Source organism: Macaca fascicularis, chromosome 7 (assembly GCF_037993035.2).
Source record: "Macaca fascicularis isolate 582-1 chromosome 7, T2T-MFA8v1.1".
Taxonomy (NCBI): Eukaryota; Metazoa; Chordata; class Mammalia; order Primates; family Cercopithecidae; genus Macaca; species Macaca fascicularis.
In genome coordinates, this window is record NC_088381.1 from 6,052,723 (window position 1) to 6,341,080 (window position 288,358).

At 41.8% G+C, this 288,358-nt stretch overlaps 2 protein-coding genes and 1 non-coding gene across 13 annotated transcripts; all 3 read right to left on the bottom strand.

Annotated features, from left to right (window-relative positions):
* Nucleotides 1-21,496: 21,496 nt before the first annotated feature.
* On the bottom strand, nt 21,497-166,427 carry CHRNA7 (cholinergic receptor nicotinic alpha 7 subunit). Of its 11 annotated transcripts, XR_006699262.3 has the most exons (11): nt 165,718-165,859; nt 165,356-165,495; nt 95,326-95,370; nt 85,152-85,261; nt 40,999-41,078; nt 35,972-36,139; nt 35,159-35,353; nt 34,125-34,211; nt 30,444-30,553; nt 25,276-25,850; nt 21,497-23,053 (listed from the first exon to the last, which is right to left on the bottom strand). XR_006699262.3 is itself a non-coding variant. In XM_065547656.2 (10 exons), exons 2-10 carry the CDS (start codon nt 165,362-165,364, stop codon nt 25,332-25,334), a joined length of 1,323 nt encoding a protein of 440 aa, XP_065403728.1. In that variant the 5' UTR covers nt 165,365-165,495; nt 166,400-166,427; the 3' UTR covers nt 21,497-25,331. The 11 variants fall into 11 exon arrangements, 8 of the variants coding, with proteins under 8 accessions (XP_065403728.1, XP_005559115.1, XP_073851469.1 ...); XR_012414709.1 differs by lacking the exon at nt 34,125-34,211; XM_065547656.2 differs by lacking the exon at nt 165,718-165,859 and adding an exon at nt 166,400-166,427 and having other exon boundaries at nt 21,497-25,850.
* On the bottom strand, nt 60,423-61,731 carry LOC102119634 (large ribosomal subunit protein uL3). Its single transcript, XM_005559061.4, has one exon. It carries the CDS (start codon nt 61,702-61,704, stop codon nt 60,493-60,495), a length of 1,212 nt encoding a protein of 403 aa, XP_005559118.2. The 5' UTR covers nt 61,705-61,731; the 3' UTR covers nt 60,423-60,492.
* Nucleotides 166,428-264,790: 98,363 nt separating the features above from the next.
* Nucleotides 264,791-264,923, bottom strand: LOC123574990 (small nucleolar RNA SNORA18). Its single transcript, XR_006700161.2, has one exon. It is a non-coding gene; the product is annotated as a small nucleolar RNA SNORA18 (small nucleolar RNA).
* Nucleotides 264,924-288,358: the final 23,435 nt, after the last annotated feature.

The window sequence follows — 288,358 nt, forward strand, 5'->3', positions numbered from 1 at the left end:
GGTGATGTGATTCATGGAAGGGGCCAAGAGCCACGGAATGCAGGTGGCTCTGGAAGCTGAAAAGGCAAGGAAGCGACTCACCCTTAGGGCCTCAGATAGAACCAGCCCTGCCCTGCAGATACCTCGGTTTCGTTCCCATAAGACTCAGTTTAGACTTCTGAGCACCAGAACTATAAGGGAATAAACTCCCACTGTTTGAAGCCACCGAGTTCATGGTAACTTTTACAGTAGCCACAGGAAAGGAATGCAGGTAGATTTAAAAGCAACACTATTGCTAAGAAAGTAAAGAGCACATTTTCATAATTTACCGATGACAAGTATCTGAAACTTCAAGGGTAGTTTGAACTCACGTATTTCCTCTACCAGCACTTACAGGGCACTCACTCAGTGCCTGGCCTTGTGCAGCTCCGTATCAGTCTGACAACCTAAAGTTTAGGCTGCTCCAGCCACTTTGCCCCACCTGAAGCATCTCGGGTGGGGGCTTGGGATGCTAAATTCCTCTCCATGCTGCAGGCCCAGGATACACGCAAGCTGGCACTGTGTTCCTCATCGCTGGTCTCAGTATCTCCAGAGTGGGCATCCTGGAATCCTCTCAGCCTGGGAGGTTCTCAGGGTGGCTCGAGCAGCCCTGCCTCCCAGGGCCTGCCCAGGTCAGGAGACCCATGGAGGGAAGGGTAGGGACTTTCCTCCCAATCCCTAGAAGTCACTCCACCCACTGTCCCAACCTTGCTTCCTTTTGGCCCCATTTGTCCTCTTGTGCTCACTTCATCTGCCAGAATCATATTGCTGACCTATCGTAAAGGGTGGTTTTGCAGTAAAAATGAAGCTGATGCAGCCAGTTCCATGCAGAGGCCCCTGGGCTAAGAATAGGACGAGTGTGTAATTTCTCATCCACACCCGGACACTGCTGGACTTGGCAAGCTCCCACCAAAGACGGCACAGCCACGAACCACAGGACTCAGGCCAGGGCAGGGAAAGTAAGAGGAGGCAGGCCGCTCTGTCAATCTCCATCTTCCCTTATCCATGGCGGGTGCTGCAGGCCTGCAGCTGCAGTAGGCTTCCAGGAGAGCCCTTCAGAACACCCAAGGGCTGGGCAGAGTCCTCCGGGTGGAGAAACAGGACACAGGCCTTTTATTTCCCTTTTCTTCCAGAACACCACCTGGATTAGAGACAGCCCCCTTTCCCAGGCAGGGCATCTGCCTCCATTGACTGGCCCAGACCCCTGAATATTCAAGGCTCTCGCCTGTAACCAGATCTTCCTAAGGAATCAGCGACTGTCTAGAACCCATCAGCAGAGGATCTTCTGCCACGTACGCTGCTATCCATGTCTCTTTTAGCCATCCATGAAGTTTCTGTTTTCTAAGAGAGATGCCCAAAGCTCCCAAGCCACTTGCAGGGCGGTCAGGAATCACACACTTTGGATCCTATTACAGAGCAAGCCTTCCTTAATGTAGAACATCACTTTCACCTGCCCAGCTTTTCATGTTCTTTTGTGATGACCTTCCCACTCTGCCTTCTCTTAGGTGGGCAGATAACACTGGATACACAGTGAAAATTTTGAATTTCAAATGAACAACTGAAGTTTTTTAGTTTCTTTCTTTTTTAAATGCCTATTGCCCTACCTTTTCCCAAGCCCTTCCACCAAATCTGGAGAACCTGGTTTCCAGAACCCTACCACAATTTTATCATATCAAAAATACACACTTAAAGGCTTTTTAAATGTATTGACATGTGAAGTAGGATAAAGTGGCAATTATATAATTACACACTAATTTGGTGGAGATGATATTTCAAATTATAGGATGTATAAAGGAAAGATAATATAAGGGTCTTGGGCTAAAGGCCTTCAAATTTGTGATATACAAAGAGTGATATACAAAGAGGCCCCAACCATGAAGTCCAGGTCGGTGGGGTCCTGCACAGGTAGAAAGTGCAGGATCAGGCTGGGCACAGTGGCTCACGCCTTTGGGAGGCTGAGGTGGGCGGATCACCTGAGGTCAGGAGTTTGAGACCAGCCTGGCCAACATGGTGAAACCCCATCTCTACTAAAAATACAAAAAAATTTACTGGGCTTGGTGGCGGGCACCTGAAATCCCAGCTACTCGGGAGGCCGAGGCAGAAGAATCATTTGAACCTGGGAGGTGGAGGTTGCATGAGCCAAGATCACACCACTGTACTCTAGCCTGGGTGACAGAGTGAGACTCTGTCTCAAAAAGAAAGTGCATGCTCAGATGATGTCTCCTTCCAGCCTCATACTCTCAGGCAGGAAAAACAGAACAGTCGCGCAGGTCCCATGGTCTCTTCCTGAAGCTTCCCTAACTCCAGTATCAGTTCCAGACGGGACAGCCAGTAGGCTGCTCGGGCAGTGTGTCAGAGGTTCACCTGATGTGCCAAGGCTTTCTGGCTTGGAAGCCCCTTTCAGTGCCATTTTGCTAAAACTCTGTAACCAGAAATTTAAATTGTATCTATTTATTTGTTTTATGCTAATATGCATGTGAAGTTAACAATTTTGGGGCCAATCTATGAACATAACAGTGGTAAATACCCACTATAATGTCTCTTTGTTTTCTGAAATATGTTCTTTGAATGCAGATAAATAGTCATGGACAATCAGTAGAGTGTGTGTCTTTTGGTCAAACAGCAGGAGAGCTGGGAAGGGAAGCTGAAAGGCCTGGGTAGTTTTCATTTCTCACTAGTGAAATCATCAGATTAATGAATGAAGAATGCATGATTTCCACCTTCATGAAGTCACTGCTAGTCTTAACCAGGCACCACAAAAAAACACAAGGATGTTCTGAGCTGGAAAGTTAAAATCCTGAGTGTTCCAGAATCACAGGCTTTAAATCCTAGGGTTTAATCCTGACGTTATGCCATCAGGGGGCTAGTGGCCAGGTAAGGTGGGAAATGTGAGCTATTTTACCAATTTCAAAAGAGCTCTGGAAATTAGCCCAGGAATCCTGTAAGTGAAAATGTCCTCCAGCCAGAGATCTCAGGATCAGGCCTGTAGCTGAACGAGTTGGATTTACTATTTGTTGGAGGGAGAGAGACTATGCGCAGGACACACCAGCGGGAACTGTGGGGTGTCTCAGGCAGACGGGTTTGCCAGGACTCACCACAGAACTGGGGCTTGTGTTGGGTGATGTGGGGAGAGCATTCAAGGAAGTGGGGCTTTGCTCTAGATTTGGTGTTGTTTGGAAGAAGGGGATGCTATGCGATGCGTGGGTTAATCTTATCTAGAAGAAGGCAGACCAGAGCCAGGCAGCAGGCTCTTAATTATAAAGCAGCAGCACTCACTAGCATGAGCTGGGAGAGGGGGATGTTGAGTCACTTTTACAGTTTGAACCATGTTCTTGCCTTGTCTGTGTTCAGACCTAATGACATAGTGGTCTTGTTCTTTTTTTTTTTATTTTTTATTTATTTTTTTTGAGACGGAGTCTCACTCTGTTGTCCAGGCTGGAGAGCAGTGGTGCCGTCTCGGCTCGCTGCAAGCTCTGCCTCCCAGATTCATCCTATTCTCCTGCCTCAGCCTCCAGAATCGCTGGGACTACAGGAGCCCACCACCACACCCGGCTAATTTTTCTGTAATTTTAGTGGAGACGGGGTTTCACCGTGTTAGCCAGGATGGTCTCGATCTCCTGACCTTGTGATCCACCCGCCTTGGCTTCCCAAAATGCTGGGATTACAGGCGTGATCCACCGCGCCCGGTCAGTCTTGTTCTTGTCTTAATCCATCATACTCACCAAGTGGCTTCCCTGACCGTTCATGTTCAGTGAACTGTTTATGTCCATCAGGAGAGACCAAGGCCCAGCTGTGGGCACCAGGCCAGCTCCTGCATATCAGGGGCCACCTTTGCCTTTCTTAAAACAGAACAATAATAACTGATGAACACCAGCACTAAGCACTGTGTGTTCTTGTTTACTGTGGGATTTTAAAGAATGATGTTTCATTACATTTCTTTCTCCAGAAATGCTGGGAAGGAATAATTTGGTGGAGACAATATTTCAAATTATAGGATGCATAAAGGAAAGGTAATAAAAGGATCTTGGGTTAAAGGCACTCAAGTCTTGCAGTATTCAAGTGTGCAATGATGTCTCCTTAAGACTGGAGGGAGGTCCAGCTCCCACTGCCATACGTGGTCAGCCCCCCAGCATGGGACTCCACAAAATTTAGGGCAGAAGTGGAACAAATGTGCTGTAGCTCTCAGTTCTTTTTCCAGAATCTAAAGACAACTGAATTATACCACCGTCTGGCCCAGAGCCTTCAGTCACCCCTACCGCTCTTAGGGAAAGCACTAGGGAATCCCAAAGACCCCCACGGTGCCATCTCCCACCCTCGCTCCTCCTGCCCACCGCCACCCTGCCCACCCTGGCCCTCTCTGCTGTTTCTCTCATGCATATCTCTCAAGGTGCACCAGGCAGCTGCCTCTGGGTACTTGCCCAGCCCTGTCGCCTCTGTTCCCCTCTTGCAGGCTATCCCACCACACTCATCCCATCTGGCTTAGGTCACTGTTCCATGACTAGTACCAGCTGCCCATGCACCTCCAGCTCCACATCGTGGGTATTTCTCCCCTTTTTTTTTTTTTTTTTTTTTTTTTTTTGAGACGGAGTCTCGCTCTGTAGCCCAGGCTGGAGTGCAGTGGCCGTATCTCAGCTCACTGCAAGCTCCTCCTCCTGGGTTCACGCCATTCTCCTGCCTCAGCCTCCCGAGTAGCTGGTACTACAGGCGCCCGCCACCTCGCCCGGCTAGTTTTTTTATTTTTTAGTAGAGACGGGGTTTCACCGGGTTAGCCAAGATGGTCTCGATCTCCTGACCTCGTGATCCGCCCGTCTCGGCCTCCCAAAGTGCTGGGATTACAGGCTTGAGCCACTGCGCCCGGCCTTTCTCTCCCTTTTCATCTCATGTCCTAAACGCATTCAACAAATACTTACTCAGTAGATGATCTCTGCTGCTTTCCATGTGTAATGACCCCTCCCTAATGACCTCACCAGCTTCCTCCTGGACCCACTGCCAAAGCGCCTGTATTGCTTGCTTTCTTTTTATTTATTTATTATTTTTTTTGAGACATAGTCTCACTCTGTTGCCCAGGCTGGAGTGTAATGGCACAATCTTGGCTCACAGCAACCTCTGCCTCCTGGGTTCAAGTGATTCTCCTGCCTCAGACTCCCAAGTAGCTAGGATTACAGGGATGCACCACGATGCCCGGCTAATTTTTGTATTTTTAGTAGAGATGGGGTTTTTCCGTGTTGTCCAGGCTGGTCTTGAACTCCTGACCTCAGGTGATCTGCCCACCTCCGCCTCCCAAAATGTTGGGATTACAGGTGTGAGCCACTGCTCCCGGCCTATCCCCTGTATTTCTGAGGTGTGCTTTTTGGTACTTAGGTCCTGGGAAATATCGCTTAGGAAGAGACAACTGACAATGTCTTTCTAAACTTTCCTTTGTCTCACCAGAGAATGTGTTGCTAGATGTCATTGTCATGGTGGCAGGAATTTGTTAAACTTCAAAGGAACGTCTGTGTGTCACAAAGCCTTTAAAACAAGAAGATGGCATCTCCTATGTGGGAGGAGTGAGGTTTGATCCTGCGGAAAATAAACTTAGCTGACATTTTCGAGTGCTTCTTGTGTTCTGGGCTGTCCTTGAGACTGTGTCTCAGCAGGTAGTACTATTAGTCACTCCTGCTTTAACGTAGGGACACCCGAGTTTGGATAAGGTGAGCGTTGTGCTGGAGGTCAGTCAGCAGGGGGCAGAGTTGGATTTGAAGGTGAGGTCGTTTTTGTGGGGCCACTGCTTTTAATCACTGTACTAGAGGCACCACGGAGAGTGTAGAGAAAACAGAACCGCAAGTCCTGAGTGCCTTAGAGAGAGGTTTTCGGAATCGGGACCCAGCACGCTTATTCTTGCTGCGGTGCCTTAACAGCGCTAAAACATCCCATGGGAAACTGGGACTGCAAGGCCTGGGGGGATGTTCCTTCTCAGCCCATGCCCTGCTCATGCCCCAAGTCAAAGCAGTTTTAGGGACCACTAGAGTCCCAGGAATCATGGTATTAAAGAGTTGTTGGGCGCAGTAGCTCATGCCTGTAATCCCAGCTACTCGGGAGGCTGAGGCAGGAGAATCACCTGAGGTCGGGAGGTCGAGACCAGCCTGACCAACATGGTGAAACCCTGTGTCTACTAAAAATACAGAATTAGCCGGGCGTGGTGATGCATGCCTGTAATCCCAGCTACTCGGGAGGCTGAGGCAGGAGAATTGCTTGAACCCGGGAGACGGAGGTTTCAATGAGCTGAGATTGTGCCATTGCACTCCAGTCTGGGCAACAAGAGCCAAACTCCATCTCCAAAAAAAAAAAAAAAAAAAAAAGTTAACCTTTCAAAGCAAGATGGTTTTAGCCAAAAATTTTCATAGTGACAGAGGACAGCACATACCAGTGACAAAACCGATACTTTGAATCAAGCCAGCCAGAGGGGTCTACACCCACTTCCACTGCAGACACCAAAACACAGGATGCCGTTCTCCATTCCCTGCCATTTCCAAAGAAGAATAGACAAAGTACATTTGAGGTTAATGAAAGCAGCCTCAGGACATTGAGTTCCTAGTCTCAGTTCAAACAGCTGTTTGTGTGAGGCTGGGCAAGTCGCTGGGGTGGGCCTTAAATCCCCTCATCTGATTTTACCTGAGGCGCCGCCAACTCTAGGACATCTCCCATGATTGTCCAAGGCTGGGATCCCTCCCTGTGTGGCCCTATCTATTTACCTAATTCCCTTCCTAAGAACCAGCTCCTTCCAGCTCAGAGAAGCTTTCTCATGACTGCGCCCCCTGTGTCTGGCAGAGGGGACAGCACCTGACAGATGCCTGTCTTAGTGGCTGGGGCTACGACCACAGAGTACCACAGCCTGGGGGTGCTTAAACACAGACGTGCATTTCCTCACTGTTCTGGAGGCTGGAAATCCAAGATCAAGGTGGGCAAGGTTGGCTTCTCCTGCGGCCTCTCTCTTCGGCTTGTAGACGGCTGTCTTCTCCCTGTGCCTCAGATGATCACCCCTCTGACGGTATGTGGATCCTAACCTCATCTTCTTATAAGGACACCAGTCAGAATGGTTTAAGGTTCACCCTCAAGGCCTCATTTTAACTCAGTTACCTCTTTAAAGGCATTGTCTCCAAATAAGATCACAGTCTGAGGTACTGGGGTTGGGCGTCAACATATACATTTGAAGAATCTTAATTCAGACCGCAACAGGGTCTCACATGTTTCAGGTAAATGGACTAAATCTCAGCCTGCAGTTCAATGGGGTCGCATCGATGCAAAATCTGAATTTCAGCTGTGGGTTGGCCTCATCCAGTTGGCTTTGGCTCTCTGCCCAGTTATTTCCAGGAGTCTGGAAGAATCTCAGGAGAGCTCAGGGAACCTGGAACAAACACCTACTGCTGAGCCCCATTGCTGCCACTCCCGCTCCCTCCTGACGGCAGGGTGCCCCTCTCCCCCAGTCACAGACACGCGGATGAGCCCCCATCTCCCTGGCTGACCCACTGCCTACTGAGCACAAGTCTCTTTGGCTGAGGCCCCAGTACATACAAGACCATTTTCAAAATGACTCCTTCACAATTTCTCTTTAGGGCCAGACACCAAAGTCCCCTAGACCTGACTCTGGAACAAATATTCTTTTTTTTTTTTTTTTTTTTGAGACGGAGTCTGGCTCTGTCACCCAGGCTGGAGTGCAGTGGCGCGATCTCGGCTCACTGCAAGCTCCGCCTCCCGGGTTTACGCCATTCTCCTGCCTCAGCCTCCGAGTAGCTGGGACTACAGGCGCCCGCCACCACGCCCGGCTAGTTTTTTGTATTTTTTTTAGTAGAGACGGGGTTTCACCATGTTAGCCAGGATGGTCTCGATCTCCTGACCTCGTGATCCACCCGCCTCGGCCTCCCAAAGTGCTGGGATTACAGGCTTGAGCCACCGCGCCCGGCCAAATATTCTTATCTTTTCTACTTGAGCTAACCTTTAAAAAAAAAAAAAAAAAAAAAAAGTTTGGAACCTGATGCCGTAGATGAGCTCTGAGCTTCTGTATATTTGGAAATTCTGAATCTAATTGAATAGCATGAACTCGTCTTTTTCCACAAGGGATTCGAGGCACGGTTTTTTTGTTTGTTTTTTGTTTTTTGTTTAATTATACTTTAAGTTCTAGGGTACATGTGCACAACGTGCAAGTTTGTTACATATGTATACCTGTGACATGTTGGTGTGCTGCACCCATCAACTCGTCATTTACATCAGGTATAACTCCCAATGCCATCCCTGCCCCCATCCCCCTCCCCATAATAGGCCCTGGTGTGTGATGTTCCCCTTCCCGAGTCCAAGTGATCTCATTGTTCAATTCCCACCTATGAGTGAGAACATGCAGTGTTTGGTTTTCTGTTCTTGTGATAGTTTGCTGAGAATGATGATTTCCAGCTGCATCCATGTCTCTACAAAGGACACAAACTCATCCTTTTTTATGGCTGCATAGTATTCCATGGTGTATATGTGCCACATTTTCTTAATCCAGTCTGTCACTGATGGACATTTGGGTTGATTCCAAGTCTTTGCTATTGTGAATAGTGCCGCAGTGAACATACGTGTGCATGTGTCTTTATAGCAGCATGATTTATAATCCTTTGGGTATATACCCAGTAATGGGATGGCTGGGTCGTATGGTATTTCTAGTTCTAGATCCTCAGGGAATCACCATACTGTTTTCCACAATGGTTGAACTAGTTTACGATCCCACCAACAGTGTAAAAGCATTCCTATTTCTCCACATCCTCTCTAGCACCTGTTGTTACCTGACTTTTTAATGATTGCCATACTAACTGGTGTGAGATGGTATCTCATTGCGGTTTTGATTTGCATTTCTCCGATGGCCAGTGATGATGAGCATTTTTTCATGTGTCTGTTCACTGTATGCATGTCTTCTTTTGAGAAATGTCTGTTCATATCCTTTGCCCACTTTTTGATGGGGTTGGTTGTTTTTTTCTTGCAAATTTGTTTGAGTTCTTTGTAGGTTCTGGATATTAGCCCTTTGTCAGATGAGTAGATTGCAAAAATTTTCTCCCATTCTGTAGGTTGCCTGTTCACTCTGATAGTAGTTTCTTTTGCTGTGCGGAAGCTCTTTAGTTTAATTAGATCCCATTTGTCAATTTTGGCTTTTGTTGCCGTTGCTTTTGTTTAGACATGAAGTCCTTGCCCATGCCTATGTCCTGAATGGTATCACCTAGGTTTTCTTCTAGGGTTTTTATGGTATTAGGTCTAACATTTAAGTCTCTAATCCATCTTGAATTAATTTTCATATAAGGAGTAAGGAAAGGATCCAGTTTCAGCTTTCTACTTATGGCTAGCCAATTTTCCCAGCACCATTTATTAAATAGGGAATCCTTTCCCCATTTCTTGTTTTTCTCAGGTTTGTCAAAGATCAGACAGCTGTAGATGTGTGGTATTATTTCTGAGGGCTCTGTTCTGTTCCATTGGTCTATATCTCTGTTTTGGTACCAGTACCATGCTGTTTTGGTTACTGTAGCCTTGTAGTATAGTTTGAAGTCAGGTAGCGTGATGCCTCCAGCTTTATTCTTTTGACTTAGGATTGTCTTGGCAATGCAGGCTCTTTTTTGGTTCCATATGAACTTTAAAGCAGTTTTTTCCAATTCTGTGAAAAAGTCACTGGTAGCTTGATGGGGATGGCATTGAATCTATAAATTACCTTGGGCAGTATGGCCATTTTCACAATATTGATTCTTCCTATCCATGAGCATGGAATGTTCTTCCATTTGTTTGTGTCCTCTTTTATTTCCTTGAGCAGTGGTTTGTAGTTCTCCTTGAAGAGGTCCTTTACATCCCTTGTAAGTTGGATTCCTAGGTATTTTATTCTCTCTGAAGCAATTGTGAATGGAAGTTCATTCATGATTTGGCTCTCTGTTTGTCTGTTACTGGCGTATAAGAATGCTTGTGATTTTTGCACATTAATTTTGTATCCTGAGACTTTGCTGAAGTTGCTTATCAGCTTAAGGAGATTTTGGGCTGAGATTATGGGGTTTTCTAAATATACAATCATGTCATCTGCAGACAGGGACAATTTGACTTCTTTTCCTAACTGAATACCCTTTATTTCTTTCTGTTGCCTGATTGCCCTAGCCAGAACTTCTAACACTATGTTGAATAGGAGTGGTGAGAGAGGGCACGCCTGTCTTGTGCCAGTTTTCAAAGGGAATGCTTCCAGTTTTTGCCCATTCAGTATGATATTGGCTGTGGGTTTGTCATAAATAGCTCTTATTATTTTGAGATACGTTCCATCAATACGGAATTTATTGAGAATTTTTAGCATGAAGGGCTATTGAATTTTGTCAAAGGCCTTTTCTGAATCTATTGGGATAATCATGTGGTTTTTGTCTTTGGTTCTGTTTATATGCTGGATTACGTTTATTGATTTGTGTACATTGAACCAGCCTTGCATCCCAGGGATGAAGCCCACTTGATCATGGTAGATAAGCTTTTTGATGTGCTCCTGGATTCAGTTTTCCAGTATTTTATTGAGGATTTTTGCATCGATGTTCATCAGGGATATTGGTCTAAAATTCTCTTTTTTTGTTGTGTCTCTGCCAGGCTTTGGTATCAGGATGGTGTTGGCCTCATAAAATGAGTTAGGGAGGATTCCCCCTTTTTCTATTGATTGGAATAGTTTCAGAAGGAATGGTAGCAGCTCCTCCTTGTACCTCTGGTAGAATTTGGCTGTGAATCCATCTGGTCCTGGACTTTTTTGGGTTGGTAGGCTATTAATTATTGCCTCAATTTCAGAGCCTGCTATTGGTCTATTCAGGGATTCAGCTTCTTCCTAGTTTAGTCTTGGGAGAGTGTAAGTGTCCAGGAAATTATCCATTTCTTCTAGATTTTCTAGTTTATTTGCATAGAGGTGTTTATAGTATTCTCTGATGGTAGTTTGTATTTCTGTGGGGTCGGTGTTGATATCCCCTTTATCATTTTTTATTGTGTCTATTTGATTCTTCTCTCTTTTCTTCTTTTTTAGTCTTGCTAGCGGTCTATCAATTTTGTTGATCTTTTCAAAAAACCAGCTCCTGGATTCATTGATTTTTTGGAGGGTTTTTTGTGTCTCTATCTCCTTCAGTTCTGCTCTGATATTAGTTATTTCTTGCCTTTTGCTAGCTTTTGAATGTGTTTGCTCTTGCTTCTCTAGTTCTTTTAATTGTGATGTTAGAGTGTCAATTTTAGATCTTTCCAGCTTTCTCCTGTGGGCATTTAGTGCTATAAATTACCCTCTACACACTGCTTTAAATGTGTCCCAGAGATTCTGGTATGTTGTATCTTTGTTCTCATTGGTTTCAAAGAACATCTTTATTTCTGCCTTCATTTCATTATGTACCCAGTAGTCATTTGGGAGCAGGTTATTCAGTTTCCAGGTAGTTGAGTGGTTTTGATTGAGTTTCTTAATCCTGAGTTCTAGCTTGATTGCACTGTGGTCTGAGAGACAGTTTGTTATAATTTCTGTTCTTTTACATTTGCTGAGGAGTGCTTTACTTCCAACTATGTGGTCAATTTTGGAATAAGTGTGATGTGGTGCTGAGAAGAATGTATATTCTGTTGATTTGGGGTGGAGAGTTCTGTAGATGTCTATTAGGTCCGCTTGGTGCAGAGTTGAGTTCAATTCCTGGATATCCTTGTTAACTTTCTGTCTCATTGATCTGTCTAATATTGACAGCGGGGTGTTGAAGTCTCCCATTATTATTGTATGGGAGTCTAAGTCTCTTTGTAAGTTTCTAAGGACTTGCTTTATGAATCTGGGTGCTCCTGTTTTGGGTGCATATATATTTAGGATAGTTAGCTCTTCCTGTTGAATTGATCCCTTTACCATTATGTAATGGCCTTCTTTGTCTCTTTTGATCTTTGATGGTTTAAAGTCTGTTTTATCAGAGACTAGGATTGCAACCTCTGCTTTTTTTTTTTGTTCTCCATTTGTTTGGTAAATCCTCCTACCTCCCTTTATTTTGAGCCTATGTGTGTCTCTGCATGTGAGATGGGTCTCCTGAATACAGCGAACTGATGGGTCTTGACTCTTTCTCCAATTTCCCAGTCTGTGTCTTTTAATTGGACCATTTAGTCCATTTACATTTAAGGTTAATATTGTTATGTGTGAAGTTGATCCTGTCATTGTGATATTAGCTGGTTATTTTGCTCATTAGTTGATTTAGTTTCTTCCTAGCATCAGTAGTCTTTACAGTTTGGCATGTTTTTGCAGTGGCTGGTACCGGTTGTTCCTTTCCATGTTTAGTGCTTTCTTCAGGGTCTCTTGTAGGGCAGGCCTGGTGGTGACAAAATCTCTAAGCATTTGTTTGTCTGTAAAGGATTTTATTTCTCCTTCACTTGTGAAACTTAGTTTGGCTGGATATGAAATTCTGGGTTTAAAATTCTTTTCTTTAAGAATGTTGAATATTGGCCCCCACTCTCTTCTGGCATGTAGAGTTTCTGCCGAGAGATCTGCTGTTAGTCTGATGGGCTTCCCTTTGTGGGTAACCTGACCTTTCTCTCTGGCTGCCCTTAACATTTTCTCCTTCATTTCAACTTTGGTGAATCTGACAATTATGTGTCTTGGAGTTGCTCTTCTCGAGGAGTATTTTTGTGGCGTTCTCTGTATTTTCTGAGTTTGAATGTTGGCCTGCCTTACTAGGTTGGGGAAGTTCTCCTGGATGATATCCTGAAGAGTGTTTTCCAACTTGGTTCCATTTTCCCCCTCACTTTCAGGCACCCCAATCAGACGTAGATTTGGTCTTTTCACATAATCCCATACTCTTTGGAGGCTTTGTTCATTTCTTTTCCCTCTTTTTTCTCTAGACTTCTCTTCTCACTTCATTTCATTCATTTGATCTTCAGTCGCTGATACTCTTTCTGCCAGTTGATCGAGTCAGTTACTGAAGCTTGTGCATTTGTCACTTATTTCTCGTGTCATGGTTTTTATCTCTGTCAGTTCGTTTATGGCCTTCTCTGCATTGATTATTCTAGTTATCCATTCTTCCATTCTTTTTTCAAGATTTTTAGTTTCTTTGCGCTGGGTACATAGTTCCTCCTTTAGCTCTGAGAAGTTTGATGGACTGAAGCCTTTTTCTCTCAACTGGTCAAAGTCATTCTCCGTCCAGCTTTGATCCGTTGCTGGTGACGAGCTGTGTTCCTTTGGAGGGGGAGATGCGCTCTTATTTTTTGAATTTCCAGCTTTTCTGCCCTGCTTTTCCCCCATCTTTGTGGTTTTATCTGCCTTTGGTCTTTGATGATGGTGACATACTGATGGGGTTTTGATGTGGGTGTCCTTTCTGTTTGTTTGTTTTCCTTCTAACAGTCAGGACCCTCAGCTGTAGGTCTGTTGGAGATTGCTTGAGGTCCACTCCAGACCCTGTTTGCCTGGGTATCAGCAGCGGAGGCTGCAGAAGATAGAATATTGTTGAACAGTGAGTGTTCCTGTCTGATTCTTGCTCTGGAAGCTTCGTCTCAGGGTACACTGTACCCCGCCATGTGAGGTGTGGGGTGTCGGTCTGCTCCTCAGTTGAAAATGCAGAAATCACCTGTCTTCTGTGTTGCTCGCGCTGGGAACTGGAGACTGGAGCTGTTCCTATTCGGCCATCTTGCTCCGGGACCAACGAGGCACTGTTTTTTTAAGTGACTAAGCACACGTCCCTCTCCAGACACCACCCAGGGCTTGGCAATGAGGATGCTGGTGGGGGTTTAATATGGTCACACAGGAGCCAGAGAACTGACAAGGTTGACCGGGGCACAGGGGGCATGCTGAAGTATGGCTGGGACTACAGAAAATTCTAATTTCTAGTGGATGGTAATTTCTTGAGCATTATGAGGTTTGAAAAATACAACAGAAGTCTATATTATAATGTAGTGTCCTCTTATCCACAGGGATATGTTCCAAGACCCACAGTGGATGCTTGAAACCTTGGGTAGTAGTGAACCCTGTATATGTTTTCTCTTATACATACATACCTATGATAAAGTTTAATTTATAAATTAGGCACAGTAAGAGATTAAGAGCAGTTACTAACAATAAAATAGGACAATCATAACCATATACTGTAATGAAAGTTATGTGAACGTGGTCTCTGTCACAAAACATCTTCTTGTCCTCGCCTATTTTCTGACTGTGGTTGACCACAGATAACTGAAACCACAGAAAGGAACACCACAGGCTGGGTGCGGTGGCTCATGCCTGTAATCCCAGCAATTTGGGAGGCTGAGCTGGGCAGATCATCTGAGGTCAGGAGTTCGAGACCATCCTGGCCAACAGGGTGAAACCCCAGCTCTACTAAAAATATAAAACTTAGCCAGGTGTGGTGGTGGGCACCTGTAATCCCATCTACTTGGGAGGCTGAGGCAGGAGAATGGTGTGAACCTGGGAGGCGGAGCTTGCAGTGAGCCAAGATCGCACCATTGCACTCCAGCCTGGGCGACAGAGCAAGACTCCATCTAAAAAAAAGAAAAGAAAAGAAAGCAATGCCACAGATGGGGTCGACTGTATGGTAATTACCGAAATGTGCCGGAGAAAAACATACTCACTTTAACCTTGACATACTGATTTCACCAAGACTACCTTTATCTTAAATGATAGCATAAAATAATGTGTTTGGAAAACAACTACACTATGAATATTAATAAAAAGATACTAAATGGCGAATTCTTGGCCATTTTCATTTACCACAGAAAGAAAAGGGGGCAAATATAGTTGGAAACAGATTAAACTCCATAGCTTCATAAGGTCCTTCAATGTAAAGATGAATAACTTCAACCTGAAGTGAAAAGCACCTGCCACGATCTTCTAAAATTACTGGGAATATAATTGACCAGCAGCCTCGGTGCTGAGACATAACACGCGCTCTCCATTGTTACCCTTTGCCCGAATATGTGGTCAGTGACTATCAGCGCATTGCGAGTGGAGGAAGGCAGGATCAGAGATGTCACCAATAGCAAACAGCAGCAGCAACACAGAATGATGGAGCCTCCCGCCACACTCTTCAAAGTGCTGCAGCCAAGAAGACAGAGAGAAGAAGGTGGTGTGGACCTGCAAAGGACAGACCCTGAATCAGTGCGACCCACCCTACCTGTGCCTCCAACCAAAACAGCGGATTCCCTCTCGCCACCCTACGCTGCCAGTCTGGAGTGAGGCTGATTGAGAAGAGAAGTTGTAAGTTGGAGGGAAAAAGTTTTGAGAGAGCCCATGAGTGCAGAAGCCCCGACTCCCACCAAGGATCTCAGCAGGTGCAGGAAAGCCATGGGAGGCAGCGCTTCGGGTGTCTTCCCTATGGGCAGGAAGGAAAGGGGATGTGACTATAACCAAATTCCTGCTCCCACCAGCCCTCCAACTACCAGCCCTAACAGCTAAATCCAAGAACATTTTATCTGTCCTCACTGGAGTTGAAAGGTGTGAGGCGAGAGGTTGGGAAATTTCACCAGGAGTACATGGTGAATAACAGCTCTCTCACCCCAAAGACCCAGGATTTCATGAATTAGAGCAATAAATAATAATATAGATCTCCTCCCAGGTAATACCCAAAATGTAATGGAGCACCAACAGACCAATATCAACAGCAACAAGGTATAGACAAAAACGCCCAGGCTGTCCATCCTAGGGGCTGGCCTTCCTCTCAGAACCCCAGGCCAGGAGAGCAGGAAGAAGAGGGAGCACAGAGTCTGAAAGAGGCTGAGACCTGCTGTTTCAGAGGAATTTAAAGCTCCACACGGAGCTGCCCAAATTAAGCAAAAGTAAGAGTGAAATAAATGGCAAGCCATTCCTGCAAACACACTGCAGGAGAACAGTAAACACAGGGTGGACCATGGTCTGTAAAGAAAAAGATTTCATTCTGCAGCAAAATATATAACTGAATCCATGCAGGAAAGTGCTCCAAAATGTTGTGAAAGAAGTTAGTAAGAAATTGATTTCAATAAAAAGAGCTAAAAGATAGAAAAGCAAAATGAAAGGTAAATTGCAGAGCTTTGGAAACAAATCGAAGAGCAAAAACTCATTTCAGAACAGGAAAAAAACAACAAACAAACAAACAAAACCAACCAAACTGTAAATAGCAGGAAACAGAATAGACGATGCCAAAAATAACAAAGCTATCATCACGGAGGAAGAATTTCAGATCTCCACCGGGAACAAGAGGAATAAAGCACATTGCATATTCAAGCCAAAATGAGGGAAAAGACGGAGCATTCATTTTGCATAAATAAATATACCGTGTATGTGATGGCAGGAAATTAATTTCAGAAAGTAAATGTTATAACTCGTGAATTTGTAAAAATAACAAAGATAATTGCACTATGAAAATTAGGGAAGAGGGAAGATTACCACAAAATAAATGAATTGCTCATCCTATTAAACATCTTTCAATTTTCCCTCAATAGTAGTCAACAGATACTCTTCTGAATTGATAAATATTAAAGCATATCACACAGCGTTGTATAAGGAACCTGCAGAAAACCTAAAACCAAAAAGATAACTAATAATAGAGTTTGAAGTGAGAAGTGGAGAATTAATAGAAACTGTCAGGTTGATAAATCATGAACTATAGGTTGAATTATATTATGTAAAATTATATAGGTAACCACTTAACCACATAAAAGCAATAAATCTTTAACTAAAGGATTGCACATATATCAGGAGGAGCAGGGAAATAAAATCCAAAAGAGAATGCAAAAGAAATGTCAATTTCAGATGTTGAAAAAATATTAAACCAAATATATCAGCAATATGTATTAAAAATATAAGTGCAGATCCAACATAAACCTAAAAAAAGGACCTCAAAAAAGTTAAACATAAAATTGAGTATAAAATAATAAGAAGTACATATTGATCTGTGTCTCCAGTTTCTGACACAGAGCTCCAAATACCCTTGTAATTTCCTGAGTGATGGGGCACTGGGAGCATCTTTTGTTCTAATATTGGTTGGGAGCATCTTTGACTGGTACGGAGTTCCTGGTATGGAGCTTCCAATCCCTTGGAATTTCCTGGGTGATAGGAGCATCTTTTGTTCTAATGAACTACTCTTGGTGGAATCCTAGATGAGGGCTGGTCACCTGAAAGACCAAGCCATGGTTAGAAGCTTGGAACTTTCAGCCCCACACCCCATCCTCTAGGGAGGAAAGAGGAGCTGGAGATTGAATCAATATTATCATTCATGCCTACATGATGAAGCCTCCTTAAATATTCCTAAGTACAGTTGCAGGAGCTTCAGGGTTGGGGAACACATTTGTGGTGCTCCTGGAGAGGCCATGCCCACCCCCAACGTCTCTTTTCCTATTATAGTCTCTCCCATTTGGCTGTATTCTTTATAATAAGTGGATAAACATAGTAAAGTGTTCCCCTGTGTTCTCTGAGCTGTTCCACCAAATGACTGGATCTAAGAAGGGGGTCGTGGGAACCTTCGATTTATAGGCAAGTTGGACAGAAGCTGTGGGTGACCTGGAGACCCACCACTTACAACTGGCATCTGGAGCGGGGCAGTCCTGGGAATTGAGCGCCTCCCCTGTGGGGCTGGCACTAACTCCAGTTAGTGTCAGAGCTGAGCTGAACGGTAGGACACCCAGCTGGTGCTGGAGAATGGGTTGGCGTGGGGAAAACCCACACATGTGGAGACGGGAGGTGTCGTGTGAACGTAAGAATGAACGAGGGAGGCATCTCAGCAAAACAAATCAGTGGGGCTGGTTTTAAAAGCAGATAAATGTGAATTCAAGGTAAATACTGAAAATAGAGTGCAAATCCGGTATTAATCGTTAAACGTCCTATGGTAAATGGAAGGATATTAAAGAGGAATGCTGCTGACAGGGAATGTGGCCCCGGCCAGGCCAGTGAGCAAAGCCGGGGGTGGAGCTCCCAGACACCTGCCCAGGTCGTTCTCAGAGAGGGATCCATTCACAGACGCTGATCATACAAACCCCTCAGAAACCCCTCAGCACATTACAATATTAGAAATAGTACAAAAGGCTTAAAGCATGAGGTGATATAACTAGAAATTAATTTTTAAGTTAAAAAATGTGGACATTTTAAAATACTCAGCAAAGCTCAGTTCGGGCTGGTCTGAGTGCAGTGGGGTGTACAAGGAATTGATTACAAACAGTTACAGGTTTCTTTGCTCCTTTTCCATTTCCACTGCTGCTTCACCTGACTAGCCTTTATTTAAAAAGTCAGTTCAAAGAAGATACAACAATTCAACTTACAGAATATCCAGAAAATACAAATGAAAACATTGCATATTAAGACGTATGGACTGCTGTTAAGACTTTGATCAGAATAAAATACAGACCCGAAAATACTTATCTGATTAAATAAGAATAATTGGAAACACACGAATTAGGCATCTACTGAATAACTTAGAAAAACAACAAAATAAAAGCAGAAGAGAACCGGCTGGGCACGGTGACTCACGCTGGTAATTTCAGCACTTTGGGAGGCTGAGGTGGGTAGATAAACTGAGGTCAGGAGTTTGAGACCAGCCTGGCCAACATGGCGAAGCCCTGTCTCTACTAAAAATACAAAAAAAAAAAAAAAATTTGCCGGGAGTGGTAGCGGGTGCCTGTAATCCCAGCTACTCAGGAGGCTGAGGCAGGAGAATTGCTTGAACCTGGGAGGTGGAGGTTTCAGTGAGCCAAGATGACGCCATTGCACTCCAGCTTGGGCAACAGTGTGAGACTTCCTCTCAAAAAAAAAAAAAAAAAAAAAAAAAAAAAAAAAAAAAAAAGTAAAAGGAAGGTATAACATGGCTGAATCTTGAGGACATCTTATTTCATGCTAAGTGAAATAAGTCAGTCACAAAAGGACAAATACTGTATGAACCCACTTGTATCAGGTACCTAGTCAAATTTATAAAGACCAAAAGGAGGCCAGGTGAGGTGGCTCAGGCCTGTAATCACAGCACTTTGGGAGGCTGAGGCAGGCAGATCACTTGAGGCCAGGAGTTTGAGACCAGCCTGGCCACCAACATGGTGAAATCCCATCTCTACTAAAAATACAAAAAAATTAGCCGGGCTTGGTGGTGTGCACCTGTAATCCCAGCGACTCTGGAGGCTGAGGCACGAGAATCACTCGAACCCAGGAGGCAGACGTTGCAGTGAGCAGAGATTGCGCCACTGTATTCTAGCCTGGGTTACAGAATGAGACTGTCTCAAAAAAAGAAAAAAAAAAAAAAAGACCAAAACGAGAATGATGGTTGCCAGGGGCTGGGGGAGGGCGAATGGGAGGCTGATGTTTGATAGAGACAGGGTTTCAATTTGGGAAGATGAAAAGAGTTCTGGGAATATGTGATTGTGAGAATTGTACAACAATGTGAATGTATTTAATGCCACTGAATGGTACACTTAAAACTAGTTAAAATGATAAATTTTACATTATGTATATGTTACCAAAATTTAAAAATATACAACTTTTTAAAAAGTAAAATAGAATGAAAATATTAATAATAAAAGCAGAAAACTAAGAATTACAAAACGCACCTGCAGAATTTGTTGATGGGAAGTATTAATCAGAAGGTGAACACACAGAACTCTAACACAGCAGCAGAGGAAATGGTAAGAAGGCCATTGGCAGGAAAAAAAAGGAAATTTAGAAAGCAGTGCAAAATGCTACATGTGACGGCGGAGAGAAGACAAGAAAGAGCGTGGAACTGCAGCACTGCTGAAAGCGTGCACTCCCGAGGCGGGCTGTGTGCAGACACGGGGCGTGTCTCGCCACAAAGAGTTTGAGAAAGAGTCTGTGGGCCGCAGCCCCAGGGGCCATAACTTCGAGACCCCTTCCCCAACTCAAGACAAGCTATGGCATTAGAAGGTCAAACACAGATGGAGATGAAGTAAACAGTAATTAGAAAAGGAGCCATCCATGGTGAGGTCAGAAATACTCTGATGGACGGAAGGTCTACGGAGGCTGGGAAGGGTTTGTGCCACATAAAAAATGAAGGAATGAGAAAAAGTTAAATTATGTAAGAGTTACTTCCTGAGGTGTGCACCCCCGGAGGGCTCTGCTTAAAGCTTCTGTCAGTCATTTCTCCAACTCGCTGGGGTCCCCATGAGTGCACTGACCAGCTACATCTAACCCACCCGTGCTGCCTCAACTCGTTTGTCCCACAGGCTCCCAGGGCCAGGGGAAGGGCTAGACCGTGTCTTGGGCCCAGCACTGGCTGGAGAAGCACATGCAACAATGGTGGCTTCTGCTGCGCTGGCCCACTGCTGTCACCTGGGAGGGCTGGGTCAGCACAGGGGACCCCCCAAGACCCTGAAGACAGGTCCCCAGACTGCAAAGTCTAAGGGTCCAGTGTCTAAAAATATGAACCAGTAAAACTCATGGCAAGCTAAATCAATAGGCACAGGAGAAAGTAGAAATGCACACAATTACAAATGGAAAAAGGAGAAATAACCACAAATAGAGGAAAGAAAACACTTGAAGTGCCTATATTGCAAAACTATGCAACTATGTTAAAAAGTGGATGGAATATTATTTTTAAAATGTAACTAAAATGGACTCTAGAAGGGTTTGAGGACCTAACCTGAGGAGCAAAAATCCAGAAATATACCACAGCAGGCCCAGACAGCCCCACCTAGTTCTTCCACACTTAAGTGGAAAATAATTCAAAATCAATAGATGGTTGTAGAATAGAGAGGTTTTTGTTTTATAATATTTCTTTAAGTTAGCATAAAGTTAAATCAAATCTGGGCCAGGCGTGGTGGCTCATGCCTGTAATCCCAGCACTTTGGGAGGCTGAGGCGGGTGGATCACGAGGTCAGGAGATGGAGACCATCCTGGCTAACACGGTGAAAACCCGGTCTCCACTAAAAAATACAAAAAAATTAGCTCAGTGTGGTGGCATAGCCTGTAGTCCCAGCTACTCGGGAGGCTGAGGCAGGAGAATGGCGTGAACCTGGGAGGCGGAGCTTGGAGTGAGCTGAGATCAGGCCACTGCACTCCAGCCTGGGTGACAGAGTGAGACTCCGTCTCAAAAAAAAAAGTTAAATCTGGGCAAAAAACACATAAAAGCAAGCTGTAGAATGATGAATCTTAATTATAAATATTGATAACCAAAATCATGGTACTAGTAAGTAAAGAACATCTCAGGAATACACTAATGATTTGGTCTTAAATATTCTATTAATGTAATTAAACATACTACTAGAGCAAAGGAAAAGACCTTCTGATAATCCCTCTGGACACTGAGAAGGCTTTGATAAAAATCTAACATCTATATTTTCCTCAGAGAGTCTTAATAGTTTGAGAACACACAGATACTTTTTTATTATGGCAAGGAAAATACATGTCTTCATACAAGTTAAACGTTGAGACATTACAACGTCCCACTGATGTCGAGAACAAGATAAGCATGCCACCTGAATCACTGACTCAACACTGATCTCAAATGCAACTAGATACAAGAAATAAGAGACACATTGGAAAGAAGTCAGAAGTAAATCTTAGAAACAAGTAGGAATCACAGTTTGTGGTTGATTATAACATTCATACATAAAAACCAACTACTTTCTTATACAATGGGATAAAATAGAAAATAAAGTGGAATAAATCATTCCATTGAAAATGGTAGCCAAATGATAAAACATCTGGAAATAAACAACTATAAATTCAAAGCACCTTCATGAACAAAATCATAAAACACTACTAAGTTATATAAAATTAGACTTAAACACAAGATTTCGTGCTGTTGAATAGGAAGACTCAATCTGTAAATTCACTGTGACTCTAATTGAAAAAAAGATTCATATGAGAGATTCAGAGTTGAAGGAAGTGTTGACTTGAAAATACTGATATGAGTATGAATAATGCTTTAGAAATTAAAGGCATTCATAGAGATAAATAGAACAGAAATAGAACCAAACACTTAAAGAAATTTAGTTTACAAATAAGGCTGCATTTTGAACAGCTGGGGAAAACACTATGACTGGATTTTAGAAATGCATTATTACATAGTTATTGATACAACTGACCACCATTTGGAAGAAAAAGTATGGATTTTTCCCTCATTTCCTGCAATAAATGAATTCCAGGGAGTCCGAAGGTAAACAAATAAAACCATAAAGTTTCAGAAGAAAATGTGAGTAAGTTTATTTATCATCTCAGAATGAGGAAGGCTTTTAAAAACTGGAAACAAATCCCACAACTGACAAAGAAAAATACTGATAAATTGACAACATAAATATTTAAACTCTATGCCAATAAATAAGGAAATCAATAAATAACATCCAAAGACAAATGATAAACAAAAATATTTTAAAGGCATAAGACAAAAATGTCCCGAAGTACATGAGCAAATTAATTAAGAAAAAGCCAAATAACCCATTTAGGAACTGGGTAAAATATATAAATGTATCCAGAGTAAAATTACAAAAAATTTGAAAAGATGTCCCATTTTATACACAATAAAATAAACCAAAATCAGAATAATATTCCTAAATATCATGTGTCACCAATTATATTGGGAAAAACATTAAGTTTGAAAATGCCCAGTGCTATTATAGAAAGTTGAGAAATTGGGCCTTTTATTGTACTCTTGATGGAGTTACATCCATTGATCAGTTTCTAGAAGATGATCTGGCAATATCTATCAAAATTTTAAATACATGTAACCTTAAACCCAGTAATTTCATTTCTAAGTTGGAATTCATACCAAGTTTTAGTCACAAAACAATGTCAAGATATATGTACAAGTATGCCAATTATAGATTTGTATATAAAAATAAAAACTGGAAATATCCATATGTTCGCCAGTAAAAGGCTATTCAAATAAATGATAGTCCACTGAGACAATGGAATGCTAAGCAGCTACTAGGAGGCATGAGGTAGATCTTTATGTGTTACTATGGGATGACCTCTAAGACAAAACCATGTGAAGAATGCAAGGTGCAGCGCACTTCACAGAGCGCTAGCGCTGGAAAGGGAAGGTCTCTTCATAACCCCCGTTCCTCCTCCTTTGGCCTCTTATCTTCTTTTCTTCCTTTCTAGAAATGCCCTTAGAAGCATCATTCGTGGTCCCCTCTGAGAGAGAAAACAGGGAGTATGGGAGCGTGTTGTTTTTAATACTTTTCTAACTATGCGCACATCTATTATTATTACTTTATTAAATGACAGAGTAGTTATTTGAGGGGCCAAAATATGCACAACTTTTGTTTGCATTTTATAGGTTCCTGTATAACATACAAAACCAAAAAGGTTTCTTTTTAAAGCAAAACTGTGGAAGGGATCATTTTTGGGATAATGATAAGAAACGAAGCATTCTTTTATGTATCAAAACACTTCTTGTTTCTAAAGACACTGTAACAGGAAAAACAAAAACAAAAACAAATGAAAATCTTGTGCATGGTTCATCCATAGCACGTGGATGGAGTGCCTGCTGAGGAAGATCCTACTCCAAAGCCGCCTGAGGCTGGAATGTCCTGATTCACCAACTTTCTCATAAGTGAGGTCTCTTCTCTTGTCACACACACAGGTACCTCACACTTAAACACACACACACCCCAAACACACACAAGCTTCCATCTTCCTCCACTGCAAAGTCACGTGCATTACCCAGAAATGAGTGGGCCAGATGGCTGGAAAAACACATACAATTTATTTAATTCTCAAAATCAAATCTTCCTCATGATGTTCCCATCTCAGGGATTAGAAGCAAATTAAAAATCTCTAGGGGCTCAGATGCCTTCTACAGTTTTGAGCTCTGAGCAGCTGTTGGATGGCACAATGGAACAGAAGAGGTCTTTCTTGGTGAATTACCCTCTGATCTCATTAAAGAATAAGAATGAGACCATCCAGGCTAACACGATGAAATCCTATCTCTACTAAAAATACAAAAAATTAGCCAGGCGCAGTGTCGGGCGTCTGTATTCCCAGCTACTGGGGGAGGCTGAGGCAGGAGAACGGCGTGAACCCAGGAGGTGGAGCTGGCAGTAAGCCAAGATCGCGCCACTGCACTCCAGCCTGGGTGACAATCTAAGGGAAGAGCTGCATCATCGCTTAGGTTTAAAAATGAAAGTTTCTCTTGTTTTCAAGTTGCCCACCTCCAGTGAATCCACCCAAGGACTCTGAGCCAGCTTTCGGGGCTGCAGCTGGGGTGGACGGGCTTGGAGCAGGCAGACTCCCAAAAGTCAGAACCCAGACTTGCTGGCTTGTCAGTCACTGAGGGTCTGCCAGTTCTTCCCTGCTGCCTGCCACTGGCCAGGTATCCAGAGAAGGGATGGGCCACACCATCCCGTCCCTGGCGCCTGCCATACTGGGGACCAGAAGAGTTCCCAGCCCCTACTTCCTAGCCCTGACACATGCAGAAAAGGCCTAGGAATATGTTCATTTTATGTTGTGCATTTGTAGGCACACACACATTTCTAAGACTAATTAAGTCCAGTGCATGTGAATCAGCTAACACATTGTTGTTTTTAAAGCCCGCATAAATGGCTTCACTTAGCTTTAGCTATTCTTTTGGGCTGTTAATTCTACTAGAACTCTATTTGTCCTGTGGGTTCTGCAGAATAGAACAGATTTGCTCAACTCCTCAGTCTCTGAGAGCAGCACCTAGGAGTTACCTGGGATCCACCAGAGACACTCATGGGGCCTGGCCCTTGTACAGAATAAACAGAAACCTGTGTCCCTTTCATTTCCTTGACAGGGTAGGTTTGCGGAAGTCAGGTAAGGCTGGTAAAAAGATCCTTAGTAAGACCAACATTGTCTTTTATTATTATTTTTTTTTAACGTACGAACAGCATAAAGCTGCTTCTGTCTACCAACTGTCTCTGATAGAAAAAAATAACTTGAAGAAAAGCTAACAGAGAGTGTTTTAGTTTTAGTTTTTTGTTTTCCTTCCACCAGTAAATTATTGGAATGGATTTAGTGAGTCTGGTTTATTTTAGCTTCAATCTAGGTTTGTACACAAGCAAAAAGCAAATGTTGAATTTTCAGGTAGGCCTTCATGGCAAGTGGCATGCAGACATGCAAAACCAACTGTCCCGGGGTGAGGAGCCACTGGGAGCTCTCTGAAGGGCTTTCCAGGCAGTGGGCTAATGGGCAAAATGACTTCTCAGTGGCCCTGCTGACCGACAGTGCGGATGTGCCAAGGGGATCATCAGCCCACCTGAGCGTATTAAACTGAGTGCTGAGATCCTACTACCTAAAGTAATGAGGAAACCGTGAGCGACACGACTGACAGCCAGAAGGGAACATCGGAGTTGTGGCGTTTAATGTTGTCCTGGATTAGCACCCCAAAATCTCACCAAGCCAAAGGCCTTGCCCATCTGTGAGTTTTCCACATGTACAGAACCAGGCGTGGTTACGCAAAGTCTTTGGACACGGCCTCCACGAAGTTGGGAGCCGACATCAGGATGCCGATGGTGCAGATGATGGTGAAGACCGAGAAGGCCATGAGGCACAGGCGGTCCACCACGCAGGCGGCGAACTTCCACTCGCTGCAGACCGCCTCGCTTTCGTCCTGGCAGCGAAAGCGGTTGGCGATGTAGCGGACCTCCTCCAGGATCTTGGCCAGGTCCGGGTCCCCCTCGGGGGGCTGCCCACCGTGCAGGAGGTGCTCGTCGTGCGTGGGGGAGCAGGCCATGCGGCCGCACACCACCCCGGAGTCGGGGGTCGGGGCGCAATGCATGCCGTCCAGGCCGCGGAAGCCGATGTACAGCAGGTTCCCGTTGCTGGCGGGCGGCGGCGCCACGGCGCTCATCTCCACGCTGGCCAGGCTGCAGCGGCGCTGCTTGTGCTGGCAGGCCGGGCGCACCTTATCCTCTCCCGGCCTCTTCATGCGCAGGAACCACGCGCACCAGTTCAGAAGGATGACTCTGGTCTGGGGAGACAACAGAACGTTAGGAGCGGCCCCGAGGCAGGCTTCGGCTGATCCCAACAGCAGTGAGATCCTACAATACAAGCCCTGCTTCACTGGTCCTGGGGGTAGCAGGCTGCACTGCCTCCCGGATGATTTTAGCAGGCAAGCAGTGCCTGCTCATGACAAGCAGTTGAGTTCAAAGTGAGGCGAGACTAAAACTGATGCACCCTGGGAAGAAGCTAAATTGTTCTCCGGGGCAGGCACACTGCAATCTCAGGGAAGACAGCCTCGTGGAAGGGGAACGCTATGTGAGCTGTGTCAAGAGGGAAAGTCGATTTCCCTCTCTGATCCTTCCTCATCTGTAACCTGGGGACCTTCAGACCTAACTCTGGCTCCCACACTACCTGTTAGGTGCCCTGGAAGGCCACTGCAAATAGGCAAAGAGTGCCTGGGCGGCTGTAAATGTTCAAAGGCAACCCCAGGACATCCATGAGACACCAGGTGAACTTGAAGCTTGAAGCAGTTCAGGCTTCCGACATCAGATTACCACATCTCTTGTGATGATGTGAACACTTTGCAAAGCTGTTTTTCAAAGTACCCTGATAAAAAGCAAACACCAAGGAACTTCCTGTGAAACAGAAACTAGGTTAGTGGTCTCCAATCTGATCCCAAGATTTGAGAGGCGGTGCTGTGCCCCAGAGGTGCTACATTGTTAAGGCATGAAAACTTATTAAAGTCTTTTGATCTATTTAAAGGCAGCCTTGGGTATTATTTCTCTTGGCCAGGGGCTCTGTGAAAAATTTCCTGAGACACTAAAGTGCTGTGAACCAAGGAAGTTTCGGAACCTCTAACCTAACTCAGTGGGCTTCAATGAAGACTGAATAAGATGATGTCTGGGAGAGTACTTTGAAAAGTGGAAGGTGGAAGTTGGCAAACTTTCTGTAAAGGGCCAGGCAACTACTCACTTCTGCTGATGTAGCACACGTTGAAGGCGTCAAATGGATGGGCATGTTTTCTAAAATAACTTACTTACAAAAACACTTGGTGGACTGGATTTGGCCACCCAGGCCATAGTTTGCTAACTTCCGGTCTAAAGTGTGTCCTAGAGTGCACGAAAGAAGCTGGAGAAAAATCACCCCATGGAGTTCATCCTGGTTTTGCCTCTCATGGAAAGGAGAGAGACATCCAAAGCCTCAATCCAGGTAAAGAAGCATTCTTGCAAGCCCATCCAGGTAAGTGTGTGAAAAATGGGCCCTTTCCCTGAAATTATCCAGATCCTGATTTCATTTACATTTTGTTTTATGATTGTGGGGAAATTCCATCAGTAACCTAGCAGGTAGATTTCCTATCTTTAGGAAATATACAGATAGTAAATTGTGCAGTTCGTATCTACAGAGCTTTCATTCCTGGTAATCTTTTTATAACATCTTATCAAAGATAACAGCAACAAACAGGTTTGGGGACAAGAACAGGGAAGCATGCAGTTTCATTGCAGCTATAAAAATAACCCTTCGTTTCCCATTGTACTTGACAAGCAGGCGGCGCTCTGCATGTCCTGGAAAGGTTGGGTCTGCTGACCTCAGAGGGTTTTTTATGATCAGTAAGGAGCAGGGACATATGGCCCCATGTGAAACCTTGGGTGAGTTGGGCCCTCCATACGAGGCTCATGAGACAAGTCATCTCACTTGGGCCTTTCAGGGTCCTGTGAAAGGAGTATAATCCCCCCACTTTATAGACCAACAAACTGAGGTTCAAAGAGGCTAATAAACTGGCCCAAGGACATACAATGAGTAAGTAAGTGGTTATGTCACTTCACATGTTTAGCCTTTCCCAGCCTCATCTGTCAAAGGGTCTACAAGATTCTCTTCAAAACTTGTGCAACCCCACCCCTCTGGGAAGGCACCAGAAAGCCTGAGCCAGCTCTCTCGGGGGCTGCAGGGCAGTGAGTGTGCCTGCATGCACTGGCAGCTGTGCACATGGGGAGCGAGCAGCACCAGGCACTTCTCCCTCCATGCAGGGTCTACACGTCCCCCAGTGCACATCTCAAGCTCATACGATATACACTGCCAAGTCTACTTTGAATTCCATGGCCTGAATCATTAGCTTTCAAAGCCCAAGCATTTAAAAGATAAAATTATCCTCTTGGCACTCCTCAAACTGTGCTCTTGACCTCTTCTGTTAGGTTACAGTTTTGTTTCTGGCTGTGCAAATGTCACATAATGCCACCGCACCCGGTAGTATCTTCTTCATGGCAACAGATCATAATAAAAGTCCCTCGGAGGCTGTTTGTGTTTCACATACACATGGAATGAAGGAAAAATGCAGTGTGCTATATAAAGCGAGAGAAATGCATAAGCTTCATCTTTCATTTGCAGCCAACTGGTTTTAATAAGCTTTTATGCTGAGAGGTGAATAATTAGCATATGTTCTTAATTAAGATTGTTCTAGAGCAGTAGAGTGCTACAGGTCATTAAAAATGGTTTCGTGTCTCAATGTCTTAATTTTCTTATCTTCTCATCAGTCAAAATATAAGAAATGAGAATAGGTGTTTAGATTTTTGTATTTGCATAAATAAATACTGGAAGGAAAAAGAAGGAATTCATTACAATGGTTATATACCAATCGGTATTGGTGGTAGATGCAGGGTAAGGGGAAGGAATGGGAGCAGGATTTCCTTATGTATAATTTTAATTTTATTTAGACTTTAGAAACAGGTAAATGTATTACCTGCTTCAAACTGATGGATGGATAGGTAGAAAGAGCAGTAAACCAGCAAGCCCCCAGCTCTCAGGCCTCCCACCTCTGGCCTTGCATTTTGTTAAGTGTGTCAGGGTTATAAGGAAATCAGACAAAAATACAGGTGAATGTGTGCAAATGTACTCCGGTGTTTTAAGCCGGCAGGGGCTTCACAAAACAAGCCTCAGGGAACATAGTGATGTGGTCTGTGTGTGCGATGTCACCATGTAGGCTGAGCTCACATTACTGCTGGTGTAATGAGCTACAAGTGAGTCCTTTTTTTTTTTTTTTTTTTTAAGAGATGGGGTTTTGCTCTGTCACCCGGGCTGGAGGGCAATGACATCATCATAGCTCACTGGAGCCTGGAGCTCCTGGGCTCACATGATGCTCCCACCTCAGCCTCCCAGGTAGCTGGGACTACAGGCACACACCACTATGAGAGGCTTACAAGTAAGTCTTCACTAAAGAGTGTATAAGGGGAATGGGCCATGCAGGTGCAACTCTGAGAAGAAACAGTAATTTTGTAAAGCATTTCTTAAGAAGTAGTCTTTGCTAAGTGAGCATTCAGGTAACTAAACTACTGCACAATGAAATGTTTCAGGAGGCCCAGCAATCCCCTATTCCTGGAGCGTCACCTGATGGCATCTCACCCCTACAGCTGCTTTTAGCTTGCTGTTGATTCCTAGATTCCCTTCTGAACTGGGACACAAGTGCTCTCCAAAGACAGGCTGCTTTTGGGATGTGAGGGCCTTTTTAGCTCCCCAAATCCTTAGGCCAGGCTCTCTAGACAGGAGGACAGGGAAGATTTACAAAGCCCACATGAAGCGGGGAAGCAGCTCAGGCCCTCCCTAGGTCCTCATCAAGGTTTCCTGACTGCCAGGCGAGGGTGGATGCAGACCTCCGGACACCAGACCCTGCAGGAGAGGATCCCTGGGTGGGCGAGCATCTGCAGACGTGGCCGGGCACGGTGCCAGCAGCTGGGGCAGGACTGATATGGCCCAGGCTAAGCTGACAGGCTGTGGGATGCAATCCTTTGTTTTCATGCATTTCCTTTTATCCCGTCCCCCTTCCCCACTGGTGACAATTAGTCTTTGTTTTATAGACTTCTGGTTGGATGATATCCCTATATGTACTGAACGTACGGATTTGTACATGGCTCGTTCTGTTTCTTACTCTTTTCGCTCCTCATTCTGTTGTGAAGCCTCAACCACACTGCTACACGTCTGTCTCATCTGTTGCTTCCAACTGCAGCACAGTGCTTGACAGCATGCATCAAAAAAACTACCTTCTCAAAACACCGTGCTGATAGAACACACAGGGCAGCCAGTTTGAGAGCCTTACTCCGCAGCGTCACATTAGACAGCAGTGCCACAGGGCATCCGGGAATACGCGCACCATGACTGCACGCTACGCAAAGACACGTCAACGGGTGACGAAATACAAAAACAAAGCTATTTCTGGCTGGGCACGATGGCTCACGCCTGTAAATCCCAGCATTTTGGGAGGCTGACGTGGGCAGATCACGAGGTCAGGAGTTCGAGACCAGCCGGGCCAACATAGTGAAACCCCATCTCTACCAAAAATACAAAAAAAAAATTGGCCAGGTGTGGTGGCATGTGCCTGTAGTCCCAGCTATTTGGGAGGCTGAGGCAGGAGAATCGCTTGAACCCAGGAGGTACAAGTTGCAGTGAGCCGAGATTACGCCACACTGCACTCCAGCCTGGGTGACAAAGTGAGACTCTGTCTCAAAAAACAAACAACCCAAAGCTATTTCTTTAGGAATGCCCGTTTTTTGTGCAATTTTTGAAATAGATAAACCCTAGGAGGAGCCTCCTTTAGGGAGGGGCTCCGACTCTGTCGGGGGTGGGAGGAACATACCCACTTGGGCATCTTGCCCCCGTCGGGGTCGTGGTGGTGGTACTGCAGCACGATCACCGTCACCACCACCGAGAGGCCCACGATGATCATGGTGCTGGCGAAGTACTGGGCTGTGGAGAGAACAGATGCAGGGTGAGACGCGGCGCTCCTGCGGCACTGAACGTCACAGGACAGGCACACCCTGACCAGGTTCTCTGACCGTCAGGGCCTCAGGATGCAGTGATGCCACGGGCGGGGCAGACGGCCTCCTGTCACCAGCCAGGCCTGCAGCCCACATTCTGGGTGCGCAAAACCAGCCAGCGTGGTCTGACTTCCCACCCACGGAGTGGCCTTCCCTCACTTCACTGCACTTCCATGCCCTCTGGCCTCCCTGTCAGCCAATAAGAGCTAGCATCGCCTGACAGGATGGTGATAAGGTGGTTCCTGTGAGTAAATACTGGATGTCAGGGCATGGGAGCCATCCAGTGTTTATGATGCAGGCCTCTACTGTGCTCCAGGGGCACAATGAGGGCAAACCTGCACACCACCTGGCTGCCAACTGTCCAGCCTGAGGAAGGGGTCAGTGGCAGGGACTTTTCAAGACGAGAACTTCAGTCTCAGCTTTGGCTCTAATGGGCCATGCGTGTCCTTCCACCTGGGCCCACGTGAGAAGCAGCATGGAGCATCTGAGTGCTTCCACCCTGGTCCACTAGCTACTGGTTGTGAGTTTGGAGTGAATGCTCAGCCTCTTTGGGCCTCAGCTCTTCAACGGGGGTGGTGCAAAGGATGACGTTTGCGTCTCCCAACAAAGTTCATGTGTTAAAACCCTAGTCCTAACTGGGATGGTATCTGGAGGTGGGGCTTTGGGACGTATGAAGATTGTGATTTATAGTAAGAAATATGTATTTGGTCTTCCATTTCCTGGCACACAGCTCCTAAAACCTTTGAATCTCTGAAGTCATCAGTGTCTTTTTATATGCTAATAAGATGACTTATGGCTGAAGTTCCTGGATACCCTCAGGATGGGGTTTGGTTGCCAGGGGAACCAGTCAAGTAATTAGAGAGTTGGAACCTTCAAGCCCTGTCCCCTCTCCCAACCCTTGACCCCTGGGGAGGAAAGACGTACTGGGGGTTGAGTTGGTCACCAGTGGCCAGTGATGTAATCAATCATTCCGACGTAGTGAAGCCTCCATAAAAACCCAAAAGAATAGAGTTCTTTGGAGACCTTCCCAGTGCTGAACACGTGGAGGTGTCTGGAGGGTGATGTGCCCAGAGAGGGCATGGAAGTTCCATGCCCCTTCTCAAATACCTTGCCCTGTGCATTTCTTTCATCTGATTGTTCATCTGTACTTTATAATTAGTGAATAAGTATAAGTAAAGTGTTTCCCCGAGTTTACTAGAGTGAGCCACTCTAGTAAATGGCTGAACTCAAAGATGTGCTTTTGGGAACTCCCTGATTTATAGAGTTGGTCAGAAGCATGAGAAGCCGGAAGTTCTAACTGGCATCTCAAGTGGAAATGATCTTGTGAGCCTTAATCTGTGAGTGCTGTGCTAACTCCAGGTGGCGTCAGGACTGAAGTGAACTAACTATAGGACACCCAGCTGGTTTCCAAGAATTGGTCGATGTGGGAGAAACGCCCCCCTTTGATGTGAGAAGTGTTGTGTAAGTAGAGAAATGGTGAGTGATTTTCTCAGGGTCCTTGAAGAGGTCCTGAGGGTGCAGCCCTCATGGATGGGATTAGAGTCCTTCATGAAAAGAGGCTAAAGAGCTAATTCACTCTTTTTGTCACGTGAGGCCACAACGAGAAGAGGGTCATCTGTAAACCAGGGAGTGGTCCCTCACCCGAGCCCTGCTGGCACCCTTATCTAGGACTTGCAGCCTTGCAGAACTGTGAGAAATAAATGTCTGTTGTTCAGGCCCCCAGTCTACAGCAATTTGTTATGGTAGCCTCCATTAAAATAGAAACCCCTTCCTTGCAGCATTTGTGCAGTGATGAGCAATTACACAGGCCAAGATGTCTAGGAGAAAGGAGGCGGCGTTCTTTAGTGGGCAGCTCTGATTATTAAACCTTTGGTGTGGCTGTCTGCTCAAGAGACTGAGCTCTAAGCAGCAAGCATCAGGGTGCAGGAGGCTAAGCGTTCAGCTAGCCCTCACTGGTCCTCACGCCGGGAAGGAACTCGCTGCCTTCCTACAAAGACCAAGAGGTACCTGGGAGGAGCTTTGCCAGAGGTGGAAGTTCAAGACCTAAAGTTAGCGTCAGGGCTCCTGAGAAAAGGAAGGAGGCTGGAGCAAACCATGACCCTTATGAGCTGAATTGTGCTTCCCCCTAGAATTCACATGTTGAAGCCCTAACCCCTAGTGCCCTAGGATGTGACTGGACTTGGAAATAGTGTCCCTAAGGAGGTAATTAAGTACCATTAGGTCAAGTCCTAATCCAATCTGACTGGTGTTCTTTTAATGAAGAAGAGGAAATGTAGACACACAGAGAGATACCAGGGATGCAGGTGCACAGAGGAACTACCAGGGGAGGACAAAGCATGGTGAAAGTGGTTGTCTGCAAGCCCGGGGGAGACGTCTCAGGATACACCATCCCTGATGGCCCCTTGGTCTTGGACTTTCAGCAGTGCAACTGTGAGAAAAGAAATTTCTGTGATTTAAGCCCCCAACTATTTTGTCATGGCAGCCTGAGCAGACCAACCACCTATGGAGAGAGGGGGGTCAAAGGATTGCCCAGACTGAAATTCCATCAACAGGGAAGCAAAGCTGATGTCCCTGGGGCCACTAGCATCCCATCCTTCTAGATGTGGGCTATGCACCAACCAAGCCTTTCCCAGCAGGTAATCAGTCCAGAGAGGGCCTGACAACTGTCCCAGGAGGGGTGGCTGCAAATCTCTGCTGAAAGCAGTATGCTGGAAGGTAGAAAGAATGGAGTCAGAACCGGGTGGAGAGGTGGTTCTTCCCTGTCTGATGGTATCAAGAGAAAAATGATACCCACAAAGGCTTTTCATACCAACAGTTTCTCTGGCCAAAATACTGCACATACAGGGAGTTCCCCAAAGAAGGGCCTTGGCTGCTTGGTTCCCAAAGCCTGGGGGTATCCAGGTAGGGCTCTCCCTCTAGCCCACCCCCAGGCAGACACACAGCATGGGTCCTCAAATAGCGGGCCAGCAGGTGTAATGCGTCTGTATACCTCCTTCCGACCTTCACTGCCCAATGGGAGTGGAGACTCTGGTTTTTGTTGTCCCTCCTTGGGCAGAGGGTCATGCCTTATACCTGTGCAAAATACATTTCTCTCATTCATATTTCCCTAAACACTTTTATTTTATACAGAAACATTGAGTTATCTCAGGACACAATAAACGTGTGCTTCTCCCATTTTAACAAAGGCTTTTTGAGTAAACAACATCTTAAGCTAAGATGATGCATCTCTAATGATAAAATATCTGGCTTCAAAGCAAGCATGAGGAGGAGAATTATGAGGGGAAGGGAGGCATTTCTGCAAGTTAAAAGTCAAACCTCACAGCTGAATATCCCCTTCCCCTTACTTGGGCCCAGGTGACTCTGAATAGTTATAGCAAATCATCACCTTCCACAGAAAATGGGGGCAGTGCAGCCCTATTTCTTCTCGTTTCATCTGCTGGGAAATCCTGGGCACACCCTAACCCCATATCTCTGAGAGAGGAGCCCGACTCTTGCCTTACCTATCAATGGTACTGAATCAGATGTTGCGGGCATGATCTCAGCCACGAGCAGCATGAAGACAGTGAGAGAGAGTAAGACTGTTATCCCTAAAACATAAACACACAGCGGTTCCTCAGACAAAACAGACAAAAACGCCTCAATTCTATCCAACGAGGGCTCCTAACCTGACACTCAAAGAACGAGGGATGGTGGTGCTGGGGGATGCTGTGGAATGCATGTTTTGGGCGTGTGCATTTTCCAGGGGACATTCTATGCCACTTACCAGAGTCCCAAAGGAGTCTCTTATGGAGACAAGTTTAGGACCCAGAATTTTAAAAGCATCAACACAAACTGAAAAATTTAACTTAGCACAATTATCTCTCATATTTTTTGTAAACTATTATTGAGAAATAGCTTCACGTAGCAGGAAAAAGAAAACATGCAGTCAGGAGACCTGGTTTCAGGCCTTAAGTTTGCTACTCAGCTAGCTATGTGGCCTTAGATATAACATTCAACCTTTCTAAGCCTCATACTCAGAAGACATGGGTTTGGGAATAATTTCTACTATGTGCTACATCTGATGTTTAGTAACTCTTTAAGATATTGAGAAACTCATCCCACCATTCGAAATCTTGGTTTTCTTAGCTTCGTATGGGGGTGATCATAAGAATTACGCTGTGTACTGCAACATACAAATGCAAGCTGATACTAAGCTAAATTGTTCCCTTGATGACCAGTCGCCATCAAGGAACAGGTGGGGTGGCAGGAGGGAAGAAAGCACAGGCTCCTTAAGGCAGATTGGAGCTGGCCCCTCCCCGTGCATCCCCCCCATCCTCTGAGGGTCCTCCAGTATTCTCAGGATCACACAGCCGTCCAGCACGGAGCCCGAGTCAGGGACCTCCGGTGTCCTGGAGCCACCCCGGGCTAGGAGTTCTGTGTGCGATGAGCCAGGTAATCCCCGGGAACCCTGATGGAGTCCTGAGCTGTCTGCTGTGAGCCCTCCAGAGCTGACCTCAGCAGAGGGGCCTCCAGTCTCAGAGACCCGGGTGCTTACCCAGGGAAATCTTCTCCCCGGAATCTGCAGGAAGCAGGAACACCAGCAGGGCAAGGGCAGAGATGAGCACACAGGGGATCAGCAGGTTGAGGCCGTAGTAGAGGGTCCTGCGGCGCATGGTCACTGTGAAGGTGACATCGGGGTAGGGCTCTTTGCAGCACTCATAGAACTTTTCACTCCTCTTGCCGGGAATTCCTCCATAGGGAGGAGGAGAGAAGGAGCCATTGTTAGAATACAATAAATTACCCTGTTTATTTCAATGTGTATACCACACACAAGCATAGCCCTAAAGTTTGCAAAGTGCTAAAAAAAAAAGGGGGGGTGTAATTAGCTTGAATAAAACCTGCTGATTTACTATAGCGTTAAGAGTATTTTAGTGATAGTTGGCCAAATTGGTAGATATTCTTTTGGTGGATTGGAAACACATGATTATAATAATATATTACCAATTTTACAGTTATAAATATAATCATTGTTTTTCTATTTAAAATAATCAAATATAGGTTCCCATCAACTGAAGTTTGCCATTCAACTTGCTTTTAGAAATGGAGTGGATCTGAATAACGTAGAGATATCTATCCTCACACTGCTTTGTTTAAATGCACTCTCACTACAAGTGCCAGTTCCTCTTGGAAAGCATGGCATATCCTAATTGTTTTCTGTTTCTCCTCCTATAGCTCTCACTAAATAATGGAGACTACTGCAAAACTCAATAAATACTCACACCGAAAAGGACAGTGGAAAATCCCAAACTTTTAAAGCCTGCCCAGGAATAGAAAAGCTTTCTTCCAGGCTGTCAGTCTCATGGCTTACCCACTAGGTCCCATTCTCCACTGGGGATATAGCCACTGATATCTGCCTCCTGCATCTGCAGATCCAAGGACCAGCCTCCATAAGACCAGGATCCAAACTTCAGTTTGCAATGCTGCACATCAAAGGGAAACCAGCGCACGTCGATGTAGCAGGAACTCTTGAATATGCCTGTGTGGGTGACGGAAACAGAAGACTGAAACGAAAGCTGATCGAGACGCGCTCAAAATACGCCACAGTTCCTTCAGCCGGTTCCGCCCTCTGCACTGCAGCTAACGCAGTCCAGAGCAAACTGAAGCTGTCTCTTTATTTAATTGCAAAATCTTTAAAACAGAATCTCAGCTCAGCTTCACTGTCTTTTAAAATCCAAACGTAACACTGACATGCTCTGTCAAAAACTGTTTTGTGGGCTTTTTGTGCAAAAAGTTAGCTCTATAATCTTGCATTTACCATGAGCATCTTCAGACTCTAAATAATAAAAGTAAAGAATGCAAAATATCTCAGAGAAGTTGATAACAATGATGATGAGGTTAGAAATAGAATCTAAAAGGTGTGTGGGTGTTGTGTGGGGTGAGGTGGGCATTTTCTTTAGGTTAAAAATTGGAAGAACACATGATTATCGAGAAATATAATCTAGAATTCTGGTTAAAGCTAGAATTTTAACTAAATTCTAGACCAAGAACAGAACAAGCTGGGCACCGTGTCTCATGCCCATAATCCCAGTGACTCAGGACACTGAGGTGGGAGGGTCACTTGAGACTAGGAATTTGAGACCAGACTGGGCAACACAGTGAGACATCTCTAATAAAAAAATTAGCTGGGTGAGGTGGTGCATGTCTGTAGTCCCAGCCAGTCAGGAGGCTAAGGCAGGAGCATTGCCTGAACCCAGGAGTTTGAGGCTAAAGTGAAGCGAGCTATGATCGAGCCCCTGCACTCCAGCCTGGGGAACACACCTAGAATCTGAAAGAAAAAAAGTTAAAAAATAAAAACAAACAGATAAGTTTAAGCTGAAGAGATGGTGCTTGAAGGAAGAGTTTCCACTGAAAAGAGCTATTCCAGGCTAGGACAGGTTGGAAGTGGATTTCCCAGAGGGCCATGGGGAGGAAACCAGAAGAGGCCACTCCAGTTATTTACGCTCATGTGCTCTTCCTGGCCCAGAGGAAGGCTGCATGGCACAAGAAGACAGGCACAGACTCAGTGTCCAGGTGTTCCTGGGGCAGGGCTGGCACTCTGCAAATTGCTGCTACTCAGTTACAGAAAGAATGCATGCAGGAAGGGCCTCCATAGCCTTGCAAAGAAGGACCCCACCCCACAACCGAGTTGGGAAAAGATACACATTCTGTCCCTGAAGTTCCTTTAAGTATGATTTGCGTCCTTACATGAAATGTTTATAGGAATCTGGAATCATCAGACAATCCCCCTCCATTAATGGTTGGATCCCCCCAAAACCCACATTGTCTGCCAGTTAGAAAGCTTTGTAACTTCATGAGTCCATTTCTACGAAATGGCCCGAGACAGAGAATTTCTGAGACAGAAAGCAGATCAGTGGTTGCTGGGAGTAGGAATGGGAATTAACTGCAAACAAGCAAAAGGGATCTTGGTGGGGTGATGGGAATGTTCTAAAACTAGACTGTGGTAATGGTTGCATAATTCTGTAAATATACTAAAAATTGTTGAATCATGTACTTAAAATGCATGATATGTAAATTCTCTCTCAATAAAGCTGTTAAAAAATAAACACATGAAATGGGGGGAAAAGTCATGTTATGATCAAGTCTCTATTTCAAAGCTTGAACTCATTTTTTTCTACCCCTACCCCTCTAACTACAGACAGGGCAGCATCCTGGGACTAGTTCTACATTCCCAGGGAGCAGGCAAGGGGTTTCCAAACCAGGCAGCCCTGGGCCTTTCCTGCCAGTGTAAGGAAGCCCCTCATGGTCACAGGACAGCGTGTCCTGTCCTGACCAGAATCCAGGGACACTGCAGTGGGGACGCAGGCCTGGAGGCCCAGAGGGGGCTGCTGTACTCGGACAGCTCGAGGCTTGCAGTGCTCCTCCTGCAGCTGAAAATAGCCTCAGCCTTCCAAACCACCTGCAGCAGCATATTCTACACTGGTGACTACAAGGGCTAAAATAGCCCTCATAACAGAAGATGCAACGTGCAGGCCTGGTGAGAAAGACCTTGGGAGTGACGGAAGGCTCCCCCACTACCCGCGTCTGCAAGGGTCCTGCTGGTAGGAGGAAATGCCAGGGCTTGCAGGAAAGCGGATGCTTCGAGAAGCCTGAACAGCTGGACTTCTTCAATCTGTTCCAATATTATTGGGAGGTTCACTCGCTCCTTTGTTCATTCAGGGGTAAATGCTAAGGTGAGCAAAGGCTGACTCTGCCCCCGGAGGCTATTCACCTGCTGACAGGGAGGGCAGGTAGACGGCAACCCAGAAGGCAGAGCCAGCCTAGCCGCGGCAGTGCGGTGTGAGTGCGGCCGTGTCTACGTGAGGGTGTGCGGTGTGTAATAGTGTGTAGTATATCAGAGCGCATGAGGTGTGTATGTGGTGTGACACATGTAAATGTGTGAGGCGTGTGTGAGGATGTGGTGTGAGATGTATATGTGTGTAAGTTTAGCTGATGTGTGAGGTGTGTGTGAGTATATGAGTGTGTATGGGTGTGTGCATGTGTGCGTGTGAGCATGTGTAAGTGTGTGAGCATGTGAGCGTGTGTGTGTGTGCATGTGAGCATGAGCGTGTAAGTGTGGTGTGGGTGGTGTGTGTGCAGTGACTGCGAGATGTGCGTGAGTGTGTGTTGTATGTAAGTGAGGTATGTGTGTGGCATGTGAGTGGTGTGAGTAGTGTATCTGGTTTGAATATGCATATGTGAGTGGTGTGCGTGTGAGGGTTGTGAGTCGTGTATGAGTGGTGTGTATGAGGATGTGAGTGGTGTGTGAGTGGTGTGTGTGTGAGGGGTGTGTGTTAGTGGTATGAGTGGTGTGTGTGAGTGGTTTGTGTGTGAGTGGTATGTGTGGAGTGGTGAGTGGTGTGTGTGGGTGGTGCATTTGTGTGAGTGGTGTGTGTGTGGGTGGTATGTGGTGTATGTGACTGGTGTGTGTGTGGTATGTGTGTGAGTGGCATGAGTGGCGTATATGTGTGAATGGTGTGTTTATGAGTGGTGTTATGTGTGGGTGGTCTGTGTGTGGTGTTTGTGTTAGTGTGAGTGGTGTGTGAGTGGCGTATATGTGTGAGTGGTGAGTAGTGTGGGTGGTGTGTGTGAGTGGTGTTAGTGTGTGGGGGTGGTATGTGAGTGGCATGTGTGAGTGGTGTGTGTGAATGATGTGTGTGTAGGTGGTTGTGTGGTGTGAGTGGTGTGTGTGGTGTGAGTAGTGTGTGGGTGGTGTGAGTGGTGTTTGTGTGAGTAGCGTGTGGGGGTGGTATGTGAACGACGTGTGTCAGTGGTCTGAGTGGTATGTGAGTGGTGTGTGTGATGTGTTAGTGTGTAGGTGGTGTGTGGGGTGTTTGTGTGGAGTGTGTGTGTGTGGTATGTGTGTGAGTGGCACGTATGAGTGGTGTGTGTGTGAGTCGTGTGTGAGTGGTGTGAGTACTGAGGTGTGTGCGTGGGAATGGTTGTGTGAGGGGTGAGTGGTGAGTGGTTGTGTGGGTGTTTGTGTTAGTGTGAGTGGTGTGTGTGAACGGTGAGTGGTGTGAGTAGTGTGTGGGTGGTGTGTGTGAGTGGTGTTTGTGTTAGTATGTGGGGGTGGTATGTGAGTGGCGTGTGTGGTGTGTGTGATGCGTGTGTAGGTGGTTGGTGTGAGTGGTGTGTGTGTGTGGTGTGAGTAGTGTGTGGGTGGTGTGAGTGGTGTTTGAGTAGTGTGTGGGGGTGGTATGTGAATGACGTGTGTCAGTGGTGTGAGTGGTGTGTGTATGAGTGATATGTGTTAGTGTGTAGGTGTGTGTGGGGTGTTTGTGTGAGGAGTGTGTGATTGTGAGTAGTGTGTGTGGATGGTGTTTGTGTGAGTGGCATGTATGAGTGGTGTGTATGTGAGTCGTGTGTGAGTGGTGAGTATTGAGGTGTGTGTGGGAATGGTGTGTGTATGAGGGGTGAGTGGTGTGTGAGTGTGAGTGGCTGTGAGTGGTGTGTGTGTGTGAGGGGTGAGTGGTGTGTGAGTGTGTGTGAGTGGCTGTGAGTGGTGTGTGTGTGAGGGGTGAGTGGTGTGTGAGTGGTTGTGAGTGGTGTGTGTGTCATATGTGTGAGTGGTAGTTAGGTGTGGAGGTAATTTCAGGTTGCCTCTGAACAGAAAGTTAAACAGTTGCAGTGTGGGAGATCACCCTGGAATAAACACATTAAAAATCTTCTAAAAGATCAAAAACCCCAGCTTTCATCTCAATATGCTAGCGCGCACTCTGCATGCACCTCCAGGCCATAAACCTATTTCCCTTGCCCTGTGAATCCGACTGAAAAAATGAGTCGGTGAGAAAGAACCAATCCAGGGGGCACTTAGCCTTGGAGGTAGAGAGAGAGGAGAGAGACTGCTGGGAAGAAGACAGTCGCTAGAGAGCTCTCCCTTGAAACCACCAGACCTTGCCTGTAACCTGCATGTGCTCTTCAGTGCACACCCAGGCTCCCGGAACTGTCACATCTCACCCCCAGCAGCTGGACTGCTGCACCTGCCAAGACAGTGAGTCCCGCGGGAAGGAGGATGGCGAGCGGGAACGGGGAAGCAGAGCCTGGACAGGTGGCTTGCAGGCTGGAAGGTGAGGTGGCTACTGCCTGGCAAAGGAGACTTGCTGTGCTTGTACATTGGCTTTAAGGCACACGTGGTGGAAAATAAGGACACATTGGCAAAGACGGCTTGATTGAGACAAAAGAGGACGATGACTTCTGGGGGTAGAAAGCACATAGAAGCACAGAAAAGAGAGAGGAAGTGGTGGGAGTGAGCAGAGGCGAAGCAAAGAGCTGGTCCCCCACACGGGGGACACCGGCCAGACACCCAAACTCGCTTCAATCTTCTAACTGGAAGAGGACAAAGAAAGTGCAGCTTACCTGGAGGCAGGTACTGGCAATGCCCAGAAGAATTCACCAACACGTTGGTGTGGAATGTGGCGTCAAAGCGCTCATCCGCACTAGAAACAGGAAAAGGATGCATGAGCCAGTGCCACCAGGCTGTGGATTTCCCGAAGCCCCGGGGTCTGTCTTCGCTGGTGCAGCAGAGTCCTTGAGAGGGGCCCCTGTCTGTCCTCACAACCCCACACCCCGCCTGAGAGCACCACTGGGGCTGGCCTGGGAGGTCTTCCAGGAGCACAGCTTGGAAGGGGCCAGTGTCTACCCCCATTTCAATTTTCACACTGAACTGTAATTTTTTTCACAATGTATATAAAATCAAGCTCTTAACCAAAATGAAACCTGTAAACAACTTTGGAGAACATCGGCAGATGTGACATTTTCACGATATCTAGAAAAACAGAGGGTGGGTGAGGCACGCTGCCATCCTGTGAGCCTCCTGGGGCAGGGTTTTCACTCGCTGTGTCCAAAGCTCTAGTTCCAGCCTCTTGAAGGGGGCCCACACTTGGTTCATGCCTCACATATATATCTTTTTTTTTTTTTTTTTTGAGACAGAGTCTCGCCCTGTTGCCCAGGCTGGACTGCAGTGGCACGATCTCAGCTCACTGCAAGCTCTGCCTCCTGGGTTCACGCCATCCTCCTGCCTCAGCCTCCCGAGTAGCTGGGACTACAGGTGTACACCGCCACGCCCAGCTAATTTTTTGTATTTTTAGTAGAGACGGGGTTTCACCATGTTAGCCAGGATGGTCTCCATCTCCTGACCTTGTGATCCGCCCGCCTTGGCTTCCCAAAGTGCTGGGATTACAGGTGTGAGCCACCGCGCCTGGCCCACATATATATCTTGAATGACTGAACTGCAGTCGCAGGAGGGAGCTGGACACCACAACCCTACAGGGCTTCCAGCTCCAGTTAGCGATGAAAAGAAGGAAAGTGGGGGAAGACAATAGAAGTGCGAGTTTTAGATGGATGCACCTCTTCCCCTCTCCTTCCCCTGTTCCAGCCTCCTGCGGCCAGGAGCTAACAACTGGGATAAAGGACACACACACACATAGCAGCAACAGCAATTACACCAACAGCCTGTACTAGCCTTGTCTTCTTATATTTTCTGGATTCTGATGTGTTGACATCTGGGGCTTTGCTGACTCTGGAGGGCTCCTGGAGAGATAGTAAACAACTCCGGCCTTTCAAACACAAATCAATCAATCTAGAACCCATACACCCACCCAAACACATCCTTTATCAGGCTGTCACACTGGGGTTGACACCAGTCCTGCTCTCATCACTGCAGGACCAGGTAACACCCAACCAGGAAGAGTCCCTATGCCCCAGGGCCTACTGCAATTATTCTAAGGAGCCAATCCTAAGCCTAAGCCTGCGTGCCCTGCTCCTCCCTTCCTTCCTGCAGAAGCCACAATGAAGGAAGGCCCTTGCTCAGGTTTCCCGTGCCTCCCTGTGTCCCTGCATGTGCTGGGCTGTGCTTCCTTTTTTTTTTTTTTTTTTTTTTTGAGATGGAGTCTCACTCTGTTGCCCAGGCTGGAGTGCAGTGGTGTGATCTCGGCTCACGGCAACCTCTGTCTCCCGGGTTCAAGCAGTTCTCCTGCCTCAGCCTCCTGAGTAGCTGGGATCACAGGTGCACACCACCACTCCCAGCTAATTTTTGTATTTTTAGTAGAGACAGGGTTTCACTATGTTGGTTAGGCTGGTCTCGAACTCCTGGCTTCGTGATCCACCCCCGCCCCCCGCCACTCCCCTTAGCCTCCCAAAGTGCTGGGATTACAGGCATGAGCCACTGCGCCTAGCCTGTGCTTCTGCTTCTAAGGAACTGTGAGTAAAACTGTTTTCCTTTAGGACAGTCACTTCTGTGTCTGAATGTCTCACCATGCCTGATTAAAATCAACCCTGGGTACCCTTAAAACACAGCCCTACTGGTAAAGAAAAATAAACCACCTCAAAAAAAAAAAACACACACACACAGGCAGTTGGTCAAAGTATTAGCACCCCAGAGTAAAGCTTCCCTCATTTTGGCCACCGTGGCCCCTGCAGGAGCTGCCCAGGACTACAGAGCTTCAGGTAGCCTCTCCCATGTCTGAGATTCCCCCAAGGGGAAACTCAGAATCAGACACCGGAGGACAGTCTTCAGCATGCGACACACATGGAGGATACACACCAAAAAAGATCCAAGAAGAATGAGTCAATGAAAAGGAGGAAAAATCACTTCTTAAAAAAGTAATGTCCTCACAAAATTCAAGAGGATATAGCCATTAGAAAAACAGAAAAATGGCAATTAAAGGTATAATTTATGAAATAACTTTTTACGAGTGGGTGGGAGGTTTGGATGATGGAAATCACAGAGATCAAATGTAACACAGAAAGAAGACGGCATAGAGGACAAGGCCGGGGGAACTCGCCTCACCCACAGAAGCTCCATCAGGGAGAGTGGGAGGGAGAAAATTACTCAAGAAATAACACGAAGACACTTCTCACAGCAGGAAAACCACCCAAGCATGAAGGCAGAAACGGGTTTCTAAGAACACTAAGGCCTTCAAGAGCTTGTTCCCAACATATATTTCCTTGGTCAGCTTTGGAACAATGAGAGTGAAAACTGAGAAAGAAGAAATACACTTTTAGACTAAACCTGGAGATCAATAAAAGAGATTTAGAGGATGACTTGAGCAGGAGACCTAGAAAAAGGTGGGTCCAAATCCTGGCAAGATGTTAAGGTAGTGAGGACAGAATCAAATGGGTTCAGAGCAAGACAGAGGAGATATAATGAGCTGAAAAACATCACGGACTTGATTGAGGACACAGTTTAAAAAATTCTTGTAATAAGAAAAAAGGCAACTGGAAACTCTAGGAAAAGATTAATAACTGTACAAGGAAGCCATGATTTGAATATGAAACAAGAAAAACGTGATGAAGTTTAAGGGAAGGAAGAAAGGGGGAGAAGTGGGGAACTGGGGAGAGTGAGAGAAAAGAGAGAGGGAGAGAAGGCAGGAGCCAAGCTGTCACGAAAGGACACATCCCCCCCGCACTTCCAAACACACATAGGGAAAGAGACAGCAGGAGGTAGGATCAAGATGTAAATATTCTTTGCTCGACCGTTGTCTGTATCTGACTGTTAATGAGTCACATTATAAACAGTGATTGGGCACAAAATAGCTGAAAATGTGGACCTTCACAACCTCACTCTGGATAGTATCACGATCTTCAAGCTAGATTCTCTGGAGCCCTCAGATCCTACAGAGGCGCCTCAAGGTTTCTGAAAATATTCACCTTCAATATTTTAGTGCCTTTGCATTTGAAAATGGTAATAAATGTCACACACTCAAATGACTATTAACAAAATTTTAACTCTTAGAGACTACCATTGTGTTAATTTATGTGTCCTGTTTAACTTCTTTTTGCATGGAAGTTAAACTAAAGCCTCTCTGGCCATGAATGTGTATGCATTTGAATCTCTTATAAAGGAGTCACCAAATGAGATTTCAGCTTTGCATTGCTCTTTTAAAAAATTAAAGTCTGTGCTTCCAATTACATGGCATCTAAGCTGTAGCAGACGTGGGATGCGTTCCCCCATCAATCACCCTCGGGAGCAGCAAAACAGAAAGCATGGTCTACAGGCTGTGCACAGTGGCCCATGCCTATAATATTAGCACTTTGGAAGGCCCAGAGGGGAGGATCATTTGAAGCCAGGAGTTTGGGACCAGCCTGGGCAACAAAGCAAGACCCCATCTCTACAAAAACAAAACATAAAATTAATCAGTGCGGTGACATGAGCATAAGTTTCAGCTACTCAGGAGGCTGAGGCAGGAAGATTAGCTGAGCCCAGGAGTTTGAGGCTGCAGTGAGCTATGTCTGCATCTCTGCACTCCAGCCTAGGAGACAGAGTGAGACCCTGTCTCTAATAAAATAAAATAAACACATAAATAAATATTTTTGAAAGAAAAATACATTAAAAGTTAAGAATAGTGTGGTTTGATGCATGTTATGGGGAACAAAGTTTTGCTTATTTTAAGCTTGGCTTTCTTCCTGTCTGATTTTCATATTTATAATCAAGACTGAGCATCTGTTAGATCAGTGATTCAACTCTGAAAAAAAAAAAAAAGTTCCTACAAGCCTTTCTTTCAAGCATTTGGATCAATGTAATTGAAGAGACTCTTGAGATCACAAGGCAAATAGGTAAAAACAAGATAAAAAAACTGTTGCTATTAGCAACAGCTTACCTGTGACTCAGTGATTTGTGACTCAGTGATTTCTGAATGTTGTTCATCCAAACAGAATATTGAGCTACATGAAATTGTAACACATAAATGTTATCAAAATCCAAATCTTAATACCCATGATGGTAGTTTTACGCTTCTTTCCCATAGGCAAATTGATTTTATAAGTACATAGTATAAAAGTAAACTCTTGTAATGGATTTGTGCTAATACTACTTTCTCTGTTCTGAGCATCAGGGGTGGAGATAAGATGGGTTTGAAGAAGGGCCCTGTTGCTGAAAATTGAGTTCGAAAACAGCGATCTGAGGTGGGAAATGAAGAACCTCAGAAATGTGAGTGGCTAGAACCCCTACAAGGACCTCAGTGGCCACAACACTGGCACAGCTTCCCCGGGGATGCCGGACGGATGCCAGCCAACAGTGACCCCATCACCAGTGCAGGGCAGCCCTGTGCTGGCAAACATCCAGAACCGTGGAAAGAGGGGTGGGGCTGCAGGGTTTCATTTGTCTCCTCACTCCTCTTCTGTGTGTATTTAAACCGTTCTGTATTAAATAGTCTGAAAAAGGTCAAATATATTCTTTTTTTCGACTACTGGGGGAGACAGTACATCCGCGATTTGTGAGGATGCCGGCCTGTGGCCTCCCCGTCCTTGCAGGAGCTGCCTTTATCTGGCTGCCTTTGTCCTCCCACAGCCAGCAATGACTGGGGCTCGCTCTTGGTGTGAGGAGAGCTCTGAGCCCTACCCCCACCATGGAGGGGGCGACTGGGGCAAATTTAACTCAAACATGTAGGATGCAAGCTACATGTCCTTCGTGGGGGTAGGAGGAGGAGAGGTGTCTGCCTAGGATCTAAAGGATAGGCAGAGCTCCCAAAGATGGAAACAGATGTGGACAGGCCCCTGGCGGAGGGCATGGTGGGATCACACACTTGGAGATAAACCAGATCGAAGGAGGCTCCAGGAAGGTCTGGCTTGCCTGGATCATGGTGCTTGCTTGCACCATGTTACCCTAAGCAGTGAAGCTGAAAGAGGGCTTGGGAGCAAACCACTGCTTGGCCCCCCAGGCAGGACTCAGGAGCCTAATCCTTATGGGATTCCAAGTTGTGCTTTCAGACATCAATGGCAGTATAGGCAGGGGGAGCCCATGGGGCACAGGTGGACCCTGTGGGTCTGAGATCACACCCTTCCTTCCTCCACATGCCCTGGAGTCCTCACACACTGGTGCCTGGTCTCATCCCTGCAGAGCTGCTGGCCCTGGAACAAGAGCCCTCTGATCCTAGGCTCAGCCTCCTGCCTCAGTCAACTCTGTAGCATTGACCTCTACTGCTAAGCACGGGAGGCCTCAACCCTAAGCTGGAAAAGAAGGGAGTGACTGTGCCTCCACAGAGAAGGAACCTTGAGAGAAAAAGCCAAGGGCCCAGCCATCAAAGAAGCCCAGCAAGACCAATTCCCAATAGGGCATGTGTTCACCAGAATGAGCCTCTGCATTAAGGGAAAGATGAAGAATAATAAAATAACAACAAGAAGAAGAAATCCAGGCACTCTGTCCTGCTGCAAAGAAAACGCTACGCATGGGTTCAGGATGACCCTAAATAGTAAGGTCTTATGTGAAATCAATCCTATTCCTTCTGAGTTCTCAGCAACCTTGAAAGACTGAGAGAGAGAAGGGCAGGAGAGATGAAGATGAAATCTATTCAAAAAGGAAGGGAGGATGAAGGATGATGCTCATCTATCTGATCTAAGGTGTCATTTACTTTAAATCTCTCAAGAAAGGGGAAAAAGTTGCCAATTCCCCAATTCCATGTGAAGACAACCACTGACGGAAGCGATACCCAGACTGCAGAGGGAGAGCACGGCTGTTGAGAATGGGTGAATTTTCTGCATAGAAGACAGAGGGAGAGACACACTCTGTCCTAAATCTGTTGATTTAGTTCTATATTTTATTCTAAAATGTTGAGGGTCTGCAGCCAGCAAATGTGGCCCATCATAGTCCATCACCAAAAAAGTCTTGAGTAGAATCCAACTTTTATGGTCATTTCTACCTGCCAGAGATTCCAGGAAGCAGAATTCTGAAGTACCAGAAGGAGGCTTCCAGAAAAATGCATTCCAGAATATTTCCTTTTATTAAAAAGAAAATATTTACTTGTTTATGTTATTTGTATTTGTTTATTTATTTATTTTGAGACAGGGTTGTGCTCTGTCGCCCAGGCTGGAGTGCAGGGGTGCGATCATGGCTCACTCGAGCCTCAAACTCTTGGGCTCAAGCCATCCTCCTGCTCAGTCTCCTGGTAGCTGGGACTGCAGGCATGTGCTACCTTTTCATATTTTGATTTTTATTTTAGATTCAGGATGTACATGTACAGGTTTGTCACATGGGTATATCAAATGTGATGCTGCGGTTTAGGGTATAATTGATTCCATCACCCAGGCAGTGGGCAGAGTATCCAGTAGTTTTCCAACCCTGGCCCCCTTCTCCCTTCCTTTCATGGTAGTCTCCAGTGTCCGTTGTTGCCATCTTTATGTCACGAGTACCCAATGTTTAGCTCCCACTCAGGAATCTTTTCTTTACCTGCTAGTTTGCATATTAAATTCAATGTAACATGGGATATTATAACAACCAGATATGGCAAAAGATGGATTACAACAATGCTATAAATAACACAGGATAAGATTAACACAGCAGATATCCAGTTTCTGGACTCCCTAGTTTTGTTCCTTGGGTTACATGTCTATCCCTGACCCAGCAAAACATCATCTTAATCCTTACAGCATTATGAAAGTGTTGCATTTGGCATAGAAAGTCCCTCAACTTGGTGCTTTTTCTTTAAAATTGTCTTACTTTACTATTCTTGCTCATTACTGACCCCTTGCTCAACATTGTAAATTTTAAATGTACTTGTACAGTCTCATGAAGTCCCTGCTGAGACTTTAGTTGGAATCACATTACATTTAGTTAGAATCACATTAATCACATTCAATTTATTTTGGAAAAACCTGGCATCTTTATGGTATTGAGTTTTCCCAGGCATATATGTGATACAACTCAACATATGTTGGTCTTTCTTAAACTTATTTTTTGGTACTCGTTAACACCTGCAGATATTGAAAATAAAATTTGTGAAATGACATTTTCTAACTGTCTATTGTAGGAAGATAGAAACACATCTGATACTTTGGTAGATCTTGTTTTGTATCAGATATATTTTTTCTAGACAGTCTCTAGGGATTTTCTATGTAAAAAGACATGATATGGCCTATAAATGATAATAGGTTTATTCCTTTCTTATTCATATTTTATTATTTTACTGGTATTACTATTGAAATTCATATAGTCACTAAGATATTTTTAAAGAGTGATGACACTGATATTCTTATTTTATTCTACATTTAGAAACTTCTAATGTTTCAGCATTAAGTGAGACCCGATGTCAAGTTAGGGGAAACTTCTTCCAATTACAAATGGGTTTTAAATAACATCAACTGATTTTTCTCCAACTTATCAGAATGATCATTTATTTTTTTCTGCCTCATTCTTTTAATAGAATGAATTATATTAATGGACTTTCTGAAAGTTAACCACTCCTAATAGAAGCCTACACTTGTTAGGATTTATTTTTAAACTATTGCTAGATTTTGGTATGCTGATATTTCAGTTAAGACTTATACATAGGGGTTGCTACCAAGACAGCCGAATAGGAAGAGCTCCGGTCTGCAGCTCCCAGTGAGACTGATGCAGAAGACGGGTGATTGCTGCATTTCCAACTAGGTACCTGGTTCATCTCAGTGGGACTGGTTGGACAGTGGGTGCAGCCCACAGAGGGCAAGCCGAAGCAGGGTGGGGTGTCGCCTCACCCAGGAAGAGCAAGGGGTCAGGGGATTTCCCTTTCCTAGCCAAGGGAAGCTGTAACAGACTGTACCTGGAAAAACAGTATACTCCCACCCAGATGCTGCACTTTTTGACAGTCTTAGCAACCAGCAGACCAGGAGATTCCCTCCTGTGCCTGGCCCGGTGGGTCCCACACCCACAGAGCTCTGCTCACTGCTAGCGCAGCAGTCTGTGATCGATCTGCAAGTCTACAGCCTGGTGGGAGGGAGGGGTGTCTGCCACTGCTGAGGCTTGATTAGGTAAACAAAGCAGCTGGGAAGCTCGAACTGGGTGCAGCCCACTGCAGCTCAGCAAGGTCTACTGCCTCTATGGACTCCACCTCCGTGGGCAGGGCATGGCTGAACAAAAGGCAGCAGACAACTTCTGCAGACTTAAACGTCTCTGTCTGACACCTCTGAAGAGAGCTGTGGTTCTCCCAGCATGGCATTCGAGCTGAGAATGGACAGACTGCCTCCTCAAGTGGGTCCCTGACCCCTGTATAGCCTGACTGGGAGACATCTCCCAGTAGGGGCCGACAGACACCTCATACAGGCAGGTGCCTCTGTTGGACGAAGCTTCAAGAGGAAAGATCAGGCAGCAATATTTGCTGTTCTGCAGCCTCTGCTGGTGATACCCAGGCAAACAGGGTCTGGAGTGGATCTCCAGCAAACTCCAGCAGACCTGGAGCTAAGGGGCCTTACTCTAAAAAGGAAAACTAACAAACAGAAAGGAATAGCATCAACATCAACAAAAGGGACATCTACACCAAAACCCCATCTGTAGATCACCAACATCAAAGACCAAAGGTAGATAAAACCACAAAGATGAGGAGAAACCAGAGCAGAAAATTTGAAAATTCCAAAAACCAGAGTGCCTCTTCTCCAAAGGATTGCAGCTCCTCACCAGCAATGGAACAAAACTGGATGGAGAATGACTTTGACGAGTAGACAGAAGTAGGCTTCAGAAGGTCAATAATAACAAACTTCTCTGAGCTAAAGGAGTATGTTTGAACCCATCACAAGGAAGCTAAACACCTTGAAAAAAGGTTAGATGAATGGCTAAACCAGAATAAACAGTGTAGAGAAGACCTGAAATGACCTGATGGAGCTGAAAACTACAGCATGAGAACTTCATGACACATGCACAAGCTTCAATAGCCGATTCAATCAAGTGGAAGAAAGGATATCAGTGTTTGAAGATCAAATTAATGAAATAAAGTGAGAAGGCAAGATGAGAGAAAAAATAGTAAAATGAAACGAACAAAGCCTCCAAGAAACACGGGACTATGTGAAAAGGCCAAATCTATGTTTGATTGGTGTACTTGAAAGTGATAGTGAGAATGGAACCAAGTTGGAAAACACCCTTCAGGATATTACCCAGGAGAACTTCCCCAATCTAGCAAGGCAGGTCAACATTCAAATTCAGGAAATACAGAGAACACCATAAGGATACTCCTCGAGAAGAGCAACCCCAAGACACATAATTGTCAGATTCACCAAGGTTGAAATAAAGGGAAAAAATGTTAATGGCAGCCAGAGAGAAAAGTCAGGTTACCCACAAAGGTAAGCCCATCAGATCTCTTGGCAGAAACCCTACAAGCCAGAAGAAAGTGGGGGCCAATATTCAACATTCTTAAAGAATTTTCAACCCAGAATTTCATATCTAGCCAAACTAAGCTTTATAAGTGAAGGAGAAATACAATCCTTTATAGACAAGCAAATGCTGAGAGATTGTGTCACCACCAGGCCTGCCTTACAAGAGCTCCTGAAGGAAGCACTAAACATGGAAAGGAACAACTGGTACTAACCACTGCAAAACCATGCCAAATGGTAAAGACCATTGATGCTATGAAGAAACTGCATCAATTAACAGGCAAAATAACCAGCTAACATCATAATGACAGGATCAAATTCACACATAACAATATTAACCTTAAACGCAAATGGGCTAAATGCTCCCTCCAATTAAAAGACACAGACTGGAATATTGGATAAAGAGTCAAGACCCATCAGTGTGCTATATTCAGGAGACCCCTCTCACATGCAGACACACACATAGGCTCAAAATAAACGGACGGAGGAAGATCTACCAAGCAAATGGAAAGCAAGAAAAAGCAGGGGTTGTAATCCTAGTCTCTGATAAAACAGACTTTAAACCAACAAATATCAAAAGAGACAAAGAAGGCCATTATATAATGGTAAATGGATCAATTCAACAAGAACTAACTATTCTAAATATATATATGCACCCAATACAGGAGCACCCAGATTCATAAAGCAAGTCCTTAGAGACCTACAAAGAGACTTAGACTCCCACACAATAGTAATGGGAGACTTTAACACCCCACTGTCAATATTAGATCAACGAGACATAAGGTTAACAAGAATACACAGGATTTGAACTCAGCTCTGCACCAAGTGAACCTAATAGGCATCTACAAAACTCTCCACCCCAAATCAACAGAATATACATTCTTCTCAGCACCACATTGCACTTATTCTAAAATTGACCAGATAATTGGAAGTAAAACACTCCTCAGCAAATGTAAAAGAACAGAAATCATAACAAACTGTCTGTTAGACCACAGTGCAATCAAATTAGAACTCAGGATTAAGAAACTCACTCAAGGCTGGGCGCGGTGGCTCAAGCCTGTAATCCCAGCACTTTGGGAGGCCGAGGCGGGCTGATCACAAGGTCAGGAGATTGAAACCAGCCTGGCTAACACGGTGAAACCCCATCTCTACTAAAAATACAAAAAATTAGCCGGGCGTGGTGGTGGGCGCCTGTAGTCCCAGCTACTCCCGAGGCTGAGGCAGGAGAATGACATGAATCCAGGAGGCAGAGCTTGCAGTGAGCCGAGATCACACTACTGCACTCCAGCCTGGGTGATGGAGCGAGACTCCGTCTAAAAAAAAGAAACTCACTCAAAACTGCACAACTGCATGGCAACTGAACAATGGGCTCCTGAATGAGTACTGGGTAAATAACGAAATGAAGGCAGAAATAAAGATGTTCTTTGACACCAATGAGAACAAAGTCACAACATACCAGAATCTCTGGGACACATTTAAAGCAGTGTGTAGAGGGAAATTTGTAGCACTAAATGCCCACAAGAGAAAGCAAGAAAGATCTAAAATTGACACCTTAACCTCACAATTAAAAGAACTAGAGAATCAAAAGCAAACAAATTCAAAAGCTAGCTGAAGGCAAGAAATAACTAATATCAGAGCAGAACTGGAGGAGATAGAGACATAAAAAACCCTCCAAAAAATCAATGAATCCATGAGCTGATTTTTTTGTAAAGATCAACAAAATTGATAGACCGCTAGCAAGACTAATAAAGAAGAGAAGAGAGAAGAATCAAATAGATGCAATAAAAAATGATAAAGGGGATATCAACACTGATCCCACAGAAATACAAAATACTGTCAGAGAATACTATAAACACCTCTATGCAAATAAACTAGAAAATCTAGAAGAAATGAATAAATTCCTGGACTCATACATCCTTCCAAGACTAAACCAGGAAGAAGTTAAATCTCTGAATAGACTAACAACAGGTTCTGAAATTGAGGCAATAATTAATAGCCTACCAACCCAAAAAAGTCCAGGACCAGACTTTTTCACAGCCGAATTCTGCCAGAGGTACAAAGAGGAGCTGGTACCATTCTTTCTGAAAATATTCCAATCAACAGAAAAAGAGGAAATCCTCTCTAACTCATTTTATGAGGCCAACATCATCCTGATACCAAAGCCTGGCAGAGACACAACAAAAAAAGAGAATTTTAGACCAATATCCCTGATGAACATCGATGTGGAAATCCTCAATAAAATACTGGCAAACCGAATCCAGCAGCACATCAAAAAGCTTATCCACCACAATCAAGTGGGCTTCATCCCTGGGATGCAAGGCTGGTTCAACATACGCAAATCAATAAATGTAATCCATCACATAAACAGAACCAACGACAAAAACCACATGATTATCTCAACAGATGCAGAAAAGGCCTTCGACAAAATTCAACAGCCCTTCATGCTAAAACCTCTCAATAAACTAGGTATTGATGGAACGTATCACAAAATAATAAGAGCTATTTATGACAAACCCAAAGCCAATATCACACTGAATGGGCAAAAACTGGAATCATGTCCTTTGAAAACTGGCACAAGACAGGGATGCCCTCTCTCACCACTCCTATTCAACACAGTGTTGGAAGTTCTGGCCAGGGCAATCAGGCAAGAGAAAAAAACAAAGGGTATTCAAATAGGAAAAGAGGAAGTCAAATTGTCTCTGTTAGGAGATGACACAATTGTATATTTAGAAAACCCCATCGTCTCAGCCCAAAATCTCCTTCAGCTGATAAGCAACTTCAGCAAAGTCTCAGGATACAAAATCAATGTGCAAAAATCACAAGCATTCCTATACACCAATAACAGACAACAGAGAGCCAAATCATGAGTGAACTCCCATTCACAATTGCTACAAAGATAATAAAATACCTAGGAATCCAACTTACAAGGGATGTGAAGGACCTCTTCAAGGAGAACTACAAACCAGTGCTCAATGAAATAAAAGAGGACACAAACAAATGTAAGAACATTCCATGCTCATGGATAGGAAGAATCAGTATTGTGAAAATGGCCATCCTGCTCAAGGTAATTTATAGATTCAGTGCCATCCCCATCAAGTTACCAATGACTTTCTTCACAGAACTGGAAAAAACTACTTTAAACTTCATATGGAAACAAAAAAGAGCCCGCATAGCCAAGACAATCCTAAGCAAAAAGAACAAAGCTGGAGGCATCACAATACCTGACTTCAAACTACATTACAAGGCTACAGTAACCAAAACAGCATGGTACTGGTTCCACAACAGATATGTAGACCCATGGAAGAGAACAGAGGCCTCAGAAATAACACCAGCCATGTACAACCATCTGATCTCTGACAAACCGGACAAAAACAAGAAATGGGAAAGGATTTCCTATTTAATAAATGGTGCTGGGAAAACTGGCTAGCCATATGTAGAAAGCTGAAACTGGTTACCTTCCTTACACCTTATATAAAAATCAACTCGAGATGGATTAAAGACTTAAACTTAAGACATAAAAACTCTAGAAGAAAACCTAGGCAATACTGTTCAGGACATAGACATGGGCAAAGACTTCATGACTAAAACACCAAAAGCAATGGCAAAAAAAGCCAAAATTGACAAATGGGATTTAATTAAACTAAAAAGCTTCTGCACAGCAAAAGAAACTATCATCAGAGTGAACAGGCAACCTACAGAATGGGAGAAAATTTTTACAATCTACTCATCTGACAAAGGGCCAATATCCAGAATCTACAAAGAACTTAAACAAATTTACAAGAAAAAAAAAAAAAAACCATATCAAAAAGTGGGCAAAGGATATGAAGAGACACTTCTCAAAAGAAGACATTTATGCAGCCAACGGACACATGAAAAAATGCTCATCATCACTGGCCATCAGAGAAATGCAAATCCAAACCACAATGAGATACCATCTCTCTCACACCAGTTAGAATGGCAACCATTAAAAAGTCAGGAAACAACAGATGCTGGAGAGGATGTGGAGAAATAGGAACACTTTTACACTGTTGGTGGGACTGTAAACTAGTTCAACCACTGTGGAAGATAGTATGGTGATTTTCCAAGGATCTAGAACTAGAAATACCATTTGACCCAGCAATCCTATCACTGGGTATATACCCAAAGGATTATAAATCATGCTGCTATAAAGACACATGCACACATATATTTATTGCGGCACTATTCACAATAGCAAAGACTTGGGACCAACCCAAATGTCCATCAATGACAGACTGGATTAAGAAAATGTAGCGCATATACACCATGGAATACTCTGCAGCCATAAAAAAGGATGAGTTCATGTCCTTTGTAAGGATATGGATGCAGCTGGAAACCATCATTCTCAGCAAACTATCGCAAGGACAGAAAACCAAACACCACACGTTCTCATTCATAGGTGGAAAATGAACAATGAGAACACATGGACACAGAGCAGGGAACATCACACACCGGGGCCTGTCGGGGGGTGGGGGGCTCGGGGCAGGATAGCATTAGGAGAAATACCTAATGTAAATGACAAGTTAATGGGTGCAGCAAGCCAACATGGCACATGTATACCTATGTAACAAACCTGCACGTTGTGCACACGTACCCTAGAACTTAAAGGATAATAATAAAAAAAGACATATATTTATGCTCATGATGATATTTTATGCTGGGTGGAACTTGCCTGTAAACCTACCTTTTTGAATTTCTTTTTAAAAACATGTTGATCAAAAGAATGAAAAGATGAGCTACAGATTGGGAGAAAATATTTGCAAAAGACACATCTAATAATGAACTGTAATCCAAAATATACAAAGAACTCTAAAAACTCAGCAATAAAAAAACAAACAATCCAATTAAAAAATGGGCCAAAGTCAGGTGTGGTGGCTCACGCCTGTTAATTCCAGCACTTTGGGAGGCCGAGGTGGGTGGATCATGAGGTCAGGAGTTCGAGACCAGCCTGACCAACATGTGAAACCCCATCTCTACCAAAAATACAAAAAAAAAAAAAAAAATTAGCCAGGCTTGGGAGCGCATGCCTGTAAATCCAGCTACTAGGGAGGGTAAGGCAGGAGAATCGCTTGAACACGGGAGGCTAAGGTTGCAGTGAGCTGTGATCGTGCCATTGCACTCCAGCCTGGGCGACACAGAGAGACTCCATTTAAAAAAAAAAAAAAAAAAAAAAAAGGGCCAAAGACCTTAACAGACACCTGAGCAAAGACAATATACAGATGGCAAATAAGCACATGGAAATATGTTCCACATCATCATCAGTGAAATACAAATTAAAAAAAAAACTGAGATACCACTACACATCTATTAGAATGACCAAAATCCAGAACACTAACACCACCAAATACTGGCAAGGATGCAGAACAACAGGAACTCTCACACATTGCTGGTGGGCATGAAAAATGGTACAGTCACTTTGGAAGACAGTTTGGCAGTTTCCTACAAAATGAAGCATACTCTTTTCATGTGATCCAACAATTGCCTTCCCTGGTGTTTACCCGAAGGAGCAGAAAACCTGTGTTCACACAGAAACCTACACACATATGTTGATAGCAGCTTTATTCATAATTGCTAAGACTTGGAAGCAACCTTCAGTAGGTGAAATGGATAAACTAACTGTGCTGTATCCAATGGATTATTACTCAGTGCTAAAAAGAAATGGGCTATCAAGCCATGAAAAAATATGGAGGAACCTTCAATGCATATTACCAAATGAAATAAGTCAATCTGAAAAGGCTACAGACTGTAAGATTCCAATTATATTATATTCTAGGAAAAGTAAAGCAATGGAGACAGCAAAACAGATCAGGCCTGGCACAGAGGCTCACGCCGGTAATCCCAACACTTTGGGAGGCCGAGGCAGGTGGCTCACCTGAGGTCAGGAGTTCCAGACCAGCCTGGCCAACATGACGAAACCCTGTCTCTACTAAAAATACAAAAATTAGCTGGGCGTGGTGGCGCACACCTGTAATCCCAGATACTTAGGAGGCTGAGGTGGGAGAATTGCTTGAACCTGGGAGGCGGAGGGCGCAGTAAGCGCAGATCGCAACACTGCACTCCAGCCTGGGCAACACAGCGATACACCGTCTCAAACCAAACCAAACCAAACCAAACCAAACAACAGGTCAGTGGCTGCCATGGATTGCAGAGAGAGGGAGGGATGAATAGGTGGAGCACTGAGGATTTTTAGGAGAGTGAAACTATTCTGACTGATATTATAATGGTAGATACAGGTCATTATACATTTGTTCAAACCCATACAACACCAAGAGAGAACCCTGATATAAACTATGGACTCTGGGTGGTAACATCAGTTCATCTATTACAATTGTATGGCCCTGGCTGTGGATGATTGGGGAGGCTGTGCTTGGGTGGGGGTGGGGAGGGGACATGGGAACTGTACATTCCACACAGTTATGCTATGAACCTCAAATTGGTTTAAAAATAAAGTCTATTTTTTGCTAGTCTATTCCATTTTTGGTCTATTTTCTAGAAAATATTAAATCTAAGTTTCCAAATTTTTGGCATAAAGTTGTGTCATAATATTCTATTTTTAAGTCCTTTTCTGTAGTTAAAAACTCCTTTTATATCCAGCAAATTTCTCTTTGTGCCTTCTTTGTTTTCTTGGTAATTATTTCCTGAGGTATGTTGATTTTATTAGCTCTTTTTTAAAACCAATTTGTCCTTTGCTGATCTCTACTTTAGTTTTCTTATTTAATACATTTTTAAGTTTATCTTTATTCCTTTTTTTCATTGGATTTAATGTTATGTTTTATAACTTCTTGAGTTTGGTAATTAACTCACACATTTTCCCAAAAAGGGTATTAAAAGCCTTTAGGGTTTCCTAAAAAAGAGGTCTGTGCTGCTATCAACATATGTGTGTAGGTTTCTGTGTGAACACAGGTTTTCAGCTCCTTTGGGTAAATACCGAGGAGGACAATTGTTGGATCATATGGTAAAGACACTTAGACAAGTATCTTTTCTAACATAAGCACTTAACGGCTATGTATGTCTGCCTACATTCCTATACATGTGTGAGTGCATGTGCACACACACACACGCAAACTCACACAACACATGCTAAAGGTTTTAATTCATATGTGGATATCTAGTTTTCCATATATTTATTTTCCCGTGGAATAAGGATGCATTTTTTTCTATATCTGTATCTATATCTAAATATTGGATAAGGCTTGTTAACTATGTTGTTCAAAACACCTACATACTTACATTTTTTTCCCTTCTTACACTATCAATTACTAAAAGAGGTACGTTAAAATCTTCTACTGTAATTGTGGACTCATCCAGTAAACTTAAAATTCTACCAACTTTTCTTCAAAGCAATTTTATTAGATGTATACATGTAAGATTTGTTAGACATCTTTAGTTTTAAAAATCATTATCACCTGACCTTATTTAGCCTCAATTATACTTGTTTTTCTTACTGTGTTTGTGTGTGCGGTTGTGTTGTAAACATAGCCACTCACATTTTATTTTTGTTCCTGTTTTTCTTTTTCCTTGTTTTCATTCCTCACATACATATGGTTTAGTTTCATCTAAATAGTCTATCGTTCGATTTAAATGCGAAGAGATGTATTGGGGAGATCTGTGTTTTAACCAGATGGCTACTCCATTTACTTTTATCTTGTCTATTGTAATGTTTGTTTTCATTTCCACCATCTAATATTATGCTTTTGACTTCCTTCTCCTTGGATTGCATTTAGGTTTCTCCCATTTTCTTCATCCCTTCCCCATTCGACCCCTACTTGTTTGGAAGTTAAATATAGTATTCTTAATGTGTCTGGTCTGGTGGTTATTCTCTCATTTTAACCTTGTATATTTTACTTCAAGCTGGCGTCTTCATGGTCTTCCAGAGTAATATAAGCTCACCTGAGGGTTTTACTTCCAAGCACTGTCCAAGTTACTGTTTCATGCTACATTTTCCAATATTTTAATTCTATTATTATTACTATTATTATTATTATTATTTTTGAGATGGAGACTTGCTCTGCTGCCCAGGTTGGAGTGCAGTGGTTCTATCTCGGCTCACTGCAACCTCTGCCTCCTGGGTTCAAGCGATCCTCCTGCCTCACTTCCTAAGTAGCTGGGATTACAGGCACCTGCCACCACGCCTGGCTAATCTTTGTATTTTTAGTAGAGATGGGGTTTCATCATGTTTGCCAGGCTGGTCTCGAACTCCTGACCTCAGGTGATCTGCTTGCCTTGGCCTCCCAAAGTGCTGGGATTACAGGCATGAGCCCCTGCGCCCTGCCCCACTTTGTTTTTAATACTCTCAAATTCATCATTATTATTTTATATAACCAAATCTGTTTACATGTACCTGAATCTTTGCCAACTGCTTCACTCACTGCTTCTCATGGCTAGTTCCTAAGGGTCTTCTGGTAGTTTTTTAAAATAGTAGCACAGCCCCTGCATGGTAAACTCCTTTAGTATCTCTTTTCCCGAGAATGTCTTGATTTTGCCCCCCAGGTAAAGAATGGTTTAGCTTAGGATAAAACTCTAAGTTGACAATTATTTCCTTTCATACTTAAAAGACATTATTTTCGTTTATTTTTCTGGCTTCTATTGTTGCCTTTACAAGGTCTGCAGTCAGTCTAATTGCCATCTCTTTGTTAGCAAGCTGTCTTTTTTCTCTCATCGCTTCTAGGATCTTTTTTTGGCTTTGGACATTCCTGCAGCTTTTCTTGCACAATATGTCTTGGGCTCATTTCCTATCACGTATCTTTCCTCAGACTTGTAACTCCTGAATCTGAGGATGTATGTTTTTCATCAATATTATTACATTCTCAGCTGTTCTTTTGGGACATGGCTTCTGTTGAAAAAAATCATTGTATTTCAATGGAAAACGATGTGTCCCCTACAGCACATAGATCTCACTTAGCAAGTCTCGCCCTGTTCACTGTCTGAGCTGTTTTGCCACTGTGCGTGGACTGCAGGCAGCTGACAGATGCGGAAGTTCTTAGTCGCCCAGTAGTGATTTAACTGGTAGTGCCTTGACTTCCTGCCCCTTTAGATAAACAAGTTTTGTGTCCATTTAGAATTCATCTTGAAATTCCTTTATTCTGTATAATTTTGTACTAGTTTGACTTTCCCATTGAACTGAGGAGAACATCTGCTTGGTTTCCTCATGCGATATGAGTAAAATAGATTCTTTAGCATGTGTTCATTTTTATATCTGTATGTGAGTCATAACTTTACCTGTTTTCTGAAAATAATCTCTTAACATTTCTCCCACATGCTATTTATTATTGCCTTCTACTATTCCAGCGAGTGTGTGTGGGAGCACCTATCCCCCGCATGGGAGGAAATGGCCCTCCTTGTCAGGCACAGCCTCTCCTGGTGGCTGCAGGCTTCCAGACCTGCTTTCTGCGTGACCTTGGCCACACTGTGCTCCGGCTGCCATATCTGAAAATAATCACAGCGCTTTCCTCAGAAGGTTGTTAATCTATGTAAAGCACTTGAAATAGGGCCTGGCACACAGAAGCACTACAGAAGTGTTAGATATTATTGCAACGACTGTAAATCATTCTTTCCTATTTTCCATCTATTTAGCTTTCTATGATTCATGCAGGAAATTGCCTCTGCTCCTTCGACTGTGTCTCATCTGACATTCTGTGCCTCCACTGTCTTTAATTCTGATGGTTATATTATTTCTCATCTCTCTTAATTTTACTTGACTCTTTTCAAAGCTGTTTTTTTTTTTTTTTCAGTGGAAAATAACTTTTATTGAGACCCCACCAGCTGTAAAATCTGCTCCTCGCATTAAGCTCCTTCGTCCTTTGCAATTCGGTCTTTCTTGAGTGGTCCCATGAATGCTTTCTTCTCTTCCATGGTCTGGAAGCGGCCATGGCCAAACTTGGAGGTGGTGTCAATGAACTTAAGGTCAATCTTCTCCAGAGCCCGCCGCTTCGTCTGCACCAGCAAGGACTTGCGGAGGGTGAGCACCCGCTTCTTGGTTCCCACCACACAGCCTTTCAGCATGACAAAGTCATTGGTCACTTCACCATAGTGGACAAAGCCACCCAGAGGGTTGATGCTCTTGTCAGACAGGTCATAGTCAGTGGAGGCATTGTTCTTGATCAGCTTGCCATCCTTGATAAGGTAGCCCTGGCCAATCTTATAGATCTTCTTATTGATCTCAGTGCGGTGATGGTAGCCTTTCTGCCCAGCACGTGCCACAGAGAAGGCCACACGAGCAGGATGCCATGCCCCAATACAGGCCACCTTGCGCAGGCCTCGGTGGGTCTTGCGGGGCAGCTTCTTGGTGTGCCAACGACTGGTGACCCCTTTGTAGCCTTTGCCCTTGGTGACCCCGATGACGTCGATCATCTCATCCTGCCCAAACACCTGGTTCACAGGTACCTGCTGCTCGAGCCTCTCGCGGGCCCAGTCCAGCTTCTCGGCCACGGTGCCTCCGTTCACCTGGATCTCCATCAGGTGGGCCTTCTTCTGGCGCAGAGGAAGCAGGCGCATCTGGGTGTGGGCAATGACACGGATGACTTGGCAGTACTTCTTCATGCTGCTGAAGTCCTTCTCCAGCTGCTTCTTGCCATCCTCATCCTGCCATTTCTTGCAGTACTTGGTAAAGGCCTTCTTCTTAGATTTATGCCAGTTCTTACAGAAACGCCTCTTGCATTCATCACTGATGTGCTCAGCGAAGACAGTCTTGAAGGTCCGGAGGCCTCGAGGGGTTTCCACGTAGCCCACAATGCCCACAACCACCATGGGTGGCGTCTCCACAATGGTTACAGCCTCCACCACCTCCTTCTTGTTCACCTTAGATCCTGGCCTGTCGACTTCCCGCACGATGTGGGTCATGCCAGCCTTGTATCCCAGGAAGGCTGTGAGGTGGACCGGCTTAGACGGATCATCTTTAGGGAAGCTCTTAACCTTCCCGCGATGCCTGCTGCTGCGCTTCCGAGGCAGGAAGCCGAGCGACCCATGTCTGGGAGCCGAGAACTTTCTGTGAGACATCACGCCATCAAATCCTGCCGGTAGAGCTCAAAGCTGCTTTTTAAAGGGTTTCTCTTGTTTGTGTTTTTAATTCTTACTTGCATTTAATTATTTTCAAATCATGTTAGTTTCTATTGTCTTAAGTGTTTAAGAGTCCAAACCTACCTTTTGCTGTTTGTGAATGCTTGCTCAAAGTGAGCTGTTTCTGTATGTGTTTCAATTTGAACTTCACTTTTAGCTGATTTTTAAAAATTGAGTTTTCATATTATTTCTTATAGTGTTTCATTCCTCATAGAGTTTTTATCTGTAACGTTTTCTTAAAAAATTTAATGAAGGCTAAATGGCACAAGAGCTTAAAAACACAGATGCAGGCCAGGTATGGTGGCTCATGCCTGAATCCCAGGAGTTTAGGAGGCCGAGGTGGGTGGATCACCTGAGGTCAGGAGTTCAAGACCAGCCTGGCCAACATGGTGAAACTCCATCTCTGCTGAAAATACAAAAATTAGCCAGGAATGGTGGTGGGTACCTGTAATCTCAGCTATTCAGGAGGCTAAGGCATGAGAATTGTTTGAACTTGGGAAGTGAGGGTTGCAGTGAGCTAAGATCACGCCACCTGCACTCCAGCCTGGGAGACAGAGCCAGACTCAGTCTCGGGGGGGAAAAAAAATACGTAGTCACAGGGGTGGGACAGGATGGATGAGGGAGGAGGATGCAGGAGAGAAAGGGGCAGAGCCCTTGGCTGCCCTCTCCCAGCATTGCCTGCACACCTGGCCTCACACCTAGACACTTACCAGAGCACGGAATATTTGTTAGGCTGCAGAAAACCCATGTCTCAAACCGCAATCACCATCCGCAGAGCATGTTCATGGCACATGAAGCTTGCTGACAGGACAGACTGGAATGAATTCCCAACTCCCAACCTGTGTTGCTAGCGTGTCTATGGGGATCCTGTGGACCTGGTCAGAAGAGGACTTCTCTCCAGGTGCCCTGCACTCCATTCTACCAGGTACCCAGAGCCTCACAGATCAGACCACTTTTCATGCCACTACAAGTGGTGCTGGAATTTCCTGGGTTCTGCTGGACATATCAACCACCACCTCAGATGCACCAGAAGGCACCCCTTCCCTCATCTGTTGTGAATTCCCACGGAAGACTTTGGGCCCTGACCGAGCACAGCCTAAAACAGTCACGCTTCTTTTTCATCTTCTTGTGCTGGATGGCAGATTTTATTTGTTTCAATTCCAACTTCTCAGGGAGAGTGCAGCATTTTGAAGGTCCTGGCCTTCTCAGTGCCAACCCACCTTGTACACGGCAAGAGGGCAGAAGCACGAGTTTTACTCCCGCCTTCTTGGGTAATGACTTTTGCGACCTAGGATGGCTGACTGAACTCCCCAGGGCCTCGTGTGGGAGAGAGCTGGGCTCCACGGGCCCCACCCTCCTGCCTGCTTGTAGCCTGTAGCCTGGGCATTCCTTCTAACAGTTTTACGTAGCCTAGATAAATGGACATGAAGGAGCTCATGAAATTAAAAAAAAAATTGTCCATTTCTAAACTACATGACCTGTTATGCCTTTTCTGGCTCCAGATGTATGAAACAAAAGAAAAAAGGAAGCTAATTATCCCCAGCAGTGGAAGGAGAAGATGTTCTGACACTGGGGTTACTATGCACGCAAGGACTATTCACCATGGGTGGAAATCCATCTCTATGGAAATGGATCACTTGGAGACACGAAGGTGAAGGGAACAACATGGTGCCCTGCCAGCTTGTCCCCCAGTGACAATGCTGACCAGGCAGACAGCCAGCCTTGAGAGCCTCCTACACAATCGGACGGCCAAAGTCCACACCTGAGGTTCGTTGAAAAATGACCAGGCTGATTTTTTAAAGAGCTTTTCCTTTAGATTGAGTGAAGAAATTGACCACCCTTAATCTGAATAAATATAAAGTCTAAATAAACTAAGCATATGCTTTCAGAAAAATACCACTTGCTATGACAGCATAAATACAAGAAAAATGAGGAGGAGGTAATATGGCTAAAAACAATAAGCAGGAGCCGACCAGGGTTAAATCAGGTCACAGGCGTAGGGCCCTATTCTGATGGAACTGGTGGCCTTATAGGAATAGGGAAGCCAGCACGTGCCCCTCTTTCTCCCTCTCCCACTCCCTCTCTCTAGAAAGAGAGACACATGTGAGGACACAAGGAGAAGGAAGCCATAAACCAGAGAGAGTTCTCATGGGGGAACCAAATCCAGAACCTTGATCTTGAACTTCTCAGCTCCCAGAACTGTGTGAAAATAAATTTCTGTTATTTAAAGCCTCCCATTCTATGGTATTTTGTTATGGCAGCCTGAGCTGAGTAATGATTATTATTCTTTTTTTTTTTTTTTTTTTTTTGAGACGGAGTCTCGCTCTGTCACCCAGGCTGGAGTACAGTGGCCGGATCTCAGCTCACTGCAAGCTCCGCCTCCCGGGTTCTCGCCATTCTCCCGCCTCGGCCTCTTGAGTAGCTGGGACTACAGGCGCCCGCCACCACGCCCGGCTAATTTTTTGTATTTTTAGTAGAGACGGGGTTTCACCGTGTTAGCCCGGATGGTCTTGAACTCCTGACCTCGTGATCCGCCCGTCTCGGCCTCCCAAAGTGCTGGGATTACAGGCTTGAGCCACCGCGCCCGGCCATGATTATTATTCTTGCTAAATATGACTAAGAAGTCTGAACATAATCCATGAATAAACATAAGAAGGCTGTGAGCAGTTCAGAGAAGAAGGCAAAAGGGATCACACCTTTGTGACAGGCAGAATGGCATGGTGCTGAGATCCCTAGGTTTACTATTTATGTTATGTATTTCAAACTGGGTTCTGGAGAAGAATGCACAAAACAAAACAAAACAAATCCAACAGGTGCAGACCAAAGAAGTCCTGAGAAAAGCTTGCCCTCTCTCGCCGAACGGTCAGGAGAGAAGCAGCCTGACAGCTGGACCATGCTAGCCAAGAGCCCTGCCCCAGGGAAACACCAAAGGAAAAAGCCGGATCCCACCAGCAGCCTCATCAGCAAAGACCCAGCGAGCATTCTAGATTCAAACATCCCCAGGCAAAAGGGAGATGCTCCTCCCCATACTTGCATGAGGTGATGTTAGGGTTAAGAAGGCCAAGCAGTGACTTCATCTTGACCCAGCCGCCACCTGCTGTTTCAGTGGAGAACATTTGAGGAGCCTGGACTTCCACTCCCGCCTAGCAGTACCAAGGTCCCCATCCCTCCCAGGTGTCAACAGAGGCTGAGTGGGGAGCCTGGATCACCTGACAGCAGGGGTGGTGTTCTCCCTCCTCTGCTGGCACAGTGTCAGAGGAGGCCTAGTGAAAAGGAAGACTGAAGTAAGACTTGGGAGTCTCAAACAATAATACCCAAAATGTCCAGGATATAATTTTAAACATCACCCATAATACCAAAATCAAGAAAAAACCTCAACTTTAATGAGAAGAGAAAATTAGCAGATGCCAAAACAGATAATTCAGAAAGTTGGAATTTTCTGAATTTTAAAACCTCAATCATAATAATGCATTGGTAGGCAATTAGGAACATGTTTGAAACCAGTGAAAAAGCAGAAAGTTTCAAAAAACAAATAGAAGATGTAAAGAAAAACTAAATGAAAACTTAGAACTGAAAAATACAATAACTTGGATTACAAACGTGGGCTGGGCTCAGTAGTAGAGTGGAGATAGCAAAGGAAAGGATCCAACTTGAAGACAGAATAGAAATTATTCAATCTGAGCAACAAAGGTAAAATAGACCAAAAAAAAAAAAAAATCAACAGAGCCTCCAGGGGTGTGAAGCCGTAACAAAATCTGATATTTCTGTCATGAGAGTCTCACAAAAAGAAGAGAAAGAAAATGAGAGTGAAAAATATTCAAAGAAATTATTAAAAATTTTCCAAATTTAGCAAAAGATACACATCTACAGATTCAAGAAGCTGAGTAAAACCCAAACCAGTTAAATCCAAAAAAATTAACGCCAAGAATCATCATAATCAAACATCTGAAAATTAAACATAAAGAGAAAATCTTGAAAGCAGAGAAAAATGATCCATAAGGGGGAAAAACAAAACTAAACAACCACCACCAATTTAAATGACAGCAGAATTTTCAACAGAGACCAGCAGGAGGCGGCATGACGTTTTCAAATGCTGAAATAAATTATCTGTAAACTCAAAATTCTAAATCCAGTTAAAATATCTTTCGGGAATAATAAAGAAATGTCGACATTTTTCAGGTGAAGAAAAAACTAAGAGAACTAGTGAGCAGCAGAATTACCCAAGAAGTATGGCTAAAGGAAGTTCTTGAAAGAGAGATAAAAACAAACAAAGAAGGAAGAGAAAATTCATCTACTTTACTTGAACCAGTAAGATGTTTATACCAGGCCGGGTGCGGTGGCTCATGGCTATCATCCCAGCACTTTGGGAAGCCGAGGCGGGTGGATCACAAGGTCAGGAGATCGAGAACATCCTGGCTAACATGGTGAAATCCCGTCTCTACTAAAAATATAAAACATTAGCTGGGCGTGGTGGCGGGCGCCTGTAGTCCCAGCTACTGGGGAGGCTGAGGCAGGAGAATGGCGTGAACCCCGGGAGGCGGAGCTTGCAGTGAGCCGACATTGTGCCACTGCACTCCAGCCTGGGCAACACAGCAAGACTCGGTCTCAAAAAAAAAAAAAAAAAAAAAGAAAAAAAATTGTTTATACCAGTAGTCAGTAATGTAATGTTACATACATAAAATGTAATATCTAGAGCAACCATGAAACCATGAAATAGGTGTACAAAGAGACATACTCAAAAACACTATGAATAAAAAAGAAATTCTAAAAAAGAAATTCTCAAAAAATGTTAAGTACACCATAGAAAGGCAGGAAAAAGAAAAAACGAAGAATATATCTATATATATCAATCACACAGACACACACACCCTGCAAACATTACTCAAAAAACACAAGAGTAACTATGTTACTATCGGATAAAGATCTTAGAGAAAAGAAAATTATGAAAGACAGATGTAAATTTACATAATGATAAAAGCTCAATCTACCAAGAAGACGTAGCAATCATAAATCCTTTCTCAAACAAGAAAGCTTCAAAATACGTGACCCCAAAACTGATGGAAATTTTCAAAAGGTATAGACAAGTTCATAACTATATTTGGAGATTTCAACACTCCTCTCTCAATAATTCATGACAGGACAACTAGACAGAAAATCAGCAAGGATATAAAAGAACTTACATCATCAAACGACAGGACTTAACTGGCATTTAGGAAACTGTCTACCAACAAGTACTCATGGAGCATATACCAAGATAGACCATATCCTGAGCCTAAGAAAAACCTCAATACATTTAAAAGAAGTGAAACTACACAAAGTGTGATATTTGCCCACAATGCAATCAAACTAGACATGAATAGCATTAAGATGACAAGAAAATCTCCAAACACTTGGAAACTGAATGCCAAATTGCTAAATAATCCATGAGTCAAAGAGAAAGTCTCAAGGAAATGGAAAAAAATACACTGAACTGAATAAAAATACAATGTATCAATATGTATGACATGCTGGTAGTGCTGAGAATAAATTTATAGTACTGCTTATTTTAAGAAAGAGAAAAATATTCAAGTCTGTATCTATGCTCACTCGGTAAGAAACCAGAAAAGAGAGACAAGCCCCGCAAGTAGAAGGAAGTAAATAATAAATATAAAAGTATAAAATCACTGACATGGAGAAGAGGAAAAAAAAAAAAAAGAAAAAAAACACGAAAAAAAATCAATGAAATGAAAATCTGCTTCTTTGAAAATATCAATAAAATTGACCAACTAATATGAGGAATGTATCCCATGTGTCACTACACAGACATTGTAGACATCAAAAGAATGATGAGGAAAGCTATGAACAACTCTTTACATAGAAATTAACACATACAGTAACACATACAGCACAAACTACCAAAACTCAACCAATAGGCTATAAATAAGCTGAAGATCCCTAAAACAAACACATTGAGTCCATAATTTTAAATGTTTTTAAAAAAGATATCTCCAGATCCTGAACGGCTTCGCGGGGGAATTTTAACAAACATTTAAGAAAGAATTAATGCCAATTCTATAACTGTCTCCCAGTAAATAAAAAAGGATAAAACACTTAGAGGATTTTATTAACCTCATAACCAAAACTAGACAAAGACAGTAGAAAAAAAATTATAAAATGCAAAAACAAAAACTGCAGACCACATTCTCTCATAAATATACATAAACCACTCAATAAAATATTGGCAATACAACTTAGCAGCATATATAAGGAATTACACATATGACCAAGTAGAGTTTGTTCCATGAGTGTAAAGCTAGTTCAGTAATTGAAAACTGATCAATGTAATCTACCATATTAAGAAGCCAAGGAAGAAAAATCACATGATTACATCAATTGATGCAGAAGAAGTAAGTAATAACACTCAACACTCATCCATAATACAAAGTCTAAGAAAACTGGAATAGAGAGGAACTTCCTCATCCTGATAAAAGAAATTTGACAAAAACCTACAGCTAGCATCATACTTAATAGTCAAAGACTGGATGTTTTCCCCATAAGATCAGAAACAAGATAAAGTTGTTCACTTTTAACATTCTAATTCAGCATACTACTAGAAATCCTAACCAGGGAAGTAAAGGAAGTAAGAGGCCTAGAAATCAGAAAGAAAGGAAAAAAGTTCCTATTTTCAGGTGACATAAGGGTCTATGTGGAAAATCCAAAGGAATCTCAAAACAAAAACAATTAAAAAAAAAACCTGATAGATCTAATGAGTAAGTTCAGCAAGGTCAGAAATACAAGATCAACATAAAATAATTAATTGCTATACTAACAACAAACGTGGATACTGAAAATGCAGTGTCATTTATAACTGGTCAAAAATGAAACAAATATAAATTTAACAAAACAAGCATAAATCTTACATGCTGAAAACTACAAAATACTGATGGAAGAAATCATAGAAGTTTGACATAAGAGGGACATACCATGATTATGGATTGGAAGATTCCACATAATTGTCCCTATGAGAACCTCTAGGTTCAACAAAATTCCCATTAAAAACCCAGCAAGAGCTTTGTACATATGGATACACAAAGTCAGTCTGAAATGTATATAAACAAATAAACTAAAATAGCTAAAACAATTTTGAAAAAGAATAAAATGGGAAGAAGCACTCTACTCAATGTTAAGCCTTACTATACAATGAAAGCAAAAGAGTATAATGGAGAGAGAGCTAGATTAATAAAACAGAATTGAGAACCCAATAGTAGACCCACACAAATACACCCCACTGATTTTTTTCAAAGCAATTCAGAGGAGGAATATAGTCTTCTCAATGAGTGGAGCTGGGATAACTGAAAATCCACAGGCAAAAGGATAAACTTTGATGTAAATCTCAGATATCATACCAAAATTGACATCAACTTAAAATAAATGACAGACTTAAATGTAACACTTAAAAATGTGAAACTTTTAGAACACAACATAGGAGGAAATCTTCAGGACTCTAGGCTATGAGTTCTAAGAATTGACATCAAAAACACAATCCACCAAAGTAAAATTTGATAACAACAACTTCACTATAATTTTTAAAAAGAACATGTTTACTCTGTGAAAGGCCCTGGTGAAGATGATGAAGAGATAAACTACAGAAAGACAAACTATATTTTCAAAACACATATCTGACAAAAGGCATACCTAGAATAAAGAACTCTTAAATCTCAAGAGTAAAAATAAAACAAACAAAACCCCACACAATCTAACTAGAAAATGGGCAAAAAGACATGAACAGATTTCAACGAAGAGGATATACAGGTGACAAAAACCAACACATGGTAAGATGTTCCACATCATTAGCCACTAGGAGAACATAAATTAAAAACACAATGGGTTATCACTACACACCTACTAGCATGGCTAAAATAAAAAATAGTGGTAACACCAAATTCTGGGGAGGATGCAGAATAACTTGATCACTTCTGTTGGGAATGGCCACTCTGGAAAAGAGTATGGCAATTTCTTATAAAACGAAGCATCTGCTTATTATACAACCTAACAATGGCATGCTTATGTAATTTATACCAGACGAATGGAAACTTCAAAAACAAACAAACATGGACATGGATGTTATAAACGCTATGACTGCAATAGCCAAAAACTGAAAACATCTCAAATGTCTCTTAATGGATTAACAGTTACACAAATTGTGGCACATCCACACCACGGACCACTATTCAGCCAATCTCAAAAGGTTACAAACTACATTAGTCTACATATATAATATTCTTGAAATGCCACAATGACAGAGATGGATTAGTGTTTGCCAGAAGTTAGGGACAAGGGGGATGTGGCTATAAAGGGATAGTGCAAGAGACCTACAGTCGAGGAACAGTTCTTTATCTTAATTTGTTGGTGGTTACATGAATCAATACATGTGACAAAATTGCTTAGAATTATACACACACACAAAAATGCATGAATGTAAAACTGGTGAAATCTGAATAAACTTTATAGCGTATACCAATGTTAATTTGGTAGGTAATCTGGCAATTTAGGAGGTAAAGATACAGAGTTATTTAAGGTGTTTCTGCTGGGGAATATTAGGAGGAATACGAAAATGTACCTCCCCATAATGTTTTTCCATTTCTTGTGACCTATAATTATTAATGTTTCAAAATAAAACAAGTTAGAAACGTACTAAATCCAACAATGGTGAACTAGAAAGTATAATCTCTATGAATTATGTCACTATTAAAATGATGATTAGAAAAACCCATGGAAAATATGATGAGTGAAAAATGCAGTCAGCATAACCACATAAAATATATTAAGTAGATGGATTGAAGGAAGATAAATAAAATGAAATTTAGTAGTTTAGGGAAAAGGAACAGAAATCAAGCAATTTGACTGTGTCGTGGCTATCCGTCTTGTTCTTTTGAAATACGAAGGCTTCTTTCTTTGCCTTGCCCTCAACCTGAAGCGGTTTTCATAATAAATGAGGCAGAGTTCAACAAAGCCAAGATAAAGAGACTGTATCAACGTAGACTTAAAAGTCAGAAATAAATGCAAACTACAAACTCAGATGCTACCTACCACAGGTCTTTATGAAGCCATGAACCCACTGGTAGGGACAAAACTTTTAACTAGCTCATAGTTATAACCTTTAGAGGCACCATCTAGAAGTCATAAAGTGGAATCTATACTATGTTCCGCTTACTAAGAACATCAAAAGAGCTATGTTACAGCACAACATATTTTGCCTATTAATTACAAAATGCATAAAGAATTCTGTAGTGATTCACTAAAGTTCTCTAGCGTTAAAGCATCCCTGGGAAAATGAGAAGCACAAACTAGGTATCAGGCAGAAGCATTCATATTGTCAAAATCAAGTTCCGGATCTTTTTTTTTGTGTGTGTGTGTTTTTTGCCATCAGCCACCAGTGGTGAGAGCGCCATTCATCATTCAGTTGGTTTTCTCTGGACAGCAGGATGGAGACAAGCATGTAACTGAAGTAAGCATATGGGCTGAAATTCATGACTTCCAGCCACCAGATACCTCCCTGTTTCCATCTAATTAAAGGAATGCAAGCTGGCATTCATGCCCAGTAGGACAGAGTTTTTCACAAGTGACCCAGGGGGACCACGTGTGACTGATTCCTGAGCTGTACTCTACACCTGCTGTATCAGACCCTGAGGAGGCAAAGATGCAGTTTCCATTGTTAACAATCACTTGGCAGCTTCTTAGCCAGAGCAGATGTTGGAACATTGAATCAGAAGAGCTAACCAGGCAAGCAGGATCTAGATCCCCTACATGGAGCCCAAAGCACTATCTAAGAACTCCCTGAGCAGCCCGAGAGTTTTCAAAGCTCTTCCCAATTGCCCCCTCTTGACCCCAGGGAGACTGCAGCGGAGCGTCTCTACAGTCTCCTAGACAGCCTGGGCAGCGCAGTTCTGAGTCCTTGACTCTGGTCCCCAGGCAGCAACCCCGCTGCTACTCCAGCTTCCAACACAGGGCCCAGCTGCAGGAGAAGGAGAGCTGGCAGACCCTAGTGCTGCTCCCTGGCTCTTTCACTCTTTCAGGAGCTTTGGTAAATTTTTGTCGTTTTCCTCACAATGGTTTGGTGCATCTGTACCAGGTTTATTCTTTGGTATTTTATGGTTATCATCATGAGTGTAAATGAGGTCTTTTCTTTCCATTTCACTTCACTGTTCTTCACTGACACCTAGCTCAGCTATTGTCTTCTTTCTTAAATCTTTTATTAGTTCCAAGTTTGTCAGCTGCGTCTGCCTTTAGGCGAATAATCAACTGGAAGTAATGACAGTGTTTTTTCTTCCTTGTAATAGATTCCTTTTTTTAACTTGCTGTCATAGGGCTCCGGCTAGGGCATCCACCAGGCAGTTGAAAGCAGTGATAGCTGTTGTCTTAGTCAGTTCTGGCCGCTATAACAGACTGCCAGAGATCGGGGGGTTAAATAACAAACATTTATCTTCCATGGTTCTGGAGCTTGTAAGTCCAAGATCAAAGCACCCACAGATTTGATGTCTAGGGAGGGCAACTGTCCTGGTTTGCAGATACACATCTTCTCCTTGTGTCCTCAGATGGCCAAATAAGCAGAGACAGGAAGAAAGCCCTTGTGTCTCTCCTTATAAGGACACTAATCCCACTCATGAAACTCCACCTTTATGACCCGATCCCCTCCTAGACGCCCCACCTTCTAACTCCATTGCCTTGGGGGTTAGGATTTCAACACACTAATTTTTGAGGGGACACAATCATTCAGTCCCTAACATTTCTCATCCTTACCTTATCTCTGACTTTGAGGTGGATTCACCTGATTTTTCAACAGTCAGCTTTGTTTGCCAGTTTTCTTCTGAGTATTATTTATCTGCTTATGAATTTTCTTCCAGTCTTAGTTTATTTTTTGTGAATATTATTACTTTTGGGAAATATTTGTTAGATACAAATCTTTCTATATATCTTCTGGGTTAGTTTTATCAACTGTTTTATTTCATTCCATCTAAGCATACTTACCTTTCTTGAGATTCTGGTTTTTGCTAATTTCTCCTTTGACTTTCATCAGCATTGATTGTATTTTTTTGCAGTCACACTGCAACATAATTATTCATGAGCACTTTTTCTCAATAAATTTTCCTTTAATCAACATAAAATATTCATTTTGTCCCTTTTTACGTATTTTGTCTTTCATCTATATTTGTGAAATAAGAACAATGCTAAATCTGTTTCTCCTTATGGCATTTGGCAGACATGGTTTTTCAATCCTTTTAATTTCAATCTTATGGATTATTTGATTAAAATTTACCTTCTGTATATACAATATAGTTGGATTTTGATTTTTTTAAAACCAATGTAGGAGTCTGTTTTGGTTTGAGAACTGTTATGGGATTTAAACCCATTTGAATTTTTGTGATTAGTGATTGTTTTAACTTGTTTCTGCTAGTAGGTTTGTTTTCTGTTTTTTTTGTAGGCTTTTTTGGGTTTTTTTTGGCCAGATTTTCTCATGTTAGAGAAGAAACACTCTTCCTCTACCCTTATAGATTCTTTTGGGGAGTGGGGGGCTTAGGAATTAAACTGACAAAAGACAGATGAGCAACAGAAAACTGACTTTTATGCCTACATGTGCACGGGGGCACAAAGAAAAATGTAACTCTTTAAACAGCTAAAGATGAGGTTATATACTTCACAGGGGAGAGAGAAGGGAGAGGAAGGGCTTCTATGAGAAGAACAAATAGGTTTCTAGGGGAGCAAATGGGAGATAAGAAGGTCTGTGAGACAGTTCTGTTTATGCAGGTGCAACTGGTCTTTTTCATCTTCTTTCCAGTCAGTAAAAACTCCCCTAGAAAGGAGATCTATGCCAGCCTCACTCCCAGAAGTTGTTGCCTGTAGTCAGATAAGTAAGCTCTGAAAAAGCTTCTTTCTATCTGTTTAATCTCAAATGTCTTCAGTTTAAGATAACGTTCACACCCACGCCGGGGATCCATGAGAGTCCCCATACTTACACTGTTTCTCAGTTTTCTGTTCTTGCATTACAGGTATCAACTCCAGGTTTTGGTCCCTTATTTTATGTCTAGTGGTTTGGAGGTTATGATATTATTTCTGTTACTCTGATAGCTATTCAAATATTTAACATATATATTTACTTGTGCTTCTTTTCATTTTGTGCATTTAACGAGGGTTATCTTTACCATGCATGAACCAAAGAAGGCTGACACCAAACGTCTGCTATTACTTCTACTTCTTAGTCCCCTGCCAACAAAAACCATTTAACAACATCATCAAATAATTCGACTGAACTATGCCTTTTAGTGATTCCATCACTCACGAGTGCTGACTATATCCCAGGTTTGCCTTGTTCTTGGTTTCTTCTCATTTTGCTGGAATACAACTCTGAGTAATTATTTCATACTTGAGTATTTACATACTTAAAACTGCTTTTATTTTTGCCCAGAAAGTTCAGTTCAGCAAAATATTTTATTTTAAAAATAATTGCCCTTCAATATTTGAAAATAGTCCTCTATTAGGCTACTGTTTCTTGCAGCTGTGATTTTTTTTTTTTTTGCTTTGAGAGCTTATAAGGGTTTTGCCTTTATCATCAGTGTTTTAAAATCGCAGCAAGATATTCAAGACATATGTCTCTTTTTATTCACCCTGCTCAGCTCTCAGTATGATATTGGCACATGCATAGATGACTATAACAATCCCACTTCAATTCCACAGCGAGAAAGATGTATTGCTCAATAAGTGCTGTTAGAATTATTTTCTATCCCTTAAAGAAAAGTAAAGTTAGACCCTTACCTCACAGCATACACAAACATTTTGGGGGGAGTGTGGGGAACATACACAATAAAAAACAAACTATTCAGTTTACCAAAAATTATCAGAAGAAACTATACTAGAATAAATTGATAGTCTCCTGGTCTGGGACCCCAAAGCCATAAAGGATCCGTAAAGAAAACAATACAAAAATGCAATTAGTTAAGGATGTAACATTTACATTAAAAAAAGACCACAAATAATGTGAAAAGATCTCCAGAGTCATTTCAAATGGATAATCTTTCAAGATAAGATTGGTGTGGGTAGTGGAGGAGAAAAGAGAATAATTTCTAGACTAATTTGCTTCTCGGGCTAGGACCCATACCCTACCTCCCTGCCCCACACAATCAGAACTTACTTATTTTTAATCTAAAGAGAGCCTGAGTTCCAAGTGCTACTGCCCAGGTTCCGGCCTCCAGTAACTCCCTCCTGGAACAGAGTAGTGGCCCCACTAATCCCTCACCCACTGCAATGTGCTGCTTGCCACGTGCTATTTGTCACACTAACTTGGGAGGATTAAAAAATGCGAATGGAACGTGGTTGCTCCCAAGGAGCTCACTGGACAGTGGGGAAAAACAAGAGTATCAAACTCACATCTGCAGCATTGTGTGATGGTTAGAGTCCTCCAAGGTACACAGCAGCCCAGAGTAGGCGACTGTGGCCAGGAGTCAGGGACAGATTTCCAGAGAAGTCCGGCTGGGCCGGTCGCCATTCCTTAGACTATAGCTAGTCCCTGACCTGATTATCCCTGTTCTTTTCCCTCTCCCTTTCATTCCAAGCACATGCATCGAGGGTCCTGCCACATTTAGTCCCTTCCAAGGTGAACTCTCCCCATCCCCGCTAAGGGCCCTGTGCCATATGACCTAACTTACATGTCTTTCCATGAAGTGCCCCATCTTAAAAGTGAAAAAAGGCACCATTAACAGCAGTGCCAGGACCTCAGGCACAAACCAGGGCTGTCCCAGACAGACCAAGACGTATGGCCACCCTGCCTTGAACAGTTGCCCACGCCCTCCCACTGGATGAGGCTTGCTCTCTTCCAGATCTTTCTAAGATGTTATGTCCTTGACATACGTCATCTTCTGCTCTGCAAGATGCACTTTGTGCCCTTGTCTTACAGCCACAAAGAGCCTGTCAAGGATTGGGAAAGGCACGAGGGTTTGGAGTCAAGTCCTCAGAACTGCGTCAACAAGCCATTTAATTTCAGAAACCATTTCCTCAATTGTGAAGCAGAGAGAGTAATTTTAGATGACTTCACTGAAGGACACAAAATTACATCAGATGAGACCACCCACAGTAAAGTGATTTGCTACTGATTACACATGCCTCAAGGGCAGTGAAGGTGCTTCTAGTATCTTACACAGAGTAGGTCCCCAGAAAATACCACCCAGTCGACTGACAGCAACAGCTCCACTGACCCTGTGGCCCTGGCCCACAAGGAAAGCCTCAGTTTCTCCAGGTTTTGATACAAGCGAGGGGGCACATCCAGCTTGGGCCTTGCACCCTGCACCACTGAGGTCTTAGCGTGCTGGGGAGGCCCAGCTGCCTTCTGATGCCTCACACACGACTTTGTAAATCTCTTCCTGTGCAGACAGTTGAAGATTGCATCTCTGGTGGGCAGTGGACACGCGCAGGGAACCCACAGCAGGCTCGGGAAGGGACGGGGTGGCGGCGGACCCTGACCCTCACCTGGCTGCCCGCCCTGCTCCCTCAGGCAGCTCATGATGAAGACTGAACCGCCCATCGAGTTCCTGTCTCACGTATTTATCACACAGCCCTTACAACCATGCTGGCTCTGTGTTCCACATCACAAAGATCAATAAGCTCATCTCCAAAAGTCGCGCCCTTGGACACAATGAGCTTCAGGGCCCTTGAGGTGCAGGGGGTTGGGGAGCTGCCCCGTGGACTGGCCCGTTGCCACATGCCAAAAGACAGCCTCACCCAGGCCACCTCAATGCAACGCTATCCCCACAAAATTCCGTTCACCGCAGCACCTGTCCTCTGCTTGAAATTCTGCTCAAACTCTTGCACAGCAGTTGGATTCTGTCATTCCATGCTCTGCCGTGGCGCTGTTCTGTGGCCCACACTGGCTGGCAGGGGATTTGGTCAAAGAAAAGGTAAATGTCAGATTCTGAGTGAAACCAGTCAAGAAGCGACAGTAAATCCCACAGCAGCTTCAGAAAAAAAAAAAAACAAACAAACAGAAAACCCCACAGCAGCTTCAGAAAAAAACAAACTCCCTCTTTTTAGGAAGCGGAAGGCTGAGTCTGGCAGAGCAGCCCAGAGCAGGTGCGAAAGTGGAGCCAGCTCAGAGGGAGGGAGAGGGGATCTCTCTGCTTTTTAACTTTAGAAAATGAAACACAAGAGACCGAGCTCTTTCCTGATGTGACGAGAGACTGGCCGGTAATGAGTCAGACTATGGAGTCAGGCAGACCCTGCTGGGTGACCTCGGGCAAGTGGCTGAACCTCTCTGAGCACCAGCTTCCCGCCCTGAGAATTGTGGATGCTCAGACTTCATAAAGTCTAGCAAGAAGGCATAAAGCCACAATTTCCTGGCTACCATTTGCTGGCACCAGGTGAGTGCCAAGTAAAGGGGGCTTGGCTCCACGGGGCTGAAGACCAGGAGCTGCGGGCAAGCAGGCTGAACGTAGTGCGTGGCACCTTCAGAAGGCACCGGATGAGGCAGGCAGCATTAACAGTCAGCCAGCAGCAGTCCACTCACTCCGGTGCCAACAGGTGGGCTCCAAGTTAGCCCGAGGCAAACAGCTGGGCCATCGGGGGCTGATTAACAACACACACTTGCCCTTCCTCCCTGCCTCTTGCTGAGATGCTAGAAGAAAAAACAAAAGCAACACCTGCCCACTGCCACAGGCTGGGAGGAGTGTACAAGCAGAAAAGAACAGAGAATAACTTCTGGACAAAATCACCTGAAGGGAATCAATTGCTAACAAGTCAAGAGGAGAATATGAATAAATATTGTTTTAAAATTTTCAGAGCAAAAAGGAACCGAAACAAAAATTCTATCAAAGGTATCAGGGCCTCTCCTGTCTCACTCACAGTCAAAGCCAAGGCCTCCACGACTTGGTCCCCAGCTCTCCCCATCATGTCTCGGCCCTCTCTCTGACCCCTGGCCTTCCCCACCCACCAATTCTCTCCAGCCACAACAGCTCAATTTTCTCCTAGGACAGACCTGGACAGCATGTTCCTGCCTCAGGGCAATTGATGAATTTTTAAAATGATAAAATCGTGACACTTGCGCAAATATAACATGATCATGTGTCAAAGACTACTTAAGTCATTAATGAATGAAGGAACCAGGAATGTGTTAAAACCAATTCTGCAGAGCATCCTAAAAGCAGACACATACAAAGACAACCAGGCACACTGGTCTGAATCTGTCGACAGGGGAATTGGTCCACCAGCAAAACCCATTTCCTTCTCTGTGGACTAGAATCATTGGTTTTGCCATCAGTTTTCTAGAAGTTAGAGTTGAAAACTAGTTTGAAGACCATGACAGGCACAGTCCACTACAGACTCAGATGACCAGGAAGGTGCCTGTGACCGTGCCTAGTATTCCGTAGGAACCCAGGTGTCTTTATTTTTTCTTCCCTCACTATTTTTTTGCATTTCAAAGTCTTTCACAAGCCTTCTTGACAAGGCCCCTGCACTGACTGTTCCTTCTGTCGGGAACACTCTCCACTTGATATCACAGGGCCTGTTCCTTCGCAGCCCTCTAGTCAGTCTCCTGGTCTGTCCCTGACCTCTGGCTCAGCCCTCAACTATTCCCTTTCCTGCCTAATTTTTCTGGGAGCACCCACACTCTGGCCCATGCCCCCCTCTTCTCTTCCCCATCTCTGTTTCTCTGGTGGGTTTGGGTCTGGTTGGATCACTGCTGAATCCTTAGTTCCTAGAACAGTGTGTGATTATGCTGCGGGAGCCTTCACTAAATATTGCTTGGAGTGAATGAACAAATTAAAAACAAACAGCAAGAGTGACCATGATGAGACCGGGGAGGGTGAGATGGACAGTTTGGAGGATGACTTTGAAGATGCAAACATAGGTTGGCTGGCTCCACTCACTGCTTGAGAACAAGCTGCTGCTCCCCCTCTTCCCACCACACATGATTTAAAAACAGCCTCCCTCCAGCTCGGGTGCGAATATCTGATTAATACGAAAGCTGTAACAGCACATCCTCAAAACTCCTTCTCTGAGGTTCCCAGCAGCAAAATTACCTCTGCTCATCTGGAACTACTACTGTCTTAGTTTGCTTTCTGTTGCCTGTAACAGGATGCCTGAAACTGGGTAATTTATAAAGAAAAGAATTCATTTCTTACAGTATGGATGCTGGGAGTCCAAGGTCAAGGAGCTGCATCTGGTGAGGGCTTCTTGCTGGCGGGGACTCCCTGTAGTCCCAAGGTGGTACCGGGCATCGCATGGGGAGGGGCCTGAAGGTGCTGGCTCAGGCCTCTCTTCCTCTTCTTATCAAGCTACCAGTCCCATCCTCATGATACCGTATTGATCCATTAATCCATAAATAAGGTTAAAGCATTCATGAGGGCAGAGCCCTCATGACCCAGCTGCCCTTCAAAGTTCCCACCTCTCAACACTGCCATATTGGGGGTTAAATTTTAGCACAAATTTTGGAGAGGACAGATATTCAAATATTTGTAAAGGACAAATATTCAAACTATAGCAACCATATCACCTTCCAGTGATGCCCTGGGGCCCTCCAAGAGCCTGGCCATGACTGCATTATGAGCCTTTGAGCACCAGCAGGCCAACCTTGGTTAGACCGAGGGATACCACAATTTCAAGAGCTATTAACCGTGACAACACTACAACTCACAGATTCACTCCCTCAGATGCCATTCCATGTGTACACTGCCATGATTCCATAATAGACACATCGCAGCCCACGGGGGCAGGCACCACTTGCTGGGATGCAGGCTTGGGCTCTTCTTTAGTCCAGTGAAATCTGCCACCTGCCTGCCTCCTCTGCTGTGGCTGAGAACACCCTCCTCCCTAGGACCCTCAAGTCCTAGGACGCTCTCCCTTCCACCCATATTGTTGCTATGCTCCCCACCAGAAGCTGAGATTGGATCTACAATCACAGCAGGGTGAAAGCAACTAGTACTTGAGTGGATGGCTCATCTGTGCTGTAGCAGACCATGTTGACAATCATCCTCCCGTGCCCAAGGCCCTGACAGCTGCCTGCTGCAAGCATCTGCAGCTCTGCACTTGATCCACACATGGGGCAGGCAAGCCAGAGGTGCCAGGGAGCTGACACCCCTGGCAGCAGCTCTCAGCCTATGATGGAAGGCAGCTGGCAGATAAGCATCCCAGTTTCCTCAGAACAAGGCTGAGATGTGCTACACAGTCTCCCAGAGCTCCCCAGGAGGAATGGGCTCTGGTTGCTGGCAGTACGATTTGCTTTTCACTGCTCACTCCAGCGGCTTGCCTGCCCTCCCTATCTCACTCCCCTCCCCTCATCCTGCTTCCCAGGATCCCTTCCCAAATAAGCTACAAGCTCAGGAATCCTTGTCCTGGGTTGGCTCCCCCAGGTTCCCTAAGACGCCTGGCACCTCAGTGACGAGCACAATTATGAGGCTTCCAGGCTTGGCCACACTGCTCTCAAGTGTGTCCTGCATACAAGCCCCCTCCCCAGGCTCTGCTATCAGCCACAGGGTCAGGGAAATGAGTGAAAGACACAAGCCTGCAGATGACAAATGTAGATTTGCACACTCAGTGAAAAAGGATGGCTGACACCCCATGCTGTTCTAAACTTTCGGAGGCAACAAAAACATCTTTAAATATCTTTATTGAAAAAGGTTTCCATTATTGCAATAGAAATTTCTGACCAAGCAACTCAGAAACAGAGAAGCCCAGAGAGGGTGAGGCAGTTGCCTGTCTCTGCACGGTGCACGGTGCAGGTGCGTCCGCGGAGGTGCCGGGATTCAGACTGTCCTTCTGCAAGCCCACTGCTGATCCCAGCGAGGCCTTTAATTCCATCCAAAGGGGAAAATCACGGCAAGCCATCCATAATTGCTACCCACTTTAGGCAAGATGGTGTTCAGAAAACTCCTCGAGCTGCAGGCTTAAAGTAAAGCAAAATAAAGCAACAAAGAAATGACTGGGATCAGCACCAGACAGAGACGCTTTTATTCGTGTCCATCCTCTCCTCAGTGCGACCTGGCCAGCTGGCTGGCAGCAGCACAACTTGTTCCCCATCCATCAAGGAAATACAGCAACCCATTCCAGAAACAATGCAGAGATGGCTGTTTTGCAGTGACCCAGCCACTTTACAGCATGGAAAATGCATTATATCTCAAAAAGCAATAGTGACTCACGTGGGGACTCCAATATCAAACCAGAATAGAGTGAGAAATAGGACAGACATGTTTGGGAGGCTTCACCTGAGCTACATCAACACTCCTATCAAAACCGGGGCTTACACAGGACGCATTTAACCCCCTCCTTTAGGAAAAGCCCCTCAATTCCATTCAGACAATAATGAACTAACAGATGAGTCTAATAAGCAGAACATATTATTTTCCATGCCTGGAAGCTGGCAGAAAGCATTAAACTCAGTATCTCTCAAAATACCCAATAACAGAATATCAGAGGGTTAGGATATTACTAGTGAAGCCTATTTTTGCTATTTCCTGTGTCCATTTTTGGACTCAGTCTCAGCTGAATGTTTTCTAGGTTGCCTACATGATTTCTTTCCTTTCCTTTCTTTCTTTTCTGGCTGTTCTTAGCCGCACTGTATTACACTGATCCATCTTCTTCGCTCCTCCTCCTAATAATTCCTGCACCCTCCCTTCCTCTCCATCTTGTCTTTGCACAAATGTGTATCAAGTGCCCTGCTAGGTGCCCCTAAGAGGTAGCAAACCCTAAGTGCCATCATGGACAGGAATCCTTTTCTACGTGACAGAGCCATGTGTTCTAAACTTGGCGGGGGTGAGGGTGTCGGGGAGGTTTCCCACTGGGAGTGAAGGGGTGGGCACTCCTCACCCTGCAAGAAGCTCATAGAAATGCTCTGCCTGGAAGCATGGGTGCATCAATGAGCCGAAGGACAAGCAGTAGGGCTGGAGAGTGGATGAGGCTACAGGGCAGGGGTGGGCTGGTCAGCATATGCCTGGGGGCTGCACAGTGTGTCCAGACAGGAAGGGGAAGCCAGACAGCAAGGGGAGGCAGGGATGACAAGATCTGACTTGTCTGGGAGCTCTCTCCTCCTGCCTGCTCCTCCTCCCACATTGCCCCTTTCAGTGGCCACACGGCGGAGTGTGCCTTCCCCTTCACGATGCACGCCTCTTCTGGTCTTTCTGTTTCCTGGGGCTTTACTTTGACCCTTGCAGTTTCACTGCTTTCCTTCTTCAGCTGTGATCACTAGTGTCCCCAGAGCGCCCTGTGGTCTCCCTCCCACCCTTCTTGCCCTAGATAAGGGAGCTGATTTCCCCTTTCTTGACTCCAAGCTGGGCTCCTGCCTATTCTGACCAACAGAAGGTGAAGAAGGGCTGTTGCAGGACTCCCACACCCAGTCCTTAAGAGTACCAGCAGCCTATCTTTCCTTCCTGTCAGAGCACTGCTGGCCACCAAGCTGGGGGACACCAAGCCTTGTGGAAAAGGCCCAGAAGGGGTGGGTGCACAGCTCCCGGCTGAATGGCTGAGCTTCCCACCAGGGCCGGCATCCCCACCGGCTCAGCCCAGTCCTGCGCCGCTGTGGAAGTGCACCCCTCAGCACGCCGGCCCAGTGGAGCCCCAGCCCACGGCTGTGCCCAATGCCACGTGAAACGGACAACCAGCCACATGGGCCTGGACAGCCCATGACATCATAAGGAATAATCTGAGTTGTTTGCTTCAAGTCACTCGGTTCTGGGTAGTTTGTTCTGCAGCAATAGACAAGTGTCTATGAGTGACTTAAATATTCTCTGAAATCTATTCATTCCACATTGGGTTCATGTGGACCTGCGGGCCACATATTTAGCAGTTACTTCAAAAAGAAAGTCCTACATTCCATTTCTCAGGAAAACGAAAGCAGAAAATGAAGCAACCTCTACATCCTCCATGATGAAGCCTGGCGGACGTGGTCTACATCCACCATGGGAAAGAGGAACGAGCAGGATCCTTCAGTAGAGCTCAAGACATGTGCGAGTGACGGGGTTCCGCACCGGCAGCTGGGCCGGGTATGTGGAGGGGATCGTTTCTGAGGGCCTGGATCCTGGTAACATTTGTCAGGCAGGGACTGTTAGGTCTTCGCTCCTTGAAATTCAATTACAACTTGGAAATTCCTCATTAGCCAGAGCATTTGGAATCATCAAACATTTTACATTTTGGAATTAAAGATCCTACACATAGGCCATATAAACTGCCTCCTGTAACCGTATTAATAAGATTCCACCAACATATTATACATATAATATGGTAGGGCTCTCTCTCTCTCTCTCCCTCTCTCTCTCTCTCTATATATATATATAAAAAAATAAATATTTGGAGATGGCACCTAACTCTGTCACCCAGGTTGGCATGAGTGATACAATCAAAGCTCACTGCTGGGCTCAAGGGATCCTTCTACCTCAGCCTCCTGAGTACCTGGCACCACAGGTACAGGTCACCATGCCCGGCTAATTCTGTGGTTGTTGTTGTTAAAGATGGGGATCTCACCACATTGCCCAGGTTGAATGTTATAAAATTTATTCTTGATTTCAAACTTTAAAAATCTGAATTGAGAAATGAAAAGTATTGATTATTTTTTTCTAAATTGTTACATTACCATCTTGCTCTAAGAGCAGGAATCCTCATCCTTCTGCCTGTAAACACAGAACTGCCTTTATGGAATGTGTGTTCTTTTCCGTTTGCCAGACTAAGTGTGCTGCACACCTCCACGGAGTGATCCTCCAACCTGTGAAGCTGGCACTTCCCCCATTTTTCAAAGGAGAAATTGGAGACTCAAAGGTTACACGGACTATAAATATTACAGCTAAAATTAACACTTAGACGTCTTCAACCCTGACCCTTTGCCCTCAAAAAGTCAGACACAATGCCCTCATTATGGACTGAGTTGCATCCCCCTCAAACTCACATGTTGAAATCCTAACACCTGGTGCCTCAGAGTGCGACTCTACTTGAAGACAGAACCTTTAAAAAGGTAATTAAAGTAAAAGGGGGTCATGAGCGTGGGGCCCTACTCCAATTCGACTGGAGTGCTTACAGGAAGAGGAGACTAGGGCACAGACAGGGATAAGGGAAGGTCACGTGAACCCAGTGAGCTGGCAGCCATCTACCAGCCAAGGAGAGAGGCTCAGAAAAAGCCAGCCCTGACAACACCTTCACTCAGACTTCTGGCCTCCACAATTGTGACAGGGTAACTTCTATTGTTAAGCCTCCGAGTCTGTAGCACTTTGTTACAGCAGCCTCAGCAAACTAATACAGCCCCCCGAGAAATAGAAGACCCAAAGTCCAGGCATGGAAAGGTGTGCGTTTGATCCATCAACAGGGGACCACTTACCCCTATTTTAGACATTTTTCAAAGCTCAGTTGTCTGAACTAATTTAAGAAGCAGAAAAGTGGCAGCAAATGAGAAGAAGATACTCTTTAACAGGCCCAACGATTCAAGTGAAATGTGGTCCCCAACAGCAAAGACAGGGGCAGAATGAAAAGTCAGTACAAGAAATGGCATCGTCCAGCCTTCTGGAAGTAGCCATGTAGGACAACACATTGCTTGTCCAGCAGGATCACTGAGTGACCATCGAGGGCAATTTGGTCACGCCGTTCCCTGCATCAGGAAATCCTGGGCTTCCTTATTCATTCAGTTGGGGCCAAAGGAAACAACTTGCTTTTCATGATGTAATTTATGAGATCTGAGACCTTATTAGTAAGAAATGTTCTGGGATCCCTTATTTGACTATGCAGTTTAACAAGAAATTTTACTGCTTCTAGAAACTTACCCTGCCTAAATAATTGCCTTTTAGGCATCTGGTCTGCAAGTCAGACTACCTTGGTTTACCAACGTGTCCCTTATTTCCTGACCTCAGGAGAAAGACTATTAGAACACAGGTATATGCCCTGCAGGGGACGTTTCTGCATGCAGCTAGAGATGACAGTCCTCCAGATCACCTGCAGCCATCTCTGCCCCAGAACTCTCCAATGCACGATGGGGAACACAGATGAGGATGTGGGTCCAAACTGTGGGCTCCAGCAGTGCGTCCCATAAGCCAGCACTTTCTGCTGTTGGTCATAACTGCTGCCATTCAGAGAACAAAGGTACTGCCTTACGCAAGAATACTCCATGTGCCAAGATGCACAGAAACAGCTCTAGGCCCCGAGAACACACAACTTCATGGGCATCTTAGGCAGCAGGCTAGCCAGGGTGTGCACGTGTGCATGCCAAACCAGGGAACGCCGGCTGAGGGGGACAGAGCTGCTTCTCAAAGGCCTGGTCACTTGGAAAGTCGTGTAGGCAGCAGTGGCCCCAGATCATAGATGACATATCTAGCATTTCTGTGAAATATTCAAATATACTTGATAGCTACATGTATACAAGCATAAAAGCATTTTTTTTCCTTGCTCAATATACTTACCTGTTATAGAGAAGAATGTCTGGTTTCCAAATCTGGCCATCTGGGAAACGAACAGTCTTCACCCCTGGATATTCTGACACATTCCACTGTAAATAGTGATCTGTCCAAGACTGACACACACAATGACATTAGCAGCACTTCACTTCCTTGGCTACTAATATTTCTTATAAGCAATTGTTAGGTAAGTGCAAAGCCAAAGAGAATTCCAGACATTTATTATAACTGAATTGCTATTTATAAAACATAATGAAAATGGGAATTCGATAATCCCTTCCAAAATGACTGTGAAGAGCATAAAACTCACATTTAAGGTTCTGCTGTCACCATGAACACATTCAAATGGTATCATTAAAGTGAATTCCAACCCTCTGCATGTCCCCGAGCCTTCTCCTGCAGTGGATGGGTTACTTCTAGCCAAATGAATAACTGTTTTGCCTTCAAAGTTTTCACTGTGAGAATACTTCGAAAAAAGAAATTCACTTATTTCCACTAGAATAAGAACCGGACTGGAAAAATGTGAAATATTTATTTCCAAAAAGCAATACTGTGCAGTTGCATGGGAACCTCTCAGAATTTCTAAAGGAATGTTTTCAGATTTGAATTTTTATTTTGTCACAGGGATAGTGCTTCTGACACCCGACAATGCAAATCCTGAGCCCTGATGGTGAAACACAGAGTCAGGACGAAAGGAGGCAGATGAAGACTCAGGAAGCACTCACACAAGCTCGCGGCCAGGCCTTAATTGAGGTTATCTAGTGACCTTGTCAGAGGAATACCCATGTCTGGGGTCTTCCCTCCCAGGATCAGGTGCTAAACAGCCTTTCCTGGAGCCCACAAGCTCTGCAGAGGATGCTCGGGTGGGATCCCACCTGCAGCTGCCACATAATTAGCACCACCCCACAGGAGGCTCAGTGCTGACAAGTGTGAACTCAGAAGCTCCTATAATTGCACCATTATCCTGTATTCTGTCCGCCTGGTACCACCCACGCTCTGGAGCTCAGGCTTTCCAAGATCTGAAAAGGTATGTGGTGCACCACCCCGACCTGGGACCAGGGTGACTCCTCACAATCAAACACATGGTAATTTCTGCAGCAAAACATGCCTATTTGCACGGAGACAAATAAATGCCTTAATTGCACATACATTTCAATTTGATTTTAGACCAAAACAGTTTGATGCAAAGTTACGAAAACAACATTAAAGGAGGGGAACATTTTTTCCAAGCTGCTGAGATTTGGAAATTGCAGATGAGGGGCTGTGGAGCTAGAGCTACTGATACTGACAACAAGGGAGTCAAAGGGCATATCCCAGACCAACTATCCTCTGAGGAGGGCGGGCAGCATCCAGAAAGATGGTCCCAGCTCTGGATCTAATACTACATCAGAGGAGAGGAACTATCCAGATGAGTGACATCATTTTGCAGCCAGGGACCTCCAGGAAAGAGGAAGTGTTCACGGGTGATGTGCAGAAGTATCATCTGGGGCATTCAGGATCAACAGCTGCCTGCTGGGCTCTCTAATGAGATGGAAGTGGTCTGGGAGGGGACAGGAGGGGCACACCCAGGAAGGGTGGGTCTTGTCCTAACTGTCTTCCAGGAATGCCTGGGCACCAACCAAGCCACGCTTCCTGCAGCTCGCTCCGACTTGACACCTCTGCCCTGTGCTTCCCTTCATTTCTCTCCCTTGTCCTGGGCATGAGGCCCTTCCACAGCCAACACCTGTGCTTTCTGTGCCACAGTTTTGCATCTCATCCTGGGATGCTTCTCTGGGTTGGTCACTAATTATCACAAAGCCAGTCAAGTTCACCGTTATTACCATACAGGTCAGGGCCACAAGGTTCCATGAACAGGCCTGGAAAGTGGGCATGGTGGACCAAGGCACTTCTCTCCTTCTCCCCTGCCTGCCGAATGATGGCCAGAGAGGGGGAGGGGAGACAGGAAATGGGAATGGGGATGGGAGTGCCTGGTTGGTCAAACCCAGACCTCTTCCAAGGCACAGCCAGAGTTGCACACTGCCTCCCCACACTCCACACACCCCACTGCGTGAACCATGGGCTCATCCCCTCCCTGGCCAGATCACAGCCTTTATGCTAGTCCAGTGTCCTGTGTATGTCCAGACTCACCATAGTTCAGAGGGGGTCAGAGTGAGGACTGCTCCCATTTACAAGAGGAGGCCAGGGTTCAGGAAACTAGGATGTTTTAGTCAGTCACTGGGTCAGGGCTTACCTGTGTTACTTGACTTTAAGCAAACTGATCTCTGGGCTCTACCAGAGCTGGTTCTTCTGGCTCAGTCTCCCTGATGCTGCTGCCCATCTGCTGTTTTCCCTTGCCCCAAACCAGGCTGACCATTGTGTCAGAGGCATGTAAACCAGGGAAACTCCATCTCAAATAGCAGCTGGGTAAAACAGGCTCAAACCTCCTACGGGGCTGCATGCCCAGATGGTTAGGCATTCTAAGTCAAGGGACGAAATAGGAGGTCGGCACAAGATACAGGTCATAAAGACCCTGCTGATAAAACAGGTTGCAGTAAAGAAGCCGGCTGAATCCCACCAAAACCAAGACAGCCACGAGAGTGACCTCCGGTCATCCTCACGGCTACACTCCCACCAGCTCCATGACAGTTTAGAAATACCAAGGCAACATCAGGAAGTTACCCTATATGGTCTAACAAAGGGAGGCATGAATAATCCAACCCTTGTTCAGCACATCATCATGAAATAACCATAAAAATGGGCAACCAGCAGCCTTCGGGGCTGCTCTCTCTGTGGAGTAGCCATTCTTTCATTCCTCTACTTTCTTAATAAACTTGCTTTCACTTTACAGACTTGCCCTGAATTCTTTCTCACACGAGATCCAAGAACCTTCTCTTGGGGTCTGGATCAGGACCCTTTTCAGGTAACAGTAATGGCAGAAAAGGTCGGGGGAGCTGCAGAAAGCATCCGAATCAGACAGACCTGGGTTTGTACCAAGGCTCTGGCAGAGACTAGTGGTGCGAGGTTGTTCAGATAAATCATTGACTCTGGACTGCAGTTTCCTCGTATGTACCCTGCCTCACAGGATGAGATAAGATAATGTGTGCAGCAGCAGATTAAAGTCATGTGGCCCTGGTAGGCAAGTGATGAATGACGGTGTAAGAAAAGAGAGAGATTTCCCCACTTTACAAAATCCTGCTGGACTTGGGAGCTGTAATAACAGTCATAACGTAGCTGCGGCCAAAGGTGGGGAAGAGTGAGTGCCAACGAGGACAGGGAACCTCAGGCTGTGTGCCCTGGAGCCCAGGTCCACACTCTTGAGCCCGGGGGGCCCACCAGTGACCCCCACAGGCTCCGATGAAGGTTTCCTAAGAATGGATATAGAATAAGGCCCTATAAACAACAAACTTCTAGAAAAAGGTTGTTCTCTGAAAGCACTTGGTTCCTAGGTCCCTCGGGAACAGGGGGCAACAGGCAAAATCTTTGTAGACAGCACCTGGCATGTTTTCCACAGAGTGGGGATCTGAAAAGAAGCATCAATGAACCTAGACTCCCAGACCATTGCATTTAGAGGAGTGTGTGCTCTTCCTTCTCTCCCTCTTTCTGTGAGATTCCTTCTCATTAAATCTTCAAAAGAAGAGTGTGTGGAGTTGTGAGGGGACACAGAAGGGAGGAAGGGGCCATTGATCGAAAAGGCACCGCGGGAATCCCAATTATTCCATGGCCCTGGCACCTGGGCCCCATGTGCACTGCTTCGAGCCCACAGGAAACTCTAAACGTGTGTGGATGCTAGCGGCATGGAAGCATTGAGGGAGGGTGGAGGAGGGGAAAGGGATGAAAGAGGGGAAGGGAGGGAGGAAAAAGGAAAGTTACCTTTCATTAAAAAAAATACATTATGGTATAAGAAGAAGATAGATTTGGTTTTCCCGGCACAGAGCTTCTAAAGCCCTGGGAATTTCCTGAGTGAGAGGAGTGTCTTTTGTGATTCATACAGAGCCCCTTCTGACCATGCCTGAGGCCTGAGTTTACACTGATGAGGTGACTTAGAGTTGGGCACCTAGATAGCTTTCATGGGGGCTGGTCACCTAGTGACTGGAGGAAGGAGCTTTCCATCCACTGCACTCACAGCTCTGGGGAGGGGTGAGAAAGGGGCTGGAGACAGGGTTATAAACACTCTTGGTCAGCACATCCACTTGCGGGGAGGGTGGCGCTGGGGAGAAGTTACTGCGGCTCCGTACACCTTTCCAGCCACCACGCCCCGCCCTCTGTGTCCTTCCACTTGGTGGTTCCTGAGCGCATCCTTCAGAATAAACCAATAAACGTTAAGTCATGGGTTTTCTTCTTCCCGAGTTTCATGTTGCTGAATTCCTGTTCTGAAACTCTGAATTCACGTAAGCTTTTCTCCAGGGTATTTTATAGAAGTAGATATTAAATATTTATTTAATGAATATATTTTTCTTTATAAATATACTAGTTTGTGTATTATATACAATTTTATTAAATAAGCCAAGTATTTTCCTGAGCTGTGAGCCATCTTAGAAAGTTATTGAACCTGGGGGAGAAGGGTAGGGGAACCCTCGAATTTTCAGTCACCTGGTAGACGTTGTGGGTAGCCTGGGTACCCCATTTGCAGCTGGTATCTGAAGTGAGACTGAGTCCTTTAACCTGTGGGATCTGATGCGAACTCCAGGTAGATAGTGTGAAAAATAAATCAAACTGGTGGACCCCCAGCTGCTGTTGGAAAATTGGTTGTTGGTGCCAGAAAAGACATCGCATGTTTGATGTCAGAAAACACTTATCTTTTCTAAATTCTTCCCGTCTATTATTTTGACAGAGGAGGAAAGCAGCCTTCTTTCCAGCCCCCTGATCCTGACACTTTTTTCTCTTGGTGAGACGTAATGATTGAAACATCGCTCTTCACCCTGAGATGCTGTCGCGGCCCTAAGCAAGCTGCTAGCTGGCTTGTCTGTGAACAGGAAGCATGGCATTTCCATGTGTCAGAGATCAAGTGATAATGAATGCAGAAATTAAAAAGGTAAACATTTTAGAAAAAATAATGGCTTAAAATCTCATCTATGGTGTGAATGCCATTAGTACCATAATTAGAATTGGGAGGTTAAAGTCAGAGAACAACCCAGGAAGGCTGGGACATCAAATGCCAGAAGAATGGTCACGACTGCAAAATGAGAAGACAGATATTTTAAAAGCAAATGGAAGTCTCTGGATGGTTCAAATGTCTCTTCAGAAACTGAAATGGCTTCTGTCATTTCTTCTCATAGATTAAATCAGATTCCATCTGACAAGCCTCCCAAAAGATAAAAACTAATCTGCAGAGAAAACCGGCTGCAGAGGAGCCGGCTGCTTCCTCCTAGGAACATGAAGAGGTGAACAGAGAGGCCAAGCCTCCTTCTACTCCCTCACGTTTCTGAATGATCAAAATCAAGGGCAACTGGGAGAAAGAACAACAAAACCAACACACTGGAGGTCAGGGAGAGATTTTTCATTTTTTTACTTTTCTGCCTTTTCCATTTTTAATGCATAGAAAATGTATCATTTGCAGAGTTTAAATACCCTAGAGAAAAGATTACGTGGATTCAGATTTTCAGGACAGGAATTCAGCAACGTGAAACTCGGGAGGAGAAAAATCCACTGCTAGAGCCGTTTTTGTGGGTCTCCACCCCTGGCCCATATTTGCACCCCTCTCAGAACCCTGGCCCTGAGAGCCTTCAGTATCCAGCTTCACTTGCGCGTGTCCATTATCGTGCTGGGTCAAGTCAGGTTGGTCCCCAGCCAGGGAACACAAGAACAGCAATCAATGGAAGGTTGCTTAGAAGTGGCCCCTGGGCAGCATCCAAGCTTGCTCTGGTGACTCCTGAGTTCCTCATGTCCACGCTGTGGGTATGAACAGGAATGCCAGGGCTTCCAGACTGAAACACTGGGTGGGGGCGGGGGCAGAGAGACACAGGCATTGGCTAGTTGACTGTTAAGGTTTGTTTTAAACCCAGAATTCTTATGAGCCCTTAAAAATTCAGTTGGGAGGCAGTGTTAAAACTGCTAGATCCTCCTCTTCCTCCTCCTCCTGCGTTTTTCCTCCTCCTCCTCCACCACCTCCATTTTTCCTCCACCTCCTACTCCATTTTTCCTCCTCCTCCTCCTCCTCCTCTTTTCCTCCTTTTTTCTTCCTCCTCTTTTCCTCCTCCTTTCATCCTTCTCCTTTTTCCTCCTGCTCTTTTCCTTCTTCTTCTCCTCTGCCTCCTTCTTCTAAACGTGTTAATTACACAGCCTGATCATAAATGGCTTAAAGGTAGAAACTGGGTTATATATTTCTAGGTTCCCTCACCTGGCCCAGTTTAATACCTTCCACAGAGTAGATTGCTTCAAAAGAGGAGGTGAGTTAAAAGGTGAGTTTTCAAACAAATGAAGCTGCAGATGCTTCTGCAAATGTAAGCCTTAATTAAAAATTAGCTGTGCTTGAAATAAATTTAGAGGTCTCTGGTGACACCCTCTGAAGCAAGGATGTTTATTTATGGAGCATCTGAATTCAATACTGGAAGTAATAATCCAGTTACATTTTTCTTGGAAACCACCATCCTTTAAATAAAATTGCCAAATCATATACGTTGCTGAAGACCAGTCACTTACTGAGGGCTAAGGAAGATAGGCGTCAGAAAGAGAGACCTCTCCATAACATGCATTTCTCTCTGTAAGAAAAAGGTCAATAGCAGCGTTGTTCCTGAGAGGGCATGGCAAATGTCCAACTTTAATTAAAGAGGGAAGCACCTGCCTCATTCCCCGAAGCCTGACCTTGCACACACAGTATGAAAGTGGGGCACGGCTGTTCAGGAAATGGCTTTATGTTGTGTCACACTACCTAAGCACCTCAAGGTTCACCCTGAGTTTCTGCTTCATTCTCTCATTCAGCAAAAGTTCTTTGGCGCCCGCTACAGGTGAGACAGTAAGCTTGGGGCTGTGGGTACAGCAGTGACTGAAGGCACCTGGAGCGCTGTCCCCACCGCGCACACATTCTAACGGTGAGGAAGACTCAGAACCAATGAGCAGATAGACGAGTGACCACAAAGTGGGTTAGATGGTGAGAAGCCTTTGGGAGAAAAATATAACAGGATAAAGAGAACACAGTGGGCTGGAGGTGGAGGGGAGGGTTTGGGACAGTACATTGGAGCTCAGGGAAGACCTCAATGAAGAGGTGACCTTTAGGAAGAGACCAGTGAGAAGTAAGGGGGAAATCAAGTGGTTCTTAGGGACGAGTCTTCCTGGCAGGGAGAGTAGCCAGTGCAAAGGCCCTGAGGGGGGCACGTGCTCAGGTGACATGTGTGTCACCCAACAAGTGGGCAGTGAGCGCAGCCAGGAAGCAAAGGATAGAGGGGAGGGGAGAAGAAAAAGGAGCCAGGCAAGGAGGGAATTGAATCCAAGGCCACTTCGAGGATTTCAGTTCCTATGCTGTCCAGGGAGACAGGAGCCCCTGGAGGGAGCTGTGCCAAGAAGCTATATGCCGGCTGCTATGTTGAGGACAGACACCACCAGAAGAGGCAACACTGACGCGGAAGGCTGGATGGGGACTTCTAATAATGGAGGTGAGAGATGACGCCCATGTAGACCAGGGTGAAAGTATCATGGCTGAGGCTGTAGTTAGATCCTGGATCGGTTTTGCATGTCAAGCTGCCAGGATTTGTTGATGTATCAGAGGTGAGATGTGTGAGACAAGAGTTAAAGGTTTTTGGTTTGAGCCAATGGATCCATGGCTTTAACATTTATTCAAATGAAAAGTCTGTGGGGAGGGACAAAAGCGAGAATGACCCACGGACACTATTTTGATGCTACAGGCAGCAAGGACAATCATTAATGCCGGGCTCTCAGCAGGGGCCAGGAGATGAGCCTGTCCATGGGAAGAAGGGCTGGGCCTTCCAGGAGAGCACAGATCATGTGTGTCCTGCGCAAAAGGAGGGAAGCTAGAGTAGGTGGCAAAGGCAAGGGCAGGGATGCGCTCACTGAAGTATGCTGCTTTAAATCCTGCAGGGGAGTCTCTCAAGGGCTCTCACCTGACTAACGTTAGGTTCTGCAGGGGTCTCACATGTAGCTATGGGTGCACCTTGTACTCCTAGCAATGGCTTTAAGCAGATTCATTTTCTTTTCTTTTCTTTTTTTGAGACTGAGTCTTGCTCTGTTCCCCAGGCTGGAGTGCAGTGGTGTAATCTCAGTTCACTGCAACCTCTGCCTTCTGGGTTCAAGAGATTCTCCTGCCTCAGCCTCCTGAGTAGCTGGGATTACAGGTGTGCACCACCACACCTGGCTAAGTTTTGTATTTTTAGTAGAGACGGGGTTTCACCATGTTGGCCAGGCTGGATGCAGATCCATTTTCTATTCCTCAACTCCACATGTATTTGCAGGATAACTCACCTGCCCAAGAACCACATGGGACTATCCTTTGCCTCCATTTTTACTTCTCCCTTTCCACTTGACAAAGAGGGGCACATTTCTCTTATCTTACCTCAACTCCCATCTTGGGACACTGACCCAAGAACCAAACAAAGGATCGATTCAAGTATCAGCCTCTGTGTCTGTGTGAATTACCTTACAAATTGGGTGGCAAACACTTTCAAAGGTCCGGTGGGTTTTAATTCTTTTAATTCTTTGTTTTCAACAAAACTGAAGGAGAAACTAATCAAGCTGTCAGCTGATACATTTGATGAAAACTACATTATTTTTGGCATATAATCTAGAAGAAGTACAAAGATTGAGTAACATTGCTTTAACAAAGTGGCTTTCATGTCCAACTACTCATGTTACTACACCTAGTTAAAAAACAGCAACAGAATTGATGTGAAAACTATCATTTCTCCATTCAAGTAATAATAAGTCATCTGGGGATACATGAACTAATTTAAAACAAACTCATCTTGGGCAGATATAAATTGCCAACAAAAATTTATGTTTTATAATTACTTAAAAATTTAATTTATGTCATTTTGATGAATTATAATACCAATAACAACAGCAAACTTGAATCAATCCAAAAGAAACAAAATTTAATACTTATGGTGTAAAGGAATAATTCTTGTGTAAATATTTACATTTGAAAAAACCAAGGCACAGTGATTAATAAAAGACTTTCGGCCCAGCATGGTGGCTCATGCCTGTAATCCCAGCACTTTGGGAGGCCGAGGTGGGTGGATCACCTGAAGTCAGGAGTTCAAGACCAGCCTGGCCAACATGAAGAAACCCTGTCTCTACTAAAAAATACAAAAACTAGCCGGGTGCGGTGGTGCATGCCTGTAATTCCAGCTACTTGGGAGGCTGAGGCAGGAGAATCACTTGAACCTGGGAGGCAGAGGTTGCAGTAAGCCAAGATTGCGCCACTCTACTGCACTCCAGCCTGGATGACAGAACAAGACTCTGTCTCAAAAAAAAAAAAAAAAAAGAGAGAGAGACTTTCAAACATAAAACTATATTACATTAGGATAAAATTCCCTATAGAAAGCAGAATAGAAATGCATTCGCAAAGAAAAAAGGGACTATGTTAAACATCTGACAGTTTTAAAAAAGGCTTGTTCATATGGTGTTTGAATGAGATGGGCACCAAATTATTATGCTATTTTGATTCCATTTAACATAGAGACTGACCGTTCCATTTTTCAGTGTCAATATTTACAATTGGATGTTAAGTGGCATCATTTGCAATTAATTAAATTTAGGTTAGTATTGCAGATGTCAAGTTAAAAATCTACAAATGATAGGCAGCATTTCAAGATTCTTACAAGCATCACTAGAGCAGAGTACAAGGGCCTCTGGTTTAGGAACACTCCACCTGATTCAAACATGCAGCTCTGGAGGCCACAGAGGGCAGGGCTGGAACTCCTGAGTCCTGGGGACTGGCTATGGTGCAGGTTGTGGACATCTACATGCAGCCCTGTATCTTCTTACTTGTCTTGCCTGAAGTGCTTCTGAAGTGTCCCCACATTACCCTGTCCTATGTGCTGAGCTTGTGCATGTGTTGAGCACTGCAGACTGTAGTGTCATACACCCAACATTCATTGTTGGCAGCTGTGGAGTTGGTGTGACAGCCATGGTTATGTTTTTTTTTTCTAAACAGGACCTCTCAGAAGCAAGCATCTCAGGTATCAGGACAAAAATCTTGGGTGCAAGATCTTGCAGGCCCATGGGTGAGATTTTCATTCTCTTAACTTACCATTTGCAGCCAAATGTTGGTGGTTAAAACTTGGTTCTTCTCATCCTTAAAAAAAAAAAAAAAAAAAAAAAGCAGCAGCATAAATATGATATGGTTTACAAAAGAAAGAATGAGACAATTATTCACGTGGGGATCTGACTGTTGGGATCATTATGTGTAGAAATTAGAATGCACCAAGCACTTCCAATATATGCAAGCAGCATTTCCCCAGAGTTAAGCTTTTCTATTTATTCCAAAGTAAGACACATTTATTATACAGCATTTTAAAAAGATGGAAAAGTATAAAGAAGAAAATTAAAACTCTGCAACCTTACCATCCAGAAATGATGCCTGCTAATGATTTAGCTATTTATCTTTGTATTTTTAAATAATTCACAGACTAAAAAAAACCATAAAAGTAGGTGAAAATCCAAGTTTTTAAAGTCAGGTTTATTTCCAAAATATATACAGTTTTAAACAAATACAAATATGCTATGCCTCCCTCCCCCAGGAAAGGGGCCATGGCCCTGTGTGGAGCTGCTGCACCCTGTGTGGGTGGTGAAATGTGGGCCGTGACTCTGACTTGTCCCTGCAGATCTGGACTTTTCTCTCATCCTCTAACTTCTAGGGGGAACATCAGGCTTTGAAATACACCTGAAGGTAAAGCCTACCTAGGTGGGTAAACTAAAGGTGAGAAAGATGAGGTGACTTTAGAAGCAGCCATTCAAACTTGGATCTCTCGGACTCCAGAGCCTATTTTCCTACATTTCCAAAACACCTCCCTGAGTTCTGCCTCCAGCTAAGCCTACGTGCTAACCAGGGAGCTTGGATAGTGTACCAGCTGTGACTTTGCTCCAGCACAGGACGTATAGAGAAGAGACCCGTCAAGACCGGCCTTTCCAAATGGAAGGCAACTTGCATTTTAGTATGGCTGACCAAGCCCAATATGGCTCAGCATAAAACAACGTGAAAGGAGGCAAATGAGTGAATTCTGTACAATAGTTATACTGTGAATGTTGTGATTCAGTATGAAATAACTCCAACCCAAAGGGCTCTGTGCATTAGCAGTTGACACCCTCTCCAGAGAAAATATTAATTAATGCCCCTGTGAAGATGTGAACAGGAGCTGAAACCTCAAGCTCCTGCAACAGAATCTACTTGGCCTGGTTCAGCGATGGGCAGTTTCCAAAAAAAAAAAAAAAAAAGACCCAAAGGCAGAAAGAACGTGGCATCTACTGGGGCGTGTCAGTGGGCAGGGATGCAGATGAAAAAAGTGCTGCCTCTCATTAAAATGAAAATGCGTTGAGCATGTAAGAAGCTGGCAGGGACACTCTGATGCATCAGTGCCCCAGCCCAGTCGCTCACATGTTGGGAACCTCTACGGTGAGATGGGCCAGGTGGGGCAAATCCCACAGAGAGGAGAGGGCTGCCTAGGGAGGGACATGGGATGATGTTTCAGGGGACCCCAGGCCAGGGGCAATGGCCACAAGACGCTGAACATTTATTCAGTTACAGGAAAAAATATATCCCATTTTCCTAATAAAATGTGCCAGGAGTTTTCGGTGGGAAAAGTTGTAGAGCTAACATGTCTCTGCACTCTGCACTGAGCAAATGATCCCCAACAGAGCTATCCATTTAAGTAGCTGGAGCACTCCAGTTCCAGTTCAATCTCCAATATTATTGGGAAGTGTTGTTAAACTCTTCAGAATGTATATCTGTTACCTCAACTTATTAAGGAGTTGTTGTTTTTAATGGACTTAAAATTAGAAAGGGTTCCATTGAGGTGCCTTTCCTTCTTTTAATTGCATGTGTGTCTTCATCTGCTGAGAGAAAGGCTTCTGTGGTTTGGGAGCTCAATTACTACCAATCTAATTAAAAGGCTTTCTTCTTTCCAACATTCTAACAGAAACCCCATTAGAGGAACACTGAATTTCAGCGGTGTGTGGCAGCTTGGGACCAAGTACAGCTTTTCAAACTGTAATCAACAAGCAGCAGCCACCACCACCTGAGCATGCAGGGATGCCCATTAGGGGAGCCCCCCACAAAGACTCAAGAGGGAGAGAGAAGGGCATGAGGAACCATGCTCCCAGAACAATCTCCCTCCTCCTAGCACCTGTACGGGCCACACATGGTCTGAGTCTCTTGGCTCTCTGTCTGCAGTGACAAGGTCCCTCACCTCCTTCCCATCCCCACTGTGCAGCCTGCTGCCCCTATGCACACCGCAGGCACACACACACACAGAGGCTGTCCTCTACTCACCTCCTTCCCATCCCCACTGTGCAGCCTGCTGCCCCTATGCACACCGCAGGCACACACACACACAGAGGCTGTCCTCTACTCATCTTTAGACCAGACTTTCTGACCGCCGATACGATCAGATCACCCTCCTCCAACTGCACTGCCCAAAGGATCAAGTCAAAAGTCTTGAGTGAAGTGCACAAGCCATTGCTACAAGCCATGGTCCAGCCAAGTTTTCATTCATTCATTCATTCATTCATTCATGCAACATTTATGGAACATCTCCTGTCCCCAGCATTATGCTTGCCTGATGTGTGCAGTGGAAATTAATATTGCTCCTGAGCTCCTAGAATAAAAATTGTGCGTGTGTGTGTGTGTGAGTGTGTGTGTTGGTGGGGGCGGGGAATGAGGTAGGATTATACAACACAATAATGATACACTTATAACAACCTGTAACAACAAATGGTAACAAGGGTCACAGAGGGAGGGAACAGGGTCCCTACAAGGAGGAAGACAGGGACATGGACTTCACCCAGAGTGACAAGGGGTGGTGTCCTGGGGTTGAGCCTCTGATTTAACAACCTGTAACCCTGCAATACCACAGTATGTGGATCTCCTCACACCCATCATGTGCACCCCAGCCCTGAGCCTTTGTCCCTTGGTCCCCATGACTAGCCCTGCTTGCCAAGGTTCTATCCAGGCATTTACTGTCTCCAGGCCCCCACGTCTGTGACCACAGATGAGAGGCAGCGGCTGCAGGCCTCAGTCTCCTCATTTGCAAAATGGCTCCTGACTGATCCCTTTCCCCTTTCTCAAAGGGGTCCTGTGGGACTCTGGCAGCAATAGGTCTGCAGGTGTTGTGTCTCCTCCTGCAAGACCCTGACAGGCTGGCAAGAAAAACCCTCCCTCCCCAGGGGCTACTCCAAAAGCAGGTTCAGGGTCCATCTCTCCCCTCCCCTCTCCCCACAGCCTTTTCCCTCCTTGGTCCCTGGCAAGCCTGTCCCAACCCTGCTGCACTAAAGCTGAGCTCAGCCCCCTGCTTCCCGACAGGCTTCTGCACAGAGCACCTGGAGCAGGACTTCAGCTCTGCACTCAACTTCCTTGCCTCAGGGTTTGCATTTGGCCACACAGGCTGCAGGTGAACTGGGAGACCTGGGGATGGTAGCCACACCTCTGAGTGTGGAAAGTCCCCAGACGGGATTATAGTTCCCACATGGCCCTCTGGCCCCCAGCAGAAGGACATTCAGGGCAGGATGCAGGGGCTCCACTCCCACTGCCCAGAATTTACCTAGGGACAAAATCTAGCTCCTCACCCAGCAGGGAAGTTTCCTTCTCTTTCACCCAAATGTCCTCCACTGCTGCCAGAGCCCCCAGCCTGCCATGCAGCACTTGAGCCTGAAACCATGAATCAGCAGGCAGAGCTGCCTACAGCAGTCACTCCCTCCAAGTTGGAGGCCACCCTGGTCAAACTAGGGGGTTCCTGCAAGAGAGGGGATAGAAACATCCAATCCTGGCCCAGAGGCCTATGAATAAATACACAGGTTTAGTCTCCCAAAGAACAGTATTCCACAGGAACCTAGGGGCCTGCAATTAAGTAGCACACACTCTATGTTTTATTCCGTTTGGACGCTTATAACAAAATATTATACACTGGGTATCTTATAAAACATAGAAGTTTGTTTCTCACAGTTCTGGAGGCCGGAAGTCCATGATTAACCTGCCACTATGGCTGAACCCTGGTGTCTGGTGGAGGCTGGCTTCCCGGATCATAGGCAGCCACCTTTTCACTGTGTCCTCGCATGGTGGAAGGGGCGAGGGAGGTCTCTGGGGCCTCATATATAAGGGGACCATCCATCATGACTGCACCCTCATGGACTAATCACCTCCTAACACCATCGCCTTGGGGATTCAGATCTCAACATATACATTTGGCGGGGGACAAAAACATTCAGACCATTGCACTGTGAAAGTGGGCTTCAGCAATTCCAGATCCTCAGGCTGCCCCCTGGCTATTCCTGCCCTCCCCAACTGGGCAGGAGGGCATGGAGGAGCAGAGTCCACAGAGGCAAGAGACCCTGGGGCTCCGGACTCATCAGGCAATTGGCTTCTGGGCATTTCAGTGTTCTCTCCTCCGAAATAGGGATGCAAACAGCTGCCCTGTCTGCTACAGCAGGTGGGAAGAGGAGGAGCATGCTGCAATCTGTGCAGTGTCACTCAGTGCCAGTGGCTGTCGCCACATAGCTACTCACACACATGGCTCTCCTGCAAGATCTACACTCTCTTCTCCGTCTCAGATGAAGACAGGTGGAGGCAGGGTCCCCAGCCCACATAATCCCAGAAGGCCGGTGTGGCAAGGCACCCTCAAGTCAACACGCCTAACTCCCTTCATTCTTTTCCAATCTGAGCCCTTCAGTTGAGAGCGCACTTTAAGTGATTGTGCTTTTTAAAATCAATCTCTCTGAATAATCGTGTATATGGTTCAGAATCCAACTGTCGTGGTAATGCATAATGTGCTATCTTGCATTTCTGCAGCAATTTTTCTTTTGTGAATTACTGAGTAACATCATTCAATGTGATTTTACAGAGCTCCCATCACATTATTTTTTTTTCTTTGTGTAGATGCTAAGAAAAAAAAGCAAACACATAACAATAGACCTAACCACCACCATTTCTAAATTCTTGTTTGCAGAGAAAATAGCTGCATAATATAAATTCATATTTGTGTAGCACTCTAAAGTTTATAACAAGGGTGACTTCTTTTATCTAATTTAATACTCTTTACATCCACTATATTTTTTTCTTAGTTTTACAGCATAACAAACTGAGGTTTTCCCTGAGTCAGCAAGATACTAGGTCTGACAAAAGACTCATATTCAGAATAAGAAATAAACTCCTAAAAATCGATCAGAAAAGGGCAGGCAATCCAATAGAAAAATGGACAAAAGATGAACAAGTACTTTACCAAAAGGATATCAATAAATATCAGGTATCAGGTATCAGTGATACCTGAAAATAACAAAGCTAGCCTTTAAATAGAGTTTGCATTTCTAAATGTCACATGACATGCACACGCAAACAACTCATTTTGGCTTCACGACAATAATCCAGCAAAGTAAGTATTATTATTTTTCTCATTTAATAATGGAGATTATGGGAGACCCCCCAAATTTAATTTTATAAGTCTCTTTTCTGTTTGAATGCTTTGCTATGAGCATGTATTACCTTTATAATCAAAGGAAAAGGGGAATGCATAAATATATCAATTATGAAACAAAAAGGCTCCTGGTCCTAGGTCACACAGCTAAGTACAGAAACTGAGATCCAACCCCCTAACCTGCTTCATAAAGTTGAGTTTTCAACACTTGTGTTTTGAACCACGATGTCATTCTTCCCTCCTTGTTGTAACAGCAAACACTATGATTACGATCATGACAAATAATTCCCTTTGGTAATTGTACAAGACAGAAGTTTTCAAAGTATGGTCTTGGAACCCCTTGGTTTCTGAGACGCTTTCAGAGGACCAGTGAGACAAATCTTTCTTCATAATGGTTAGACGTTATTTCTCTCTTTCACCCCCCTTTTCCCTTGAGTCTTCCATAGAGCTTTGCAGAGGCTACAGCACATAGGGACCAGCAGCAGACTGAATGCAGAAGCTGGTCAGAGCGTCCAGATGTTTTCTATTACATGAGGCATTAAGGACATTTGCAAAATAAAAAGCAACGCCACCCTTCCCACTGATTTCTTGGGTGAAAATATGGTCATTTTCCATAAAATGCTATTTATGTTAATATTATGCTATTTATGGAATGGCCTTATTATGTTAAGTGAATTAATGAGCTTTAAAATGTTTCTTAGCCTTTATCTCCAATGTGGTAAATATTGATAGATATAATCATATAAACAAAACTTAGAGGATCCTCAATAACCTTAAAGAGAGCAAAGGAGTCCTGAAGCCTGGATGTCTGAGAGCCGCTGAAGGGGAGCTTGGCATTTCTAGGACCATCCTGGTCCTTGTACCACAGGGCCTGGCCCTCTTGGGATGCAGAGTTCAGCTCTACCTCTGCTCACATTTTGGGACTGCTCAGGGTCTGTTTGTTGGGGACACAGTGTAAAAAATACAGATATCACAGGCTCTGAGCTCTGCTATTCACTAGCCATGTGGGCTTGGGGTAGTCCCATCACCTGAACTTTTCTGAGACTCAGTTCCCTTATTTGTGAAAACAAGGGTGAAGGCTGTTAACTGCTCTCTCTCCAGCATGTTGCAGGGACTGAATAGGTAGCACGAAGAAAAGTGCCTAAAACATAGCAAAATTCTCCACTGTTAAATTACTGGAAAAAAAGTTCCTTTGATAGAAAGGTACTGAAAAAGCTAAGAGAATTGGCCCAAACTGACAATATCTCCTCGCTATCTGCGGCTGCCTATTTTTAGGGGTGGCACATAATTACTGGTTGGTTTTCTGTTTCTAATTTAACTGTGTAATAATTTGTTTTGGTTCTCAGTTTATTCATTTAGCTCTGCAATGTTCCTTTTATTCTGTTATTTTATTGGCTCATCTTTGAAACCTGGTTGGTTCGGTTCCCACTGAAATTAAGGCTTAGGAATTATGTGTCTAGAGGTCAGCATTTAATATTCCCAGTGGGTTCATGGTTATTCTGCGATGCATCAATGTGCAGATGAGAATCTTTTCAAAAAGTGTGCAACCTGACTTCCTTCAAGCCTTGGATCCTGGCCTCATCCACCAGCTAGCCACCTTGGCAAAGGGTTAAGCTATGAAACTTCACTATTTCTAGGATTCTAGGAGCTCCTTAATCACAGCCGAACTGTTTACAGATATATGCTTATTTCTGACAGTACCATGAAACCTGACAAATAGAGGAAATGCATTATGTTTTAAAACACAGCACTCTGAAGACCCTGAGATTGGAGACGTTGCTCCAAAGACCCACTGAGGCAGAGACTGCAGTCCTTGGAAAAACTTCTGTGCCTAGAACTCCCCCGGCAGAGTGATTCTGAACTCTTTGATTCTATTTTTAACTACCAAAGTTAATCCTGCACAGTTCGAGAACACCGATTTCAGGAACTATGCAAAGTATAAGGCTTAAGGGATTTTAAAAATCAGACCACAGTATAACACATGTATATTGATATATATATTTTTTTCCTCCCAACAGGTCAGCATGTAATTCCTTGAGACATAATCCCAGGAAAGACCCATGATGGCAAGATGGGAAACTGGCTGATCAGCCTGGGTCCTTTCTGGAGAATAAATGCCAGGCGAACAGAGGCAGGTGGGTTTCTTCAGTTTAGGACCTTGATCCAGGCACACCACGGACTTTTGTTCCCCCTGTGAAATCCACTGCCCAATGCCAGATTGAGGGGAGCAAGGCAAACCAAGGTGTTCAGCTGCCTGTGTGTGCAGGAATAAGAGAGCTTGCCTGGGAGAGGTGAGCCCCACCCCACCTGATGTCCATTTGGTTCTCGCTGGGTGGACTCCCATCCTCAGAGCGGCCCCATCCTTCTCAGGGAGGGAGGAAGAGTTCAAGCATGCACTTTTCACTTCAACTGAAAGGGTTTCTTTCTTTCCATGAGGAAGGGCCCCCTATCTCCCTCAAAGGACCTAACTCTTGGGGAATGAAGCCTGGAAGGTGGATCATGAGAGCAGAACCTAACAGAGAAGGAATCAATCTTGAATTAGCAGAGCTGACAACAGGTAGTCATAGGAAGATTGTGAGTAGAGGAGAAAGAGGAAGAGAGATGCTGGGTTTCCAGCATACTGAGTGGAGCAAGAATCAAACTTCATCTGAAGTATCCTTGAACAGAAGGGATAAATCCCCCTTTAAGTTTAAGCCGTCATCCCAACTGAATCAATTTTCAGGAATTTCCTTGAGTGTTTACAAGTTGTATTTCTCTGGACTAAGAGCAAACACCTATACACACAGCCAGACTCTCACAAATGCCTTGGTTCCAAAATTTATGTAACTTCAATATCAGGCTTTTTCAATGAATTGTCAGAAAGCTAGTTGCAATAAATCTCATCATAATTGGGGTCCTCTAAAGAACTGAGTTAGAGATAAGGAGACCCCAACAGAGTTCTTGGTATGGAACTGGTGCAAGGTGGGTTCAAAAGGCCAATAGAAAGGGAAGGGGCTAAGACAAATAAGTGGAAGTTACGAGCAGGATTTAGAAGCAGTCATTTATTGTTCTTGCTTTTTTGTTGTTGTTATTTGATGTTTCTAATACTTCTGCAAATAATATAGGCTAATTGGCTTAATGAACAAAGGTAAAAATAAATCAGGCCACGAATCAGGAAAGTATAACATAAAAATAACGCATCCCTATTACATCACAGAAAATACTGAGGCATGAGCCAGATGAAAACAAATTGGAATGACAGCCACAAGAAGGGAGTATGAGTATGAATGAATGAATGATTAAATATATACATAAATAAAAATTTTAAAATAACAAGCACAAAGAAGAAAGGCAGCTAGGCACACACACATAACTAATATACAAAGTAGCCTGGAAGAAAAGCCCAAATAAGAAGGGCACGCTTCTCATGAGTTCTTTATATTATACTATATAAGCCTTGGATCAAATTAAGCATGATTTCAAAGATAAGCTAATAAAATAACAGAATAAAAGGAACATTGCAGAGCTAAACGAATAAACTGAGAACCAAAACAAATTATTACGTAGTTAGATTAGAAACAGGAACAAAACAGATACAGCTAAAAAATTGAGTTACTGGCATGAAGGCAGGACACGAGATAATCACGGTGAGAGAGAATCACAGCGTTCGCAGAGCAAACACACCAAGAGATTACATCCATTACAGAAGAGGTTGGAAATGGAAGTGAAACAAAGAAGCCACAGCTAGAGCTGAAATGGAGACGACAACACAGAGAAACTAGTTTAAGTATGCCGGGATAATACATGGGAGACCTGCTCGTGGTTCTAGCCAAACAGGAGACTCTATAATGTGAATACCATCCTGCTATAAACACCTGGAAATTCTGGAGAAAATCAAACAAATGTCTTTTTAAATATTGATTCTGGCTCACAAGAAATCCTTGAACACTACAACAACATCCAAGAGGAAACTGAAAAGAACATTTTAAGTCCGTGAGCTGACACCACAGCAGAGTGCAGGAGTGTGGAGACCAGTGGCCAGTGTTATTCACAGAGAGCTTAAACAATGCCTAAGTGGGACTATGAAAAGATTCTCTTTCGTAGGTGGAGGGCTGAACCAAATCCCCCATCTACTTACACCAGCATGGTCCAGGAAATCTTGAAGAGACCACTGACCAAAAAAGAATCAAGTTAGTCTGTGTCATTCTGGGCTGAAAGTGGAGAACCAGGGTATACTCTATTTCCTGAAAATGCATTGGCCTTCTTTCTGATGGAGAATTCAAATGTAACCAATCCACAATGCCTAGGAACTCTGCAAGTCATGGAATTAGCTTAGAAGTTGTTCCAGGTCAGTAAAACTTGAGGTCCCAGACAGACACAATGAGAACAAACAAATTAACAAACCACAAAAAAGAAAAAAGGAAGAAAATAATAATAACAAAAAATTGTTGCATAGAAAACACAACAATGATTATACCCTCCTGATCAAAAATACAAAATACATAAAGTATAAAATTCTCCATGAGTGAAAGAGAGAAAACCAAGTCAGGAGGAATAAGCTCCCCAAAATACAGAGAAGAGCAATATCAGAGGGATAATATTGAATAAGTATGTTTAACGTGATTAAATGCACTAAAGAAATCAAAAACATAGTAAAAGAATGAGATATTCTAGGCGTAAAAATGCAGATTTGGAAGAAAACAAAAGTAAGAGCTTTGCAAAATGAAAAGTTTAGTAACTGAAACAGAAGCTCAATGGGTGGGTTAAACAATGAATTTAAAGAACAGAAACGATCATCAGTAAGCTGAAGACAGACTCAACAAAATGACCCACAATGTAACTCAGAAGGATAAAGAGGAGAATGTGAATGCTTGAAAGACTTGAAGGGCACAATGAAAAGATTCAATATGTATATAAAATAGTTTTATAAAAAGAAGGTTAAAGAAATAATGGCTGGGAAATTTCCAGAATTGCCAACTTACCCTCAGATTAAGGAAGTACAAGTTCCTCAAAAATGTAAGTATAAATCAAGGACTAATTCCAACCTCCATCATTTTTTAGCTCTGGCATGTAAATAGCTTAGAATTAATCACTCTCATACTTACAACAGAAAAAAAAATGAATGAAATGAAAAATCAATGTCATTTATTGGACTCAGGAGGGACCGACGCCAGTAAGTACCACACTGAAGTCCAGAGAGACATGGAATTCGGCGCACAGCCAAGATCTGCTCACTCAGAGCAGAAGCCACTGGAGCTACGAACTTGTGGTAATGCTTAAACGGTAATTTCAGTGAAGCTCTGGTTGCTGAGTGTGAACCAGCAATGAATGAGAGTGAGAAACCCCCAGAGAGCCACAGTCTTGTTGAGGCCTCTACAATTTCATGGGTTTTATCTCTAGAAACTCCACCAGGTTCCCATGGTAAACACGCAAGAAAGAGCTCCTTGTGGCTCCAGCGAGAGAAGGGGAAAAGTAACCATTGGGAAATGGGTCACCCAGAACCTTCTCGACAAAAAAAGCCTACTCTCCAGGGTTTCTCAGAGCCTTATCCCTGCTAGGGAAATGACATTCATCCCACTCCAGCACCCTGTAGCCTTTCTGTCTTACCTAAGGCGGGGAAAAGCTGTGTCACTACTATATCACTAGAGAAACACTTGTGAAGGTCAGAGCCCAGACACAGAGGCCTACTAAACACTACCATGTAACACAGGATTACAGAACACTTCTTCCCCCCATCCCCACTTCCCACCACACCAACAGGGGTCCAGTATAACTACTGTGAATTACAGTCCAAAAAGCCGTAGATTCTCTGAGAAAGAGTACTCAATTAAGGAATACAGACATCAAGAGGGAAGACAAAAACAAGAACACTAGAAGAACCTGACGCCTCTGGCAGTTAAAACTGTAGCAAGCAAGCATCAAATAAAGCCCAACTACTACTTGTCACGTGTATTCGCACACTAAAAACGTACTTATCTAAATTCATAATGTCGTGAACATTTCTGGTTTATGACAGAAAAATTACAAGGCAATTAAAAGACAAGAAAAAACAGTCTGCAGAGACAAAGCAAACATCAGAACAGGACTTAGATATGATACAAATGTTGAAATTATCAGATAAGAAATTTAAAATAACATGATAAATATGTGAAAGGTGCTAAAGGAAAAATAAACAACATGCAAAAGCAGTTGAGTAACATCAGCAGAAAGACAGAAACTCTCAGAAAGAATTGCAAGGAAATACTAGAAATCAAAACCAGTGTAACAGAAATACAGAATGCCTGTATGCAATCTGAACATATTTTGTCAAAAATGCAAGTTAAATTCACAGTAGTGCAATGTAGCCTTTCTGTCTACATGTTAAAATTTCAAAAGAAAAAAGAAAGAAAGCATTTGATGGCCTCTTGAGGAGCCTGGACACAGCCAAGCAAGGAATCAGTGAGCTGGATAATATGTCAATAGAAACTTCCAAAACTGAATTGCAAAAAGAAAAAAGAAACACAGATTATCCAAAAATTGTGGGACGATTTTGAAAGGTATAACACATATATAGTTGAATCACCACAAAGGAGAGCAGAGCAGAAAGAACAGTTGAAATAATAATGGCTGAGAACTTCCCAACACCATTGACAGACACAAATCATAGATCCAAGAAGCTCAGTAGACACCAAGTAAGAAAAACATCTAAAAAATTCAACATAGATCTTACGCTTATCACAGAAATTAAATCAAAGTGGATCATAAGCCTACATGTAAAATATACAATTCTAATACTAGAAGAAAATACAGGATTAAATATATGTGACTCTGGGTTTGGTGATTATGGTTTTTGATACAACAGCAAAGACATGATGATCTGTGCAAAGAAAAAATTAGTAAGTTGGACTTTATTCAAATTAAAAACTGCTCTACGGAAGACGCTGTTACAAGAATGAAAAGAAAAACTACAGACTGGGATAAAATTTTACAAAATACATCTCTGATCAAGAACTTATATTCAAAATATAGGAAAGAAACCCAGCAAGACAAAAACAAACAGCCTAACTAAAAAATGGCTAAAAGATATGAACAGACAACTCACCAAAGATGACGTACAAATAACAAACATACGAAAAGATGCTCCACGGCATGTTATCATGAAACGCAAATTATAACAACGCAATACCACCCATACACCTATCAGAAAGACTAAAATCTGAAAAGTTCACATTACCAACCAATTGCCGGGAGGATGTGGAGCAACAGGAAGGCTCATTCATTGCCGGTAAGAATGCAAAACGGTACAACCACTTTGGAAAACAATTTGGCGGTTTCTTACAAAACTAAACCTAGTGTTACCACACGATACAACAACTATATTCCTAGATATTTACCCAACGATCCAAAAACATGTATCTACAGAAAACCTGCACATGAATGTTTATAGCAGCCTAATGCATAATCACAAAAACTGGATGCAATCAAGATGTCTTGTAAGAGGTGAATGGAAAAACAAACCATGGCACATCCACACAATGGAATATTATTCCAGTGTAAAATGAAATGAGCTATCAAGCCATGAAAGATATAGGTGACTCTTAAATACACAGTGCTAAGTGAAAGAAGTCAGGCTGAAAAGGCTACATACTGTATCATTCCAATAAAAAGACATTCTACAAAAGGCAAAACTTGAGAGATGGTAAATTTATCAGTGGTTGCCAGTGGTGGGGGTTAGGAATAGATAAATGGAGCACAGAGTACTTCTAGAGCAGAGAATTCTATATCATATTTTAATGGTGAATACAAGATATTAAGCATTGTCAAAACTCATAGAACTTTACAATGCAAAGAGTAACCCAAAATGAATGCAAAATACAAAACAAATATTTAGGAGATTTGGTGATCCAGGATGGAATGCAAAATGTAACAAAAGGATTCAAATGCATTAAAAAAGTACAAAACAATTTTACTGACATGACTGGGAGAAAAAGGTGCTGGCCTAAGTAACTTTGAAACTGGGTGTATTCTGCAAGGAACTGCATATCAGCATTGCACTCTAGTTGATGAAGTTGTTCCTCACAGAGTTACGAGTTACCAATTCTGAAACTACTGTACATGAATATTGGAATCGAACAGTTAAGTAAATGCATGCCATGTGTGGAAATCAGTTTTCTCACTTTAGAGTAAGAGTTGGAGACTTAAGCATGAATTCACATTTAGCTTAATAAGGATACATATGGTTACATACAGATATACTTAGAGATATTTGTGTATATATGAGCTATTATATACAGATACAACTCTTTGCTCTGTCGGTCTAAAGGGCCTAGAAATGATGACACCCCAATGGCAATGAACCACCTGGCACCCAAACCTTGCTTTCTAATCATTCACCAAGACAAGGAACCAGGAGTTCTGGAGAAATGGCTGATTCTAGGTGTTGGGCAGGAAATATACCAGATGAATCTGGAACATACTGTAGAGCCAGAAAGAAGGAAAATGAGTGAAAAGAGAAAATAACACCAATGCCGTTAAGCCAGAGGGATACTGCAGCAAATTTAACAAGTACCTAGTGGTAAAAACTAGAACAATTTGAACAACAAAATAAGGTAATACTGGATTACAATCCTAAGTATAAAATAAATACTCCTGAGTCTGTACTGACATAAATAAATGATTAAATAAATAAATGGGGTGAAGGAGGCAAACTGTCCATGAAGAATTATTTCAATTTATGTAGACACTTTGCCTTCATGGAGGTGAAACATTACTCTCCACTCCTTAATGTGGGCTGTGCCTAGTGACTTCCTTCCAAAGAGTACAGTATATAAATAGGAGAAAAAGAGTAACTTTACAGTCGAGGGATCTGACGAATACCATTTTAAGCCATTTGATTAAGGCTCACAACAGTAAGTCATATTGATATTATGCACCCTGCATATGATATGATAACATATAATACTCTGCTCTGTCTACTCCAAAACATACTACCCCAATCTAACCTGGATAAAACATATAATACTCTGCTCTCTGTCTACCCCAAAACATACTACCCCATTCTAACCTGGATAAAAACATCCAACAAATCCCAATGGAGAGACACGTTACAAAACATCTGACCAGTGCCCTGCTCAAAACTGTCAAGATCATCAACAAGGAAAGGCTGAAAAACGGTTACAACCAAGAGGAGCCTCAAAAGCTGAGAGGACTACATGCAACATGGTATCCTGGATGGGATCCTGGAACGGAAAGAGGAAATGGGATTAAAAAGTCAAGAAAATGTGAATAAAGTATGGACCTCAGTTTAAAATATCTATGAAGATCCAATTACCGATTGTAACAAAAAGGGTCATGCTGATGTTAAGAGGATGCTCACAGGGGAAACTACGTGGCCTCCAGGGAAACTCCCTGCAGTACCTTCAAGTTTTCTTTAAAGATAACTGTTAACGTGAACTTAAAAATAAAAGTGCTCATCTTTTTTTTTTTTCTTTTTTTTTTTTTGAGATGGATTCTTGCTCTGTCACTGAGGCTGGAGTGCGGTGGCGCCACCTCGGCTCACTGCAAGCTCCGCCTCCCGGGTTCACACCATTCTCCTGCCTCAGTCTCCTGAGTAGCTGGGACTACAGTGTCCGCCACCACGCCCGGCTAATTTTTTGTATTTTTAGTAGAGATGGGGTTTCACTGTGTTAGCCAGGATGGTCTCAATCTCCTGACCTCATGATCTGCCCATCCCGGCCTCCCAAAGTGCTGAGATTACAGGCATGAGCCAGCACACCTGGCCAGAAGTGTTTATCTTTAAAAAAAACTTGAAGGTACTACAAGGCAGTTTATTTATGTTTATTTATAATGTTAATAAATAATTTTACTATTTAATAAATAGTAAAACTATAGACTATGAAAAAGAATATCTTAAAAGTACAGAATCAAATACAGTTTATCTACCAAGTAACAACAACTGGCCAGGGAGCAGATGGCAAGGCACAATAACAGCAGCCAGGAATCAATGAAGTAACATGTTCAAATTATGGAAAGTAATTACGGCCTTCAACTTTGGAGTCTAAGACCAGCTACATACTGCCATCCAAGAGTAAAGGTAAAAGAAAAGTGTTTTTCAGATTAAACAAAGACAATGTCATTACTGACACCACTTCATTGAAGTAATTACTATCAGGTGTCCTCCTGGAAGGAGAAACTGGATTCAGAAGAATGGGATACAAAAATTGGAGTCAGCATAATCGAAACTCTGAAAATACTTTTAAATACAAACTCTTCTCAGGTTATTTTTAACATACACTTACGGGATAATTCCAATTCCATTGTTTATCCTCTAAGCATTTATTCCAGTTTCACATGTCATCAAATCTAAGACGCTATTCAATTGTAAGACATGCCCAATTTCAAACAAAAAGTTAAAATGTGAAACTAACGTGCATCTTAGAATGAATGAAATATGGTGTTTAGTTTCTTTGTATGCATAAGGATAGAGATAGAGAAAATATATAAAGTAGCAGAGACAGCTAATGATCTACCACAACGTCAGGCACTCTAACGTTTGAAAAACACTAATTGGAATAAAGGGCCTACATGGGGGGTTTCTGCCAGAATCAACATTGATATTTTTATAAATTATCTCAAAGGCAGGAAACTTTCTAAGTTTGCAGATGCTCCTAAGCTTATTTAAACAGCAAAGACTACTAGAAGTGACCTATAGGGACATGCTGCTGAACTATAAGAATTAGGGGGAGGCTGGGTGCAGTGGTTCCCACTTACAGTCCCAGCACTTTGGGAGGCTAAGGCAGGTGGATCACCTGCGATCAGGAGTTCGAGGCCTGGCCAACATGGTAAGACACTAGCTCTACTAAAAATACAAAAAATCACTGGCTGTGGTGGTGGGTGCCTGTAATCCCAGCTACTCAGGAGGCTGAGGCAGGAGAATTACTTGAACCTGGGACGTGGAGGTTGCAGTGAGCTGTGATCATGCCATTGCACTCCAGCCTGGGCCACAAGAGCAGAACTCCCACTCAAAAAAAAAAAAAAAAAAGAATCAGAGGTCAGTCGATGAGCATGGGTATGAGTGTAGGCCGTGCAGGCAGTGCCAGCTGTCCTTGTGGCCACCTTCTAACGCACTAGCATGAGCAGTCAGCGAGGCTGCACTCGAGTCAAGTAGCCTAAGGAGTTTCCCAGGGCAGCTGGTCCGAACTGTCTTCCTCTTCAGGACAATTCCTGGACAAAATATCCACCACTGGTGATTCACATTTATTAAAGACTTGCACATTTATTAAAAATATCTGATGGAGAGGAAGGAACATTGAGCATGATATGCCAAAGCTTCAGTCCTCTACTGGAGCCACCATGGTAAATCCAACCCTGATCTAAAGGGGCTCTGCTCTTTGCCCAAAGTGCATGTTCTGAGACTGCATGTTGCTCATGCACATTGCTCCCCAGTCAGTCCCCAGTGCTGAACTCCAAACAAGGAACACACTGGTAAGAGAGAATTCACTGGAAGTCCTACCCTGTGAAATCAGGCTGGGGTCACCCTAAGTCTAAGAGAGCCCTGTGTAAATTAGGAAAGAACTATAACCCCTCCTACCAATTCCTAGTCCACGTTGTTGTCACAAGCATTTTTTTTTTTTTTTTTTTTTTTTTTTTTGAGATGGAGTCTGGCTCTGTCGCCCAGGCTGGAGTGCAGTGGCACAATCTCGGTTCACTGCAAGATCCGCCTCCCAGGTTCACGCCATTCTCCTGCCTCAGCCTCCCAAGTAGCTGGGACTACAGGTGCCTACCACCACACCCAGCTAATTTTTTGTATTTTTAGTAGAAACAGGGTTTCACCATGTTAACCAGGATGGTCTCAATCTCCTGATCTCAGGTGATCTGCCCACCTCGGCCTCCCAAAGTGCTGGAATTACAGGTGTGAGCCATTGCACCCAGCCTGTGGTCACAAGGATTCTAAGAAGTCCTGTAGAATCTGATTAAACTTGCAGTTTTCAAATATGTTTGTTTTTCCGTAAAATCTATAACTAGTGAGTTCTGTACAGACCTTTAGGCTCTATCCTTCTCTTACAGACTTGTAGGAAGATAATAAATTACTAGTACCCAGAAATACCTTGGCAGTTCATTCTAATTAATCAAACAGAGTTTTAACACAAGGAAAACTATACCTCTCCCCTCTTCAGCCCAAAATTCCATTGCCCATCTAATCTAGGGCATATACTGATGTCCTCTTCTACATGAAATAGTGAGGTGCTAAAAAAATCAAATACAGACCATTCATAAACCTTTTTCCTCTTCTGAAAGGGAGAATGAAGTGACTCCTGACATGAAGCCACTACACCAATTACCAAGAAAAACGTTCCTATCACAAAATCGGGAACCAAATTGCTTTGAACCTTTTTCATAATTTAGGTGATTAAACAGTTTGCATAAATTTCCAAAGTAATTCCTTCCTTCATAAATGACCTTCTGTTATATATGAGCCACTTAATATGTCAGGGAAATATTTTTTCATTATAAACCTTGAACTGGCTAGGAATATTGCTATGTGTAGATGACATCCAAGTTTGAATCTATATAATAGTTAAGTTGAATTTCTGTCCCACACCATCCACCCTCCTTACCTCATCCCTTCACATGTAGCCCAAAATAAATCTGCGCTAGTTTTTACGTTTATTATAACCTAGAACAACAACGTTTCTTTGCAATTTGACCCAATGTCTTGGTCTGTTTTGTGTTGCTGTAACAAAACATCACGAAGGGGGTGATTTATAAAGAAATTTATTTCTCACAGTTCTGGACCTTGGGAAGCCCAATTTCAAAGTGCAATCTGGCAGTGCGGCTTCTTGCTACAACATCCCATGATGGAAGATGGAAGGGCTAGAGAGTGCTCCAGAGACAGCAAGAGGCGACCAAACTCACTTTTATAACATGTCCACTCTTGAGATAATTATATCTCCCTCTCACAATAACTCACTCCTACAATAACAATATTAATCATTATCAGCTAATCACCTCCTATTAGGCCCATTTTCCAATACTGTTGCATTAGGAATTAAGATCCCAACATATGAACTTTGGGGGACACATTTAAACCATAGCACCAAGGAATACATTTTCCCTAATTTATATTTTATAGAAAGTCCGATTATCATGAAAGATTAGGTTATAAAATAAGGAGAGATTTCCAGGAAAGAAACAGCCCCACAGCATTTTATAACCTAGTCAAAGAACTTCCACTAAACCTTAAGAATGAGATTGTTTCTACCCTCACCTTTCCCCCAAAGACACATCCCAACCTTCTCATCTACCTTCCATGACCTTTTACCTTTCCAAAAATCTCACAATACTCACTCACCCCTCAGGAGGAACTTTCCCAGTCTCATCTCGATTGTGCCACCTAAAGTTTAAAGGCATCGAGTTCCCAAAGCTCTGCCAGTAGATAACTCCATCAGAAAGGCAGAGGCACGGGGGAAGGAAGAGAAGACAAAGGGAACACAATCTTCCCTTCTGCTCTTAGAACCTGAACACGACACACTAAAATAATGAAAAGCTACTCCACTAAACTCACACATGAAGAGGGAAGGAATAACACTCCAAAGGTTATGGATATACACTGTTGCTTTGGGAGAAGGGTGCAAAATAAGGCTTCCAAAAACACATGAATGGGGAAAAAAGTGCCTGTCATTCAATATGTTTGTCTTCTCTCATTTCACTGGATTAATTCTAACATTGAATTTATAAATAATAAGTAAAACTGTAAAATATGGCTACATTTCTACATTCTAGATGCTCTTCCTCCTCCAGGTATGGGTTCACAGACTTTTTCACCACACATTGTTGGAAATGATCCTGAGAGAATAAAAGACCAATTTGCTTCCATAACTGTGGGCTATTTCTTTAAATCTTTACTTACACATAAATGTGTATATATAAAATAAACCAAGTCACCATTCAAGTCAATATTTTAAAATAAGACTCAAAGCTGATGAGGGTATGGTGAAAGTTTCCTACAATGAGTCAACATACATAAACCAGCACATACTTTCTTCAAAGCGATTTATAAGTTGCCTTTAGTACAGAGAGCTTTTTGAAAAACAATACTAACTTTTGGGGCTACTAATTTCTTTTCTGTTTTTTTTTTTTTGAGACAGAGTCTCACTCTGTCACTCAGGCTGGAGTGCAGTGGTGCAATCTCAGCTCACTGCAACCTCTGCCTCCTGGATTCAAGTGATTCTCGTGCCTCGGCCTCCCAAGTAGCTGGGACTACAGGCGTGCACCACCACACAAGGCTGATTTTTGTATTTTTAGTAGAAGACAGTGTTTCATCATGTTGGCCAGGCTGGTCTTGAACTCCTGACTGCAAGTGATCCACCTGTCTCGGTCTCCCAAAGTGTTGGTATTACAGGCGTGAGTCACCATGCCCAGCCTGAGCTACTAATTTCACATTTAAGAAATTATACTAAAAAACAGTCAGTGATCATCAGCAAAAATGGAAACCCAAAGATGTTCTTCATAATGTTATTTATAGTGCTAGCAATATTATCAACAAAGTTAACTGCCCAGCAATGCATCACTGCTTGTACACAAAATGGAATACTACATAATTAGTGCGTTTTTTCAAAATAATTTAATCATATTAAAAATAAGATATACAGTGCAAAGAAAACATCACATAAAGTTGTACTAATGGCATTATCCAATTGTTGAAAGAACTGTTTAAGTTCTATGATCCCATTTTACATCCTGTATTGTCATGAATATGATCTGATTGTTTTCATGCTGAATTATTCTCTAAAATATTCTCATCTTACAAATAACCTGCTTTACTAAGAATTACAGGTGGAGATTGTGAACACAAAGACAGAATAGAAATTACCCAATTTGAAAAACAAAGGTAAAATAAACTAAAAGAAAAAAAAGTCAGAGACCTACGGGACTACAAAAAAAATCTAATAATCATATAATTGGAGTCCCAGATAAAAGTAGAAAGAAAGTGGAGTTGAAGAAGTACATGAATAATGACTGACACTTTACAAATTTGATACAAGACACAGATCTATAGATTAAAGAAATGAGCAAACCCCAAACAAGATAAATCCAAAGAAATCACCACCACGACACATCGTAGTCAAATTTCTAAAAATTAAGGACCATGCAAAAACCTTAAAAACAGAGAAAGAAAAATGACACATTACCTATACTGCAAAAATAACTCAAATGACAGAGTACTATTCATTGGAAACCAGAGAGTTCAGAAGGAAGATTTTCAAATGCTGAAAAAAATATCAACTCAGAATCCCATATATAGTGGAACATATTGGTCAAGAACGAAAGAAAAATGCAGAAATTCTCAGATTCAGGCAACTAAAAGATTGTGTTGCCACCACATCTACCTTCAGAAGAATAGCTAAAGCAAGTTCAATAGATAGAAAGGAAACATTAAAAGAAGGAAGTGTGGAGAGAAAGGAGGGAAAAATGCAGTAAGTAAAAATATGGGTAAATATAATAGACCTTTTTCTCCTGTTTTCTAAATTATGTTTGTTGGCTGAAGCAAAAAGTATAAAACTGTCTGAAATGTTTTTAATGTATGTGGAGAAAATAGTGAAGGAGGAGAGGATAAAGGGAGGTAAAGTTTCTATGCTGCATGCAAACTGGTAAAATAACATTAGTAGACAGGAATAAGCTATTCATAAATAATACAATACCTAGAAAAACTACTAATATTCAAACAATAGAGTATCACTCACTGGAATAATTTATATATACATAAAGTGTTCCACTGGGACACGCTATGAATAAATCAAATGGAATTCTTAAAAATGTTCAAATAGCCTACAGGAAGGCAGGTAAAACATAAAAAAGATAAACAAAATACAGAAATAAAATGGCACACATAAGCCCCTAACATATCAATAATTACATTAAATGTAAATACTCTAAGTACAATAATTTATTATTTTTTATTTATTTACATTTTTATTATACTTTAAGTTCTAGGGTACATGTGCACAAGAGTATTTTTATTTTTTAAATTTAATTTTATATTTTAAGTTCAGGGATACATGTGCTGAAACATAGATAAACATGTGCCATGGTGGTTTGCTGCACCTATCAACCCATCACCTAGGTATTAAGCCCAGCATGCATTCGCTATTTTTCCTGATGCTCTCCCACTACCAGAACCCCACCCGACAGGCCCCGGTGTGTGTTCTTGCCTGCCGTAGCCCATGTGCATGTGTTCTCATTGTTCAGCTCCCACTTATGAGAATATGCAGTGTTTGGTTTTCTGTTCCTGCATTAGTTTGCTGAGAATAATGGCTTCCAGCTTCATCCATGTCCCTGTAGAGGACATGATCTCATTTCACTTTATGGCTGTGTAGTATTCCATGGTGTATGTGTACCACATTTTCTTTAGTCTATCATTGATGAGCATTTGGGTTGATTCCATATCTTTGCTATTGTGAATAGTGTTGCAATGAACATACACACGCATGTATCTTTATAATAGAATGATTTATATATTCCTTTGGGTATATACCCAGTAATAGGACTGCTGGGTCAAATGATATTTCTGGTTCTAGGCCTTTGAGAAATTGCCACACTGTCTTCCACAATGGTTGAACTAACTTACATTCCCACCAACAGTATACAAGCATTCCTATTACTCCACAGCCCTTCCAGCATCTGTTGTTTCTTGACTTTTTAATAATCGCCATTCTGACGGGCATGAGTTGGTATCTCATTGTGGTTTTGGCTTGCATTTCTCTAATGATCTGTGATGTTGAGCTTTTTTTTTCCATATGTCTGTTGGCCACATGAATGTTTTTTGAGAAGTGTCTATTCATGTCTTTTGCCCATTTTTTTAATGGGGTTGTGTTTTTCTTGTAAATTTGTTTAGTTCATTGTAGATTCTGGATATCAGACCTTTGTCAGATGGACAGATTGTAAAAATTTTCTCCTATTCTATAGGTTGTCTGTTCACTGTGATGATAGTTTCTTTTGCTGTGCAGAAGCTCTTTAATTTAGTTAGATCCCATTTGTTAATTTTTGTTTTTGTTGCAATTGCTTTTGACGTTTTCAACATGAAATCTTTGCCTGTGCCTATGTCCTGAATGATAGTGCTCACATTTTCTTCTAGGTTTTTGTATTTTAGGGTTTTACATTTAAGTCTTTAATCTATCTTGAGTTAATATTTGTACATGGTGTAAGGAAGGGGTCCAGTTTCAATTTTCTGCATATGGCTAGCCAGTTCTCCCAGCACCATTTATTAAACAGGAAATCCTTTCCCCATTGCTTGTTTTTGTCAGGTATGTAGAAGATCAGATGGTAATAGATGCGTGGTCTTATTTCTGAATTCTCTGTTCTGTTCCATTGGTCTATGTGTCTGTTTTTGTGCCAGTACCATCCTGTTTTGGTTACTGTAGCACTGTAGTATAGTTTGAAGTCTGGTAGAGTGATGCCTCTAGCTTTGTTCTTTTTGATTAGAAGTGCCTTGGCTATAAAGGCCCTTTTTTGGTTCAGTATGAATTTTAAAGTAGTTTTTCTTTTCTAATTTTGTGAAGAATGTCAACGGTAATTTAACGGGAATAGCATTAAATCTATCTATTTTGGGCAGTATGGCCATTTTCATGATATTGATTCTTCCTATCCATGAGCATAGAATGCTTTCCCATTTGTTTGTATCCTCTCTAATTTCCTTGAGCAGTGGTTTGTAGTTCTCCTTGAAGAGGTCGTTCACTTCCCTTGCTAGCTGTATTCCTAGGTATTTTATTAACTTTGTAGCAATTGTGAATGGGAGTTCATTCACGATTTGGCTCTCTGTTTGTCTGTTGTATAGAAATGTTTGTGCCCCTTGCACATTGATTTTATGTCCTGAGATTTTGCTGAAGTTGCTTATCAGCTTAAGCAGCTTTGGGGCTGAGACAATGGGGTTTTCTAGATACAGGATCACGTCATCTGCAAACAGAGAAAATTTGACTTCCTCTCTTCCTATTTGAACACCCTTTATTTCTTTCTCTTGCCTGATTTCCCTGGCCAGAATTTCCAATACTATGTTGAATAGGAGAGAGGGCATTCTTGTCTTGCACTGGTTTTCATGGAGAATGCTTCCAGCTTTTGCCCATTCAGTATGATATTGGCTGTGGGTTTGTCATAAATGGCTCTTATTATTTTGAGGTATGTTCCATCAATACCTAGTTTATTGAGAGTTTTTAACATGAAGGGATGTTTAATTTTATCGAAGTCCTTTTCTGCATATATTGAGATAATGAAGTGGTCTTTGTCTTTAGTTCTGTTTATGTGATGAACTACATTAATTGATTTGCATATGTTGAACAAACCTTGCATCCCAGGGATGAAGCTGACTCGATTGTGGCAGATAAGCTTTGTGATGTGCTGCTGGATTTGGTTTGCTAGTATTTTATTGAGGGTTTTTGCATCAAAGTTCATCAGGGATATTGGCCTGAAGTTTTCTTTTTTTGTTGTATCTCTGCCAGGTTTTGGTATCAGGATGATGCTGGCCTCATAAAATGAGTTAGGGTGGAGTCCCTCCTTTTCAATTGTTTGGAATAGTTTCAGAAGAAATGGTACCAGCTCCTCTCTGTACGTCTGGGAGAATTCAGCTATAAATCCATCCATCTGGTCCTGGGCTTTTTTTTTTTTTTGGTTGGTAGGCTGTTATTACTGCCTCAATTTCAGAACTTATCATTGGTCTATTCAGGGATTTGACTTTTTCCAGGTTCAGTCTTGGGAGGGTGTATGTGTTCACGAATGTAACCATTTCTTCTAGATTTTCTAGTTTTAAATAAAGTGATTTAATACAGGTTGGCAGAGGAGACTAGAAAAACAGGTCCCAATAGTCTTAAAAAGACATGATGCTGGAACAACTGACATCCACATACAAAAAATAAATGTAGATACAACCTTACATCCTTCACAAAAATTAACTCAAAATGGATCACAGAACTAAATGTAAAATGCAAAAACTATAAAACCAGAAGATAATATAGGAGAAAACCTACATGACTTTGGTATAGTGATGACTTTTTAGATGTAACACCAAAGGATGATCTATGAAAGAAAGAATTGATAGACTAGACTTCATTAAAATTAAAAAATTCTGCTCTGCAAAAGAAAATTTCAAGATAATGAAAAGCCAAGTCACAGAATGGGAGAAAATAATTGAAAGAGACAAATCAGATAAAGGACTGTTATACAAAAATATCAAACAATGCTTAAACGTCAACAAAAAGAAAACAAGCAACCCAACTTAAAAACAGGCCAAAGATCTTGCTAGAGTTTGTTTGATCCCTCCAAATCTCATACAGAAAACTGGTCCCCAACACTGGAGGTGGTGCCTAAGGGGAAGTGTTTGGGTCATGGGGTGAATCCGTCATGAATGGCTTGGTACTGTCCTCCTGGTAATGAGTTAACATTCTTTTAGTTCCCATAAGAGTCATGAGTGCTAGTTGTTAAAAAGAGCCTGCCACCTCTTCCTCTTCCTCTCTTATCATGTGATCTCTACACATGCTCCTCTTCCTTCACCTTCTGCTATGAGTAAAAGCAGACTGAAGCCCTCATCAGAAGCAGAGGATGGTGCCATACTTCTACAGCCTGTAGAACTGTAAGCCAAGTAAAACTCATTGCTTTATAAATTACCCAGCCTCAGGTATTCCTTTATAGGAACAATAAATGGACTAAGACAGATCTTAACCAATACTTCACCAAAGAAGACGTACAGATAAGCATATGAAAATATGTTCCATATCATATGTCATCAGGGAAATGCAAAGTAAAGCAACAATGAGATACCACTACACATTTATTGGAATGGCCACAATCCATAACGCTGGCAACACCAAATGCCGGCAAGGACAAACAGAAACAGGAATTCTCATTTATTGCTGGTGAGAACAGAAAATGGTACAGTCACTTGGAATGACAGTCTAGGATTTTCTCACAAAACTAAGCATACTCTTACTATTTAATCCAGCAATTGCCCTCCTTGGTATTTACCCAAAGGATTTGACAACATCTGTCCACACAATACCTACACACAGATGTTTATAGAAGCTTTGTTCATAATTGCCAAAAACTGGAAGCAACCAAAATGTCACTCAGTAGGTAAATGGGTAATCTGTGGTACATCTGGACAATGGATTATTATTCAGCACTCAAAAGAAATGAGCTATTGAGCCATAAAAAGACATGGAGGAACTTTAAACGCGTATTACTATGTGAAAGAAGTCAATCTGAAAAGGCTACATTCTGTATGCTCCCAACTATGGGACCATACATTCCTAGAGTTGACATTCTGGAAAAGGTAAAATTATAGATACTGTAAAAAGACCAATGGTTGTCAAGAGTTGGGTGGAGTGAGGGATGACTAGGTGGATCAGAGAAGACTTGGGGGGCAGTGAAAGTATTCTGAATGGTATTATAATGGTAGATACAGTTCATTATACATTTACCCTAACCTACAGAATGCACAACACCAATAACAAACCCTAAAGTAAACTATGAATTTTGAGTGACAATGATGTGTCAGTGCAGGTTTGTCAATCGTAACAACGTACCACTCTGGTCAAAGATGTTAATAATGAGAGAGATTATGCATGTGGGGCGACAGAGGATATATGGGAAATCTTTGTACTTTTATTCAATTTTGCTGTAACCCTAAAACTGCTCTAAAAATAAAACCTACTAAAAATAGCAACAAAAAAGCATGACCAAAATATAAGCTGTCTACAAGAAACCTGTATCAAATAAAACAATATACACAATTTGAAAATAAAACAATATAACAAAATATAGCATCTAAACCTTAATCTAAATAAATCTGTTGTGGCCTGATATAATATCAAATAAAGCATTCAGAGCAAATAAAATTACCAGAGATAGGGAGAGACAGTATCTGATGATAAACAGGCTAATCTGCCAAGAAAACACAGCAATCTTAATTGTGTGCCAGCAAACTTCAAAACACATACATGACAAAACTTACAAAATTGAAAGGAGAAACAAGCATCCACAATTATAGCTGGAGATGTTTATACTTTATCTCTCCACAATTTGAAAGAGGAAGAGACAGAAAATCAGCAAGGATACAGGCAAACTTAACAACATCAACTAAAAATATATAACTGAAATTTATATAACACCCCACTGAACAAAAGCAGAATATACTCTTTTCACATGGCCAGGGAGTACATACCAAAATGTGCCATAATCTGGACCACAAAATTCAAAAATGTAGAATAACTGAAATAACACGAAGGATAATTTGGAATCAAATTAAAATAAACAATGGAAGAATAATAGGAAAATATCCAAAGGCTAAAACATTGAAAAACACACATTCTAAGTAACCTGTAGGTCAAAAAGAAAGAGTCAAGATAATTTTAAAAAAATATTTTGAATATGAAAATATAACATATTAAAATTTGTGAGATAGAAAGCAAGCAATGCTGACAGGGAAATTTATAATAATAAATGCATATATATATAAAAAGGAAAAGACCCAAATAATAATGTAAACTCCTACCTGAAGAACGTACAAAAAGAAGGGAAAAGAAAAATTTCCCAGAGAGCAAGAAGAATGAAGGAAAAAACAGAGGTAAGAGCTGAAATCAATGACATTGAAAGCAAGCAATAGAGAAAATCAATGAAACAAAGAGCTAGTTCTCTAAAAAAATCAGTAACACTGAAAAATCTTTAGCAAGACTAATGAAAAAAGAAGATTCAAATAACCAGTATCAGGACTAAAATAGAGGATATGAATATAGATTCGGCAGATATCAAAGGATAAAAAGAGAGTACTATGAAGAATTTTACACTCATCAATTGGAAAATTTAGATGAAATGAATAAAACCCTCAAAAAAGACAAATGATTATAACCTACCTAGAATAAAATAAATAATTTTTAAAGTCCTATAACATTAAAGATGCTGAAATTGTAATTTTAAAACTCTTAAAAATAAAGTCTCTAAGCCCAGACGATTTCACTGTATCAAATGTTTAAAGAATAATTTTAACACCAATTCTACACCACTGCTTCCACAATATGAAAGAGGAGACACTTCTCTATTCATTTATTAAGCTAGTATATACCCTGCTTACAGAAACAGACAAAGAAAGTATAAAAAAGAAAATATAGATGAATATCTCTCATAGACCAAAAATCCGTGTTAGCACATTGAATTCAGGAATATATATAAAAAAATTATGTTCCATGACCAACCAGGGTTTATTCCAGGGATTTAAGGCTGGTTTAATATTTGAAAATCAATCAATATAAAAATCTAAATATAAAAGGCAAAAGAAGAAAAACTACACAAAAAATTCATATCAAATAATGTGATTCCGGCCAGGCGCGGTGGCACACGCCTGTAATCCTAGCACTTTGGGAGGCCAAGGTGGGTGGATCACCTGAGGTCAGGAGTTCAAGACTAGCCTGGCCAACATGGTGAAACCCCATCTCAAACAAAACTGCAAAAAATTGGCTGGGTGTGGTGGTGGACGCCTGTAATCCCAGCTACTTTGGAGCCTGAGAATCACTTGAACCCGGGAGGCAGAGGTTGCAGTGAGCTGAGATCATGCCACTGCACTCCAGCCTGGGCAAGAAGAGGGAGAGACTGTCTCAATAATAATAATAATAATAATAATAATAATAATGTGATTCATATCAAGAGCTGCAGAAAAAGCCATCTGATGAAATTCAAGACCCATTCACTATAAAACTCAAAAAAATTGGAATAAAGGCAAACTTCCTTAACTTGATAAACAGCATTTACAAAACAGTTATAGTTAGTTATATTTAGTAGTAAAAGAGTCAATAATTTCTTCTTAAAACAGGAAACAAGGCAAAGACGCTTGCTCTCACTGCTTTTATTCTATTTTCTTGAACTTATTGCACTGGCTAAAACTTCTAGCGTGGTATGGTATGGTATGGTACGGTACGGTACGTTACGTTATACTGTTAGAAGTTTTGGCCAGTGCAGTAAGTTGAAGAAAAGACAATAAAACACATACAGATGGAAAAGAAAGAAATAACACTGGTTGTTTGCAGAAGACATAATTATCTGCACAGAAAATCCCGAAGTATCCACAAAAACAAAACAAAAACAGAGTAAGTAAGTTCAGCAAAGCTGCACGATACAAAATTAACATACCAAAAATCAACTTGATTTCTATATATCAGCAATGAGCATATGGACATCAAAATTAAATGTACATTAACATTTACAATTTTTAACAATAAGAAGGAGGAAGGAAAGGAGGAGGGAAAGGAGGAAGGGAGAAAATGGGAACAGGAAGAAGGAAGACAATGAAGGAAGACCAATGTATTAGTCCCTTTCGCATTGGTAAAAAGGAATACCTGAGACTGGGTACTTTACAAAGGAAAGAGATTTATTTGGTTTCTGGTTCTGCAGGTTGCCCAAGAAGCACGGTGCCAGCATCTGCTTCTGGTCAAGTCTCAGGAAGCTTAAAATCATTGTGGAAGGCAAAAGGGGAGCAGGTGTGTCATATGGCAAGAGAGGGAGCAAGATAGAGGGGAAGTGGTGCTAGCCTCTTTTAAACACCCAGTTCTTGCATGAACTTGTTACGATGGGAAGAGCAGCAAGCCATTCATGAGGGATCCACCCCCATGACCCAAACACCTTCCACCAGGCCTCCAACACTGAGGATCACATTTCAACAAGAGATTTAGAGGGAACAAATACCAAAACCATATCATTCTGCACCTGGACCCCTAAATCTCGTGTCCTTCTCCTATTACAAAATATAATTATCCCTTCCAAATAGTCCCCAAATGTCTTAACTTATTCCAACATTAACTCAATCAAAAGTCCGAAGTTTCATTTAAGGCTCAAGGCAAATTTCTTTGACCTATGAGCTTGTTAGATCAAAAACAAGTTATTTGCTTTCAAGAAACAATGGTGGTACAGGCATTCAGTAAACATTCCCATTCCTAAAGGGAGAAATCAGCCAAAAGAAAGGGGCAATAAGCCACACACAAGTCTGAAACCCAGCAGGGCCGACATTAAACCTTCAAGATCCAATGTAACCTCCTTTGACTCCATGTTCCGCATCCTGGGTACACTGGTGTGAGAGGTGAGCTCCCGTGGCCTTGGAAAGCTCTGACCCTGTGGCTTTGGAGAGACTGCTGTCTCTGTGGCTGTCTCACACAAGCTGGAGTTGACCGCCTGCAGCTTTACCAGGCTCAGGGTACAAATTGACAGTGGCTCTACCATTCATGGGTCTGGTGGATGGTTGCCCCCTTCCTACAGCTCCAGTAGGCAGTGACCTGGTGGGGACTCTGTGTGAGGGCTCCAATCCCATCTTTCCCCTCAGCACTACCCTATTAGATACCCTCCATGGTAGCTCCACCCCTGCAATAGGCTTCCACCTGGGCACCCAGTGTTTTCCATACATCCTCTGAAATCTAGGTGAAAGCTGCCAAGCTTTCTTCAATTTTGCATTCTGTGCACCTGCAGACTTAGTACCACATGGTACCACCAAAGCTTATGGCTTATGTCCTCTGAAGCAGTGGCTTAAGCTGTACTTGGAGCCCTCTGTGCCATGACTGGAGCCAAAGCTTCCAGGATCATGGATGCAGTATCCTAAGGCTGTGCAGGGCAGCAGGGCCTCAGGTCTGGCCTTAGAAATCGGTCTTTCCTCCTACGCCTCTGGACCTGTGATGGGAAGTTCTGTCCCAAAGATTTCTGAGACCCCTTCAAGGCCCTTTCCCCCACTGTCTTGGCTATTAGTGCTTACCTCCCTTTTAGTCATGCAAATCTCTTTTGGGAGAAGTTGCTCCACTAGTGCTTGTAGTCCTCTCCTGACACAATCTGCTTGTTGTCCTCTCCTGAAAATGCTTTGTCTTTCACACAGCCAGGCTGCAAATTTTCTCAACTTTTACACTCTGCTTCCCTTTTAAATGTAAGTTCCAACTCTGAGTCATTTCTTCGCTCCTGCATCTGACAGTAGGCTGTTAGCAGCAGCCATGTCACCTCTTAAACGCTCTGCTGCTTAGACATGTCGTTTGCCAGATGCCCTAGGTTGTCACTCTTCAGTTCAACTTTCCATAAATCCCTGGAACATGAGCACAACACAGCCGAACAATCTGCTAGGGTGTAACAGGAGCACCCTTACTCCAGTTCTTAATGAATTCCTCATTTCTATCCGAGACCTCATCAGCCTGGTTTCCACTGTCCATATTGCCATCAGCATTCTGGTCAAAACCATTTAACCAGTCTCAAAGAAGCTCCAAACTTTCCCTAATCTTCCTGTCTTCTAAGTCCTCCAAACTCTTCCAACCTCTGCCCATACCCAGTTCCAAAATTAATTCCACATTTTCAAGTATCTTTTATAGCAACACCCCACTCTCCTCAGTACCAGTTTACTGTGTTGGTCCATTTTGTGGAATATATAAAGAACTCTCCATATTCAACATTTAAAAACTCCAATTAAATAGTGAGCAAAATCATCCATAGTGACAAATCAGATTAGTGGTTGCCTGGAGGTTAGAGGAAGCTGAGGTGTAAGGGAGAAACTGCAGAGGGGCAAAAAACAAACAAACAAACAACAACAAAAAACAGACTATTACAAATGATGGAAACGTTCTTTATATTGTGGGAGTGGTTTCATGAGTGTACAAACTTGTCTCAACTTATCAACCTGTATACTTAAACTGTATAGTTTTTGTATGTTAATTACAGCTCCAATAAAGCTGGTTTATTTTTTTAAAAGGTTTATAATTCTTCCAAACAGACATCTATTAAGAAGCCACAATAAATACTTCACCAATTGAGATAAATCCGGTGAGCGGGGGAAAAATCAGATAAAAGATAATTATAAAAATAGCATACGTAGTACTTTCAAGTTAAGTGCTCAGTGTGTTTCAAGTTCTGATGTTTCGCTGATTTTCAAACTCTACGTTTGCTAACACAATATTCACAGCAGAAAATTCAGGAAGCTTTCTTTTAAAAAAAGCAACCTAGACCTCTTTTCACACTGAACAATTCAAGACACAAGAAGGTTTGGACACAAGCATTTACACTTAAAAAAATGAGATACAATTCATGTATGATAAAATTATCTTTTTAAAGTACAGAATTCAATGCAGTTTTGTTTTTCTGAGATGGGGTTTTGGTCCGTCACCCAGGCTGGAGTGCAGTGGTACAATCAGCTCACTGCGGCCTTGACCTCCTGTGCTAAAGTGATCCTCCTGCCTCAGCCTCCTGAGGAGTTGGGACTACAGTCATTCACTATTTCACCCAGTTAATTTTTAAAATTTTTTGTAGTGATTGGGTCTTGACGGGTTCCCCAGGCTGGTCTCCAACTCCTGGCCTCAAGTGATCCTCCTGCCTCAACCTCCCAAAATGCTGGGACTACAGGTTTCAGCCATCAGGCCCAGCCTCAGTGGGTTTTACTATTGCATTGAATAAATGTCTACTCATTTAGTATTTCATTGGATAAATGTCCTTTGACCTTTCTTAAATTAGGCTGTATTTTTTGTTGAGCTGTAAGAGTTTCTTTAACATATGCTGGATACCTGACCCTTAGGAGATATATTATTTCACATTCTATGAGTTATCTTTTCATTTTCTGTAGAGTGTCCTACAGATGTGTTAGGTCTAATTTAAGCCTAACGGTTATTAACTCTATTATTAAGTCTAATGTCAGATTTTAATTATTGCTTTATGCAGTTGTTTAAAAATTATGCACAAGAAACAAGGGTATCACAAAAAAAGGTGTCCATTAGCTAGAAGACAAAAGGCATTCAAGTCTTCCATTTATTTTTTAACCATCTAGTGTTTCTATCATTATTGAAACAGGGGTACTGAAGTCTTCAACTATTTTTTGTTGAATTTTTCTATTACTCTCCTTTAATTCTGTCTCTTTTTGCCTCATGTATTTGAGGACCCCATCAATAGGTCATATGCATTTATAATTGTGATATATTCCAGACCAATTGACTTTTTATTATAATAAAATGTTCTTTTTAGCCTGTAGTAACACTTTTTTTTCTTTTTTTCCCCCCGAGACGGAGTCTTGCTCTGCCACCCAGGCTGGAGAGCAGTGGCGCAATCTCGGCTCACTACAACCTCCGCCTCCCAGGTTCAAGCAATTCTCCTGCCTCAGCCTCCCAAGTAGCTCGGATTACAGGCACCCACCACCACACCCAGCTAATTTTTGAATTTTTAGTAGAGATGTAGTAATACTTTTAAGTCTATTTTGTCTGATATTGGTATAGCTACTCTAGCTCTAGTTTCATTACTGTTGCGTGCTATTATCTTTTTGCATCTATTTATTTTCACCCTATTTGTGCCTTTGAATCTAAAATGTGTCTCTTGCATATACAGCCCAATTATTTTTATTTATTCTGTCAATCTCTGTATTTTCATTGGAGTGTCTAATCCACCTAATTTCATGTGCAATCTGATAAAGTAGAATTTACAGCTACCATGTTGCTCCTTCCTTCCTTGGGGTCTTACTCTGTTACCCAGGCTAGAGCGCAGTGTAATCACAGTTCACTGCAGCGTCAAACTCATGCACTCAAGCAATCCTCTTACTTCAGCCTCCTGAGTAGCTAGGACTACAGGTGTGCATCACCATGCCTACCTAATTTTTTTTTTGTAGAGATGGGGCCTCACTCAGTAACCCAGGCTGGCCTCCAACCACAGACCTCGAGCAATTCTCCTGCCTCAGCCTCCCAAAGGGCTTAAAACACAGGTGTGAGCCACTGTGCCCAGTTTGCTATTTATTTTCTATATGTCTTAGGTGCTATTTATTATTTTCTACATGCCTTGTGTGCTTCCCCCAATCCTTCCCTACTGCCTTCTAATTTGTTAAACAGATGTTCTCCAGTGTACCATTTTCATTTTCTTGTCACTTCACTTACTTTTTGTAAAGCTGTTTTTCCTGGGAATTACAATTAACATCTTGACTTCTAACAATCTTGTCTGGATTGATACTAACTTAAAGCAATAGTGTACAAAAACTTTCCCCTCTATAACTCTGTTTTCTCCTCCTTTCTTTATGTTGTTGTTGCATTAAAAATTACATTTGTATACGCTGTATGCACAACAACACATAGTTATAATTATTGTTTTATATAGTTACATCTCAAATCAGAGAGGAGAAAAAGTTATGAACACAAAAAATATTTACAGTGTCTTTTATGTTTCCCTCGGTAGTTACTTACTGATATTCTTTATCTCTTTATGGATCTCAGTTATTGTAGACTCTCCTTTCATTTCACCTAAAATACTCTCTTCAGGATTTTCTTGTAGGGAAAATTTTCCAACAGTGGATTGTCTCAGCTTTTCTAAAATCGGAAAATGCATGAATTGCTCCTTCATTTTTGAAAGATATTTTTTACTGGGTATAGAATTCTCAAAGTCTTTTCTTCCTTTGAAAATATCCTGCTCCCCTTCTTTCTATCTTCCACGGTTTCTGTTGAGAAATCAGCTGTTCATCTGATGAAGGCTACTTTGCATGGGATGAGTTGGTTCTCTCCTGCGCTTTCAAGATACTCTGTCTTTCAACAGTTTGATTATGATGTATCTAGGTGTGGATCTTTGGTTTTATCCTTCCTGTAGTTTGTTAAGCTTTATGGATGTGTACATCAATGTTTTTCACCCAATTTGGGAAGCTTTTATTCCCTTTAGTTTCAAATATTCTTTCTGCCCCTTTCCTCTTTCCTTCTAGGACAACTCTTTTGCATGTGTTGGTATAATTGTTTCCTCACAGGTTTCTGACGCTTAGTTCATTTTTCCCCATTATTTTTTTTTCTCAGTTATTCAGATGGGATAAATTCAGTTGATCTGTCTTTAAGTTCCTTGTTTCTTTCTTCCACCTGTTCGAATCTTTTATTGAGACTCATTAATTAATATTTCATTTTCATTACTGGAATTTTTAACTCCAGAATCCAGTTTTATGTCTATGCATCTTTACTGGCATTATTTATTTGGTGAGATATTCTTATACCTTCCTTTAGTGTTTTAGACAGTGTTTACTGCATTGAACATACATAAAATAACTGGTTTAAAGTGTTTTGCTAGTAAACTCAACATCTGGGCGTCCTTAGGACAGTTCCTATTGACTCTGTTTTGTTTTTCCCTCTGTATATGGCATTTGCTCTTTTTTCACTGCATGTTTCATATATATATATTTTGAAAACTGGACATTTAAAATACTACAATGTGGCCAGGTGTGGTGGCTCACACCTGTAATCCCAGTACTTTGGGAGGCTGAGGCAGGCAGATCACGAAGTCAAGAGATTGAGACCATCCTGGTCAACACAGTGAAACCCTATCTCTACCAAAAATACAAAAATTAGCTGGGTGTGTTGGTGGGCGCTATAATCCCAGCTACTTGGTAGGCTGAGGCAGGAGATTTGCTTGAACTCAGGAGGTGGAGGTTGCAGTGAACGGACATCAATGCCACTGCACTCCAGCCTGGGCGACAGAGCGAGACTCCATCTCAAAAAAAAAAAAAAAAAAAATACTAGAATGTGACAAATCTGGAAAGTATATCCTCCAACCCCAGGTTTGTTGTTGTTGCTATTTGTTTATTCAGTAACTTTTTTAAGCCAGTTCTGTAAAGTCTAATGTTTTTTGTAGTGTGTAGTCACTAAAGTCTTTCCTTTGTTAGATGAGTTGCCAGCTATTCATGAAACTGAGATTTCCTTCCATGCTTGGCATCCATGAATCCCCAGTGTTTGCAGTGGACTGTGTCTGTGTGCTGGGGCACACCTTCGGCACACAGCCAGGCAGCTGACAGCTCTGCCTTGGCCTTCACTTCCTGCCTGTGCACAGTCTCAAGGTCAGTCAGAGGTGAGAGGCTAAGACCTTCTCAGATTTTTCCTGAGCACGTGCACAGCCTTACACATGTTTTTTGGAGCTTTTCAAAGAACTTGTGGACATCGAACACCCCAGCCTTTCCTTTTAATCTTTTTTTAGTTTATCTTCCTCAATTGATACCCACTGCCTCGGGCAGCCCCAAGGTTAAGCAATTACTTCTAAATTTTCAACCCAACCACCCAGGGAAAAGGCTTTCTGGACTGGGAAAGCTCTGGATTTGTCAAGTAAAAATAGTCTTGCAAGTGGGGTCTTCTACTGAACCACCAGACAGACCAAATATTGACAATGATCCAACAGTGAGACTCTGAGGAGCTTTCTGTTCTGTCCACTTTGGTGACAGACAGGCTGATGGTTGCATCATGACTGCAGCCTGAATTGCAGATCCAAGGCTACCAGGGAGCTGGAGATGGGAGAAGGAAATAGGGCAGGTTAAAATGTCACAAAAGTCACTGTTCTTACCAAGATTTGGCCTATTTTTATAAAAAATAAATGCTCCCCAGATTGCTGCAAGTTTTTGGTCTCATTTTAGTTTACTTCTAAAGTTTTGAAAAACTTACTTTTGGCAAATGTTGGCAGTTTCCGTCTCCCTTCTGATTTTATGGGGGAAACAATTTTCAGAGGCCATTATTCTGCTGTTTGCACATAGATACCTCAACACTCATATTCTAAAAGTTCTTCATAAGCTCTGTTGCATATTCATTTTAAGAACCACAATGCACAAGTGGCAACTGCCCCTCTTGGCCCTGGCATAATATTAGCATTTTATTCTCAGAAGAGGAAATATCAGAAGGACTCTGTATGACGAGCACAAGTAAAGCAAGAGCACAGTGCATACTGACAACAGAGGTGGGGTAAGAATGCATGACCCCCAGCCCCTCCCTTGTTTTGGTTTCCAGAGCTCTGACTGCCAGGCACATACTGCCCAGGTAGCATACTAGAAAAACTTTCTCTGGGAAACATGATCCACCCTAGAGAAAAGACCTAATCATATTAAGGTCCCCAAAATAGCTTCCCATCCAAATCATGCTACGATGAAGCCCACTTCTCCAACACCACCACCACAACACAGACATGGGAACTCCCTGCTCGCACACACACCACACACACACACAATACACACACAGCTTCTACCAAAGATCACCTATCATTATGAGAAAGGCTCTAATATGACAAATACAGACCAAAATAAACAACAAATAAAGGGACTTGGAGGATGCAGACAATACAGAAAATAGAGGAAAAATTCCATAAAAAGTGAAAGCAAGGCCGGGCGTGGTGGCTCACGCCTGTAATCCCAGCACTTTGGGAGGCCGAGACGGGCGGATCACAAGGTCAGGAGATCGAGACCACGGTGAAACCCCGTCTCTACTAAAAATACAAAAAATTAGCCGGGCGCGGTTGTGGGCGCCTATAGTCCCAGCTACTCGGGAGGCTGAGGCAGGAGAATGGCGTGAACCCGGGAGGCGGAGCTTGCAGTGAGCCGAGATCGCGCCACTGCACTCCAGCCTGGGCGACAGAGCGAGACTCCGTCTCAAAAAAAAAAAAAAAAAAAGTGAAAGCAAGAAGTAGAAGGGTCAAGGAGCAGGAGGAAAACAAAGCAGCAGCAGAAGCAGAAGAAAGAAAGAAGGAGAAGGGGAAGGGAAAGGGGCACGGGGAGGAAGAAGGAAGAAAGAAGAAGAAGGAGAAAGACAAGGACAACTTCAGTACTATAACAGAGCAACGGCATTGTTTTAAAAATACTAACAAAAATCAAATACTTTAAACAAGAAACATTCAGAGAGCAAAACAAAGTTCTTGGGAACTGGAACACTGGAAGAAGAAAATACACAACAAAATCCTAAGAAAAAATTATTCCACTTATTCCTAGCCACACTATTCATCAAGTGTAAGGGTAAAAATAAGGTCTTCAAAATCCTACTATGCTCCCTTTCCCAAACTGTAATAAAGGATACTATCCATCAACTGAGAAGATAAACCAGGAAAGAGGACCTGGATCCATAAACGGAGAATGGCAAGGGAAATTCTCTAGTTGATAGCTATTGGAATAATACAAAGTAGCTCTTTGGTCTTTGTCCATGGTTCCTGACATAGAGCTTCAAAAACTCTTAGTGACAGAAATTCCTTGTTACGCTAATGGAGTGGCTCATGGAAGGGGTCCCCTGAGTGGTTTCAGGATGGAGGCTGGTTACCAGAGAGACCAAGTGATTGAGAACTGGAACTTGAGGCTTAATCTCCAAGAAGGGGAGGGGTGCTGGAAATTTAGCTCAATCATGTGGTCAAAAGTTTAATCAATCATGCATACAAAATGAAACTCCATCAATAACTCCAGACAGCAAGGCTTGGGGAAACTACCTGGTTGGTGAACATATCAATGTATGAAGAGGATGGCACTGCTAGTCCCACAGAGACAGAAGACCCTGTGCTTAGGACTTCCTAGACTTTGTCCTATGTAACTTTTCACCTGGATGCTCATTTGCATTTTTATAATAAAATGATAATCACTAGGACAATTGTGTGTCACATAATGACATTTCAGGGAACTACAGACAGCATATCTAAAAGTGGTCCCATAGGATTATAATGGCTGAAAAATTCCTATTGCCTAGTGATGTCATAGCTGTCATAATATCATGGTGCAATTACTTTTTTTTTAAATTTAATGTAGCCTAAGTGTACAGTGTTTACAAAGTCTACAGTAGCACATAGTAACGTCACAGGCCTTCACATTTACTCACTACTCACTCACTGACTTACTAGAGCAACTTCCAGTCCTGCAAGCTGCACTCATGGTAAACACCCTGTAGAGGTATATCATTCTTTTATCTTTTATTCTGTATTTGTACTACACCTTTTCTATGTTTAGATACACAAATACTTACAATTGCACTACAATTGCCTATACTATTCAGTACAGCACCATGCTGTGCAGGTTGATAGCCTAGGAACAACAGGCTCTACCATATAGCCTAAGTGTGTAGTAGGCTATAACACCTAGGTCTGTGTAAGTAGACTCTGATGTTTGTACAAGAACGAAATCCCCTAATAACGCGTTTCTCAGAATGCATCCTCATCATTAAATGACAGATGACTATATAGCACCGAGTTCTGTGAGTTGTTCTGGTGGATTAACAAATGTGAGGAAGTTGTAGGAAGCCCCAAATGTGTAGATGGCCAGGCAGAAGTGCAAGGTAGTGTCGGAATCAAATTGGATTGTAGAATACTCAGTAGATGTCAGAAAGCTGTTGACAAAAGGCAATCATAAAAGAAAGTATCAGTCTGACAGCTGCAGAACAGGCCTAGGAAACAATCAATTTACATTCAAGCAGGAGGACGAAATGCTTCAAAAGATGCCTCTAACAACATGGAAGACACAGATCCACAGGTGTCTGAACACAGGGGGAGAAATGTACACGTCTACTGGAGAGTCTGGGGATGGAATAGTGATCATTACACGAAAAATTCAACACTGGCCAAAGATAATAGTATTAACTCTAAGGAAAAGGAGTACAGCCTATCACATGGCTCAACTGTGAATTATGAGTTTACAGATTATAATATAAACATTGTATATTAATTTAAACAAAAATGATGATGTAATTTCATTAGGTAAACGTGATAAATGAAGGGAAGTGTGTTAATTATGCATGGTGGTGGAGGTAGAGAGTGAACGGAGAACTAAGTCCTCACCTTCAGTATTGTGAGGTTCTTCACTGTTCAACAGAACTAAAGCAAAAAGTGCTTTAATATAAGCATTTTATTTCAAGAGATGCATGTAAATCTCAAAGAAACAGTGAAAAGAGTTAGAACTGGTTGTCTATGAGAAATGTAAATGGAAGCAGAGGAACAATAATCTTCACAAACTATCTCAGCTTTTAAACTATGGGCAAGAGTTATATTACCAAAATATTAATTTTTAAAAGTATCACCAATCCTAAGAGTATTGTGACAATATCACAGGAATTATTATTACTTTAAAGAACAGAATGTAAGAGGTGTGGAAGCTTTCCCAAGCTCACATAATTACTGAGGGTCTCATCTTATTTGTTTTGTTTTGTTGTTTTCTGTGTTTGTTTGTTGTTTTGTTTTGTTTTTATTTTTTTAAATGAAGTCTTTTGTTTTGTTTTTTTGTTTTTTTAGATGAAGTCTCACTCTGTCACCCAGGCTGGAGTGCAGTGGTGCAATCTCAGCTCACTGCAACCTCCGTCTCCCAGGTTCAAGCAATTCTCCTGCCTCAGCCTCCCCAGTAGCTGGGACTACAGGTGCCCACCATGAAGCCCAGTTAATTTCTGTATTTTTAGTAGAGACGAGGTTTCATCATGTTGGCCAGGCTCGTCTCAAATTCCTGATCTCAAGCAATTCACTCGCCTCGGCCTCCCAAAGTGCTGGAATTGCAGACGTGAGCCACTGCACCCGGCCTTATCTCATTTTTAAATGTTGTTCTTGTGAATTCAAATCTTTTGTCTCTCTCTGAATTGTCCTAATAGCCACAAATAAGTAAAGTATTTCAGTATTGTGGGAGTACAAAAGGTTAATTCTGATGGGAAGAGATCTGGAAGTCTCTTTATGGACACCTCCATTTGAACCAGACCTTGAGCAATCTTAGGCTGTCCTTTCCACGGAGGAAACGTGCCTGGATGACTTTCCTCCCTCCTCTTCTGCTGCCACTACCTGGCTTCCTCCCAGGTCTGGACTGGATGAGGCTGGCACTTAAGTGAAGGGGTTTCCTGAGCCTCCACTGTTTGGCAGCTGTCTAGTCCCACTGAGCATGGTGGTTCCACTACTACAAGCATCACGAATCTGGGCCAGCATTGGTATCCAATCAACAAAATCGGGAGAATGACAGTACATCCAACGGACTTGCCACAAGGACTGAGTGAGATCACACGCTTATCATGAAACAGGGCACGGGCATTGGCGACTGCTGCCATGCATCTCCTCTTGCTCTTGCGATGAATCCAAAGCTCTCCTGGCCCACAATGCTCCTCAGGTAGGCAGCTCTGCATATCAGCCCTTGGCGGGTGTGCTCATCCTGCGGCTACGTGCTCTGCCCTCTTCTCGGACTGATGCCCGTTTCTGCAGCCAACAACGCCATCGCACCTCAGTGAAGACACACCCTCCCGCCACAGACGGTTTTCCTCAACTAACCCCCATTACAGCAAGACATAGTTCTGTAACCGCTGTTAACTTCTGCTTGCTGCAGCTTTTCCCCATCTCCCTATTTGCCTATCTGCCTATTTACTTATTTTTGTCTGAGAATTTGTGATTTAAGTCTAGCTCTTGAAAGTGGCCACAGCTGGAACATCTTCAACTGAAAATGTCCAATCCACAATATGGTGATTATGGATAAGATTGGGTTTGTTTCTGTTGTCATCATGTGTTGCCTGTTTAGAAGACTTTTCTTGTGTTTTCTAAAAGCATTTCTTAGTTTTATTGGATTGTTCAATTTTCTTTGTTCCATTATTGCCCTTCAAGGTTTGAAACCTTTATATCCTATTTCTATTCTTATAGTGGTTATTTACAAGTTTATGTGAAAGTTATGTGAAAACGCATAACCTTTCTATTTCTATATATACCTTCATAAATCAGTCCATATGCACACACACACACGTATATACAGGTATACATATAAATAGATGATATCGATACAGAGAAATATCTTAGAATGCATTTCTTTTCTGCTTTTTCTACCTCTGAAATACACTACTCTCACTCCTCCAGGACTGTTTGTAGAGTGAATTCTAAAGTTTGTTATATATTGCTGTTGATGTTTCAGGGGTTGACAACTGACAATTAGGCTTAATGCCAAATTTTCTGGACTCTAACTGCTTAGATTTATTATATCTCACTTATTTTGCTTAGAGTTTGATTTTGATTCTGCATAACTGGCATACATTATTCCAGCATTTCTTTCAGACAATTTGTGGGTGTTAACTTTGAATCCTTGCATACATGAAAACACCTTTTTTTTTTTCTTTTTTTTCTTTTTTGCCTTTCTACTTGGCGTTTCAGAGATCTTAGGATACTAATCAGTTTCTCATCTGAGCTTGGGGGTCATAGCCCTCTGCAATATCCTAAATAGTTTTTTTTTCCTTACACTTGATGTACTGGAATTGAAGGATACAGTGGGTCTGCTGCTTCTAAGTATGTGCGTTTGTGTCTTCCCTCAACTCTAGAAGCTTTTAAAAAGCAAACAAAACAAAACAAAATCATTTCTCTATATCTGTACTTCCATTTGCTCAGTTGTTTCTTTCTGAGATATCTATTAGACTCAAGTTGGAATTTCTTCCAATACCTCCTGACAGTCTGTGGTTTCCAAATTTAATTTCCCACTGCAATGCTCCTTAGCAAAGGCAGATTCCAGTCTGTAGTGGGAGGTACACACAGTAAGCCTGGGACACCTTATTTTATTTTCTGCCAGGAAATAGAAGAAATGATTAAGGATCACAGTGACCGTAGCAAAACAATGCAGGAGCCAATCTGACAGTTCAAGCATCAGAAAGAATAACTGCAAAGGAGTAAAACACATCAAATGCCAAAAAAATTAATAATTCAAACTGAAAATAAAATCTCACTGGTCACTTATTTCATACTCCATTCATTTAATGAGCAAATAAACAGAAATATCCCGAAAACAAAAAAATATAGCACTTTAGAAGGCCAAGGCAGGCATATCACCTGAGGTCAGGAGTTTGAGACCAGCCTGGCCAACATGGTAAAACCCTATCTCTACTAATAACACAAAAATGTGCTGGGCGTGGTGGTGTGCACCTATAGTCCCAGCTACTTGGGAGACTGAGGCATGAGAATTGCTTGAACCCAGGAGGCGGAGGTTGCAGTGAGCCAAGATCATGCCACTGCACTCCGGCCTTGGGCAATAGAGTGAGACTCTGTCTCGAAAAGAAAAAAAAAAAAATACAAAGAAGATCTGGGTTCAGGTCCCAAAATGTTCTCTGCCTATACAGGTACAGTCATTAAGAATACCATTTCACATGATTAAAGATCAGTGAAAGTGCTTTAAAAATGTGAAAGTTCTTTAAAGTTATATACATATAGATGACGTTACTTTAGGGCTTTTTTCAAATACACACAGTGATATATGCATCCAAAGTCACACAACCAAAGCCACCTATTAGGAGGCCCTGAATACCAGTCCACTCTAGCTCTGCCCCCACAGTCCTTTCCAGATTTCCCGGTAGATTTAACAATAAAGTAAGGAGGAAACTAATTTTCCTCCAAAAGAGTAGCGTTTCTGAAATAAGTACAATATTCCCAATCCAAACAACACCACATTATGTATCCCACTCTGTGTTCATTTCCTCTATTTGAGACTAAGTTTCAAGTACTTTAACACTAAGTTTCAAGGACTAATTCAGTGTGCTTTTCAAGTGACATCTGGAAAAATCCAGGAAGCCAGTGGAAATCCAGGAAGCCGCCTTGTGCCGACACATCAATGACCAGCTGCTTCCCGCTGTTGCAAAACACCCCCGGCAAGGGAAATTTCCTGTCATGAATATTCCTTTTCAGTTTTTACTTTAATCCAATGCCCATAATTGTCCCTGTCAGAAACAATGAAGGTACCATCTGTACACTGCTGTTTTAATGCACGCCTGATGGTTACTGTCAAAGGATCGTCTCAGACCACGGATTTTGCATTAATGGCTTTGTGCATGGAAGAGGATGGAGGATCCAAACAACCCTGCATGTTTCAGAGGGAAAGGAGGCAAGAAGGTGCTCCCTGCAGCCACATATCATCTTCAGCTGCATGACAGTCAATCCTAGAGTGCAGGAAGCAAAATTAAAAGCCTACTGCTCCTGGGACCATGAGTCAGAGTAGATCACTCCCTGGCCTAATCAGTAAGACAAAGGCCTCTGATACAGTTTCTGTTTAGTCTGGAGTTGTAAAATGCAAGACCAGTAATATAAAGAACAGGGAAGCCTCCAGGACAGATCTGGAGACATCCTCCTGCTTGAAACATTACAGGCTGTCTGAAATTTACCTAACTTACACGTATATCCTGACTTCCAATTGTCTAGGATGTGGCCCTGAATGTTTGCAAGTATCAGGATTCTATGGATGTTGTCCATTTTTAGCAACATATCTGTGATCCTTTCATTTCTGATCAAGAAATTTTCTTGATCTTTAACCTACAGATATTTTAGGCAAATTTAAAATATTGTCCTAAATGATTCAGTCACAAAGTTGAGGAGTAACAACATTTGATCAAAGACTTAAAAACTAGCACTTTTTATTTTTAAAGGAAAATGCTGCAAGAAAGTTTTTAAATGTGGTTTTTAAAAAGAATGTTTTTAAAACTTTTGGTCAATTGATTTTCAAAACCCAAAACATATTTCAGTTAATATATTAGCTATGGCTATAAAGTTGAGGTTTTTCAAGTTAACACATCAAAATGTTCATTACCTAATTACAGCCTGTCTTTAAAATCAGTCAGTGTATAAAGCTTTTGATTTGCTAAGAAATTTAGGGAAATTTTTTTCTTTTCCTTCAGAGTCAGATAAGCATCCAAACAAAAACAAATAAAAAAAACCCATCTCCATCTCAATCATTAGCCAACAACCTTCATCATCAGATCCTGATTTGAGGGACACACTGCCATTCCCAACAAACAAAATGCTAAATGAAATAAGCGGGAGACCACTGGCTTGAGACTATCTCCCATCTTTGAGTTCCTTCTTAACAAAGGCAACCTAATTTATTAAGTAAACCAACAAAGACCTAACTTATGACTAACAGCAGAGTTTCAGTTCATCACGAACAGTCAGATTTCAGCCAATCACAGGCAGACAACTCATCACCCCATGCCAAATAAGGTAAGTGCCTAGTGGTAGCCAATCAGATTATCTAATTTGCTTCTGTGTTCAGCCTATACGAGCTGGCTGCTCACACTGCTGGGTCGAGCTCTCTGAACCTCTTCTGGTCCTGAGTGCTGCCTGATTCATGAATTGTTCTTTGCTCATATCACGTCTGCTAAATTGAATTTGTCTAATTTTTTTTTGTTAACAAAATCCCTTCTAAAAATAAGAATATCCATACTGAAGATATTTAAAGGCATTTTAATTTCAGCAGAGGTCCAGAGAATCTGATATTTTAATCAATCAAGAAATAGAAACATAAGCAGAATATTAAAATAGGAGTGATGACCTGAAATAGAGTCTGTTAAAAGTACCTGTCTTAGGATGGTGATGGGAAACCTGGGGTCAGGGGCTAGGGCTTCTCATAAGTCCTTCTTTACTGACTTTGTAAATAATGTGTGTGATGTCAACATTTTTAAATATTAAAAATTTCCATAACCTATACATTATTTTTATATCATACACACATTAAATAATTAAAATGTCCATTAAGGCACAGGCATGGTGGACAATATAATATCCAAATGTGATACAGTTAAACAATCATGCACTCATTACACTAACCACCCTTTCACGACTCTTGAAAAACAAAATAAGTTAGTCACCAGTCCAATTTCCATAAAGCTGCTTCAAAGTGACACACTTTATACACAAAAATCAATTCTAGGTGGGTTATAAACATAAACATTAGAGGTAAAACAGTAACAAAAAGCCACTAAAACAACAATAGAAAGCTTCTAAAAATACAGAAAAATATCTTCATGAACTTGGAGAAGGGAAAGACTTTTAAAATATGAGACTATCAGCATTAAACATAGAAGAAAGGACTCATAAACTAGGTCACACTAAAATTAAGAATTTCTGTTCACCAAAAGACACCATTAATCTGTAAGCATGTCATACTTCAATTAAAAGTTTACAAAAGGAGAAAAGAAAGAATGTCAAAAAGTTAAACAATAAGCCAAAGACTCTAAGATACCTGCAAAACATACCTGCAACGGTTTGAATACCTGTCCCCTTTGAAACTCATGCTGAAATTTAATTTCCACTAGGATGGTACTGTGAGACAGAACCTAGAAGAGATGCTTCGGTCATGAAGGCCCCACCCTCCCGAAGGGACTAATGCAGTTACCTTGGGAGTGGGTTCATTATGAAGCTAGTGGGTTTACCCCTCTTGCTCTCTCTCTCTCACCCTCTCTTCGCCCTTCTGCCATGTGATGCCTTCCACCATGTTATGACACAGCAAGAAGACCTATGCCAGATACTGGCACCTTGATATCAGACGTTCCCATCCCCAGAACTATGAGAAATAAATTTCTTTTTTTAATAAATTACCCAGTCTCCAGTCTGTTATAACAGCACAAAACAAAGACGATGACTAAGGGTTTATATCTGTAATACAGAAAAACTCATACAAATCAATAAAGAAAAAACAAACCAACACAAAACAAAAAAGAAAAAAGAGAGAAATAGTAAAGAGACACGATTAGACACTTCTCAAAATACTATACCAAAATGGAAAAATTTTAAAAATGAAAATCTCCTCAACCTCAGCCGTAATCAGGGAAATGCTAATTAAAATCCCAAGAAAATGTCACTCCACACCCACTAGAATGGTAAATTTAATAGACTAAAAATGCCAAGCGTTGGTGAATATGTAGAGCAACAAGAATTTTCATACACTGCTGGTGGGAATGTTAATTGGTATAACCATTTTGAAAATTGTTTAGCATCGTCCAGAAAAGTTAAAAACACGTTGCCCTAGGGCCCTGCTAATCTACATCTATTTCAGAGAGTAATGCATACTCCTGTCCATCACAAGACATATACCACATTCCTTGAAGTGTTCTTCAAAACAGACAAAATCTAGAAGAAATCTAAATAGCCATCAATATAATAATACACGTTGTTATATTCATACAATAGAAACGAAGAAAGAAGAGCTACAGAAAACAACTTGGGTGACTCACAAAAATAAAAATGAACCAAAAAAGCCACATCCCAAAGAACACATGCGGTGTATTTGGGTGATGCCTCTCACACAGAGTTCCAGAGAAGAGCAGAACTAGACTCTGGTGTTGGAAGTAAGGCAAACAGTTTAGCTCTGGAGGAGGGAAGATCTGTATTGGGTGGTGACAGCTTAAGTGGGTTCACTTTGTGGTAATGCACTGAATTGGTTTTGATACTGTGCCACATTAGTATATATCTATTTTACTACAATTTAAAGTTTTAAAATCGGGTTAAAGAATAACTTCCAGGGGGCGGAGCAAGATGGCCAAATAGGAGCAGCTCCAGTCTCCAACTCCCAGCGCGAGCGACACAGAAGACCAGTGATTTCTGCATTTTCAACTGAGGTACTGGGTTCATCTCACTGGGGAGTGCTGGACAATCGGTGCTGGTCAGCTGCTGCAGCCCGACCAGCGAGAGCTGAAGCAGGGCGAGGCATTGCCTCACCTGGGAAGCGCAAGGGGGAAGGGAGTCCCTTTTCCTAGCCAGGGGAACTGAGACATAACACCTGGAAAATCGGGTAACTCCCACCCCAATACTGCGCTTTAAGCAAACAGGCACACCAGGAGATCATATCCCACACCTGGCCAGGAGGGTCCCACACCCACGGAGCCTCCCTCATTGCTAGCACAGCAGTCTGTGATCTACCAGCAAGGCAGCAGCGAGGCTGGGGGAGGGGCGCGCGCCATTGCTGAGGCTTAAGTAGGTAAACAAAGCTGCTGGGAAGCTCGAACTGGGTGGAGCTCACAGCAGCTCAAGGAAACCTGCCTGTCTCTGTAGACTCCACCTCTGGGGACAGGGCACAGTAAACTAAACAAACGCAGCAGACACCTCTGCAGACGCAAACGACTCTGTCTGACAGCTTTGAAGAGAGCAGTGGATCTCCCAACACGGAGGTTGAGATCTGAGAAGGGACAGACTCCCTGCTCAAGTGGGTCCCTGACCCCTGAGTAGCCTAACTGGGAGACATCCCCCACTAGGGGCAGTCTGACACCCCACACCTCACAGGGTGGAGTACACCCCTGAGAGGAAGCTTCCAAAGCAAGAATTAGATAGGTACACTCGCTGTTCAGAAATATTCTATCTTCTGCAGCCTCTGCTGCTGATACCCAGGCAAACAGATTGCTGGAGTGGACCTCAAGCAATCTCCAACAGACCTACAGCTGAGGGTCCTGACTGTTAGAAGGAAAACTATCAAACAGGAACGACACCTACACCAAAACCCCATCAGTACATCACCATCATCAAAGACCAGAGGCAGATAAAACCACAAAGATGGCAAAAAAGCAGGGCAGAAAAGCTGGAAATTCAAAAAATAAGAGCGCATCTCCCCCGGCAAAGGAGCGCAGCTCATCGCCAGCAACGGATCAAAGCTGGACGGAGAATGACTTTGACGAGATGAGAGAAGAAGGCTTCAGTCCATCAAATTTCTCAGAGCTAAAGGAGGAATTACGTACCCAGCGCAAAGAAACTAAAAATCTTGAAAAAAAAGTGGAAGAATTGATGGCTAGAGTAATTAATGCAGAGAAGGTCCTAAACGAAATGCAAGAGATGAAAACCATGACACAAGAAATACGTGACAAATGCACAAGCTTCAGTAACCGACTCGATCAACTGGAAGAAAGAGTATCAGCGATTGAGGATCAAATGAATGAAATGAAGCAAGAAGAGAAACCAAAAGAAAAAAGAAGAAAAAGAAATGAACAAAGCCTGCAAGAAGTATGGGATTATGTAAAAAGACCAAATCTAAGTCTGATTGGGGTGCCTGAAAGTGAGGGGGAAAATGGAACCAAGTTGGAAAACACTCTTCAGGATATCATCCAGGAGAACTTCCCCAACCTAGTAGGGCAGGCCAACATTCAAATCCAGGAAATACAGAGAACGCCACAAAGATACTCCTCGAGAAGAGCAACTCCAAGACACATAATTGCCAGATTCAACAAAGTTGAAATGAAGGAAAAAATCTTAAGGGCAGCCAGAGAGAAAGGTCGGGTTACCCACAAAGGGAAGCCCATCAGACGAACAGCAGATCTCTCAGCAGAAACTCTACAAGCCAGAAGAGAGTGGGGGCCAATATTCAACATTCTTAAAGAAAAGAATTTTAAACCCAGAATTTCATATCCAGCCAAACTAAGTTTCATAAGTGAAGGAGAAATAAAATCCTTTACAGATAAGCAAATGCTTAGAGATTTTGTCACCACTAGGCCTGCCTTACAAGAGACCCTGAAGGAAGCACTAAACATGGAAAGGAACAACCGGTACCAGCCATTGCAAAAACATGCCAAAATGTAAAGACCATCGAGGCTAGGAAGAAACTGCATCAACTAACGAGCAAAATAACCAGTTAATATCATAATGGCAGGATCAAGTTCACACATAACAATATTAACCTTAAATGTAAATGGACTAAATGCTCCAATTAAAAGACACAGACTGGCAAACTGGATAAAGAGTCAAGACCCATCAGTCTGCTGTATTCAGGAGACCCATCTCACACGCAGAGACATACATAGGCTCAAAATAAAGGGATGGAGGAAGATTTACCAAGCAAATGGAGAACAAAAAAAAGCGGGGGTTGCAATACTAGTCTCTGATAAAACAGACTTTAAACCATCAAAGATCAAAAGAGACAAAGAAGGCCATTACATAATGGTAAAGGAATCAATTCAACAGGAAGAGCTAACTATCCTAAATATATATGCACCCAATACAGGAGCACCCTGATTCATAAAGCAAGTCCTTAGAGACTTACAAAGAGACTTAGACTCCCATACAATAATAATGGGAGACTTCAACACTCCACTGTCAACATTAGACAGATCAACGAGACAGAAAGTTAACAAGGATATCCAGGAATTGAACTCATCTCTGCAGCAAGCAGACCTAATAGACATCTATAGAACTCTCCACCCCAAATCAACAGAATATACATTCTTCTCAGCACCACATCATACTTACTCCAAAATTGACCACGTAATTGGAAGTAAAGCACTCCTCAGCAAATGTACAAGAACAGAAATTATAACAAACTGTCTCTCAGACCACAGTGCAATCAAACTAGAACTCAGGACTAAGAAACTCAATCAAAACCGCTCAACTACATGGAAACTGAACAACCTGCTCCTGAATGACTACTGGGTACATAACGAAATGAAGGCAGAAATAAAGATGTTCTTTGAAACCAATGAGAACAAAGATACAACATACCAGAATCTCTGGGACACATTTAAAGCAGTGTGTAGAGGGAAATTTATAGCACTAAATGCCCACAAGAGAAAGCAGGAAAGATCTAAAATTGACACTCTAACATCGCAATTAAAAGAACTAGAGAAGCAAGAGCAAACACATTTGAAAGCTAGCAGAAGGCAAGAAATAACTAAGATCAGAGCAGAACTGAAGGAGATAGAGACATAAAAAACCCTCCAAAAAATCAATGAATCCAGGAGTTGGTTTTTTGAAAAGATCAACAAAATTGACAGACCACTAGCCAGACTAATAAAGAAGAAAAGAGAGAAGAATCAAATCGACGCAATTAAAAATGATAAAGGGGATATCACCACTGACCCCACAGAAATACAAACTACCATCAGAGAATACTATAAACACCTCTACGCAAATAAACTGGAAAATCTAGAAGAAATGGATAATTTCCTGGACACTTACACTCTTCCAAGACTAAACCAGGAAGAAGTTGAATCCCTGAATAGACCAATAGCAGGCTCTGAAATTGAGGCAACAATTAATAGCCTACCAACCAAAAAAAGTCCAGGACCAGATGGATTCACAGCTGAATTCTACCAGAGGTACAAGGAGGAGTTGGTACCATTCCTTCTGAAACTATTCCAATCAATAGAAAAAGAGGGAATCCTCCCTAACTCATTTTATGAGGCCAATATCATCCTGATACCAAAGCCTGGCAAGGACACAACAAAAAAAGAGAATTTTAGACCAATATCCCTGATGAACATCGATGCAAAAATCCTCAATAAAATACTGGCAAACCGGATTCAGCAACACATCAAAAAGCTTATCCACCATGATCAAGTGGGCTTCATCCCTGGGATGCAAGGCTGGTTCAACATTTGCAAATCAATAAACATAATCCAGCATATAAACAGAACCAAAGACAAGAACCACATGATTATCTCAATTGATGCAGAAAAGGCTTTTGACAAAATTCAACAGCCCTTCATGCTAAAAACGCTCAATAAATTCGGTATTGATGGAACGTACCTCAAAATAATAAGAGCTATTTATGACAAACCCACAGCCAATATCATACTGAATGGGCAAAAACTGGAAGCATTCCCTTTGAAAACTGGCACAAGACAGGGATGCCCTCTCTCACCACTCCTATTCAACATAGTGTTGGAAGTTCTGGCTAGGGCAATCAGGCAAGAGAAAGAAATCAAGGGTATTCAGTTAGGAAAAGAAGAAGTCAAATTGTCCCTGTTTGCAGATGACATGATTGTATATTTAGAAAACCCCATTGTGTCAGCCCAAAATCTCCTTAAGCTGATAAGCAACTTCAGCAAAGTCTCAGGATACAAAATTAATGTGCAAAAATCACAAGCATTCTTATACACCAGTAACAGACAAACAGAGAGCCAAATCAGGAATGAACTTCCATTCACAATTGCTTCAAAAAGAATCAAATACCTAGGAATCCAACTTACAAGGGATGTAAAGGACCTCTTCAAGGAGAACTACAAACCACTGCTCAGTGAAATAAAAGAGGACACAAACAAATGGAAGAACATACCATGCTCATGGATAGGAAGAATCAATATCGTGAAATGGCCATACTGCCCAAGGTAATTTATAGATTCAATGCCATCCCCATCAAGCTACCAATGAGTTTCTTCACAGAATTGGAAAAAACTGCTTTAAAGTTCATATGGAACCAAAAAAGAGCCCGCATCTCCAAGACAATCCTAAGTCAAAAGAACAAAGCTGGAGGCATCATGCTACCTGACTTCAAACTATACTACAAGGCTACAGTAACCAAAACAGCATGGTACTGGTACCAAAACAGAGATATAGACCAATGGAACAGAACAGAGTCCTCAGAAATAATACCACACATCTACAGCCATTTGATCTTTGACAAACCTGAGAGAAACAAGAAATGGGGAAAGGATTCCCTATTTAATAAATGGTGCTGGGAAAATTGGCTAGCCATAAGTAGAAAGCTGAAACTGGATCCTTTCCTTACTCCTTATACGAAAATTAATTCAAGATGGATTAGAGACTTAAATGTTAGACCTAATACCATAAAAGTCCTAGAGGAAAACCTAGGTAGTACCATTCAGGACATAGGCATGGGCACAGATTTCATGTCTAAAACACCAAAAGCAACGGCAGCAAAAGCCAAAATTGACAAATGGGATCTCATTAAACTAAAGAGCTTCTGCACAGCAAAAGACACTACCCTCAGAGTGAACAGGCAACCTACAGAATGGGAGAAAATTTTTGCAATCTACTCATCTGACAAAGGGCTAATATCCAGAACCTACAAAGAACTCCAACAAATTTACAAGAAAAAAACAAACAACCCCATCAAAAAGTGGGCAAAGGATATGAACAGACATTTCTCAAAAGAAGACATTCATACAGCCAATAGAGACATGAAAAAATGCTCATCATCACTGGCCATCAGAGAAATGCAAATCAAAACCACAATGAGATACCATCTCACACCAGTTAGAATGGCGATCATTAAAAAGTCAGGAAACAACAGGTGCTGGAGAGGATGTGGAGAAATAGGAACACTTTTACACTGTTGGTGGGATTGTAAACTAGTTCAACCATTATGGAAAACAGTATGGCGATTCCTCAAGGATCTAGAACTAGATGTACCATATGACCCAGCCATCCCATTACTGGGTATATACCCAAAGGATTATAAATTATGCTGCTATAAAGACACATGCACACGTATGTTTATTGCAGCACTATTCACAATAGCAAAGACTTGGAATCAACCCAAATGTCCATCAATGACAGATTGGATTAAGAAAATGTGGCACATATACACCATGGAATACTATGCAGCCATAAAAAAGGATGAGTTTGAGTCCTTTGTAGGGACTTGGATGCAGCTGGAATCCATCATTCTTAGCAAACTATCACAAGAACAGAAAACCAAACACCGCATGTTCTCACTCATAGGTGGGAACTGAACAATGAGATCACTCGGACTCAGGAAGGGGAACATCACACACCGGGGCCTATCATGGGGAGGGGGGAGGGGGGAGGGATTGCATTGGGAGTTATACCTGATGTAAATGACGAGTTGATGGGTGCAGCACAGCAACATGGCACAAGTATACATATGTAACAAACCTGCACGTTATGCACATGTACCCTACAACTTAAAGTATAATAATAATAAATAAATTAAAAAAAAAAAAAGAATAACTTCCAAAATAAAATGAGTGTCTCTCTATGAGCTAGCCAGTATGTTAAACGTTACCTCAAATGACAATAAAACTTCTTAACGGAGAACCGAAACAAACTGTTTCCTGACTAGCGATTTCAATTGTAAATTTCATCCATTTGTACTTAATGAAATACATTTTGGCAATCAGTGAGCAGCCTTACCCTAATTTGCTTAATCTAAATCCCTGATCATATCATCTCTGTGTGAGCTTCTTAAAATAGATACTTTAGATTATAAACTCATTTAACATCTTGAAATTTGAAACCAGCTAAACAGCTAGCTTAACACTTGCCTTCTCTCCACAAAACAAAGCAAATAAGTTCTCCTCCCTCTCTAAGTCCTCTCCCCAGAGTATAGACACCACCTCTTTTACCCAAGACAGGAATATTTACAGACAATTCACTTTCAATGACACAAGAGTAAATTTCCCATGCTGAGAATCTCACAGGTGGCATTCATTAACCATGACAGCTACAATGTCCTACTCCTCGTCCACTGCCACCTACAGTTTATACAGGTCAGCTCCTACACCTATGAGCTGACGCAGAGCCAGTAGGCAGCCACACATCCAGGCCTTTCCCACAGCCCATTCTTCTGCACTAATTTTTAACCCATAATACAAGATTTCATGTAATTCATTGCTTAATTTCATATTAGTTTCAGTCCATTGTTTTGGCTACCTGGGAGCTATGACTCCAAGGCTTCTGCTGTATCTTCAAGCTTTATATCTTGGAAACTTAATTAGCATAGTACATGATGCCTTGTCTCGAGATATCAAAAATAAAATCAACAAGGAGAGCTAAGGATAACAGGGGTGTGTGTGACTGAGTGTGCATTTACACACACATAAATATGCCCAAGTACATACTATTTTACAATACTTTTCAAATTTCTTTGGCTATAATAGTTTATAACTGATGTTTACTGAATAAAGAAATCACCGAAATTAAAAGCATGGGAACTGCAATTAGAAGATGCCAAATGATTTCTTTCTTCTCTGAGGAGGAGTAAAACACTACCTAACCCTGATTTTAAAAATAAATCAATAAGGGAGCAGAGATTTTCGTTGGCCTTCCTCCACGACAAGACTATTTCTCTTCCTTTAACAGCATGTCAAGGATGAAACGAGAAGCTCTGAGAGAGCTGAACCCTTCAGGGAATATTTTCAATGGTAGCCTTGAAAGGCAACATTTACAAGAAAGATATCCTTTACTAAAAGTGCTTACAATTCTCAGTCTATACAGATTAAAAGAATTTTGTGGGTTTATCTCTCAGAGCCCTAAAGAGGTTTTAGGAGACAAAATTTCTACCATAATAAATTGGTATCAATTATAAAGGTGCACTACAGATTGGTGTTTTTATTTATATCTAATAGCTGTACATATTTTGGAGGTACATGTGATATTTTGATACCCACAGACAATGTGTAAAGACGAAATCGGTATAATTGGGGTATCCACTACCTCAAACATTTATCTTTTATGTAGGGAACATTACAAGTCTGCTCTTCTAGTTACGTTGAAATATACGACAAATTATTGTTAACTATAATTTCTCTACTATACTATCAAATACTAGAACTTATTCCTTCTAACTATATCTTCCATCTAACTTTTTAAAATTTCTTTTTATTTATTTATTGTTTTTTGAGATGGAGTCTCGCTCTGTCGTCAGGCTGGAGTGCAGTGGCACAATCTCGGCTCACTGCAACCTCCGCCTCCCGGGTTCAAGCGATTCTCCTGCCTCAGCCTCCCGAGCAGCTGGGACTACAGGCATGCGCCACCACATCCAGCTAATTTTTGTATTTTTAGTAGAGACGGGGTTTCACCATGTTGGCCAGGATGGTCTCGATCACTTAACCTTGTGATCCATTCGCTTTGGCCTCCCAAAGTGCTGGGATTACAAGTGTGAGCCACCGCACCTGGCCTCTTCCATCTAACTTACTCTCTTTAACCAACTTCTCTTCATCATCCTCTCCCCACTGTCTTCCCAGCCCCTGGTAACCACCATTACACTCTCTATTGAGATCCACTTTCTTAGCTTCCACAAATCAGTGAGCACATGTGATATTTATTTCCATTTAGAATTTCTGTTCTGCTATCAATAAAGATGAACTAGGTAGTTCTCGCCAACTCTCCAGTGAGAACAATTAGAAGAGCTTGGGGGAAAAAAAAAAAGAAAAATCATGCTTGAGAGCACCAGAATACCAATAGAGCAGTGAGGAATTGCAGGGACAAGATCCAGGAAGGAAGGGGAGCCCTGAGAGAATACCAGGATTTGAGACCACCTTTCCAGAGCCTGTGGTGATTATTTAATAATGCTTAAGAGGCTAAAATTTTGAGCAAACCTTGACAAACTTAAGAGAAAAGGGGACAAAATTTGAGTTCAAGACTTACTGAAGAGAGGGCCAGGTGTGGTAGTTCATGCCTGTAATCCCAGCACTTTAGGAGGCCGAGGCGGGTGGATCACTTGAGGTCAGGAGTTCAAGACCAGCCTGGTGAATGTCATGAAACCTTGTCTCTACTAAAAACACAAAAATCAGCCAGGCATGATGGCGCATGCCCATAATACCAGTTACTTGGGAGGCTGAGGCAGAAGAATCACTGGAACCCAGCAGGCAGAGGTTGCAGTGAGCCGAGATTGTGCCACTGTATGCCAGCCTGGGTGACAAAGCGAGACTCCATCTCAAAAAAAAAAAAAAAAACTTATTGAAGAGAGAGAGGACTCTAGTAAATGTTCTGTATTTATGCCGTAGAATATACATGCAAGAACCAGAAAGAAAGCAGCCTTTAGAGGGACTGAAGCCCATCTTCACATCTTCTCAATCCCTAATCTAATTAAGGTAATGCATGGTTGCTGGTTGCTGGTGCCCATGGGGTGGCTGCTGTCGGAAGTAAATATTAACAGTAGTAAAAGGGTTCTCCATGCTCTCATCTCTACCATTTTCCCCATACATTGTCTGGGGCAAACTACAGACACAACCAGGCTCAGAAGGAGCCCAGATCATGTGTCGGAAAAGCAGAAAGAACCATCACTAACAAAAACAGAGGCACAAAGTGTCTCAAGAATGGAACTATCAGACAGGGACTATAAAAGAATTCTTATGAATACATCTGAAGAAACTGAGAAAAAGCTTGAGAGCTAGAAAATTTTGTAAGAACCAAAAGGAAATTCTAACACTAAAGCGTGCAATATCTGAAACTTTAAAAAGAAGTCAATAAATGGGACTAACGACAGATAGCCACAATGAGAGAATTCAAGGACTGAATATTGAATATAGGTCAACAGAAAACAGACTAGATGAAGCATGGAGAGACAAAGTAATGGGAATTACAGCAAAGAAGAGGAAGCATATGGAATAAAGCAGGCTTCTCCATCTCAGCACTGTTGACATTGGGGGCCAGATAATTCTTCATCTTGGGGAGCCATCCTATGCACTATAGGACATTCAGCAGCATCCCTAGCCCCTTCCCTGTGTCAGTAGCATCCTTCTCGCCAACTGGAACAACTGAAATTTTTTCAAGATAATGCCAAATATTCCCTGGGGAGAAACACTGGCTCTGGGTGAGAATCACTGAGATAAAGTGAAAGCTGTGGTAAACATGTAATCATTGTCCCAAAAAGAGAAGGCAGATAAAATAGAGCAGACACTATATCTAAAGAAATATCTAGGCTGTGCATGGTGGCTCACACCTGTAATCCCAGCACTTTGGGAGGCTGAGGCGGGCAGATCATGAGGTCAGGAGTTCGAGACCGGCCTGGCCAATATGCTGGAAACCCGTCTCTACTAAAAATACAAAAATTAGCCACATGTGGTGGTGCACGCCTGTAGTTCCAGCTACTCGGGAGGCTGAGGCAGAAGAATTGCTTGAACCTAGGAGGCAGAGGTTGCACTGAGCTGAGATCACGCCACTATACTCCAGTCTGGGCATCAGAGCCAGACTCCGTCTCAAAAGAAAAAAAGAAAGAAAGAAAGATCTGGCAACAATTTTCCAAAACTTGTGAATGAAACCAAGGAACAGATTCAATAATTCATTCTGAATCCCAAACAGGTAAAACAAAACAGCAGAAACATATTCTTATCACAGTAAAACTGTTGAAAATCAAAGACAAAGAATACAATTTAAAAGTGACCAAAGAAAACAAGAACAGAGAAGCAACAATAAGGCATATAGCTGACCTCTTAGGAGAAGTACTGGAAGTCAGAAAACACTAGGGTAATATACTACAGACACTGTGCTGTGTATACAAGTGCTGTAACTAACCAGCAACACAAAGTGTATTTTTGAATTATCATGCAAAAATTAGGCAATATAAATAAGTTTTGAAACAAACATGGAGAACTTGTGCTACTTCCAGACTCTCATGAAAAAGAAGTCTAAAGGGCAGAAGGAAAGTTATCTTAGGTGGAAGTTAGAAGATACAGGGAGGAATTAAAGTAACAAAAAAGGAAAATATAGGAGTAAATCTAAAAGAATACTGACTGCAAAAAACAATTATAATCTTATAAAATTTAAATATATTTATAGAAATAAAATACATGACAATAACAGTAGATACATTGCAATTATGGAATTAAAGTGTTGTAAAGTCCTCACATTGTACAGAAAGATTGATGACTTTCATTAGACTTTAGTCAAGGATTCCTATTGTGATCTCCAGATCAACCACTGTAAGACAAAAAGAAAGAAATATGACTAACAAACTAATAGAAGAGAAAATAAGAATAATATAAAACGAGCAATTAATCCAGAAAAGTGTAAGAAAAAAGAGAAAAAAAGAACATAGAAGAGACAAGGGTAAGTGGAAGTAAACAGCGAAGGATAGATTTAAACCCAAATAGATCAGTAATCACATTAAGGATAACTAAATTATAAATATTCTCAAATTCAATTTTTTAAAAAACCCAACTATGTGTTACTTATAAGTATCATGATAAAGCATTTAAATACGTTTTTAAAAATGGTTTTTAAATTACAAAAGGAATACAGATTGAATATGCAGTGATGGTAAGAGTTAATGAAGAAAACATATAAATGTATTTTAAAACCTGTATTTGTTTACTAATGGGCCTAAGTGTACCACTTTAAAATCAATGCCTGTTAATACTGCTTAAGGCACCATACATCATGTTTATACCTTTCAACTTTTAAATATTTAAATATTTCTCTACACATCTATAAACATAAAGAAAAGACAGCATGAACTCTGCCAGAATGCCTTGTGTGCACTGATTTTTACACCCTTGATTTTCAACTTCTTGATTCCTTTTTAGGTTTGTTTAATTTAGCTCCTGTACAAACACATATTAATTTTGTCATTTTAAGAAATGTATCTTATTAAAACATTATTAGATCCAGTTCCTGGTTCCTGATGCAAGAAAATCAGGAGTTACAACTTTGTCCTAACAAGTAAAAGGGTGAACACACTAAAAAAACAACAGCTCTTCTTGGAGCCAAACTAACAGGGGAACACACAGGATGAACTTCTGCTCTCAAGATTGGAGGGACAAACGGGCATACAGAGAGCCAGGACTTTCCAGAGCACAGACTAATCAGCAAAACCACCACAGGAACCAGCAGCAGAGTAAGAAAACCCGAACTGGAATTGGCAAATTCCTGGAGACTCAGTGTGTACAACTTTGAAAGTTAAAAATTCCAAAAGGATTCAACCATAGGGGTTCCCAAATATCCTGAGATTTACCTCCAGAAGCTCTACCAGGTTCCCACAGGAAATACTGAAGAAATGTTCCCTCGTGCTTCCACCAGAGACAGGTGAAAGAAACCATCTGGAAATGTGCCAGAACTTTCTGTTGTTTTTAATAAGGCCTGCCATCAGGAAAAATGAATTAACTGTAGTCTAACCCTCTGGGGTATTATCAGAGCCTACCTGACCCAAGGGAAGGGAAATACTGAACTCCACCCACTCTAGCCATCCTATGGCACTCAAGCGGGGAGAAACAAACTGAGAAACACCTATGAAGTTCGTGTCCAGAGGCATAGGCTCACTAAAAAGCTGAGACCTAATCACAGGAGTATAGAAAGCTTCCCCTCCCTCCACACCTTACCACTACATTAGTAACATTCATTTACAGCAGTTCCTTTTGCCTATATCATGGCCACCAATCAAGAAAAAAATCACAAAGCATACTAAAAGGCAAAAAACAAACAAACAAACGAAAAACATAAATTGAAGAGACAGAGCATGCATTAGTACCAGACATGGCAGCAGTATTGGAATTATCAGATCAGAATTTACAACAACTATTTTTAATATGCTAAAGGCTCTAACGGAAAAAGGAGACATCATGCAAGAACAGTTAAACAACGGAAGCACCGAGATGGAACTCCTAAGACATAACCAAAAAGAAATTCCAGCAATCAAAAATAATGTAACAAAAATAAAGAATGTACTTGATGGGCTTACTACTAGATTGGATACAGCTGAGGAAAGAATCCCTAGTATGAGGAATGTCAATAGAAATTTTGAAAACTGAAAAGCAAAGAGAACAAAGACTGAAAACAACAGAATAGAATATCCAAGGATTGTGGGACAATTACAAAAGGTGGAACATATGTGTGATGGGAATACGAGGAGAAGTAGGGCAGTGTTCCCCAAGCCCCAGGCCACGGGCCAGTACCTGTCCCTGGACTGTTAGGAACTGGGCCACACAGCAGGAGGTGAGGGGCACGTCAGGGAGCATTACTGCCTGAGCTCTGTCCCCGGTCAGATCAGCGGCAGCATGACATTCTTACAGGAACACAAACCCTGTTGTGACTTTCACATGCAAGGGATCTAGGTTGCACGCTCCTCATGAGGATCTAATGAATGCCTGACAATCTGAGGTGGAACAGTGTCATCCCAAAACCATGGCCCCCGACGGTCTATGGAAAAACTGTCTTCCACAAAACAGGTCCCTGGTGTCAAAAAGGTTGGGGACTGTTGAAGTACAGAAAGGAACAGAAGTATTTGAAACAATGATTGAGAATTTCCCCAAATTAGTGTCAAACACCAAACCACACATCCAGGAATCTCAGAAAACAGCAAGCTGATACATGTGGGGAAAAAAAAATCCAACATCTAGGTATATCATTTCAAACTATAAACAATTAAAGACGAAATCCTGAAGGAAGCCAGAGGGGGACAAAATACCCTTCCCTTTAGAGGACCAAAAAGGTAAGAATTACATCTGACTTATATGAAACCATGCAAGCAAAAAGAGAGTAGGGTAAAATAATTAGTGTTGAGAGAGAAAATTACAAATCTAGAATTATTGAAATCACCCTTCAAAAGATAAGGAAAAAAAACCACATTCTCAGGCAAAAATTGAAGAAATTTGTTGCAAGCAGACCTGCCTTGAAAAAATGTTAAAAGAAGTTCTTTAAAAAGAAAGGAAATGACACAGGTTGAAAGTTGTATGTAAATTAAAGGAGGAACCACTGAAAAAGGAAAAAGTGAAGGCAAAATAAAAACTTTTGTTTTTCTTATTAATTTATCTAACAGAAAACAGTTTGTTCAAAATAACAATAGCAACAATTTTTTTATACCTATATGTATATATCATATATACATATATTATATATATATATGCACACACATATATACACACACACATATGCACCTTATAAAAAACAAATGGTACAAGGGACAGGAGGAAGAAATTCATGTTATTTTGCATTATAAAGTGCTCATGTTACCCATGAAGTGGTATAACGTAACATGAAAGGTGACTTGGGTTAGCTGTAAATGTACGTTGCAAACTCTAGGGCAACCACTAAAAAAGTAAAGAAAAGAACTATAACCGATATGCCAAGAAAGGAGGGAAAACACAATCACATAAAATGCCCAACTAAACCGTAAAAGTCAGAGTGGAAAACAAAAACTGAAATAAGGAACAAGGACAAAAAAAAAAAAAAATCAGTAACAAATATGATAGTTATTGATCCAACTATATCAACAATCACTTTGAGTGGTCTAAATGCATCAATTTAAAGAGACTGTAAGAGTAGATCAAAAAACAAGACCCAACTGCATGTGCCTATGTAAAAACCAGAGTACTCTAAATATAAAGACACATATAAATTAAAAGTATCCTATGGATGGAGAAAAGTGTACCATGCTAACACTAATCCGAGAAAGCAGGAATAGCTATGTAAATTTCAGATAGCGCATACTTCAAAGCAAGGAAAGTTTCCAGGGATAAAAAATGGTATTACTTAATGATAAAAAGATCAATTCTACAAAAAATACTTAACAGTACTTAATGTGTATATGCCCAAAAACACAGCATCAAACTAATGAGGCAAAAACTATTAGACCTACAAGGATAAATAGGTAAATTCATTATCACAGTTGGAAACTTTAACACCCCCCTAACCAGAAATTGAAAGAACCAGAAAGCAGAAAACCAGTATAAACATGGTTGAACTCAAAACATTGTCCATCAATTGGATATAAGCAATATCTATAGAATATTTTATCCAACAACAGTAGAATACACATTCTTCTCAAGCTCACATGTAATATTCCCCATATTTGTGCCATAAAATGAGCCTTAACAAATTTAAAAGAAGAGAAATTACACCTTGCCTGCTATCAGAATACAAAGAAATTAAACTAGAAATCAGTAACAGAAAGATTACTGAAAAATCCAAAAATACGTGGAAATTAAACAATATGCCTTTAAATAATACATGTCTCAAAGAAGAACTTTCAAGAGACATTGAAATATTTTAACCGAAATGAAAATGAAAATAACTTACCAAAATTCGTGGGATGCAGCAAAAGAAGTGCTTAGGGGAAAATCTATAGCACTTAATACAGTATTAGAAATGAAGAAAGATCTAAAAATCAATATTCTAAGCTTCTACTTTAGGAAACTAGAAAAAAAGAGCAAATTAAATCCAAAATAAGCAGAGAAATATTAAAAATTAGAGCAAAAATCAACAAAATTGTAAACAGGAAATCAATAGAGGAAATGAACAATAACAAAATGTTTTTTGAAAAACGATCAATAAAATTAATAAGCATCCGGCCAGGCTAAATAAGAAAAAAAAGAGAAAGGACAAAAATCACTAATATCAGACGTAAAAGAGAAGACATCATTACAGATCCTATGGGCATTGAAAGGATAACAAATAAATACTATGAACAATTCTATGCTCACCAATTTTATAACCTAGAGAAAATGGACTACTCCTGGAAAGACAAAATTTCTCAAAACTCAAACAAGAAGAAATAAACAATTTGAATCGGCCTATATCTATCGGAGCAATTGAATCAGATAGTAATAACCTTCCAAAACAGAAAGCAACAGGCCCAGAAGGGCTCACTGGTGAAGTCTACAAATTTAAAAAAGAAATTATGCCAATTATCTACAGTCTCTTTCAGAGTACACAAGCAGAGGAAATACTTCCTAAAACAGTCTACGAGTCCAGCATTACCCTAATACAAATGGCAGATAAATACATTATAGGAAAAGATAACTACAAACCAATATCACTGATGAACATAGATTCAAAAATGCTCAACAAAATATCAGCACATTGTGGTGGCTCACGCCTCCAATCCCAGCACTTCGGGAGGCTGAGACAGGCAGATCAACTGAGCTCAGGAGTCCGAGACCAGCTTGAGCAACACAGTGAAACTCTGTTTCAACCAAAAATTTAAAAATTAGCCAATTGATCTCAACAATGTACAAAAAGAATTATATACCATGATCAAGTGGGATTTATTCCAGATATTCAAGGTTGGCTCAACACTAAAAGATCAATTAATATAATCCATTACATCAACAGGCTACAAAAGAAAAATCATATGATTATATCAATAGATGAAAACAATTCTGACATAATCCAACTCCTATTCATCATAAAAACTTTCAGTAAATGGAATAGAAGAGAACTTCCTCAACTTGATAAATATATATATCATTATGATGTTAGCTGTAGGTTTTTTGTATGTGTGTATATACATATTTTTCATATGTATATATAAAATATGTATTTGTATATATACAAAATATTTGTATATGCTTACATAAATATAAATATACAAAATATATGTGTATATTTATATATAAATGTAAGTAAATATGTACATTTATTTTTATATATATTTTATATATATACTTTTTAAATTTTTTTTATTTATATATATATACTATCCAAAAAACCTATAGCTAACACCATACTTAATGATAAGAAACCTGAAGCTTTCCCACTAAGATTAGGAACAGGTCAAGGATGTCCCCTCTCCCACTCCTTTCAATAGCACACTGGAAGTACCAGCTAATACGAAAGGACAAGGAAAAGGAAATAAAAAGTATACAGACTGGGAAAAAAGAAATAAAGCTGTCTTTGATCGCAGATGACATGATCATTTATGTAGAAAACCCAAAATAAATGACCAAAAAAAAAAAATCTCCAGGAGCTAATAAACAATTACAGCAACTTTGCAGAAGACAAGGCTAACATGTAAAAGTAAATGGCTTTCCTATATTTTGGCAATTAACAAGTAGAATTTGACATTGAAATCATAATACCATTTAACCCCTCAAAAATTAAGCACTTAGGTATAAATCTAGTGAAGTATTTACAAGATCTATAAGAGTAAAACTACAAAAGTCTTACAAACAAAATAAAGGAAGAACTAAAGAGCTATTCTATGTTCATGAATAGAAAAATTCAATATTATCAATATGCCAGTTCTTCCCAACTCGATCTATAGATTCAATGCAATCCCAAACAAATCCCAGAACGTTATTTTGTGGGTATCTATAAAGCAATTTTATAAGGTTTGCAGAGAGAGGCAAAAGACCCAGAATAGCCAACACAATGTTGAAGAAGAACAACAAAGTTGGAGGACTGATACTACCAAACTTCAAGACTTATGATAAAGCTATAGTAAAATCAAGACTGTGCTATTGATGAAAGAATAGACAAAGAGATCAATGAAACACAATAGAGAACCCAGAAATAGACTCACATAAATATTATCAACTGATCTTTGACAACGATGCAAAGGCAATAAAATGGACCAAAGATCGTCTTTTCAACAAATGGTGCTACGACAACTGGGCAACCACATGCAAAAAGATAAATGTAGACACGGACCTTATACACTTCATAAAAATTAACTCAAAATGGACCACAGACCTAAATGTAAAGTGCAAAACTATAACACTCCTAGAAGATAATAGTGGAAAACCTATATGACCTTAGCTACGGCAATAACTTTTTAAATACAATACCAGAGGCACAATCCATAAAAGAAAGAATTGAAAAGATGGGTTTCACTAAAGTTAAAAATGTATGTTCTGTGAAATACGATGTAAAGAGAATGAGAAAACAAGCTACTGACTGGGAAAAATATTTGCAAAAGACATACCTGATAAAAGACTGTCATCAAAAATATACAAAAACTCTTAAATTCAGCAATAAGAAAAAAAAACACTTAAAACTTGGTCAAAGACCTTAACAGACACCTTACCAAAGAAGATCTACAGATGGCAATAAGCTTATGAAAAAATGCTCCACATCATATGTCACCAGGGAAATGCAAATATATAACAATGAGATACCGCTACACACCTATTAGAATGCTCAAAATCCAGAACACTGACACCGCCAAGTGCTGACGTGGATATAGAGCAACAGGAGCTCTCATTCATTGCTGGTGAGAATGTAAAATGGTACATCCACTTTGGGAGACAGTCTGTGATTTCCTTAGAAAATTAAACATACTCCTAGCATACGAACCAGCAAGTGCCCGCTTTGGTATTTACCTAAATGATTGAAACCTTATGTTCACATAAAAATCTGCACAAGATGCTTATAGCAGCTTTACTCATAATTGCCAAAATTTGGAGGCAACCAAGATGTTCTTCAGGAGGTGAATGGATAAATAAACTGTGCTACATCCAGACCAATGGCATATTACTCAGTGCTAAGAAGAAGTGAGCTATCAAGCCATGAAAGCGTATGGAGAGAGCATAAACGCGTATTACTAAGTAAAATAAGTCCATCTGAAAAGGCTACAGACTGTATGATTCCAACCATACGACATTCTGGAAAAGATTCAACTACAGAGACAATAAAACATCACGGGTGCCAAGAATTGTGGCGAAGGTAATGATAAAAAGGCAGAGCACAGAGAAATTCCAGGAGAGTAAAAATACTCAGTATGATACCATAATGATGGTGTTATACACTATGCCATTATACATTTGCCCAAACCAATAGATTATACAAAACCAAGAGGGAACCCTCTTATAAACTGTGCATTTGGGGTGATTATAATGTCTCAATGTAGGTTCATCAGTTGTAACAAATATACTACTCTAGAGGGGAATGTTGATCATTGAGGAAGCTGTGGGAAATCTCTGTACCTTCCTCTTAATTTTGCTGAGAAGCTAAAATTGCTCAAAAAAGTAAAGATTTTTTTAAAATGATAAAGATCAATACCCGATTATACCTTCAGCATTTCTTTTTACAATATATTCTAGGTATGTGGGTTTTATAATACTTGATAACATTTTATTGGAGTTGTAGCATTTTAAATGGTGGCTAATGAATATAAAATCATACATTTTGCAAACCTAAGCAGAGGGCCACCCAAAGGAATTTAGATAACACATAAGCCCTTAGGATACTGGGCTCCACAGCCCTGCCTGCCATCTTCAGTGCCAAAGCCTAAGTGCATGACCACTTAGTTCTACTCTCTTGTGACTAAAGCTTCCAAAAAGCTGAATCTGCATTTCAAACCAATAAAACACCAAAAAAATCAATCTTGTATAATTATATGTTTTACATTTGTATATAATTACATGTTGGTTCATATTACTCATTTTAACAAACTTGGCTTCTGGACATGCTTCATAACCAATGTATATTTATTTTATGCAAATCACTTAGAATGGCCTTTGGATGCATGTGCTCAGGTGACTGACTAAACAGCACAAATAAAGGAGAAACATTATGGAAACTTGGCAGATCAGACCTTACATATGCATCACTTCAAAATGATTTCTTATGTATTATCTCATTCCCAGCCCAGTTACAAGCCCAGGAAGTAAATTAATAATCACCAGAAGTCAGCGTATGCATATAAGAATAATTTAGGCACTGTCACTTAGCAAATTTATTGATGTATATTCATGATGTTTATATATACGGTTACACATCATACACAATATATCCAAAACACCTCTTAAATCTGCCCTCTTCTCCACATTCCCACAGTGGCCACCCTAGTTTCAACCTCCTTGTCCCTTACCTTTCCCTCCTCCTCTCTAACCCGTCTCACACTCACTGCTCTCAGCATCTTCTGCTTAAGCAGAGATTTGGTTACTTCCCTCCCCTGTTTAAAAATCCACCATATCTTCCCCTTCTGCCTAGTGCTTCACGAAGGAGCCTGTTGAGTAACAGCAGGTTAAGCAATTCCTTTGAGGACTCATGTTGTGCCTCTAAAATGTATGCAAAGTTTTTTCACTCCAATCTATAATTTATACTTGAATTTAATACAATATCAAGGTTTGGACTATTTCCATTTCTGGGAAAATATGCTATGGCAGGCTGGTCTTAAAGCTTCACAAAACGCCTGGCACACTGCCTCCTCGTGCCTTCAGAGATGCCTAGACTAGAGCCAGGTAAAATGCAAACTTGCAGAGGAACTCAGGACACCTCACACACTACAACCTTATTGTCCCCACACTTATCTAACACCTCATACCAAAGAAAACTCATAACCCCCTTCCCCCTGCCCTTGTAAAGTGTGCTTCTAAAGCATAATTCTTACAAAAGGGTCTGTAAAACTATCAGTAGTTTGGTCAGTACTATATTGGTCTTTTAGAATGTCTCAAAAAACATATGACATTAAATTTTCTGCAGTCTTGCAGCAAAATCGTAGGAAAGATCAACAGGTTGCCAGTGTCCCACAAAACACATGTTGGAGGTGAGCTGTCCTCCACTGCACTTTCAGCCTTTCCTCAGCCTGTAACCATTACCTGGAAAAGATATCCTACTTTCAGTGGCAAACTCTTTCTCATTTTTGGAACTCTAACCACCATCTCTTTGAAGCCATTCTCAGCGGCTCTAGTTGAAAACAATGTTTTCTAGCCCTTTGTATAAATGTGTATGCTAAATTTCATCACATGTAGTAATTTGGGATTTACTTTTTTTTTTTTTTTTTTTTTGAGACTGAGTCTTGCTGTCGCCCAGGCTGGAGTGCAGTGGCGAGATCTCGGCTCACCGCAAGCTCTGCCTCCTGGGTTCAGGCCATTCTCCTGCCTCAGCCTCCCGAGTAGCTGGGACTACAGGCGACCGCTACCACACCCGGCTAATTTTTTGTATTTTTAGTAGGGACGGGGTTTCACCATGTTAGCTAGGATGGTGTTGATCTCCTGACCTCGGGATCCGCCCGCCTCGGCCTCCCAAAGTGCTGGGATTATAGGCGTGAGCCACCGCGCCCAGCCTGGGATTTACTTGTTAATCTCCCTAGCCAGCTCATGAGATTTCTGAAAGGAAAAATAATCCATCACCTTTCTGTTAATTCTCAGAATTTGTCAAAGTCTACAATAGGAGTTCAATAGGATTTGTGGAATAAATTGATTAAAGAGTAAATGATCTTTCACAAAAATAAAATATATAACATCATATGGTGTCTTCCTATCACTCCAGTTGGGAACCTCTGCTAACCAAAAAAAGGAATCAATAACAATATTTGGGAGCAGGAAAACCAACTACTATGGTCTCTAGAACAGCCCAGTTAAAACAGGCAACAAATGTGTAAAGAGAATCTATACCAGCCAAGATTTTGCCATGTGAAGCCTTTATGAGAACCACTGTGCCTCTGTCCAGTGGGCTGAGATTTCAGCTGCAGAGACCCGGCTCCACTTCAAAAACCAGGCAGAGCCAAGTCAGGCTGGAATACAAATGTTTGCATATTTCCTTATGTCTGATTGAGACTTCAGCTTCATCCAGCATCTCAGGAAAGTCACATTAAATTAGTTACAATTCATCCAGTTTAAATAAATTAAATGACTTTGTTCTGCCGAAGTTACCAAGTCTAAAGGAAGCAGCAGATGAAAGACAAAGGACTTGCCCAATGTTTCCTCTTAACCCTACCTCTAATCACAGAGTGGCCTTGGGCAAGGGACCATACCTTTCTAGGCATGACTTCTTGACCTCTGAGTTGAGTAGTTACATAATTAAGATGGAGCATACCTTCAGTGAATCACCAGTGTGTGGCAAGCACTTCATCTTATTTAATCCTCTCAACACCCTCTGAAGCAGGTATTATTCTAACACATGGGAAAACAGGGCTCCGAAAGGTAAGGGAGTTTGTTCAAGGCCACTCCATGAACACAGCATTGCCTGGCTTGGAAGTTCAATGTGTTCACAGCCAACCCCACGGCTAAAGTGAGAGAGAAACTTTCTTCCGCCCCCTTCCCATCACCTCTGACTGCTGACAGCCTTCTTCACACACATTTCCTAAGGAGTGTGGACTGTCATTGACACAAAGTGCCAATTTGCTATTTTTGTAATTTTCTAACGTGACAAAAGTTATTTTAAATGTTCTATTTTAAATGTTCACGTAGTGTAACACTAACCTATGCCTAAACTTCTCCTAAGACTCAGAGCTCCTCATAATAAGTTGGTTTCTTAAGTGTCTCTTAAAGAAGCAGAAGTTCCCAGAAAAAAAGCCTGCAGCTTCTCCGTGAGTAGTCTCTTCTCCAAAAGAGGCTGCCGCAGCCTTTGCAACCTCAGGAGCCTGTTCTACTGACTTCCTCCTACTCCTCTACTGAGGGGCTACTGCACCATCACCCCCATCCAGGCAATACAGGGACACCCACTCCAAGGGAGACAGCTGTGGAGCAGACACAAACAGTGAGGCAGCCTGGCTGGAGTTGACCCTGGGCAAATGGGGGAAGAAGGGGCCACTGTCCCTTTGTCACCCTGTCACACACCACTTGCGGGGTGTGTCAGCTCTGCTGCCTGGTCTTTTCATGTGGTTTCTGCATGAAAATGACCATAATCACATATCCAGCTTTAAAGTCTCTTCAAGTTGTTTCCATATTCTTTAGTTGATCACAATGACTGATGAGGTACTACAGTGTCCATTTTATTAGCCAGAAAGCCAAGGCTCAAGATGCTTAAGAAACTTACCTAACAGCAGCCATTCACAAACCAACAGAGCCAGAACCCACCGAACACCCCAAGTACAAATCTTGAGCTCTTTAACTGAGGAGCTGCTCTGTAAACAGCAACTTTTACTGCTCTGCAACTCATAAGACTGAACCTGTCTTCCCCTACAGCTCTTCTCTCATAACTCTTCCGCTTCATCACATATACATTCAATATTTTAAAGCATGATTCTGTCTGCAGGAGGAAGAACACATTTGAGGCGAGTGTAGTGTTGGAAAGGAGGCAATGTATCACAGCAATTTTAACTAGGTTAAATGATATACCATTCATCAACATGCTAGTGCGGGTAACCGTTTATTTGTAGGATTATGAAGTATCACCTCTTATCTTTTTCCACTTTGCCAGGTGACTCTTAGCACTATTTGTTTTTTAACCAGGAATTGTGGCTATTGTCTCACCTCTTTCCTATCATGCTGTCCCTCCCAATGAACATCATTATCCCTGTGCCCGACCCTGCCCCACTCCAGGGTGCTCCACAATAGAATCCGATATTTTGTATAGATATTTATAATGAATTAAACACTTGTGTGAAGCATTTGTATTATACGGAGAATATACCATGAATATTGAATATCCAAAGCAGCATAGAGGAACAAAAGGCAAGTTTACACAGAATGGCCAACTGAAGTGGGCACTAGCAAGGCTGCAAGGCAAGAGGCCCATGGAACTGGTGGCAGCTGCCTGGAGGGACAGACACGTGTATTCCTGATGGGGAACCCTGAGTCCATGGAGCAGGACTCCTGGTACCTGTCCTCACCAGGAAGGCAAAGCATGCCCATTCCTAAGATGGGGTCACAGTGAAAGTTCACAGCTAGCCCTCTTGCCCTCTGCCTGGACAGATTTGCCAGCTGCAAAGCTCAGGGGCAGGCCCCCCACCAAAGTAGTTACATATCACAGGTGGCAGAAAAGTCTAGAAGTGGCTAAACTGACACTCAATGCTGGACTGCATGTCAACACTTATACTATAAGGGAGACTAAAAAGTGAATGTCACCTGTTCTTGCTACTGAGTCCCAGTTCAGGATGCTTGAGTTTCTAAACTGAGGGAAAGGTGGGACCCAAGTACCCACGTACAGGTGGCCGGAGTGATGGAACAAGCTTTACCAGGTTCCTCCTCGGCGGAAGGACAGACGGAGAACTGAGACACTCAGGCGAGGGCAGGCTAGGGACAGAGTCAGAGCATGGCCCTGCCTCGCCTGGGGCCAGCTAGAGTGTCCCAGCCGAGCTCCACCGCCTGGACGCCCGACGCTTTCTAAAAAGCCCCTCGGAGCCCAGGGAGGGAGAGGGCAGCCCTGTGGGCAGGCGGGACTCACCACGTCCATGATCTGCAGGAGGCTCAGGGAGAAGTAGACGGTGAGCGGTTGCGAGTCATTGGCCACGGGCCTCTCCAAGGGGTTGTAGTTTTTGACCAGCTCCTTGTAAAGCTTCCTCTGGAACTCGCCTTGCAGGGACACTTAAGGAGAGGAGACCCGGGCAGGGGGCTCAGGGCAGGCCGGCGGGTGTACTCCCGACTCCCTCCTGCCCGCGGCCCCCGCCGCCCACCCGGTGCAGCCCAGACAAGCAGCCCCCGCAGCGCCCCCGCTGCCCCTCGCCGGCGGCGTGGGGCGCACAGAGGCGCCCGGGATGTGCCCGGGATCCCACGGAGAAGTGGAGGGCGGGGAGGCGGCGGCTTTACCATGCAGGAGCGACGCGGCCAGAGCCAGCCAGACGCCTCCCTGTGAGCAGCGCATGTTGAGTCCCGGAGCTGCCGCGGGCCGGCGCGCCTCACGTATCGGCTGTAGCCCGGGCCTGCGCCTGCGGCCACAGAGCCGCCTCTCGGCTCGGCTCGGCTCGGCTCGCGCGCCTTTAAGGAGCCGGGCGCGCGCCCCCGCCCCGCCCGCCCCCGCGCGCCTCTCCACGTGACGAGCCCCGCCCCCGCCCCGTCCCCGCCCCCTGTCCCTCCAGCCCGGGCCGGCGTCTAGGCGGCCACCCAGGGAACTGCAGCCCGGGGTGTTATCTGGAGGTACTCCCGGCGCTGGGTACGCTCCGGGCACCTCCACCCCCAGTCTCCACCGAGCGCGCTCTCGGAATCGCGCCTCCGGCCAGGCCAGGGGCTGCCCAAGGCCAGGCTTTGCCTCTCCCTTGCGTTCTTTGTCCTCACTCAGCCCGCTCCCGCTCTCAGCCAGAAGCTGCGCCGGGCACTCCGGAGAAAGCCGGGACAATTCTGGGGTCCAGTCTTCCTGGACTCCCTCCTCCACGCCAGCGACCGGGTGACAGCGTTGGGGAACCAGGCTTCGGAAGTCTTGCCAACCAGACAAAACAGACCCGAGGAAGCCCCCTCCTCCCGCTTTCTGCGAGCCCGGGTTTGCTTTCCGCACCGTTTGCTGGGCGCTAGCAGCCAGACTCGGCTGGGATCTGAAGTGCTGGAGGCACCCTGTCGGGGAGGACAGATGCCGCCAATGTGTGTGATGGGATTCCCAGTGGTTACCCTAATGTGTGGCTCATTCTTTTTTAAAGGAGATTAGAAAGATTGAAAAGTTAACTCCTAACTCTTTGCTGGAAGGACAGCCAGAACTTGGTGTTCTTATCTAGGCTCTTTTGAGCCAGCGCACTGGGAAGAGTTAATGAGAAGGAGAGGCTCTGAGAGGTCCAGGGAGTGCGGAGAGTTCTTGATGTTGAAGAGGAGGCGTGATTTTGGAAAGAGGAAGGGAGGGAGGAAGGCGCCAAGGGGCGGCTTCCAGGGCGGCTGAAGCTCCCTCCCATTTGCTCCCTTCTGCTGAGCACAGCAGCGCCCTGCGTCCGCGTAGGGGGCGCTACCACCTTCCTTCCCGCAGCCTCCGTGCATCTGCGCTCCACCAGAACAACGCCCGTGGGCCACGCAGCTGTTTCTGGAGGAGGATTCATGGAAGAGGTGACAGCTGAACTGGATTCACCTCAAAGGATAGCAGTCGTTGTGCCGGGAGAAAGGGACGCCAGGGGTGCCTGGAGAGCAGACAGGCGTGCCCTTAGCCTCATCTGGCTCTTGAGTCCCCCCACCACTTCTAGCAGTCTGGACACCACAAAGCAGGCACTTGGCAAAGAAATTATCTACAGAGATTAGTTGTTGGTAAAGGGGGAATGAGAAGAAGGGAAATAAAACCCGGAAGCAGAATAGAGAAAGCCCATGAAGTATTAGTTAAAAGATTCTCACTGGCGCATCCCCTCCACTGGTGGTGGGACTGTAACACTCTTCTACAAGGGCTGAAAGTACCTAAGAGCCCTGTCTTCCCTGCTAGAAGAGCATGAGCCCATGGGGCCAAGGGAGTTTATTTTTTCTTGAGTATGGCTATCAGGATCACCTTCCTGAAACCGGAACTGCTTCCTTACCTCCATTGCACCCCATAATATCAGAAACCTAGAAATCGTTTTCAGGTGGGACAAGCAATTCGCAAGTATTTATTTGTCCTCTGTTCTCTGCTAGACACCTGGAGGACCTACAAGCGCAATCCACTCGCTCAGCTTACAATGTAGGACTGCTGGAAGTTGGAAAGTAAACTTCAGTCTCCCTTGAGCCATTAGGTAGGTCTGTGAGTTTGGCTGTATTGACTCCCATATATGGGACTCAGGTTTTTCATTTGTGAAATGAAGAAAAGCGCAGAACATTCTCGGAATAGAGCTGACGGGCCTATATAGGTCCTGCCCTTACTCCCGTTCCCAACGCAAGAAGACAGCGAATAAAACAGCAGGATATGAATACATGCCTGGACATACCAAAAATACGGCTTCTATGGGTAAGAGGGAAATTTTAACACTCTCAGGAGGTAAGGTGACTTTGCGCTTGGGGCCTGTGAGAGGTGGAGAACTGGAACGGAGATACTCACATAAATCCAGAGATCGGTGTAATCTCCTTTCCAGTGTAAAAAAGACCAGGAAACCCCAGCCATTAGCCAGGGAAGTGGAAGGAAGCATGTTTTCTGCCTGGGCTCCGGATAGGGGGAAAAAGATAATTACACATTCAAAAACCAAAAAAAAAGTGCATTAGGCTTAGGTGTGGAGTCCAAATGTGTATTATATGGTTTAGAATTCAAGAATTCCTCTGGAGGAAGATTTAGTAACTTTACACACATGGGACTCCAAAAAATGCCCCCAAATCACAATATTCATGAAAATAAGTTCAAAATAAAAAAATATAAACCATTCAAGGAAACAAACTCTACATCATCCTAGGCCATCATCAATTAGGGAAAGTGAGTAGGCAGAGTAAACAGGAAAATGTGTGCCTCACAATTTGAGATAATAGGACACTGAAAAATAAACTATAAAATTTGTGGCCAGGTGCAGTGACTGACACCTGTAATCTTAACCCTTTGGGAGGCTGAGGCAGGTGGATCACCTGAGGTCAGGAGTTCGAGACCAACCTGGCCAATGTGGCCAAACCCCGTCTCTACTGAAAATACAGATATTAACCAGGCATAGTGGCAGACACTTGTAATCCCAGCTACTCAGGAGGCTGAGGCAGAAGAATCGCTTGAATCCAGGAGGCAGAGGTTGCGATGATCTGAGATCACGCCATTGCAGTCTAGCCAGGGCAACAGATCGAGCTCCGTCTCTAAATAAATTAATAAATAAAAATAATAAAAACGAATAAAATTTGTACATTTAAAATGGTAAAGCTATTTATCAACGTGGGTGATGTCCGTCGCAGTGATAACCCTCAATTCTCATTGGCTTACCACAGTGAAAGTTTCTTTCTCCCTCACACCACAGTCAAATAGTTCAGATGACTTTGCTGGGTGGCTACCCTCCTCCCCAGGTCTTTCAGATATAAAAGATCCTTTCATTAAATGGAGAGCGAATGTAAGACAAAAGCACTATTCAAAGAGTAAATTCTGAGAACTTTTCAATATTGACAAAAGACATCACACCACAAATTCACTCGGTCATGGATTTGATTACTGCTGAATTTAATTTGTTAGTAGACTTTAAAAGAATTTTCTATGTATATCCATGAAGGATATTGCTCTATCATTTTCATTTCTTGTAATTTTATCGTCTAATTTTGGTAGAAGATCTTATGCTTCCTCCTCCTCTACTTTCTAAAATCGTTTGTTCAAGATATAGTTTGTTTCTTAAATGTTTGATGAAACTAGTGAAACTGAAGTTTTTGTGGAAAGATTATTTTCTTAATGTTAACCCAATTTTTGGTAGATATGTAGGACAATTCAGCTTCTATTTGTTCTTGGGGAAAACTTGCTAAATTGTATTTTTTTTTTTTTTTACAAATTTGTCTATTTCATTTAAGTTACTGCATTTATTGACATAAAGTTGTTTATTATGTGCCTTTATTACCTTATTTATATGTATAGGCCATGTGGTGATACCTCCTCTTCATTACTGTTTCAAGGAATTTGTGTTTTCTCCTGTTCTTGGTTACACTTACTAGGGTTTAACAATATTACTAATCTTTTCATGGTACAACTTTTTGCTTTAATTTTTTTAATTTTATTTTTTAAAATTTCATTGATTTCTATTCTTGTGTTTCTTATTATCTTCAACTTATTTGGGGTTTAATTTGCTCATTTTTTACAAACTTCTTAAAGTGTAAACTGAGGTTGCTGATTTTAGATTCTTTTACAATGTAAGTATTTAAATATGCAAATTTCCATCTGAACACTACTTTAGTTGCCTCCACCTAATTTTGATATGTTCTATGTTCACAACCTCCAGTTCAAAATATTTTATAATTTCTTTGTGATTTATTCTTTGAGCAATGGTTTACTTCAAATTGTGCTTTTCTGTTTCCAAAACAGCACAGTTTTTTCTAGATATATACTATTCTTAGATATTGTCAATCTCTCAAAATATTTGTTCTAATTACTCTCCCAGCACAGCACAATGTATGAGTGATCTAGTTGCCTCACATAATTCATCCACTTGTCTTTGACTTAATTTCAGATTTTTTTGGCTTATGGGTAATTTGATCTCAATGTGGCTTTTAATTTGCATTTCCCTGATGACTAAAGAAGTGGAGCAGCTTTTCATGTGTTTATTGTTATTTTGGATATCCTTTGTGAAGTGATTTTTCAGGTCTTTTGTCCATTTTTCTAATGTGTTGTCTGCCTTTTTCTTATTTATTTGTAGGAATTAATTCCTCATTCAGAACGAGTCCTTTGTCAGACATCTATATTGAACATAATTTTTAGAACTCTGGCTTCATTTAACTTTCTTAATGGTATCTTTTGGTGAATAGATATTCTTAATCTTAGCGTAGTCCAATTTATCAACATTTCCAATCACAGTTTGCATTTTTTGTGTTGTGCTTTAGATCTCTTTGTCTACCCCAAGGTCGTGAAGATAACATCCTATGTTTTCCTAGAGTTTTATGGTCTTACCTTTCATGTTGAGATTTTTCACCCATCTAGAGTTAAATTTTGCGTATGCTATGAAGTATGGTAGGAATAGGGATTCATTGTCTTATATGAATATTAAATTGACTCTATACCACTTAATGAAAAAGTAATCTTTCTCCCTGCATTGCCATGTCACCTTTATGCATCACATAACAGTGTATATGTGGGTCTAGTCCATTTGCTTAGACTTGCACCAGCATCACACTCTCTTAATGACTACAGCATTATAGTAGCTCTTTATACATGGCAGTGTGAATTTTCCACCTTTTTAATATTTCTTCGAGATTGTCTTGAATATCCGTGACCCTTTTCATTTTAATAGAATAAAATAATTTATTTTATATTAGCTTTACTGGGATTCTATTGAATTTTTAGATCAACTTGGGAAGGACTGATGTCTTTACTGAGTCCTCTAATATACAAACATGATGTTTTCTTCCATTTATTTAGATCTTGTTTAATTTCTCACAATAATATTTTGTAGTCTTCAACATAGGTATTTTGGCACACTTTCATCAGAATTATTCATAGACATTGGTGTCTTTTGATGCTATTAAAATGACAGATTTTTTTACATTTAATTTTAAAACTGTTGCATGTATAAAAATATACATGATATTTGCATATTGATCTTGTATCCAGTGAAGTTCTAAACTCTCCTATTGATTATAATAGTTTTTCTGTAGATTATCCTTCCCAATCCTTATTCATCCATTTATTTTTCTTGGCCTGTTTCACTCACTATGACACTAGCTGGGACCATCAAACTCAATACTGAGTAGAAGTCATAGCATACTGCTTTGTCTCATTTCTGGTCTCAGACAGAAGCCCTTCAATAATTCACCACTGTATTAGTTTCCTAGCACTTCCATAACAGAGTACTGAAAACTTGGTGGCTTAAAACATATAAACGTATTGTTTTACAGTTCTGGAGGCTAGAAGTCTGAAATCAAGATGTCAGCATGCTGCCCCTCAGACTCCAGGGAGAACTTTCCTCGTTCTCCTCGCAGTTTCTGGTGGTGGTTGGCCATCATGGGTGTTTGTTGGCTGGCAGCTGTATCTCTCCCATCTCTGCCTTCATCGTCACATGTTGTTCTCCCTGTGTGTCTGTGTTCAAATTTCCCTCTTCTCTAAGGACACCAGTCATATTGGATTAGGCCCCAACTTAATGTCCTTATCTCAATTTGATTGCATCTGCGAAGACCCTATTTCTAAATAAAGTCACACTCATAGGTATTACAGGCTAGGATTTCAACATATCTTTTGTTGGATACATAATTCAACCCACAAAAGCCACTAAGTAAAATGTTAGCTGTGGTTTTTGGTTGTTCTGTTTTGTTATATTATTTTTTAGATAAACCTTTTCACGAGGAGGAAATTCCCTTCTATTCCTACTCAGGTAACAATCCTTAAAAATCACAAATGAGTATAGAGTTACATTTTTATAAAGTGTCTATTAAGATGAGATTGTTTTTATCCTTTTTTGTTAGTATTTTGAATTGCAATGACTTTTTATTATTGAGTTAACCCTATACACAATACAAAGACCTACATTATTGATCAGATTTATGTGAAATTCAAGTCTTGTTCAGCACCAAGCTTCACTAATGATTAGTAAAAGATGCAAGCAAGAGCAGCAACAGGCACCACATCAATATCTGGAAGACACTGAGCTCTTCATACTCATCTCTCTGTGTCTCCTTTTTCTACTCAGAGTGAATTCTGCCTTCAGAGTGAGGAGTGCAAACTGCATAGAGGACAAGTTAGCACAAGAAAGCAACTAGGTTTAGTTATCACTCAGCTTGTATATCCTCCAAGGCAGGCAACCCTGTACTGGCTACGTGACTAACTTCTGTTGTCCAATGCAGAACTGTGGCCCATAAATTGTAGATCTATTTATAACCAATTTTATAGACAAGCCAGGTATTTCATCCTGAAAGTGCTCCTGGATCAGTAGTCTGTACCTAGCAACTCCTGCTGAAGTTGCGCTTATGGTGTAGCTGGTGTGTTTCATCAGCTGTCCTTTGCTAGGAGTTGGGGTCACAAATAAAACTGCCTCAGAGCCTGGAGGAATGAGTTATAGACATGCTGTCTACCCATTCCTTCCCATCTTGCAATTCTGAAAAGTAACACATTCGGTTATAGTATATTATTATTTTAAAAGTATTGTTGAATTTGTTTTGCAATTATCTCCTTAGAACTTTACATTTATCTTTATCAAAGGAAATATACCTCATATTTTCTTATTTTAATAATAAGCTTCTAAGATTTTGGTATCAAGATTATGCTGGCCTCATAAAATAAGTTGGGGATTATTCCTCATTTTTTAAATTTTGAAGGAGTGTGAACTTTGTGTCATGTATATATTTTCTCCTAAAGTTATTAGAAAAATTAACCAGGGAAGTTATCTAACTTGATATTTCCCTGTCAGAAGGCTTCATTTTATCATTTTTTTCAATGGAAACATGTGAACAGAAAAATCAAGTCATAAGTTTGAGAGGTTTGCTTATCTGAGCATTTTTTAATACCACTTTGAAGCTGTGTTAGATAATGCCAACATCTATCACTGATGTCTGTGGCTTGTCTTTTCTGATGCAATTTGAAGGTTTTCCTGTTTTATTCTTCAAATGCAAAATAATTTTGGATTTTATACTGCGCATTTTGAATATTGTGAGACCCTTCTTGTTTAAATTTTGTTAAAATCCTATCAGAAGTGTTTATTGTCACATTTATTAAACATTTATATTTTAGCCTTCTGTAGGCTGTGGTTCCCATATCAGGCCAGTTTTCCAAGCCTTTCAGTAATATTCACATTTGTTCTAGATCTGTAGCACTTAGTGGTCAATTAGGAAAATGAGCAAAGGTCTATTGGCTATCTGAGTTCTGAGAGTCTTTAGTATGCTGATTATGATCAGGACTGTGAATGTACAGGTCAGAGGTGAGTCCACAAGCTGATAAACAGCTTTTTGGGGTCATTTTCCCAAGCTCACGCTCCACTATCTCTCCAGTACTTTCTGGTTTCCTGACCTTCCCCTTTTCAATCCTCTGGCCAAAAACTGCTTGGTTCCATAATTACAGTGTGTACCAGGCCCACGCAGTGCAGAACCGAAAGAAAAACGAAAACACCTGGGATTGACTCTGCCCTCTTGGAACTATAGCCACACCAAATGCTAGAGGGAGGTTCCCTGTCTTGGATACTTACCTCCTTCAGTTTTTCCATTGCTGGCTGGTTTTGCTCTTCCTGCTACCCACATTGTACAATTGCCTGGGGCTAGGGTGCAGGAACTGAGGAAATGGAGAGAAAAAATGGGGGATTTCTCTCTCTTTCTCCACATTTCCCTTTGCTGGTCGTTGAGCCTGAGCCAGAGAGTTTGTTGTTTCTATTTCTGCATCACAGTGCGCAGTTCTGGTTTTCTAACTGCAGTGAATTCGGACTGGGAAACGCTCAAGGAAAAAAAGATTAAACTCACCAGCAGTTCATGTGTATTTTGAACTCTGATGGTTTCCTTTGATCAGCCTACTGATGTTGATTTTGCAGAGTTCCCAAATTGCTGCCTATGCATTCTGTTTAGGTTTTATGAGTTGTATTCGGTAGGAAAGGAGGTTGGTGTGTGTGTACCCCATCTTCCCTGGAACTAGATCTGGAAAGTTAATTTTCCTTTTTTTTTTTTTTTTGAGACGGAGTCTCACTCTGTCACCCAGGCTAGCATGCAGTGGCATGATCTCGGCTCACTGAAACCTCCACCTCCCAGGTTCTAGCATTTCTCCTGCCTTAGCCTCCCTGGTAGCTGGGATTACAGGCACACGCCACCACACCTGGCTATTTTTTGTATTTACTAGGGGCGGGGTTTCACCGTATTGCCCAGACTGGTCTCAAACTCCTGAGCTCAGACCATCCACCCACCTCAGCCTCCCAAAGTACTAGGATTACAGGTGTGAGGCACCACGCCCGGATGGAAAGTTACTTTTTATACCTGCTATTTACTTAAGATTACCAATATAATTTATATAGGCATAGTTAATTAATTTTATCAATATATGGTTTCTTAATTCACTCTATTTCCCTCTATGTTTTCTCTTTCTATAAACATATATCTTTACTGTTCAGTGAGTGTCTTTATATGGTAAGCTGTCTGCCATCATATGTCTATAAATGTCTTTATTTTCCATTTGAATTGTGTATTTTTTATTGTCAAAATAATAGGAAAACAGAAAACAATTTAGACCAAGTGTACTACTTAATGAGTTATTACAAAATAAATGTCCCTTTAACTCCACCCATAAATTAGAGAGAACTTGGCAACAACCACAGAAAGTTCAGACCACCTTCCCAAGGCAAGCACCATCCTCCCCTAACAAGACTAACTCCTGCTCTAGCTTTTATGAAAATACCCTTATTACTTTTGATTATTGTTTTGTTATCTAGTTGAAGAGCCCCAAACAGTGAGTTTAGGTTAGCCTGATTTTTAAAAATTTCTCTGTATCTTCCTAAACTGAAAGTTTTTTTTCATTTTAGAAACCAATCCTGTAGAGTCAAGATTTTGCTGATTGCATTCCCATGGTAGAGTTTAATGTTTCACTTATCCTCTAGATTTCCTGCAGATTAGTAGTTGAATCTGTAAACTTAATCTGATTCAGATTTCACTTTGGGGAGGAAGATTACTCCATCGGTGCTGTTGTGTTCATTGTGTTTATTGTCAAGAGCACACAATATATACTTATCTTTTTTTTTTTTTTTTTTTTTTTTTTTTTTTTTTTTTTTAGACAGAGTTTCACTCTCGTTGCCCAGGCTGGAGTGCAATGGCGTGATCTCAGTTCATTACAACCTCTGCCTCCTGGGTTCAAGTGATTCTCCTTCCTCAGCCTCCCGAGTAGCTGGGATTACAGGCACCTGTCACTGCCCCGGCTAATTTTTGTATTTTTAGTAGAGGCGAGGTTTCACCACGTTGGCAAGGCCAGTCCCAAACTCGTGACCTCAGGTGATCTGCCCACCTTGGCCTCCCAAAATACTGGGATTACAGGCATGAGCCACCGTGCCTGGCCTTATCTTTCCTTTTTTTGTGATTGGTAGCAATAGATTCTTAGATGGCACTGCTTAGATTTGTTTAATTTGTAGGTGTTGCAAAGTGGTAATGCTCCAGTTCTGTCATTCCCTCTTCCTTTAAAGATATCCACACATCTGCCATTAGCTTCCAAGTGGTAGTTTGCACAGGAAAGGAAGTATACATGTTCCCTTTATTTATGAGATTTTAACACAGATACCTGGTCCCTTAGTGTCCTATGAAGTTAACTAATCAGGTAGGAGTGTGTGTGTGTGTGTGTGTGTGTGTGTGTGTGTGTGTGTGTGTCTCCAGGTGTCCATGCAAACCACCAACTTCAGATAGCATAATTCAACAAGAGTCGCAGCTATGGAGCTACAAAATCCATCCCAGTATTTGTGATAAGGCCGTGTCTCACAACATCCTGCTTCTTGTTCCCAGGACAACTGTTCCTAAGCGATGCTGAACTTTGCTAGCAGACAACCAACTTGGGCTCAAGGGCTCCCAGTGCTCCTGCTGAACCTTCTTTCCTGGCAGTCCAAGACTCTTCCATGCCACCTTTCCTCCCTGCCTCCTTCACTTGGGATATACGTTGCAGTCTGATAGATCTCCAGACTTCTCCAGCATGCACCCTACTTTTTTCCCACAGGGTCTTTTCCTCCAATAAAATCCATTCACATTTATTTCTATATTGGTGTATCTGGACTAATACAGTGTATCATTGTGAGCTCACAGAGTCACCTGTTTGGTGTGTTTTGATTACGGTCACTATCCTTACTGATAGTGAGGATGTCCTGTGGTTTGATGAGTGCCTGTTCGGCAGGTTGACTCCCAAGTTCCTTTAGCGCAACCCTATGGTCTTGGCTGGTGCCCTTGCTCTCTGTTGTACGATGATATTCTGAGCTCCTCTGTTCATTTTCTGTATTTCCCACCCCAGACCTAGAATTAGCCATTTCAACCATTTCTCTAAGAAGCTCTGGTACCTTTTACTTCCAAATGTTATTTTTGGGCCTCTTCAGTAGACAGATTTAGGATATCTATCTATCTATGAAAAATATCCTATGAGTTCAAATTCAGGATGGCAGAGTGCTTACTTAATCTTTTCTATTTCACACTTGCTCCTAAAAGTCCTGGTTCTGAAGGGCCCTGGCGATTCAAATAACACGTGTATTGCTTATTTTCTTCGTCTCACATTTCAAACAAAACATAAGCAGAGTAGCAATAGCAACATTGTCACCAACATGATTATAGAGAAGCATTTAAAAATTGTTTTGCATATGCTTTTTCCATTTTCTCTTTCCCTTTTTAGAACATTCTGCTGTCCGCCCATTGTCAAAGCATATAACTATTACATGCTCTACTCTCCCTCATATTGCAGATTTCGTCTTAGCTCTCCATGGAAATATATATTTAATAGTCAGTCTTTATGCCACTGTCTGTCCAGTAATGTTCATTATCTAAACCTCCTTCTCAGTACATTACGAAGAAAGCGCCCATGGAAGATATTCTCTATGTTATTCCATATTGATGACAGTTTGCTCCCTTTATACTTGAAAGTCAGTTTGTTAGGATATAAAATCCTTGACTCATTTTTTAAAAATTTGAATCTCTTTATAATATTCCTTTTATTCTGGCACAAAATGCTTCTCTTAAAAGTCTGACGATAAGCTAATTTTCTCTTTTACATCACTTTTGTCCTTTTCTCCCCTAAATATTTAAAAAGACAGAGAAAAGATATTTCTCTTTATTTTTAACTGTGTGTTTTGGTGTTGGTTGTTCTGAGTTGACTTTCCCAGGTATGCAATTTATTATTTCATTGTTTCAAATCTCTTGTTTATAAAATATTTTTTTTCAACAAAATGCCATTCTTAGTACTTGTTTTATTCCTTTATTTAGGATTTCTTCTTGGACCTGTATGTTGTGGTTTTTGTGGTTGGGGTGGTAGTCTTTTACATTATCACTTTTGCTCAAATTCTTGGCATATCTTTAAAATTTTTTTTAAACTGTCCTCTCTTCTTCCACTTTTCTTAGGACATTATGTTGTGATTATTTGCATTTCTCTTGTGTTTATTTACAAAATTGTGGTTTTAAATTTATTTTTCCCTGAATTCTCTCTCTCTCTCTCTCTCTCTCTCTCTCTCTCTCTCTCTATATATATATATATATATATATATATTTTTTTTTTTTTTTTTTTTGAGATGGAGTCTCGCTCTGTCGCCCGGGCTAGAGTGCAGTGGCATGATCTCGGCTCACTGCAACCTCCATCTCCTGGGTTCACGCCATTCTCCTGCCTCAGCCTCCAGAGTAGCTGGGACTACAGGTGCCCACCACCATGTCCAGCTAATTTTTTGTATTTTTAATAGAGACAGGGTTTTACCGTGTTAGCCAGGATGGTCTCAATCTACTGACCTCATGATCCGCCCACCTCGGCCTCCCAAAGTGCTGGGATTACAGGCGTGAGCCACCGCGCCCAGGCCCTGAATTCTATCATTTAATTTACACTGTTCTATTGTTTTTTGCACTATTTTCTTAGACAATTATATTAAAAGTTATAGGATGTAGCTTTCTCTAAACAACCGAAGTGTATCCCTCTGTTGGCACACTTTTAATCCTTTCATCAAAATGTCTTTCTGGCAAGTATTTAACAGTTTTTTCCATAGAATGTTTGTATTCCTTTGATTTATTTCCCTTTTACTAACTTTACATGAAATTGTAGTTCTTCTAAATTTTCAGAATGGGGACATGATTTAGAAGCATTTCTTATATCACAGCTCTCCAGTACTGTGGTAGTTTTGTAATGTGCCTATTTGACAAGGCCAAACTGTTTTTCAGAATTCCCTTCACTGTATTTTTTTGGTTAGACTAGAGAGGTTTTTGTGGGAGCTTTGGAAGGAAGACACGGGACGCCAGCCATTTTGGAGCTTACAGGTATTGGAACTGATCTGCTGACTCACTTCCTTGGTGTGAAGCAGTGGCTGGGCTTCATCCTCCCCTGGATCTTCCTTCAGATTCTGCATCTTCTGGGCCAAGCGTGTGTTTAGCTGCGTGACACAGAGCCATAGCTTCTGCAGGATACCACTTCCGCTAATGTCAGGGGCAGCAAGTCTGACCCGGATGTCAGCCCATCCTCACAAGGTTCCAACATGTGCTTGTGAGTTCCTGCTTGCTGTTGCTCTTCCCCACTGTACAGACATCTTCCCTTCCTGGCTAACTGCCTCGCTGTGAACTCCAGACTGCAGTTCCAGAGGCAAATATAACAGCTTCTCAAAGGCTGGTGAACCAGCTCCTAAGATTTGCTGTTACACAGTCACACACACAAACATGCACACAGACACGCTAGTGGTGCTTCTCTGATTGAATTGTGACTGCTGATACAAGTGACCTGTCGTTTTGAGACAGTGTTAGAAAACATGGCATTTTGCTTTCTAGGAGTCTGACTCTATTCCCCTCCCCAGTCATAACTGGACTTTAATTCCCCTTTTCTCTATTGTTATCCCCATCCAGTTCAGTTTGAACTCTGACCTTCCAGTTTCCTCCCATTGTGGGGCTTTGTCCTGAAGGGAGGTTGGCTTATTATTACTGAGTGTTTTCAGGACCTTGTCTGCTCTGCTGTCCTTACTGAGACCTTCTGGCTTTCCCCGGCTTTAAGAATGAGCAAATCCTTCCCAATTCCAACTGCTTTCAAAAGTTGGCCCTCTGGGGATGTCCAGAAAGTAGCCATTGGCAGGGTGTGTTAGTCAGGGTTCCCTAGAGGGACAGAATTAATAGGATAGATGTATATATAAAGGGGAGTTTATTAAGGAGTATTGATTCACATGATCACAAGGTGAAGCCCCACAATGGCCGTCTGCAAGCTGAGGAGCAAAGAAGCCAGTCCTAGTCCCCAAACCTCAAAAGTAGGGAAGCCGACACTGCAGCCTTCAGTCTGTGGCTGAAGGCCTGAGAGTCCCAGGCAAATCACTGGTGTAAGTCCAAGAATCCAAAAGCTGAAGAACTTGGAGTCCAATGTTGGAGGGCAGGAAGCATCCAGCACAGGAGAAAGATGAAGGCCAGAAGACTCAGAAAGCTAAGTCCTTCCAAATTCTGCCTGCTTTATTCTAGCCGTGCTGGCAGCTGATTAGATGGTGCCCACTGCAGATTGAGGGTAGGTGGGTCCACCTTTCCCAGTCCACTGACTGACTCAAATGTTAATCTCTTTTGGCAACACCCTCACAGACACACCCAGGATCAATACTTTGCATCCGTCAATCCAATCAAGTTGACACCCGATATCAACCGTCACACAGGGCTTGCCATGTAATTTTGTGAGACCCAATGCAAAACAAAAATGTGCCCATTGCAGATTGAGGGTAGGTGGGTCCACCTTTCCCAGTCCACTGATTCAAATGTTAATCTCTTTTGAGATGTTACCATTGGGAGAAACTAGGCAAAGGTTACACAGCATATCTCCATATTATTTCTTACAATTACATATGAATCTAAAATTATGCCAAAATTTTTAAAGTTTAATGAAGAAAGAACAGTTCTTTAATAGTGTGATTTTCTTTTCCGTACAGATTGCATGAATTTCTTTGTTGTATTTTTCTAAATGTTTTAGAGATTTTGTTTCTATTGTAAATTGAATCTTACTGTCTATTACATTTTCTTAACAGTTATTACTGGTTTCAAGGGATACCATTCATTTTTATATGCTGGTCTTGGATCTGGAAATGTCTCTAGATTCTCTTGGTTCTTACAGCTTGTCTGTTGAGTCTCTTTTTCTATGGGTTTCCAATGCAAATAGCATTTAACTGTAAAGCTGATTGTAAGAATGCATTGAGAAAAAGAAAACCATGTGAGTTTCTTCTTTATCTGCACTCGTAAAAAATTTACACTGGTAGATTTTTCTGATAATAAAATAATCTGATGTTGAATCATTTCTGATGGCGTTCTTGCTTTCCTGGTATAAATGCTTCACAATCATTTTGTTTCATTAATTTAAAAATACACTCTTGGGTTTAATTAGCCTACTCCATTATTCCATTTCTGATTTCTGAGTGTATGTTCGCCCGTGAAATCGGTCTGTCATTTTCTTTGCTTGTAATTTACTTGCTCTGTTTTGGTACCAAGGTTATGAACTGACTTCATTAAATGAGTTTGGAAGCTTATCTTCAAGTTCTGTTTTCCGTAACACATTATTTAAAATATGGGTTCCACATTCTTTGAGAGTTTGGTAGAATTTACCCATGTAATAGTGTCTGGGTTGGCAGCTTCTGGGCAAGGAGAAAATTTGATCCCCATTTAAATATTTTTATTTGTTATTGGCCTTTATAACATTTTTTTTTCTTTTGGTACCAAATTTGTTATTTTAAGTTTTTTCATAAAATTTTTTACTTCATCTAGTTTTTTTAACTTGGCATATAATGGTTGGATATATTTTGAGGTACATGTGACTTTGATACCTGTATACAATGTGTAATGATCAAATCAGGGCAATCGGGACATCCATTACCCCAACCATTTATCTTTTTTTGTGCATATTGGGAGTATAAATCTTTCAGTTATTTTGAAATATGTAATAAATTATTGTTAACTATAATTTTCTAATATACTATCAAATACTGGAACTTACTTCATCTAACTGTATCTTTGTATCCATTAAGAATTTTACATTTAGTCCTCTATAGCTGTTCATAAAATTGTTGTCAAAAATGTTTAAATCAAATTGTTTTTCAAATGTATATAAAATAAATACTTCACTCTCTAAGAGGAGAGTACTTCCAAGCCTTTAATAATATCCCATTTTTTTTCCCCAGATACTCTTCATATGGAATTCTTAATCTGGTTTACTTGTGCTCTTGTGGCTAAAATGTCCAATTGTCATCCTAGAGTTTTCTCTTTTCATCATCCTGGGGATTCTTCTTTGGTTGTTTTCTGAAATTTTTTTGGTCCCATACTTACCTGTTTCTTCTATTACTGTCATATTGTAGTATAGCAAATACTTATAAGGAAGCGTGCACAAAAATCAGCAATCGCACGCTTTGAGGCCTATCTGAAAGCATCTTCACTGTGTCCCCATATGAGATTGACTGACTGTTATACAGAAGTCTGGATTAGAAATATTTTTCTTTGGTAGGAAGGTCAAGGCATTGTTTATTGTCTGAGGTCATTTCCATGAGTCACGTTTTTTATTTGTCTTTTTAAAATCCATAAGGTTGCCCCTTCCCCCTCATATTCCAAAATACCACAGTGGTTAGTGTCATGCGATTCCACATCTTACACCGTGTCAGGTGTGCAGTAGGACCTTTCAATCTGGAGGCTCATGCCCTAAGAGTCTGAGAAACTTTCTAGTATTATTTCATTGTCATTTTTCTTCCTTTATATCTGTCCTTGCTTTTCAGCACTGTAATTATTTGGATATTGGCCCTTCCAGTGGTATTATTTCCCCTTATACTTGGTTTGTTGTTTTGCTCTTTCTGAGAGAACAGTTCTACTCTTATCTTCTGGCCCTTCAATCAAATATTTTGTTTTTCCCATCACATTTTTTTAATTTCCAAGAATTTTTTTCTGCATGCTTTTTAAAAGCACCCTGCTTTGTTCCTTGGCCTCACTCCCCATAGGCACTTAGCTTTCTGTGGACTTAGTTTGCAACATTAAGAGATGTTACAAACTTTTAAGAGTGTGAAAGTAAACTAATGGAGTTCCTCACATTTAAAAGTTTGTAACATCTCTTATGTCATCTTATTTGCTCTGTCCTTTTCCACTGATGCTTTATATTTTTCTTTATTCTGATTTCAGTGAAATTTTAAATATAGGCTTAATCTGTCATGTTTAAAAGAAGTTTCTTATAATTAAAAAATCTAGTACATTTATGTCAGTTCCCTTCATTGATATTCCATTTATTTGCATTTTAATTTTGGGGCATAACTTTGCCAGACAGCAGTCTACCTAATAATCTTCCTTTTAATAACCAGGCTTCATTTTTGTAATAATCTTCTTTAAGGAAAATTAAAACAATGGCTATGGAAGTTTATAAATTACTAAACAAATTCTGAAAATAAAGCACAAGTTTGGACAGTTATCCTACCTTAAAGCAACACATACAAAACTGTTTTAATAAAAATCAGTGTGCTACTAGAACAGGAGCAATAGAATAGCCTGGGCAGTGCAGGCAGTGCAGGCAGAGCCACGCATGTATTCAGGGATAGAGTGTATGATGGTGGTTGCATTACCATTCACGAGAATTCGTTTATTACTGCATAAATGGTATTGCATAAACAGACTGAGTACCCACTGAGAGAAATGAAACTGGATTCCTACCTTACATGTGAACAAAAAATAGTATTGAATAAGTTACAATTCTATAAAGAAAGTAAATCTGCTAAGTTAACAGGTGAAGATACAGAATACCTCTGTGAACTGAGATGGAGAAATCCTCCTTAACAAGACCCAAGAATCACACACACTGAAAGGAAGGATTGATGGACATCACTCATTCAGAATTTATTTCTGTGTAGCCAAGGTAAAGTTAAGATACAGATAACAGATGGAGGTCTATTCTTTTAAGTGCCTAAAACATGCAGAGTACTTCTGCAAATCAGTATGGAAAAGGCAACCATCCAATAGAAAAAGAATGGACCATGGACATGAGAAAGCTCTTCAGGTGGAAAACCAGACAGAATACCTGCTACATGAATGCATATATGCTTAACCTAATTATCTGAGACATGCAACTCCAAACATCAATCATACTGCCGCACCGACATGAGAGTGGCAAAATTAGAAAATTTGATCATGTTAACTCCTAGTGAGGATGTGGAGAAATGGAAACCTTTGTTTACTTTGGAAATTGAAGACTAGTGAAGCCATTCTGGAGGGCAATCATTAACAATTATGTATGTGTATGCCATCTAACCTGGGAATTCTCCTCCAGGGTGTATCCCACAAAGAAATCTCAGTGGTAAGCACAGAGAGACCACTACAAAGTGATGCATTCAGCCTTGGTTATGAGAGCAAAGAGCTGGGGCTAACCTGAAAGCCTTCCTTACAGAAATGGATAAGGATGTGTGTTGCACTGTTTAGATCTCAACAGCGGTCCACGCAAAGAATTAGATTTATAGATATCCACGTATTTGTGGCTAATAAACAAAGCATTATTTGCATTAATCACATAAACACACAACTACTCTATATCATACATACATTTAAGTGAATGTATAAAAATGGTTTGAAAAGATTCTCTTTAGATAGAATGTGTGTACATTGCGAAGTTCAGGATAGGGAGTGGAATGGGAAAAGGATTCATGGATTAAATAACTAACAGGAAAGAAGGAAGGAAAGGAAGGAAGGAGGGAAAGAAAAGAAAAAGAAATAGGAGGAGAAGGGGGGAGGGAAGAAGGAAGGAAGGAAGGAAAGAAGGAAGGAAGGAAGTGAAAGGAGGGAAGAAAAGAAAGAAAAAAGGGAACTTTGTACAGACCTGATGTTAAGTGTGCCAAAAACTGGGGAATAGTTAATTTTGTTCATCTGTGATTTTTTTTTTTTTTTTTTTTGAGACAGAGTCTTGCTCTGTCACCCAGGCTAGAGTGCAGTGGTACAATCTTGGCTCACTGCAACCTCTGCCTCCTGGGTTCAAGCGATTCTCCTGTCTCAGCCTCCCAAGTAGCTGGGATTACAAGTGTGCACCACCACGCCTGGCTAATTTTTGTAATTTTTTAGTAGATACAGGGTTTTACCATGTTGGCCAGGCTGGTCTCGAACTCCTGACCTCAGGTGATCCACCGTTTTCACCCTCCCAAAGTGCTGGGATTACAGGCATGAGCTGCTGTGCCCAGGTAATTTTAGAAAACAAAACCAGTTACAAATTGGAGGCTAGTGACTAAAAAGTCATCTGTGGAGAAATTCACAGCCCAGTTGGAGAGTGGGATAATACAGCTACAGGGATGACCATTATTCTCAGGCCGACAGTAATCTTGCCACCCAATGGAACATTACTATATAATATGACAGAAAATCTATCGGGGGAAACAAGACTGTGACCTTTTAGTGATCTTCCAGGGAAAAGCGTTTTTCTATATTCCATTAGCCCTGAGATTGATGATCTGGGGTAAAGGTAGAAGATCTCAAATCATGTGCTCGGATTACATAAGAGACTGGAGATTGATAGAGGGCTGCTGGGTGCCCACATCCAACCAGCTTGTGTTCCATCCAAACTAGAACTGATAGTTGATTGAAGAGCCCTCGTTGTGCTGTGTCATGATGCACCGTGATGGCTGAGGACAAAGAGACGGGAGAATGAAGTGCCTAAGTCCACACTGGAAACTAGTAGTTATGAAGGCCCTATTGTATGACAGGTGCTTATGGAGACTATATAAATTAATCTTCATGACAAACACAATAGGCAAGCATTCTCATCTGAAATTTTACAGATGGGATCAAGAGAGGTGATGTAAATTGCACAAGGTCTACTGGTAAAAGGAAGCTGAGGTCCAAGCTCAAATATTTGTGACTCGTTTCAATATAGAGCACCTTACATTCATCTCTAAAAGGCTAGAGTTGCATTCTGTTATCTACATGGATTCATCCAGTGCTAAGATTTTGTCATCTTATTAGGCATGCCCATGACAGGGTTCCCCACGGTTGCGCCCATATAGTCCTTTCTAAGAGGACAGCCTTAGGTACTCATGTCATGACCCCCCACTCCCAGTTCACAGCTGATGGACTAGAGTCTGGTGATGGACTGAAGGTAACCATACTAATAGTCAGGGGTCTAAGGTGTGGTCTAGAATGGAAAGATTTTCCCTAGCAGGGTTAGGGATATCAGTTGAGCAAGGTAGGTTCCACCTGTCTGGAATTTGAAGTGAGAAGTTTGGTAGCAATGAGCTCCTTGGTAGGCAAACGGGAGGTGGTTCCACACAGGGAGGAGTGGACAGACAGCATAGAGCTGAGTGATCTGCTGGCAGAACCCTGGAGTGGAGGTCCTGGGACTCCCACGGCTGAGGATGTCAATCCACAGCATTGACACTCAGGATGTCATTCCGCTCAAGTCTCCCTGGTTGCCAGCCTGGGCTTCCTGACCTGGATGTGAAGCTTGGTTGTTCAGTTTTCTCTGAGTTCTTGTGAAGACCCACCCCATGGTTAAGATTCCTGTTTTCCATTTTCTTAAATGAATCCTTAAAATATATTCCCACTTACATGAGGTGGGTGAGAAAATCTGTTCCATGAAGCAAACAAGCCCCAAGGAATCACAGCTTTGATTTCTTAACTTTCTAGAAGGTGGGCTCCAACTTTGATCAAGAAGGCTCAGTCAAGCATAAGAACATATAGCTAGGCCGGGTGCAGTGTCTCACACCTGCAATCCCAGCACTTCGGGAGGCTGAGGAGGGTGGATCACGAGGTCAGGAGATCGAGACCATCCTGGCTAACATGGTGAAACCCTGTCTCTGCTAAAAATACAAAAATTTAGCCGGGCGTGGTGGTGGGTGCCTGTAGTCCCAGCTACTCGGGAGGACATAAACTGGATTGACGTAAACTGACATCCCTCACAAGGGAATTTGGAAGGAAAGTGCTGCCCCATTACTTAGAGCATTTTCCCATTTTCCTGTAACTGTGCGTGTAAAAGTTTCTCAGAAAGCTTCTTTCTCTTTGTTATCGGAGGATATAACCTTCGGGGAGGCAGAGGGTGCAGTGAGCTGAGAAAGTGCCATTGCACTCCAGCCTGCCTGAGGCAGGAGGATGGTGTGAACCCGGTAGGCGGAGCTTGCAGTGAGCTGAGATCGCGCCACTGCACTCCAGCCTGGGCCACAGAGCGAGACTCTGTCTCAAAAATAAATAAATAAAAATAAATAAATAATAATGAAAAAAGAACATATAGCTAGAGGGAGGGCTTCATGCTTCAGTTTTCAATGGCTATGAGCCACATGTGGTGGGGTAGCCATGTACCCCTCACATGACTTGTGGAGGTAAAGTTGAGAGCATGGTTCTGACTTAGGAATGTCAGTGAATTAGGGTTCAGGGGTTGTGTTGTGTAAGGATCAGGAGTGAAGAACGAGTTGTGTAGGGAGAATGGGGGCCTGTGATGGGTGGGATGACATCTCAGGATATATGTGGGGCATGTACTCAGGGTTCCAGGTAGTTAATTTAATCATGGTAGTGGTGGTTTTATGAGCACTGGTTAGAAGGATAAAGAGAGGACATCTCAATAAATCTAGTAGGAAAATAATCATAATACTTTGATTACAGGTAGAGTGACAAACCATCCAGGTTTGTCTGGGACTGAAGGGTTTCCTGGTACATGGGATTTTCAGAGCTAAAACCAGGAAAGTACTGGGCAAATCAGGATGCTTGGTCAATTCTAGAACTTGCAAGTGACAGAAACCCAACCCTCACTAGTTAAGCAAAAGCAGATGATTTTTTGACTAACAGGGAGGAAAGCCCTGAAACCTAGTTTGCAAAGTTCCATATGGAAAGGATTAAACCATTCAAGGAGCTCCTGCCTTGACCTTCCAGAAATTTCACCGATCAGCATGAGGAGCTTTTGATAATCACCCATGCCCAGCCTCCTCCTAGAGATTCTAATCCCATTGTTCTGGGCCTGGGATTCAGTGCTTTTTAAAAACCTGCCTTATGTGATTCATGTATGAAATCACTGTTTTTCAGGAATAACAGGATAAGCCCATTGTTCTCAAACTTTTCTTCCCATTGCAATCATCTGAAGAGCTTAAAAAGATGCCCATGTTGGAGTTCCATTCCCCAGAGATTGTGCTTTATAACTTGTCTGGATGTGGCCAGGTTTTGGGGAGTTTTTGAATATCAGCAGATGATTGTAACTTGCATACCCACAAATTTGGGATTCACTCCTAGACCCGTTCCCAGAATAGCCCCAGAATTCAAGCAGGGGAAGGGGAATCGTGAGGATGTGTGGGTACTTTGGTCATCAGATAAATCAACAAAAAACATTTGCAAACACTGTGAGCTAGCTGAAGGTCTGGTCTTGTTATTCTGCCTGAATGGAGCATGGGTACAGGTGATTAGAAGACTCTGCAGGCAGCTGGGATGGGACCCTGGCCAGACAGAGGCTGACTGTTCCATGATCCTCTCACTCTCTACATGCTTTCATGACTGTCAATCAAGTTTTCTGATAGATGTGCAGTTGAAGTCCTAGCTCTGGCACCTATGAACTTACTTGATATCAAATCATCCTCAGCTTTGGTTTCTTCGGTTCTAACATGGGGATAATACCACATACAGTGGAGGACCTATATGAAGTAGTGGTATGTAGCTAACATAGAACAAATTATTAGTATTTCTTTCTCACCACTTTGAATATCTTAGTCCCTCCAGGGACTTCCTTTAGTAATGGAATATGTGTCTGCTATTGTACAATCTCAATCTGACTCTTAATTTCTCAGAATTTATGAATTGGCAGCCACAGAATGTTTGAATCAAAGCTGAAGTTTTCAAAGAGAATGACTATGGGATTCTGCAATTTTGATTTTAATATCCTGAAAATGCAAATTGAGGCTTGTGTGCAAATGTAGTTTTCAAATATCATGACTCAGCAGATCTCAGATTCCATGATTCTGTAGATATTCAAAACCCATGACTTAGTGATTCTCTGATATTATGGCACTAATTTGCAATTTTGGTGATCAATACACAGAAAACGTAAATGTGAACCTCTAGCAACTGTGCAAACGATGTTCATGCCTAGAGCCAGTCTTAACTTGTTTGGCCATGAATGAAGAGGGTTGTATCTGGAGCTGCGAGACTCATGTACCTGAGGCTTCCTCAGAGGATTCAATTCTACAATTCCAGCTCATTGAAGAAATAGCATCTATCAGAACAGTGGAAATTTCAAATTGAGATTAATTTTTGTTTGTCCTTTTTAAAGATAATGAATACTGCTTAGGTAATAAATCGGTATAGCCAAGCATTTGCACAGTGAGCACAGAAAAAGGATAAGATAATGATGCTTCTCAAATTGACTCAGAAATCTTCAGATGTAATAATTTGATGGTTTTAAGATTGAATGACTTGGCAATTATTATAGGCAAATAATAAGATGCTAAAAATGGAGAAAAAATTAATTCAGCATTATAGAGAGAGAATTCAGAATATCACAAGGCACAAAGACCCAAAAACACACTCAACAAGAGACAGAACATGCAGGATCTGACCATTGCTCCTTCCCTATTCTCCTATGAACACCTGGAAGTGGACGAACCCCAGCTGTACCTGGCCTCCATTCTTTGCTGCACTATTGAACACCTAATCCAGGGAGAAGCACTTCACTGGCTGGATAATCCCAATCAGATACCCACTCTTGTCATCTGTTCGGGGATGACAGTTGTGGTTGGTCTTCGAACTAGACAGTCAAGCAAGCTGGAAGCTAGAGAAACTTATTGGGAGGGGCTATCCTTGCTGATGGCCACCGGGTGGGTTGCGATTTGTGCAGAAAAACACAGGGACAGGAGATTCTCTTCCTCGCTACATATGTATTTTCTTCCCTCAATTTCCAGAACACATGCCCCGTTAACTTTTTTCCTTGGATTTATGTATGCATTCACTTATTTATTATTTATCTTTTTATTTTAAGATGAAACAGAAAACCAGACCAAAACAAATGTAGAGATTAGTTACTTATGATTATAAGGCAAATGTCTTTGTCACAACTACCCAGGTCAAGAAACAGAACTTTGCAACAACCCCAACAGCCCTCCATCATGCCCCATCCAAATTACATTGCCTCCTGTAAATGTAACTATATTATACTGATTTTTGTAACACACTTCCTTGCCTTTCTCCATAATCTTACCATCCAAGTGAGTATAGTAGTCCCTATAGTATAGCTATGTCTATTTTGCCAGCTTTCTATGGTATATAATTATCTTTCCATCAATCTTGAGATTACTCCTCCATCCTTTTTTTTTTAATATACAATTTGTCTGTTGAGTCTGGGCTCTTTTACCTGTAGAGTCTTCTACTGCGTGGATTTCAAACTCGTTATGTAGCTCAGCATGTATCCCTGCCCTATTTTCTACCAACTAACAGTGGGATCCAGAGGCTCAATCAAACTCAAGGTCAGTCCTTTTGGAAGGTCGCTGTTTGTGTTGTGGCCTTTCACCTTGTGGTTGGTTTTCACTGTTTCGATGTCACCAACTAATGAAAGCCAGTGCCTGTATCCACTAATTAATTGAGTGCTGCGAAAAGCTAATATAGTTATTGTATCACTTTGTTTTCATTTACTCTTTTAAATTTGTCAAGATATGTTTTATCATCCAGAATGTGCCCTTTCATGAATGTAAGCACGTGACATTGAAGAGACTGTGTTATTCCGCTGTTGTTGAATGAAGTATTCTATAAATGTCAGTTAGATCCAGCTGATTGATGGTGGTGTTCAGTTCAACTATGTTCTTATGGGTTTCCTCCCTGCTGGACCTGTCAATCACTGATAGAAGGATATTTAAGTCTCCACCTATAAGAATAGACTCATCAACTTGTCCTCAAAATTTAATAATATTTTGCCTCATGTATTTTGACACTTTTTAGGTGCACATACACTAAGGATTGAGATGTTTGGGTGATATAACCCCTTTATCATGATGTGATGTACATTTTTATCCCTGATTATGTTTCTTGCTCTGAAGTCTGTTCCTTCGGAAATTAATATAGCTACCACAGTTTTCTTTTAATTAGCGTTAGCACTCATACATTTCCCTACTGTATTACTTTTATCTATCTGTGTTTTTAGAGTTAAAATGGGTTTCTGGTAGACAACATATAGTTGGATCTTATTTTCTTATTCACTCGGACACTCTATTTTAATTGATGTATTTAGATCATTGACATTGAAAGGGATTATTGATATAATTGGATTAATATCTAACAAGTTTCTTACTGTTTTCTATTAAATATCTTTGTTTTTGTTTCTTTTTTTTTTTTTTGTCTCCCATTCTTTTTCTGCCTTATTTGGTTTTAGTTGAGCATTTTGTCTGATTCAATTTTTACTTTTTTAAAATGTTTTTCAGTGATTGCCCTAGAGTTTGCAATATACATTTACAACTAATCCAAGTTCATCTCCAAATATACTAAATCATTTTAAAGGTTTTAAAATAGAGTGTTTACAGTTTCTCCTTCCCACTCATTATAAAATTGCTGTCATTCATTTTACTTACGTCTGTGCTACATCCACACAATTCACTGTTTGTAGTTATTACTTTGAACAAAGTATTATCTGTTAGATCCATTAAGGAAAAGAAAAATGAAAGACTTTATTTCACCTTTATTTATTCCTTCCCTAATAATCTTCTTTTCTTTATTTAGATTAAAGTTTCTAACCTATATAATTTTCCTTCTCTCTGAAGAACTTTTTAAACATTTCCTGCTAGGCAAACTCCCTCATTTTTGTTTGGCTATAAGTTATTTATTTCTCTGTAACTTTTGAAAGATAATTACTCTGAGTATAGAATCCTACGCTTTTTCGTTATTCCTATAAACACCTTAAATATTTCACTCCACTGTTTTCTTGCTTGAATGGTTTCTAAAGTCAGATATAATTTTTATCCTTGCTTCCCAATAGATAAGGTGGTTTTACCCTCTGACTTCTTTCAATACTTCCTCCTTGTCTTTTAATTTCTTCAGTTTGGGTATGATATGCTTACATGTAGATTTCTTGGCATGTATTCTACTTGGCGTTCCCTGAGCTTCCCGATTTGTGGCTTGGTGTCTGACATTAATTTGGGGGAATTCTCAGCCATTATTATCTCAAAAATTTTCTCTGTTCTCATCTCTCTTGTTTCTCCTTCTCATATTACAATTATGTATATGTTACATCTTTTGCAATTGTCCCATGGTTCTTGGACAATTTGTTCCATTGTTTTAATTGCTTTTTCTCTATGCATTTCAGTCTTGAAAGTTGCTATTATATTTCTTAAAACTCATTGATTCTTTCCTTGGCTGTGCTTAGTCTACTGATGAGTCCATCAAAAGCGTTCTGTATTTCTGTTATAATGATTTTATTTCTTGCATTTACTTTTTTATCTATGTTTGATGAACAAAATTGATCTATAATTGATGAACAAAAATTGTATATATTTATCATTTATACAATGCTTTGATATATGTAGATGTTGTGAAATGGCTAAAAATCAAGCTAATATACATTACCTCATATATTTTTATGATTAGCACACTTAAAATCTACTCTCAGCAATTTTCAAGCATATGATATACTGTTATTAACTGTAGTCACAACAATGTACAAGTGATCTCTTAAACTTATTCCTCCCATCTAACTGAAATTTTATGCCTTTGACCAACATTTTCTCAGTTCTACCCACATGCCAGCCTCTGATAACCACTATTCTAATCTCTGCTTGTATGAATTCAACTTTTTAGATTTCATGTATTAGTGAGATCATGCAGTATTTGTTTTTCTGTATCTTATTTCACTTTGTATAATATCACCTAGCTTTATTCATGTTGTCACAAATGACAGGATTTATTTATCAGGCCAAACAGTGTTCTGTTTGTACATATACCACCTTTTCTTCGTTCATTCACCCATGGATGAACACTTAGGTTGATTCCATGTATTGTGAACACTGAGAGGAACAGGAGAGTGCAGGCATCTCTTCAGCATACTAATTTTATTTGCTTTGGATACATATTCTTGCATTTCCTTTTAATTCTTTCTTGAAGTTTCTATCTCTTTGCTTATATTAGCAATCTGTTCTGACATTGTGTCCACTTTTTCCATTAGAGCCATGGCATACTAATCACAGTTGTAAATTCTCAGTCTGAAAATTCCAAAATCTCTGCTATAACTGAGTTAGGTTCTCATGCTTGCTCTGTCACTCTAGAAGTCCTTTACTATGTCTTGTAATTTGTTTGTTGAGAGCCAGGCATGACGTACTGGATGAAAAGAACTGAGGTAAGTAGGCCTTTAATGTAAGGTTTTATATTTGTCTAGCTAGGAGTTAGCTGTGTTTTCCATTTGTTTTTGGTGTTAGAGGCTATAATTTCCTCTAGTTTCCTTGTTTTTGTCTTTCTTGTTGTCTTTGGGTTCCCTAGAGACTTCTTAAATAAGGCCTGAGCTGTACCGTTCTTTCCATTGTAATCCCCTATTATCACACAGGAGCCCTAAAGGTGAGGTGGGAAGGTGTGGAGGGGAGGGAAGCCTTCTATCATCCTGTGCTCTTGGACTGTGATCTTCACAAGCGTTTAGGTTATTTCTTGTGCCCCCTCCCCATATGAGATGGGAAGGATGGGGAAGGGGTGAGGTTGGATATTTTCTTTTTCCCAAGCCACTTAGGCTCTGATAAAATAGTTTTCATTGAGGCTGTGTTGAGAAGAACAGAATGCTATGGTTATGTTTCAAAAAAGGCTGGTTTCTTCTCTCCATGCTAAAAGCACAACAGAATTTTTCTTTAATTCTCACTATGACAGCCTGGTAGGTATCTTGGAGGTAAAACTCACAAAACTGGGCCTGCCCCCAGCCACCCTAAGACTGGGCCCTCCTGACATGTTTGACTCTCAAGCTTGTCCACATTGAGCCTCCAACAATTTTTAAATCACAGTATACGTTTCTCTACCTTGGTACTGGCTCCAGCAAGTTTCTGCTCCTGGTTTTCTACTCTGATAAGCTGTGGTTCTCCTTATCTGCCTGTCTGTCTCTGCAATTTGGGGGCAGTGGTTTGCCCTGTGACCTCAGTTCTCTGATAGATAAGAAGAGTTGTTGATTTTTCAGTTTGTTCAGCTTTTTTCTTATGAGGATGGGAGTGAAAACTTCCAAGTTCCTTATATGCCAGGCAGCTTGAAACTAGAAGTCTTGTTTTCACTTATTAGAATACTTTTATAAGGAACAAGTCCCCTCACCTACTATGTGTTTACCCAGGGTTATAGCTGATACAGGAAATGCAGAATAAAAACTTGCTTCTTTTTAACTTTTATTTACCTAGCTTTCCAGATAATTGGTTGTTTCCCTATCATCTACACAAGACGAATTAATAGTATTTCTGAGATAATTTTAGGCTTAGAGAATAGTTGCAGAAATAGTACAAAGTTACTGTATACCTGCCACACAGCTTCTTGTATGTTAACATCTTATATAACCATAGAATATTTTATCAAAACTAAGAAATTAACACTGGCACAAAACTAGAAACCAAAGTACAGACTTAATTGGATTTGACAAATTTTTCCACTACTGCCTTTTTATCAGTTCCAGGTATATCCAGGATTTCACATTGCATTTAGTGCCATGCCTTCTTAGTCTTCCCCAATTTGTGATAATGTCTTTTTTTTTTCTTGTCTTTTAGAACTTTGATTTATTTAAAGTACTGGACAGGTATTTTGTAGAATGCACCTCAATTTGGATTTTTCTGATGTTTTATCATAGTTAGATTGAGTTTATTCATTATTGGGAAAGATACTACCTACTGATGTGCCCTTGACACACAGGGAAGGGGTACATGATACTGATCATTTATTACTGGTGATGTTAACCTTGAGTGCATGGCACAGGAGGCGTCTGTCAGTGTGCACCAGTGTAAACTTTCTCTTTTCCCTTATGAGATGGGAAGGATCTGGGAGGGGTGGAGTTGGGCATTTCCTTTTCCCAAGTCAGTTGGGCTCCGAACAAATACTTAGAAATGTAAATACTTTCTACTTAAATGTGCCCACTACTTAAAATTCACCAGTGAATCTTGCCTATGGCAATTATACCTGTAGTGTTCTAATGGTGTTTTTAGAATATCCCCAATTTCTTCTACATTTACTGATTGGAATTTTTATGTAAAGGGAAAATGATCTCTTTATTAATTTATGTATTCAGTTATCCATTTATATTAGATGGATTCCTGGGCATTTATTTTACTCTTTGGCGTATATTCCAACACTATCATTACAGTTTAGTCCAAGTTGTTCATGGGGAACTCTTTGGTCATTGCTCTTATTTAGTTATTTATTTTTTAAATTTTACTTTTAAGTTTGAGGATTCATGTGCAGAATGTGCAGGTTTGTTACATAGGTATATATGTGCCATGGTGGTTTGCTGAACCATCAACCCATCATCCAGGTTTTAGCCCCTCATGCATTAGGTATTTGTCCTAATGCTCTCTCTCCCCTTGTCCCCACCCCCTGACAGGCCCTGGTGTGTGATGTTCCCCTCCCTGTGTCCCTGTGTTCTCATTGTTCAACTCCCACTTTTGAGTGAGAACATGTGGTGTTTGGTTTTCTGTTCCTGTGTTAGTTTGCTAAGAATGATGGTTTCTAGCTTCATCCATGTCCCTGCAAAGGGCATGATCTCACTCTTTTTTATGGCTGCAAGGTCATTGCTCTTTAGGCATTTAGAGCCCTTTTAGGTTTACTCCTGTGCTCTTTTGACACTCCCTCAAACCATTTTGCTTTTGCTTTGCTGGCTTAATTTGTTTTGTTTTATTTTAGCACTTCCTTCCTACTAGCACTACAAGATGTTACAGAATCTTTGTGAATCTTCCCTGACACAGACCTGGTATCAACCACACCTGCACAGAACCATGTTCTCCTTTTGTTGGAGAATGGTAATTAGAAACCATGAGCTGAACAGAAGGCATGCTCATTGCCACAGGGGTGTCAGAGCATCTAGTTCCTATCAGTGGATAGCACTCGGAGATATATAGGCTAACTCATGTATACACACATCTACATTTACTTCTGCATCTACTTTCATATATTCACACACACACATACACACACACTCATGAGTTCATATTGATTCTCAAAATTCAACGCAGCATCACATAATCCATTTTAGACTTGCCCCTTTCCTTATTGTAACTTCTTTCTCTCATGGTGTAAAACCTGGTTCCATTGTCTCAAATATATTTACTTATTTACTCAACACTACTATACAAATAAAGTGGTTTCAGCATTCTTTTTATTTATTTATTTTTTACAGACAGGATCTTGCTCGGTCACCCAGGTTGGAGTGCAGTAGCTCAGTCATAGCTCCCTGCAGCTTAGAACTCCTGAGCTCAAGTGATCCTTCAGCCTCAGCCTTCCAAGTAGCTGGGACTACAGGAACTGCCACCACACCCTGTTAATTATTATTATTTTTTTTGTAGGGTTGAGGTCGTGCTATGTTGACCAAGCTGGTCTAGAACTCCTGGCCTCAAGTGATCCTCCCACCTCAGACATGAGCCACAGTGCCCAGCCCAGAATTCTTAATCCAGCCCCTCTGGGAAACAAATATACCAACAAAAGCAGTCTTTGTTTATGTTCTTTTTTTCTTTAGTCTTACAGTAACCATTTAAAATACTGCTTTTTGAAATGACTTAGGTCAGCTCTTTTCTTCCTCATGCCCTCACTGTGCTTATGTAATTCATTTGTAATATGGTTTAACTCATCATCACAGTCTGGGGATTCAATCTTTTCCCCACATCCTGGTTGATTTTTTAAAATTTATGTCAATAAAATTCACTTTTTATGGCAAATTGTTCTTTGACAAATGAAAAGAGTCTGTAAAACTGTGTCGCCACCAAAGTTTTATATAATACTGTTCCATCATCCTCAAATTTCCCGTTCGCTGCTCCTGTATATAAAACCTCGTCCAATCCAAGATAATCACTGATCTGCTTTCCTTCTGACAGTTTTGCCTTTTCCAGCATTACATAAATTGGATTACATGATGCATAGCCTTTGGACCTTTCTTCTTTCACTTAGCAGAATATATTGAAGAATCATCCTTATTGTCACATGCATGCATCATCTGTTTCTTCTTACTGTTGAATAGTATTCTATTATATGGATGTGTCATAGTTTATTTATCCATTTGTCATTTCAAGGGCATTCACATCCCTAAATCTTTATGTTTGGTAGATACAGAGGAATAGAACTCTGGATCATAGATTAGGTGGATGCTTAATTTATACAAACTTGCCAAATTCTTCTCCTCAGTGCAGACGCAGGGATGGCCAGGCAGAAAAGAACAAGACCCGGTAACATCAAGTGATCTGGCTTTGGAAGCCTCTTTGATCCTGTGAGTCCAAAACTCTCCTCCCTCACTCAGAGACACCGAGAAAGAGAGGAGGGCACTTAAAGTGAGACTCCTCCCACATCAAGAGACATCTGACTGCCACACCTGGAAAAATCACTTTTTCCCTACAGGCATCACCAGCAGACTATACTGGGAGCCTTAGGGGCATCAGAAGAATCAAGCATAGGAAATAACACTGCAAAGTTTCTAAATGTTAAATAGCTATTAGAACCACAACCCATAAGAGTAGGCTAAGACCCATATGTTGAATCTGAACCGGTTGACAGCATGCTAAAATAAAATATTTAATATTTAAATAGGACCCAGTCGGTACGGTGGCTCAGGCCTGTAATCTCAGCACTTTGGGAAGCTGAGGTGGGCAGATCACCTGAGGTCAGGAGTTCGAGACCAGCCTGACCAACATGGCGAAACCCCATCTCTATTAAAAATACAAAAATTAGCTGGGCATGGTGGCGGGCTACTGGGGAGGCTGAGGCAGGAGAATTGCTTGAACCCAGGAGGCAGAGGCTGCAGTGAGCTAAGATCATGCCATTACACTCCAACCTGGGCAACAGAGCAAGACTCCATCTCAAGATAGATAGATAGATAGATAGATAGATAGATAGATAGATAGATAGATGGGACTACTCAAAGTCTCCTGGCCTAACAGATACAATTTTCAGAGCACAGTTGAAAATTATATCATAAGAAGAATCACCTTGAATGAGAAAAATCAATCAACTGACATCAACAACAAGAAGAAGCAGGTATTAGAACTATTTGACAAGGATTTTAAAGCAGTTCTAAAAATATTTCAATCAACAAGTACAGATGCTCTTAAAACAAATAAAAATACAAACTAGAAAAGTTTAGTAAAATAGCATATGGTATAAAAACGACTAACTTGAAATTATAGAACTCAAAAACATAGCAAGAGAAAGTTTTAAAAGCCCACTGGATAAACTCAATCGTGGAATGAAAATGTCAGAGGACGGAATCAATGAACTTGAAAACATATTAATAGAATTCACCTAGACTGTACGAAAGAGAGAAAATATACCAAAAGAAAATGAACAATCCTTTGGAGACCTGTGGACAATAACAAGAGATTCATTCAAAAATAGTACCACCAAGGCCTTAGAAGAAGAAAAGAAAGTGTGGAAGAATGAGTATTTGATACAATAATGGTGGAAATTTTTTCCAATTTTTCAAAAGATAGAAACTTACGGTTTCAAACAATTATTATATGTAAATCTAAAACTAAAAATTTTAAAAAGAAGCAAAAGTTTATTTTTTAATTGTATATTACTAGCATATAAAAATATAATTGTATTTTGTTTATAGGCCATAATTCCTGCAACCTTGTTACATTTATTACTTCCAGCAGTGTTTTTGTAAAATTTATAGGGTTTCTTATGTAAACAATCATTTGTCAGTGAATAGTGTCATTTTTCTTGTATAATGATACTGGCTTTGTCTTCCATTATTAGTGTTGAATAGAAATATTTCCTAGTTTAAAAAATCTCCACAAATGCAAAAGAGCCAAAATACTGGATGAGTGTGTGTATTCTCTAGCCACAATGAATTCAAACTAGAAGTCAATAATGGGAAGAAATCAGAAAAATTTATATCCAAGTGCAAATTAAAGTACACTCTGAATAATCCATGAGTTAAATAGAAAATCTCAAAGAAAATTTTAAAAGACATACAGTTGACTAAAAGCAAAAACACACCATATCAAAATACATGGAATGTAGTTACAGCACTACTGAGAAATTTATACTGCTAAATATTTACATTAAAAATGAGACAATATCTCAGATAAATAACCTATATTCCCACTTCAATAACTAGGAAAACAAGATCAAAATAAATGGAAAGTAAGCAGAAAGAAGGAAATAATAAATATAGGCCAGAAATCAATGAAATTGAAAACAGAAAAAATAAAGAAAATACGTGAAACCATCAGCTAGTTCATTGGGGGAAAAAAAAACCCAATAACATTAGTAAACCTATAGCAAAACTGGCAAAAATAAAAAGAGAATACTCAAATAAATAATAATAGAAATAAAACAGGGGGTATTACTACAGATTCTTCAGTTGTTAAAAAGATGTTATGGGGGATGGTATGAACAATTACTCATACATTCAAAAACTTGGAAGAAATGGAAATCTTCCAAAAAAGTTCCACAGACTACAAAAACTCATGCTAGATAAAATAGATACTCTGAGTATCCCTGTAACCATTAAAAGCATTGAATTTGCAATTTGAAGTGTCTGGAAGAATAATTCTCCAGGCTGATATGGTTGCACCAAGGAATTATAAAGTCATTTGAAGAAAAATAACACCAATTTTATGCAATCTATTTCAGAAAATAACATAGTGAGGAGCATCTTCTGCCTCATTTTTTAAGGCCAGTGTTACCTTGACTAACCAGTGTAAGACAATATTTTTAAAAAGAAAACTATAGACCAATACCTCCCATGAGTTTATATGCAAAAATCCTCAAAAGTATTATCAACTGAATTATCAAGTTGGATTTATTCCATGGATGTTTGACTGCTTTGGCATTTAAAAATTAATCACTGTAATGTACCATGTCATTAAGCTAAAGGAAAAAGACCATATGCTATTATCAATTGATGTAATATGCTTTTGATAATTTATGTAAAATGCAATTGACAAAACCCCACATCCATTCATGATAAAAACTCTCAGCAAGTTGGGAACAAAGAAAAATTTTCTCAATTTGATAAAGAACACTTGCAAAAATAAAAACAAAGCTCAAGACTATAGGTAACATCACATTTAATACTTCTCTCCTCCTTCAAATTGGAAACAGGAGGAAAAATCTCAGCATTCACCACTCTTGTACTGAAAGTTCTAGCCACTTTAATAAGATTAAAAAAAAATAGGCACACTGATCAGAAAGAAATAAAACTGCTCCTATTTGCAAATGACTTGATTGTCTATATGGAAATCCCAAGGATTCTACAAGGAAACTCTTATAACTAATAAGTAAGTTCAGCAAAGTCCTAGTTTACAAGGTCATCACACAAATATCTATCACATTTCTGTATACTAACAGTGAATATGCAGAAACCACAATAACATTAGCAATCACCCCAAATAAAATTAAATCTTAATTATGGATTTATAATGGATTTATATGGATTTATAGCCTTAAAGGGAAAAGATAAACTATAAAAGTTTTAGAAAAAAATTAAAAATCTTCAGAATCTAGGGTAGGCAAGGTTTTCTCAAATTTGATGTCAAAAAGAGATAATTTGGAGCTCATGAAAAGTAAAAACATTTGCTCTGCAAAATATCCCCCGAAGAGAATAAATCTATAAGCTAAAGAAAGTAAGCAAATATTTCCAAATCACTTATCTAGTAAAGGATTTGTAGCTAGGATATATAAAGATTCTCAAGAATTCAGTATTAAGAAAACCAAAAAATCCAACTAGGAAATAGGCAGAAAATATGAACAGATACTGTTTTTTGTTGTTGATCTGTAGGAATTCTTTATACATTCCGGATAATAATCCTTTATCAACATATGAGTTGTAAATACTTCCTCCCATTCTGTGTGTTGTCTTTTCACTCTTTTGATAGCGTCTTCCAATGCATACAAGTTTTAAATTGGGATGAAGTTCATACTATCTATTATTTTATTGCCTGCTATCAACATTTTTATAAGTTAGTTTGAGTGGCTTCCTTCTTCCTGTTACCAAATCATCCCTGGCTAAAACACCAAGAAACAGAAGCACTAGGCAGGAGAGAACAAGGGTTCTGAGAAATGAAAACAGATCCACTGGGAGAGTTAAATGCACCAACATGCAGAGAAACACAAGTTCAAGGAGACGGCTTAGGGAACACCTGATAGCAGGGGCAGAAATTGCCTTGCCTCCTGCCCCTAGCATCTTCTGTGCCACATGTGGCCTGGTGTGCAGGTCAAGTTCAAGTTGGAGTCATTTAGGTAGATACCAAGTTGCATGGTGAAACCAGATTAGACACCAGTAAATACAGCCATAGGCCAAATGCCATGGGGAGGCTCAGTGAGCCCTGGGCTTGCTAGGGCGGGCAGAAAGAGAGATCACAGTAGGTAAAAGGAGATGAAGCATGAGGTAAGGCCAGGTATCTCTGGCACTACTCCATAAACCAGATGACATACCAGGGGTGGTTTCTATGTACAAAGAAAGATACCTCTCAGCATTAAGATCATCCTTTCAATGGGGCCACACAGGTTCCCATAACTCAGTCTGCCTGATACGTACTAACCCAGATAGAGAAAGGTAAGTACAGGGTAGGCTAAAGCCAGGGAACAACAACAACAACAAAAATGTGTCAATCAAGAGATAGTACTGCACTCACCTGGGCAAGGTGCAAGGGAGACTTGCTAACAAAAATGGTCCCACCAGGCAGTTACTATAGAAAGAAGAAAAATCTAAGGCTGAATGTTGGGGTGAGCATAGTTTGATGAAAGGGCTGTGCAAAAAGATGTAAAGAAAGTTAGTAAGATGTTGGGTGATCAGCTGTCCTGATTTACCTGAAACTGAGACATTTCCCAGAACACAAGACCTTCAGTGACAAACTAGTACAGTCCTGGGCAAACCAAGACTGTTGGTTACCTTAGCAAGATGTCAGTGTAAAGTTGGATGGAATGCCCTTGCCTGCAAGGTGTGCAGGGCTCTGCTGAGCAGTATGTCTCCACAGCTTGCCCTTCCACCCCTGGTTGCTTGCTGTGTGAATTTTCTACCCCTTCTTCCCACAGGAAATGTGTGTGTTCTCAGGCATAGAAAGCAAAACACTAATGGAGCTAAGAGGTAAGGTAAAAGGCCCACATGTAATAAGAGCTTAAGAAATGATGAGAAAAGGCTGGACCAAGTGGCTCACGCCTGTAATCCCAGCACTTTGGGAGGCTGAGGAGGGTGGATCATCAGTCAGGAGTTCAAGACCAGCCTGGCCAACATATTGAAACCCCATCTCTACTAAAAATACAAAAAAAATTAGCCAGGCTCGGTGGTGCATGCTGTAGTCCCAGCTACTTGGGAGGCTGAGGCAGGAGAATCTCTTGAACCCAGGAGGTGGAGGTAACAGTAAGCCGAGATCGCGCCACTGCACTCCAGCTTGGGCAACAGAGTGAGACTTCATCTCAAAAAAAAAAAAAAAAAAAAAAAAAGACAAAAAAAGATTATGAATAAATATTGAATAAACATGTCAGTTAAAAGTGACAAGAGTTGAGAAAAGGTAGCAGAATTTTAAGACAGGGAAGGGCAAGCAGAAGAAAAACAGTGACAGAAACATCTGGAGACAGACCAACAGTGTGGTAGCAATTTGTACATAGGAGAGACAGCGCGATGGAAAAATCCAGGAGAGGCAGACAGGGAAATGAAAGGTGGGTTCACGTAGAAGAAAGATGGATGCAGGGGAAGTGCAAAAAATAGAAGCAGAGAGAAATGAAGGAAAAAGTTGGAAGAGGCTGAGGAGACATGGAGAAGACTATTCAAACTCTACTTTGATAGAATAAATATTTATCCTTGATTTCTAGGCTGAATTTAAACAGAGTAATTTAATTTCAAAGCTTTGCTCAAATCCTATAAAAATGAAGATAAATATTTCAAAATAAAGCTTAAGAATGGAAATGGCTCCATATCAGTTTGAATAATAGTTCTTGGTATTATATAAGACTTTTTTTTCTAAGCCCCCCACCCCCCGCACACACACACACTGACCAAAACAAACAGCAATGCATGCAACAGACAAATCTTTCTTGAGAGGAAGAGTCCATCAATGCAGCCAACTTCACAGTTGTCTTATTTTAAGAAATTGCCATTGGGTGCAGTGGCTCACGCCTGTAATCCCAGCACTCTGGGAGGCTGAAGCGGGCACATCATGAGATCAGGAGTTCGAGACCAGCCTGGACAATATGGTGAAACCCAGTCTCTACTAAAAATACAAAAAATTAGCTGTGCATGGTGGCGCGTGCCTATAGTCCCAGCTACTCAGGAGGCTGAGGCAGGATAATTGCTTGAACCTGGGAGGCGGAGGTTGCATTGAGCCGAGACTGTACCACTGATTCCAGCCTGGGCAACAGAGACTCAGTCTCAAAAAAACAAAAACAAAAAAAGAAAGAAATTGCCACAGCCACCCCAACCTTCAGCAACCACCGCCCTGATCAGTCAGCAGCTGTCAAGGGAAGACCCTCACTGAAGGCTCAGATCATCATTAGCAGTTTTTAGTAATAAAGTACTTTTTAAATAAGATGTGTACATTTTTTAAAATATGCTATTGCACAGTTAATAGATTACAGTATAGCAGTCTATTCTGTGAATCACTTTATTGTAACATTCACTTTATTGCGGTGGTCTGGAACCAAACCCACATTATCTCTTTGATATGCCTATAGTAAAATATGAGAGAAGACAGATAAATGGAAGAAGAAAGTATTACATCAAAAGAAACAAGAACTTAAAGATTTGGAAAATTCTTAGTCTGTCCACATGGCAAATAAAAAATAAAAATGAGAAAGTATGTCCAGAAGAGAGAACCAAGGGTGTGGCTCAATGAAGGGAATACAAGCAGAAACGCCTACACCACCGGCTTACACTGAAGGGGATGAGAGAGGGAAGAAATGAAGGAAGGTGGTGGCACTTCTTAGACTCTGCAGGCGAGGACAATGGTGCTAATTGGCTGTGAACGTGAACTGTTCATCAAGAAAATGGAAGAACGACCTGGAAGGTGTTTCAGAGAACATCAGGGCCGCCTCCTTGTCTTCAAAGGGTCAGACTCAAGCCACCACTTTGGTTTCAGCAGGCAGATGGCCTCCACCAGAAGCACTGGGGTAGGTCTGCTCTACAGAGCTGTAGGAGTAGGGCTGCCCTACAGGGCCCAGAGGCAAAGGTGCTGCCCCACTAGATCCAAAGGTAGGGGATTAAGCCCAAGAGGATTTTCCTGCCAAGCCTTAAGATCTGATGGAGTTTATCTTGCTGGGTCTGGGACTTGCTTGGAACCCATTGTCCCTTTTTTCTTTCTGACTCCTCCCCTTGAAATGGGAATGTACGTCCTAAGCCTGTCCCACTATTGTAGTTTGGAAGCACAGAATTTGTCAGTTCACAGGTTTACAGCTAGAGAGGACCTCACCCATAGCTGATTTGGATGACATCTGGATGAGAATTTGAACTTAGATTGATTCTGGAATGAATAAGACTTTGGGGGCTGTTGGAATGGTGGTTCGTGTATTTTGTATGTGAGAAGAATGTAAATTTGAGGAGGCCTGAGAGTGGAATGCTATGGATTGAACTGTGCCCCCCTCTAATCCATATGTTGGAACCCTAAACCCCAGTGTGGCTGTATTCAGAGACAGGGCCTTTAAAAAGATAATTAAGGTTAAATAAGGTCATAAGGGTGGGGCCCTAATCCAATAGAACCAGTGTCCTTACAAGAAGAGGAAGAGACATCAGCAATCTGTCTCTCTCTGCACACACACAGAGGCCAAAGGCCATGTGAGCACACTGTGAGAAGGTGGCTGTCTACAAGCCAGGAAGAGAGCCCTCACCAAAAACCAAGTTTTCTCGTGTTTTCAGCATAGACTTCTAGAACCTAGAATTGTGAGAAATAAGTTTCAGTTGTTCATGCTGCCCAGCCTGTGTTATTTTGTTATGGCAGCCTGAGCAGACTGAAGACAGAAGGTATATTTCAGCAGCATGGTACTAACATGAAAACAAGAATCCAAAGATAAGAAAGAGACAGAATTGTTGATGTAGCCATCAAAACAGTTTGAACATATAGTTTTAGGTATAAATATGTTACAAACATAGTAACAAATTGCATGCAAAATCCAATGTTTTTCAAAAGAACATTTAAATATCAAAGATCAATTATACATTGTTTAAAAATATCAGACAGATTCCCAAAGATTCCGAAGTATCTTGTGGAGAGGGGTGAGGCAGTTGGAGAGATTGAACATCAAAGGAAGCAAAGGTGTGCTAAATTCTTTATTGAATATGAAAAAAAATAAAAAGTCACTTTTTCATACCTTTGCTAGAAAATTTATGATTATGTAAATATAAATAATTAGGCTTAAGCATGATTTTTTTATATATTCAAAAATAGATTGAGTGCCTGGGATTTTGAATAAGAGGTGGTATCTGCTCTCCTGGAGCAAACTGGCTGGTGGGGAAAACAAACTAACCAGAAACCAACAACAAATGGTGTTAAGGATGGAGAAAGATAGGAGACAATGTCCTGTGCACTGCTGGGCCAGGGAGGCCCTTTCTGCAGGATTGGCTTGTGTGCTGTACCCCGAGAAAGATGAAGACCCAGCCATGTGAAGAGAGGGGCAATGTGTGTTCCAGGGAGGCACGGAGACTGGAGGGGCCTGAAGTTGGCAAGGAATGGAACACAGGCCAAGCAGCTGAGCGGTTAGTGAGAGGGAACATCCAGTGGGAGGATGGAGGAGGAGGGGAAGACCTGATTAAACAGCCCATGTGAAGAAGTGTGGATCTCCACTAGAAGCATGAAGCAGGTAGGAGTCCCTGAAGTGTGAGAATGTGTGTGCGTGTATGTGTGTGTGTGAGAGAGAGAGGGAGAGATTAATATATTCAACAAGATTCAAAAATCACGTTAAAACACTATCATAAATTATACAATGGGAAGCCTCACTTCTCTTTCTTGTCGACCTCATCACCTTCACACTCAAGATAAATTTTTCTTTCTTTCTTTATATAAAAAAGACAGCATACTATAAAATACTATTTTCAACTTTCTTTTTCATTAACAGGTTTCATTAAATATCCTGGAGATATTTTCATATCAGCATATGCAGGGCTTCCTTAAAAGTGTTTTCACTGCTTCCAAGTGTTTTCACTGTGTTGATTACCGTAGCTTATTTGATTACCATAGCTTATTTATCCAGTTTCCTCTTGATGGGATTTTGAGTTGTCTGTAAATTGTGTTGTTTCAGTGCTGCTTACAATAAGTTTGTGCATTATTACTTTTCATGTGTGCAAATACGTACAAAAGACAAATTCCTGGAAGGCATTACTGAGTCAAAGGGTAGTTGCGTTTGTCATACAGACAGATATTCCCAATTTCCCTGCATTGTGTTCTGTAACATTTTGCATTTTCACAAGCAGTGGATAAAGTACCTGTTTCCTTAAGCAAAGGAGTGACATAATGGACTTACAATGACAAAAGTCCACTCAAAGAGAGTGCATGGGAGTTGGAGGAGATGACTTAGGCCTTGCAATTGACCTTGGAAGAGCTATGGGTGCAGGGGAAGCAGAGAGAAGTGAATAAAACGATATGCATTTTCTTGGAATCTGCAGGACTTGCTGATGACTTGGTTGTGGGGAGTGAGGGAAAGGAGGAAAAAAGAGTGACTCCTTGGGGTGGGACAGGAGAGCATGTGGGACCAAGAGTGCAATAACCAACCTGTTCGGGGTGAGTGAGTCCCCTGTGAGACGTCCGAACTGAGCTTTCCAGCAGTCAGTGTCACAGAAGAGAGACTGCACCTGGAGCTGTGGATTGGGGCTGGGACATAGAGCAACAGGCTGTAGGAGATCACCCAGGAAAGGTGCAGATAAAGAGAGACAAGGAAATACCCCAGGTCCAAGGCTGAAGGCAAACTGACATAGAGAGTGCAGTAGAACCGGGGGTGCCAGCAGGGAGGCAGGTGCAGCTCTGGTGACATAGGAGTGAGGGAAGAGTTTGGAGAGGGAAGGCGTGGTCCGCCAATCCCAATGCTGCTCAGGGGCTGAGTTGGATGAGGACCACATGAAGTGAATCCACTGGATGGGACAGCAGGGAAGCTCTTGATAAGAGCTTGCAGCGGAGTTCCAGCAACATAAGAACAACTGTTGGCAATGTGAAGAGACTGTCACCTTCCAAATCACAAGGGAAAGGAAAAGGACCTAAAAAGATATCATCATGAAGAAAAATTGAGAAAACACAAGGAACAGAAAATCGAGAAAACACAAGCAAAACGTGCATTGAGATGCTTATGCACATGAGCGCTAGGAGCAGCGCTCAGGGTTCACACTCAGTTCCTCGGCTGCCTGCAGGAGGTGAGCTGATCGACTCCTGGATCCCAGTGTGCTGTGGTTTGCCTGCAGGGTTAGTGTGAGGACCGAGCAGACAGTACCACACCAGCACATAGGACGTGCTTGTTGACCGTGAGAGTTCCACTGGGAAGGCGCAGTGGAGGTAAGTGGATTTAACTCTTGCAAGTTAAAAAGAATTCTGAAATCATATGGGGGAAGAGGATACACACACACATCTGTGTGTGTGTGTGTGTGTGTGTGTATCTTTCATTTTATATGATAACCTAAAATAAAATCACATCCAAGGGATTGAAAAAGAAATCATCTATCCGCCAATAAGGTAAACGAAATGAAGTGCGGAGCTGAGCACAGATGGAAAGAGAAAGCAAAGGTCTCATTACACATGTTATAATCCTGGGCTCCCAGGGAAGTCTGTTAGTGCCTCAACCGTGCTAAAAATAAAGCCGCTTAGCTGGAAAAATTTGAACAAATTCTGTAGTTTTTATAATAATATTATATCATTGTTTATTTCCTGGTTTTGGTCATTGCACTGTAGATGTCACAACTGGGGAAGCTGGGTGAAGGATTTACTGGAATTCTCTGTACTATTTTGAAATTTTCTCATAAGTCTACTTATTCTAAAATAGAACATTTTTTTTTAAAAATGAGCACACCCTGTTTCTCCCCAAACCTCCATCAACTGGCCTGTCTCATTAAAAGGTGTCATTCTTCTCCCAGCTTTCAAACTGGGGACCTCAGATGCATCCCCACCTCCTTCTTTCCTTCCCTCCATCCCCCGCTTCCTGTCTGTTCTGCCCTAGAAACATCCATCACACCTGTCCCTCCTCTCCTACACAGCTAGGCTCGGACTCAGCCTGGCATCTTCTCTACAAGGTTCCTGACACTCCTGCAATGACGGCAGCCTGTGCCCTCCCTCTGTGGCCAGAGTCCTTGTTCTAAAAAAGGAATCACATTCTTTTTTTTTTTTTTTTTGCCACTTCTATCTCCAACAACTGCTTCCCATGAGGCTCCCCTTGAAGCCCTTGGGCCTGTCAAGTCTCATGTCCAGACACTTTCCAATCAAGCCACAGAAGTCATGGCCATCTGCCCGCTCTGTCCCAGGCCCCAACTGGTTTGCCCCAAGCTTCAGTCAAAGGCTGCCTCCTGCCTCCAGCATGTCTCAAGCCTATCCGCTTCCTGGAAGTATGCATTGCTCTCTAGTCTGTGTTCTCACAACGCCAGATGCCTCCTTTATTGGAGTGATGCTGAGAGATTGCCACCATCCTGATGCCTGTGCCTCCCTCGGCTTTAGATCCGGAGGACACAGCTCGGTTCCCGGTGTATAATAGATTCACAAACGGGTGTTGTTGCACTGAACATGTGCCAATGCTTTATTTATGCCTTGCTTAATCATATCAAAAAAGCCATGGAACTTCAGATGAGCCAGAAATAAGCCATTTTCCACCCTATGAAGCAATGCAACAACTCACTACCCCCTATCCCTCCACTATTCAACAGAAAATGGCCAACAATATCAAACTGTAATCTACTTAAATGTTCTTTTCTTCTGAAAAGGATTCCATTCAATAGAACTTCAGGTTATCCTCAGCTTCCTTAACGAAATTGGAATGAGTTCAGCTCACATTGGCAGGCTGGATGGAATGTGCATATCAGTGCAACCCCAATCACGCTGTTCAATAGCCCATGCAGTATTCATCTAGGCAGAGAGTGAGATGAGAAATACACCCTCAGCAAAGCTGCGGATGGGCCTGTGGGAATCTGCACCCGCAAGACTTGCAGAGGAAGTTTGGTGCAGTAGAATGCAGGGGGCTGGAGTCTTAGTCCTGACTGTCTTTGGCTCATTACATCTTCACCTCAGCTGGACCCCTAGTCCCTCTTTTCTCCCAGGTGAAGACAGGAGGGTGAGCTTGAGGACCCACCTCCAGCCCTCGACAGTCCTCTGATCTGGATTTCATCCTTTACGATGTGTGACAGCTAATGTTATGTTAACTTGACTGGGTGAGGGAATGTCCAGACAACTGGTAAACCATCATTTCTGGGTATGTCTGTGAGGGTGATTCCAGGAGAGATTAGTGTTTGAACTGGTGAACCAAGTCAAGCAGAAGGCCCTCGCCAATGTGGGTGGGCATCATCTCATCCACCAAGGGCCTGCATGTGACAAAATGGTGGAGGGGAAAATTTGCTCTCTCTGCTTACACTGAGACTCCATCTTCTCCTGTCCTTGGACATCTGCTCTCCTGGTTCTCAGGCCCTTGGACTCAGACTGAATTGCAGCACTGGCTTCCTTCTTCTCCAGATTGCAGACAACAGATTGTGGGACTTCTTGGCCTCCATAACCACGTGAGCCAATTTCTATAATGAATCTCTTCTTGTGTGTATACACCTGTATTAGTCTATCTGCATTGCTATAAATGCCTGAGGCTGGGTAATGTATAAAGAAAAGCTGTTTATCTGGCTCATGGTTCTGCAGGCTACACAAGAAGTATGGCGCCAGCATCTGCATCTGATAGGAACCTCAAGCTGCTTCCACTCATGGCAGACAGCGAAGAGGAGTCAGTGTGTGCAGAGATCACGAGAGAGGAGGCAAGAGAGAGGGAAGGGAAATGCCAGGCTCTTTGTAGCAACCGGCTCTTGTGGGAAGTAATAGAGCAAGGACTCATTACCACAAGGACAGCACCAAGCCATTCATAAGAGATCTACTCCCATGACCCAAGCACCTCCCATTAGGCCGCACCTCCAACACTAGGGGGCAGATTTCAACATGAAGCTGCACCTCCAACACTAGGGGGCAGATTTCAACATGAGGCTGCACCTCCAACACTAGGGGGCAGATTTCAACATGAGATTTGGAGGGGTCAGATATCCAAACTGCAGCTGTTTGTTCAATTTCCCTGTAGAATCCTGACTGACACACCATTAGGAGATAATCATAAAAACGAGGAAACACTTGTCTCCAGCTTCCTGTTCTTCCTCTCAGCCCTGATGAAGCACGCACACAGCACTCCCTCCCATGTGCACACGCGCTTGCATATACACACAGAGCCTTTTTTTTTTTTCTGAGACAGAGACTCACTCTGTCGGCCAGGCTGGAGTACAGTGGTGCAGTCTCGGCTCACTGCAAGCTCTGCCTCCCGGGTTCACACCATTCTCCTGCCTCAGCCTCTCGAGTAGCTGAGACTACAGGCACCCGCCACCATGCCCAGCTAATTTTTTGTATTTTTAGTAGAGACAGGGTTTCACCATGTCAGCCAGGATGATCTCGATCTCCTGACCTCATGATCCGCCCGCCTCAGCCTCCCAAAGTGCTGGGATTACAGGCGTGAGCCACCGTGCCCGGCCTATATACACAGAGCTTTTTTATCAAGCAGCTTTGCTGGGTTCCTTAGCTATTATATTAGGTTATACGTAAAGTGTCTTAAACTCCTTTTTTTTAGGCACCTTCCCCAAGGAGGAGTTGTTTTCCATGGTGATTCATAGGACCAGGGTCACATGACTTCTGAGATCTGCTCTGGCCAGTCCTTACCCTGCATCAGGTCGACAGAGCGCTCCACAAGGAGGAGAACAAATATTGGTGTGGGAGGCCTTGGTATAGCTGCTCCTTAGTCACAGCTTCAGAACTGTCGGAGAGGCTACAGGGAAGCTTGTGCCAGTGGGAAGCATGCACCTATCTCCTAGGATTATGCCAACAGCATCATGGCTGTAGCTTGGATGTATCAGGAGCAGTGTCTCCTGGCCGGGCGCGGTGGCTCTACTAAAAATACAAAAATTAGCTGGGCGTGGTGGTGCAAGTCTGTAATCCCAGCTACTTGGGAGGCTGTGGAAGGAGAATTGCTTGAACCCAGGAGGTGGAGGTTGCAGTGAGCCAAAGTCATGCCATTGCACCACTGCACTCCAGCCTGAGTGACAGAAGCAAGACTTCATCTCAAAAAAAAAAAAGAAAGAAAGAAAAAAAAGCAGCGTTTCCTATGAAAAGGAAGAAGCCATAAGCCTAAGGAAAGAGCATGGAGCATATAGAAAAGCAAACTGGAGCCAGGAGTGCTCAGGCCACTGGAGCGGGAGCCTCCACTCTTGGACAGAGATATTTATGAGGCCTCTGGGAAAAAGTCCTGGGAAACAACCTCAACGTCTTCTGCTTCATTTTTCTACAACCTCGTGCTCCCCTGAAACCTCATTTCCAGCTGCTATACTGTCAGAGAATTATCTCTTTCAGCAGACATGGCCATAGTTCCCTGGGAGGACAGGCTGTGCATAGGCCCTCCAGTGAGAATCACACACAGCCTGGTGCAGTACGAAGCTCCATCTGGGTGTCTAGCATCAGGCGGGCAGAACTGACAGCCTGTTTGCCTGTCCTGGGCACTGGCGTGGGGGCACCATCCACCATGAGCATTCTGTGGTGGTGTTTGTGGTTGATTCACACACCTGCATGTGCAATCTCCTAAGTGAAATCTTGCTAATATTTTCTGCTCATTGTAAACTGGCTGAATTTTATGCCCCTGGATCCTGAGCCACCATATACATGCAGTAGAGAGGAAAGGTCTCCAGGAAGAAGGCATGTCTGGAAAGCTCCCCCCTTTTCACGGGCTGTTTGCCTGAGATGCTCGCAGCGTCCAGTTTCATCTCTGACATGCTGATTGGTCATCCCTGAAAGACCTCTCTGAGCAGACAGGTAGAAAAATGCCTGATGGCACACTTACACTGACTTCATTCAATGTCTTCCTTTTCTCAGCTAATCTTCAACCCGTAATTTCCTAATGACTTTTCCAGCCACTGTTCTGGATCACTGAAAGGCATAGCCAGCCAAGATCCTCTGCATGGGGTTCTTGTTGGGATTTTGTCAGCGTTGCTTTCCTAATTATGAACCAGTGTAAGGCTGTCTCTGGATTTCCAGCATTTCTTTAAAGTGAGCATTCTTCACCCAGGAATAGGGTTTGGTAGAGACCCCAGGGTACAGGCCTAGAGGACACTTTGGATGTCCAGTGCTGTAGAGCCCAGAACCTTCCCGCCCACTCCACAAGGCGCTGGGCTGTCTCTGTTCCCTTCCCCATCATAACCTGCACAGCATAGTTTGGAGGGACCTACTCAACCAACACACAGCTAGGCTTTCAAATATACGGCCCTCCACTGATCTGTACTTTTTACATCCACTGGCACCTGTCTCCCCTTGACTTTTCTGTGGCCTTGGTGCTAAGGAAATGCTTCCCAAATACATTCATTAATGTCATACTATGAAATTGCATTAGTGGTTTATCATCCTAATTGCCCATACTGCATTATTTCCAAGTTAATGAGGTTATGAGCCTGCAGCAGGCATACTATAATTCTAATAATAGACTTTAGGACATGCCGTTAAAAAGTCATTACTATTATTATTGTTATTTAATTGGGGGACGGTCCTCTCGCCCCCTCACCTATAGGCAAAGGATGTGTTAGGTAAAAGGACACATGATCAGATATATGATTCCAAGGTCAACCCTGGACCAGAAGAGCCAGCTAGACATCGAGCTCTACACTGCTTTCTGTGTCTGCACACTGGGAGTCCCTCTTTCTTTCCCTCCCTCTCCTTGATCAATAAGGAAACACAGTATTCCCATCTGCCCTCCACCCCTGCTTGACACCTGCCTCATCTTCCACCAGGACAAGTCCTATGGATCCAAATCTATTGCACCCATTGGATCCACCACAGTAATTTCTTCAGGAGTTACCTCCATGATCTCTCCCCAGTTGAACACACATTGGTGTGAATAAGAACAAAAAATCAATTTTGTTTGCCAGTGCTTAAACCCTTCCGTAATCCAAACTCTACCACTCCTTCAGAATCTGTCTCCAGTTCACATTGTCCAATCTCCAACCCTCATTCCCCAAATAGCCAGGGTTATTACAACGAAATTAAAGCTCAGTCTGGTCTCTGAACACACCAGGCTGTTCCCATCCCCATACATTGTCACGTTTCTACTGCGGCATGGAAGGCAAAACCTTCCTTGTCCATCTGTGGCTCCCTAAACCATTCCAAGCTACAAAACAAGCTCATTCCACCTGTGAGGATTCCAGGGGAGCAAGACGCTCCTTCTACATCCATGATCCACTGGATGATCATAGCAACAGCATAAAGAAACCAAACCCAGATGACTCGGGAAGTAATTAGTGTGTGCCAAGGACAACACAGTTAGACGAAAGTTTGTAATTAAGCCCATCTAACAATTACTAAGTTTACTTTGCATTATGCAGTTTACTTAATTTTGCAATACTTAATTTATACGTAAAGCAAGTAAAGCTGAGGATAGCATGAGATGATACAGATCAGAGAACAGAAAAGCCAATTAATCATATCTGTACAAAAACAGACTCAGAATGATCTTTCTGAGAAGCAGAAACCCATCCCATCCACACAAAGGAAGAATCTAAGCAAGATCGCATGCTGGAGGCCCTTTTCCTTCATTGGTGCAGATGGTCACTACAGGTCACCAAGAAGGATCCCTGTCCTCAAATGCTCAGAATATTAGTGAAAAACAGAAAGGGAAGGGGCTTTTCAGAACACACGCGGACTCTCAGCATAGATAACACATGGAAGGAACACAGGTCTCGTGTGCACACTCTCAGTGCAAGTGACAAAAAAGGCCCCTAACTTCACCCACACAGACTCTCAATACCCAACATCGAATGATGACACAATGTCCAAACATTTGCAAACTCTAAGAGAAGATTACCACTGAAGACCCTGTCATCATGGGAGCATGCTGTCAGTACAAATCACACACAAAAGGCTTTATCTTCCCAGGTGCACACCCTTAGTACGGAAACAAACACCAAAGGCACCTCTCCTCCCAGGTGCATACTCTCATTACAGAAAACAACACAAAAAACAGAACACTGAAGGCCCCTGTCCTCCCAGGTGCAGACCCTCAGTACCGATCACACACTGAAGGTCCCTGTCCTCCCAGGAGCAGACCCTCAGTACAGATCACACACTGAAGGCCCCTGTCCTCCCAGGTGCAGACCCTCAGTACAGATCACACACTGAAGGCCCCTGTCCTCCCAGGAGCAGACCCTCAGTACCGATCACACACTGAAGGCCCCTGTCCTCCCAGGTGCAGACCCTCAGTACAGATCACACACTGAAGGCCCCTGTCCTCCCAGGAGCAGACCCTCAGTACAGATCACACACTGAAGGCCCCTGTCCTCCCAGGAGCAGACCCTCAGTACAGGTCACACACTGAAGGTCCCTGTGCTCCCAGGAGCAGACCCTCAGTACCGATCACACGCTGAAGGTCCCTGTGCTCCCAGGAGCAGACCCTCAGTACCGATCACACGCTGAAGGTCCCTGTGCTCCCAGGTGCAGACCCTCAGTACAGATCACACACTGAAGGGCCGTGTCCTCCCAGGAGCAGACCCTCAGTACAGGTCACACACTGAAGGTCCCTGTCCTCCCAGGAGCAGACCCTCAGTACCGATCACACACTGAAGGTCCCTGTCCTCCCAGGTGCAGACCCTCAGTACAGATCACACACTGAAGGCCCCTGTGCTCCCAGGTGCAGAATCTTTGTGCTGATTGTCACCAGGACAGGAATCCTGGCTGCAGTGCCCTTGTCATATCCTGGCCACCTAAATTTCATTCTACACCAGTCTTCATTCACCTATTATTGTCTCCTAGAAATCTTCATATCCAATACCGCATCTCACGCTTTTATTTCACCTTGACTTCTTTAAACATTAACGTTCCATCCATTTTTTTTAAAATTAAATTCTCTATTGTTCATCCTTAAGGCATAAAACACCTCTCCAGGAATGCCTAGGGGGCATGGTCTGGCATTCTCTTTCAGTTGCTGTGACTGCTGTGGATTTTGTTGTGCTCCATAAAATCCTAAAATGCAGAAAATGTGGGTGCTGATTCCCAAAAAGTAACAATACATTTGATTTCACCAACTTGCCCACAGCAGTCCAATACCAGAGTGCGATCCTCTGCCCTCAGCCTCTAGTGGGGGATTTTACAGCCACCTCAAAACCAAGGGCACTAATAGGGCAGCAGATTCTTCTCAGCTGGGCTCTCCATTCTGCTGAGATGCCAGGAGGATCTCCCTTGTGGGCTAAGAGGGATTCAAGGACCCTCAGCCACGTGACTCGGCCTCACAGGATGCATGAAGTCTCAGGTGTGGACCACCCAACTGTCCCCCTCACCCACCGTGGGCTCTGAATCATGACAAATGGGAAGAAAATCATGTAATAGTGCTGGAAAGGAGAACAGCATCAGTATAACAGAAATTGGAAAGAGGTTTGAAACACACAAAGGAGACAGCATGGGACGGAAGCTCAGCCTCCAGGAACGCACCTGGGAGCACAGCGGCCTTCGGTATGTGATCTGTACTGAGGGTCTGCACCTGAGAGGACAGGGGCCTTCAGTGTGTGATCGGTACTAAGAGTCTGCACCTGGGTGGACAGAAGCCTTCACTGTGTGAGAGGGTGGTGGAGGGGCATGTTTGCGGGTCTCAGCTCCCAGGGAACAGCACTCCCGCCGGGACTGCATTCAGACCACAGCTGTCCTGAAACCTGCAGGCGACGTCTGAACCCACGGAGTCAGACGACTCACCAGGGAGGTCCTGCCCCATGACCTGTGTCCCCAGGACAAGGGGAACTAAAGAGGTAGCAAGACTAGACGCCTCAGATCGTCAGCAGGGAAACAAATACAAGCATATAGAACAGTAAAAAATTACAGCATCCACTAGCCCGAGGTAAGTGATTTGCTCTCTATTAATCGGAAAGCACAAGGTTTCCTAAGTGGGTTTTACGCTGAGATTGTATTTTTTTTTTAAATTCACATTTTAAAAATTCCCTGCTTTTTGTGAAATCTGCCCCTTTCTGTCTGTGTAGAGGTTGGAGTTATCTGCAGCTCCTTGTCTTACAGGACGGATCTGAGGGCGCCCTCAGGCGAGATGCCCCTTGTCCTGCAATTGAAGCGGGGAGGGAGGATCGTGGCGCGGACAGAGGTAACTCTGCCCCCTGGTGGCTGGTTGGGGAGACCGCCGCGGCCAGATGCCAGGCTGGAGGAGGCGCCAGCCCCAGTCCTGGAGGAGGCAGGAAATGAGCGCTCAGGGCACTTCCCATCCAGGTGCGGGGCTCACGCTGGACTCAGGACTGGCTGGGCCTACAGAGTCCCGTGCGCAGGGCCCTGTGAGCTCCCCAGCGAGGCCTGCCCGAGCCCACCTCCACAGAGGAGGGAAATCTCTGGCCAGGGCTGGGGACGAGCTGAAGGACAGGAGTCCCCACCTGCTCAGGGGTATCCCCAGTAGAGAGGAGGGAGTCCCTTAAGGGCCTCATCCTGCGGGAACTCCTCAAATAAATGGAGAGTGCCTGGGGTGGAAGCTGATCCCTTGAACAGGCTAAACGTGGGGAGCTGCCAGGCAGGAGTTCCCCAGGAAGGAGCGCAACCTGCAATGGAGGTGAGGGCAGAGGCCATGCCGGGATCCTCAGCTCTGCCCCAGCAGGTGACGAGGACAGGCACACAGGGTGTCCTCCCCAACAACGGGGCAGTGCCAGGCGCACAGGTGGGTGCTGGGACTCAGCGCAGTGGGGCAGCACACCACGCTGGACACACAGCCCAGGACACACAGAAGTACTGGGTACACAACACAGGGCACACAGCCCAGGACACACAGAGCACACACCCAGGGCTAACAATAGACCACACAGCCCAGGACACACAGAAGTACTGGGTACACAACACAGGGCACACACCCAGGGCTAACAACAGACCACACAGCACAGGACACACGCTGCAGGTCACACAGCACACGGCACACCACACAGGACACGGCACACCACACAGGACACGGCACAGGCCACACAGCATAGGACACACAGCACAAGACACACAGCACAAGACACACAGCACACACAGGGCTAACAACAGAGCACACAGCACAGGACACACAACACAGGCCCACACAGTGGGCACAAAATTCTGGGCACACACTGTCAGCCAAACAACTCGATGTATACATGCTAGCCATGCAGCACCAGGCACACAGGAGTGGGCACACTTGCCAAGCATACACAGCCACACAAACCATGCTGGATCACAACACCAGGCACAGAAGGAAACGCACACTCTCCAGCCACAGACACCGAAGCTGGGGACACGCTGGACACACAACTCTGGGCATACAAGGTCAGGCATACCATGACAGACAAGCTGGCACACCCGCTGGGAATACAAAATGGCACACACTGGGGACAACACCAGATGCTGCAGGAACACAACATCGGGCACACACCAGGCACAGATACTACACACACTCTGGGGATACAGTGTCACATACACAATGCACACACGGCAAGAGCCCCTGCTTGTAACACACGCTGAACACACACACCAAACGCAATGCTTGGCTTCCCTGTCGGGCACAAAACCCTGGCACACACCATGCTGGGCACAGAAGCCAGGGTGCAATGCCAGGCACACAAGTCCAGGCACTAATGCCAGCACACATGGTGAGAATACAACACTATGCACAAAACTTCAGACAGACGATGCCAAACACATACCACACACACACCAGCAGGCACTCCGGGCCAGGCACTCCAGGAGCACCACACTGAGCTCACAAGGCTGGGTCACACACCAGCCACGTACACACCAGCCCTGTAATTCCACCCACACAACACCAGGCACGCAGTGCAGGAGGAGAACTCTGGAACCACAGGGCCAGGAAAACAATGCTGGCGCCCCATGCTGGACACACACAGTAAGTATACAACAATGAGCGTGCAATGCCAGACCATAGTAGGCGCAGCCTCTGGGAGACGTTCAGGGCACACAGTGCTGGGCAAACATGCCATGCACAAAATGCCAGGGAGAAAGCACTGAGCCCGTATGCCAGGCACACTCTGGGCCCACCAAACTGGATGCACAAACCTGAGCACGCAGGGCCGGACACATAACGCAGACAGGGTAGACACTCTGGGATCTCAATACTGGGCACACATGACTAGGTACACAACACCAGGCACGCAATGCTGGGCATGCCCACTAGGCACAAACAAGCAGGGACACAGCACCAGGTACACACAGTAGCTGCACACACAGTTGGCAAACAACACAGGGCATAAGTTCCAGGATTACACTGCAAGACTCACCCAGGGGAGCAAACGAACCCGGCATACAATGCGGAGAGCACACAGCCAGGTGCCACACGAGGCATGCAGGGCCGGGCACATGGCAAGAACACAGGCTGGACACAGATGCTGGCTACGCCACACTGGGCAAACAAAGTCGGACACACCATGCCCGGTGCATAACACCGTGCACATAACTCAATACTGGACACACAGTGACAGGCACACAACACTGAGCGCACAAAGGAAGTGTGCATGCTGGCACCCAGCAGGAACACAGCACACTAGCAGGCACACCCAGTCAGCACACACCATTGGCTTTGAGCAATGAAGTGTGCGCAGACGCAGTGTCACCCACCAGCTTAGGGCTCACCGTGGCCAGCCGTGCTCCAGATGGCTGCCGCCCCGCGGCGCAGGTCTTGGATGAAGGCAAGGTGGAGCGGGGCTGTCGCCAGCCACTGGGACTCAGGGGGTTCAGGGGCACTTGCGGCAGCCACACAGCCTGAGCGCTGCTGGCTGTAACTGTGGGATGTACGAGGGGTGCTTCCATTAGTGCCCTCATTGATGCACATGTGAATCGCTCTGAGTCTCTTACGATGACAAAATATTCGGTGGGATGTGGCACGTGTAAAACCGACTCATATTTCTTGCCAGAGTATCTGTCGCACGATTTCCTGGGTTACTGGGTCAAAAGTCAAAGGCAGGTGACTTTGCAATTGCCAATTATCTCCGCAGGGCTACACCAGAGTGGGTCAGGGAAAGAATCAGAGATGGGTCGTAGGATTGTATCGTCATTAGGTGCATGTGCCCAGAAAGCAGGAAACAAATCTTCCAAAAAACCTCTCCCCCTGCTCTTCAAATCCCGGCGGCCCCTTCCCACCTCTTCCTCTGCTGGAGGAATCTTTAAGAGTTGCAATTTTTACCTTTAGCCGTTAGGTGGCGCCACAAAGTAAGTTATCCACTGGCCGAGGACGCTCAGCGACCCCCTTCCTCCCCCGGTGAGATTTCTTCTCTTGTTGAAGCTGCAAAGGAAAATCGCCGTTCCCAGATCTGGCAAGTGTCACATCTTCAGCAGCTCTGAATTGTTTTTATACAATTCTTTGCTTTACCTCACAGAAGGATCAATAACTGTAGACATATGCAGATCAGGATGGTTTGACCTCAGGCCAAAGCAACCTTGCTCCCCGCCAGGACTTTCCTGTAAGACAGAAAGAGTGGCTGCTGAATGCTTGTCAGGTGCGTGGCCCACTGGGTGAAGCTGTTCAGTAGGTCCCTTGCCAGTGCCCCCAGCAGCGGCCCCTAACAGCCATGCTAGTGGCCCTCTCCTTTCCAAGCACCCAGGCTTGCAGTGGTCTGGGGCAGGCCTCAGGCCGCTCCCTCCCCTCCTCGGAGCCCCTGCAGTTCCACCAGAGGCCTGATGACTCCCTGGGGGACCCTCTTCAAATGACTTCAGTCATCCATGTGGAGCAAGACAGCCAGATTCCTGGCAAGAAAAAGCCAGACAGGGCCTGGCAATCGGCCTGGCTTCCGGAGGCCCCTCCCTCCCTGCAGGTCCAGGACACACATCACTTTGCAGGAGAGGTTTCAGTCTGCAAGGCCAGCCCATGTCTCCCAGAGTGGATGGTCCTTCCACCTCACCCTCTCTCTCAGACCAGAGGGTCACTAGGCCCACGCTCTGTCCCAGGCACCAACCCCACCTCCCAGGTTAGGGGCTCAACGTTTCTAGAATTCCTGGGGTGTGAAGGACATTCGCCTGAAAAGCTTCACTAGAGGATTGCAGACTTCAGGCTCCTAAGGAATTGCCTGGTGACTCTTGATCTGCCTTTGCCAACACCCCTCCCAACAGCGTGGGCAGCACTGAGATGGGACCACTCTGCAGGTGGAAGGAGCCCAAGCTGGAAAACTGGGCCACCAGAATTCAGCCTGCGAGCCTCGGCTTCATCCTCTGTGAAACAAAGAAGGCAATTTCCCAAGCAGAGAGAAAGGTCCTGGCACTAAGCAGGTGCTGAACAAAGACACGTAGCTGTTCACTCTGCCGCGCCCTAGCAGGTGGGTCCCGGGCAGAGGATGCACCAGAACAGAACAGAGCCATTCAGGGAAGCAATGGACTCGCTCATTCATTCTTTCTGTGAGAGCTTATGCGATCCACTCTTTCCAATGGATATAGGAAGCCCCAGGCAAAGGCTGTGTGCAACCATTTCCTTCTCTTGCTGCTTGGGGACATCTGGAAGGCTGACAAAACACACAGAACCATCTCCTGCTCTGACCAGCTAACGATGCTGCACTTTCCCTCCAAGTGGAAAAGTGGATGAAATATGCTAAATCATTATTTTCAGACTGAGCCACAGATAGTACAGGAGTGTGATGGCTGAGAACAAGCAGAACTTCTGGGCCTCAGTGCAGGCAGGGGCTCCATGCAGCGCATGGAGGTGGCTGGAGCTGAAGAGACGGAGACCAGACAGATTGCTGGAGAAGACAGAGCTGCATGCTGAGCCCATGCCTCTTGCATGGCTCGAGTGAAAAAAACCTGCTCTGCGTGGTGTGCGGGACTGTTACATTCACGGAGGATGCAACCAAGACCCAGGGAGGCCCTGAACTGCATGCATCCAGGAGTGGGTCACGTCTTTAACACCTTTAATCAGGGACTGTTCTGATTCGCTGCAGTACCGATTTGCTTTTACGCTCTCTACCTCCAGCCAGGTCTTCTTTGCAGATAGTCTGTAGAAGAGCACGGGTCTCTGAGAGCTCATCACCACCTCACTTGATCTGCTTCTGTAAAGCATTTTAAATGCATGCTGTGGTCTGAATGTTTCTCACGAATGGGATTGCTGCCCTTATAAAAGGGGCCCCAGGGAGGCGGCAACCCCCTCCAGTATGTGAGGGCACAGGGAGAAGGTGTCATCCATGAAACAGCAAGTGGGTCCTCACCAGACACCAGATCTGCCAGTGCCTCGATCTTGAACTTCTCAGCCTCCAGAACTGTGAGAAATACATTTCTGTTAAGTCTCCCAGTCTATGGTATTTTGGTTACAGAAACCCAAACAGACTAAGATGCTTTGCAAAATCATGTTTATTTCGAGCACCTACTATGTCCCAGATACTGCAACTATTATATAACTTAATTTAAACTTTTATAACAACTCTATTATATACGTAGCACCATCTCTTTTTACCTTTTCTAAAAATTGTGTGACACATGAATACCTTTGTTGGAGAAAAAAAAAATAAAACAGAAGTGTATTGACTACAAAGCCAACGTCTCCTCACCCAGCCTCTACTTCCAGTCCCTCTCCTGCATCTAAGCATATCCAGTTGAGAGGGGTGTGATTCTGGACAATTCTATATAGTCAATCATTTGTCTGTCTTGAGGAAGTCCTGCTTGTTTCCTAATGCAGAAGGAGTTATTTATCATTCCTGGCAATGTGGCATAGAATTCCCAGTGCTGCTGGGGAGTCCAGCTACCCCTACCCAAGCTCACCTCTTCCTAGAGTTGGGTAACTTGACTTTGAGGTTCAACATCGCTGGAACTCAGCGTCATCACCTGTCAAACTGTCAAAGGAGTGTCTGCCTCCAGGGCTGCTGAGTGGCCAGCAGGCGGTGGTGAGGGTGAGGGTGCAGATGGTGAGCACTGAAGCTGCACGGATGCCATGAGCAATGCCCAGCTCCCAGCCTCCTCTGTCTGCCACAGAAAATGTGTCTGCTCATGCCTAGGCTGTCCCCAGACCCCGACCCTATCATCGAATGAAGGGTGGAAGTTCTCTCTGTTCCAACACTGTTTATGTGCCATGGGTATCACCTCCTTCAAGAAACCAGGTGGTTGTTCAGGTCTAGGACCTGCTGGGGCAGAAGGGGAGCTCTGGAGGGTAAGCAACAGCACAGCAGGATGGTCACTATCCCAGGCTATGGAGCCAGACCACCTGGGCTCTATTTCTTACTTGGAGCCAAACAACCAGGTTCAAGTCCTCACCTGCCACTTAACAGCTGAGTAAATTCGGGCGGCTACCTCTTGTCTCCTCGCCACACCAAAACCCCCATTTGTAAAATCCAGACCATGGCAACTTTCACCTCATTAGGTGATAAAAAGGGTCATGCTTTTATTTTCTCTACTGTTTATTTTTATTTTATTCTATTTTCTACCTTAATTTTTAAAGATTTATTCTGTATTTGATACAAAGCAAAAATATACTTAGCATTTATCAAGATATGAAGCATGACCCTCAAATCAGTGTTCACCCATGAGCCTCCCCAACTTCATAACCAAGACACGCTAAGCAAACTGCTACTCCTACTGACCCACAACCCTCTCACTCCAACTGTTGGTAAACACTGTTATTATTTTTTTGTTCTTTTTTTTTTTAAGTGTTTTTACCATGTAGTGTGGATGCCTAAACAATACATTAGTTTTACTCATTTTTTGCTTTACTTAAATATTCCTATATTGTAAACTGTCTGTGGCTTTTCACATTTTCACTTACCATTACATTTATAAGATTTATATATATTGTCACACGTCATTATAGACATTAACATCCGTATAAAACCATTGTGTGGGCATGTCATGCACAATGGAATTTTCCATTGTTCTGTTTATAAACATTTGAATTGTCCACACATAATCCAAGGCAATGCTGCGATGTACATTCCTGTGTATACTTCCTGGAACAAACTTTTTTTTAAAATTTTATTTTATATTTTATTTTATTTTATTTTTTGAGATGGAGTCTCACTCTGTCACCCAGGCTGGAGTGCAGTGGTGCGATCTTGGCTCACTGCGACCTCTGCCTCCCAGGCTCAAGCGATTCTCATGCCTCAGACTCCTGAGTAGCTAGGATTACAGGTGCATGCCACACATCTAGCTAATTTTGTGTGTGTGTGTGTGTGTGTGTGTATTTTTAGTAGAGACAGGGTTTCATCATGTTGGCCAGGCTGGTCTCAAACTCTTGATCTCAGATGATCTGCCTGCCTCGTCCTCCCAAAGTGTTGGGATTACAGGTGTGAGCCACCGTGCCTGGCCTTTTTAAACTTTTTGAAAAGATATTACCTAGGAGTGGGTTTGGAGGCCGTAGAGTGAGAGGCTGCACGGTACAGTGAACAAGAGAGTGGACAGAAGAATAAGACGCCCTTAGTTTGGATCTTGGCTCACTGCCACTTAACGTATTATCTTGGGCAAATATTTAACTCTCTTGCTCCTCAATTTTCTCAACTGCAAAATGGGACTGACGGTAGTGAGTACTTCAGAGTATCAGGGGTATTACATGTGCCAACATCGGAAAAGCACTTAGGATACTGCCTGGCATAAAATAGTGGTCCGTTGTATTGTCTGATCAATTCAAATATAATTTGAAGATTCAAAGTAAATGTCATTGGTTCTCTGAATTGGCTGAATCAATTCATGTAGCAACAGAAGTTCCATCAGTATGTATTCTCATCCATTGTGATATTGTCACACTGCCTTTTTAAGGATTTGAATTTTAAAAGATAACATAATACAATAGTACAGAGTATTGAATTCACAAAAATATTATCAAAATACTTATAGCAAAGCACAGAAGCCTTTCTTCAAAATGTTATGTGTAGAGTTTGTGTGTGTGTGTGTGTGTGTATATATATATGGCATGTTTGTACAGTGTTAGCAATTCCATAGAGTTTTGAGTTTGCACTTGTTCTGTTTTGCATCTAAGTACTTCATTTTATTTTCAGCGAATATAACTGGCTTTGTATTTTCCATTTCAGTTTCCACATGTCAATTGCTGGTATATATAAACAATTGATTTTTACATGTTGAGTTTGTATCCTGCAAACTCATTTATTAGTTCTAGAAGGTTATTTATTTTTTAAGCTTCCTTAGGATTTTCTACCTAGACTACTATATTATTTTCAAAATACAGACTGTTTTCCTGTCAGCTTTCCTGACTTCCTTCCTTCATTCCTTTCTTCCTTCCTTTTTTCCTTGCCTTCCTTCCTTCGTTTCTTCCTTCCTCCCTTTCTTCCCTCCTGTCTTCCTTCCTGCCTTCCTCCCCTTTCTTCCTTCTTTCCTGCCTTCCTTTCTGCCTTCCTGCCTTTCCTTCCTCCTATCTTCCTTCTGTCCTCCCTCCCTTCCTGCCTGCCTTTTTTCCTTCCTTCCATCCTGCCTTCTTCCCTTTCTTCCTTCTTTTTCCCTTCCTGCCTTCTTTTCTTTCTTCCTTCCTTCCTACCTTCCTCCCTTCCTTCCCTATTTTCCTTCCTTCCTCCTTTCCTCCTTCTCATCCTTCCTTCCTTCCTTCCTCCTTCCTTCCTCCCTCCCTTCCATTCCTTCCTGCCTTTCCTTCTTCCTGTCTTCCTTCCTTCCTCCCTTCCTGCCTTCCTTTCTTCCTTCCTTCTCTCCTTCCTTTCTTCCTTCCTTCTCTCCTTCCTTTCTTCCTTCCTTCTCTCCTTTCTTCCTTCCTTCCCTCCATTTTTTCCTTCCTGCCTGCTATCCTTTCTTCCTATCTTCCTTCGTTCCTTCTTTCCTCCTTCCCTCCCTCTGTCTCACCCTTCCTTCCTTCCTTCCCTCCCTCCTTCCTTCCCTCCTTTCTTCCTTCCTTCCCTCCTGCCTTCTACCTTCTCTTCCTTCCCTCCATTTTTTTCCTTCCTGCCTCCCATCCTTTCTTTCTTCCTCCCTCCTATCTTCCTTCCTTCTTCCCTCCCTCCCTCCCTCTGACCCTTCCTCCCTTCCTTTCTTCCTTCCTTCCCTCCCTCCCTCCCATATGCTTTTGTATTTTCTTTTCCCGCCTCACTGCACTGACTAGAACTTCCGGTACTATTACCGAATAGCAATAGTGAAAGTAGACATCCTGGGTTGTCTTCAATCTTAGGGAAAGCTTCATTCTTTCACCATTTAGTATGATGTTGGCTGGAGGATTGTTGTAAATACTTTGTATCAAATTGTGTAAGTTCCCTCTTTTTCTAGATTGCTGAGAGTTTTTGTCATGAATGAGTGTTATAGTTGTCAAATTTTTTTTCTGCATCATTTGATATAAACTTGTTTTCCTTGTTAACCTGTTAATATGGCACATTACATTGATTTATTTTAATGACTGGATCAGCCTTGCACCCCTGACACAAACTCCACTGCTTTCTATACATTGGTGGATTTGATTGCTAATATTTTATGAGGACATTTGTGTTTATGCTCTTGAGAGATAGTGGTCTGTATTTTCTTCTTTTTGTACTATCATTGTCTGGATTTGGTATCAGGTAATACTGATTTTGTAAAATGAGTTGGGAAGTGCTTCTGTCTCTTCTAATTTATGGAAGATATTTTTTAGAGTTAATATTAATTCAGAATTTTCACAGTAAAACCATCTGGTCCTAAAGATTTTTTTTCAGGGGGGGATGGTTAAAATTACAAATTAAAATTTCTTCATAGAAGTAGGATTATTCAAATTATCTGTTTCATGTTTAGTGAATTATAGTAATTGTGTTTTTTCAGAAATTGGTCCATTTTATCTAAATTGTCAAATTTACATGTGTAGGGTTGTTCACAATATTCCCTTATTATCCTTAAGCCACCTGCATGATCTATATTGATATCCCGTTTCATTCTTGATATTGATAATTTATGCCTTTTCTCTCTCTTTTAAAAAATTTTTAGTAAGAGCATTTTTGTGATGGCTGCCTTAGGATCTTAGGATCCTTGCTGGAAAATCCTAACATTGGTGCTACTTCTTTGTTGGTGTCCATTGATCTTTTTTAGTCATTCCATTTGAGATCTTCCTAGTTATTGGTATGATGAGGGATTGTCAATGATATCTGCATATCTGAGGTATTATGAGACCAGGCCTTATTTAAATGTTTTGTTTTAGCAGCCTTCCTCTGAAGGAAGGATTGGGTAGAGAGGGTTTCACCTCATTACTGCCAGGTGGGGGCCAAACTTCAGATCCCTGCTTGGGCTCCATTGGCCCCCAAGAGCAGGGGCTTCTTGTTACTGCTGGGCAGGGGTAAGAGTTCCATGAAAGGCAGGGAGCCTAGCCACAGCTCCCCACTGGCCCCCACTGGCACTGCCAGAGAAGGGGCCTCACTAGCACTGGTCAGCAATGGAAGTCCTGACCTCCCACCTGGGCTTCTCTGACATCACCACCGTGTGGGGGAGAAGTTGCTACAGTTTGGCAAGGTTGGTAGTCTAAGCTCACCAGGTGGCCTTTGCTGCTGGAGTGGGGCTGGGGCTGTGGTTATTACCATGGAGTTTGGCTGAAGCAGTGTGGTTCTTGTCTAAAAATGTTGTATCTTGTTTGGCTGCCCCTTTTCTTGTTCTGTGGCTGCAGAAAGCAGGGGTGGTTGTTGTTGTTGTTGTTTGTTTTTGTTTGTTTGTTTTCTGGGGGATAAGGGAGTCTGTATTTCCCTATTGGCATTTTCAGGTTTCTGCAGCACTCAGTGTGAGATATTTAAGGTACTAAGAAGAGCAAAGAAACGCACTATCATGTCATTCTTCAGGACACAAGGCCCTAACTGATCCGCTCTCCTTTCTCCACCTTATGGAGTTGTGTTTGTTTTGTATATAATGTTAAGGAGCTTTAGCTGCACTAAGTAGGAGGAATAGGGAAACACATGTCTACTCCATCCCATAAATGTTTCTATGGTACATTGTCATTCAGTTTAAGCTATTTTTAAATTTATTTTAAAATACTTCCTCTTTGAGTCACGGATTATTTAGAAGCACATTTCGTAGTTTTCAAATGTTTGGAGATTTTCCTGTTATCTTTCAGTTACTGCTTTGTAGCTTGAGTCCATGATGGCCACAGAACCAACTCTGTATGAGTTTTGTTATTTCGTATCTGCTGCGGCTCATTTAATGGCTCAGAATATAGTCTGAGTTGGTAAATGTTCTGTGAGGGCTTGAAAAAAAATGGATTCTACTGTTTTTGGGCGAGTTGTTCTCTAAATGTTTAGATCCTGTTGGTTATTGGTATTGTTCTATAAATTGTTGACAGAGGAGTGTTGAAGTCTCCCATTAAAAGTTTGTTTATTTCTCCTTTCAATGTTCTATCAGTTTTCTATTCACGTATGTTGCAGCTTCACTGTTGGGTGCATTAGGTATTTAGGATTGCTATGATTTCTTGAGGGATTGATCCTTTTACCATTAGGAAATGTTCCTTTCTGTTACTTCACTCTGAAGTCTGCCCTCTAGGATAACATATACATTTCAACTTTCCTTTGATTAATGTTTATATGCAATATAGTTTTTCAATCTTTTCTTTCAACCTAACCAAAATGTTAGATTGAAAGTGAGTTTCTTGTAGCTGGCACATAGCTCATTTTACAATTCCCCCTGTCAATTTCTGTCTTGTAATTGGTATATTTAGAAAACTTATATTTAATGTGATTACTTATATATTAGGGATTACATCTGTCATTTTAATTTTTTTTGTTGTTTTCTGTTTCCTCTGATTTTTTCTTTGTTTTACCGTTTTCTTCTTTCTACCTCCTGTGGGTTGTTTGAACATTTTTTTACAATTCTAGTTCGATTTTTCTATAGTGTTTTGAGTGGATTTCTTTGTATAGACTATTAAGTGGTTGCCCTAGGCATTACATTGCAGTGTAGATTTTTAATAGGAAATGGGACAATTTATAAATATATTTATGTTTCTCATCAGTCATTACAAATGAGCAAGCTGACATTCAGCTTTTACTTGTGCTTCCTCTTACCTCGATTGGCGAATCATCCCTGAGAGATGGCCACATTCCCTGTTTGCTGATGAAAATCTTGCCAAGGCGAGACTCAGGTTTCATGAAGTGGTCAGTGTGTTGAGGTAAATAGCACCTTGTAAGTCTCTGACGAAAAGTAACCCTTCCCTGGCAATTCCCCAGCCTCACTGGATTCTTTATTTCATGTTTAAATGTGGAGTCCCTCCCTGTATCCTCTAGAGGAAGTACAAGCACTGGAAGAAAGCTGAAGTGTTATTTTCATGTTTAATATGCCAAAATAATAGGAATCAAATGATTTCAAGGGGAATTGTTACATTAGTTCACATGGAGCTCGAAAGAAACTAGCACAAAGATGCTGTAACGCTACATCAAGCATCAAATCAGCTCTGATGTGCTACGTCTGAAAGCAGCAAGCATATTTAGTTGAAATTAGACTAACTGCACAGCACTTCCAGACTTGTGCTTTGAAATCATGTTAACAATGAGGAGGAGGAAAAAAAACTTGCAAAAACACTGTTTTTCTCAGTGGAGAGTAAAAAAAATACCAATGCCATGGTTCCTTCATTCAAATAAATTCTGAATAAATTACAAAGGACCCATATTTTGTGGTCTCAGGAAGCATTTTCAAGGGAGTGTCATCTTTGCTGCTTGCACTAGTTTTAAACAAACAAGAGACTGATGTAGCAAGATGGCAGATAGAAGAGTTCTCAAAGATTAGATTTTAAAGAGTATCATGACTCATCCTGTTGATTTTTTAAAAAAATAAAATAAGTGTTTTTCCTTAATGTGTGAGAAAAGGAGTCAGCATCTGTCACTAGCAAAAAGCATCCAAAAAAATAGAATTAGAGTGATTGGCAGAGCAGCAGGGCAAGCCTGAAAGCTTAGAAACACCCCAAATATTATGTCTTTTCTATAAATTACATACTACAAAACACAAGTCATAAGACATTTGAAGAAAAACTAACAGCATAAAATAAAAGCATCAAGTGAAGTAAACAGACAATGCAGTATTATTTAAATGCCAAAAATTAGAAGTGCACAAAGATGTTTGTTGCAAGATATTAGAAGTTGGAGGGAAAAAAATCTGTTTATACATAGTGTAATAGTTAATAATGAGTAAGCTGTTCTGATTCTAGGTATTCTGGTTATATATGGATGTATAACAACCGTCCCTAAATCTACCAACTTAATACAATAATGGCAGTGTATTTTGCTCAGAATTTGCTATTTGAGTGGGACATGACAGGAACAGCCTATCCCTGCTCTGTGCAACATCAATGGGGGCAGCTCTTCTGTGGCTAGAGGATTCACCTTGAAAACTTATTTCACTTACATGGCTAAAACCAAGTTCAGTGGGCTGGCCAATTGGTGCTGACCCTTTTCTGGGTGCTTAGCCAGGGCTGGACCTGAGAGCTTTGGATCTTCCCCACATGGATTTCCGTGGAACTTTTGGACCTCCTCACAGCACGACACCTGAGTTCCAGAGAGCAAGGCAGAAGCTTCCGGCAGCATGACTTCTGCCTCATTCTATTGGTTAGACAAGTAATCAAGTTCAACCCAGATTTAAGGATCCGGGGCATTAGACCTCTCAATGGAAGGATCCACAAATAATTTGTGGCATTCTTTAATCTGTCACATTATGGAATATTATGCAGCTATTGAAAAGCAAATGGAAGTATAATACAGTTGATTTAATTCCATTTGTGAAAAAAGTAAGGGAGAAGGCTATCCATGTATATTCATATTTAGTTGTTTGAGAATAGAAAATAGTTTGGTTCATTACATATAGGAGTGGGAAGGGAAGCAAAGGGGAATTATTAGCTTGTGTACTTTTAAATTTTGATTTATTACAATTGCCTTGTATTACTTTTGTGCATTAAAAAATATATAATTCTTTTTAAAAAACTAAAATAATTCTTTTAAATTACCAAATCAAGCAGAACCAGAAATAGAATTTTTAAATATTCCATTAAAATAGCAACCAAAAAGATATTGATCTTAATAACAACAACAATAATGCTTATTAAAGCCTTGAGGGTAAACATTTACCTGTAAGGTTTTGAGATTCCTAAATGAGTGTGTTGAGGTAAATACCACCTTGTAAGTCACTGACGAACAGTTACCCTTCCCTGGCATCTCCCCAACCTCACTGGGTTCTTTATTTCATGTTTAAATGTGGAGTCCTTCCCTGTGTCCTCTAGCGGACATGCAAGCACCAGAAGAAAGCTGAACTGTGAATGCAGAACCACAGCTGTATTTCTTTACATCCTGAGAAGAGTTGGCATTTTCTAGGGCATGATGTGTGGTGGGGGGGAAGTGGGGAAGAGAGCTTTTAATATGCATTTCATACAATTTTTGTACTTGAAAAAATAATACAAAACATTTTAAATAAATTTTTATTACAGTGTAACATACATATGGAAAGGCACACAAATTCTATTTTACCTCAAATAATGTTCATAAACTGAACATATTCATGTAATCAACACCCAGTTATAGAAATAAAACATTACCAACACATCAGAAGCCCTTCTGGTACCCTCATCCCGTGTCTAACCCATCCTAAAAGAGGCATCCACTGCTATAACATCTATCGGCATAGATTACTCCTATCTGTTTTGAACCTTACATAAATAGAATTATATACATCATACTCTTGTGTCTGGCATCTTGTGACAAACATTAGGCTTGGGAGATTCATCCACGTAGTTGTACACTGAAGTTGTTTATTATTTTTCAGGGACTTAAAGTATTTTATTGTGATTTTTATCAGAACATATTTACTTATCCTACCATTGATGAATATTTGGCTTGTTTCCAGTTTGGGGTTATTATGACTAATGCTGCTACTAGCATTTGTATAAACATCTTTTGGTGCATTTGCGTGGGGTATATATACCTACAAATGTAATTACCTTGTCAAGTCTAGTGGATACCGCCAAACAGTAATATTCCCAAATGCATGTATGAGAGTTTCTGTTGCTCCATAATCTCATTGACACTGGACCACTTGGGAATGGAGGACGGAACGGTAGCTGCTGGTTTCAGTTTGCACTTCCCCGATGACTGTAACACTGAGGACCTTTTCATATGTTTTGAGGGCACTTGGATGAAATTTTTTTAAAATAAAATATTCAAGACAATTGCTTATTTTTTAAATTGGGTTGTATGTTTTTTTCTGATTAAACTGTAAAAGCTCTTTAGAATTTTTAGGTTCTTCTCAGATGTGTATTGCAAACATCTTCTCACATGCTGTTTTTTCTGCCTCATATAGTTTTGTTTTTATGGAATAGAAATTCTTGGTTTTAATAAAGTAAAATTTTAAAGTAATTTCCTTTGTGATATCTTTTTAAAGAAATATTTGCTCACCATAGGGTCAGGAATATAGTTTGTGCTACTTTTGAAGCCTTGTTGTCTTAACTTTCACAATTAGATTCAAGTCCATTTGGGATTGATTTTTCTGTACAATGTGAAGTGATGGTTAAGATTAATTTTTTCCACATCAATATTAAATGAGTCAGCATTTCATATTCTTTCTCCACTGTTCTACGCCACCTTGGTCTATAATTGATTATAGATGCCTTTATCCAGTGGTTTCTCATCACGATTTCATAAAATAATCAATTGGTCAACTGGACTTGAACTGAGGCATTGACTTTTTGGATTTCAAACCTGCTGGCTTTCAGATTAGAACTTACGTCATTGGCCCACCATTGGTTCTCAGGCCTTCAGACTCAAAGTGGAGCTATATTATTGGCTCTCCTGGGTCTCCACCTTGTCTATTGCAGATCCGGGGACTTCTCAGCCTCCACAATCATGTGAGTCAATTCCTTACGATACATTTGTAGGTAGGTAGGTAGATAGAGAGAGAGATATAGGTATACCTACAGATATGTTAATATAGAGATATAGATATCTCTTATTGGTTCTGTTTCTCTGGAGATCTACGACTAATAAACCTGAGAAAATCTTTCAAGCCCACAAGAATTGGTTTGATGTTATTTCTGAGTGAAAGCTGCTCAAAAAGAAGTTAGCATTCTCCATTGTTACCTAGCTGTAGACAGTAGCCACTCCCTAGACTGCATATCCCTGGCTGCAGTGGTTTTTTCCCCTTGTCACTGTTGGACTTCAGTGCCATTCAGCATGTGCTTAACAAAGGCTTCCTTTAAAAGGTTACTGGCCAAATGCTACACTCCTTCTTCCATCCCATATTTCTGAAATGATAAAAAAGACAAAAATATGAAACTATGTGAAAACAGCAATGGTTGCAAGTTCTGCTGGTAATAATGGACTATATAATTCTGATCAATACTCCTAAACATAATTATAAAAGCTAGATAAAATATTTCATTAAAATGTGCTTGAGACTTCCACCTCTGGGAAAGTGGAGTCGATTTACTTTTCCTAATTCCTCCGACTAAGTACATCTAAAATCCCTGGCTCTAAAAGGTGGAAGGAAACACATATTAGAAACCCCAGAACCAGAAGAACACATGGAGAACTCTGGGATTTCTTTCTATTTCACATATCCAAGGCTTAAAGCTAGAGAAGCTGACGATTCACAGACCATGGGTGAAAAGGGGGGAAAATAAAAACAAGCAAACAACACAACAAAAGCCTTCTCTCTCTAGTTAAAGGTCAGGAAACGTTTAACCTAGCAAGGTAGAAAACGTTAAAACAGTCATTACTCAACTTCTACCATACACCACAAAACAAACTGTGGCCTCACCCACATCCACACTAGTGAGGGGTAGCAGGGAGCCTACAGATCTACTCTCACTAAGCTGCAATCAGGTGCCCCAATCCTCCTTCCCAACATCAGGGTGGTATCAGAGATAGTCAAGTCAAGAGCTGGAATTTTCATCTCTAGGAGGCGATAGTCCCTTTCCCTTTGTGGTGTCAGTGGAGGTCACATGGAGGCCCAGTGGGAAGTCTGAATTTCCACTCTCCTCTGGCAGTGATGAGGTGCCCTTCCTCCACCCTAAAGTGACGTAAAAGAGACTTGCTTGGGAGCCAAAACTTCCACTACCACCTGGGCATCATAAAGCCAATTCGAGGTGGTGTCAGCACAGGTCATGTGGGGAATAAGAGGCACTGTTATTCTGACCAGCCAGGGTGATTTTAGTGGAGGTCTGTCAAAGAGTCAGAAACCCCACTCTGCAGTAATGGGGAGTCTCTTGGGTGTTCTTGGAGGATGAGTGAGGGACCTGGACTTCTACATCCACCAGCTGCTGCATGGCAGAGGTCCACCTTCCTCCACCAGAGTGATGTCAGAAGCAACCATCTGAAAGAGAAGACCTAAATAATACCAAGACTATCATAATACTGCACATATCCAGTTTTCAATAAAAATAGTCCCTAGTTATAGCAAGAATCAGGAAAACATAAACTTGAGGTTTAAAAAATCAGTAAATACCAACAGTTGGATGACAGAGATGTTAGGATTATCTGACAAAAGTTTTAATGCAGAGGCCCGACACGGTGGCTCACATCTGTAATCCCAGCACTTTGGGAGGCTGAGATGGGTGGATCACTTGAGGTCAGGAGTTCGAGACCAACCTGGCCAACATGACGAAACCCCGTCTCTACTAAAAATATGAAAATTAGCCAGACGTGATGGTGCGTGCCTGTAATCCCAGCTACTAGGGAAGCTGAGGCAGGATAATCACTTGAATCCAGGAGGTGAAGGTTGCAATGAGCCGAGATTGCACCATTTGCACTCCAGAATGGATGACAGAGTGAGACTCCATCTCAAAAAAAAAAAGTTCTAATGCAGGCATAAGAAAAATTCTTCACTGAGCAATTACAATACAATGGGACAAAAGAAAAAAAGAATTAGAAAGCCTTAGAAAGGAAAACCAAATGGAAATTTTAGAACACAAAAATAAAATAGACAAAATAAAATTTAGAAAAATCAAAGGATGGATTCAACAGCAAGTACAAGTAGACAGAGGAAAGAATCAGTGAACTCGAAGGTGGGAACAATGGAAATTACCTGAATGACAGAGAAAACAGACTATTATAAAATGGGCATAGCCTCATGGACTTGTGGGACTATAACAAAAATCTAACAGTGTGTCATCACAGTCCTGAAAGAAGAGCAGGAATTTGAGAAAGCTGAAAAACAACTCAAAGAATTATGGCTGAGAATTTCCATAGCAAAGGATTCAAGAAGGTACATGTCTAAGTCTGTTTGTGTTGCTATAAAGAAATATGGAAGGCTGAGTGATTTATAAAGAAAAAGGGGTCTATTTGGCTCATGGTTCTGCAGGCTATAGAAGAAGTATGCCATCAGCATCTGCTCCTGGTGAGAATCTCAGGATGCTTCCATTCCTGGTGAAAGAAAAAGGGGAGCTGATATGTGCAGAGATCACATGGTGAGGGAGTAAATGAGAAAGAGATAAAGGGTAGGGCCAGGCTCCTTTTAACAACCAGCTCTCATGGGAACTAACAGAGTGAGAATTCACTCACTACAACAAGGATGGCACCAAATCATTCATGAGGGATCTTCCCCCATGAGTCCCCCACTAGGCCCCACCTGCAACACTGGGGATCAGATTTCAGATGAGCTCTGGAGGATCAAACAAACCAAACTGTAGCTTTGAGCTAGCTGTAAACAAGAAACCCAGAGAACTATACATCAAGATGCATCATAGCCAAACTTCCAAAAACTAAAAAGAAAGAAAAAATATTGAAAGCAGCCACAGAGAAATAACACATTACCCATAGGAGAAAAACAATCTGAATTATTGTCAATTTCTTGTCATAAATATTGGAGGCTAGAAAGAAATGGTAAAAGATTTTTCAAGTGCTAAAAACAAACAAACAAAAGAAATAGTTTATTCAGAATTCTATATCCAGTGAAAATATCTTTCCAATATAAGAGGAAAATCAAGATGTTCTCAGATGAAGAAAAACTAAGATAATTTTTCAAAAGTAAACTTACCCTAAAAGGATGATGTGTTAGGCCGTTCTTGCATTGCTGTAAAGTAACACCTGAGACTGGGTAATTTATAAGAAAAGCAGTTTAATTGGATCACATTTATGCAGGATATACAGGAAACACAGTGCTGGCATCTGCTTCTGGGAAGGCCTCATGGCAGAAGGCAAAGTGGGAGCAGGCACTTCACATGGCAAAAGCAGAAGTGAGAGAGAGAGTTGGGAGTGCCACACACTTTTAAATGACCAGATCTCATATGAACTCAGAGTGAAAGCTCACTTATCACCAAGGGGATGGCTCAAACTATTCATGAGGGATCTGCCTCCATGATCCAAAAACTTCTTCCCACCAGGCTCCACCTCCAACATTGGGGATTACATTTCAACATGAGATTTGGGCAGGGACAAATATCCAAACTATATCATTCTACTCCTGGCCTCTCTACAAATCCCATGTCCTCACATTGCAAAATGCAATTATGCCTTCCCAGCAGTCCCCTAAAGTCTTAACTCATTCTGGCATTAATTGAAAAGTCTAAAGTCCAAAGTCTCACCTGAGATGAGGCAATTCCCTTCAATATATGAGCCCACAAAATCAAAGGCAATTTATTTGCTTCCAAGATACAATGTATAAACAGGCATTTGGGTAAACATTCCCATTCCAAAAGGGAGAAATTGGCCAAAAGAAAGGAGCTACAGGCCCCAAGCAGGTCCAAAACCCATGAGCACAGTGATTAAATCTTAAAGCTTCAAAATAGTGCCACCTCCAGGGCACACTGGTGCAAGGGGTGGGCTCCCAAGGACTTGGGCAGCTCTACCTTTGTGGCTTTGCAGATTTCAGTCCCCAAGTTTGCTCTCAAAGCTAGTTGAGTGTCTGTGGCTTTTCTAGATGCAAGGTACAAGCTTTCAGTGGATCTACTATTCTCAGGTCTGGAGCACGGTGTCCCCTTCTCACAGCTCCACTAGGCAATGCCACAGTGGGGATTCTGTGTGAGGCCTCCAACCCCACATTTCCCCTCTGTACTGCCTTAGTAGAGGTTCTCTGTGAGGGCTCCACCCCTGTAGCAGGCTTCTGCCTGGACGCACAGACTTTTTTTTTTTTTTTAATCGAGTCCTGCACTGTCCCCCGGGCTGGAGTGCAATGCCATGATCTTGGCTAACTGAAATATCCACCTCCCAGGTTCACAAGATTTTCCTGCCTCAGCCTCCTGAGTAGCTGGGATTACAGGCGCACATCACCATGCCCAGTTTTTTGTTTTGTTTTGTTTTTGTATTTTTAGTAAAGACAGGATTTCACTATGTTGGCCAGGCTGGTCTCGAACTCCTGACCTCATGATCCTTCAGCCTCCCAAAGTGCTAGGATTACAGGTGTGAGCCACCACGCCCAGCCCACATAGGCTTTTCCGTACATCCTCTGGAATCTAAGTAGTAGCTTCCAAGAATCCACCACTCTTGCACTCTGTGCACCTGCAGGCTTAACATCACATGGAAGCCACCAAGGCTTGTGGCTTGCATTCTCTAAAATGGCAGCCTGAGCCATACCTGGGCCTCTTTGAGCCCCAGCTGGTGCTGGAGCCAAAGTAGCCAGGATTCAGGGAGCAGTGTTCCAAGGCCGTGCAGGACAGCAGGGGCCTTGGCCCATGAAATCATTCTTCCTTCCGAGGCCTCTGAGCCTATGATGGGAGGGGCTGGCCCAGATAATCCTTACAATGCCTACCAGGACTTGTTTCCATTGTCTTGACTGTCAGCACTTGCCTCCTTTTGATTATTCAAATATCTCTAGTAAGTGTTGTTCTGCAGACTGCTTGAATTCCTCTCCTAAAACAGCTTTTTCTTCCTCTGCCACATGGCCAGGCTGCAGATTTTTCAAACTTTCATACTCTGCATCTCTTCTAAATATAAGTTGCAATTTTAAGTCATTCCTTTGCTCCCACATCTGAATGTAGGTTGTTAGAAGCAGCCAGGCCACATTTAAATGCTGTGCTGCTTAGAAATTTCTTCCATCAGATACCCTAGGTCATCATCCTCAAGTTCAAACTTCCACCGATCCCCAGAATGTGAACAGAATGCAGCCAAGCTCTTTGTTAAGGCATAATATGCATGCCCTTTGTTCCATTTTCCAGTAAGTTCCTTATTCCCATCTGAGACCTTGGCAGCCTGGACCTCGCTGTTCGTAATTCTATTAGCATCTTGGTTGCAACCATTTAGCCAGTCTCTAAGAAGTCCTAAATTCTCCCTCAACCTCCTGTCTTCTTCTGAGCCCTCCAAACTCTTCTGTCCTCTACCTATTACCCAGTTTCAAAGTTGCTTTCACATTTTCAGATATCTTTATAACAATGTCCCACCCCTCAGTACCAATTTTCTGTTAAGCTGTTCTTGCATCACTACAGAGGAATACCTGAGACTGAGTAAGTGATATAGCTTGGCTCTGTGACCCTACCCAAATCTTATCTTGAATTGTAATCCCCATGTGTTGAGGGAGGGACCTGGTGGGAGGTGATTGTATCATGGGGGCAGTTTCCCCCATGCTGTTCTTGTGATAGTGAGTGTGCTCTCATGAGATCTGATGGTTTAAAAGTGTTTGGCAGTACCCCCACCTCTTCTGCTGCCGTGTAAGACATGCTTTGCTTCCCCTTCCCCTTCCACCATGATTGTAAGTTTCCTTAGGCCTCACAGACATACAGATCTATGAGTCAATTAAACCTCTTTCCTTTATAAATTATCCAGTCTCAGGTCGTTATTTACAGCAGTGTGAAAACATGCTAATACAGTAATTTATAAGAAAAAAGTTTAGTTGGATCACATTTATGCAGTCTATATAGGAAACAAAATACTAGAACCTTCTTCTGAGGAGGGAAGCTTTTACTTATGGCAGAAGGCAAAAGGGGAGCAGGCACTTCACATGGCAAAAGCAGGAGCAAGAGAGAGATTTGAGGGGAGTGCCACACACTTTTAAACGACCAGATCTCATGTGAACTCAGAGCAAGAGCCCACCTATCATCAAGGGGATGGCCCAAGCCATCATGAGGGATCTGTCCTCATGATACAAACACTTCCCACTAGTCCCCACTTTCAACATTGGGGATTACATTTAAACATGGGACTTGGGTGGGGACAAATATCGAAAGTATATTAGATAGCTAAACCAAGTTCTCTAAACAGAAAGAAATGATGGAGGAAACTGGGAACACGAGAAAGGGCAAAAGAACAGTGGAAATAATTTTAAAAATAGATAAATATAATACATTTTCTTTCTCCTATTGAGTTTTCTAAATTATGTTTGACAGCCAAAGCAAAAATTATAACACTCTCTATAACACTATCTTATGTGGTTTTAAATCTATTATAGAAAATATTTAAGACAACTATGTTATATACAGTAGAAGATAAAGGGACTAAAAGGAATGTGAGGTGTCTATATTTCACTCCAATTGGCACTCTGGTGTGGTATGTTAATAGTGGAGAAGGTTATATATAGATGGGCAGGGAGTATGTGGGAAACCTCTGTGTTTTCCCTTCAATTTTGCTTTGAACCGAAAATTGCTCTAAAGATACATTCTAATAAAAAATGCATTTACTACATCAAAAGCTGCATGCCACATACTAGAAACTACATTGAATACCCTTGTAAAGACAGCACATCCAGCCAGCTGCAATTGGATCTACCACTGTGCCGTAAATCAGTAGGCTCACTTAAGTTTGTTATTTCCTCAACACATCCATAGCATCAACCAACTTTATGTCCTTATAGTGACTATTTCTCCACATTGTCCAATGTTAGCAAGAATCCTTCTAAGTTGGTTTAGCCAGAACATGCCACCGTTGATATCTGATCATCCTTGATATCTGATCAGGTTCTTCCTCCTCCACCATCCCCCAGGTGATGTCTGATCACCTTGGCCAACCCTCCTTACCTCTGATTCTGATTACCTCTTAGTAATTTTCTACTCTCTGATCCCTACCATGCTCGCTGGCCATAAATTTCCCCATTTCCTTTTGCATTCAGAGATGAGCCCCATCTCTCTCCCCTACTGCAAACCCCAATTGCACTCATCCTTATACCTGCCATGATATGCACCTCCTGGATAAAGTCTAGGTGTAAATTATACTGTAGAAACATCCCATGTAGACTCCCTTTCAAATTTCCTAAGCTGAGGGTTGTCATGGGGGATGTGCTCTGAATACAGAAGCAGAGTAGCCTAGGGAAAGTTATCTGAAGAAGCATCACAGATGCCTGCTATCAGGGTCAAAAGTAAGCTTTTGGAGAGGCCCAGTGCTGACCAATGGGATTCCAAGGAGTCTGGATGGAGCAGCAACAGGGCTGGCCTCCTCCATGGTGTCTGTCCCACCCCAGGATCATGTGAGCTCTGCAGCTCCTCTGTTCAACACACTCCTTTCCTGATCCTGTGCCAACTCCCTGAAGGCAGAACACGTCGTCTTGTATCCTCCCTAATACCTAGCAGTATGAATGATCCACATTGTGCTGAAAAGACTAAAGACATCTGTCTGCGAAGCTTGGATCACTTACTTAGCACCCCTGACTCTGAGCAAGAAGGCTTGTTTCAACATTGGTCCTGAGGAAGGGCTCCAAGTGCCTTCCACTGGCTGTCCCAGGGCAGAGCAGTGCATGGTGTGGCTGAGAATGGACAAATTAAATTTCACCAGAGAACTTTTAGAAAAATGTCCCAAAGTGGTCTAGTCATCCAATTGTCCTCCGCCTTCACAGAAACTGTTGTCCTTAAACAGTGTAAGGTAGGATTCTAAATTCATTTTCAGCTTGCATGGCTTTTACTTTTTTATTGTTTGTCTTATAATCTGTTAAGTGCTTTTTTGTATGCCAGGACCTGGGATGACTTCTTGATGTAAATTATCCCCATAGGGGCTTAAAGAAGAGGTATTACTACTGTCTGCTAGAGAAGAAAGCCGAGGCCTGCAGGTTAGGGGCTTATTCGTGATTGCTTTGAGGGGCATAAGCAGAATGGGATGAGCCTGCAGCTTCACCCCCATCTTCACCCTCCTGCACTTTCATGTTTCTGCTGTGATTCACCCTCCCCCAGAGCCTGGCTTCAGTCTTAGCTCTGCTACACTGGAGACCCGGCTGGACATTGCCACCAGAGGCATTTCTGTCTTCCTTTAAATATATCTAGCTATCCCTGCAATGGTTAATCTGTCTCGTCTTCCCTGCTATTGTTACAGGACCAACGGGTTTCTTTGTCCACTGTGCAGGTGCATACCAATACACTGAGACAGTAGGGTTTGCAGCAGAGAAAGAGCTTAATGATGATTGATAGGATGGCTGAGCGAGAAGATGGGAGGGACCCTCAAATCCATCTCCCCAAGGAGTTCTAGACGAGGATTAAAAAAAAAAATCATTGTGGAGGGCAAGGGGCTGGAAAATTGGGTCACTGACTGGCCAAGTAAAGGGAATGAAATCATTAGGATGTAGAAACTGCATCTGGTGTGTCAGCTTCTCATGGGGCCCTTTGGACACGCTGAGTCAGTAGTTTCATTGGTTTGCAATACCTGAAAGAATATCTCAGATGGAAAACTTAACGTTTCGCAATGCCCAGGTTGTTATCTACAGAGCAGTTACAGGGACCTCTAAGCTAGAATCTACATGATTCCAGGGCAACAGACAGCAAACAGCTCTGAGGAAGCAGGTCAGAGAACAAGCGAACTTAGTGATTAATGCTGAGTATGCTCAGCTGTTTCTACCCTCCCTTTTTTCTTGATTAATTGTATAACATTTATAAGGACCGTTTCACTAGTCACTACCAATTCGAGGGCAGGGCTCTTTGTGCATTTCATTTCTCCATTCCCTAGAATGCTGTGTGTGTAGTACATCTGCAGTGTGGATTCATTGTTGGGATAAACTGCTCATGCTCAGTGCTTGCATGTTAAGAGGCAGGCATGCTGATCCTCCAATTCAGAATGTTTTTGTGTGATTTGGAACTGTGTTCTGTTGAAAGATTTTATTTTGAGGGCTGAAGATCTCTAAAAGCAAGAAAACACCTTTGATATCACAAGTTGTATCATTATTAAAAGTAAAAATAAATTAGCATCTCCATGGCTAGAGTGTTTTATATTCATATTTTTGTCTCTTCATCAAGCCATCTGCTTGCATAATTTCATTTCTATTCTATAGACACCCACAGGCAGCCCGCCACTGGAATCACACTCCCAGCTTGTCCTGCCCTAATCCTCAGGAAAGATAGATGAGAAGCCTTCAAGTCTCTTTCATTTAATCCTCATGACCATCTTTGAGGTACATTTTACGATCTAAAGTGAGACCTTCAGGGATGACTTGTGACCTGCCTGTTGTTAAGGAGGTGAAAGAAGACTGGAGCATAGCCCCTGACCACTCAACTCTGTGGCCGTTCCCAGAGCCCACCCACTCTGCTCTCCTGGCCTCACAGGGACCTCAGCACACACGGATCCTTTGCCCCCCTCCTCACACACCCTGCACTTTCTTCCCTCACTGGGTTACTATGACAGAATCTGCAAGCCCTGGAAATTCCTCTCGGAAAGTTGCTATAGAAACTCCCAGTGGGGGTGTCTGGAGGATGTGGTGTGAATCCTCGCAGCTGATGCACGCAGCCGTGTGCAATGAGTGTGGCAGCTCCCAATCAAGCCCCCAACATTTCTCACCCAACATGTGCCATCCCAGAGCGCGGAGGAGGAAGCCGCTCTACTCTTTTGCTGCTAACTCCAGCCTTGAAAAGAGAGCCTTCCCTCTTCTGATCTTGGGGAAAGTGCAGGGCTTATTGAACTCACCCACCTCAGTTCAGAGATAGTGAAACTGAGGTCCAGCGTGGCCATCCATTATGCAGGGATTGCGAACAGCCAAAGACAAGGGGGCACCACTTCCCCATGGAGTGGTCACATGCCACACTGCCTCCCTTGGCAGGATGGGAGTCAGGGAGCCTTGCCCCCAGCTGCAGTTTGGGTGATAACTTCTTCCCTCATGCATCTCCTCAAAGACCTCTGGTTCTTGCCCAAAAGCTATCTGGCTCCATCAGCTCCAAACTCAATGAAATCTTGCAGCTCACCAACTTGTCATTTCAAGAGCAAGCCAGTGGCCCCTGCTGCTCACAGCAGCTCAGGCTAATGGACATAGCCTTGGACGTGGAGGCAAAGGGCCTCAGCTCAAAGTCCAGCCCCACTACATTCTAGCTGTGTGCTTCAGTTTCCCTTCGGTTTCAGTAGCAGGGTCATTTTGATCTCTGAAGGCAGCCTTAAGGATTCAATGAGGTCTCACCTGTGCTCCTCAGCTGCCTTGTTCAAGAGAACGGAGAACCCACCATGCCAGGAGCATTGGAGAGCAAGGAAACAGGAGGAGCCCTAAGATGCACCTTTGGGGCCGACTCAGACCGCTGCCTGGACGCTGCCTCCTCAGAGGGGCCCCCTGGTGGGCAGGGCCAGGACAGCTGGATGGGAACTCAGGGCACTTAATCCCATATGTTGACAAATGACTGGATTTTCACAGGGTTGCCTGTGAAAATTTCTCTTTTCACACAGTTCTTAAAATAAATCTTGTTGAAAGGAGGGATTCACAGAGAAGAAGTGACAGATATATCCTGTTCTACATAAGATGACTAATATCCCACAAATGTTCACAAGAAGCATAAGCCCGAGAATGTCACAGACACAAAGGGCCTTGGAGACAGGGGCTTTGTGGCCCATATAAGGAATGGGAAGCAAAGAGGGAGTGCTGCTTTTCCAGCCAGCTAAAATCCCACTTAACACCTTCTGAGTACCTACTATGTGTGGGACTGGGTGCAGGGGACAGGGCAAGCTTAGAGAGGGAAGAAAGAGGCGGTCCTCTGCTCTAAGGTGTTTATAGTGCAAGTAGGTGGTTAAGACACAGGGAAATATAATACTGGGAAGAACTGGGGAAGAGGTGCCAAAAACATATAAGCAATGGGCTCCTGAAAATTGAAGGACTGCATTCTCTACTTTGTGGATGCAGGGGAGAGGAAGATAAGTCTAAAGGAGTTTTATTGGAGTTGTGGGTTTCTAAGATTGACCACAATATATTGGTATTTTTGTATTATCAGTCTATTTATAAGAACCCAGACTTTTAAAAAATGCAAATATGAATAAACTTTTAAGGAAAAGAAAGTCCACTTGAACATTATTTAAAAGATTAAAGATTAAAGATTGGTATCAATAAGATACTTTTAAAAATATTTTAAAATATTATATTTTTAAAATATTATATCATGAAATATTATTATATTTTCAAAGTATATTTATTGACATCCAGAAATGTACCAGACCAAACTGGAGAGGACCCTGGCTATCCTCTTACTATGATCTAAATGTATCTCCCAAAAATGCATGTACTAGAAACTTAATCTCCAAAGCAGTGATGCTGGGAGGTGGGGCCTAATGGGAGGTGTTTAGGTCAAGGTTAAAGCTGCTGTATGAAGGGCTTCCAGGTGTGGATGCGGTCTCTTCTGCTCTTCTGTCATGTGACAACACAGGGTTCCACCGCTCAGGAGGACGCAGCATTTAAGGCACTATCTTTGAAGCAGAGACTAGACTTTCACCAGTTGCCAGCACTTTGATCTTAGACTTCCCAGTCATCAGAACTGGGAGAAATAAATTTCTGTTCCTTATAAATTGTTCAGTCTCAGGCATTCTATTATAGCAGCGCTGCCTGGCGTAAGATGCTTCTCCTCTCTAACAGAATGTAATGCTCAAAGGAGAAACAGGAACCGCTGGCAGAAAGCAGAGACCAGAGAAAACCTGTAAACTGCCTGAACATTCAATGGATTTCCCACCTCAGACATGGAACCATTAGCCTTGTGGATCAACATGTTTAAGCACAGACACTGACCAGTAATTGGCTGATCGCCACATGATGCTGACCCAGTGGCAACTCTAGGAATTCAGCCTTAAAAATTGAAAACGAGATTTTTTTTTTAATGAGGAAAAACATCTTTGGCTACATACTTTGGAAGAAACTATCCTAAAGAATTAGTACGGAAGGGTCAGTGAGTAAATCAACAAAAAACTTACAAAAAGAAACAACAACCCTGGAGGGAGGGGAGAGTGGAATCAGAATCTAGAGTTGTTGCAATATATGATCTAAACTGTTTGAAAAAATTAGGAGATGTGCAAAAAAACCAGAAAAGTGCTACCCATATACAGGAGAAAGAAGAGTCAACAGAACCTGTTTCTGAGGTACCCCACAGAAAGACAATAAACCAACTATTATAAACATGTCCAAAGAATGAAAGAAATGGTGTTTAAGAATAAAACAAAAGTATGATGACCATGGCTTATCAAATTAAAACTATCAATAACTACATAGAAATTATGAAATATAACAAAATAAAAATTATTGAGTTGAAAAGTACAGTCATTGAAGTGAAAATTTCACTGGAGAGATTCAGTAGCAGGCTTTAGCTGGCAAAAGAGATAAGCAAACTTGTGGACAGATCAATATAGACCATCCAGTCTGAAGAACAGAGAGAATTTTTTTTAAAAAAATTGAACACAGCTCCCAGAGAAGGAGAGAGAAAAAGGCAGAAAAAATATTTGAAGAAACAGTGACTGAAAATATCCCACACATGATTTTTTAAACTAATTTACACATCCAAGAAGTTCAACAAACTCCAACTAAAATAAATTCAAAGAGATTCACACCTTAGCAAATTATAATCAAATTGTTGAAAGAGAAAAAATTGAAAGCAGCAAAAGAAAAATGACTCATGAAGTACAAGGAACCAAATAAAATTAACATTTTATTGTGATGAGAATTTCCATCAGAAACAATCAGAAGCTAGAAAGCAAAGTGCTAAAAGAAAAAGTCAACCAAGTATTAAGTATTCAACAATACTCTCCTTCAAGAAAAAAGGTAAAATAAAGACATTACCAGATAAACAAAGACTGAAGAGAAATGACACCAGACAGCTACTTGAATCTGTATATATATACACATTAAAAAAAACTAGTAAAGATAATTACACAGCTAAATATAAAATCTGCTTAAGTATATTATTTCTTATGCTCTTCTCTTATTGTAAACACTTTGCATAGAAAAATTAGAATTGTTGGATTTTAACCTATACATAATTATAAAGTATAATAATAGGTAAATTTCATATAAACAGCAAAATAGAACAAAGAAGGGGAGAAATAGAGTTCTATTGGAATCAAATATCTATATTTTACTGGGAAAATGTTAGTATTAATCTGAAGCAGATTGTGACAAATTAAGAAACATATTGTAATCCACAAATAAACCATAAGAAGATATCCCTTAAAATATAGTAAAAAAATAACAAAAGAATCAAGTAGTGCAATAGAAGTATCTATTTAACACAAAAGACAGTTAAAAGCAATGTATGAATCAAAAAGATATGAAACATAAAATTAAAAAACAAAACAACATATAAATTAAATCACATAAATAATTACACCAAATGTAAATAGATTGAACATTTCAATAATAGTTTTAGAGAATGTCAAATTGGGTAAAAATAATAAGACTTAAGAGACACCTTTTTATCTAAGGACACAAATAGGTTTAAAGTAATAGAACGGAAATAGATAAACAATGCAAATAGTAACCCTAAGAAAACTGGAGTGGCTATACTAATATCAAACAAAATGAAATTACAGTATGTCAATATTTATGGGATACAGCAGTGCTTAGAGAAAATTTCTTGGTTTTAAAATGACTTTTTTAGAAAAGAAAAGACACTAAGGTTTCATCTTAACTTACTAGAAAAAGAAGAGTAAACTAAACCTTAAACAAGCAGGAGAAAAGAAATAATAAAGATTAGAGAGGAAATCCATTAAACAGACAAAAGAAAAACAATAGTGAATATAAATGAAATGATTTTTTTAATTGCTAAACCTTTGCATAGACTGGTAATGAAACAGAGAAGACACAAGTTAGCAAAATTACGAGTGAAAGAGAAGGCATCTCTTTCAGAACTTGCAGAAATGAAATAATTATGAAAGAATACTATCATCACCTTTATGCCAATAGATTACACAACTCAGATGAACAATTCCTAGCGAAACACAAATTACTAAAACTAAGTCAAAAATAAGCAGAAAATGTGACTAGTTATAAAATAAGACCTGTATCCATCTGATCTTCAACAAAGTCGATGAAAATAAGCAATGGGGAAAGGACTCCCTATTCAATAAATGGTTCTGGGATAACTGGGTAGCCATATGCAAAAGAATTAAATTGGACCCCTACCTTTCACCATCTACAAAAGTTAACTCAAGATGGATTAAAGATTTAAATGTAAGACCTCAAACTATAAAAATCCTAGAAGGAAACCTAGGAAATACCATTTTGGACATTGGCCTTGGCAAATAAATTTTGGCTAAGTCCTCAAAAGCAACTGCAACAAAAACATTGACAAGTGAGACTAAATTAAACTAAAGAGCTTCTGCACAGCAAAAGAAACCATCAACACGTGAGCAGACAACCTAGAGAATGAGAGAAAATATTCACAAACTATACATCAGACAAAGGTCTAATATCCAGAATCTATAAGGAACTTAAACAAACCAACAAGGAAGAAACGAATAACCTCATTAAAAGATGGGCAAAGGATATGAACAGACATTTCTCAGAAGAAGACATACAGGCAGCCAACAAACATGAAAAAATGCTCAACATCACCAATCATCAGAGAAATGTTAGCAAGGCTGCAGAGGAAAGGAAACACTCATACACTGTTGGTGGAAATGTAAATTAGTTCAGCAACTATGGAAAGCAGTTTGAGACATTTCTCAAAGAACTTAGAACTACCATTCCACTCAGCAATGCCACTACTGGGTATATACCCAAAGGAAAAATCATTCCACCAAAAAGACACATGCGCTAGTACGTTCGTTACAGCACTATTCACAATAGCAAAGACATGGAATCAACCTGGATGCCCATCAGTGGTAGACTGGATAAAGAAAATGTTGTGTATATATTTATAATGGAATACTACAGAGCTATGAAAAGAATGAAGTCAGGTCCTTTGCAGCAACATGGATGCAGCTGGAGGCTGTTATCCTGAGCAAATTTGTGCAGGAATGGAAGACCAAATACCACATGTTCTCACTTATACATGGAAGCTAAACATGGGGTACACATGAACATGAAGGTGAGAACAATAGACACTGGGGATACTAGAAGGGGGCGAGAAGTAGGGGACCAAGGGCTGAAAAACTACCTATTGAGCACTATGCTCAGTACTTGGATGATGGGATTATTTGTACTTCAAACCTCAGGATCAACACAATATACGCATGTAACAAAACCTGCACATGTACCCCCTGAATCTAAAGTAAAAGTTGAAATTATTTTAGAAATAAAATAGTAAAGAAATTAACCTGGTATTTAAAAATCTTTCCAAAGGATAAAGGTCATGCCCACATGGCTTGAAAGAAAGTTTCACGGAGTATACAAATCTAAGTTGCCAGTTATCTTCTCCCAGAACTTATTCTAACTTCTGCTGGTTTCATACTGCTTTTAGACTTTATTCCTCTGTAGGTAATCTGTCTGTCCTTTCAGTTAGTTCTAACAGATATATAGATATAGATATGCATTCTTATTCAATATATAGTTATGAAATTGCATGTAAATATCTTAAATATATGTATATAGCAATATTATAAATATATATTGCATAAGAATTATAATTATGTATTTAAGGTACTTCTATTAATATTTAATATATATATAGTCATCCCCCAGTATTTGCAGGGGATTGGTTCCAGGGCCCCTGCACATGCACAAATCTGCACATACTCAACTCCTGCAGTCACCCCTGCTGCGGAACCCACGTATAAGAAAAGTCTGCTCTCTATACACAAGGGTTTCACGTTCCGCAAGTGCTGTATTTCTGTTTGGCTGAAAAACATCCATGTATAAGTGGACTTGTGCCAGTTCCAACCCATGTTGTTCAAGGGTCAACTGTATGTTGGTGCAGTCTCTTATTTATCCTTAAGTTTTATCTTCCTTTTTAAAAACTTTTATCAGTCATTTCTAGGAGATTTACAATGAGAGATTTTCCAGACAATCTAGTTTGCCCGATTGCTGAAAACAGAACTTTCATTTAAATCTGTGATCCTTCTGGAATTGGTTTTTATTTATGGTGTTGCATGGTTTATTATTGTTATTTTATACCTAAAGCCAATTGTCCTGGAACCATTTTGGGAACAGTCTATGTCTTCCCAAGGATCTGCCTTCCTGCTTTTTTTTTTTTTTTTTTTTTTTTGGTACAATGGAACGATGTTGAATTTTCCTGAGTCCCATGATCCTGGAAAACAATGACATTTAAGAAATCTTTCCTAATTATTTTTGCCTGGCTTTTCTATCCTGAAACTTTACTGAAATCATTTGTCAAGTCTAGGAGTCTTTTGGAGAAGCTTTAGGGTTTTCTAGATATAAGATCATGTCATCAACATGACTTTCTCTTTTCCAATTTGGATGCCTTTTATTTCTTTCTCTTGCCACATTGTTCTGGTATGACTTCCAATGCTATGTTAAATAGGAGTGATGAAGGTAGACATCCTTGTCTTCTTCCAGTTATTAGGGTGAATGCTTTCAGCTTTTCCCCATTTAGTATGATGTTAGCTGTAGGTTTGTCATAGATGACTCTTATTTTGAGGCATGTTCCTTTGATGCCTAGTTTGTTGAGGATTTTAATCATGAAGGGATGTTGGATTTTTTTTAGATAAGGTCTTGCTTTGTAATTCAGGCTGTAGTGCAGTTGCACAGTCATAGCTCACTGCAGCCTCAAACTCCTGGATTCAGGCAATCCTCCTGCCTCAGCCTCCTCAGTAGTTGGGACCACTAGTGTGTGCCACCATGCCTGGTTATTTTTATTTTAGGTAGAATAGGGGTCTTTCTATGTTGCTCAGGCTGGTATTAGGGTGTTGGATTTTATTGAATGCCTTTTCTGCATCTATTGAGATGATCATGAGATTTTTGTTTTTAGTTCTGTTTATGTGAAGAATCACATTTATTGGTTTGCAAATGTTGAACCATCCTTGCATCCCTGGAATAAAACCCAATCGATTGTAATGAATTATCTTTTTCATGTGCAATATATTGCATTTGGTTCGCTAGTATTTTCTTGAGAATTTTTGCATCTCTATTCATCAGTGATATTGGTCTGTAGTTTTCTTTTTTAGTTTTGTCCTTGCCAGATTTGGGTATCAGGGTGATACGAGTTTAGTAGAATGAGTTAGGAAGGATTCCTCCTCCTCTATTTTTTGGAATAGTTTCAGTAAGATTGGTACCAGCTCTGCTTTGTATGTCTGGTAAAGTTTGGCTGTGAATTTATCTGGTACTGAGCTTTTGGTTTTTTGGAAGTTTTTAAATTACTGATTCAATTTCACTACTTGTTACTCATCTGTTCAGGATTTCTATGTTCATAGAAGCACTATTCACAATAGCAAGTCATGGAACCAACCTAAGTGTCTATCAATGGTTGCCTGAAAACGAAAATGTGTCATATACACACCAAGGAATACTATGCAACCATAAAAAAGAATACAGCTGTGTCCTTTGCAACAACATGGATGCAGCTGGAGGTCATTATCCTAAGTGAACTAACTCAGAAACAGAAAACCAAATACCACATATTCTCACTTGTAAGTGGAAGCTAAAAAATGGGTACACATGGACTTAAAAATAGAAATAATAGACACTGGGGACTCCAAAAAGGGGGAGAGTGGGGCAACAAGGGTTGAAAAATTACCTGTTGGGCATAATGTTCACTATTTGGGTAATGGGTACACTAGAAGCCCAATCCCTACCAGTATACAGTATTCCCATATAGAAAATAATCACATTTACCCCCTGAATCTAAAATAAAATTTATTTTATTTTTTTAAATAAAGAATCCCTCCAAGGAACCTTAGTGCTCTGGAAAAGGGCTTACTGCAAAGAACCACCCTTTCCCAAATGATTTTGATAAGACTCACAGATGTCTCCTTGTTTATCTATGAAAAGGTCAGAAATAAGCCTTTGAAACTCCTACTCTTTGCTTCATAAATGATTTACTGTACTGCTTGTCCACAAAGATCAGTTAGAACAAAATACTTCTAATCAAACTTCTGTTAAGCATCTCTTCTTCCTCTAGGCCCCTGAATGAGCTTTGGCTCACTCTCAGCCTGAATCATATACAACTCCTTCCTGAGAATAGGCTGACCTCTGACAAAACATCCTCTGATCAAATTTCTAGAAAGACACAAATTACCAAAACTAATTCAAAAAGAAGCAGAACATGTGAATACTTCTAGAGCAAGCAAAGAACTTGTTTGATGGAAACTCACTTATTCATTTTTGCTTGGGTTGCCTGTAGTTTTGAGGTCATATCCAAAAAATTGTTGCCCAGACCAATCTCAAGAAGTTTTCCCCTAGGTTTTCTTCTAGTAGTTTTACAGTTTCAGGTCTTATCTTTAAGTCTTTAATCAATTTTTAGTTGATTCGTGTATATGGTATGAGATAAGAATCCAATGATATTCTTCTGCATGTGATTATTCAGTTTTCTCAACATCTTTTATTGAAAAGGCCATTCTTTCCAACTGTATGTTCTTGACACCTTTGTTGAAGATCAACTGGTCATAAAAGTATGAATTAATTTCTAGGATATCTGTTATTCTTCATTGTTCTATATGTCTGTTTTTATGCCAGTGCCATACTGCTTTAATTACTATAGTTTTGGAAGTATTTTCAAATTGACTAGTGTGCCATTGCTTTTCGTGTTTTAGACATGAAGTCCTTGCCCATGCCTATGTCCTGAATGGTATTGCCTAGGTTTTCTTCTAGGGTTTTTATGGTTTTAGGTCTAACATTTAAGTCTCTATTTCATCTTGAATTAATTTTTGTATAAGCTGTAAGGAAGTGATCCAGTTTCAGCTTTCTACACTGGGGCCTGTTGTGGAGTGGGGGGACGGGGAAGGGATAGCATTAGGAGATATACCTAATGTAAATGACGAGTTAATGGATGCAGCACACCAACATGGCACATGTATACATATGTAACAAACCGTTGTGCACATGTACCCTAGAACATAAAGTATAATTTAAAAAAAGAAAGGAATTGAGTAGTGTGATGCCTCCAGCTTATTTTTCTTACCTTGGCTATATAAAGTCTTTTGTGATTCCATCTGAATTTTAGAATTGTCTCTCTATTTCTGTGAAAAATGTCATTGAAGTTTCGATAGGGATTGCACTGAATATGTACATAGTTTTGGGTATTATTGATATTTTAACAATATTAAGCTTTCTAATCCATGAACATAGGATTTCTTTTCATTTATTTGTGTCTTTTTCAGTCAATGTTTTATAGTTTTCCATATAGAGAGCTCTCACCTCCTTGAATAAATTCATCACTAAGTATTTTTTGATGCTATTGTAAATGGGATTTTTTTTTTTTTGGTTTTCTTTTTTGTATAGTCTGTTGTTAGAGCAATACTACTGCTTTTTGTATGGTGATTTTGTATCTTGCAAATTTGCTAAATTTTTATTAGTTTTAAGAGTTTTTCTAATGGAGCCTTTAAGGTTTTCTATAAGCAAGACTATGTCATCTTCAAACACAGACAATTTAACTTCTTCCTTCCTAATTTGGATACATTTTCTTCTTTGTCTTACCCAATTGCTCCAGCTAAGACTTCCAATACTATATTCAATAGAAATAGCAAAAGTAGACATCATTGTGTTGTTCTTGATCACCATTGAGTATGATACTAGCTGTGGGTTTGTCATATAAAGACTTTATTATGTTGAGGTACACATGAAGGAATGTTAAGTTTTGTCAAATGCTTTTTCTGTATCTATTGGGATTACCATGCCTTTTGTTCTTTATTCTGTTAATGCAATGTATTACTTTTATTGATTTTCATATGTTGAAACATCCTTGCATTCCTGGGATAAATCCCACTTGGCCATGGCATTTGACTTTTTTGAATTTGGTTTGCTAATGTTTTGTTGAAAATATTTGCAACTATGTCCATTGGGGATATTGGTCTAATTTTCTTTTTTTTCTTGGTGGACTTGTCTGGCTTTAGCATTGGGGAAATGCTGGACTTACAATAAGTTTGACAGTGTTCTCTCCTCTTCAGTTTTTGGAAGAGTTTGAGGATTAGCATTAATTTTTTAAATGTTTAGAGAATTCACCAGTGGAGCCATCCAGTCCCATTCTTTCTGGGGGAGGATTTTCATTGCAAATTGAATCTCCTTACTCATTATTTGTCTGTTCAGATTTTATATTTCCTCATAATTCAGTCTTGGTAAGGTTGTTTGTTTCTAGAAATTATCCATTTCTTCCAGCCTATTTAATTTGTTGGCATGTAATTGTTCATAGTAGTCTCTAATGATCCTTTATATTTCTGTGGTATCAGTTCCAATGTTTCCTCTTTATTTTATAATTTTATTTATTTGTTCCTTCTTCATTTTGTTCTTAGTTAATATAACTAAAGGTCTGTTAGCTCTGTTTATTTTTTAAAAATAAGTCTTAGTTTCATTAATCCCTTCCAATAGTTTTTACTCAATTTCATTTATTTCTGCTCTGAATTTTATTATTATCTTCCTTCTGCTAACTTTTTGGGTTCAGTTTGTTCTCCTTTTTCTATTTCCTTGAAGTGTTGATTGTTTGTTACATATCTTTCTTTTTCATAATGTAGTTGTTTATCATTACATACTTCCCTTTCAGACTGCCTTTGGCACATCTTATAAGTTTTGATTTGTTGTGTTTCCATTTTAGTTTGTCTCAAGATCTTTTTTTATTTCTTTTTAGATTTTTTTACCAGAAGTTTTTGTTTAATTTTGTTCAGAAATATGTTATTTCACTTTGATACAAATGTGAATTTTCCGATTTTCCTCCTGTTATTGATTTCTAGTTTTATACCACTGTGGTCAGAAAGGATACTTGCTATAATTACAGCTTTCTTATATTTGTTAAGACTTGTTTTGTGGCATAACATGTCAACTATCCTGGAGAATTTTCTATGTGTGCTTGAAAACAATGTGTATTCTGCTGCTTTTAAATATAATAAAATATTCTGTATATGTCTGTCAGGTAAATGTAGTCCACAATGTTGTTTTAAGTCTACTGTTTCCTGTCTTGATGATCATTGTTGAAAGCAGGGATATTGTGCTCTGTATTGTTGTATTGCTATCTATATTTCCCTTTAATTATGTTAATATTTGTTTTACATATTTAGGTGTTCCAATGTTGGGTAAAGAAACGTTTACAATTACTATATCCTCTTCATGAATTGACCACCTTATCATTATGTAACGACCTTTTTGGTCTTATATAATAGTTTTTAACTTAGCCTACTTTTTCTGCTATAAATATAGCCATTCCTGCTCTCTTTTGATTACTCCTTGCATATAATACCCTTTCCACCCCTTCACTTTCAGTCCACATACAGCCTAAAAGCAAAATCCCTGGAGCAGAAACCAACACTACAGCCAGTACCAGGGTAGGAAAACTAAACTGTCATTGATGAGTTGCTAGAGGACAGTCTCAGAGTTAAAGTTGCTAGGGGCAAACTTGAGAGGTAAAAACTCAAGGGAAGCCCAGTCTTGGGGGAAGGGAACTCATATTTTCATGAGTTTTACCTCCAGGGGTTCTGCTAGGTTCTACAGCTATAGCATTCTATAAACATAGCCTAACCCCTAACCAGATAAACATAAAACCTCACACAAAGGCCTATTTACCTCAGTTCTGTTTACCTACTACATGATGTCTGGCTCTCAACAAAAAAAATTATGTGGCACATGAAAAGAGAAAGAAAATATAGTTTGAAAAGACAGAGAAAGTATCAGAACCAGACTCAGATATGGCAGGGAATTTGGAATTATCAGACCAGAAATTTTAAAAACTGTGATTAAAATGTGATGGCTCTAATGGGAAAAAGTAGCCACATCCAAGAACAGATGACTGATGTAATCAGAAATATGGAAACTCCATGAATCAAAAATAAATCTAGGAGTTAAAAACTCTAACAGAGATGAAGTATGTCCTTAACAAGCTTATCAATAGAGTGGAAATTGCCAAGAACAGAACCAGTGAATCGGAGGAAATGCTAAAATAAGCTTCCAGAACTAAAATGCAAAGAAAACCACTGAAAAAGAGAACAAAATATCCAAAAACCATTAAACAATTACAAAAGGAGAAACATCACCAGACAGAGAAGAAAGAGAATATTTGAAGTAGTAATGACTGAGAATATTCCAAAACTAAAAATAGACACTAAACCATAGATCCAAAAAGTTCAGAGAACACGAAGCAGGATAAATACCAAAAGACTGATATGTGGGCATATCATTTTCCAATGGCAGAAAACTAAAGAGAAAGAGGAAGTCCTGAATAGAAGTCAGAGGACAAAACACCTATGAATCAACAAGGGTAAGAATTACATCAGACGTCTCCTCAGAAAACATGCAAGTGAGAAGAGACTGAAGTAAAATACTTAAAATGTTTAAAGAAAAAAAAACCCCACCAACCTCGAATTTTTCCCCAGTGAACTTATTATTTATAAATGAAGGCGAAATAAGACTTTCTCAGTCTTGAGGGAATTTGTCACCAGTAGATCTGCCTTGCAAGAAATGTTAAAATACGTTTTTCAGCAAGAAGAAAAATGACATAGGTGAGAACTCTGATCACATAAAGAAGGGAAGGTCATTAGAAAACGAATAAATAAAGATTAAATTACTAATTGCTGGTGATGTGTTGAAATACTATTGAATTTTATATGTTGAGCTTGAATCCAGCAACTGATAACCCAAACTCAGTTAATATTTCTAAATGTGTTGTCTTCAGATTCTTTTGGGTTTTTACATTAAAAAAAAAAAAAAACTTGTCTATAAATAGCAAATGTTTTGTTTATTTTTTAATCTACCTAACTTTTTCTTTTCTTATTGCATTTGGTAAGATCTCTAGGATATTGTTGAAAGAAAATGAACATAACAGATATTCTTGTTTTGTCCTGAATATAAAGAAAATGCTTCTGAAATTTAACCATTAAGTATATTTGTTGTAATTTTTATTATATATTAATTTCAATACATAATATAATCATGATGAAAATCTCTACTATTATAAATATTTGATCATAAATGGCTTTTTATTGCACATTTTCAAGAACTTGAAATAATTACATATTTTCTTGTCATATTTTAGTGTTATAAGTTCCACTGAAAAATCTCAGGTGCAACCATTTCTGAAGTGTATCCTGTATTAACATATTTGTGATTTTTTTTCTCCCACATTACTTTATTTAATTAAAATTAGTATTCTATCTTTCTCAGGTTTGGGCATGAAGCTTATGTTAGCCTCATGATTTAAGCTGATTATTTTTCCTTCTCTATGTATTCTATGTAGCAATGAAATTGAAGTCATTAGTATTTGTTATTTGAAAGTTTTCTAAAGCCCACTTGAAACACCATCAGCCTGGTACAGTTTGAAGGAGAATATGAGAGAGGTTTTGAATTGTAATTTCTGTAATGCTAATGGGACTACTCAGATGTCTTCTTTTTTTCTTTTCGGTGGCAAGTTTAGTACTTACATATACTCTAGAAAATTATATATTTCGTTTAATTTTTGTAATGTAATGACAAGCTGTTTTGTCAAGGTTTTCTTTTATAATTTTAAAATTATGACTGTATCTCATGATATAGTCCTTCAACTATTATTTACTGGCACTTTCTTTCTTTCACTTGTTTGGTCTTACCAGATGTATACTTTACATCTGGCCCTTTTTGAGGAAAGAGCTCATGGATTGACTATCATCATGGTTTCTTTACTTCATCTTTCTTTGATACATGTTTGTTTCTGCTTTATTTACTTTGCTCTGCTTTCATTGGGATTACTTCTTTTTATAGTATTTTGATTTGCAAACTTAGTTCAATAAAGGCCAGTCTTTTTTCTTTTCTAATGGATGCCCTTGAAGTTCAAAATTTTCCTCTAATTACCATTTTAGCAGCATCACTCATGTATTGATATGCGGTCACTCTTTATCATTCACTTATAAATATTTCATGATTTCAATTGTGATTTCTATACCCCTTGAATTATTTAGCAGAGTATTTTTAATTTCCAAGGGAATATGACTTTTTGACTATATTTTGGCATTGATTTTCATCTTTGAATAGTTATTAGAGACTATCATCTTATGTATATGAAATTGATTATCTGGTATTCATTGGGGTTGGCTTTGTGGCCTAGTACTTTCCAATGTTGGTAAAAAGCTTATATAATCCCTAATTGGGTACAAACTCCTACAACATATATTCATTAATTCAAGCTTGCTAATTATGCTATTCAAATGTTCTTTATCTTTACTAATTTATGGCCTGATTGACTTCTTTAATACTAACATTTTCTTCATGGTTATGGGTATGTCAATTTTTGTTGTAATTCTGTACATGTTTACTTCATTTATTTTCAGTTTAAATATTTTAAGTGATTTTGAACATCATTCCTATGTTTAAGACTCATTTAATTCTTCTCATCTGTGATCTGACTATTCAAGTCCTTTGCATGTTTTAATATTGGTTTGTTGGTCTTTTTCTTATTGATTTGAAATGATTAAGAAAACAAACTACTTGTCTGCTATATAAAGGCAAACATTTTTCCCCAGTGTGGTCATTTCTCTTGCTTTGTTCATACACATCACATAAAGTATATAATCAGCTCATCAAATTTCACAAAATAAAGAAAACTGCTGGAGTTTTGATTGGGATGACATTGCAGTATTGTCTCCAATCTATGAGCATGGTATATCTTTCCATTTTTTTCACATAAAATGGAGAAAAGGGAAATTATAAGTAAAAGAACAAATTAACCAAATAGAAACTAAACATATAATACACAATTGTACTTTATTATTTTCTTGCCTGAACATAATGTGCTGGTTGGGACCATCAGTGTGAACAAGAATCACACTGATGGTCCCAACCAGCACATTATGTTCAGGCAAGAAAATAATAAAGTACAATTGTCTTGTACTTTGAGAAAACTCATAAAATTAATAAGTCCTTGATAAAACTGATTTTAAAAAAAGAAAGACTAGAAAAAGAACTAAAAAAAAAAAGAAAGTAAGAATTTGCTGTACCCTAAAAAGGCAAATTAAATAAAATGGACAACTTTCTAGAAAAATACAACCTACCATACTTGAAACAAGATAAACATGTGAAACACAGCAAAAACTACATGTAGATGTATTCACTTTCCAGTGAAAACAGTGCAGACCTGAATGGTTTCACCCAGAGTGTTACCAAGTAGTTATTTTTTAAAAATATCAATCATATAGAAACTATTTAAGAGTATAGAAGAAATGATACTCTCCAAAGAATTTTATCAGGCCAGCAAAATCCAGATACCAAGATTGGATTAAGAAAAATTATTAAAGGCCAATTCACTTATGTATATAATTAAAATATTATTTAAAATATTAGAAACATAAATTCACCAATATGTAAAAAGTATTATTACAAATAGTGAACGAATAGGTCTTATCTCAGGATTGGAAAGATGGTCTTACATTGGAAAACCAATCAATGCATTTTATCACCATTGATTGTTTTAATAGATACAAAGAAAGCATCAGCAAACATATTCCATGAAGAAATGTTGGAAGTTCTCACTCTGGTATCTGGAATGAGGTAAAGATTCTTGTTCACACTGATGGTCCCAACCAGCACATTATGTTCAGGCAAGAAAATAATAAAGAGTAATTGAAAGAGCAACTGAAACTGCCATCACGTGCAAATGATAGAATTGTGCGTATAGAAAATCCGTAATAAGCTAAAAATAAATTATTAGAACAAATACATTTCTACATACAAAAATACAAATATTATATTTCTATTTGTCAGCCATGAAGAATTCAAAAATGGAGCTTATACTGGACTTTATATACGCAAATAATCAGAAGGTATAATAGAAGACAATACATTTTTTGCTATATAATAATAAGGTAAAACAGTAGGGAGTATCTTTCTAAAAAATAGCAAAACCTAAAAGAGGAAAACTATTTTTACAAAAGCGATCTCCCAATAGACACAAAGGTTAACTTGAACAAATATATAAATGCATATTAGGTTGTTAAATAAGAAAACACAGAATCAGAAGGATGTCAACACTAAGGAAATTTCTAAAATTTAATGTGATATGTATATGAGGGGACTTTAAAAAGTTTGCAGCAAAATGGAATTAAAAGATAAAAATAAAAAGTATAAACTTTATTTCTCAACATAAGCTACATCAAGTTTAAGACACTTTTGTTAAGTGGTGATGCCAGTCATTTAATCCATCCTTAAACAAGTGAGGGTTCTGAGAAATTAACCATGTCAATGAAGTCTTTTTCACATTAACTGAAGAAAACTTGGTTCCCTTTAATGATTTTTCAAGATCAGGAAACAAAAAGAAGTCAGAAAAAAACAAATCAGGACTGTAAGCAGGATGCCTGATGATTTCCCATTGAAACTCACATAATTTCTCCTGTTTGATGAGAGGAATGAGCAGCAGTATTGTGGTGGTGGTGAAGTTTCCTGGGCATTATTCTGCTGTGGCTTTGGTTAGCTTTCTTAAAACACTCTCATCATAAGCAGATGTGATCAGTATTTGGCCCTCCAGAAAGTCAACAAGCAAAAACCTCTTGGAAGCCATTGCTTTGATTGTGGCTTTGTATTTGGGTCATGCTAGTAAAGCCATGTTCCATTTCCTTCTGAAATTCTTTAAGAAATGCTTCAGGATCTTGATTCCACTTGTTGAAACTGTCCATTGAAAGCTCTGCTCCTGTCTGCATCTGATCTGGGCACAACAGTTTTGGGATCCACCAAGGGGAAAATTTGCTCAACTTTAGTTTTTCAGTCACAATTACATAAGATGAAACAATTGAGATGCCTATGGTGTTGGCGATTTCTGCTGTTGATTGCCAGTCTTCTTCAATTAGGACATGAACAAGGTGATTTTTTTCCCTCACAAATTGATATAGATTTTCTACCACTGCAGGCTTGATCTTCAACATCATCTTGTTCCTTTTTAACACGATGTATTCATTTGTAAACTGCTGATTTTTTGAGAGTACTGTCCCCATAAACTTTTTGTCAGGCATCAATGATTTCACCATTCTTCACCATAAATTTGATGTTTGGTCTTGCTTTGATTTTAGCAGAATTCATTTCGTTCTGATAGGGTCTTTTTTTCAAACTGATGTCTTGTTTTTATTAGTGCTTTGTATTAGGGTTCTCTAGAGGGACAGAACTAATACGATATGGGTATATATGAAAGGGAGTTTATTAAGGAGAATTGACTCATAGCATCAGAAGGTGAAGTCCCACAACAGATTGTCTGCAACATGAGGAACAAGGAAGCCAGTAGTGACTCAGTCTGAGTCTCAAAACGTCAAAGGCAGGGACGCCGGAGAGCCCCTCGAAAAGCACTGGTGTAAGTTCAGGAGTCCAAAAGTCAAAGAACTTGGAGTCTGATGTTCGAAGGCAGGAACCATCCAGCATGGGAAAAAAGATGAAGACCAGAAAACTCAGCAAGTCAAGTCCCTCCACATTCTGCCTGCTTTATTCTAGCCATGCTGGCAGCTGACTAGATGGTACCCACCCAGATTGAGGGTGGGTCTGCCTCTCCCAGTCCACTGACTCAAATGTTAATCTCTTCTGACAACACCCAGAAACAATACTTTACGTCCTTCAATTCAATTCAAGTTGACACTCAACCATCACATACCTCAAGCCGTGTTCTGTTCAGACATGTTATAACAAGTTACTATGAGTTTATTTTGGTGCAAAAAAGTTGAAATTTATGCACAGCTTTTATTTCATTTTATTTTATTTTATTTTATTTTATTTTATTTTTGAGATGGAGTCTCACTCTGTCACCCAGGCTGTAGTGCAGGGGCGCGATCTCAGCTCACTGCAAGCTCCGCCTCCCAGGTTCCTGCCATTCTCCCGCCTCAGCCTTCCTAGTAGCTGGGACTACAGGCGCCCGCCACCACGCCTGGCTAATTTTTTGTATTTTTAGTGGAGACGGGGTTTCACTGTGTTAGCCAGGATGATCTTGATCTCCTGACCTCGCGATCCGCCTGCTTTGGCCTCCCAAAGTTCTGGGATGAGCCACCGCACCTGGCCATGCACAGTTTTTTTCATAATACACACTCTCCATGAACTTTTTGAAGATCGTGTGTGTGTGTGTGTGTGTGTGTAGCAGAGTTCAACAAGTTGATTATAAAGGTCACATGTAAGAATACACAAGCGAGAAGAGCTGAGTTTTTCTTGAAAAAGTAGCAAGAGAGAAATTAGTCCTATTAGATATAAAAATATACTATAAATCTTCTATTATTAAAATGCCATGCTATTGGTACATGAATAAACAATGGAACACCATAAAAATCCTGAAGTACACCTAAATGCAAATGCAAATTTAATATATAACAACAATGGTGTGATGGTTAACACTGAGTGTCAACTTGATGGGATTGAAGGATACAAAGTGTTGATCCTGGGTGTGTCTGTGAGGGTGCTGCCAAAGGAGATTAACATTTGAGTCAGTGGGCTGGGGAAGGCAGACCCACCCTTAATCTGGTGGGCACCATCGAATCAGCTGCCAGCGAATATAAAGCAGGCAAAAAAATATAAACAGGAGAGACGTCCTCCCAGCCTACGTCTTTCTCCCGTGCTGGATGCTTCCTGCGCTTGAACATCAGACTCCAAGTTCTTCAGTTTTGTAACTTGAACTGGCTCTCCTTGCTCCTCAGCTTACAGATGACCTATTGTGGGACTTGTGATCATGTGAATTAATACTTAATAAATTTCTCTTTATATATACACACACACACACACACACACACACATATATATACGCAGATATATACACATATATATGTGTATATATTATACATACACAATTATATATAGATATATATAATTGTGTATATATAATATACACATATATAATTATTAGTTCTGTCCCTCGAGAGAACCCTGACTAGTACAGATAATATATTAGTCAGGATTCTGTGGAGATAGGACCAGTAGTATGTATAGATAGGTGATAGCTAGCTAGATAGATAGAAAGAAATTTATTAGGGGAATTGGCCCACATGATTATAGAGGCTAAGAAGTCCCATCCCACAACAAACCTCCTGCAGGATAGAGTACCAGGGAAATCAGTATGTGGTTCAGTCTAGTCCAAAACCCTCAGAACCAGGGAAGCTAAAGGTTTACCTCACAGTCCATAGCCAAAGACCTGAGAACTTGAGGGCCTCTGGTATAAGTCACAGACTCCAAAGGCAGGACAGGCTGGAGTCCTGATGTCCAAGGGCAGAAGAAGAAGGGTACCCCAGCTACAGAAGAGAGCAAATTTGCTTTTCCTCTGCCTTTTTGTTGTATCTGAGCCTGTAGCCAATTGTACAATGTTGACTCACATTGAATGAGAGCACATTTTCCTTACTCAGTCCACTGATTCAAATGCCAACCTCTTCTGGAAATACCCTCACAGCCACACCCAGAAACAATGCTTCACCAGCTACTTGGGTATCTAGTAGCTACTTGGGTATCCCTTAATCCCATTAACTTGACACCTAAATTAACCATCACAAGTCCACCCCTTGTCAACTTGACATCCCTACACATCTCCTTAAACCATACTTAATCTCCAAATAACAACAATAAGGAGATTATAGCTCCCCCTAGCAAGTTGTACATGATACAACTATCCTATGTACAACCAAAAACACACTAACTTCTTTCCCAAAAGAGAAGATAAAGTCCTTGATTGATGTTTATTCTTCTCCTTATATCCCATAACTTAAATATTAAAATTTACATGGCTGGGCGTGGTGGCTCACACCTGTAATCCCAGGACTTTGGGAGGCCAAGGAGGGTGGATCACTTGAGGTCAGGAGGTTGAGACCAGCCTGACCAGCATGGTGAAATCCTGTCTCTACTAAAAATACAAAATTAGCCGGGCATGCTGGCACATGCCTGTAATCCCAACTACTCAGGAGGCCGAGGCAGGAAAATCACTTCAACTAAGGGGGTGGAGGTTGTAGTGAGCCGAGATCGCACCACTGCACTCCAGCCTGGGCGACAGAGCCAGACTCCATCTCAAATAAATAAATAAAATAAAATTTACAATACTTAATAATACAGTCAGTATGTGTCATGTTACATGACAAAGGAATAAGAGTGGAAAGAAAATAGAGGCATTTTCTTAATACATGTATATATACAAGCATATTCTTTAAAAATATAGAGAAAAAGAATAACAATTACAATTCTCATTTCTGCAACTGGTCACATGGTCATGGGTGGTGTGTATAACTACTTTCTTCTACTACCCTTTCTGTATAATCCTTTTTCCTTCAGCAAGTGCCTTATCTGGTCCTGTTCTTTACCTGGCAGGGTGGCCCAAACTTTCATTCCTGAAGGGTCTAGGCTATTTGTAGTCCTGACTAGACTGCATTGTAGTAATTCTTCATTAACCGTAATTACAGGGCATGGTAATTACAGGGCATGGTAATTACAGGTGAAAGATGACCTAAGGGATCTTCTGTAGTAATTCTTTCATCTGTACCTCCATTGTGGAGTAGTAGTCCAATTTCACTTTAGTAGTCCCAATCAATCACCCCAGCCAACACCATAACTCTCTTCTTGGCCTGTACCAAAATATCACATCAACTTCATAATATGTACAGCTGTTATATGTCCATAAAATTTAAAAATAAAAAAACAAGGAAGAGGAGAAGGATAATATACCTCCCAATGTGAAACAGGCATTACAAATCTTGTAATTGGAGACTCAGTAAAACGGTTGTATAAAAGCTATGGGCAGTGTTTGTAGGGAGACCACAAGGAAGAGGGCAGCACCACAGGGTGGCGACGCCATGACCACCATGGCATTTAGGGGGACGTGATCTCATGCAGATTGGAGGAGCAAAGGAAGGAGTGGTTATCAAAACCCAGGAAAGAGAGGTCTGTGCAGAGACAGCTGTAATGGATGCAGCCAGCTGGGGCACAGCATAGGGAAGGAAACAGGGGAATAAACTCCATCCTCATTCTCCTCCCTCCCTTTGATCTCATTCCAGGACTCCCATGAGCTATACCCAAGCAGAATCTAGTGGGCAACAGAGCCTTTGGTGCAGCCCATGAGGGCATAGACAAGGCTGAGCACATGGAGACTGGGTGGGGGAATGCCACATGCACAATTCACCTCATTTGCCTTTTGACTCATAACTCATGGTAACCCAATAGCTGATGAGCATGCATTCCTTTACAGCTAATGAATTCGGAAGAAATGATCGAATTAGAATATTTGCTTTCTCAAACCCCTAATGAAATAATGGATGCAGGCAATGGTCATCATTGGCAGCTGGAACTATTATTTGGTAGAAAATTTTATAATGGATAGATCATCCTGATAACATCTGAACCCACAGATCAATATTAACATCAACAAAAGGAGACAGACAATAGGCACCTCCTGATGCAATATAATAGCAAGCAAACGCACTACACATACAGCATTCCTGCCAGAAATATTGAGCCTGAACCTAATCAAGACCATGCTTTACTACCAGTTTATAGGAACTACAAGGGACAGAGGAACGTGTTAAACACTCCGGGGCTGCAATCAGCAATATCTAGACTGTGGGATGTTCCACAGGGCAAAGAATCCAGTTTTATTAACAGACACTTTGCAAGATATAAAAATAGGGAAGAGGAAACCTACAGATAGATTTGAGACATAACCAATCTATGTCTGGACCTTTTGTGAATCCTAATTCCAACAAACTCGCTGTAAAAACTTTTCTGATGTGAAATGAGAGGTTTGAATGCTGACTGGAAAACTCGGCAATATTAAAGAATTACTGATTTTCAGGTATAAGTAACAGTATTATGGTTATGTTTTTTAAATTTTTATTTTTTTAATTTTATGTTTTGAGATGGAGTTTCGCTCTTGTTGCCCAGGCTGGAGTGCAATGGCAGGATCTAGGGTCACAGAAACCTCTGCCTCCTGGGTTCAACCGATTCTCCTGCCTCAGCCTCACCAGTAGCTGGGATTAAGGCCTTAGCCACCATGCCCAGCTAATTTTTGTATTTTCGGTAGAGACAGAGTTTCACCATGTTGGTCAGGCTGGTCTCGAACTCCTGACCTCAGGTGATCCGCCTGCCTCGGCCTCCCAAAGTGCTGGGATTACAGGCATGAGCCACCATGCCCGGCGGTTATGTTTTCTAAAAAAGAATCAATGTGTTTTGGAGACAAGTAGTGTAGGATTTATGTATGGTGTCTAATAACTGACTAAAAATAACTCAGTGGGGAGAGTGTGGAGTGGGTGAAGAAATGAACGAAACAAGATGGACTGTGTGTTGGCAATTTCGAAGCTAGGTTATTAGTACACACAAGTTTGCTATACTAGTCTCTCTACTGTGTATATTTTATTTTTTCCCTAATAAAATATGTAGGAAAAAAAAATTGCATGCAGAGGCTGTGAACTGTCTGTTACATAATCTCATGATGCATAATCAGCATTCAGGGACAGACGGAAAGCAGGAGCCCCCGGGAGTTGGAGATGTCTGCCCTGGAAGAACAACCACCTCAAGTGTTTCTAACACTGTGCTGGTCACAGGTTCCCAGTCCTTGCAAAGCTGTTCACCTCTCAGAGGCCCCTCAAGGAAACAGAGAATCCCCAGTGAGACAACGAGACTAACCGGGATTAAGCTTCTCTGTGAAATCGAGAGGTCATAGTTAGGGGAGTGAATATGAAAATGTCCATTCAGTCACTGAATTTGGCAATAGGATAGGAAGCAGAGCAGGAGGGTATATCACTTCAGTTGTGAGGCAAATGTATTATTCATTGGTACAGGAAAGGCATTTGGGAAGGTGATCAAATGCATATGCTTTATAAAGTCACATGCTCAGAAAACTTTGAAGAGCAGATATTTTCCTCTTTTTGAAACTATTTTATAACAGCATAAACAGCTGAAAGGCGTGAGCTCAGTCTATGTGCACCCATTTTCATACACCTTAGCGAGAGAAGGTTGAGTTCATTTATTAAAGTCAATTAATTTTTATTCAAGGAATTTCATGTCGTGATTTCTTCCACTGCCCATCAAGGTCACTTTAGATCCTCTAATGAGCTGGAGTTAAAATTAACCATTTTCAAAAATGACCTTCAAGTTAGCCCTTTTACATGAAACTGACGTTTATTTTAATCCAGTTGTTCCGTCAGCCCATAATTATTTTACTTTGGCTTCTGTCATCTCCTTTTAATACGGATATACTGATGAAGACTTCAAAACTCACCAGTAATCTTTGGGATCTGATTTCTTCCACCAATTTACTTTAGGGTCATTTTCAGTGTAGGTGGATCTGCCTGGTTCTCAAAGTGACACCTTCTCTAAATATGAACGAGTTCAAATCGTATTCATTCCCAAGTGATGAAATTCAAGAATAGTACAGATGTGTGGAATATGCCAATACCTAAGGTAAAAAAGTAAATTAACAGGTCTTTACTAAGACAGTTAATAAACTAATGACAGTTTAGTAACTGTCTTTTTCATACTTCAGCAACTGCCTTGTGGTCCCTTCCCACAGGTCTAACAAAAGTCCTGTGAGTAAAGTAAAACCACAGAGTTACTCTGTGACGCATTTCCAACAACATGCAGGCTACAGCAAAAGCCCTATCAGGATTAGACCTCAACGGAATGTTGAGTTTAAAAAGCAAGTCACCAAATATCACTTATGTAAAATTTATAAATATACCAAACAATAAACTACATCAATGTTTCTCTTTTTTGGTTTTAGGAATCTCTTATTCTCCTAAAATTACTGAAGATCCAAAGAGATTTATTTCATTTGGGTGGCATGTATTAATTTTTTGTATACAAGAAATTAAAGCTGAAAAAGTTTTGAAACACGAGAATGCGAGTATTCATTTCCTTAGGCAGCAGAGCAGTTACACCTTTAGGTAGCTCCACTGTAGCCTCATGAAAGAATGAGAGTAAAAAACTTTCAAATAATGTCTTAATATTATTAAGTGAACATATTTTATCTTATTTCCCCCCAAAAGAATGAAACCATTTTATCTTGCTTTCATACTTTTGTGATCCAGGGATCACACTTTGAGAACCAATTCACAAATGGTTTAGAGATATATTCTATTTAATACATTTAGTAAAATCATAAAAACGTGTCTTGGCAGCGCACCCTTTATAAGCAAAGGCTAAGTTATGCTGCAATAACAAATAACGCCCCATTTTTTTCCCATCCTTGTATGTCACATATCCATCGGCCATAGCATGGCACCAAATCCTCTTCCCTCTGGAATCAAGTAGATAAAGCACACACTCTCAGAGTTTGCCAGGCCCATGGCACATGGAAAAGAAAAAGTGAAACCACTTCTGCTGAAAGAGACAAGGATCATTTATGCCCACATTTCCCCGGCCAAAGCAATTCACACAGCCAATCCGAATGGCAGCAAGGTGGAGAAACTCCTCCTCCCCCAGGGAAGGGCAGCAAATACTTTTCACAAAAAGTTGTCCTCCCCACACCAATGTCAAGGTTAGCTTTGGGTCGATAAGGAGGTAGGATGGGGTAATGACAATTTTTTAAGTAACAGTAATAAAATAATAGAGTAAAAGAAATCTTTATAAAAAATAGAATTCTGAACCAAAGCAAACAAATAAAAAATGGTACAAACCAGAGGTGTTCTCTTTGTGACTGCAATTGACTTGACCATACTCCTCAAAATGATTTTAAATTAGGCATCATTGGCTCAGCCATAGACATTATGACCCAATGGTAATGAGGCAGAGACTGTGCATGGCAATATAGCTTAGAGGAAAATAAAGGATCATTGTCTTTTTGATTGTTTTATTTTATTTCTCAGACGGAGTATCACTCTGTCGCCCAGGCTGGAGTGCAGTGGCGCAATCTCGCCTCATTGCAACCTCTGCCTCCCAGGTTCAAGCAATTATCCTACCTCGGCATCCGGAGTAGCTGGGACTATAGGCATGCACCACCACACTCGGCTAATTTTTGTACTTTTAGTAGAGATGGGGTTTCACCACGTTGGACAGGCTGGTCTCGAACTCCTGACCTCAGGTGATCCGCCTACCTTGGCCTCCGAAAGTGCTGGGATTACAGACATGAGCCACTGTGCCTGCCCAGATCATTGTCTTTGAATCTACACTTCCTGTCTTCAGTTTCTAACCATGGGTCATTAGCCACATCACTCAAGGTATCTATGCTTTGAAATGGTGATTATAATGATACTTGCCTTATAAGGTTTGATAGGTAAGTCTTATAAGAAAAGACTTGGTCTATCCAAGTGCTCAGAATAGTGCTTAACTTAGAGGAAGTCCTACTTAGCCCAACTTCTGAAGCAAGACACAGCAATTAAAGTTGTGACCTTATATATGTATGGAGAGGTGAGAATTTAGGTAACACTAACATGAGGATCTAATATTAATATGTGTCCAATTCCAACCTTGAATGAGAAAGGTAGAATTACTCAACCTGTTGGAATAACTAAGATTTCCCTGAATTTTTGTATCTGTGAGATACAGGTATGTTTTTCTGAGAGTAGCACTTTGGAGAAGATGGATAGGATTTGTGACAAAATCATGGGGGAGACATTATGACATTTTTTTCAAACATGTTGAAAACCAAACCATTAGCTCCCAGACTCCAAGGCCATGGTGACAGATGAGGTTGCTGAGAGGTTTTGCTGGTTTAACAGAATAGTGGGAGCTCTGCTTCTTGTTAGGGTATAAAAGGTTGTAAAAAGCTGTTGCTCGCAATATAACAATGAGGAAATCTTGATTTATTCCAATCATCACACATGACAACCATTAGAGACCTGAAAATGCAAAGAAGTCTAAACGCACAACATTCTAGGGAGGGACGAGCCCATCCAAGGCAATAAAAACCTGCAACTGCTTTTATCTCTGGGATGTGGTGGGAAGAACAAGCCAGCTATAAGCAGGGAGGACTTGGCTCTTGGCTGAGACAAGAAGAAACCAAAGAAATCTTGAAGGACCCTGTAGACCAGGCGTGATGGATTCAAACCCAGAAGCACCCCCAAAGTACACTCATCTACATGCCCCATAAATCCTTTCATTCAGACATTTCACCTCAAATACAGAGTGATGGCTGGGCTCCTGGGACAGGGTAAGATGGCAGAGAGAAGGAGAGGTCCTGTGGAGTCAGCAGCCGGGAGAGGCTGCAACACAGATTTCTTCCAAGGCACGGGAAGCTGGAAATGAGCGAGAAAGCTTAGGGAGACCTCAGAGTCTTAGCTCCCTATTCCTAATGAAAGGAGGGCCCTGGCTGCTACGTTTGAAATACATGAAACCTGTGGTAAACTGAAATTAATTAAACTGAAATTAATTAAATCTACAACCCAGACCAGAACCAGCTCATCTCCAGACTGATGGGAAAATAGAATTACACTGCTGTAAGTTTCTTATACATTTTTTATGAAGTTTCACAATACTATTCACAAATAGATTATAATAAGTTAAAAGTCCATGACCTCGAAAGACAACAGAAAAAAATCTCCAGATACTTTGAAATTAAATAGTACATCTGTAAATAGTCTATGGTCAAGAAGGAGAGCCAAGGAAATTTCAAGAGGTACACATAGAGTTGAATAAGAATAAAAAGACAATAGATCAAAATATGTGGGAAGTAGCTAATGCAGAACTGAGGGGGATCTTATAGCCTTAAATGCTTATGTTAGAAAAGAGGAAAGCCCTCAAAACTAAGTTTTTCCCCTCAAAAAACTAGAAAAATATTAGCCAAAGAAGCTCAAAGCAAGCAGAAGGAAATTATATAGGTGAGAACAGAAATCAACTAACCTGAAAACATAAAAATAGAAAACGTTAATAAAACAAAAAGCTGCTTCTTCAAAAATATCAATGTCACTCTAGCAAGACTGGCAAAATTAAAACAGAAGAGACACAAATCAACAATATCAGTAATGAAACTAACCACAAAGCCCATAACCATTAAAATGACAGAAAGGGAATATTAGAATCAATTTTATGCTCACAAATTTGACAATGTAGAAAAAAATGGATGAATTGCTCAAAAACCAAAAATTACCAAAATGCAACCAACATGAAATAGATAATCTAAGTGGTTGTAGTAAAGAAAACTATTTAAAAATGGGATTCATAATTTAAAAGCTCCTAAGTAACAACTTGCAGCTCCACTTCACCTCCCTGGAGAATTCTGCCAAATATTTAAAGAACTGACAGAAATTTTACACAATTTCTTCTAGAAAATAGAAGAGAAAGGAACACTTCATTAATTCATTTTATGAGGCTGACACCAAAACAAGACAGAAACAGTATCAAAGAAGAAAAATAGAGACAAACATTTTTTATAAACTTTGACACAAAAGCCATCAACAAAATATTAGCAAATACAAAAATGTACAAAAACGTTTTAAAATAGTGATCAAGTGTGATTCATTCCAGGAATGTAAGGTGAGTTTGATATTTGCAATCAATTAATGTAATCCGCCATGCTAACAGGCTAAAGAACGGAATGAAACAAAAATGAATTTGACAAAATTTAGTACTGACACATGCTAGAGACCCCCTGAATTAGGAATACAGAAGAACTAAGTGACCTTGATAAAGAACACCTACAAAATCCTACAGCTGACATTGCACTTAATGGTGACAAACTGAATGTTTTTTTTCTAAGATCAGGAGCAAGAAAGAATATCGCCTTTCAACACTTGTATTTAACATAGTATTGGAAGTTTTACCTGCCACAATAATGCAAGAAGAGAAAAGCAAAGACATGCAGAAGAGAAAGGAAAAGATAAGGCTACCTCCAATTGCAGATGACATGATCATCTTCGTAGAATATTCCAAGGAATATACAAAAATAAAGGTCTAGAACTAAAAGTCAGTTCAGCAAAGTTAACAGAATACAGTATCAACACAAAAAAATATTAATCACATTGCGTCCAGAGTTGGTTCCTTCTGGAGGGTTCTTGGTCTCGCTGACTTCAAGAATGAAGCTGCGCCTACCTTGGCGGTGAGTGTTACAGCTCTTAAAGATGGTGTGTCCCAAGTTTGTTCCTTCAGATGTGTCCCGAGTTTCTGCCTTCCTGTGGGTTTGTGGTCTCACTGACTTCAAGAATGAAGTCGGGGACCTCTGCAGCGACTGTTATAGCTCTTAAAGGTGGTGTGAGCCCAAAGCGTGAGCAGCAGCAAGATTTACTGTGAAGCGTGAAAGAACAAACGCTCCAAAAGGTGGAAAGGTGCCCCACCAGATTGCTGCTGCTGGCTGGGGTGGCCAGCTTTTATTCCCTTATTTGTCCCCACCCACGTCCTGCTGATTGGTCCATTTTACAGAGCATTAATTGGTCCATCTTACAGAGTGCTGATTGGTCCATTTTACATAGTGCTGATTGGTGCGTTTGCAATCCTTTAGCTAGACACAGAGCACTGATTAGTGCGTTTTTACAGAGTGCTGATTGGTGCATTTATAATCCTTTAGCTAGACGCAAAAAATCTCCAAGTCCCCACTCGACCCAGGAAGTCCAGCAGACTTCACCTCTCATTATTTCTGTATATTAAAAATGAGTATTAATTAATGAGTAGAAACCAAAATTAAAAACACAATACCATTTACAATTACTCCAAAGAAAATGAAGTACTTAGATATAAACGCAACAAAAAGTGTACAGTATCTGAATGCTGAACATGACAAAATACTAATGAAAGAAATCAGAGACCTAAATAAGTGGAGAGACGTACTATGCTCATTTAAAGACTCAACACGGTGAGTATACTTTCTCTCCAAATTGATCTATAGGTTTAATATAATTCCCTCCAAATCTAAGCAGGTTTTTGTAGATGTTAGCAAGTTTATTCTAAAGATTATATGGACAAGAACGGACCCTAGAATAGACAAAAAATAATCTTGGAAAATAAGAATAAAGTGACAGAAAACACTGTACCCGATGCTAAGACTTACTACATAGCTACAGTAATGGAGAAAGTGTAGTATTGATAAAGAAGCAAACATGTAAAATGGTGGAACAAATTAGTGAATTCAGAAATAGACCCACATAAATATCCTGAAGTGATTTTTGACATAGAGGCAAAAGCAACTCAATGGAAGAAGTAGTTCTTCCTCCAGAAGTAGATCCTTTGGAGCAATTGATATCTCAACCAAAACCTCATGCCATATATTATATATGTAAACATATATTATATATATTATTATTTATAATATATAATTATACAACCATATAATATATATAATTATACAACTATATAATATATATATAATATATGGTTGTGTTATTATATATTTATATATAATAATATATATAATATATGTTTACATATATAATATATATGTAAAAACTCAAAATGGATTACAGACTTAAATTTATAACTGTATAACTTTTAGGAAAAAAAGCAGGAGGAGATGTTTGGGATCTAGGGCTAGGAAAGACTTCTTAGGCACAAAAAGCACGATCCTTTAAAGAAAAACAACAAAAACTGGACCTCATCAAAATTAAAAACTCTTACCCTGCACAAGACCCTGTAAAAACAATGAAAATGCAGGCTACATATTGTGAGAAAATATTTGCAAAATACATATTCAAAAAAGTATTACCCTCTAGAATGTGTAAAGAATTCTCAAAACACAACAGTAAAAAAAGCAAAAATCCAGTTAGGAAAAAGCCAAATATATGAATAGACATTTCACTGAAAAGAGTATACAGATGGCAAATAAGCACATAAAACTGTTTAGTATCATTGTTTACCAGGGGAATGCAAATTAAAACCGCAATGAGATATCACTGTATAGCTATCAGAATGGCTAAAACAAAAAAACGTGACAACATCAAATGCTGGCAAGCATGCAGAAAAACTGAATCAGTTACTCATTGTTGGAAGGACTATAAATTAGTACAGTCACTCTAGGAAACAGTTTGGCAGCTTCTTATACAAGAACTATACAATTAGTCTATGATCTAGCAATTGCACTATTGGGCATTTATTCCAGAGAAACGATAACTGAGGTTCACATAAAAATCAGTACACAAATGTTTTTAGCAACTTTATTCATAATAACAAGAAAAACAAAATCTGGGAAACAATGTCCTTCAATAGGTCTGTGGTTTTTAAAAAATGTGGTACGTGCATACCATGGAATAATATTCAGCAATAAAAAAGAAGAAACTATTGATACATGTGACAATTTAGATAAATCTCCAGAGAGTTACAATGAGTGAAGAAAAAAAGCCAATTCAGTTACATACTGTATGATTCCATTTATATAACATTATTGAGATTTAAAAAAAATAACTGAGGCAGAGAACAGATTAGTGATTGCCAGGATTAGGAATGGGATCAATGTGGGAGGGAGTGAGTATTGTAATAAAAGGGCAAAGTGAGGGATCCCTGTGGTGGCACTCTTCTGTACCTTGGCTGAAGTGGTGGATACATAAACCCGCACATGTAATAGAACTGCACAGAGCTGAATACACACACCTGAACTCACCTAAGTGAGTACTATAAAACTGAAGAAATCAGAATAAGATCAGTGGATCGTATCAATGTCAATTTTCTGGCTGCCATGGTATAGTTTTGCAAGATGATTATATTTGAGAGAACCTAGGTAAAGCGTACACAGGATCTTTCTCTATTATCTCCTACAAATACACAGGAAGCTATCTCAGTATTGAACTGCATGGGAATTATCTCAAGACAAAATGTTTAGTAAGAATATATGTTGTAATTGGCAGAATACAGAGCACTTTTAGGGAGTGAAATCATTCTGTAGGATACTACAACGGTGGGCACATGTCGTTATGTATTTTCCACAACCTATAGAATGTATAGCACCAAGAGTGAACCCTAGTGTGAACTATGACTGGGAGTCACGATGGTGCGCTAAGGTAGGACCATCAGTTATAACAACTATACTACTAAGGTGCAGGAGGATGATAACGCGGGAAACTGTGCCTGTGGTGAGGATAGGGGAGGAGGGGTAGATAGGTGCTCTGTATTTCCTGCTCAGTTTTGTTTTGAATCTAAAACTAGTCTAAAAAAAATAAGTTCTATGTCTTAAGGAATGTTGTAATTTCAAGAGAAATATTTAAAAATACAGATATAACTAAAAACTCAATAGAAAAGACATAATAAAAATACATCATCCATCCAGAAAAGTCAGAAAACTAACGAAGGACAAAATGTCAGATGACACAAATAGTGACCAAATAGCAAGATGGTTGATATACACACATTTGCATCAAAAATTTCACTACAAGTAAATAGATTAAGCACTTCTTTAAAAATACGTCATAAAACAGGGTAAGTTGACCCAACAATATAGTGTTTTCAAGAGACCTGATTTAAATTCAAGGACACAGAAATGTTGAAAGAAAAAAAGATGAAAAAATACATCTTGCAAACACTAACCACGAGAAACCCAGTGTTTCTATGTTAATATCAGATAGGAAAGTTGTGTCATACGGCTTAATAGAAAACCACAAAATATTGCTGAAGAAAGTTGGTAAGAAAGCATATGATCTTCATACGTTCCTATTTCCTTTCCTTGAGTTCTTTGAACACACATATATATATGCTATACATATATGAGATATATATATGCTATATATATATATGTGGAAAATATATATATATATGGCAGTTTCTTTGGGGTGTTTGCCTGTCAAGTTTAACATAAAGTGCGAGAAATCCCAGGCTAACACATCACAAATGCCCACTGTTATTACTTGAAAGCAGTCTTTCTTGAATAAACTCATATAAATTTGTTGTACATCTCTGGCCGGTTTCCGAGTCCTGAAATGGATGGTTTTGACAAAAGTTTTGTTCAGTTGTAGTATTGCTTTTTTGGAGAGAATTTACCTTCCCCCTCACTCCGCCATTCTGTAAGACTCTGGTCCCGGTTTGGGTGCGCAGCCAACACCGTGACTGGCTCCAGGGCAGCTGATGCAGACGAACGGGAGAGCTCAGCAGCCCCCGACCTGCCTTCCAACAGGCACATTCACCAGAGCAGTCTGGGAACCAAAAGGACCCAAGCAGCCTGTAAAAGTCCAGCTCCCAAGGCAGTCATAATAAATGGTTTGGCCCTAATGAGGATTGCAGGAGCTTCTATAGATGAGCTGTACAACCTTCCCTGGGCTTGAAATCTGTGCTTCATTTACCATTTTTGTGAAACCTAGTATATAAATATCCACAGTCTTTCTTCACTTTAATGATGTGAGGAGGTGCTGCAGGAAAATGCAGTCTACTCTTTGAACAACGGTATTGACGGCCAGGTGTGGTGGCTCACACCTATAATCCCAGCACTTTAGGAGGCCAAAGCGGGAGCATCACTTGAGGCCAGGATTTCAAGAACAGCCTGGGCAACATAGCAAAATCTCGTCTCTACAAAAAGTTAAATTAGCTGGGCGTGGTGGCATGTGTCTGTAGTCCTAGCTACTCAGGTCGCTGAAGCAAGAGGCTCATTGGAACCCAGGGATTGTAGGTTCCTGTGACCTATGATTGTGCCACTACAGTCCAGCCTGGGTGACAGAAGGAGACGCTGTCTCTAAAAAATAAATAAATAATAAATAAATAAATAAGTTATTGAGTGTGTCATGTTACTTTAAGGGCATTTTTAGCAACATAAAGAAAAGCTCAGCCAGGTGGGGTGGCTCACACCTGTAATCCCAGCACTTTGGGAGGCCAAGGCAAGTGAATCACTTGAAGCCAGGAGTTTGAGACCCGTCTAGCTAACATGTGAAACCCCATGTCTACTAAAAATACAAAAATTAGCCAGACATGGTGGTGCATGGTGGTGCATGGTGGCACGTGCCTGCAATCCCAGCTACTTGGCTACTTGGGAGGCTGAGGTGTAAGAATCACTTGAACCCAGTGGGTGGAGAGCCGAGACACACCATGGCATTCCAGCCTGGGTGACAGAGTGAGACTCTGTCTCATTTAAAAAAAAAGAAGAAGAAGAAGAAAAGAAAAAGAAAACCTCAGTTTGAACTTCGCGAGACCACTAAAAGATTTAAGTTTTACAAATTATTTATTAGAAGTCTTTCTAAATTTTGAGAGAAATCACAGTTCATTAATATATTAGTTAATATATCTTGTTAAATTCAGATTTAATTGTGCTACAGTTCAGATTTCTGCTGTTAACTCTATGGTACATCATAGATGATTTTATATCCTTAATAATCTAGAATAAACTGAGTGGGTAATATATTTATGGCTACTTGGGATGGGGGATTGGAGCCTACTTTAGCCATTTCAAATGGTCAGAGAAATTTAAGGTTGAGTGGTTAGTGTATCATTATGATTGTGATTTATTTGATCCTAAATGATTACTTGGGTACTCAGCCTCAATTGTAGCATTCTTTCTAGGAGTAAAATACGATTTACCATCCAATTTTAAAAATGCAATTTCTGAAAGCAATGCACAGTAAAAACAAAACAAAACTGGAGTGCCTTTAATTTTTTGATAAACTATATTTATTAATGTTTCTCCATATTCAATGGGATATGCTTATGCTACATAACAAGTATAATATAAACAGATGGTGGTTTCTTTTAATACCCTATCTTGACTCTTTGGATAGGCACAAATTTTCTGCATCACGATAAGGACTGGAAAGGCAATATGCTTGCTTCCAGTTTCACCCCCAAGATATAGCAGCTGGAATCTCACACTCACCTTTACAACAAAAACAAAAATACTGAACAAACGACCAAGGAATGATTCCCTTAACCCACCAGAGAACTGATAACTGAGGCCAAGCCACTAAACTAAAATGTACACAGGCTACCACGGGGAGAAACAGGACCCCCACATTTATTTTTCAGGGGCAGATAGTAACAGATACCATAGGAGCCATTAGGGGACTAGTGTAGGGATGTGAAGTGCCTGGGGGCTGTGGACAGAGGAAAGTTGCTACTCTGACAGGTCCCCCCAGCACCTGACAAGGAAGCCCACCAAGTACTCATAGGGATGACTGGGGAGGTTCCTGGAAAAGCTTTCCTCATCCTCGTAATACTGACTGAGGAATGAGAGGGCTGCAACTGATAAAATTCTACCTAGAAATATCTCCTCTATCTCCCCTATGATACCAAAGCCAGTCTACAAGGGAACCAACAAGAAAAACTGTAGCTTGGGGCTCTCGTAAAAATCCACTTTAGGTGGGAGAGGGAACAAGAAAATAAATAAAGCTCCACCCTAAAAAGAGGAGCAGAAATACTGCTAGACATCACATTCCAAGTGGAGGTGAGGCTGTAACAATTGTGCAAGGCATACTCCCAAGACCTAGGTTCATGTGCCGGAAACTGAAGCTAGGGATGTAGATATTGCCGTAACTGAAAGGCAAAGAGTAAAAATTACTAAAGACAATCAAACAAAACAGGTGTTTCAAGAGCTGTGCAACAGTATCACTCTCATATACAAATGATTGGAATCCCAGAAGACCGGAAAAAATGGAGCAGGAAAGAAGACACATTTGAAGACGTAACAATTGGGCAATTATGATTTTTCAAAAATAGTGACAGACCCCAAACCACTGACCCATGAAGCTCAGAAAATATCAAGCAGAATAAATACCCCAAAAAAAGAGTCGTACCATATTCAAAGAACTGAAAACCAAAGACAAAGGGAAATCATGAAGGTTCTACTTCAATTTTAGTTTCCATCATTTTCACATAGTTTTAAAAAGTATTGTAGTGTTATGCACACAAGGAAGGTACCAATTCCAGGGCAGCTAAAGGGTTGGATCTTGGACTTAAATAGACCATTTTCTATTTGGCAAAGGTTGAGCTCTGCGATCTTCATTCACCTCACTTTCATAGACACAATTATGTTAACTTTTTGAACTTTTTCCTCCTTGATTTGTTCAAATTACTGATTTCAAACACTCTCAATCTCTTCCAAAAGCTTTTTGTGTCACTGAATGATCAAAAATAAAGTCAATTTTTTAATGCTTTTGAGGCACTAGCAAAAGTTTGTTAAACCATACTCTCAGTTTTTCTCAGGGGTGTGCATTCCTGACAGTGATTTTCTCCATTTTAGCAGTGTTTGCTCTCTGGATAGGCTGACACTTCCCAAATCATTCATTCATGGTTCCTTTTTGCTTAATAGTTATTTTCTGAATGTATCTCTCTCCTCTCACGTTTTATCATAAGCAACAAGATGAGTTTAGGTTGTGCCTTCAACACTTGGTTTGGAAATCTCTTCAGCTAAATGACAAAGATTGTTATATATGTTATTCATTTCATATAACTGCAGGGCACAATTTTACTAAGCTCTCTGCCAATACATAACACGGATCCCCTCTCTTCAGTTCTCAGTAGCATTTCTTTGTTGTTGTTGTTGTTGTTGTTGTTTTGAGATGGAGTCTCCTTCTGTCGCCCAGGCTGGAGTGCAGGAGTGCAGGGGCGCCATCTCGGCTCACTGCAAGCTCTGCCTCCCAGGTTCACGCCATTCTCCTGCCTCAGCCTCCCAAGTAGCTGGGACTACAGGTGTCTGCCACCATGCCTGGCTAATTTTTTGTATTTATAGTAGAGACGGGGTTTCACCATGTTAGCCAGGATGGTCTCAATCTCCTGACCTGGTGATCTGCCCGTCTCGGCCTCCCAAAGTGCTGGGATTACAGGCGTGAGCCACTGCGCCTGGCCCTTCAATAGCATTTCTTTATTTTCTGCTAAGTCCTCACAGGCAGCATTCTCAAAGTCCAGTCTGTGAAATCTCTCCACATTTCTACAGTATGCTTGTGGTGATGTGGCCACTCTCTAAGAGAATTTACGGTTTCTCTACCATGTCTTTCACTTCCTTCTGAATTCTCACTACCAGAACCCTTAAAATATGTATCTTTACTGTCTGTGGAAGGCAATGTAGGCCTTTTCTATCATGCTTCCCAAAATGGTTTCAGCCTCTGCTCACTGCCCAATTCCAAATTCATGTTCACATTTTTAGGAATTTATTGTAACAGGACACCACTTCCAGGTACTGAATTCTATATTCTTCTTTTTAATTTTTTTTCTTTTTGGAGACAGAGTCTCACTCTGTCACCCAGGCTGGAGTGCAGTGGTACAGTCTTGTTTCACAACAGCCTCTACCTCCTGGGCTCAGGCCATCTCCCATCTCAAGCCTTCTGAGCAGCCAGGGTGCATGCCACCAGGCCCTGCTAATTTTTGTATTTTTTGTAGCAATGAGGTATCGCCATTTTGCTCAGGATAGTCTCGAACTCCCGGGCTCAAGTGATCCTCCTGCCTCAGCCTCCAAAAGTGCTGGGAATACAGGTGTGAGTCACTGTGCCCAGACTGTATTCATGTTTTTATGTCGCCATCTTGACATATTCATAGATATATCACCATGGGGTTAGAATCATGGGGAACCAACATTCTGCCTTCCATACTGTCACTCTTACTAGGATCCAAGTCAGAGCTCTGAATATACCATTATAATTAGCCAAAGCCTAATCCGCAACTAAAGTGATACAGCACTTCAATATGGCAGGTAATGCTGGCCAAAGAGGAGCTCATGGAAACAAGACTAGATGTACTCAACAGAATCTCAAACTGGACCACTAGAGGAAAGAGTGGAGAAACCCCCTCAAGGATTTTCCAAAGAGGGTGAATTACACTGTTTATTTGCTTTTGTTGTTGTTCTGGTTAGGCCAATTTAATGATCCAAGATTGACTGTTATGGATAATCACATTTTATATTACAGACTACAATGTGCTAATTAAAATATTAATTGTTAATTAATCAAAGCATTATAGAGCCTATGAAATTATATAGTGTTCTGAAATTCACAGAGTGCTTATATAGGACAGATATGAGACTAGCATATGTAAGTATGGCTGGAACAGTATTTAAAATACTGAAATACATCTTTTTAAACATTTTGTTTCATTTCACAGAAGGGGATCTAAGGCAGGTAGAAAAATGAGGTAGTTCCTGCTTTTTTCCTCCTTGCTGCTCCCTCCAAAACCCACACGCATGCACATGCACGCACACACACACGCACACAATTGCTGCAAACCACTGCATTTACAGGATTTTTTACACCTCAGGTGGGCCTGATAGTTTCTAATAAACATACTTGCCATCTATTTTTGGATCTCATCACCCTAATGAAAGGATCACAGAATGCTTCACAGCCAATTACCTGGTGCAAGATAAATGCATGTATTTATTCATTCCCCATAATGATGATTAAGAAGGAGTTCATTTCACTGTAATCTTGCAGGTGTTTAAAATATAAATGAACTGACTGCAATAAGAAGTGCCCATAACCTCACCTAAGGAAAATGCCATCCTAGATAATGCTCTCTTGTCCAATCCTATTCACATGAAATCACTTTTCTATTCCTTCAAATCTCACTAACAGGATGAAATAAAGCAGATGCCAGACAGATACCACTCAAAGGGGACTGGCTCTCTCTTTTGCATCTGAGAAGCCCAAACCCCTAATCTATTCTCTATCCTGGTTTTTCCTTTTCCCTGATGCTTTGTTTCCCTAATGCAGTTTCATTAGACTGCATTTGATATTTATTTCTCCAGAGCAGAAGTAGTGTATTCCCACAGAAAAGATTTGTCTAAATACATCTACTGTTGAGGCTCTCTACTGGGAGAAAAATTTTAAGCAGTGATGTGTGTTTATGGATATACGTGTTTGTAATCTTATCTTCGTGGAGGCCTGTTGAGAATTCCTGAGGCACTTACTGAAAGACTTCCTTTCCTAACATCATTATTGCTTATTTGCTCCAGATGGATGTCCTGGGAATGAGCAGCTTGGAGAGCCATGTACCATGTGTCACCCCTAGGTAACTGGTCTCCTTGTCCAGGCTCTCAGGCATGGGTGAACAGCATGCTCAGCTGGGCCTATCACATTCCACATGGCAGAGCCTTAACGTAGCCAGTTGCAAAAAAGTACAGTTTAATGGAAATAGAAACCACACTCATGCTTAGCCTTGGTTGTTAGTGTTTTGAGAAGACAGGATTTAAGTCTTTCCCAACAGGGGCATGACAAGCACTGCCTTTGGGGGTCAGTGAGGCTTCAGCTGGGCTGCTCCCCACCTGTGCACCGCTCTGGAAACATTCCCTACATCCAGCCCATAGACTCTGACTCTGGCCTCTTTGCACCCAGGTTCCACAATGCATGAGGAAACTCTGAGAGAGGTATGTGATGGAAACGTAATAAATTTAGCACTTACTTAAAGTGTGATTTGATCTAGCAAAAATATTTCCCAAATGTTGGTGACCATGTTTTGGCCACAGGAGGTGCTATGGGAGGGTCTTATCTTCATTCTCTCCTCTCCGCAAAACATGACAAATAATTGGCTTTGCAATCAAATGCACCAATGAGGAGGGAACGCAGCAGGGAAATAGGGTCAAGGTGTAGGTGTAACTGGTGAATACTATATTTTTCACCTTTTATTTTATGACTATGTTGTAAAATATTAACAAAATATAAGATATCTATTTTTGAATGCTTACAAATGTGTGTATATATTTCAGATATATAAATATATGTATACACAATATATGCTATTAAATATATATTTAATAGTATTATTTAAATTGCAACTGATCCTTGAGCAACATGGGGGTTGGAGCTCTGACCCTCTGCTTAGTTGAAAATCCACATATAACTTCTAACTCTCCAAAAACTTTGCTAATAGCCTACTGTTGACTATAGCCTTACTGATAATGTAAACAATCAATTACCCCATATTTTGTGTCATATGTATTATATACAATATTTTTACAATGAAGTAAGTTAGAAAAAATGTTACTAAGATAATCTTAAGGAAGAAAAACTATATTTACTGTTCGTTACAAGGAAGTGGATCATCATAAAGGTCTTCATCTTCATTGTCTTCACATTGAGTAGGCTGAGGGGGAGGAGGAAGAGGAGGGATTGGTCTTGCTGTCTCAGGGGTGGCAGAGGCAGAAGAAAATCCATGTAGAAGTGGAACTCTACTGAAAATCTGTGTAAAAGAATTTTTCTTCATGGGTCATGTTGTTCAAGGGTCAACTGTAGTGATTACATTTTTATTTAAACACAAAATAGTTGAACATTCAGTTAAACAACTCTAACACAAGTGAAAGTGGTTAAGGGCAGTACCTCAGAATTTCTTTTTAATACGCTCGATGTTTATTTTACATTCAGGTGGTACACGCGCAGGTTTGTTACCTGGTATATTGTGTGATGCTGAGGTTTGGGATATGATGCCCTCCCCTAGGTACTGAGTATAGTCCCCAGTGCGTAGTTTTTCAATCCTTGCTCCCTCCCTTCCTTCCTGCCTCTAGGAGTCTGCAGTGTCTATCCTTCCAATCTTTATGTCCATGAGTACCCAATGTTGGGCTCCCACTTATAAGTGAGAACACGTGGTATCTGGCTTTCTGTTCCTCCTGCAGACATTTTTGTTTTGTTTACACAACTGATTTGCACAATAGTTCTCTGTCCGTGGCAAGAAGAAGTCCCTGTGATCCGGCCAGCAGCATCCTCAGCCTTCTACATTGAATTATCGCTTCACCTCCACCTCAACATCATGTGAATTCTCAACACTTTGTAATTCCCAAGCTTATCCAGCGACTTTCATGTTACTGATCCTCTTACTGATAAGACCTTTTTCCTCCTTGCCTAATATCAAATTGCCATTCTCCTTTCAAAGACCTGCTTGGGGGTCAGTTTCTCGCAACTTGATGCTCCAACAAGTCTCCTTCAGGGCTGCTCCCCGCTCCACCTCATGTCCCGCAAACGTCTACTCCACTGAGCACAACGCATTTTGAATATGTAGTCACTCATCTGTCTCTACCGCCAGAAGTCTGGTTCAAAGCCTGGTACACAAAAAAGTGCCCTGTGGATATTTGTGTCAATCAATCTATGGGCCCAGGGTGACTTACTCATAGGATAAAGCAAGGAGCTCCTGCTGTGGGACCTGAATTTATCACCTCTGCCAAGTGGGGCCTTTGCTGCTGACTTTCTGATTTCTTCTCATTTAGAACCAAGGCATTGTCTGGTCTTTTCCTCAAGCTAGTCACCTGAGGTGGCTGCAGGCGAGCCAGAGGCATCCCGTAAGCTTCGTAACTCTATAGGCTCAAGTGTCTTGCTCCTATCTGGGCATTGCAATGTCAGGACTAGAAGCAGTGCATGAAACAGGCCTCATCAGTGCTTTCCCAGTGCAGATCTCGACTATAAAGTAGCTAACAATACTAACATAATTAATTAACATATGAGCACCTCTTAAACAATTGGCACATCTGGGACTTCACACTGCTGGGAAGAAAGGACAGCTTAGAAGAGCGTGCCCAGTGATCCCTCCTCTGAATGCTGCTCCTGACTCTCTCCCTCTATCATCTTCTGCCCACAGGCCCATGCTAGCCCCAGCGTCTTCCAGGCACAATGGTGGATGTGCCTGGATGGATGTTGGAGCAAGAACACCAACACTCCCTCAGGCTTCTCCAAGGCCACCCTAAAACCTGAATGAGTTCTGCATTCTCAAGCCCCTTCACACTTGTCCCAAAAAGTCTATGTGGCTGCACCCAGAACCCACCCCCTGCCAGGATCCCCACAGGCCAGCATGCCTACCACTCCACCCACTGAGCAGCCCAGGCAAGTGGTCTGCTCTCAGGAGTACGCCTCAGTAGCTGCCACTCTCGCCCTGCTAGCTTGCCACTCTCTTTCCATTGCCTTCCCTCCTCTGCCTTCTGGGTATCCAGACTTCCTCAGCTCTGCCGCCACTCAGCTCATATCAGTCTCGCTGTTCATCTATCCCCAGTCCTCATTCAAGTGGAACTGAACATCTCATTCTAAGAACCCTTTTGATTTTAGTATCTCCATAGCCTCAAAAACTACCTGAATACCAGAACACTGCTGAGCAGTAGGGATGCTTCCCAAGGTGCTGTTATCATCCCCAGGTTGCACATGGGGAAACTGAGGCAGAGAGCTAAATCTCCCCAAAGTCAAATAGCTGGCAGCTGGCCAAGCTAGCACCCATGTGCTCAGCCACTTCCAGTGGTTCATTGCCCAGGTGATTGGCTGCTGGTATGGCAAGAATGAGGAAATAGGAGGGCTTCTCCCTGGCTCTGCAGGAAATCCCAGCTTACCTGGGAGTGTGGAGCTGAGTGGTTCCATACCTCTAACATTCTTGTCTTTGTGCATAAGAGATTTTTACTTCCCAGTGAATGATCAACAAGGGAAAGTTGTGGGATACTGCTTATTGACTTCTTCCTCAAGTCAAGGTACCAAGAGGGTGACAGAGCAAAGCTGAGAGCCAAGAGGACACATTTTTCCCAAGTTACTTAGAATGCATGTTAGCAAATGTGTGCAGACTATGGAGAGGCCCACGGAAGAACTGAGCCTCCTCTTAGCAGCCAGCACCAGCTTGCCAGCGATGTGAGTGGCTGCCTTGAAATTGGACCCCCTGCCCCAGCCCAGCCTTCAGATGATGTGGTGCCAGCCGACAGCCGAAATACAACCCCATGGGAGACCCTGAGCTAGAGGGTTCCAGCCAAGCCACATGTGGATCCTGACCCAGAGGAAGTATGTAAGGTGATAAATGGTTGTTTTAAGCTGCTAAATTTTGGGGTAATTTGTTACGCCAAGATAGATAACTATACTAATATTATGTTTTGCATGTATTATCTCCTATATTATGGTTTAGTCTCTTTAAAATGATGACTCAAATATATGACTTTGCATCTAGTACAGTGGCTGAAATCTGATAGATCTTCCAGAAATGTTCATTGCATACATGAATAACTGAATGAATTTACGATCAACTTCAGGGCTGATTTTATTCATCAAACATTTATTCAGAACCTAATTGAAGTCAAGCATTGACCTAGGCGCTGGGGACATGTATGAGTTGGGGACTGCCAGCAGCCCATTCTGGGATGAGACTCTAAGCGTGCTCATAGTCATCCTACCCAAGGGTGGGGAGGGTGAGTGCTCACCTACCCACTCCCCACCAGCTTCTCTGGCTGAGGGCTGCTTCTGGACCCTGACATTCTGGCTTGCCTTGTGTGTGGTTCAAGTGTACACCCAACACCAGCACACAGCATTCAGGCAAACAGCCTCAGGTGTGTGCGGGAAGCAGCCTTTGGACAGGCAGGGCACCAGCAGCATCTGCTGTGGCATGAAATGTAAAACCAGGGCTCAGAATGCAAAGGAATTATAATAATAAAATGTAAAAGAGAAAGAGTCAAAGTATGTTTCTATACATGTGAATGTGGTCACTGCCTGGTGGACTGTGGAAGGTGTCACAGGAAGTTACGTTTGAAATGGTGCTGCAGAGTGAGCAAAAATTTGCTGGTGGCCTGGCCCGGTGACTCACGCCTGTAATCCCAGCACTTTGGGAGGCTGAGGCGGGTGGATCACCTGAGGTCAGGAGTTCGAGACCAGCCTGGCCAACATGGTGAAACCCATCTCTACTAAAAATATAAAAAAACAGCTGGGCATGGTGGCGGGCACCTGTAACCCCAGTTACTTGGGAGGCTGAGGCAGGAGTATCGCTTGAAACCAGAAGGTGGAGGTTGTGGTGAGCCAAGATAACACCATTGCACTCCAGCCTGGGCTACAAGAACTAAACTCTGTCTCAAAAAAAAAAAAAAAAAAATGTGCTGAGAAAGCAAACAGGGAAGATGTGCGAGGACAAAAGAGCCACACATACCAAGGCACGCAAGTGTGAGCACTCATAGTGTGTCAGGAAACAGGAAATGTCCGCCTGTACCTGGGACCTCAGTCACACAGGAGCAAGGAACACATGAAAAGCTTTCAGCCAATACCTCATTCGCTTTGGAGGTATTTCCTGGTAGCAGAAGCACTGCTACTAGCAGGCAAGCTGGACCCTCCGTGAGGATTACAGTCTGCACTTTTGAGGCTCCCAACCTCCCAGCATTTAAAGCATCCCTAACACTCCCAACCATCCCAGGAAGCAGCGTCTTGTACCACATGAGATCCTGGCCACGGGTAAATTAACCCAGGGGTCCGCCCCTGCTGGAGTGAGGGAGAATCAGGCTGTTTGTTTGTGGCTGTTGCACAACTGACACCATTTTCTATATTGGGAGCTGTTATGAACTAAATGTTTGTGCCCCCTCAAAGTTCACTCGTTGGAGCTCTACTCCCCGATGTTATCAGGAGGGAGGACCTTTGGGAAGTGATTAGGTGAATCACTAAAGTCTTGAGAGTGGTGCTGTCAGGAGAGGATTCGTGCCTTTGTAGGAAGGGACTGCTCTTGCTCTCTGTCTGCCATGTGAGATTCAGTGAGAAGGCAGAGGTCTGCACCCCAGAAGGCGGCCCGCACCAGAACCGGACCCTGCTCTGCCCCGTTCCCAACCCCTAGCCTCCAGAACTGTGAGAAATACGTGTCTGTTCTTTAAGCCCCCTGGTCCATGGTGTTCTGTTACGGTAGTTTGCGCAGACTAAGACAGAGACTCTGCAGAAATTCTGGTCTCAGAGAGGCAGGGCTTTGCTTTCTATCGCAGAAACCAAGAGGGTTCAGACATTCCTGCATTTAGCCCCAGAAGCCAGGGCAAGGTCCGTGAGATGTGAGTCTGCAGAGAACATTAATGTGCAGGGGCAGTTTTGAGGTGACACTGATGCCTGGGGACCTGAAGCATCATCCTGGCCCCCTGCTAGAGTGAGGATGCCTGGGGATCAGGTAATCAACGCAGACCAAGCCCACTCACACGGGCGCTGCAGGAATTATACTGATAGGACATTCCTGGTAGCAGTCCTCATTCAATGCATGTCCATTCTTATGTTTTTTTGTTGTTTGTTTGTTTTGTTTTGTTTTTTGTTTTTGTTTTGTTTTGTTTTTTGAGACAGAGTTTCCCTCTGTCGCCCAAGCTGGAGTGCAGTGGTGCGATCTCGGCTTACTGCAAGCTCCGCCTCCCGGGTTCACGCCATTCTCCTGCCTCAGCCTCCAGAGTAGCTGGGACTACAGGCACCGCCACCACACCCAGTTAATTTTTTGCATTTTTAGTAGAGACAGGGTTTCACCATGTTAGCCAGGATGGTCTCGATCTCCTGACTTCGTGAGCCACCCGCCTCAGCCCCCCAAAGTGCTGGGATTACAGGCATGAGCCACCACGCCCGGCCATTCTCATGGTTTCATTGTCTGGTAGTGACTTGTGGGCTTCTCAGAAGAGATCCCTTCTCACGCATAAGGGTGAGTGACTTTGATCTAACCCAGTTCTTCTAAACTGAAGATTTGCTTTCTCTCCATGTTGACATCCATGAGCAAATGTCACATCCCCGATAGCCCTTCTGCCAGTGGGCACGGAAATGTCTCTTTGAGCTTCCACATTCACTGCAGGCTTCATGCTGGGTGGAGGGAATTGTTACCGCCTTAGATCTATAGACGAGATCATTTCTTATTTGGGGATTTATAGGTACAGCAGAAGAAAATCGTTGTGATTTGAAAGTCTAATTGATTTATTTATTTTTGTTGATGGTTTTGCACAGGGATTTAAAAGTATGGTAATTTTATGTGTCTTTGTATTGTTTTTTAAAACAGTTGTTTTTACAGATTTTTTTACAGTTTTTGTTTTGTTTTGTTTTACAGTTTCCATAGCAGTAAAATATTCACTCCATAGCGAATTTTTGTTAAAGTTTTCAGCTGCAGGTAGAAACAGATTACATCTATTTGTACTGTAAAAGCCTGGCAATAAAGTTTACTCCCAATAATATCTCTTTTTTTAAGGTGCTTAACACTAGCTCTAAAGAATAAATGAAAGAAAGTATTAGGACATGAATCCCAAAGTTTCCAAGAAATGCAGCTCTATGTGTATACAACATAAGTTATTATTATTTTTTTTCTTTTTTTTTTGAGACGGAGTCTCGCTCTGTCACCCGGGCTGGAGTGCAGTGGCCGGATCTCAGCTCACTGCAAGCTCCGCCTCCCGGGTTTACGCCATTCTCCTGCCTCAGCCTCCCGAGTAGCTGGGACTACAGGCGCCCGCCACCTCGCCCAGCTAGTTTTTTGTATTTTTTAAGCCCCTTCCACCAATGGCAGAAAGGAAATTCCAAGGAACGTAGGTCTCCCTCGCACACACATGCACACAGGCACGTATGCGCGTGTCTTGTCCCATCTGCCACCACGTGTGGCTATTTTGGATGGCTCCTTGGTGCCATGACCTAGGGGTGGCTGGGGTTGGGTGTCTGTCTCACCATCTCCTGTCTGTCATCCCTGAGGCTGCATCGTCAGGGTGAACGTTGGTGTGTGCAGGGTGAGGCTCAGTCTCCTCTTGTTCCCGGGTGCAGAGCCCCTCCAGTACAGCATCCTCCCAGTGATTTCAGGCCACTCCTAGAGGTCTGGAAGGAGCCCTCTGCAGCCTGTGGCACTCTGCGGCCACAGGGGACATGGGAGGACTCAGGTGCCTGACTCCTGACAAAGTGGAAGTATTTTACTGCTTCCCAGGTGACTCTGGAGTGGGAAGGAACTCATGATACTGTGTGTGTCCAGTAGTCCAAGTGGCAGGATAGCCAGCGCCTTCTCCGCACTGGGAGAAGGGAGGGCACTCAGAGGAAGTGAGGTTAGCTCCACCTTTCCGCCACGCCTCTCTACTGTCTCCACCTTGTGCTCCCTGCTAGGGTTCAGGTGTTGGGGAGAGCTCTGCACATTTTCCTCGGTCTCTTGACTCCACTTCCCGCTTTTTTCTCTGACATTCTTTCATCCCTTCCCCAACCCAGGAAAACATCATCTGTTTTTCAGGGTGAGGAAAACGAACTCAGTATGAAGGCATGTTGTTTCTCAGGGCCCAGCTTTTGAAATTCAAAATGCTTTCCTTTCAGACTCTTGCTTCAAACTTGAATCTCAAAAGTCTAATGCTGACAAAATTAAAAGTAGACTCTGAAATGCCAAGTCTCTCTCTATGCTCTACTGTGCATGTTATTTGCAGGAGGTGCTGACTGACGCCTCAGCGGGGCAAGGCGGGACACTTTGGACACACTGTGGAAAAGAAATCTGTTGTTTCTGAGTAACAACAATCAACATACTACCTACTGCAGAGGTATATACTGAAATGCCATTTGAAAGGGGCTTTTTGTCTCTATTAGCTTTATTGGTAGCACTAATGACAAATAGAGTTTTGAATTGCTGAAAATCACAGGCTAAGTTACTTTAAGGGACCAGGTTTCATCCTGAAGTCTTGGAGCAGCTCCCCGGAGTGGCCAGTCCTGACTGCACAGTCATGTCGGTGGCTTCAGGGGGACATTTTAGAAGCATGAGGCTGGCTAGGCTGGTTGGAGGGAAATGGAAGGACCTGAAGAAGTGTAGCATGAGTGTTCTCTTTGTGTGGTCTCTGTTCTTCTCCTCCTGCAGAGAGGTACAGTGGAGGGCAAAGGCTTTGCCTGGGTCCCCCTTTCTCTGGGTACCCTCCATGCAGGGCTCCCAGAGACTATTGTGGACACTGGGGGAAGACAGTGGGTTCACCTGGACCCAGTTCCTCCTAACTTCCTCACTCTGCCCACATACGGCCCCTCAACCCTCTAACTCCCTTCAAATTTAGACATCAAGATTTCTGTCTTTCTTCTATTCCTTAAGAGATAAGCTGATGCAATAGTTCAACCCGAAGCATTTCCACACTGCCTCATACCGCTCTGCGCTGCGGTTGCATCTTAACGTGGAGCGCGTGGAGCCCCCTTGCTTCACCTATGGGATGAATTTCTGTGGATGCTGGAAGGCACCTGGGCTTATCAATATTTGGAGGGAACATACAGGAAGAAGAAACATGTTGGTGAAGTGGTGAAACGTAAAGTGTATCTCAAGCATTTATAATATTAAAAACATAACACACGCCTGGGTCCATCACGTGGATTTTCTGGGCAGAACATCACTACCTCTGTGGTGCACTGTACCTACCTATCTTTCTAATGAGGCAGCCTCACTCACCAATCTGGCTGTTATACAGCACTCCACCCCCTATTCAGTCCTGAGGGATTTCCTTTGGTTACTTAGGCCCCAGATCTTTTGACATCGACCCAAGGATATCCTTATGGATAGTCCCCATGTTCGTTCCTGGGGCGGGAAATGCCACTTTCTGAAGACCTGCTGTGCACCACCTACCCAGAGAACCCTGGGCCATTCTGCACAGCAAGGAC

Excerpts from the sequence above, each read along its gene's own strand:
- LOC102119634 (XM_005559061.4), bottom strand. The coding sequence starts at position 61,704 with ATGTCTCACAGAAAGTTCTCGGCTCCCAGACATGGGTCGCTCGGCTTC.
- CHRNA7 (XM_005559058.5), bottom strand. The coding sequence starts at position 165,772 with ATGCGCTGCTCACAGGGAGGCGTCTGGCTGGCTCTGGCCGCGTCGCTC. Across the intron at positions 36,140-40,998 it reads TTGCCAGTACCTGCCTCCAG|GCATATTCAAGAGTTCCTGC; the intron begins GTAAGCTGCACT and ends TCACCCACACAG. Across the intron at positions 30,554-34,124 it reads TGATTCAGTACCATTGATAG|CCCAGTACTTCGCCAGCACC; the intron begins GTAAGGCAAGAG and ends TTCTCTCCACAG.